The sequence below is a fragment of the Photinus pyralis genome, unplaced genomic scaffold, assembly GCF_008802855.1.
Source record: "Photinus pyralis isolate 1611_PpyrPB1 unplaced genomic scaffold, Ppyr1.3 Ppyr1.4_LG10, whole genome shotgun sequence".
Taxonomy (NCBI): domain Eukaryota; kingdom Metazoa; phylum Arthropoda; class Insecta; order Coleoptera; family Lampyridae; genus Photinus; species Photinus pyralis.
Window position 1 is genome coordinate 16,056,096 of NW_022170250.1, and position 246,711 is coordinate 16,302,806.

The 246,711-nt window shown below is 35.9% G+C and overlaps 5 protein-coding genes across 6 annotated transcripts; 3 read left to right on the forward strand and 2 right to left on the reverse strand.

The window, feature by feature from the left end:
* The first annotated feature begins 21,944 nt into the window (after nt 1-21,944).
* On the forward strand, nt 21,945-36,616 carry LOC116160850. Its single transcript, XM_031473978.1, has 2 exons — nt 21,945-22,195; nt 36,124-36,616. Exons 1-2 carry the CDS (start codon nt 21,986-21,988, stop codon nt 36,385-36,387), a joined length of 474 nt encoding a protein of 157 aa, XP_031329838.1. The 5' UTR covers nt 21,945-21,985; the 3' UTR covers nt 36,388-36,616.
* An 8,492-nt stretch (nt 36,617-45,108) lies between these two features.
* Nucleotides 45,109-46,202, forward strand: LOC116162486 (protein takeout-like). Its single transcript, XM_031476111.1, has 6 exons — nt 45,109-45,269; nt 45,329-45,421; nt 45,471-45,606; nt 45,656-45,789; nt 45,839-45,988; nt 46,036-46,202. Exons 1-6 carry the CDS (start codon nt 45,134-45,136, stop codon nt 46,185-46,187), a joined length of 801 nt encoding a protein of 266 aa, XP_031331971.1. The 5' UTR covers nt 45,109-45,133; the 3' UTR covers nt 46,188-46,202.
* Nucleotides 46,203-49,766: 3,564 nt separating this feature from the next.
* LOC116162487 (protein takeout-like) lies at nt 49,767-50,892 on the forward strand. 2 transcript variants are annotated; one of them, XM_031476113.1, is made up of 6 exons: nt 49,767-49,873; nt 49,996-50,088; nt 50,130-50,250; nt 50,299-50,432; nt 50,478-50,610; nt 50,655-50,892. In XM_031476113.1, exons 1-6 carry the CDS (start codon nt 49,810-49,812, stop codon nt 50,680-50,682), a joined length of 573 nt encoding a protein of 190 aa, XP_031331973.1. In that variant the 5' UTR covers nt 49,767-49,809; the 3' UTR covers nt 50,683-50,892. The 2 variants fall into 2 exon arrangements, with proteins under 2 accessions (XP_031331973.1, XP_031331972.1); XM_031476112.1 differs by having other exon boundaries at nt 50,478-50,606.
* LOC116162485 (glutamate receptor ionotropic, kainate 2-like) lies at nt 50,823-59,715 on the reverse strand. The gene is made up of 11 exons (XM_031476110.1): nt 59,568-59,715; nt 53,147-53,838; nt 52,826-53,098; nt 52,548-52,775; nt 52,294-52,500; nt 52,158-52,242; nt 51,839-52,115; nt 51,592-51,790; nt 51,323-51,545; nt 51,162-51,277; nt 50,823-51,111 (listed from the first exon to the last, which is right to left on the reverse strand). The coding sequence occupies exons 1-11, from the start codon at nt 59,632-59,634 to the stop codon at nt 50,884-50,886; spliced, it is 2,595 nt and encodes an 864-aa protein (XP_031331970.1). The 5' UTR covers nt 59,635-59,715; the 3' UTR covers nt 50,823-50,883.
* Nucleotides 59,716-59,766: 51 nt separating this feature from the next.
* LOC116162394 (glutamate receptor ionotropic, kainate 2-like) lies at nt 59,767-225,119 on the reverse strand. Its single transcript, XM_031476010.1, has 15 exons — nt 225,092-225,119; nt 224,696-224,880; nt 199,182-199,339; nt 151,232-151,373; nt 116,310-116,471; nt 116,190-116,210; nt 115,123-115,275; nt 105,437-105,708; nt 104,777-104,858; nt 80,874-80,953; nt 75,210-75,408; nt 74,893-75,124; nt 74,720-74,835; nt 71,364-71,519; nt 59,767-60,453 (listed from the first exon to the last, which is right to left on the reverse strand). The coding sequence occupies exons 1-15, from the start codon at nt 225,117-225,119 to the stop codon at nt 60,268-60,270; spliced, it is 2,172 nt and encodes a 723-aa protein (XP_031331870.1). The 3' UTR covers nt 59,767-60,267.
* Nucleotides 225,120-246,711: the final 21,592 nt, after the last annotated feature.

Here is a 246,711-nt window from a genome sequence, read left to right on the forward strand (position 1 = left end):
TATGTTCTCCTGGTAGCCAAGGGCAATGTAGGGTCCGTTAACTTGGCCCCCCCACTGAGAGATTTCATAGTCGTATTATTTTGAAATGAATGCGCTCGTTGTGCGCTCATATGCGCCACCGATAATAACTCTTGCGCCATTATCATTTTTTAGAAATCCGAAAAAAACATTGGGGGGGGGGCAAGTGAACGTGGCCCCCCCCCGTACATATTTTGTCCCTTGTAACTAGGTCACCTCATACATTTGGTTATGCGCTCAATTGCGCCACTTGAATTAAAGCTAGCGCCATTACGGTTAAGCCGTGACAAATTTTCAAAAAGTGGGGGGCCAACTTAACGTTTTTAAAAGTTACTTTTTTTAACATCTTTTCATACGAAATTGTACTCTCAGGTATGCGCTGAAATGCGCCGTAAAAAGATATCTTTGCGCCAATATTGTTTTTTGGTTATCCTTAAATATATTTGGGGGGGGGGGGCAAGTGAACGGAATCCCTCATAACGCATTTTGCTACCGGTATTTGTGTCACTTGATACATCTGGTTATGAGCTCAATTGCGCCACTTGAATTAAAGCTAGCGCCATTACGGTTAAGCCATAAAAAAAAATTTAAAAAAGGGGGGGGCTAACTTAACGTTTTCAAAAGTTACGTTTTTTAACATGTTTTTTCTACTACATCGTACCTTTCATCATGCGCTAAAATGCGCCGTAAACAAAAATCTTGGCGCCATTATAGTGTTTCAGAAACACTATACAGGGTGTTTTTTGGGGAGCTTTAATTAAACGATTCTGAGAAAGTAAAATAGGTAGGTTTTTAAAAATGTGTATTTAGGAGTTACTCCGAAGGCCGAATCGATGTAAAATATTTTCAAAATGGACGCACTTCCGGAAATAACTTTTGAAAACGCTAAGTTAGACCCTCCACTTTTTAAAAATTTTTTATGGCTTAACCGTAATGGCGCTAGCTTTAATTCAAGTGGCGCAATTGAGCTCATAACCAGATGTATCAAGTGGCACAAATACCGGTAGCAAAATGCGTTATGGGGGATTCCGTTCACTTGCCCCCCCCCCCCAAATATATTTAAGGATAACCAAAAAACAATAATGGCGCAAAGATATCTTTTTACGGCGCATTTCAGCGCATACCTGAGAGTACAATTTCGTATGAAAAGATGTTAAAAAAAAGTAACTTTTAAAAACGTTAAGTTGGCCCCCCCACTTTTTGAAAATTTGTCACGGCTTAACCGTAATGGCGCTAGCTTTAATTCAAGTGGCGCAATTGAGCGCATAACCAAATGTATCAGGTGACCTAGTTACAAGGGACAAAATACGTACTGGGGGGGGGCTACGTTCACTTGGCCCCCCCAAATGTTTTTTCGGATTTCTAAAAAACGATAATGGCGCAAGAGTTATTATCGGTGGCGCATATGAGCGCATAACGAGCGCATTCATTTCAAAATAATACGACTATGAAATCTCTCAGTGGGGGGGCCAAGTTAACGGACCCGCGGCATTAAAAGGTTACATACTAAGTCGTCTTCTTTCACGTCGGCACCCGCTGTTTTCAACTGTCCTACCACTTCCTCGAAATCGGCTACAAATGTATGGAATGATTGTTTTTCTTGCCACTTCATTGCCAAAAGTTTTTTCTTTAAATATAACTGTCTGGGCAAACCCTTCTTCTCGTATTTTTCTTTTAATGTTTCCCACATCTTCTTTGCTGTTTCTTTCTCCCTTAAATGCTCTAACTGGTTATCGTGCACACACTTACTTCCCTTCTTCCATTTTTGAAGCGATATCGATGTTCTTATCGCAAACCAGATAAACCTTTTACAAGCCACTTACGCAATCTTTCCAGATGTCCTTAATCTTTACTTTTAAATTACACAATAAAACAAACAATTATCGAACAAATTGGAACATGTCAACAATTTAATTACGGGGTCTTGCAATGCATGAACAAAATTCTTCATAAAGGGGATGATAACATTTTCATCATTTAGTATATTTGGAAAATGTGGATCTTCGTAAAAGGAATCAATTACGTGTATCGTCTTTGTCTACACGTCTTGTGAAATAATAAAAATACTTTAAGCCTTAGTTTTGTTATGTTTATTTTATCTTCCGCGAAATAGTACTAATGTTATACAAAAAATAACGCTTAATGGTCGCTTTGTACGAGCATGTTTGCTATAAAGAAATTTAACTTTTAGGGTAAAAACTTATAGAAACGCTCGTTCGTTTATTCAGACCATTATTTCACCCTAAATCCTAACATACGGTGCATTTATTTTTAACTAGTAAGTTTCCTTTTGGTGCCAATTGCTTTGAGTTCTGACAGAGTACATCGCGAACGAAGAAAAATTTCTTTTTCTTGCATGTCTACGCCCACACATAATAATATATTCGCATCAGCTATTCATACAAATTCAGAGCTTTTTACAGTTCTCTGCGACTTTTTAGTTAAATTTTACCCGAAAACTTTATTTTTACGCATCCCAATCTATCCTAAAATTGAATTAGTGGGCTTAAAAAACGCAATTTAAAACGGAACTTGGCACAAAGGGCACACGTACCTAAACAACCTGACAGATTTCTCCTGAAAGCAATTTATCTTATGTAAAATCAATCGAATCTCACCAAATAGGCAATTATCTAACAAAAAGGTTTAGGGTTGGAATACTGGCAGTCAACTGTAAATGCCTTAGATTGATGTGTTTTAGAAAATAACAAAAGTCGTTTATTAAGAAACGGACAAATAAGGTAACGCCTAATGCATCTGGGACCTTATTTGCGCCTTTTGCATTGGCAAAGAAAATAAAATACTCAATCCTAATATATTTTATTTTATTACCTTCATTTTAATGTGGGCGAGTGGTAACTAATTAGCTACTCTTCCCACTCAAACCACTATACAATCACAAACAGCAATGCTTACCTGGGATTCGAACCCAGCATCCTTGTAGCCAAAGTTAGAACTATTAACGTTAACTCATCTGAGCTACGCAGGTCTGCTCCTTTCGTAAATTTTTCGGGCTTTGTTTGTACGTATTTCAATTATTTTCCGGTACCGCAGCCTTGACTTATTCCAAAAAAGTACTTACACAATAAATCGATCGACTTATTGGAATCAACGTTTCTGCATCCTGCCCAAAAGAGAGATCTAAGAAGAGCCAGTTTTATGTACTACCTACGTCTTGATTAAATGCGTCGCTTCTTTTTGCAATTGGTGTTTTGTGTGTTCGGTTTTTACTTGAATTTATAACCGAAAACCGTAAATAATCTAAGGTTTGTTGATCTTGTGTAATTTGTAATCGAACGCATTGCGGGGTTTGTTTATTCTGACGTTGTTGTAATCCAATTTTGTTTAAGTAGGATTTCTTGTGATCGAATCATGCATTTTGTTTATGTGTAATCATGCAAATCGTGTGTTTATTCGATCCCGTAACGACTCAGATAGATGTCTCATGCTTAATTATGATTAATTTTGTTGATCCGTGCCCAAAGTTCATTTCAAGTGTCTTCAAAATTTGGTAAATGATCTTTTTAGATGTTAAGGAATTTGATCGTGACCATTGTTTGCTCCAAAATCATATGCAATAACAACCAAATCCCAGTAATGTTAACCCAAAACATAATTCAATAAAGGCACTACTCAAATCCTAACAAGCTAATCTTTCAGTGGAACTTATGAATAAATAAAAAAGAAAGAATGTAGGTTAACCTCGGCCCCCGCTGGGCGCCAATTTATGTAACGTGAAGTTCGTATGGTGTATTATCTGATTAGTGTTGCTCGGCAAATAGATTTTTTTTTTATAAATTCGATTTTGCTAAAGTTTCGGTTAGATTATCTTCGTATTAACGGTTGCGACGGATTTCTACATTCCGTATAATTACCTGACATGTATACTGATGCCTTGCAGGTATTAAAGATAAGGATGTTTTCATTGAAAAATTCGTTTCGAATGCGATAGGTATTATTGAAAATACGAACCATTATTTACTTTTAAAGCAAAAACTTTGAAAAGTAAATGTTATTTTTGCTCGCTTCCATTTAGAAAAGAAAGGTATTCTCAGACGGACAAAGGGTCTGCTGTACTTTAAAGGAATAAAAATTGGTTTTTTATCAGTTTGCAGTTCAGAAGCCAAGCAAAAATGTAATTTACTATACAAAAAGGGCAGCTCAAATGTTGTACATTCGAGAGTTATTCACCCGCCCTGGGAATTGCAAGAAGGTATAAGCTTAAAATGTAGTAAGAACCTTTAGTATATCTAGGAAATTTCAAATCAAAATCGAATGGATTACATATTTGCGCTTTGTTGAAAGTCTACAAAGGATTAAAATCCACACTAGCTTTTAAAAACACGATAAATTCTCTGTTTGAGTATTTACACTGTTACACAGTTCAGTATTGAATGTTACTGTATGAAATGAATGCTTTATACCCCCCGTTCAATTTCATGGCCCCAATAAATATCACATGCTCATACGCTGCATATTAATTTCATAGATCAAAGATAAATTTAGTTTTGTTTTAGTACATAAATAAATATTGTTCTGCTCGCAATGATATACAGTGTGCCCCAAATCGGGTGGGATTGCATGGGTAACTTTGTTATTATTAAAGATAGAGAATTGGTTAAATGGGCAATGTTTTGCAGTTTTGGATGCTTATTTAAAATTTCCTTATGGAAATTCAAAATGTCGCATAGATTCGACGTAAATTCAAAAAAACTAAAATTGGGCATTTCCTTGAATGTCTTATATCATCGAAAGTATAAGAGATATAAAAAAAAGTTTTATATAAAAGTGACTGTCTTTGATACGCTTAACTTAGAATTGATGTCAAAAAAATTCAAGATGGCCACTTTTGAGGAACATTTACCAACTTCCTAAAGTTAAATGGGCGCCATATTGGATTTTTAGATTACTTGATAGATTTTTAAATTCTCTTTTCAACGAGCTATCATAGCATAAGATTGAAAATAAGGTACCAGTTATATTAACGGTTTTTGTATTTTAATCAAGTAGTCTGTGACCTCGTCTGTGACGAATAAAAAAAAACAAAACAAAATCTATTCGAGGCAACAAAACAATGAAAACAATTAAACCAGATGTTTAAAATACTGGCCATTATTAGTGAAGCACACTTCAAGACAGTTTAGTTTAGGCAACGTGTTGCCATTGAGGATTATTATTGTAGTGGTAGCTACTTCCACTTTACTTTTATTTTTTAATTAAGTACTTACTTTTATAATTTAATGTACTGTACATAATTCGTGAATTGGGACCTGAGCAGCCAGTTTGTTGGTAGGTAGCATAAACTAACCCTTCCTTCGAAACATACGTTGTCGAGAAAAATCCTTTAAGGAAGTTTATTGGAGAATTTGTAAATAATGGTGTGCAGTTAAAGATCCATCGAAGATTACCGGTCCAGTTACATGACTTCCCATTATGCCATAAAATACATGAATTAAAAAAATATATTACTTGATTTCGGCGTGAAACTACAACATGTAGGTTTTCCTGTGACGAGTAGTGTTCATAATGTCGATTTTAACACTTCGCAGTTAGAAAAATAAGATTCATCATTATACTCGAACTGGTAAAACTGTTAGTTTCGATATTCTTGCGGATAAACCACCTACAAAATGTGACCTGGGACAATGCATCAATGGTAATACATTGTGTAAAATAAAGCGAAGTGTCTTGAAATGTCTTTAACTGGATAATGGCATGACTTTTTTCGAGGGGATAGTTTGTAGTTATATCACCATTTGTAGGTATGTACGTAAGTATATGGATAATAAGTCAATAAGTGATGTTATAAAAATCAAATTTTTCTAGACCTAATGCTTATATAAAATTTTGGAGGGAGTTGTAATGCCCAAACCCTCCCTCTCATGAGTGCGTCCTTGATTTTTTTAAACATCTGATGTAATTATTTTCATTGTTTTGTTGCCTCGAATAGATTTTGTTTTGTTTTTTTTAATTCATCACAGCCTGGTATCTTATTTTCAATCTTATGTTATGATGGCTCGTTGAAAAGAGAATTAAAAAATCTATCAAGTAATCTAAAAATCCCATATGGCGCCTATTTAACTTTAGGAAGTTGGTAAATGTTCCTCAAAAGTAGCCATCTTGAATTTTTTTGACATCAATTCTAAATTAAACGTATCAAAGACAGTAACTTTTATATAAAACTTTTTTTTATCTCTTATACTTTCGATGATATAAGACATTCAAGGAAATGACCAATTTTAGTTTTTTTTTAAATTTACGTCGAACCTATGCGACATTTTGAATTTCCAAAAGGAAATTTTAAATAAGCATCTAAAACTGCAAAACATTGCACATTTAACCAATTCTCTATCCTTAATAATAACAAAGTTACCCATGCAATCCCACCCGATCTGGGACACACTGTATATACCGTAACTATTCATTATATTTTCTTCATACAACAGAAACTTAATAATTTCCAATAATTTAAACAATGCAGACAACATCCTTTATGTTAGTTCAATCGAGACTTACTTTTACTGGATTTAATATTGTTATGTATTAATCTTTGATCCGGACCGAATAAGAATAAAACTCAGATGGAATTTCAGTTTATTATCGTGATGCTTGTGATACAAGATGCTGTATAAGAATGCCGAATTTTCTAAGGACCTTTCGGTAACTTACAGAAGGTTTACCGCCCTTACGTAACTTGATACATTCTATTTAAAACATATGGTTTGCCGCCTCGTAACTCGATACATTGCGATGAACGGTCAGAAACCCATACTTCACAAATATCGTCTCCAACATCAACTCCCAATTAGAAAATATTGGATCTGCAAAATAAATACGTGTCTAAAACGATTGACTATTACAACTTTATTCAAAATCTAATTACTTCAACGATTTACCGGCATTGAAATTGCAATATACTCCAGGCTATATAATATTTTTTGACAAATAAAATTAACTCCCGATGAAAAACTGGGTTTTATGTACGTAAAGTGATTTGAAATCTGGAATGAATAATTAAAAAAGATGAAATCGAGGGTTGAAAATAGTAATTGTGACAAAAGTGTTTTAGGCGAAAATGTTTGAAGTAAAGGTTGTAGAGAATAAAAAATTACAAAAGTCCTCGTATGTGCATCGATGAGACTTCAGCGCATTTTTGGCGTGACGGATCAGTATTGCATTAGCAATCAGTATTTTATCAGAAAATTTTAATTATAAAATAAGGTTTATGCAAACATATATTTCTTTATTAATTTTCACGAACTCTAATAATAATTGGACGATGGTATGAACAGTACGACTCGTAAACCGAACAATCAACAGTGTAGTTGACCATTTTGCCAAAAACTCCGTCAATTATTGTTCCGCCATTCGTTGTCACTGTTCGGGGAGAGATGATCACTATATTGAATTTCTCTTGAAGAAATTTCTCTACCCGATTTCCGACAGTTAATGGGAAATTAAAGTCTCCCATAATCAAGACGTCTTCAGTTGCCTCAATGAAATCCCCGATATCCGATAACGCTGCAATCAACAAGTTGTTGCCTTTACTAGGAGCATCAGTGGTTCAAATTTCAAAGAAATATCTCCATAAATAAGAAAGTCAGTCACTGCGCATGCCTACATATAATTTTTACTATTTGCGAAATGTTTGCCTTTACTAGAAGCATCTGTGGTTCCAATTTCAAAGAAATATCTCCATAAATAGGAAAGTTGGCATTGCGCAGGGACTGCGCATGCGCACACATAATTTTTAGTATGTGCGCAATGTTTGCCTTTACTAGAAGCATGTGTGGTTAAAATTTCAAAGAAAAATCTCAGTAAATAGGAAAGTTCGCATTGCGCAGTCACTGCGCATGTCTACATAATTTTTACTATGTGTGAAATGTTTGCCTTTACTAGAAGCATCTGTGGTTAAAATTTCAAAGAAATATCTCCATAAATAAGAAAGTTGACATTGCGCAGTCACTGCGCATGCCTACACATAATTTTTACTATTTGCGAAATGTTTGCCTTTACTAGAAGCATCTGTGGTTCCAATTTCAAAGAAATATCTCCATAAATAGCAAAGTTGGCATTGCGCAGGGACTGCGCATGCGCACACATAATTTTTAGTATGTGCGCAATGTTTGCCCTTACTAGAAGCATGTGTGGTTAAAATTCAAAGAAAAATCTCAGTAAATAGGAAAGTTCGCATTGCGCAGTCACTGCGCATGTCTACATAATTTTTACTATGTGTGAAATGTTTGCCTTTACTAGAAGCATCTGTGGTTAAAATTTCAAAGAAATATCTCCATAAATAAGAAAGTTGGCAATGCGCAGTCTGCGCAAAATAGAGAGTGCAATAAAACTGTCTGAAATGGGCAAATATAGACCATAGCAGCTATCAATTAGCGAAAACCCGAAGTCTCTAGGTGTCCCAGGGGCCGAGATCTCGATGGAACGGACGGACGGACGGGCGGACGGACAGACGGAAACACGAGCACATAAGCGTTACCTCAACTTCGTTGTGTTACGCTAAAAACCGCTCAGACCTGGATACGATATTTTTAACCAAAATTATACCACAAACTGTAAAACTCATCACCGTGTTATGATTTTGATTAGTTTTCACCTTGAAGTAGTTATCCTAGATAAGTCATATTAGTGACCGTAGTTAGGCAATGCCAAAAGTATATTTTATAAAAAAGCCATTCCTCTACGTCAATCGGATCGGCTTAAAATCGATATACGCACGGGCAAGTTTTCAAGCGGCGTTAGTTATTTCGCAAATTCTAATTAAACGCAACCACTACGGGCTTAATGAATGTCCATTGCGCCAATAACTCGACAAGACGGAGATAATGCAAAAAACCGGACCTCTCTACGATGTCTAGATCAAAAGTTTTTCAATCCGCCCAGCCAGCCAGCCAGCCAGCCGGACAAAGTGAAATGATAAGCTCCTTTTTGTTACCAAAAATGCGCTAAAAAATAACAACTTGCGTATCTACACTTTTTTCTTATAACCTCAAATATTCCGAGAAAAATTGGAAAAAACTGTTTATTATTCAGTTCTTTTAATTAACGCTTGTGCTTGTTTACGAAAAACAGGTAATTGTTGGGGCTAAGGCCAATGGGTTTGAACCTTGGTTTGAACGTATAAGCGTATCGGGACATCGACCCCCGAAACCCATCTCTAGGCGTCGTTAATTTCCAAGTACCTGACCTGCAAGGTTCCGGTGATATTCCAAAGCAATATGGTGCAGACTTTTATCTTTATTTCTTGCATCTTGTGCGAATTATCCGTGGACTAAACAAAATCGCGCATAGTTTCGTACGTAATAATGAACGCTTTATAATAATATCTATGCTATAACTATAATAATACAGGGCGTCCATTTGAAAACGAAACAGAGCCTATTTTGGGGACCTCAAAACATTTACGAACAAATCCTCGGACCCCTCAATTTTTATTTAAGGGGGAACTATTTTTTTGCTAGTTTCGCCTCCCTCAGGGCAAAGCCATAGCGGGGGTGACAAGCGCCCCCAACATTTTAAATCGATTGGGGGTTCGAGTGATACCTTGTTTTGAAGGTATTTTTATGTAAATTGTAACCCTTCAGTTTTAAATCAATTTTATTTTAGGTGCTTTAAGCTAAAATCAATCATGTAATCAAGTAAATGTTGGTCTTCGACTTCCATACAATAATACCGGTTTTGTTCGAACCTTTCCCGTTCATTTTGAAAAACTTCTGGGGAAATTTGACGTCATTCATCAATTATTCTTTGTCTGGCTGACTACCATAAATTGTAGTTTTTAAATGGCCGCATAAAAAAAATCTAACGAGGAGGCCATTCTATAGCTCCTCTACTTCCAATCCATTGTCCTGGAAACGTTTGGTCCAAATACTGACGAACCCTTGGAGCATAGTAGGGTGGCGCACCATCTTGCTGAAATACTAGACGATTTTCCAAGTACTCGTTATTTTCTACTATCTCCACTAATGCTGGATGAATTGTATTTTTTATTAACTCCAGGTACCTAAATCTCTCCTGTAAAATTGCCAGGTAAAAACAAGGGGCCTACGATATGGTTACCAAAAATGCCAGCCCAAACATTCAATTTTTCGGGAGGTTCTCAAAAAACTCTTTCAGCAATAAACCACCAACACTGTTCAATGTACCCATTTTGCAACTAAATAACTTTAAAGCGCTAGTTGTCACTTACTTACTATGATCTGACAACAGTAATTGACAATCTCTATTAAACTTCAAAATGCTGCTATAGTAACGCTCTCAACAATAACCAAGATTTCCGTTGCAGAATTGAAATAGGTACCTACGAGTATTAAAAAGAAAAAAATCAACAAATACGGTTCAGAATGTAAGAGAACAACATTTTTTGTATTTATTGTTGTATTTATTTTTGTTATTTATCTAATTTATTTACAAGCATTTTTTTTCATAAGAAGATGTTGACACGTTTTTGTAACTTTTATTAACCCCTGTATCGAATAAACAAAGCGATTTAAAACTTAAGGGTTATAATTCACATACAAATATCTTCAAAATATGGTATCACTCGACCCCCCATTCGATTTAAAATTCTGGGGGCGCTTGTCACCCCCGCTAGGGCTTTGCCCGCGAGAGGGCGAAAGTACAAAAAAAATGGTCCCCTCTTGAATAAAAAATTGACGGGTCCGAGTATTTTTTCGTATATATTTTGAGGTCCCCAAAATAGGCTCTGTTTCGTTTTCAAATAGCCAAATAATTACTTATATAAAATAAATCTGCATCAACCGAGAATCGAACCAGGGCCTTCCGCGTGGGAGACATTGTTTTACTATAATAAATTTAATTATCTGGCCAGCAGGTGTATTATTTCCTTTAGCTAGGAATTAGGTTTTTGGTCTTTCTAGAGGATTGTAATTTATTAATTTTTAATTATTAATGAGATTATCAGTTAAGAAAAAATCAATTGAATTCTGTTCTATTCTTAACCCCTTTTATCTGAGCTATCCTGTGAAGTGATAGTATGGAGGATAAATCCAACGTACTGAAAAGGAAGAGAGAAAAAGATGAAGCGTACATCAAGAAGAATTTTATACTTCAAACTACACCACCAAGCGAGGACAAACGACAAACTGCGACTTCGCACGAGCAGAGATTTGGCCTTGTTCTCCCATGCGTAGTCGCTAAATTGGAGATTGCACCAATGCATTGACCACATCTCTGCAGGATGATGAATATATGAAGAATTGCAAAATTGTAACAAAATTCCTTATTTTAGCCGCTTCCAAATTTGCCATATTTACTATACGTGTAGTATTTAGGTATTCATTATCAATTTATACTCCAAAAACAATCGGAAACCAATATTAAAAATTCAGAGAGTTTATTCGAACGTTTTTTAATTATTTATTGTATTTTCCGTTGAAAAATTGCTACAGTTTCGAAGATACATAACCAGTGTCGTTCTGAACATTTGTAGACTACAACCACCAAAATCGGTGCCATAGATGGCGCGCAATAATGATTTTAGTGTTTTCGCGTCACTTAGGCATTTTCTACCGCTGCTGTACCGACTGAAGTAAGGGGTGGAAGTGAGGGGAACTTTCAGAAAATACTTACCTTATCGTATGCTAACAATTCATCAAATAAAAAATAATAATTTCCTTTGCGCGTTCGCGTATTCTTGAAGTCGCACTATTTACTTTAGCTGCCGAAAAAAAGGGAACAAAAGACCGTTTCTTAAAAATTCCTCCGTGTCTTTTAGCCACAATTCATTCGATATACAATGATACAATAACAAAAACATTTCTCGCATGGTGAATTTTGCTCTGCGCGGATAATAAATGAGCGATTTTGTAGGGCATACTCCTATGCTTTATTCTACCTTATCTCACATTACAATTACTTATATTAGTGATGTGAAATTACACTTTTTTTAATGTGCGCAATATATTACGTGCAAAATTACTAATTGTTTATGTTTTTATGGTATTTTATGTAATTTATGTAACATTTTTTTTTAAAATCGTAATTTAACAGTAAAATTACCAGAAATTTTAGTTTTTTACGTAATTTACAAACACTTTCTGTAATTTACCAGTAGGTACTTTATGTTTTTTTTTTAATATTCTATATACCTTATTTGGATTTTTTGGGTGTTTGAAAATAAAATCACTTGTTAAATTAAATATTTTGATGTATTAAATAAAATAAACAAGAAGTAGGTATTTCGCTATCACGCGTATATTTATATTTCTTATTTTAGACATTTTAGTATTAGTTTGATTCAGTAGGCTAAGTCGCTCTTTAACCGTGAGGGTAGTAATAGTGATCACTTTAACCGCTAGGATAGATAAAGTGAAACAGATGACTGTGATCTGTTATTCTTATTTCAAATGTCACGCTGAGCACGATATAAAATGACGTTCATAACTAAGCTCGATATTTTTGACGTCTACATTAAATTCAGAATTGTCAGAAGCTTTACAATGATTTATATGGCTTCTGATAAAAACTTTTTGTATTATACACGACAATAAATGGATATTGATCATCTCATGAAAGCTATTTCTCTCAATGGTTCAAATATCCCTTTATCGACTTCTATAATAAATAACTATTATTTAACTCAATGAACATTTTTGCTGTTTTGTAGTATCAAAATGTATCAAATAGGCATTACATTACAGTCGACTCGTGTGAGCCAGTTGAGTTGAAGCTTGACTGCGGTCTCTGGTTCAAATACGGGTTTGGGCATGGATATTTGTAAATGTATAGTGGGTTGGGTTGGTAGAGAAAACTTGGCTCAAATCCCGTCCACCCAAATATAAAGAGAAAAAAAAAATGTATGTAAATTTTCAAAAATTAGGTACGGTTTTTGTTAATAAAAAACGTAACTTACGTAAATTTCATAAAACAAATAAATTACATAAAAAACCGACCTCTTACAGTATGGTATACTATAATAAGTTACGCGTAATGTAACAGTTTTTTGTGTACCTAACTTACAATCGTTATTTTACAATCCACATCACTACAATTACTTATTTTGTAGTCATAGTCTTGCGACATGGAGGACGTCGGAAAACTTGGAAGTTTCAGCCGAATGCATGGCTACTAAATAGAACCAAACGTATAACAGCAGGTTTCATTTTGTTATTAGTTTTGCAATGGTGTTGTCGGCTTTCATAAGGATCTTCAACTAATGTGGATGCCTGGTTTTATTTCATCACACTTGACCGTCCTACTTGCGTTTTGGTCATTTATAGATTAACTAAGACATATAGCCCATAAGTTTAACGTATACCAGCATCCATTCATATAAACTCTAATATTTGCAAAGTCTTTCGAACGAAATATATTTACCCGATACGCCATAATAATGAATTGTGTTCACTCCCATTTCCATTATTAGATTTAATGTGGACAGTACATTGTGGAAGTGCCTATTCGTGTATAATAAATTCGTCTATTGGATCCCGTAACACGTTTCCCGTTCGGATTTAGAGGTATCGATGGGGATCGGCAATATGTTTAATGTACTAAAATACATCTGTTAAAAATTTCGCAGTACGCCAAATATTCATAAACTTTCTGTCACGTTGTAAATTGCGCAGAACAGGGTTAATTTCCGCTTTCACGATGTAATTTTTTATCATTTCCTAAATGCACCCAGGTAGGTCTTAGAGACGCTTATGTACCTAACCATAATCACCTTATGGTTTACACAGTAAATTCAGACTGGAGATGTTTACTTATTGATTATCTTCAATCCATGGAAGGAAACCCTTCTCGAGTTGCCTTAAAACGTAGAAGAAAAATATTCCATTTGGAAATTAAATTATATAACTGTTTAAACTATTTCACACTGTATAAACGCATTGAAAATAATCCAATATTCTGGAGAAAATTGCATTTTCATTCGCCCTCCGGGTTTCGATCCGCGCGGAAAGCGCGAGTCGTGGACAAGAAGTACCTAACAAAAAGTGAATTTATGTACCTTTTTCTGATTTATTGGAAGAAAGTTTTTCTAATGTTACTGACATCGATCACATTTATCTTTCACCTTTCAATTCTTATTTTAGGCTTCGTAAGAAAGGAAACAAATTACGCCACATTAGATTACACTTCACCAGCAAATTATAAGCATTCATACAAGGAGCTCTACAAATATGATGTTCACTTTCGCTTATATTTTTCAAGCTCTAAATTCATCAGGGTTGTGATGGCGTCGCGTCGTTAGATCGCTGAGTGGCTTCCGGGCCTGCAGCGGAAGTTCGATTATTACCGGATTTATTTTCAGTTCAACGACGTCTTAGATTTTGTAGTGCGTCTAAAATATGTCATTTAATACCCGTTATTGATATCAATCGATAATATTTTCGAGAGTACAGTTTCGGCAGTAGTTTGTTTCCCTATGCGTCATTTCTCTGGTTTGAGTGCTAAGACAAACGATCAAGAGGCGCAAGTAATGGTAGGGTGGGTTGGTTGCAAACTATCGACGTGTAAGATAAGGGATTGCATATAATCCCCTATGCACTGTGACCTCAATACAACTGCATTTGATCAGAATATAGATATGAATTAGCTTCCGTGCAAAATACACATACCTACATTGAGCCACAATTTAATATCTTCATCAATGCGTACCAGTTAGAGAGGTCCCACAAGCCAGCAGGGCCATTTTAGAAAAATGAAGGACGAAATTCATCAGAATTATAGGCTGATTATAGGCCCTTTTTGGACACTTGAACAAATTTTCAGGCGGCATTCTTTCAAGAAAAAAACTATGGCTCTGCTGACTAAAGACGAAGCTAGCTGACCACTTGTCAGATTTGCTTCGAAGGCGAAAAATTCAGATCACAATATTATAGGCTATTTATAGGCTTTTTTTAGACACCACAACAAATTTTCAGGCGGCATCCTTTAAACAAAAAAACTATGATTTTGCTGGCTAAAGAAGAAGCTAGCTGATCACATGTGCGATACGTTATGCGCATGCCCAAAATGTTTGCCTTGTAATTAATATCGATCCATTAACAGTGACTGTACTTTCTATGGTTACAATATTATTGCCACAACTGTTTGTGACTTGATCACCTTGGATTCCAAGTTAATTTCCGCCAACCCGATTTATTTGGTTAAAATATGGCGGATATCCCACCTACCAATAAAAAAACAACACCAAAGTATGACCAAACTGCCTCTATACAGTAGGTATACAGTCACTGTAGATCCATTATAAGTCACTAAATATAGAAAGTACCGCAATCCATTGGGCCCGTCTGTTAGAGAGAGAACGCATGTTTTTTTGCCCAAAAATTGCGGACGTTACCAGATTCTAGTAACTTTAATGTTAGGGATTGTTCCACCTGTTTGGAGACATCTGTCAAGTAAGTATTTGAAATTTGAATTCTCTTTTACTAATAAATCAAATATATAGCAAGTTGTTGTGTTTCAGGTATTAAAAAAAAGTAATGTTAAAAGTGTCTTAGTTGTCTATGCATCTTCTCTTATAGGAGAAGAAAAGTTGAAACGATATTCCTGAATTGGAAAGAAGTACAAAAAAAAATTAAAATTATTCGTCTCATTATATTATTAACGAACCTCGAGATCGTTTATAATTTTGTATTGCTGCCTGTCTGTGCGTCTGTCTGTCCGTCTGTCTGTCAGTGTGTAGAAATGACCGATCGCTTTAAAAATCGATATACACATGTTCTTCAGGATATAACAAAGTTCGCAATTGTTTTTCAGCTACGTAGACCAACGGGCCAAAAAGTTACAGACCAAAAACGGCGCAAACCTCCAAAAAGGGTTTCTAACTCTTGTTACAAAGAACATATGAATGTCCGGTTTTCTGTGTTAGTAAATATTCCTTAAACTTCAGGCAAATATGCAGATGCAAACAAATACTGCGCATGCGCATAACAGATTTTGTATTTGCGCAATCCTAATTTTTTATTTGTTAATATATTTAAATGAAATTCTGTATCTAGGCACCTCGAATAAAAGTGAAACTAATGCCAAATCAAAAAAATTGTTTTGCGCATGCGCAGTCGGTTTTCTTCTATTTGTTAAGGTATTTAAATGAAATGTTGTATTCAGGCACCTCAAATAAAAGTAAAACTAATTCCATTTCAAAAAATTTGTGTTACAAGCTATGCTGATCAGGTGGGACAGAATCAACCCCTTAGGGTGTATTGTAAAAATGATGTATGTGTGAAGATCTCGAGGATCGTTTGGTATTCAGTTGTATCGGATTTTTGAAATATAAGTTAGAGTTTAAATAAATATATTAATTGGGCGAAAGCCCGTTGAGAGCCCAGAACAAGAGAGGGACAATAAATAGGGAATAAATAAATAATTTTTATTTATCCACTACATCTCCGAGAGGGGCAAAATCAAACTGATCTGGATGATAGTTTTTTTTGTTTAAAGGATGCCGCCTGAAAATTTGTTGTAGTGTCTAAAAAAAGCCTATAAATAGCTATAATTTTGTGATCTGAATTTTTCGTGTTCGAAGCAAATCGCAAATGTGGTCAGAGCTTCTTCTTTAGCCAAAAATCATAGTTTCCGCCTGAAAATTTGTTGTAGTGTCTAAAAAAAGCCTATAAATTATAGTCTATAATCTTGTGATCTGAATTTTTCGCCTTCGAAGCAAGTCTCACAAGTGGTCAGCTAGCTTCGTCTTTAGCCAGCAGAGCCATAGTTTTTTTCTTTAAAGAATGCCGCCTGAAAATTTGTTAAAGTGTCCAAAAAGGGCCTATAATTCTGATACATTTCGTCCTTCATTTTTCTAAAATGGCTCTGCTGGCTTGTGGGACTTCAGTTAGAGTGGTGTATCATTCCCTGCGAGGACTGCATAATTGAACGCCGGCCAATTTTACAAATTTCTAAAATATGAAGTTTAGGTACAACATTTTTGCATGAATTTCACCACAAACAGCACATATTCCGGCATTTATACAATCTTTCTGGTTTGGACTACGACGTGAAATAAGGGTAGATACACAACAATCTTATTAAGAAATACTAGGCTATACCGGGTGATCGAAAAATAGTGCGGACAATTTGAATTTTCCGTAAAACTAAACATTTATAACGTTGGTAACATACCAAATGTCATTTATGTAAAAGCAGTGGTGGATGAATTTAATCACTAATGCATAAATAAACTACCTTCTAAACATGTTTGTCAATTCCTTAAGTAAAAAATATTAAAAGCTTAAAGCGCCCAATTTAAACTGTCTGCAGTTCTTTTTGATCACCCGATATAACTGAAATTAACTTTATTAAATTAAAATTTAAAATATAATGCCGTGCGATGTTTTTACAGTGACAACACGGACCACTCAATCCGTACCTGGTTGCACCTCAATTATCCGCCCTAGAGACCAAAACATGGAGTCCTTTGTTCGTCTTTAATTAGAACAAGTGCATTCTCTCCCATATTATTGGTTCTATTGTACCATTTGCTTCACCCATGCGAAGTTGGCCCCGCCCAAATGAAATAATTTGACAAAAATGTGTTGACAGTTAGTGCTACGTTAGTGCTATTTACTGCTCGAAGCTTATCGTTAGTGCTGCTATATAATATGAGAAAAATTAAAAAACCGGGACAGGGCCAACTTCACACATCGAAATAACGAACGCACACGGCGTTAGTACTATGTTAGCGCCATTAAATGCCAGAGATTTTTAATTAGATGAAACTACAATGTGATTGTTAGTGCTGTTTGTGCTCAAAAATTGCGATTCCAGCATTTCATTTTTCCAAGAAAAACGAAAAAAACTAAATATTGTGTGAACCCATGACTCGTTTTTAAAAAAAACAATGCGATCGTTAGTGCTACGTTATTGCTCTTTTGTGCTGCTCCAATATTGCGAGTCTAACGTTTTACCTTTCCAAGAAAAACGAAAAGAACTAAAATATTGTGTGAAGTTGGCCCCGCTCATGTCGTAATCTTCAGCTCTGATACAGACGTTTTCATCCTGGGAATTTATTTCTGGAATAAGTTTTCACGCCTTGGTTGTCTTGGTATATGGTTTCACGGTTCTTATAAGAAGAACTATTTGGATGCCATTTGGCCGCTGAACCCCTTGGCGAAAATCTTTGTCGAATTTTACCGGTATTACATTCTATAAGTGGTTGCGATCGAGGAGTAGATTGGGTGGAAAAAAGTATGTATAAGCGCTACATCGTTGGATTTCTTATACAGGGTGTTTTTTTTTAAGATGGGCCATACGACAATGTAAAGGCGTTGAGTTATCTAAAATGGGCCATAGGAAAATTTACATTGCGCCAATTGTTCTCGAATCTTGGCTTTGCGCTTAGTTATTTCACTGACAGATCTCAATCTGATCCTTCAAACTGCATCAACGAAGCAGCAACATGTATTCCGCCGCTCGAAAAGGTGTTCATGTAGTACAATTTGTACTGTTTGGTTGCCGGTGGAAAACGACAAGAGAGAGAGAGAGAGTTAGTTATATGCAATCTATAATAGCGATCGTAAAGTCCTAGTTTACTTTTGCAAGTTAAATAATTTTCTCTTGGATACGTACCTTTGCATCTTATTTTTTCACTAAATAATTTTCTTATTATTTTTATTAATAATTTCATTTGCCAACTTTTATTTATTTTTAATTATTTAAAAAAAAACAAAATTGTCACTAATATAATCATCAAAATAGATATACCGGGTGGTGCACGGTAATTTATTTTTAAATGTACAGGTATACCAAAAGCTTAATAAAACATGTCAAAACAGTTTTTTATGCACCGTTTAATTCTGAACAACTTTAAACTCTACAATTTTTTCTGTAAAATGTACAGGAGGGCAGGATATTGCATAAAACTAATTTCCCATGCTAAATCCCTATGTTCCTACTTGCCGTGCGCCACCCGGTATAACATGCGCTCAATCGACTTACGCGGTGCGGGTGGAGGGGGTATAAAACAAAATTGAACCAATAAGGCTTCCGGCCAGATCCGAATTATTAATCTGTAGATTAATAATGAATTTGAGTCAATTGGCACAATGCGGCCCTCGGATTTTGCATACTCAAGTATGGCTTTTTAGAGCATTTTCCAACGAAGTAGGGTGCGCTATACAAGACACAGTTGAATGGTTTTGAGTACAACGTTTCGTTTCAGAGAAATCATCATCAACTTTTTTTATATGTATATCACGTAAAAAGTACATACTATATAGAGTAGGATTTTTTTATTACGAATACAACAAAAAACAAGAGTAGGAATCTGGTGGTTTCAGCAAGATAAGTGCATCCGCACCTGGATCCGCACACAATGGTCTATTTTTCGCGATAAGTATTCGCACACCAATAGGATATTGTGCGCGGGTGCACCATCTTGTTGACACACACAACACACAACAATGTATTGTCCTAAGCACTCATGATGATGACACAAAAAGAAAACGCTGCTAATATAATCGCGTGGTAAGAAAACGCGCTACGTTCTGCACTTCGCAAGGTGGTGTGGAAACGAGTACCTACACTTTGAATTTACAAGATTATTATACCTCTCCAAGAAACGTTCAAAAAAGAAGAGAATAAACATTAGGGGAAAGTTCATATCTCCGCCGCTGTAACTCGGAACATATTAGTACAAAAAAGTGTATGACAAAAAATTTGAGGAATTGCCTTCATTTTATTTGAAACTCTTTTTTGTAAGACCAACCGCTGATCAACCGCTGTTATTATGTTATTTTGAAAAAAAAAACGATTTTTAGTACCTTTCATTCGACATCTTAAAAAATTACTACTAAACCACCTTTTGTAGGGAAAAAATCTTTTGTGACTAGTTAATATTGTAACGTGTTTTATAATTTCGGGTTCGATTTATATCAATATTTATTAAACAAAACTAAAACACTATAAAATCCGTACAATTTATATCGATTATTTATATCACTCACACTTCGCAATTTATATTTCCGCGCTCGATGTTTACGTACTCGTTCGGTAGTAGACTGCCGCGATGTTCGGTCCGCAACCATTTATACACGCAAGCAATGTAAGTCCAGTACATTCTCGAATGTTCCTACTATCGCGCGCGTAGAAAATTCCAGAGCGCCAAAGGCGACGTCATATCTGGAGCAATTCCGTTACAATATTACAAAACTATACAGGCTGATTCAAATTCGAGGGCCACCATGGGGATCTCGGGAACTGTAAGAGATAGGTAGGTAGTTTAAATTTGGCAAAGTTGCGTATTTTGATGCTAACCAAAATGCAATTTTGCAAAATCGTTTTTATGTTTTACTGAAGATATTTAAAAAGATATTTCGAAATAGTTTTTTCGATATGCATTGTATTTTATACCTATATTGGGTTTCTAGTGAAATTAAATATTACTGTCTAAATATGCCTATAACGCCAAATCTGCACTAGCTTGCAAACTGTAATTTATACCTTCAATTAAACAATAAAACTTTTGGTGTCCCATTTTTAGCGCATTTCCACAAAAATAAAAAAAAAATGCGCTATTGTGGCCACTTTGTCCGTCCGTCCGTCCGTCCGTCCGTCCGTCCGTCCGCTAACTTTGCGACGCTACTAGTTTTTTATCTTAAGAGCTATTGTTCTACTTTTTTCGCTATTTGGTTCGTTATGGTGTCGAGTCTTGTACCAAGGAAGGAATTTTTTCTGTACCGCTTACAAAAAAGTTATTGTAAAAAAAACAAAAAACCGTTTTTTACATGTTCCATAATTTTACACTTTTGCCGTTTATTAACGATCCTAGAGATCGTTTATAATTTTGCATTGCTATCTGTCGCCTGCCGGTTGGTCTCTCCGTCTGTTCCTTTGTCTGTCTGTCCATCTATCTGTCCGTGTGAACGATAACTTTGTTTAGAAATGTTCGATCGCTTTTACATCTCCGTTAGTTATGAACTGAATTGCATGAAATTCAATATGGGCATAGATTTAGCCATATAATACGCAATGCCAAAAGTTGGATCGAATCGATTCAAAATTCACAGTGCCCTTTTCGCATCTCGACCATTTATAAACCGAATTGCAAACTTTTTTACTTATAAAAGTATTTGAATGAAATTTGATACATAGGCACTTGGAATAAAGGAAAATCAAACGCCAATTTCAAAATTTGGTTTTGCGCATGCGCAGTGCCAACTTTTTTATTTATGGAAGAATTTAAACGAAATTTGATACATAAGCACTTGAATAAAGGAAAATCAAACGCCAATTTCAAAATTTGGTTTTGCGCATGCGCAGTGCCAACTTTTTTATTTATGGAAGAATTTAAACGAAATTTATCCATAGGCACTTGGGATAAAGGAAAATCAAACGCCAATTTCAAAATTTGGTTTTGCGCATGCGCAGTGCCAACTTTTTTATTTATGGAAGAATTTAAATGAAATGTGATCATAGGCACTTGGAATAAAGGAAAATCTAGCGCCAGTTTCAAAATTTTATTTTGCGCATGCGCCGTGCCAACTTTTTTTATCTATGGAACTATTTAAGTGAAATTTGATACTTAGGCGCTTGGAACAAAGGAAAATCTTAGTTTATTAGTTAGTTATAGTAAATTAGTTTTAAAATTTAGGTTTGCGCATGCGCAGTTCCAACTTTCTTATTTAGAAAAGCATTGAAATGAAATTCTTCTCATAAACTGAAATTGAAGCAGCACGTCAACAATGGATTGCCCATGTGCAACGCTATCTTTCATATTTGTGGCCGGATTTTTACGATTTTAACAGAAGTTGCATCTTACAAATGGGAAATGAATGCAAGTGGAAATCCGCTTTATGTAAATCGTTTACGATTACTTTTTAACTTGTTTAAATTTACTATCCAGAAAAATAACTAACCAGACACACATCGTTCAAAGTTATTTAGACTTAATTTTTATTCTGTTGTTTTAAATGTCTCTAACTAGATTATTCTTTAATTACAGCTCATTACTCAAGAGAGACGTTTGAGTACAAGCGCTTCAAGAACAATGGCTGCAATGTCTTTGGGGTTTATAGTACTGGTAACACCATGGACAATACAAGAAGTCGTAGTCGCATGTACAGGCACGAGGGCTCCACCAGGGTTGGACTTTTTAGTGACATGGCTGGCATTAAGTAATAGCTTTTGGAATCCTTTCCTGTACTGGTTGCTCAATAATCAATTTAGAAGAATAAGTAGGGAAATTATATTTAATAAGGTAAGCAATGTAAACTATTTACATCATTTTAGATCTCCGCCATCTATTAAATCTGATTTTCGTTTTCTATGCCGACTATGTTCCCGAGTTTTACTCAGATATTCCTCTCCAATGCTTTTTCCCACAAATTTACCGGAATTGACTGACAGCTAAACCTAAAAGGACTTTTGGTACATTTATAAAATGTTCCACCTATAGACGCGCTTATAAAATAAAGTGCTAGTGCTGTATTGACGCATTTTCAATAGTCACGTGTGTTTAATAATAATATTAATACGTTATATTAACTTCATTGCTTTCATTTGCGGAATTGTATATGTCCAAAGCAATCAAGTACCAGCACAATTCGGCACCATAACTCAGCTTTACGATTTCCAGGATTGCAATAAGCACCACTTAAATAACAATTGCAACTTGCTTCAATAGAACATAAAATATTTTTATGGTGGAATGGCTCCCCTAAGTGTTTTCTTTATCAAGATTAATGTAGTAGTAAACAATTCGCATTAAAAAATACTTTCATTAATGGCGTTATACGTCTGAAAGTCCTTGATAAACGCTTTATATTTTTTTGTGGGAACGAACGCAGCGGTTATGGTCTCGTTTCTAGGGATTTTGGTACAAATGGCGTTTCTCCGTCTTTACGAAGTGATCATATATTATCCAACATGTTATAATTGTGCACATTAGCTTCTGAAAGATATCAGTTAGTAAGTAATCACTTACGTTGTTGCCACACGTTATGGATGAGGCAATAAATCTTATTGGAAAGATAAATACACCAATAAAGGCTATACATATATAAATGTAGGTAATGTGAATACTTCAAAATTATATTACCAATTATTTTCTGTTAATATCAGTTATTAGACTGCCATAATTTTTCTAAACTTTACATTGGCATTACTGTCATCTAGTTTATTTAGGTAGGTCAGATTTAGGATTTTTCTTTTTCAGGAAAACGAAGTACTTAAGTACTTAAAAGGTCTCTTCATTATGCAATTAGGGAAGATTTAGTATTGCAGATAGGTTTCTAATTACTTACCTTGGGTAAGCGATGAAATGCTTCTAAATCTGTCAATTTTGAGCGAAAATGTATTGGCTTTTTAGGAGAATTTTTCTTAGCTGAAATAAAAAGGTCTGATGATGAATCAGTATTATCGATTACCTATAGGAACAGAAAAATAAATTATTTGAAAACTCATTTTTATCTACATATATCCCCTGTAGAAGTTCCAATCACTTTTTGCGAGTGCCTTCCTCCAACACTTCGTTATGCATATATTTGCACTGAAAGTGTTGACATCACCAGTACATGAATCTCGCCCAGAAGTTCCGCTTACCCTTTACGAGTACTCTCTTCCGACTCCTCCCTTTCGAGATATTCGTTTTGACATTTCGTTCTTTAGAGCACCATAAGGGATAAAACCCTCCCCAACCTTCCAAAGCTGGCGTTATCAAGGCTAATTATGATTGGCGCTTTGTAAAAAAAAAACCGGAAGGAGATTTATTTTATTATTATGGAGGTGGTGTTTTGTTAAATACGGTAAGTTATATAGACTGCTGCTAGCTGTTTCGTGACGGTTGAAAAATGTACGTTTCTTTGTATGTTTATCACCAAGATTCTAAAGAAAATTTAAATTCAAAGCTGTCAGCGTTTGCGTGTGGAGTTAAGCAGTAAGCTCTATTCAGACGACCAGATTATTAAAAGAGAGAAAAACTGTAAGTAATTTTAAGTTCTCAGTTAGGCAAGTAACCAAATGCATTAGAACAGGACGAAATCATAAAAAGAAGCCCAGGACATGATTTAAAAACTTGCAAAAATTCTTAAGGCAATGTCACTTAAGGAAATAACAGCAATCTACAATGCCACCTTAAGATTAGGATACTTTCTGCTGCAATGGAATCTGGAAGAAATCCTTATTCCAAAACCTGGTAAAGCCTTAAGATGTATCATACCGGTCCATAAGCTTACTATCCGTTATACTAAACTACTTATTCATAAAATAAAACCTTAAAGACTTTAAGGAAACCATTGAACCATAGAACAAGTATTAATCAAGCCCTTGAAAAAAGGAATTCTGCCCAGCAGTATTTCTAGATATATCTCCAAGCATTTGATAAGGTATGGCATCTAGGTCTACTGTACAAATTAACAAAAGCTTTTCCCCATAATCTTTCCTTATCTTGAAATTTTACCTTGAATATTGTTGATTTCTTGTAAAATCCAAGAATGAACACAAATACCTTTACAAAATCAGTTCTGATAGTCCCGCAAGGCAGTATTCGTTGACCGCTGTTATATCTCACCTCGGGTGATTTGCCAACAATCCACGGCATGCTAGCAGCAACTTTTGCTAATGATACTGCCATCTTAGCTTGCCACCACAATCCAAACATTTCTTCTCAAACTAGGAATGCACTTAGACCGACGTCTCACATGAAAAGTACACATCTTCACAAAAAGATAGCAATTCGTTCTTCAACTCAAAAAATCTATTGGTTGACTGACAGGCATTCAAAACTAACTCCAGAGGTTGACACTTAGAAATCTCCCACATGTTTTCTGTTATTAAGTAAACCATTGGCTCCTTGTAATGGAATTGTTAGTGGGATATCAAAGATATCAGATTTTCTTGGTAGAACACCTGATTGCGTTGTAATAAACAACAAGCTTTTTAAGCTTCTTTTTCTTTCAGGAATTCTGTTTAGTGTCTTTTTCGTGTGGTTCGAAATAAATTTTTGTCTTTGTCAATCAATTAATTGTGGGCTTATTCGAACCCATTGTGCGAACCAGATAGAGTTTTTGTCAGATTTACCTTCTCGTATCCAAGATTAACTTACAGGTGTTGATAAAAATAATTGTAATAAATTCTTTGGAATTTTCGGAAGTTGATCGAGGTCACCGAGTTTTCTAAAACTGTAAGTCAATATTGGGATTTTGGAAGTGTAAAAAGGAGAGATTATAAAATGCTAAATTTCAATTTTGATCTGTTTTGGGCTAGCTGGACGATGGTTTTGTGGGTGGTGTAGTTGACCACATACCATTGCGCACAGCATTATTTATTTGTAGCCTAACGTGGGGCCACACAAATATACATACACTTTTAAGCCTCCACCCGAATCCGAACAAGGCACAAAGTGGCGTAGCGTTTAAATTTTACAAAAGAAATATTTCTCATCCCAATCTATGCAGAATTAACCAGTCACGTTTCCTTGCAAACATAGTTATATTCGTCCTAATGGTACCTATAGTCAAACTGCCTTCATCTCTATAATATCTCTATACTTTCTGGCTTTAAAAAAGAGTAGCAAATATAATCAAATGAACTCTTTAAAAGGAAACGTTTCGCGGAAAACGTTAAATGCCATCGTTAATTAAATACCTCCTCGCGGTAATAGTTGATTTAATCCCCTTAATTTAAGTGCCCGCCTCAGTAGGACCGAATTGATTTACATAAATTTCTCGTCGCAGTTTATGTTTTAAAAGCATTCTTTTTAGCATCACCATTAACTCCATTAGGTACCTTTGTTGGTCCAGCTATTCCATAATTAAAATTTAATTGTGTCACATCCGAATTTTAATAGTGCGTGCGGCGAATGATTTTTTCACCTACACGTCTGATGAAAATCCATGGTGGAGAATACAAATTTGCATATGAAACGAAAAAGATAATTACAAGTGAATTTAAATGAAAAGAGGCCCCGGCGCAATTTGTTAAAATTCATGAACGAAAATATAAATTATTGTCGGCGTTTATACATGGTTCATTTAACCTGGTTTTCTCGTTTAATTTACAATTGGGGTGCATTTTTAGTCTGGGAACCATTTTTATAGAAAGCTGGTAACGGTACACAGTAATATGTTATCGATTCTGCAATTTCAGCATTTTGACGACAATTCTTTGTGTTACACAATGATAAAACATTTGCTGTACCATTCCACTCTGACACGTCAGGTTTGTCGCCATGAATGTCAAAGAGTAATGGAATTTCAACCATTCGGACGTGCGCAAGTTTTGCCTGCTGAAATGATTGGGACCAGTGTAATAATTACTAACTTTGTTCCGAATAAACAAAGCTAAAATTGTGAAAAGAAGATCAATACCCGACAACGCTCTTTTTGTAAGGTGGAAGTAAAGCTGTCAGCGAAATGAATTGCAGTTGTTCTTCTGATCATTGTGAGACGAAGTACTTCCAATTTTTCACTGAAGGGTTCATTTGTTAATTGTGGGATGTTATTTAAACCCCATAGTAATAACAATCAAAAACCTTGTCATTGGCAAGAGGACCATTTTCTACAATAAAGCGAAACGTTCTGTTATTTACGTGATTTCGGATAAAATTGTACATGTGTGTGGAAAGTATTTTTCTTATGTTTTCACACACTTTCTCGAAAAGTTAACACTTGCTGGAACATCTATGACTCACCTAAATTTGAAGTGAAGTTGTACCTAATATAAAGGGATAAGTGAACTTTCTGAGTATAAACTCGAAGGGCAACTGCTTAACTCTCTTTATTAATGCAAGTACCTAATACCCAACCAAAATAACTCCTTAGTAAAACGAAATTCGGATCAGCGGAAAACAGATTATCTAAAACAAAATGACTTGATTTGGAGTCGACTTTTGAGACAACTCATTTGTGTAGTTTATCCTGTAGGTCTGATGGAGGGATATCGAACTGTCAAAGTATTCAAAACAATTCCACTCATAGAAATGTAACTCGGCTCGTTTATAATATACGGAGATTAAGACAAAATTGTTATATAATGTCGACACTCTGCCGCAGTAAAGTTTGGAGCTAGGTTCGCAAAACGGAAGTAGTTTGTTTGACATTGTGTGATGTGTTGGCTGTGATTATTAATTAACTTGTAGCATTTTTAAATATTTCGTTTTAGAATTTAATAAAGGACCTCATTATATTTATTTTCGTAAACGCTGCGTCGAAACCTATCTAGGCCAAGGCATCCATTTTTTCGTTAAATAATGAGGGTTTTAGACGGCGCGCGTTTAACTGCATAAATTATAAGCGATCTCGCAAGGACCACACCGGGTGGAAAAATAAATCAAGTTAATTAGTTTAATCTGTTGCTTTCAAATCCATCGACTTAATTATTTTTACAGCTTTATCACAGTAATAAAAATGAAAGTTGAGAACATTCAAACGAAAATGTTTCTTTTTTTGGTGGGGTAAAGTAGAATCTACACTTTTTATTAGAGGTCAAAGTAAGTATTACTATTGGCAACGTCAACAAAATTTTATTATTAGTTACTTAAATTTACTGATGTTTTAGGAAAAAGTTGATTATTATCTATAGTTGCATTTATTAAATTAGTATTTTCAAATTGTCACGTGATACATGAAATACTGCAGATACGGCCAATACAAACACCGCAATTGTAGTTTATGGTGGGAAATATTTTGTGATATACATTAAGTAGGTACATAAAACAAAGTAACACATTATTATAAAGGTGGTTCTTGTTTTTTCCACACGAAACCACGCATTCAATGATTAGATAAAGATCACAAATATCCATCAGAATGTGGCAGAATTAGAATGCACCAGATTTGGTCTGCAAGAAATAAACGGCAAATCTTAGTTCTAGAAAGACGATATTTAATTAAAAAAAAATATAAGTTGTGCAGGATTGCGCGATTCCTCTCAAGGTTGGTTTCGTAACAACAAAATGATTCCTTTACCATAGATAAAAATCTCTCTATTAGCCCAATCCAGTAGACCTAAAAAGGTCGACCTAGGGCATTAATTGACGTAGTAGCATTGTATATGTATATCCAATGGTAGTAGCCATTGAAGGTGTTTTTGTCACAACTTCTGGCAATAAGTATGATTTGCGAAGATGAAAACGTGTACTGCAATTAAAGGGATCGATCATCCCTTCACTGAAGCAAAAAATTTGTTATTAAATGAACCTACATTTTTAACGAGAATTTAAAGTCACCTCCGGCTAGCCCTTAACGTGAGTATTTTTACTGTGATTAGAAATTTCTCCTTCTCTAATTTTGCTGAAAATTGATTTCAAGCTTTGGTTTTTGAAAATTTCTTGCATAATTAAACACAAAGCGAGCTTAAGTTCAGACATAGGTATTGATGAAAAATCAAATAGTGAAAGACTTCCAATTTACATTTTTCTTTACAGATTTTCGCTATGAATTCTTGTGACCAAGATTCTCTGAAGTAACTTGAACTTAATAATCATACACGGCACAATTTTCTGTACACCGTTCCTAATATAAAAAATAATAATAATAATAATAATAATATAATAAGCCATTTATTTGTACATAAAAAACAACAAAATATTTTTCGCTTTAAACTTAAAAATTATTACACTACAAATAAATAAAATCTACGGAGTTTGATTCACACAAACATGGGTACATTGGACATTAAAAGGAAAAAGAGAAAAAAAAGAGAAAAAAAACATATCAACACTGAATTCATACCTGCAGCAGATATCTAAGTTTAAAAACTTGTTAATATCTTTTGTCAGGTGCAAAGTGAATAACTTGATAATAGAATTTATATCCACCTTTTTTTAAATGTAAAAAACAGTTAATACCCATGGAAGCAACTGTATCATGTCCGTAAATGTTATCTGACAACTAATTATAATTTTAATGAATCTGTATTAATACCCACGTCTTCCTTGTCCATTTAAATAGGACGGTGATTTGAGTAAAAAAGCTTAGGACGTTACAAAACAATGATAAATCCGTTCATATTCGAATATAATTAAATTACCACAATGTGTACTTATTTTTTTTATATCCCTGGAAAAACTCTGAATGGGTATCGTTGGCATTTATCGTTAATACGGAATCGCACTGTACATTTTCTTATATTGCTTCTTGCGCTAGAAGTCGTATACAACAAATTTTCTTATACAGTTTCTTGCGTGGACGATTGTATTCCGCATGACACCATACGTGTTCTTGTGTTAGAAATCGCTTAAAATCTGCTTTATGATTGGTTTAAACTTTATGATTGCAACTCTACTAGATTGACAGCATAGTAAGTGGAAAACTTCTAGCGTCAAATTTACGCGCAACCGATAATTTGTGTTGAATATTGGACGATTTTACTACTAACAGTCGCTGCTATTGTCTTATGGTAGGTTACAGTACTGCATTTTACGATGCAAACAAGTAGGTACAGTATAATGGTTGTCGAAAAATATTGCACTAATTTTGTTTTTATTATAGAATGTTAATCGCGACTAACATTCTATAATAAAAACAAAATTAGTGCAATATTTTTCGACAACCATTAGACCAAACACTAATTCAATATGGAGCCATTCATCAACAATAGGTACAGTATAATTATTAAACGCAGTACTGATATACTCAAATGGCAGCCAAATTGTGAAATACAGTATGTATGCAAATTTATGCTGCGACGTATAAGTATGAAAAAAAAATGGAATCGAAAAGCCGACAAAAATAAGCGGTTTTTTTTAATAAACAAAAAATTTTCGTCTGGCAGTCCCAAAAGTTTGCCCTGCCCCTAAGTGCCACATTCCTGTTCCCTGGTTAGAGTACAATCAGTTGTAATAGTTATTTCAGTAATTTTGTTTTATTGACTTTTCCAAATAACCCGTAACTACGGGTATGCAATGCATAAGAGAAATTGAACTTCTTTGGTTTTTTTAAATTAAAATGTTAAATGTCTCAGTAAACTCACCCAAATTACCACGTTTTGAATAATTTATTATTAATGAAATAAAAATCAAATGTTGCAACAATTCCAATTTACAATAACCTTTACCATTTTTTTGGATGCCAGAATATCCCAATGGATTCAGTTTTTCCCACATCCTTCTTGCAACTAATCTGTAGTTACTATTGAATCTAATAACCAAATATGACAAATTTGCATACAGGATGTTCCTAAATACAAATGTAAATACGGAATGGGTTTATTTTATTTTATTACTGTAAGGTAATATAGCCATATGCCCGCGACCGCTTCATTACCGGTCTACAGGGTGTTATAGTTCTACGGTCCACTTTACAATTTATACCTTTAATTTATAAACATATAAAGATACAATTTCAAATGCGAACTGTCAAAACTAATAAATACAAGCGATTGTCGAAATAAAGTCACGTCCTACTGCCCCATTTTAGAAATTATACTTTCATTTAGCTAACCATGGAAAATTGATTTTTATATATTTTTTCTCGATCACGGTCACAGATACGAAAAAATTACAACAGACAAAAAAGTTTCCAAACAAACTAGAAAATATAATTCTTGTTTCACAATTTACCAGTGGGACACCGAAAGAAGGTTCAGAGGTAGAAAATAGAACATGACCCCTGGATCAACCCCCTCCGTAGGTATATACATCATATTTAAGAACACCTTGTGCACAAAGTTTATCTAAAATTGCAACGGATTCACTAAGGGCCGATTCTACGTATACCGAGAATTTATTTATTTATTTATTTATTTATTTATTTAACCAGAAACCATACAGAATAAAAATTCCAATTACATGGCACTGGGGCTCTGAACAAATATTTAGGACTTAAGATCTAATTTTATTTATTATTGAATTTAGAGGATCGTGAAAAAAGTCGATAGAATTAACTGAGGACAACTTATTTAAAGTGATCAAGATCTTAATAAGTGGGGAAGTTGTGTTGTTAACTGCAAAAATAGTATTATTTTGCCTTAGCTTAACAAATGGTACCTTAAGCTTAATTTCTTGAAGTAATTCGGAAGAGTATAAAATTGTGTAAAATTTTGAAGACAAAAATTGTGGAGGCAATGTACCGTCGGGTTTCTAACCTCGTTATATCTAAGCCGAAAGTACTATTTAAGTAATTAAGCTGGGTACCGTAAGAGATCAAATGTGGATAATTTTGGGTTGACCTAAAAAACATTACTCGGATGAACTTTTTCTGCACTTTTTCGATCATGTCTGAGTATTTGAGAGTTTGAGGAGACCAGATACATGCAGCATACTCAAGCTTGGATCTAATAAACGCATTATATAAGGTTAGCATTGTCTGTATATTCGTGAAATTGAGTGTATTTCTGATAACGAAACCAAGAAGTTTGTAACACTCATTTGTTAGGTATTCAATGTGTAAGTTGAAGTTAAGGTTGGTATTGAAAAACACGCCCAGGTCCTTAACGGAGGTGACTCTTAGTAAGACCTTTCCATTCATCTTATAGTCAAAAAGTAAGGGATTTTTCGATCTAGTAAAAGTAAGGACTTTACACTTATTGATATTTAGTTTTAGTTTATTTTTGATACACCACTTAATTACTGAGTTAATGTCCTCTTGAATATTTAAACAGTCACTTGGGGATTGGACTTTATTAAAAAGTTTTAGGTCGTCCGCAAATAGTAGTGCTTTCGAGTTTTTTATCACTCGCGGTAAATCATTTATGTATAAGAGAAACAGAAAAGGACCAAGAAGTGTTCCCTGGGGAACGCCTGATGAGGGATAAAATTCGGCTGAATTCACACCATTGAATTTCACTCTTGTTTTACGGAGAGATAAATATGATTTCAAGAATTTGACGGTCGGATTACTTACGCAATTTAAAACAAGTTTGCCCATAGCCGACCTCGGTTTCAATTTTTTAATTGCTTCCAGTATCTCGGATTCATGTAACTGATTCAAGTGCAATTTGGATAGCACCAGGTCCGATTCCACGTCATCTTCCGGGTCATCGTTCCTCTCCATAGTGTAGACTGACTCGAAGAAGGATGCAAAGGCGTCCGCAATGCTTCTGGCGTCCGTTAACGAGGTGTCTTTGTACTCAAAAACTCCAGGTAGTTGACTAATCTTCCTCAACGACTTGATGTAGCTCCAGAATTTATTGGAATTCTTCCGCAGATCCATTTCAATTTGATTAATGTACCTCTTATGAGCAATGTGGATCATTCTTTTGAGTTCTTTTCTGGCTTCAATGAAGTCTTCCGATTGGCCCTGTAACCGAAACTTATTTTTCTGTTTGATTTTCTTAATAATGTCTATATTAAACCAGCTAGGATACTTATTGGCACTCCTAATTGTAACTTTGGGGACACATTCATCGAAAATGTTCATTACCGTTTGATTAAAGCTAGTTACTGCATCATCTACCGATTTGAAATTCTTCAGGATAAGAGACTCCTTCCAATTAATATCGCGAAAAAGGACGTACATTTTAAGAAAATCTGCTTTTTTGAAATTGAAGTTGGTTAATTTAGTAATTCGCTTAGCTGGTCTATGGACTTTGTAGACTATTTCTAGTGCAGGATGAAGTGGATTAATTTTATCCAGTGAGTCGACAGCAGATTTAATTTCCGCGTTTAAGTTAGTTAAAATTAGGTCAAGGGTTCTATTATTGCAGTTTTTAAGTTTAACCGTATTAATGAGTTTTAAGTTGTACATCGAAGCTATATTTTTAATTACTTTGCATTTAGCACTCGCGTTTTCGAAATTATACGTGGCGTCAACAATTTGTGGTAGGTTAAAATCGCCTGCTATTAACACTTCCGATGAATGCAACATGTTTTCAATTGTTTCTAAACTTTTGGTAAAACTCACGTACTTATCAATACCAGATTTCGGTTGAAAGTAGACAACACCAATAATGTATGAAGTATTATTAATTTTAAGTTTGACCCATATTTCATTTAGATCACTTTGAAATTCCAATTTTTCAGCATTCAAATCGGTCTTGACTGCGATTAAAACTCCGCCTCCCATGGTGCACTTCATTTCTTCGTAATTACGGTCATTGCGAAAGACCGCATATTGATTGTTTAAATACTCAGCGTCATGAAAATTTTCCGTTAACCAGGTCTCAGTCAGTAGAATAATGTCGTAATTTGTAATTGCCAATTTATTTTTGAAAGATTGCGCTTTCGTTCGCATTCCACTTACGTTCTGATAATAGATTGAGAGCGTTGATCCGTACCTATTTCCTTGCTTGATTAGTGTTGGGGATGGCCTAAAAAATCAATTCTGCTTCTTTCTTGATCGAGTCGTTTTTTGTAGACTGGGCAATCAACACTCCAGGCCGGGTGCTGTACATCCAGTTTCATTTTTAGTTTCTCAACGGCGTTGGCACAGTTACTGCATTTGATTTCCGCGTCCGAAGCTTTACAGCTCGCTAGGTCATGGGCTCCCGCACATTTGGGGCAGGTAGTAGTTTTGCTACAGTCAGTTGCCTTATGTCCGAACCCATTGCATTTGTAGCATCTTCTAGTTGTCACAGCATCATAAATTCTGCAACGGTCCCATCCTATGTTAAGCTTTTGTTCACTTAGAATTTTCCGGTAACTATTACCGTCAACCTCAGCGTAAGCCAAATACCTGTTAGGATTTCTTTTATCTTCCGTTATGTGTACGACGTTTATGTACGCGGCTTCGTCGAGGAATTGATTCTGCGCGAGAATCATTTCCTTCATTTGGGTACTCCCGATCTTGTCATTGAGGCCTACGATTTTAATCTTCGGCATCTTCTGTTTTGGTAAGGAAAGAATGTAGTCGGATCCCAGTTTCGTTTCGGCTTCCTCCTTAAGTTTGGCTGCAGCTTCTTTATTTTTACATTCAACAACAATGGTTCCTCTACGTAGAGTTTTCATTCCGGTAACTTCTCGGGTAATTGGATCCGATATTTTCTTTGAGGGTGGTGAAGGTTTGCTTGGAGGGTTGGTTCGCGTCCTTGGGCTTAACAATGATAACTGGGTCATAGGTTTTCTGTTTCAACTTGTCCGCATAAGTAAGCTTCACTTCAGATTGAGTTTGGAGAACTTGCGCTAGATCCTTGCTGATGCTGACATTTTGGGTATTTACCTGGTCTAAAGTATCCTTTAATAGCTTCTCGTGGTTCATCAGTTTCTCGTGCTGACTTTCCATAACTCTATCCCAGTTCATCGTCACTTTGTTGATGTTAGTCAAGATATTCCTGAGGCTGTGTGATTCGTGGATAGCGCAGGGGTCACAGAACCAATTAAAGTTCTTTTTTGAGTTAATAAATTTAACTTCATCGTCACTGACTTTAACGCACTTCGTGTGAAAGTAAGTTTGGCACCAACTAGCACAAAGAATAACTTTATCTGTACGATTAAGATCCACCCGACAAACACCACAGATAGCAGTTGGCATTGCGGCGGCAAGTAAGGGTGGTACTCACCCTCACGATTTGGTTTATGTTAACAAATTAGTTCTATTCTTAATTGACACTTATAATCGCGATCGATCACTCGTTACGACGGCGCGCACTCGAATTATACCTATGATAAACTTCGACGGTTGCGTTGGTGACCATTGCACCAACCAATGGTATACTTGTTGCTATGGCAGTTATTCCAAGAATATCTTATTCTGCGTAAATGTGTAATTGTAGAACCTGCCCTAAATCGGAGGTTTAATTTTGAACGAACTAAAACTTTCCAGACAAAACTCAAATCGTTTTAAAAAAATCCAAATTTTTTGGGTTTATATGGTAAAAATAGAATTTTCAAATCCAAAGTTTCCTAACTAACTTTTATGCACCAGTCAAGTTTAGAATTACAATAATCTTTTCTCTAAGATTCAAAGATTACAGAATTGTGTTAGATTAGATACAACGCTGCTTCAGTGACAATGAATTAGGAAAGAAAAGTGGAGCCTCACCGACGGTAACACAGCACCTGTTTGAATTTTTAAATGATGCGAAATTTCTCGGAACGTCATTTCTGGTGTATCCTTGTATTTTAAAAGTTACGAACAAACCGCCATTTTGTTAATACAACTGTTTGGGGTTAACGAGTAGAAGAAAACTTCACTACGTAAGAATGCGTACTTCTCTTCAGGTTCTCGGCATTGAACATTTACACAGCAGTTTTAACAATTTTGTTCATTGTAACAACAAAATACATTAGCGCGCCTACTGAAATTGTCATAAGGCAGTTTTGTCATCTCCCTACGTAAACTATTCTTACGCTACGTTATCTCTGTTCATTGCGTCCTTCTAATTTTCGTGATAATCCGTATTTTGGGTGCGTTAGAATTGCTTTTTTTTTATTTTTTAGCAATAACTACTGAACTCGTGTTGTAATATTTTACGTTCCAAACACAAATACTGGACCCGATGGTTGTCAAAAAAACGAATAGGGTTAAAATGTTATTAAAAAACAATGCTCAATAGAAATTAAACGATTAAAAATACGCACCACAGTTGCACCGCAGTTATCAAATCGATTCTTTGAATTTCCACCAAGAATATCACTTATTTGGACAAAAAAGGGCAATTAATTGTTCAGTTATGCGTGTCTAGAAAGATCATTTCCGACAACTTACAGGAGTTCCTCACTAAAAGGTTGAAGGAACCTCGAGTTTTTTTATAAAACGCTCCTCAAGCTCTAGAGTATTTATGCTAATTGGGAAAAATTAAGTTAAAAGATAATCTAACTTTCTGCATAAATCGCGGTAAAAATTTAATTAAAATTGTGTTGACAAAAGTGCAGGGTGGGTGGAGGACAGTTATACGTGTTGGGGATAGTACGTGTACACTGTAGAGAACGTTAGTCACTTCTTCAAATAAGGACCGGTGTGTACTTACACTCATTTTGCACTGTTTTCTACACGAACATGAAGCAGATATCTACATGAATTAAGATTTGCATTTTGAGCCTCTAAAATTTAAAAATACATCAACGGCTTGCTTAAGGGGGTCGTATTTCCAACGAAATGTCTATATTCATCGTTTAATTAACGTTGTCTGCTCGCTTACCTATTTGTTAGCATATCGGTATCTGTTGCGGAATACTAAAACTCACTCTATTATGAAATGCAGTAATTACTTAACGTAGTAAAACGAGACCTCGTTCCCTAGTCTTTAGGCAATTAAAAAAATGCACGCAGAATTCTAATGTAGGTACTAATTTGTATGTGTCTGTTTCAGATGTGTTGTCGGAAACCCAACAAAAAAATTCAACAATTTCACCACCAGCAGCACCTCCAAAGGTGCTGTAATACAACAGTGACGCATACACCAGGCTGTGACTTCGAGGGAATCTCCGAGAAGCATTGGGGCGAAATACTAGAACGAACTTTGTCCTCAACGTCTTTACACGCCCTTCAAAGGGCGTATTCGCAACCGCGTATGGACAGATGTAACGGTCTACAAGAAATGAAAATGTTCGATACGTCCGTACCAGATTTATGAAAAAAGGATAAGACCACGCAGACGTTCGACACCAAATCCGATTATCGAGAAACGTCGTTGTCGAAATGATTCTGTTTGGTCTTATCAATGTTTATGAAAAAGATTTATGTGTAATATCGCGAGTGATAAATGTAGTTAATAACCGGAAATAATGAATTGCGTTCGTGTGACTATTCAATAAACTTTACATAATACGTAAACGTTCGAATATTTTGAAATTGTGATTATTGTATAAAATACGATTGTTAGTTATTTTACTTGTTCCTGTTTATAAAGTAATTTTTCTGTATAAAGAACTTACAATTTTGCATAGTTGTTATTCATTAATTTATTTAATAATTGAACTTCAACAATCAGCCCTTATGGGGTTGAGTTCCAGCAATGTTTGAACAGATGAACCTAATCTTGCAACCCCTCTTCTCCCCGCTATATTGCTTCCTCACCAGTCACCTGTACACTTCTATTACAGGATCGTCTGTTCGTTTGTCAAATTGAATTTGCGAGGATCCCAGGGCTCTTTTGCGGAAACTCTTTTAGGGAGAAAGTTTTCAGGTCTTGGTACAAAGGATTAAAATTCTGATGCTCCCTTTGGTACCAATTTTCAGTATACTTCGTCTTGTGGTTACTGCCCCTAGACTAATGTCACGTGGTTGGAAATGTTTCCCGTTGGTTTTTTATCGTTCCCCATACTGATATGACGGACTATCCTCTCATGGGTTTTCACTCATGAAAATAGACGACATGGCCAGGAATACATCAAGCATACCCCCACTTTTGAATCTAAATGGTAGTACCTCCTCTGCGCGTTTGGAAAACCACACTTTTAAAGCGAAACAAGTAGGCTCAATAGGTATTTACATGTTACCCGCCATCCTTCGTTTTTGTGTGGTTAACTATACATACGCCTTATTATGAAGCGTATTTTTTTAGATGATATGCAGAAACATTCTAAAAGCGTAGGCGCTGGAGTCGCAACCCTTTTCCAGATTCTTTAGAGTTATTTGAAAGGTTGTCAAAGAAAATAGATCGACGAATAGAGAAAGAGCCGGCTCGTCTTTTTCGCTGCATGGAGCACGTGAAAGATTGACGCCTTGTCTTCTTCCTGGCCCGTCTGCTGTTATTGTGGAAGTAGAAGATACACACGAACTGTTCATCGGGAAAAGTAATATTTGCACATGTCTACTGTAAGTTGGATTGCGTTTTTCTCTATACAGGGTGTAGTACCTAAGATCCCTCGGATCATAATTCCTTTACCATAAAAAATATCGAAAAAACTCTAAAAACCTATAAAATCATATCACTAGATTTAAAAGCAACTTCGCTTTAGCCATATCAAAAAATAGAGTACATGATACCTCATATTTGAAAATGGGTGTAGGATTCTACAACGCTTTCCCAGAACACATAAAATCAATTTCGATATATAAACATTTCAAAAAATAAGTTTCTCATTTCTTTTTTAAATGGCTTTGTATCCACTGGGTGCGTTTTTTTATCAATGTTACATGTTATGTACTAACTGTTTTATCAGTGTTTTTGTTTTACAATTTTATTACTTGTTAACTCTTTTACATATTTTTAACTTTTATTCGATATCTCTATTTTAATCTATCTTTATATATATGTATATTATATATTTATATATATATATACATCCAAATTATTGTAATTCCTGTATATTTTACGCCAAATGGCACAAAGAAATAAATCAAATCAATCAAAGTCCTAGAGCAAAATTGTACATGTTATACCTCTAACTTTAACGATTTCGCTGTTATAATCTTTTTTCGTCAAAATTTGAGTTTTTCAAAAATTTTTTGAGAGAAACTAAATGGCGCAGGGAGCTAAGTTTTGGACTGAAAGACGTCTTCCACAGTCACGCAGTTTTTGTTAGGTACTTTATAAAAAAAATTAAACTCTTCTTGATCGCAAAAAGCGAAATAAATTCTTCTACGAAAACTAACTCGGTACTAACGTAGCAAAGAGATTAATTAAATTTGCCGCACTTTGGCCCTAAACTTGCCGTAAAGCCGATTTTAAAAACTTCAACGAAACGTAGTACGGCGTAAACTCTGGCTAAAAAGCGACGCTTTCTTTCTTCACGTCCTATTTAAGGCGAAAACCCTTTTTGCGAGAATCAAAATTATAACAACCAATCATACACAGTTGACAACAAAAGCTATCCCCTCAACGTATACGTTAATAGACCAAAAAATAGAGGTTGAATAATTTTTATAAATCAATTTGTTATGAGACATTAAGAGACTTAAGAGACATTAAGAGACTTAAATTCTAGGAAAAAATAAAATTTCATCTCTCTTAACTACACAGAAAAGGCGGCAAATCACATCCACCTGTCAATTAAATTTACAATTGATAACAGAAAAGGCCAAACAAAATTCCCAGAAATGTTTACGTTAAATAAAATAAAAATGTAAACAAAAACAACCTTGACCGCTGTCTCGTATGACACAAATAATCCCCATGCCGTTACAAAGACCAACGACAAAATTTAATTACAAAAGTTTATTACACAACAAGGAGACCGCCCTTATCCATCTTAATTAGGATGTCCGAAAGTTTCATTCTGCCAGACGAAATAAACACAGAAACATTAAGGGCCTAAATGCCAAAATGCCACTTAAAAATGTCAAAAATGCAAAATTCGTCGTTTTTCGTTGTTTTTATTCTTTCTGGCCTGTTGTCGGCGTCCAATATTTATTTCTATGGTAAAGTTAACATTTAAGTTTGGGGACCTCCCGCAGCTCCATATGCCTGGGGCCTAAATACCAATATGGCGCCTGGAAAGTCAAAAAACAGTAAAGAAGTTGTTCTTTTTCCTCATTTTTGCTACACTGGTCACTCATTTCTCATTTCGGTGGCCCAGAGCAATAATATGCGAATTGCGACCAACCATTCGGATTTTACACGCCTGAAGGGCTTAAATGCGGACCTGGAGACCCGTCTCATATAAACGTTAACTATGGAACCAAGAGACAGAAGTTGGTTTGGTGGCGTAATTTTAGGGCATTGGTTAACTAAAAATATATGAAAACATGCTTCCCAAGTTTTCTTTGGTTTTTTTTATCAAAACGTAACTCTTGGTAGTTGAAATTGTTCAGAATATTGAACACTAATATTATGCAAAATCCTTATGGAAATGATTCTGCGTTTGAAGCTTATCAGCCGCCATACTTCCTTTTTTCGCAGCTTGTTCACGTTGTACTGAAGCTAAGAAGACAAGAAGTTACTTGAAATCTGTAACAACTAACAAGTGATACAAATGGCATTAACGCCCAGCAAGAGAGATGCAGTTGCCATGGTCCGGAAGCGTTTTCCTTCCTTTAACTGTGCTGTTTGAAGGAAACGATGCTTTGACACAGATTGAGGACGTGGCCCAAGGAAAGCGTGAAATTGCTACTTCTTTTTAGTCCGTTATTTGGAACACCGCCTCTGAAGGTTCACGGCGCCTTCCTTCTGTAACGAAGTGTGGATGGCGTATCCTGGATAATACAATGAAGCCAATTTTGATGCCACTTGAATCCATTCCTCGTGCGTGCGTCCTCTTCATGTCTTGTGGCTGCAAAACAAGACTCTGCAAGTGTCGGGCGGACACTTGACGAAGATGGAGAATCCATTCCATGCACTCAGAGCTGCGGTTGTAGGGGAAAATGCTAAAACAATGGCAGCGAAAGTAACTTTATTTTACCTGACTTTGAAAGTGATAGGGAAAAATCACAGTGTTTTAAAAAGTTTAACTGTAACGTTCTCATTCGTTAAATATTTGATAGTTTGGATACTAATATTTTACATAATATTAGTGTTCAATATTCTAAACAGTTTCAACTGCCAAGAGTTTTAATTAAAAAATCAAAGAAAACTTAGGACGCATGTTTTCATATAAAGAAATAAGAAAATTTTTAAACTAAATACAATAGTCCGGATTGGTAGTCGCAATTCGCATATTATTGCTCCGGGCCACCGAAATAGGGAATGGGCCAACTCCAATTGCAGCTAGATACAGCAATCTCTGGCTTTGGTTTTGTTATCTCTAATTTAAGGAAGGAAGGAAGTGGAGAACAGAGATCGTACGTTGAACGATGTAAGTCATTTTGCGTCCTTCCCACGTATGAACTTTGGTCACTCCTTTGCTCTTTGCTTGTTGTGCCATGTCTATCCAAAATATTTTTTATCTCCTCATTCTAGACCTTTGTCGAGATCTCTCCGGATGTTCTTTCGCTTCACTGACATCTCCTCCTTCATCTTATTCAAATCTTCTTCTTATCTGCTGATTTTCTATTTTTTGAACAATTGCACCCACTCCCAATTCCATTATTACGATGTCACTGCGTACTCTGTTCTTGCGGGTTGCTCCTTTTACGCTTCATTTACGTAGCTTGCTCTTCGGTACTGTATTCAATTTCCAGGTCTCGCTCTTGAACAAGAATTTGCTTGTATATATATATAGGTATATTGTTCTGTAGGCTGTATACTGCCTTATGCCTTTAATTTCCCTGCTGTACAGGAAGTTTCGATACAACTTCGGTATTTTTAAATATAAGGCTGTTCAGTTTTTGTTATAGTTCGGCATTTTAAAAGACATCTTTGTACGCGATTTGCACTCACTGAGCACAACACAGGATTAAATAAACACTGCTAAAGAGCTTCTCTAATACTCTTCTCCGATATGTTGAGTTGTAGAGTTGCCATTGAAAGCGATCAGTCCAATTTCACTTTACCTCGACGATCACAAAGAAGCAGAGCATAGGTTTATTTTATTTCTCAGATTTCACGCTGGTAGGGCGATGAAACTAAATTCAAATCGTGGCGAAACATATTATTAAATGATACTATCATGCCACTAAAAGAAATAAGGCGTTAAATAGGGGTATACTAGGAGAAAAATTCAATTAACGGTGTCACTTGAAAGACAACCATCCCTCGTAATTCAGTTTGAAAATGTAATTTAAAACCCGCTTGTCAACCACAAAAATTTGGTGTAAAATTCGAAAAGTCTCATTTGCGAAATTCCTTATAAGTATCTCGGAATTTTCATCTCCGAGAAGCATTGGCTAACATAAAAAAGTACAGTTAAACAGGTAGGTCACTCTCATTAAATCTTACCCCAGGACACATCATTTTTCCTTTTCCTTTTGTTTTAAAGTTTGGATTATAATTTGTTGCATAACATAATAAATACTTTCACATACTGTAGCCAAGCACGTAAAATATTTATTGGTAATCAAAATTTGGAGAAGTTTCCAGGCAAGCCTATAATTCCCCTGGGGATCGTAGGAACCGGTCCTTACAGTCAGTAATATTTTATTTGTTAGTCACCTGCTAATAAATGTGATATTAAACATAACTTAGTTCTGAAAGTAACACAGACGGATTAATATCAAAGTTCTATTGTAAAAGCTTCAAGCATAGCTGCGTGTTTGTCGCAAAAAAAACTCGAAATATTAAATGACAATGTAAATTTTTCAGGTGTATTGCGACAATTCTTCGATTATTTTAGTAAATTGTATAGTCTGGTAGCACCGCTAATTCTATAATATTATCCACTTCAACCTCAACATTCCTCTCTTTTTGGATTAGCACTCCCAAGTGTTTAGGTATATAATATACATTTACTTGCTCATATCTTGTTGGTCCAGTTCTATTATATATTTGTAATTCTCTCAGGAAAGAAGTAGATATTACATTGTCCTCCTCTTCTCTAGTAGGCAGAATAGTGAGATAGAGGGTTTCTGACGGTCCCTCTCTATCAGACCACAGACAATTCTGCTATAGTATAAAAGTTGGGAAATGAACTGAACATTGAAAAGCAACACCGCAGGATTCTGCAGGGTGGTGATGAATCAAGTTGATCTAGAACGACTTGCACACTGTTTACTGATGCTCTTCTTTGAGGAGAGCTATCCGCTGAATCGGATTAAAACAAATAGAAGCACTCCCTGGTCGAATAACGAGCTATCAGAAAAGCCACCAGAAGAGTTTTAAAAAAAAACCAAGTGCACTGGGTGCTGTGGTGAATATAGAACATCCCTCACTGAGTATAGTGAGGAAGTCAACAAATTCGTGAAGACTATCAATATTCCCTCTCAAAATCACTTTGGAAGCAGGATCGCCTAAACATTATCCTGCTTGTGCTGCTATGTGTCCAGGTCATCTTGCTTCAAATTTTAGGTCAGCAGCACCATCCCCTCGGGAGATATGAATTTTTGAAATTTTGTTGCTAACTTCCCTCTCAGCAACAATTTGGAAGCAGGATCTCCCAAACATTTTTGGCCTAAATTTATTTATTGCTTTATGCTGTATCTTTCATTGCAAAGACGGGTATTATGCCCACCGGTGCCTGAGGATCCACAAAGCTTGTATTCTAATTTCATTTTTAGTTTGTATTTTTATTTATGTTTTTGGTGTGGCTTGTCCATGCCGCACGCCCAACGTAAGCTTTGTCGAAGCTCGGTGGCTGTTTCACTGGAAGATCCGCTTCCCTTGGCTAGCCGTGGCCAATTCCGTTTTCCTTCTAGGTGTTCACGGCAATCTAAATAATTATACCCTCAAACGAAACATGTTAAATTCGATTATGCTTTTGCTTTACAAGACGTACGAAAATGTATTCGTAACAAATTCTAGGGAGGGAAAGCAATACGAACGTTCCTTAATAATAATTACTTACTTTGGTATTTCACAATTACGTTATTTTGATCTTACTGAACAGAAGGAAAGTTCGGCTTATAAGAAAAGCAGGCAATCACATCTGGCAGTGAGTACCGCAAAGTCTATCTCGAGGCAGATTTCAAATTCAAAAACGTTAATTAATTACTTGTTTGTGTTTAATTACGAAATTAATTCTCAAATACCCATGAAGTATATACAGCTGCACGCTTCCTTTAAAGTGCAGTAATCACTGTCGTTTACATTATCGATTATCCCTCTCTACCAACGTTAATTAAATTGTATCAAACCCTTTGAACGAGTATTTATCTTACATGCAAACTACCCGCATCACTCTCTACAATTATTCCACTTAATTATAGTACCCAATTCAATAAACAATTCTAAACTGAATCACACTCGACTAATTTTATTCTTAGCACTGGTTTCTCGGCTAAACGTAATTCGGGGATGCCTGAAAAATAAAAACAGTAGCTTCGAACATTGTTTAATTCGGCGGAAAGTGATAACATCAGAGTTTTTTGTAGGGCACTGAAAAGAAATTTCTGTTCAAAAAAGTTCATCCTTTTTATTGGTTTGCATTGTCTTGTAGTCATTCTATTACAAATTTCTTTGCGAACAAGCTTGTTTCACTTTACCGCTTTTAACTACATTAAAATTAACACGAATTCCTCTAAGAAATAAATAAGTTAATAATTCTATAAAGCGCTTTGAAATCTCAAACAGAGGGGGTTTAGTTATCTAATGTGTGCGATAAATGATTTTTGGAATTGAAATTCATATGTAATCGTAAATTCATAGATGTAATACGTTACCGTAGGAGTAGTAAAGTTAACTGCGTAATGATTGCATTATGAAATGCAGGAATTTAGTATCAGATCCAGATTCAAAGCGATTAATATTCATATCTCCACCACAAAGGATGTAATCTGATGAAAAAGAACACTTGGAGGCTGCAAATAAGATCACAGCCAATTATATGTTCCTACTCACCACCACCTTGCCAATTATCAACAGTTGTACTAGTATGGTAGATATATACAGTGCTATTCACTTAGAAGTAGACATAGGGATTTCCTATGATTACTTTTAAAGGACAAAAATCCTTTTGAAAGATGCCAAATTTTATGCAACCGAAATAACATGCGCACGCATTTTGCATTATCAATCTAGATTTTAATAAAAACGACCGTAAATAGTATGCTTGTAGTTTCTGATGAAGAGATATTATCTATATTCGGCCGCTATTTCCCTTAAGTTTCTCATGGGATTCTCTTCCACAAAAATTAAAACGTCCAGTTTCATATCCTCCGTTAAAATCTCACACAAAGGAAATACTTGCGAGAACTGGTAGACATTTTTGGGTAGGTATTTGAGGCACGCTGAAAACTTGCCTAATGCTTCCCCAATAAGTTTTAGTGTTTTGATTCACAAATCAATGACGCAGGGCCACAGACTCCTGATTTCAAGCGTACATTATTTTTTTCCAACTTTGAAGGCACCTGGCAAAGTGTTAGCCTGCATTTCTGTGTTTGGGTATTAATGGAGAAGTGCGTTGGACAAGTTTTCAGCGTGTCTCAAGTACCTACCCCAAAATATCTACCAGCTCTCCTACTAAAATTAAAAATACGGTAGCCAAAGCAATTACATTCAAATTAATTAATGTGACAGAAAATTAGGCATCCCTCAGAACAGGTTTTGTCATTTAAAGGTACACACTGGAAATCCCTATGTCTACTTCTAAATGAATATCGCTGTATACTTGATGTAAAGTATGACTTGCCTAAAGATCTAAATATGACAAAAAAATATTGTACTATGATGATGGCCGAGAAACATGAGCAAAAGCTATCAAAAATTTTAGTATTGCTGGAAAGTAAAAGAAAGAATTTCTTCATAAAATCGATACAATCAAGGACTTTTTTAATTTTCCGAAACGGAGTAACTTCACACGATTAACTAGTAATCAATACTTCAACCGAGGATGAAATGAGTATAAAAATGTTATTAGGTACACAAAATAACTAATTTACTTACTTTTTAAAGATGTTGATAAGGCTGTATGAATGCCTATAAAAGTGAAATTCGAATTGACAAATTCAGTTGTTTGCCCGCTTCCTTAGGTACTCACAAAATGGTAAAAGTGGTGTGTGTCTTGCTAGTAGTAGTGGTCGGTCATCTACAGGCGGCCAAACTACGTAAGTTATATTATTACCAGGTTGTAATATGATTTTCAGTTATTTATCTTCACATTTAGCGAAATTCATCGTTCCATGTAGCAAATCAGATCCAAATCTTAACGAGTGTGCGAAGCAGCATGGTCAAGACGCAATACCATCCATACTAGAAGGTACCGATAATTTGTTTTCTAAACTTGACGTTGTCATGCTAAATTACAGGGAACGCAAAGTTCAAAGTGCCCAATTTGGTACCTTTACATATACCGCAAGTGGATTTCTCCACGGGTGATTTACATGTGGAACTCACCAATGTAACAATACATGGCTTGGAAAGGACGAAAATTGAAGAAGTTCAGTGAGTACCTCGCGAAAATCTGGTTTCCTTACCTAACGGACTTTTCCAGCATCGACCTAGAGAACCAGCACTTTGGACTGACAGTGTCGATTGACGTGGTGTCACTGATTGCCGACTACAATATTTCAGGAAGTATACTCACAATTCCTCTATCTGGCGAAGGAAAGGCCAACGTCACGCTTGGTTTGTATCACAGTATACACAAATAGCGCGAATTGAATTTCATTTTTAGTTGGAGGCGAGTATAAGTATCACTTCAATTATACCCTAAAAGAGAAAAAGAAAGGGCAGTATATCGAAGTTCAAGATGATGAGTTCACTTTCAATACCAAAAATGCATATTTCCAATTGGATAATCTTCTTGGAGAGGAGAGTGAAATAGGTATGTACTTACCCAGAGATGAATGCCTCAGACACTGTCTGTTACAGGTAAACATATAAATAAAATTATAAATGACGATTGGGAAAGTGTTCAAGCCGAAGTTGGGCCTGTGCTAAAACAAACCGTAAGCACTCTAATTAAATCGATTGTTACTGGCTTCACCAACAAGGTTCCATTCCGTTATTTCTTCCTTCCTTAAACTAAAAAATTCACCAAGATATAATTATGCTATTATTGTATAATGATGTTAATAAACATTCAAAACTTTTGGAGAAAATGATTTCGGAAATGACTGACCCCACCACCTGTGGTAAGGTATACCATGTTTTAGTATGGAAAATTCAATACTTTTACTATTTCTAATTCTGCTATACTAATACCATCACGAGTACACGATGGATTTTCAAAATTTTAATTATTATTGAGTCCTAGAATTTCGGGTTAACTAATGTGAGGGAAGTCAGGAAGTATACTAGTAAAGTTCAGATGCAGCTTTCAGAGCTGTAGAATCGCAACCTAGAAGTTATGCATATAGCGCATTGTATAGTCAACGGAGTGGAAAAACAAAATAAGATGCTGCTGAGCTCACATTCTCTTCTTCGACTGGAAAATATACTATTGTTTTAGATTCTGACGTCGATTTTCTAGTTGCTTGACTACATTTTCAATTCAAAGGGCTGTAATTTTTGATCTAGTAGCCCAATCTTGGAACTGTTTGAAATTATGGATTCTACAGGCCACATTCTATAAGAAAATTTTTTCCGGGTCGATCTGAGACAATTTTTTTTTCGGGGCTCAAAAAAAGGCAGTGTATAACCTTCCTTTTTTACCAAAAATGACTACACCAAAATTTCTCGGGAAAACACTTTTTCTTATTAATTTTGGTGCGTAGAATCCAAAACAATTCTTACTTTTTCGATTAGACTTCTCAATCAAAAGTTATGGACTAGAGACCAATTTCGAAAGAAAATTCAAAGGGTTGTAACTTTTGAACTAGTAGCCCAATCTTGGAACTGTTTGAAATTATGGATTCTACAGGCCACATTCTATAAGAAAATTTTTTTCCGGGTCGATCTAAGACAATTTTTTCTTCGGGCCTCAAAAAAAGGCAGTGTATAACCTTCCATGTTTACCAAAAATCGACTACACAAAAATTTCTCGAAAACACTTTTTCTTATTAATTTTGTGCGTAGAATCCAAAACAATTCGTACTTTTTCGATTAGACTTCTCAATCAAAAGTTATGGACCAGAAACCAATTTCGAAAGAAAATTCAAAGGGCTGTAACTTTTGATCTAATAGCCCAATCTTGAAACTGTTTGAAATTATGGATTCTAGAGGCCACATTCTATAAGAAATTTTTTTTCCGGCTTGATCTGAAACAATTTTTTTTTCGGGCCTCAAAAGAAGGCAGTACTTTCAAGTTATTCAAATATTTGAGAACAATTTAGAAATGTTTAGGGAAAATTTCCATTGACACAAAATCAAATATAAAAATCCGATACAACTGAATACCGAACGATCCTGGAGTGAAACTTTTTGACTCGATAGTCTACGTAACTTAAAAACAATAGGGATCTTTCTTATATCCTTAATACCTTTGAAAGTATTTTAATACTTTTGACTATTCGAATACATTCTAAAGTATTTGAATACTTATTTTTTAAAGTATTTGAATACTTTTCAATGTATCTGTATCTAGTATTCGCTTGTTCTGGACGTAAAAGTATTTAGTATTCAAATACCTTTGATTTGTGTAAAGTATTTACTATTTAGTATTCAAATACTATTTGAAAGTATTCTGCCCAGTTCTGCGCATAATTTATAGTAAAGTGGATCCTCTAAATTTCGACACCCTGTAAATTTTCTACTTGATCGGGTCCAACCTTTGAAATACAAAAAGGATTCAACTTCACCTATCATTGAAAATGCAATCGAAAACACCAATTGCAATCTTCAGCTCGGTTATTATGGGCTATTTGTCTTTGAATTGTCACCCAGTCAGTTACTGTCGTTGCCGCGACGCCTGCCAGTAATTTTCCAGGAGGCTTTGTTTTGAGTACCTATACTTCCTTCGGTACGGAACCTGTTTGGCTCCCTAAGCATTTGGTCAAGGGGTTCGCTTGGGTGTCAACATCTAAGGTCAGGGGCCCTTCTTTCCTATTCATTGTGTTCCAGCCCTCCTAGTACATTTATATTGCGTCGTAGCTTCTTGATGATCTGTTTTATTTCCCTTTCGTACTGTTTATGAACTGTATGTCCAGTTTGTAGTACCATATTAATTGTTTTAATTGGTAGCTATCCATCTTATAACGACTCAAAACGGGGTGAAATTGACTAAGTGGATTTATAAAGACACTAAACCTTCCCCATACTTCTTTTAATTGTTTCAGGTTTTAGATTCAAGGCATTAGGTGACAGCGACTATAGTTTCGACCCGAAGGTCATTATCAAGCTTAAGTTTAAAGGAACATATAAAAGTGGTTGAAAATTACATATTAAAATGGTACATTTGGTTATCAATATGGGGAAAAAATTACTAATTAGAACATGGAAACAATTACAATATTAACAATTTAAAGACTTTTTGTCCTCACATATTATAAACAATTGTTTAAATTAAAATTAAAGGAGACGAGATGGACGCAACCATCTTGATAACTTGAATAACTGAGTTAGCACATTTCACTTTGCTTGTCAAGATGGCTGCGTCCATCTCGTCTCCTTTAATTTTAATTTAAACAATTGTTTATAATATGTGAGGACAAAAAGTCTTTAAATTGTTAATATTGTAATTGTTTCCATGTTCTAATTAGTAATTTTTTCCCCATATTGATAACCAAATGTACCATTTTAACATGTAATTTTCAACCACTTTTATATGTTCCTTTAAACTTAAGCTTGATAATGACCTTCGGGTCGAAACTATAGTCGCTGTCACCTAATGCCTTGAATCTAAAACCTGAAACAATTAAAAGAAGTATGGGGAAGGTTTAGTGTCTTTATAAATCCACTTAGTTAATTGTTTTAGTCAGTTCAAAGGCGGTCTTTGGGATTTTTTCATTATGCAAACTATATGTAGTAATCCGAGCCCCTTCTCCCTTCATCTGCACCTACCGAATCACGCCTCTTAGTCTCTCAATCTCAATTCGCTTCGTAGTAAAAAGAGCGGCCTTATGGAAACATAGTATGTAGTCTGGGGTCTTTCAGGGCAGAGTACAGTTTGTAATTTTTGGTACCAAAAGTGTTTGGGTCCTATAAGAATGCTGACTAGCTAACCGACGTTACAAGACGGATTCAGTTTGGATTCAACGACCCAAAAAATCTTAAAATAAGTCCATGGTACCGAAGCCATCTCGAAAAAACGCTTAGTGCCACCAGCTTCCGGACTATAATGGCGGCAGGTATCCCAGAAATCGAGGCAATAAGACTGGAAGCTATGTAGAAAGAAGAAATGCAAATGAAAGCACTATTAAAGTAAGGGGACTGAAGATTATCATGAAGAAGGAGATTGATGAAGTCAGCGATGAACTGAGAATGAAAAATTATTAAAATTTACTGAATTGAAAATCTTTTCGTGTATCTAAATTCCTTCGTGTACCATGTTTAAGCCTAAGTCCGTGTTTAAATGTTCAGAAACTACCCTCTGTAACATTATTGATACGCCAAGAAACGGATCTGTAAAAAAATGCATTTGCAGTCCTAAATTGACTACGTCAGTGCTTGATAAGACTGTACAAGGTTGTTCCAATACTTATAAAAGAGAGATGTAAATTCTATCGTTCAATTATTTCCGTAATTTATCGGAAACAAATTTACAGAATGTGGAGTGCCGTCTGCCTTCTGATCGTCCTAGCCATCGGTTACCGACAAACAGCTACATTACGTAAGTTCTCATTGTCACGTTGGATAGCAACTGGATTTCAGGCGTGACTATCTTAAGCATGAGATTTTATTACGGCTAGAAGTCTTAAAACACCGTTTATTATTAATTAATCTTATGTTTAGCTAAATGCATGGTACCCTGCAGCAGAAGGGACCCCAATCTAAATGAATGCGCACGAAAGCATGGCCAAGAAGCAATTCCATTTGTACTCAAAGGTAAAATGAATGCAGCTTCACGTTTTCATGGGAAATTTTAGGAAACCCAGGGTTGACACCTTTACATCTTCAGGAAATAAAATATTCCGATGACACGTTATTTATACAACTTCGTAATATCGTGGCATTTGGTTTGGAGAACGTTCAAATTAAGGAAATGAAGTAAGCACGTCTCAAAAATATAATGATCCCACCTGAGAGGTTTTTCAGCTTAAATTTAACAAAGCAACATATTTTAATAGCATTATTCATTATGAAAGTCACCCTTATTGCGGATTACAGTCTTTTAGGGCATTTAGAGATGGTTCCCGTTCGGGGTAGTGGAGGAACTAACATCACGTTTGGTTTGTACCATAGTGCTCAAATGGGTCTACTTTAATTCTTTTTAGTTGGAGGCGAATACACACTTGAGTTTGATTACAAACTAACAAATAGAGCAGGCGAGAACTACATGGAAATTATAAACGACAGGTACAATTTCAAAACGAAAAAAGCATTTTTCCGATTTGACAAAAGAAGTATGTGGTATACCAAAAATGAAATGTTTCACACAATGATTGTTGTAGCCAAAAAGGTAAATCAGATTTTGAATGAAAACTGGATAAAATTCGCAAGTGACGTTGGTCCCGTGTTGTCGAGGACAATAGGAAGCGTAGCGAGATCTGTTTTTTGTACGGCAGCAAACCGGGTTCCTTACCGAAATTTCTTTCTTCCTTAATCTAAAAAGACGTAACAACTTTTTCTACATTTAATGAAATTAAGATTGTATAATGATGGCAATAAGTATTCAAAGCTTCAAAATTCTGCAACGGGCTTCCTCATTCTCCTAAACTGAAAAAAGAACTTCAGCTCGTCCATCATCTTGCTTTTAAAGGACACATTGGATAATTTCGTCTTTTTAAAAGTATGGACACTTAGCTCAATGAATGTACAGACGATACCTAGAAATGTGCCAACTCCAAGTACAAAAAACACTCCCCCTAAATTTTTCAAATCTAGAGGAGTTGCAACCGGTTGCCTTTTCTAGAATGTGTATCCTGTTAACAAATTATTCTGAATCCTGTAATACAAACCTCGCATCTTCCCCCTCCCCGCTTTTCTTTCCACCATTTCGTTTTTAACTGAGCCAGTTTTCCAGATTCTTGCAGCTCTAGGATTGCCGTGCTTAGTAGATGTCTATATTCCGAATCTGTGGCAGAAATTCGATTCTGTGATAATTTTACGTGCATCTTACCTTTTTTCATTGCGATACCGTAACCCTTTTCGTCCAGTGCACCACCCACTTGTGTTAAATTACAATGTCTTTCAATGGAATATTCGATACTGGTCGACTCCATGAAAAATGCGTAATTTTCTAATTCTGCTTTGCTAACACCATCTTCGTTGTTTGCCATCATGTCTTCAGGGTGCTGGTTCATGTATTTTTGTATTTGTGGGTAGACTGAATAGTTTGAGTCCTAGAATTACAATTTAAACGACACACACAAAAAGTGCGGGGGGTACTTTGAAAAAGTTTCTTGTGGCGCCAATGGCTTTTGCTCCATATTTTATCCCTTTTTGTGCAACTAACTCTTCGACGTTTTCAAATGGCGTAACTAGCTCCTCTACTGTTAAAAACGCTGCTAGATTGGCCGTGTACGAGGATACCATTATCAGAATGAAGAAGTACCAAACCCCTGATGCCATCCGCGTAGAAATTGCTCTAATGCAAAACTAAGTGCGTTCGGTAAGTTACAACCGCTTTACTCACAAAGGGGCTAGCTCTGTGCCCTGCTGCATAAGACTTCCAACGGTGTACCACAAAGAGTTACGAAAGCTGAACTGATTAATGAGGAAACTAGGCTCCTCGACGCAAGGGTATGGGTTAGTCCATTCACTTGGACACAACCTTCCCATAATAAAGAAACTTATGGAAACGAGTAAATAGGACGCGGCCATTAAAACCCAAACTTCACCCGAAAATGGATATGCAAAAGTGAACAGACTAGGGGGTGCAGGTTCTGGTTTTCTGTACAGTATACTTATTCCTAAAAATCAGGCTTGATATGCAGCAGCATTTCATATCTTACCTAAACTCATAAATGGCATGGTAAAGTCTACTGCGCTTTCTCGCTCAGATGTTATTGTTAAATCTGTGATAGCGAAATCGGCCCTCTATAAAACTACTGTTAGCAGACCATAATAGTGTAAACGAAAGCTACCCACGCCGGCTCTTAGTTCTCCAAGCATTCCATTCCAAGTCTTAGTACGCGCGTTGAAGGTTCCATACTGGCCGTCCTCCTGTAGTAAGATCTCATACTTGAATTCCAGCTTTTTAGACAGTTCGTGGATTACGTCAATCCCGAAACCTTCATAACGGTCATTTCCAGTGAGGGTAGCGCTAACATTTTTAAGCATTCCGTAGGGTTCAGTCTAGAAATTGGCAATGCTGAACAAATTCGCAGCAGAAGTGTACTTACCAAGGTTGTTAGTACCGTAAATCTTTTATTTTTCATGGGGTTACCATCTGTAAAACCGTAGATTTCCTTTCGAGGTGTTTGGGTGGAGTCAATTCCAAGCACTGAATTCCAAGCTCCAATTTTAATTAACCCCCCTGGCGTTAGCTCGATTACGTCTAAAGTAAAATCTTTTCTTACACCAGTTTCGATGTCAAACTTTATATTTCCTGTTAAACCTGCGAGTGTTTTCTACAAAGGCGATCGTTAAGGTGCGATGCATCAGTAAACTGCGGTATTACAGCTTTCATGAAATTAATTACACTCGATCCCTTCCTCCAACTGTCGCTTGAATTACAAAACACTGGAGCGGCATCGAACCCAGTCAGGTGTAACTCTATTAACGTCTCATGCAATAGATATACCGCGTCTAATATCAAAGCAGTTTCGGTTTGGAGCTTCCATGCCGCTAAATGATTAAACGCCTCGGCCTTCAAACCACTATCCAATCTCAACTGCTGTAACCTACGTGAAAATTCAATCACTTTGGTGTCCTCTGGGTTAATGAGTCGAATCTGCAAGCAGAACATTAATGCATGTACGGGGTTGTTGCACTTACCTACGCCTGTTACGGTTACTCCACCGTACTGATATGGGTTTAAGTCAATTGTTGACATATCCAAGTTAAGAATGAAGAAGTAATACTCGTCAGTCATAATTCCAACTTGTTGTGCCTGCTGTAAAACATCTCCCAAAGCGCTCATGGAGCAATCAACCACGTAATGCTTATCTCCAGACTTTTTCAGTTCAACGAACAGTTTTCGGTGGTCACCACTTGAATGTAATTGTCGCAAGGTAATGGTATACTGACTGCTGTCGTATATTTCTAATAAGCTCCTAATTTTCGGAAGACTGTCGTTATTCTCATAAATAACAGTAAAACTGCCCCAATTCCAAGCTTTAATCAGTTCGACAAAGCTCCTGCTTAATTCCGCTGGATCTGGATGTAAATTGATGGAAGCGTCATTTTTGCTCTGGTTAAGATCCCAGTGGACTTGAATTAAGGGGATGTCTTTGACATCACATAGGGATTTAACATACGGTGATAAGAAAGGTGACGTGGGACCAATGACGCCCACCAGACCTTCTTCGAGCATAGAGCAGAACGTGTGAGATGCAGATAATGTGTTAAAGTGCTGCACGTATCCCCAAAGAGAATGCAATTTACTTCCACTGTCACTGCTTTCGTTTATTATTTCAGCCGCAAGTTGAAAGGCTAACCTGGCATTCTCGTTGACTTCTTCAAAGAGACCACCTAAAATGATATTATTTGTACATAGTTATGGACAGCGTGAAATGAAAGCATTTATGGCACTTAAGGCCGGATATTTGCACCATCTCCTGCCCGAAGATCAATAGACAGAAACGAAAAAGGTGCAGGTCGTTTGTTTCTAATGGCTAAGTAGTAAGTCAATGCTAATTTAATGTTGCACCAAATAAACTGCTTTATAATTCATGATTCTTCAATGGATTGCATTTCTTTTTATCAAGAATGCTAGTTAGTGGGATGGCTACCTGGATTTTCATCTAAATTTACACACCAACGACGTTAGCAGTGGCACAGTTTAAACATGTCTTTTCTTCATTTACACTGCACACCTTTGCTTAAAGCTACAGACAGTAAATTTAGGATAATAGATAAGTAGCTAGTGAAAGGTTTCAGAAAGTAACGTTGCCCCCATTTAGCCTACGCTACACATCTCTCACCGCTACGGAGATTTATTTATTGATACAATTCTTATGTGGGTCTCGTATTGCCAACAGTTTTCTGATATTCATTTTTTTTATTATTAAAATTGGGATATTATGCTCGTTGACCCTTCCTCTTAGAGTTTCTACGTAGCGGCATATTGATTTGCCCCTGGACCCCCCTTAGAGGGAGAGGGGGGTTGGTTACACAAATGTTGATTTCTAATAACTGTACCATTTTTTTCAACTCTACCACAGAATAAGTAATGTTACTTATTCAATGACTCTACTAAGCTCCATGGATATGAAAACCCGTTTAAAATATTTCCGTTTTACCAAAAGGTAAGTCTATGTGAGTAGGGGTTGTCTACGCACATTTAGGCGCCAACAAGCCGATTTCTATATTTGCTTGATTTTTTCAATATTTACACAAAATCACCCTGAAACCTTCATTTTCATTCCTACTTTCTGTCAGAAAATTTAAGTTTCCATGACAGAGGCAGAGCAGACTACGTTTCCCGCCGCTTGTCACTTTAGTGGCCGCACCTGTCACTTTACCGGCCGCGCCGCCACTTTACCGGCCGCATTTGTGACATTTCCAAATGTCTATAATGATTCCTGTCATCACTGACAGATTGACATTAATACGTTTTCGGGTAAAATTTAATACAAAACTCGTCAGTAAAATGACATACCTGACTCGGAAAATAAACTACTCGGCCCCAAAGGGGCCTCACAGTTCAATATTTCCTCGACAGTAATGTATCATTTTCCTGACTTTTATGTAAATAACTATTAAAGCACAGGAGTTTCAAAGGCCTAATTTCGCCCGCATTTGAGTGTTCATAACGAAGATATAATAAAATATATGGCATAATAAAAACGTTATAAAAGTTTTAAGTCGTTTACAAGAATATAATGTAAAAGTATATGAAAAAGTGCCATCTTTAAAAAGCAAGTGGATTTTTTAAGTCATATAGTACAGGAAGTGAAGGTTTTTCCATAGCAATTTTTTCAAAATGCATCGATTAACATGAAATTTTGACAGTAGGTAGGGAATAGCCTAACGATCAAAATCTATATCATGCCAAAGGGCGCTTTTACCCTGGCGGTGGTTGCCCCATCTCGGGGGTGGCATTTTTTAACGCATTTTTGCTAATTTATTTGCAAAAGGATAGCTTTCAATCTCACTTTGGCTGGCTGGATAGCAGTAAATGCGGGCCCGTAGAAGAACGCTTGTAAAAAGACAAGGAGTGTACATGTACCTATCGGGGCGGTGTAATTAACAACTTTAGGGACGAGGCTACAAGATGTGGGGTCGGCGACATCTGGGCGCCATCCCCGAGCGTGTTATACTAACCTGGAGATTTTTCAGTTTTCTCCTATCTTCTTCTACAGTTTTGGGCCGATTGTTTTAAAATTGGTGTCGTCGGAAAGATCGTTGGGAATTTTGTTTTTTTTTCCTAGAGGCGAAATGAACCACCTTTTGCATGGCGCGCTTCAAGAGGTAGTCGACTTTTGGCGCCCAAAAGTTTCTTGGAGCTCAAATCGCGGTCACTCTTTCTCGTGTCGCCAATAAAAGCTCGAGCTATTATAAGAAGTACCCAAAGACTGAGTACTATTTTGTGCCTGGTTTTTAGCGAAATCCGCCGAAACGCACCAAAATTAATAAGAAAAAGTGTGTTCCCGAGAAATTTTGGTGTAGTCGATTTTTGGCAAAAAAGGAAGGTTATACACTGCATTTTTTTGAGGCCCGAAAAAAAAATTGTCTCAGATCGACCCCGAAAAAAAATTTTCTTATAGAATGAGGCCTGTAGAATGCATAATTTCAAACAGTTCCAAGATTGGGCTACTAATTCAAAAGTTACAGCCCTTTGAATTTTCTTTCGAAATTGGTTTCTAGTCTATAACTTTTGATTGAGAAGTCTAATCGAAAAAGTACGAATTGTTTTGGATTGGATTCTACGCACCAAAATTAATAAGAAAAAGTGTTTTCCCGAGAAATTTTGGTGTAGTCGATTTTTGGTAAAAATGGAAGGTTATACATTGCCTTTTTTTGAGCCCGAAACAAAAATTGTCTCAGATCGACCCGGAAAAAAAAATTTCTTATAGAATGTGGCCTGTAGAATCCATAATTTCAAACAGTTCCAAGATTGGGCTACTAGTTCAAAAGTACAGCCCTTTGAATTTTCTTTCGAAATTGGTTTCTAGTCTATAACTTTTGATTGAGAAGTCTGATCGAAAAAGTACGAATTGTTTTGGATTCTACGCACCAAAATTAATAAGAAAAAGTGTTTTCCCGAGAAATTTTGGTGTAGTCGATTTTTGATAAAAAAGGAAGGTTATACACTGCCTTTTTTTGAGGCCCGAAAAAAAATTGTGTCAGATCGACCCGGACAAAAAATTTTCTTATAGAATGTGGCCTGTAGAATCCATAATTTCAATCAGTTCCAAGATTGGGCTACTAGTTCAAAAGTTACAGCCCTTTGAATTTTCTTTCGAAATTGGTTTCTAGTCTATAACTTTTGATTGAGAAGTCTGATCGAAAAAGTACGAATTGTTTTGGATTCTACGCACCAAAATTAATAAGAAAAAGTGTTTTCCCGAGAAATTTTGGTGTAGTCGATTTTTGGTAAAAGAGGAAGGTTAAGTATAAATACTATGCGAAGTATTCGAATACTTCTCAAAGTATTCAAATACCTTGCGAAGTATTCGAATACTAAATATTTTGAAAGTATTTGAGTTAGAAATACAAATACTGCTTCCATAAAAGTATTTAATTACAAAGTATTTGAATACTTTAAACGATTTGAATACTAAAAAGTATTTACAAAATCGAATACTGCCCAGCTCTGATTATGTGGCTAGTGGAATTTCAAGAATAATTCTCCAAGTATTTAATATTTAAATACTTTTGATTTTTGGAAGGTATTTAGCATTTAAATACTTAAATACTTCGAGAAAGTATTTTCTCCAGGGAGTTGGAATTTCACTTAATTATGTAACGGTTCCAATGTTTCTAAACCTGATATTTTCTTGGAGCGAGCTGACCAGAGAGTATTTCGGCGGGGGCGAGTTCTATAAGTGTGCATACTCTGAGGGCAAATAATCTGACTGAGGTATTTTCGTGGGAGAATCCCCCGAAGAACAATCTGCCTTCAGCGAATTTCCAGGGTGAATTTTTGCGGGACGAATATTTCGGGGGCGGATTTTTAGGGGCGAACACTACGACGGCGAATTTTACATGAGAAACTTGTCAGGGACGAATTTTCCAAAACTGAATTTTCAAGGGAGAATTTACCACGGCGAATCTTCGCACACGAGATTGATGGTACCTATACTCTAAGTACGATAAGTGTAAAATAAATTTCAAGGCGATTACCTACTATTCACAAAAGAAAGAGTAACTGATATCGAGTCCTGTATTAGTCAGGCGAATACTGCCCAGCTCTGCGTAGATCCGTACTTTTTTCAGCAGTTAAATTAGCGCAAGCAACCCCCTAATTACCACCCTAATTAAGATTAGTCCTTCCCCTTTTCCAGTTTTCTCCAGCTACGTATTATTAATATATTCTAGAAGTGTGACCAGTTTAGAAGACTTAATTTTGAAATAATTGAAGCTAAACGTCAAAAACCAATTTCTGCAATTTTTGGACAAACGTCCTTCTCTTCAAAATAACTACAAAGCAATTGGAGATACGTAAAAAATGCTACAGCATCCAATTATAGCATTTTTAAATCCTGTCCGGGAATTTCCTGTACGACAGAAATTAAGTAAGATATCAACGTTTGAAGCGTACGCACACTACCTTGCTTTAGCTCTTTAAACTCACCCCATTTTTAAACTAAAATGTTTTAAAGGGATTTAATGTAAATAGTCTTGTATCTCTTACAAAAACCTAAAAAATGGTTTCTTTAATATACTTTCTATCATAAAAAATAATGGAGTTATGATTCAAAAACTAATCAGAATTCTTTTCGAAAGAACTCTCAAAGCACAAATCGGAGCATGATGATCTACATAACCGGTATATACTTCGTATACTACACAAAAGTTACGTACACACTTACATCCATTCCATACACCTATACACTATGCAACAGGACGACCCAAAAAGAATATAACCACTTTGAAAACCTAAATTTTAACCATGAGTAATAAAATGAGTATTAAAGTGAGTTTTTTCCACTAGAAAATAGGTTGGCAGGTGTTCACTACCACGATAATGGTTGAAATATTCGGAAATAATGTTTCAAAGCCAAATAAAGAGCGCTCATCAGCATAATATAGATTTTGAATTGAAGGGTAAGTTGGACTTAATCCCAAATTTTCATGCCAATCGATGCATTTTGGAAAAATTGCCAGGTTTCATACAATTTTAGGTTTTGTTTCCTGGACTAATAATACATCCTTACCTGATAAAATACAATGCATAAAGAACTGTCCATGTGTACCTCAAAATGTTAGACAACTTAAGGCATACAAAGGTATATTTAGGTCTGCTCAATTGTTATGACAAATTTTGCCGTATGTTGTCCACAAAATGTTTATACGATTTATGTAAAAAAGATCGAGCGAGCTTTGAAGAGATGCCAATTTCAAAGGCTCTATGGCAGGTGATCTTCGGTGATTCCTGTGCTGATAGACATAACAAAATTAGTATGGGATTGAAACCACTCAATAATCTTCTGGTCTGCAAAGTCGAAACCACTGGGCGTAGAAAGCTGAAATTTGGCATGTAGGTTCCTTGGGGATTGTGTAAGGGAGCACGAAATTCCTACGGGAACGGGAAAAACGGAAATTTATTTGAAGGTGTTAAGGTATACTCCGAAAGCTAGGTTAGTCAGATTGTGCAACAAATGAAGGTCTTAAGGTCTTAGAACCTGTTGTAGGATTAAAATCCAAATCGAATTTAAACACACCTCTCTGCCACTTTACGAACAAAATGCAAAAAGAACAATAATTTTTCATTACTAGGGATATTTTTGTTATCTTTCAATTAAATTACGCTGAAATTACTCTGTGTATACATAAATGTTGCATAGTTACTTCGCATTTTTCTGTGATTGAGGAAATAACAATAATAAAACGTGTTTAACTTTCATTGAAATAGTTCCAAAAAGTTAAGAGAAAATTCAAGTAAAATAAATCGCGGTCTAGCAATCCACGACTCTTGGTGCATTTTCAATGTCAAGGTTGGTAATAAATGAAAACACAACTATACTAGGCAAGAATGTTAGTTCGTATAGCGTTTCGGTCTTACTGTACATTTATGTAGTATAATTTACACATACCAATCTTTAATTCTTGGCCAAAACACAACACAAACGCACAATTAAGAACAAAAACTAACGCCACCATGTCAGAAATAAACAGACGCGGCAATCTTAAATTAGTGAATGAAAACTTGGCAGCACACAAGCTGTTATTTTAAGTACAATACAACCCTCCCACTCGAATACTATGACTATAATTAGCTATTGACGCCGAAAATGAAAACGAAACGTATTTATTTTATTTTTATGCACAAATAGAAAGTGTTATGATTAATCTTACAAAGGTCTCATAGCACACAAACATTCTATAATGAAGTATTTACAAAATGTAGTGGATATGTATAAACCAAACACATCCATACGCTGCCTCGAAGTGTGGATGAGCTTGATTTGGACTTAGCAATTGGACGACATACAGCTTAGTTTGTGTTTATGGAAATTAGTCGTACTGACTGTTCTTAAATATAATCTATAACCAACATTTATATAGTGAACAACAGAAAACACTCCTCCATTTTTCTTGAACACAAAAATCGTAAAAATCCTAAATTATTAACACTGTTAACTATATTTATATGTACAAGTTTAGATTATGTACAAAATGTATATTATCAGCCTTAAACTATAAAATATTTTAACAATGAGGAAAACATGTAGGTACCTATCTGCGTAAAAGATTTTTTAGACAAAATTTGAATTAATTAACTTCCCAATAAATTTAACTAAGTGGTTCCTTATCTATAACAAAACCATAGGCAGGATAAGAGCCAAGTTGCGGCAAGCGGTTTTCCTCAAATCCCGTATTGGTACCGCTTGATTTAGTCTTGATACGGAGAGGTTTAGATGAACCGTGGCATCGTAGTGCGAAACGTAATTCGGATGCCATTTCAGCACATAACGAACTCTAAAACACAATACTCATTACTAAAAGGTACTCGGTTTTGTTTCTGTGTGCATAATCAGAAATAAATGTTACGTGTTCTCATTCCCCAAATCAACTATTTAGGGGCAGATCTATTGGGAGGTAGGTATTGAGCCGTCCGTCCAATTTGTGCCTTTATAAACACATATTTTTTAATACTAGCTGTATCGGCTCCATTATCATTCCGGTAACGCTCCTATCCCCAATCGGCAATCGGCTTATCATAGGAGTTCAATTACTTTAGATTACGTAGACGCTTTTATACGTATGATCATTTGGTTGAATTGGCAATCCTCCCCTGAAAGTTAACTGTGACAAAGTAATTGCGATTAAATTTACCAAGAATGGGAGCAGTTTTGCCATTCTCTTTGTTTAATATCTTTCACTATAGAATTATTAATCAATGTGAGCCGTTACAGTTCAAATGACAGAGCCTCTTATTTTGTTACGGACACATTCAGTGCAATAAATCGAATTTTACGATACTAATAAAATTGCAAATGAACCATCTACGTGTTCAAATTCGATTTTCCAATTAATGTGTCGCGTTCGTTTTGACCCAGTCTTATATCTGACAATACTTTTTATTGTAGGAGCGTCACGTTTCATGTGTAATTTGGGATGAAAACTAAATTCACTTTATCCATTTTTCAACTTGTTATACGCCAGTGGAATCGGTAAATTCTTGTTTACTTGAAGGGTTTCTTACGCTAGATTTCTAACAGATATGAATCCTTACTGTGTCATTTCATTTTCATTTCAGTTTTGCGATCACGACACCAAAATTTTACATACTCAGAAGTAATCCCCTCAGTAATGATTGCAACTAAAACGAAAACTCTATACTACCAAACAGAGAATTAAACTCTCTTTTAAACCAGTACCATATTACACATTTCTAATTTAACGTTTTTGATGTGGTACTTGTACCTAATTCAAAGGGGGTTTTCTGTATACATATAAAAAGCATTGTATATGAAACTCACATAAATGCTAATCAGCGTTGGATTAGGAGAGGGGGGGAGGGGGGGCTATAATGGTTATACCCTCGAAGCCTTTTCAATGTCATTGCCTACTTCTCGTTATATATTTTCATTAATTTTTAGTGTGCTCCATGAATATTCATTGTATGGGTTGTCAGGGTGACGCTTAATTAACTAAAAAGATCGTTTTTACTATTTCCGAGACATTTTGAATCTACCACTGAGTATACATTGAACAGGTTAAGGGCCCAGAGCCGCAAGAGTAGCAAGAAGAAGGAAAACTTGAAAAATATACAGGGTGACAATTTGAAAACTTACCACCCCCCATATCTTAGTAAATAAACGAGATATTTAAAAAAATCAAAATCCGTTTCGGTAATTTGGAGGGGGAATCACAATGACATAGTTGGCGACGCACCCCCTCCAACCCCCTGCGCCCCAGCCACCCCAACTTTTAAATCTTAAATAGTGACCCCCCATGTGTGATACGTCGTTGGAAAGCTCTGAAAAAATGCTTTCCAACCATACCAAATAGCATTACATTTAGGTTAGTAATTATCGTGCAAATCAAAAAATAAACTAATATGATACATTTGAAATCTGTCGTATTTAAAACGCAACCGGCGAACATAGACGAACTAAGACAGAGAATAATTCAAGAATGTCGAAATATTGCAAAACCAACATTTGAAAAGGTTCGACAAGAGTTTGAGAATAGATTATAACTGGCGATCAAAAATGAGTTGCTGTCAAGTCGGCTTTGGAAGTTCAAGTTAAATACGATTTTCCATGTTTATTTTTTGATTTGCACGATAATTACTAACCTAAATGTAATGCTATTTGGTATGGTTGGAAAGCATTTTTTCAGAGCTTTCCAACGACGTATCACACATGGGGGGTCACTATTTAAGATTTAAAAGTTGGGGTGGCTGGGGCGCAGGGGGTTGGAGGGGGTGCGTCGCCAACTATGTCATTGTGATTCCCCCTCCGAATTACCGAAACGGATTTTGATTTTTTTAAATATCTCGTTTATTTACTAAGATATGAGGGGTGGTAAGTTTTCAAATTGTCACCCTGTATAATCTGTTGTACATTTTTGAACTATTTATGTGATTGTGACTCCCCTTCCGAATTAACGAAACGGTTTTTGATTTTTTTAAATATCTCGTTTATTTTTCAAATTGCCACCCTGTATAATCAATAACTATTATTCAATCATACGATATCTTACATCGTTGAAAATTGAATAAAAACTTTTTTAAACATATAAAGATCCACATGACTGCCATATACGCATATAACAAAGTTCTCCTACAGAAGTGGGAAATTTACGTATTAAACTCTTTCATAGCTCTGATAATTTCTCTGGAAGCACTGGAACTGTGGCTGTTGAGGACGCGTAAGGAAAGTTTAAGGAGTTTCTCTAGTCAAATCCGAGATCGTAAACCTTCACTTGTAATTAGTATAAATGGGGTCGTATTTGTATTTTATTGTTCAGTTGTTTGCTGATGATGACAGTCTTGCTGTCGAAATGCGTTTGAGGTTTTAATATTATATTATTGTGGTTTATTGGTGTCTTACTTTTGCAAAATAAAAGCGCATCTTTATTTCTCAATTAAATGCTGATTAGGTGTAAAAAAACATAATAAAATCAGAAACTTTATATATCTACTACAAGCTTCTGCAAAAACCTTCACTGGGCACTTCCAGTCTTGCAGACTGGTTCTCCACGTCCTCTCTAATTTTGTTTATTGTAGAAGATTTGTAAGAATCTTATAATTTATGTAAAAAATCTACGGAAATTGTCAGTCATTATTAATTATTAGACGATAATAAGTATTCAGGAATGCTTGAACCAAAGGAATTTTCAATGGCATGCAATTAACCCAAGGCATTAAAATATAAGTTAAGTAAAAAGCTCATAATATCCCTGTCAGGTTGTGTTTATATAAGGATCTTTTAGCCTTCACTAACGCTTTATTACGTCGCTGTTTCTTGTCAAATAATCGGGGAGGTTTTTAGTAATTATGTTACAGCAATTACGTGAGCGGCTACAGAAGTCGCATTAAAATTCATATCGGGTCGTGAAAAAATCGTTTGCGTATAATTTGAATGCCTGATGCTGAACTTTGAAGTACGAAATATTCTATTGGATTTTTCACTTCTTTTCATACAAGAGATTCCGTTAATTTTAATTTATTCGAGTACGTGATAAAAATTGTCTCTGGCACACTTTTTTTGAATAAGATCTGCCCCTTTACGTATTTGAATTCTAACGCAAATAAGTTTCAAAGCAAAAACTACAATAAAAATAGTACCTAAATAATAAACCGATAACATATCACTCCGCCTTGTGGATTACTATCGGCGCAATTCCATTGATTTTTCAGAGGATACTTTTGAAATTGAGTCGGCAGTGTCAAGTCTTCTAATCTTCTCACTACTTACCTCCTAGTTATCCAAAATAACATGAGAGCAAAACAGTAATAAAATATACATAAATAGTCATCCGGTACAATAACATACCTACTTATAAAAGCTTTACACTAACCTACAATGTACACCTCCTTTCAATTAGGTTTCGTTAGTTCAATCGTTGTGTAATTTGACATATACATAAAGTAAGCGAAATCAATACCTATCGTTCATTATATCGTAATTTGCTGTTTGCTTGCCGATAATAAGTGGTGGAAAAAGAAAATTTGTCGGTCCACTAACTTTCACATTGGAATTATATCGCCTTTCACAGTAATTTGCCTTTGTTGAATGCCTTGAATATAATTAATATTTCAGATTACAATACATAGAGTCCCATTGAAGTGTTAATTGGGGTGGTCTGAAACTCATGTGGGTTGGATACTTGAAGGGAAAGTTCCTGAACAAGAAACGCGTAGCAATGGTATGACGGTGAGTTCCCTATTTACAAATCCATCATAACGGAGTTGTGGCAGCTCGATGTAAGTATAAGGTATCGAAGATCCCTTTAACCGTAGGTCAAAAGATGAACTTTTATTAGCATTAAAACAATGGTTGGTTCAAACATTAGTGGTTAATACAGATAACAGAAACGAAGTTCAACTACCCTTGTTAGAAAGACACCCTTCATTACCTACAAATTATTAAATTGCTAAGAAAAGGCTCAAAACGACGATACAAAAATTGGAAAAGTAGAATTTAAAAGCCAAGTATGATTAGGTATTCAAGGAGTGAGAATCATGAAAATTTCAAAAATTGAACAGTGTTCGAACAAAGTACATTTTTTACCCGCATCGACCCGTGATAAAGGAAAGTTCGACAACTGCCATTAAACCAGTTTTGAACGCATACTGCAGGGGGAAGGACCAACCTTCATTGAAAATGTGTTTAGAGAAGGGTTGGAATTCAGCTCTCCGACAACTCTATTACCAAGCAAGATTTCGTGGGATGTAGATGAGACAGCAGAAAAGTTTAGAAGTTGAGAACACGATTTGGCAAATCTTTTGAGAATTGAGATTCCCCGTTATGCCATGCTTGGAGGATCACATTCAAAGGAAATAACCTTATCGGCCCGTGTGGCACAGTTCAGTTGAAGCTGGACTGCGGAGCTAAGGGTCCCTGGTTCGAATCCGGATTTGGGCATGGATATTATTGTAAATGTATAGTGGGTTGGGTTGGTACAGCAATCTTGGTTGGCCCACTTAAAAATACAGGCAAAATAAATGTTTAAAAAATAAAAATATTTACTGATGCTTCTAAAGATGCCAATGCTGCAGTTGTGTTTTGCCGTATAGCACAAGGAAATGAGGTATATGTTCATTCGCTGGCAGATAAAATTAGGGTGGCACGTATCGGAAGAAAGAAAGTATCAATTCGCCTAGAATTGCTGATTGCCACTATTGGAGAGAGAATCTACACACAAGTAGTAAAAAACTTAAGTCACAAACATGAATGCTTTTTTGGAGTGATTTTTCCACTGTAATATTTTGGATATAGCGAAATGAGGAGTGGGGGACCTTTGTGCTTAACCGAGTAACTGAGATTCGTAAGTTAACTCAAACTTATCGGTGGAAACACAGACCTACCAGGCGATGTCCACCAAGGGCTACCGAATGCAATACTGGGATCCCGAAGGCCGAAATACCTGGATCCCGCAGCATTTTTGCGGGATTAGTCCCGCACATTAATGGAGCCGGATCCCGCTGGATTTGCGGGATTGAGGAATTTGAGGAAACGCATAACGGAGAAGTAATTTTTTAAATAATTGTAACTTTTTTCGTTAAAAATGTACTATGATTTATGAGGCACTTTAGAAGTTCACCTTTTTGTGCTTTACAGGTGATTTTTTTGAGTTCTAAGTCAGGCTGGCCGCTGAAGGTACCAACTTTTTTGTTCAATATTGTGATAATTAGCGATTTATTTTGATACAGACCGCCAATCTATTTAAAGTTTTGCGGGATCCCGCAAATACCGGGATCCCGCGGGATTAAGATCCAACAATCCTGCAAATACCGGGATTGAGATTTTGCTGCGGGATTGCATTCCCTAAGTCCAAGGCAGCTATTGGGGTCGAGATAGTGAGAGGAGCCCAGCTGGTCATACAACGATGAGAAAAACTGGTCTGTAAACAATAATATAGTCCAATCAAAGGGGAGCTAAAATTGGGTGTACCTTGTATTAAATCGGCGAGTTTTGATATTTGGTATGTTAGTTCAGTCCCGACCAAGATATTAAGTTTACTACATCGTACTATCCTGGGAAACGTCGCCGTTTTAATAAAATGGCGGCAAAAATCTGTTCTTGTGACTTCTTTTTGGTAGAGGACTAAATTGTCAACAAGTTTTTCTGAAATATTTCTCCATTAAACAAATTATTTCTGAGCTATATGATATCAAAGTGGGCCACAGGGTGGGCCATATTTCTTGAAATCGCAAAAACGCGCCCTTTTCAGAGGAAATTTCATTTATTATTTACGAATCTAGTAGTAATCAATTATGCTCATTTCCACGGCCTCGAAAAAGGGATAAAGCAAGACACTTACCCTCTCCCCTTACTGCGCCCTGAAAAATGGTGACATGTGTATAACTATGACGTAACAATGTCATTCTCACGTTATGATTCAATTAATATTAAAACTATTGTTTTTAAACTCGTTCCCGGCGATTTGGTGCTGCCTATTAGCACAGATCTACACATACACAGATTGCTAACCTTATGCATTTTTTGGGAAACAAATTTAGGTATACTTAAAAGCGCCCTCTATTGCGGAGCAGTATAAACATGTATCGTTTAAAACTGTAATATGACGCTTATGGATTTATGCGTTAGATGTCGCTGAAACAAAATTAAAGCGCTAAAGTTTGCACAATTCGAATTCCTTAATATTCGTATTATTACAGTGGTATGATATGATAGGAGGTACGTTGAGCCATAATTGTTTAATTTAACACTGGAGCTACTCATTCGTCGTAAGGAAGTTATTAAAAGCGGGTCCCTGTGGTCACAGATACACACGAACATAGGGCAGGTTCTTAAAGAATCGTGAAGGTTTTTTGAAGTTGGCGGACACTATTTGCGGCTTGAAAGGTCTTGACAGATTGCTAACCGCAAAGGCATACTTACAAACTAAGTATATCTCTGCCATCATTAACGTTACACTCTTTACCACGCCGATAAGATATAAGATAGGGAGGTTATTTTCGAAAAGTTGATAGTTTTCGAGTTGTAAGCACAAAACTGCTAAAAAAATATCTTATTCAACTTTTTTTGTATTTTTTTCAATGTTGCGTCATGAAATTTTGTTAGCAAACCTCAGATTCGGATTCAGCACCCCAAAAAACATATAGAATCAAAGAAATCAAAAGTACCCCACAACTTTCCTGGTAAAAATACAATTAAACTGGATTATATGCACACTTTACCGCTTTAAATTTTTTGCAGCGACATCTAATGCGTAAATCCATAAGCGTCATATTACAGTTTTAAACGGTACATGATTATACTGCTCCGCAATGGAGGGCGATTTTAAGTATACCTAAATTTGTTTCCCAAAAAATGCATAAGGTTAGCAATCTGTGTATGTGTAGATCTGTGCTATTAGTCAATGGAGTGTATCTATTTTTTTCCCGTTCCCGTGTAATTTCGAGAAGTGCTTTTGGAGAGTACACCTTGACGCTTTCCAAGAGGCATACGTTCTACGTAAATGTCAGGTTCCTATCTTGCGCAGTTTCGACTGTAAAACGTATAATCCCGTTTTTCCCCGTTCCCGTTGGAATTTCTGAAAGTATTTTATTAAATGGGAAATCTTCGCGGGCATATGTCCAACAATTCCTCAAAGATTCATTTTAATCGGATGAACGGTTAAGAAATGCATAAGAGACATACAGACAGACAAACATTCATTTTTATTTATACATATAGACTTCAAACTTTATAGAAACAGCAGGTCTCGAGGGTCTGTGTGACATCCTACATCAACGATCATCATTAGTTTGGCGAAATGTAGAAATGCTAAATAATAAATGAAATTTAAAAAAAAATCTGCATCGCCCTGGAATTGATTCCGAGCCGCCATTTCTTCAAATCATATTCTAATGACATATTTGGCAAGGTGTCAAGGTGAGACGGACTATGGATAATTTATAACTTTGATATAATATAGCTCAGAAACCATTGGAAACCATGGAAAAATCTTTCATCCACAACTTGTAGAGAATTTAATCCTCTACAATTTGTGTAGTAGGTTTTTTTTTGATAAAGCAACCGAAAAGGAGATAATGGCCCGTATGAATAAAAGGAAGCATATGCTTACACTTGCAAAATGCAAAGTAAATACACGGAAGTGCCCCTTCATACTGGTCTGTTGCTCAGCAGCGCTGCTAAGTTACCCGGTGTGAAGGAGCACTTCCGAGTATTTACTTTGAATTTTGCAAGTATAAGCATTTGCTTCCTTTTATTCATACGGGCCATTGCCAAAAAACTGATTTTCATCGCCGTTTCCCAGGACAGTACGATGTCGCGAACTTGATATGATGTTCTGGACGTAAAACTGAACTCCCCGATTTAAAGCAAGGTAAAACTCCCCTTTGCCTGGACTAATACGAGTTTTGAAGTAGATGAAGATAGCTAAAGAGAAAAAAAAGAAAGCAGTTTCATCACTGATGAATGTCCGGAATGAAAAATGGTGGCATGGTTTTTGAGTTATGTCCACACTCCACAACCTGAGACGTACAGATAGCAGAAGAACAGAACTGAATGTACAGGAGTTGACGGATGCAGAAACGTTTGTTATAAAAGAAGTACAAACAGAAGAATTTTTGAGTCTGGAAGACAACAAGATACACAGAGATACAGAGGTTTAAATAGAAAAGACACTAACGATTTTCGTTGGCTTGTAGTTTTACCGACCAAAAACCACACAGTTTGCAATTGAATCATGAACACACATCGAAGAAATTGTCATATTGGAGTCCAGAGTTTAGAAGGATCTATAGAAGATTATATGCGAAACACTTTATTGTGGAATCAATCCCGGTTACCAGTGGATAGAGTTAATGTACGGATTTTGAGAATATTGGATTTTTTCGGGCTTATGTTTTTGAAGGACGGTAAAAGAGCATGGTGTTGTCGTTTTACCTGTGCCGAGTGATAACTTATAACTGACTATATCATTATCTACTCTTAATTTTTTACAAGTGCTATACGACTAGCTACGTAGATTCATTGCTCGATGGCCATGGCGTAGACCAAAAATGCTATATAGTGATAACGACAGGCCCGTATCCAGGAAATTCATTCGAGAGGGGCTGGATTTCCAATTGATCACATATTTACATTTGTAAACGATGTTTACTAAGCCACATTTATAAACCTACAGCTATCACTCATACTGCAAACCGTCTTGACGAGGCGCGGAGGATGCCTTCAGTAAAATTTTTAACTGAAGCCCTCTGGCTACGTGCCTGGATAACGGGACAAATTTTCGTGGTTTGGACAATGTTTTTGCAACTCTATGCATTATCCCATATTGGATCTTGGCGGGGAGGATTTTTTGAGAGCTAATCGGGATAATTAAACGTCTGTTAAGAACAATTTTGAATAAAGCTTTAGACTATGAAGAACTTTTGACTCTTTTGTGCGACTATGAGGCAGTGGTGAATAATAGACATTTGACTTACGTCTCGAATGATCCAAATGATCCTGGACTTTTGTCACCCGCAATGTTCTTACGTGAACAGGTTAATAATAGTGTGGCTGATTGTGACCTAATTGAAAAGACTTGTTTATCGCGAAGCTTCCGGAGCAAGCAAAAAATTCGTGAATATTTGAGAAACAGATTTAGGTCCGAGTATTTAGGGCAGGTTAAGCCTCTTAGTGAACGGAAGCTTACGCCTACTATTACGTTGGGTGAGATAGAGTGTTTATAGGGAATAACGTTTCTAAACGTGTGGAATGGCCGGACATTTTACTGAGAAAAGCCAGTAAAATTCGACTAGTTGGAGTACGTACTCGAATGGATAGTGATTACGTCTGGTGCAACGTTTATATCCTTTGGAATGTAGTTTGAGAAAAGTTGTTGTTTATGAGAGAAAAAAAAAAGGAGAAGGTAGAGAAAGAAAGAAAGGGAGAAAGAAAGAAAGGAAGCGAGAGAGAGACTCGAAAATAAAGTCAGTTCTATTCTATTCGATTATTATTTAGATTTTCCCTGTAAAAGGGGGTCTATAAAGGTTTTTTTTGCGTTTTTCTTTTTAGTACACGAGTAGTAACAAATATCTTGTCATGATAAACCGGTTTCTAAAAGAAACCAACATCGCCAGTTAAGAATACGGTTAACATACTCGGTTTTCATCCTTGGATGGTCCTGGATTTACTAACACCATTATTCCTTGAAGGATGCTCTCTTTTCTGACTATTTGAAAGTGGAGAAAGCGTCGGTTTTATAAATTTTATAAATTTTATTTTATAAATATAATATAAATAACGAGAGCTATTTTTGAAAATTTTCCGAAATTGTTTAAAAGAGAAGTACAGAACTGGTGCTATATTAATCAGTGCGATTGTACTTGGAGAATTTTGTAATGATAATTTGTCTCTTGGAGAACTTTTGGGAAAGTGAAGCTCGCAAGTTACTGTTATTACATTGTGGAAGAATTCGTTCAAATTTCCGAGCCGAGTTCCCAACAAAATAGGGAAATGAAAATTTTCTTTTTTGCAACTAATTATCGGCAACAAACACAGCATATAATGAGCTATACCTACATTTTTGAAGCGCTATTGCTAGCTTTATATACTTATAATAGTTATAGGTAGTGTATTACAAATGAATTTAGAAAAATTTAAAACTACTTTATAATCTGCTGAATTGTCATTTGCGCAGTATACCCTGTAAAATAAACTTGAGCAGAATCTGCCAATCTTCCGTTTGCATTGGAAAATATGCACTTCATTTTTGTGCCAATTACGTGCATGTTTACCCCTCACTTTAAATTTCAAACTAAAGCTTCTCGAACCTTTGCAAACGTAACTAGACGGGTAAATAAGAACGATTTTTACAAATTCACATTTGTTGCTCATCTGCAGTTAGCAATGAATTGGATTAAATTCTAAATATGCCCATTGCAAATCGCGACTGGCATTTCAAAGCAAATTGCCAGATTTATACTTAACTCCTTAATCCCTTTGTACATAATTCTGTTTGAAAACGCTACTTTAGAGTGCCATAACTATCTCCAATTCATTTAACGCGCAGGTACTGTGTAATTTTCGAGATAATCCACACTTTGTGGATTTAATTGCATTAAAATTAAAAATATATTATTTTACGCAACAAATGAGCGTTTTTCGATTCTTTTATTGCAATACATACTAAAACCGAAAAACTCGACTAGCTACGAATGTAACTTATAGCTACGTGTCGTGTAGAAAGCTGCTCACCCGCTCTTCCACGGCAACTTTTCGGGATTTCCACACAAATTCGCAAACGGCAATGACGCATGCGATTCCCATACCTCCCATGAGAACGACAAAGACGCCGCCAATGTTTGCTAGTCCCAAAGCGTTCGCTGTGCTGCTGGTTTTTGTTGTTTCATCCTGAAATTCAATTAAACGTGATGTTTATGCATGTCTTTTTGTTGATTATTAATATAAGTTTATAATTAAATGCCACTGACAATATTCGAAAATCCAATTATTTATCGGCAGAAATATATTTCCCCATAGGTTGTATCTGAGTCTCCAAGTTTAAATTACATTCGATTTTAAAATTGACGTACTTCTAGAAAAAGTATCTCAAGGGGTAGTACTTAAATAATCTTCAAAAATTCGATCGTCACGATGTATTTATTACATGTACTTTATATTAAAAAAAACTAATCCACTGTACTTGCACGAGAAATATCACGGAAAACACAAAATGCCTGTAGATAATAACTTTAGATATTTTGGTGCCCAAAAATTTGTGTTTCACTGGTTACTTTGTATTTGTTGGTGTTGGCAGACATCGCGACTATATACCGCAATCAAATAGCAGTAAAAATAAAAAAAGGAAATAAGTAAAGTAACCCATACAGTACCGAATATCAATAGGATATACGCTTTATGTCAGCATCACATCCTAATATCTATGGACTTAAACAGGATGTTTTATGGATTGGATATCCATTTGTGAATATCCTTCAGAAAAGATATCCGATGGATGTCCAAAACAAGTTCATCATTTGTATGTGTGGTGGTACTGCAGGCGGCGGCGCCCTTAAAAACTAAAAATCTTTTAGAAATACCATATACATAAGTATACGTGTTTAACACGAATAAGGGTCTCTTTTAAAAAACGCAATACTCCGGGACTTGCGTCATGACCATTGGTTCCAAATTGATTGATTTTATTTTTCTTAGGTTGTCGAAGTTTCTAAAATTTATTGTTGGGAAACCTCCATATGAACATGTCAGAAGAACATCGTGTCAATTTTTAGCTGATCTCTCGCAGAATAGCTAAGCATTTAAAGCTTGCCGATATTATTATAGGTACCTATGTAATTTATTACTACAGCTAACGTAAAAATTTATTTTAATTAGAATCTGCCTTACAAAATAAAATCGCAAATACAAAAAGGAGGTGGAAGAAGCAATTAAAAATTGGCTGAGAAGGGCGAAGTGAGAGCAGAAAGTAAAGTGAAAAATAAAAAGTCTACAATAGTTTGTAGTATGTTTTAAATGTTTTGTTATTGTAATTTAGAGAAGTGTTCATACATTATATTCTTTTGTCATGAAGCTAGCTTATTTTTTTTATTTGAATTGCATAACAGCCTTGAATTATTCTTCATTAAGGCCCGGTTGTATAATGTCAGTTTAAACTTCAGTTTACAGTTGAGTTGTGGGTTAAAGGATTTGATTGGCTAATATTTCACAAGTTGGTCAATCATATTTCTTAAATCTGTCGGATAAACCAAACTGAAGTATAACCTGACATTGTACAACCGGGCCTTAACGTTCAAAAGTATTATATACGGATATTCATAAGATATTCGCTTTTGGACATACTTTGGAAGTCCAAAGTTGTGCCAAATGGACATCCACAGAAGATCTTATGAATATCCGCCGGACTTAAAATGGATGTCCTATGGATTTTCGTATATCCATAGTGGGAAGTGCAATGGATATCTTATGGATATACGTGTGCTGTATGGGAAATAGTGACCAAAAATGAAATGTAATTTCTCCTTTGCTCAAGTATTCACAGCCAAATTGACATTTCCAATAAATTATCCTTTCATTGCAGAGTTATTTACTGTCATAATTTCAAAATAGGAAATTCTAACATGTGCTTGCCGTCAATTTGTCTTGTGGAGCATCTTCTTAAGACAATTTGACTTGAGATGTCCGAATTCGTGACAGCTATAACACTTCACAGTTTTCTTGAAGTCACCAAACCTTGGTTTCCTCCAGATCCACTTGCTGTTCTACAATGGTCCCGCAAAAAGCCCCCGAACTATGTGAAAATATTGGATTTGGGATAAGTGTACAATGCTGTTGGATACCGGTGCAACGAACGCCATCGTAAGACCTGTCCTAGTTCCGGAGAAAAAACTGCAATCATCAAAAGTGAGGTTGAAGACGGCAACTGGTGATCAAGCGCATGTGCTGGTAGAGCTGACGGTCGATATTGGTATTGGATTCAAGACGCATCAAGTGTTGGTAGCAGAGAAAGTCGATGAGGTGATTTAGGGAATAGACTTTATGAGAAAAGTTGAGTTTAGGACAGACCTAAAGAATAGAGTTGTGAGAGTAGACCATGAAGAAACTCCTATTCACAGAGAAGGCTTCTACGTGTTACGCTTGTGGATGATGTCACTCATTAGTGTTGCGAGAAAGCAAAGGGCACGCTTTGGCTCACTGCGTAGTCAAGGACGTCAAGATTTCCACGGGTATTTCCATAGAATTCAAGTGCCGGTTTGGGCGGTTAATAGCAAACAACCTGCAACGTTCCCAGGTGGGTAAAGTGTGTTCCCTACAGGAGCAGGGGCGATTTCTTTGCTATCTGGTAACAAAACGCCGGTCTTGTGACAAACCTGTTTGGGAAGATTTTTAGAATGCGCTGCAGCACATTTTGATGACCACTCATGGCGTTACCCAGTTGGCAGTTCCAAAGATTGTATGTAGTTCGCGCCATAGAGAGAGCAGTGAACTGAATCACAGCTACGAGACGCAACAGTTTTAAGAGGGGGACAAGGTAACGAGTATCCCAGACAGTGGGACGCTATCGAAGGTTAGTCATCGGCGCGACTATCAAAAATGACGAGGCGGCGAATTCCTTCCTTGGAACGATCTAGGTCTTTCCAGAGCGATTTCGAAAACTTTCTCTATTTTTCTAGAAGCGTCCAGTTGAATATATAAGAAAATTGAAGCGCGTGTGAGTGCAGTTCCTACATAGATGCGTTTTTGTCATGTCATCAATTGTGAGTGATAAATTGTAATTACGGTTATAAATTAATCCATTTCAAGATTTATAGACCTAGGTATATAGTTAATTATATCTTAGAACCGGAAGTGAAACATAGTTACTAGAATGAATGTACTTACTTGTGGAGCTCGATTGTAATTGTGAATTCCGCTTCAAAAGTATACTCCACTAAAAATTTTGACACTATGGCTCTCCCCGTTATAACACGTTAAAACAGAAAGTGTATTGATTTTTTATAAAGCACGATTATCTTTGCATTAACTCAACTTTTAGGAGAGAGAAGTGAAATTAATCCCGTATTATATAAAGACATTGAAGTGCAGATACTCACATTGCAAGCACCCCCGCCTCTTTTCTCCTTCCACCATCTGGTTTTAAGCATAAGTAGTGTGCCTTCCTCTTGCAATTTTAAAATTGCCCCACTTATGGCTGTTCGAAAAGGCGAATCTGAAAATTAAAGTTTTTATTTTCTTTCTTAACTTTGAATGGAAACTTGTTACTTACTAGGTGGCATAGCAATTCCGTAACCTTTCGAGTCGAGAAGGCCGCCGATACGTGTTAGTTCACACTTTCTTTCTATTACGTATTCTATTGTAGTCGACTCCATGAGGTATGCGTAATTGCCTTTTCCTTTAAGGACACGTTCGACACCTTCGTTATTCGTAGATGTAAACACAGAGGGTCTCGTAGTCTCCATAAAAGACCACATTCGTTCGTACGTAGTAAAATTGGATTCCTTTGGGAAACAAGAGAAAACTTTTTAGAAAGCTCGACAAATTGAAAACGTTTTAATTAATCCGCCGCTGTACTGTACAACTTACTCTAAAAAATGAGGCCGTTGAACCGCCCTTTAAAGCGCCATATTTAATTTTAGTTTGTTTCGCTAAGTCTTCTGCACTCTCGATTGGAGAATCCATACGTTCAACAGTAAGAAAGGCTGCCAAATTTGCCGTGTACGACGATATCATTATAAGCGTGAAAAACCACCACATTCCCGCAACCATTCTCGTCGAAACGGCTCTAAAATTGATTTTTTATGTAAATAGATTATAAACGAACTATAACAAAAAATTTCAAGTTGTTATTAAATTATTCCAAGCAATAAAATGTTCTAAACTTAAAGCAAAGTTTGTATCTTTAAAGTTTAACTAGAACATTCGGGTGCATGTAACTTTTCAGTATTCCAGATATAAAGAAAGAGTTCACTGAACTATTAAATTCGTTGAAATGATTACCAGTGGATTTTATTAAATATTTCCTATTTATGAAAAGCAGAGGCCGAAGACATGCAACCCATTTACAGAAAAGTCGGCGATCAATAGCACAGTTACTCTTTCATGCGTTTCTATACAGAATGAAAAAAAAGGTGTAGTGAAAATTTTTATGACTTCTCTACAAAAGAATATTTTACGACGGAAAGATATTTTTGTTAGGAACGGCAATAATTCTAAGCTTTTATATAACTGTATAAGCCAGGTCTTTCCCAATCGAATACGTATATCCTGCTACCTAGTGGCATTATGTCATTTTAATTGAAGAGATTATTACCTTTTGGGCGAAAATTACAAACTTTCTTTTATATATGAATTGTATTATGAAGTTAACTTCGTTTTAAAAGAATTAAAACTTCTTGCGTATATTAAGGAAGCAACTTGCTTTATAAAGGAAGCCAATGGGGGTGATAGTTGTAACGTATACAATAGCACAAAACTCTGTTGTTTCAACTGATGGTAGTGCATTTTTTCTGTTTCATTTTAATGTCGCCTACTTAATTTCAGTAATACTAAACGGTACATTTTCAACCCTCATAGATTTACACTGGTGGTAAAGAGTTTTTCAACAGGGACTTTGCTTTTTGGTAGGGTCGAATTTGGTAAAAACACATGTGTTTTTAAAATTTCTCCAGTAGAACTTCCAAATTTACGATAACGAACGCAACTTCAATCGAAAATCGTGTTAAAATTATTTTAAATATATGGGATAAGCAATAATGACAATCAATATTGTGCTCGATCCTTATTGGATTGTGCAAAATAGTTTAATGATGATTGAATGTGTGCCATAATGATCTAGTGGCAAGGATACTCGGTTTGCAATCGGGTAGCTCGGGTTCGATTCTTTGCATGAAAGGTTTTTTTTACAGGTTATTTGTGGATTTAAGACTGTCATCTCATCTCAATTTTTTTTTAAATGCAAAGTTAAACAAAAATACTATGGAGTTTGCCGAAAGGATAACGCGTCAGCTATTTACGAATACCTACCCCTCCTGCACTCCAATGTCGGTGGCCTGCATTTTAACTCTCAGCCTCCATGTTTTTTTTAACACTTTTCTATGGTTACTTTCTTACTGTGCGCGCGTAAACCAATGCCAAACGAGCCGAATTGTGATCGAAACAATCAGCAATTAACAATCAACAATCAATAATAAACATCAGATCAATGTATTAGTATTATTCCCGACTCTAGTCTATATCCCTAAAAATCAACAGAACACAAAATCTGAACTAAAAAGTCAAAAATATAATTTCAGTTGGAAAAGTAGAAATATAATGAGAAATTATTATAAATATTAAAGATTAATGATCTTAACCCTTTTTCAACAAAATTTTATTTTTTACTTTTTACTGTTTTACACATTTGAGTGCCGGAGATATGGGGTACCGTAAGACAATTTTCAAAATTTGTACTTAAAAATACAATAAACATCGGACAAACGTTGCTGCTCTTATATCTGTAAAGAAACGCATTACACACAATTCGATGCCATTATTACTTATTTAAATAAATAAACAAATTTCATATTTACAAAAAAATGTTGGGGGTGATTTTTAGTGCAGGAGCTACTGAGTACCGTAAAGGCGTTTTCTAAAATTTGAACATCATAATCCAATATGAATCGAGCACAACTCCTTAAAGTAGTAGCTTAATTTGTACCTTTAAAAAACCGGGGGGGATGAGAGTCAAATATTGGCTCAAGCGTTTCAATTCAAGAACAACTGAAAATGGGATCACCCCAATTTACCACAACACTAACACTATTTAAAAATTTCGGGAGCTGTCAGCTGAACCTGATGGCGCTACGATCGTCGGCTCTCTGGTAAAACCACGTTTGGTTAACCTGTGGATATTATAGGTCGTTAACTATCCATCAGAGTTTAAAATTACAACTTATGAAGAAGAATTTAAGCCCACTAGTTCAGTGCAAAAAGTAATTTTTTGGAACTTATATTCTGGTAAGCACAGTACATATACCGCTTTATAGCGGGCAGAAACAAAAATATCTCTGAAATTAAAAGCGATAATAATGCGTGTATTTTCAATAAATGGCGTCTGGGTTTTATCTTTCGAGATAAGCGGACGTCGCTGCTATTTATTTTTATCCATTGCGTATTTATGAACGGGCCGCTAAGAAACTCTTTGTGGATAAATTGGTGACAATGTGATAGTTACCTACAGGTTCAATTTTCCATTAAAATTTGGAAGCTAGCTTTAATTTGTATCAAAGCCATTGGTTTGCGAGTGACATTTTCGAATTGGTGACACGTGATGTTCAGTAGAGGCTGAATTAAATGTACTGAATAAAAAAATCGTGGTGCAAAATAGAGATTTTCTCTTCGTTCACATCGCTAATGGCCGCGGCCAGTTAAAAACTGCTTTTCAAGGTCGGATTCAATTCCCGGGTAACAGCTTGGTGTTTTTCATCCTCGTGGTCGACTCAACCTCGTTAAAAATAAGTACCCGGGGTAACCATAGGCCGATTTGGAGCATAGTGCTTGCCATACTACTTCCCTGGAATTCGTTCTGGTTAGGGCAGGGCTAAATTAAGTGATCCTTATCCATTTATCCCGTAGAACGTCGTCAGATGTTCTAACGTGGGGCTATTATTATTAATTGGCATAAATTGGCATAAAGCTTAATTAACTGGGCAAAATTTTAATATCAACACAGCAGACATTGGCGTTTTGTTCCAGTGCATAATAACAATATCCAGTACTCATTTTGCGAATTTGGAGCTGGTTTGTTGGAGTTTACAAGACATACGGACATTTCTGCTTGGCATTCACCACGAAATTATGAGAGAGAAAGGAATCTCATGTTACTGAAAGTTGTATTCGTCGTATAAATTAGTGTTGTCGGTTTTTGTTAGAAATTTTTATATTGATTTTGTTGAACGACTTTGCTATTCCTGATGCAGTCGACCTATGAGGGCCATTTGTATAAAACGATGCTATATTGTATTTCATTCATTTAGTAAGAATCCGATCCAAGCAAGGGATTTTTGGTTATTTTGTTTAGGAATTGTATTTAATTTCGGTATTATCGTTCTTTTGGCTGGATTGAGATTTTGTTTAGCACTAAGGAGTTGCATATTTCCACAGAAGAATATACCAGTAATTCATCATGTGGTAAAATCTATAAATATTTAAAATTTAGCAGGGACAAGTAATCATGAAATTTGAATTACATTTTTTTTTATGAATCAAACCAATATTTTGTATAAAGAAACGTGTAAAAAAATGGAACCATTGCTTTTGTCTTTATTAGTATATTCAAACAACTAAATTCATATGCGTATTTACTAAAGTTCCATAGAATGAGAACATTAGATTTCAGTTTTTAGAGGGAAATAAGAGGTCAACGTCCGCAAGTTAACAGAATAAAAAGCATCTTTATTACTGAGCTATCCGTGGGTAAATTCAAAATTTATTGTCATATTGGGATTTCTGCCAGTGCCGTAGAGATTTAATTTTATTTTATATGTAAGTGGGGCCTCCCATTCTGCCAAATGTAAGCCCGTTATAATTAATAATAGACAAAATGTTTGCATCTGTGTTTCTGAAAATCCAAGAGAGGTTCTTTAAACAATCTTCATACCAGATAGTAACACTCCTCGGCCACCGGCTGTAGACAATTTTTGCAGGAATATACGACTGACCTCAAATTTTAACAATTTGAATTTCTGGGTTAACCAAATACTAAATCCAAAGCTATGGGACAGACCTTTCCCTTATCCTTTTTCCTTCTTCCCTGCCGCATCATTTTCCTTTCCTTTCTATTCGATTTTCCCCTCCTTTTCGGCCGTCGTCCTACAGCTATCACGCTGCCTTCTTGTCGTGCTTTCAACGTCATCTCGTTCACATTTTTCTTCTATTCTCCTTTACCTTTCTTCTCCCTCCACCTATCCTCTGTTCTCTGCCGCCCCTCTTCCTCATTCTTGCTTCTCCGCTCTTCCTCTAGCACTCTCTTATATATGGAAAACCTCACTTTTGAGTTTGAAGTTCTCGTATGATCCAAATTTACAAAATGTAAATTTTCATTTGAGTAAAAATAAAAACACAGGGCGGTTAATTCTCAAGTTTTGAGTTCCATTTCTGAAATTTATTATTAATTAAAATAAGCTCACAAGTCTGTTACCAGTTCTGCAAAAATTGCGAATTTTTAAAAATTAAGATGTCCTCAGAACGTACATAAGGCGGGAAATATAAATATGAATCATTTTCTAGATTCCTTCCGTTTATCGGACTCTTTAAAATGTGTCATTTCCTCGTAGTGTTTACTTCCATGAGAACCTTCAGGTCCTTACACGATCGAAACGTATCTTCTTTCTGCCTTTACATTCCTCAAAGTCTTGAGAAACATAAATCACTTCAGGTTGTTCTATGTATATGGTTCTTTTGTTGTGTTTCGTTGAGTTCTTCTACCAGCTTTAGTGAACACTCGGTACATGGAGGAACTCAAACGAGCGCTGCTTTCCGAGAAATTGTAACTTCCGGATGTATTTATTTCCTTTCTAGGAGTTGGAAATAGGAGATAAAAGAAATTGCATTGATTTGTAGCATCGTTTTAGCCACCGATAAGGAAACCGAGATGCCGTGTCTAGCTATTCGGTTTTCTAATTGTTAGCGTCCAGTAATTTTAATTATTCTTGCAGCCCCCATGATATGATTTCTGTTCCCTTCATTAGTTATTAACGGATTTCCCAATGTTAAGCGCGAACAAGCATTAAAACTACAAGGCAGAGCAGTTTTGTTAGTTATCACAGACCTTCTGCGGTTGGCCCGATATTCCAGGTAACAAGGGGTATGAATTTTATAATCTTAACCCGGCAATGCAAGTAAGCATAATTAGATGTATTGCAGCAAACCTCATCTGATTAGGTTGTGTTTGGTGTCAAGTGAAACACGCTTAATTAGCATCAATTTTAAGACTAGTCCCAGATTTTTATTATGACCGGAAGTCGATAAATTAATTAAAGAAATTTTAATTTTTGAATGTTATCACTCGAGTACGCCGACCGGCTGGAACTTCCGATGTTATTTTGGACCATTATTTATTGCACCCATGCACTTTAATTGAAATATGCTTGGAAATCGTCAACCTGGTACTCATTTTGTAACAAAAAACCAAAGACAAAAGCTTAACACTGGATCCATGCCTTTGTGTAACCCATTCAAGAGGTTTAATTGCGTTGTACTTGAACTTACCTTCTCATTGAATGAGAAACACCAAAATGTTCCACTTTCAGTAAAACTTTCATACTGCAAGTATAATTAAGAACAGTTGCCTATTTATTGAATCCGATGGGCATATGCCCGTCGATACCGCTTTCCATATTTCCAGTAAGTACCTTTGGTCTGCACTAAGATCAGATGGAATATCAGATGGTATATCAACTGAGATTGCTTCAAACCGAACGACACCTTTTTGTTCACAATTACTGAGAGCCTTCCCAATTGGCCCAGAAAATGCACTAGGTCCACTTGTAACGCCATCTAAACGCTGCAGTAAATGTCGTAATGGTAATTCATTAATATGCAAAAGGCACACAAGCCACTGAAGTGATCTACCACAGTGCATTTCTAACAAATGCATAATTCCTCCCTTTCTTCCTGTATTTACAACAGTTCCATCGCATCCTATTACAGAAAGATGCTCTGTGGAAATGTTTTTATTTCTAAGGAAATCTACGATACTTCTGTGGATACTTTGAGATGAACCGCTTGTAGGAGTACAGTGTCCAATAAAAGTAGAATCAGGCTCACTTACTAGAGATATATGTTCTTCCACGATAGTTCTTTTATAGTACTTGTTCCCTTTCTTTTCATTGACAATGGTCCTATCTTTTCGTCCGTCAAAAAATAACCCAATTAGTCCCTTCTCACGGTCTCGTAAAGCAAACTGCCTTTGTTGTACTCTTTCCCTTCGAAGTTTGCTCCTATCGATAACACTATGTGAATCTCTTTTTGATATGAGGCCAGCATCATGAAGCACAGCCGTTGCTACAGCGGCAGCTGCTCTGTCAGATAAACCATACCGATCAGAAACTTTTGCCAAGTTCGGAAGGCGAAGACGCATTTGTTTTGGAGCGACACGATCTTGAGACAGTTTAGCTTTAGAAGTTGAAGCTGAAACTTTATCGGGAGTCCCACAGTATTCATCTTCACTGGATGTATTTTCCACTGTAATGGATCCTACAGGATCTTCTAGTAACTTTGATGTGCTAGCAATGGCGGATGAGGAGGAACCAGCGCGAACTATCCTATTCTCTTCCAGTACGTTTCTTTCGCATCGTTTCTGTAGTTTTGCAGTTTCTCGTTGATCCACGTTTCCTATGCACATTTTCCGGTGGCAACGTTGATCGTCGAGGAACTCGCGTTCTTTAGCAGGAATTTTTTTAGATTTCACACACATACAGTTGTCACTAGCGCACTTGCAGGATGCTATATCAAACAGTTTTTTTCTACATTCTATCAGAAAATTCGATAATTTCTCCTGATAATTTTTCTCGTTTTGACGTCCCTTAAATGGTTTCAAAAGTTTAAGATATTTGTCATTGTGTGCTCGTATCAGCTGTAAAACTCGCGTATGAGACACTGTTGGAATTGATGCCTTTTTCCATATTTCTTCCAGCTTTGCTGCAACTGATTCACTTATCTCAGATACAGTCGGATCTTTAGATCCTTTAGAAGGCTTTAAAACTGATCTTGTAAACAAATAAAATTTTGCTACATCTTCGTAAGTCGGTAAAACAAGTTCGTTTAAAGTTTGTGGTGCTCCGAATATAGGACACTTCACCTGTTGTCTCGTTTTAGGTGGATTATTTGGCAACATTTTTAATATCTCTACACAAAAAAAACAGTCACAAGCAACAAGCACGTTTCACGAAATTATTCAAAATGCAACAACATTACACGACGTCTTGTATTGAACTACACTAATACATCGGATTTGTGGGCAGTTCCGTGATTGTCACATGGTTGTCACGTGATTGCTGCCTGAAAGAGAACTATTGTAGACTATTTATAACCACATACAATAAGAAAATGAAGATTAGGATGGAAAACGTTAAAATAGAAGCACTCATTAGTCATTATCCCTCGACTCAATATTACGAAACATTTATGGGCACCGGGGACCCTCTTGACATTGTCGAAAATACAATTTCTTTTTTTTTAATTACAAAGCATACAAGTACGCAAGTTTCTGCCGCTATTAGAATGTAATCATAAAAAACTCATTTTTTCACTCCACCCTACGTGAGTGAGTGACACCTAGCATACATAATAGTGTGGCATTTCGAGAACGTCCACTTTACATACTTTACGCAATTAATTTACATCTATAAAAGTAGGTATATGATATCAGCGATAAACATGTGCGTCCAGAACGCAAGGATTGTAACCAAGGTAGCAGTGACCTCTCCTGCTTCAGTGGTTCCGTCTTGGTCGACACAAAAATACAGTGTAAACAAAAGATGCTAGTCTACTATTGGCTAAAAGGTGACGATGGTCACAGAAATGTCGTTGGTTCCGTTTTCGCCTTTATATAAATAGCGAAACAAAAAGAAAAAGACGGATAGCGCCGTTGGTGAAATCGTAAAGATAGTCCACGCGATTTTAATGCCTGCAAAAGACGAATTAGTTTACAAAGTAAATTATAAGCGATCGACTAGATGTAAAATTCGAGGAAGCAATCGCTTAATCGCGGCGATAGACAGATGTCTTTTTGAGGGGGACACGGAAAAAGACTGGTATTTGCAAATTGCATTTATGAAGGTGCTAAATATTTCGGAGTGCGTCTATTTCGTATTTAAAATGATCTATGTATACCGAGTTCCCATGAAAAAAAACATGGTTACCATAACAACGATATAATAAACGAAACTTGAAGTGTGTTTTACCCCGACGTAAAGCGCGTAATTTAAGCATAAAGATAACAGTAAGTATAAATAAAACTCGTATAGACATCGCAGATACGAAACATAGATGTTTGATCTGGCAAATGTTGTGTTCGTTACTTCAATGAAAGGGGGCCTATTTAATTTTGATGAGTTGCATTTTTTGCATTTTTAACTCTGAAGTTTGCCCATGTCTCATAAAGGAGCTGCAATTACAAAGAACGCTGACTTTGCCCTAGGGTAATGTATTTATCGCCCAAGAATCTAAGGATATCTACGACGTTTTCCAATAATACGGACTAACTAGAGGTAATGTAAATTTATTGTTTGTAATTCGTAGCAATAAAAAACCCTAAACCATTACGAGTGGTCGAATCTTCTTCGAGAACAAAAAATTCCCTACCCCTTCACGAATTGTTTTTCAAAAAACAAAAAGATTCTCCCACTCAAAGTCAGGTCATTGAACAGCTACAAATTTGAAGACCACTTTTGAGTTCATTTAGCAGAATAGCAGGCTTTTAATTAGAGCACAAAAACTAGCTAGCAGCGATTGTGGTGCAAACAGAAATTTTTCTCCAACCTTAGACAACCATGTTGTAACTCACGACTTTATGACACCCCCCCCCTCATCATATTAGCGATCAAAAATGCTTATTTCGATTTGAAAATACTTATTTTGAATACAGGTGCTGTGAATTAAATTAAATTAAATTAAATTAATGCGGTATTTACTGCCTGCAACATTCTAGTTGAAAACATCAGCTATAGGCACGTCGGTTTTCCAACACAATTGCGTTTCCGTTATAATTATTGCTCCTCTACTGGAAGTGACCACTGTAATTCATTGTTGCACCATTATAATACAGAACTGTGAAATTCACTATTTATTATTATATCCTCACCAAAAGTATATTCTGTTACAGAAAACCGGATGTAAACTGAATGACTAATGATCAGTCTCCATATTTTTTCTCAAACACACAAGAATCCTCTTAGGGGGTTGTATCAATTAAGGTTTGTATGCGATGTGGATTCGGTGATGCATTACTAGTATACAAATGGGTTAAATTAAAGAAGGCACCTTTAATTAATAGTCAGTCATTATAGGGAATTCAAACCGCAACGCGCTGCTGTGAGAGGAGTAAGCTAATATTAATGAAAAGCACGCCAACCAAGCACGAATAAGGGAAAATCAAACATACCATTTGTCAACACGACCAAACAACTGCAGCGCTTTGAGAGATACCTGGGTGGAAATTTTGTTATTGAACTATGAGTAATTTCAAATTAATGATCAATGGGACATTAATTTTGCTCTCCAGGAGAGAATGCCGGTAATTGAGGTCCCACAAGCCAGCAGAGCCATTTTCGAAAAATGAAGGACGAAATACATCAGAATTATAGGCTGATTATAGGCCCTTTTTGGACACTTGAACAAATTTTCAGGCGGCATCCTTTAAAGAAAAAAACTATGGCTCTGCTGGCTAAAGACGAAGCTAGCTGACCACTTGTGAGATTTGCTTGGAAGGCGAAAAATTCAGATCACAAAATTATAGGCTATTTATAGGCTTTTTTTAGACATTACAACAAATTTTCAGGCGGCATCCTTTAAACAAAAAAACTATGATTTTGCTGGCTAAAGAAGAAGCTAGCTGACCAGATGTGCGATACATTATGCGCATGGCCAAAATTTTTGCCTTGTAATTAATATCGATCCATTAACAGTGACTGTATAAAGACAGTGTGGTCATATATGCTCTATATCCGCCATGTTTTTTCATATTCTTCATTGAGCTGATCGGTTTAATTGAATTGGTAGATTTTGGCATTTTTCTATGGTTACAATATTATTGCCACAACTGTTTGTGACTTGATCACCTTGGATTCCAAGTTAATTTCCGCCAACCCGATTTATTTGGTTAAAATATGGCGGATATCCTACCTACCAATAAAAAAACAACACCAAAGTATGACCAAACTGCCTCTATACAGTAGGTATACAGTCACTGTAGATCCATTATATTATTATATTATATTATATTATTATAGAAAGTACCGCAATCCATTGGGCCCGTGTGTTAGAGAGAGAACGCATGTTTTTTGCCCAAAAATTGCGGAAGTTACCAGATTCTAGTAACTTTAATGTTAGGGATTGTTCCATCTGTTTGGAGACATGTCAAGGAGGTATTTGAAATTTGAATTTTCTTTTACTAATAAATCAAATATATAGCAAGTTGTTGTGTTTCAGGTTTTAAAAAAAGTAATGTTAAAAGTGTCTTAGTTGTCTATGCATCTTCTCTTATATTATAGGAGAAGAAAAGTTGAAACGATATTCCTGAATTGGAAAGAAATACAAAACAAAATTAAAATTATTCGTCTCATTATGCTATTAACGAACCTGGAGATCGTTTATAATTTTGTATTGCTGCCTGTCTGTGAGTCTGTCTGCCCGTCTGTCTGTCAGTGTGTAGAAATGTCCGATCGCTTTAAAAATTGATATACACATGTTCTTCAGGATATAACAAAGTTCACAATTGTTTTTCGGCTACGTAGACCAACGGGCCAAATAGTTACAGACCAAAAACTGCGCAAACCTCCAAAAAGGGTTTCTAACTCTTGTTACAAAGAACATATGAATGTCCGGTTTGTTAGTAAATATTCCTTAAACTTCAGGCAACTATGCAGATGCAAACAAATGCTGCGCATGCGCATAACAACTTTTGTATTTGCGCAATCCTAATTTTTTATTTGTTAATATATTTAAATGAAATTCTGTATCTAGGCACCTCGAATAAAAGTGAAACTAATGCCAAATCAAAAAAAATTGTTTTGCGCATGCGCAGTCGGTTTTCTTCTATTTGTTAAGGTATTTAAATGAAATGTTGTATTCAGGCACCTCAAATAAAAGTAAAACTAATTCCATTTCAAAAAATTTGTGTTACAAGCTATGCTGATCAGGTGGGACAGAATCAACCCCTTAGGGTGTATTGTAAAAATGATGTATGTGTGAAGATCTCGAGGATCGTTTGGTATTCAGTTGTATCGGATTTTTGAAATATAAGTTAGAGTTTAAATAAATATATTAATTGGGCGAAAGCCCGTTGAGAGCCCAGAACAAGAGAGGGACAATAAATAGGGAATAAATAAATAATTTTTATTTATCCACTACATCTCCGAGAGGGGCAAAATCAAACTGATCTGGATGATAGTTTTTTTTGTTTAAAGGATGCCGCATGAAAATTTGTTGTAGTGTCTAAAAAAAGCCTATAAATAGCCTATGATATTGTGATCTGAATTTTTCGCCTTCGAAGCAAATCTCACAAGTGGTCAGCTAGCTTCGTCTTTAGCCAGCAGAGCCATAGTTTTTTTCTTTAAAGAATGCCGCCTGAAAATTTGTTCAAGTGTCCAAAAAGGGCCTATAATTAGCCTATAATTCTGATGTATTTCGTCCTTCATTTTTCTAAAATGGCTCTGCTGGCTTGTGGGACCTTCGTCACAGAACACCTGACGCCGTATGTTTTTCATAATATTAAACCACACGAGTGTACACCGGCATCGGGTGTTCTGTGGACTGTGACCGGCATTCTTTCCTGGAGAGCATACTAATTATACATTGCTGTGGAAACTGCAGGTGGATCTCGAGTCTCTAGGTTGAAATAATGCCGAAGATGAAAGCGAGCCGTCTGTAGTAAAATAATGTATGTGCTGCCAACGTAATTTCCGGTTTACACATTAGAAATAGCAGTCGCGACATGCTCTATGTAAAATGTTTCAATTTATTTCATAGGACCTGGGGAAATTTCGTTCAAAAATATACAGAATTGGAAAATTTCTTAAACTGTCACTTTTAGTTTTTTTATTGTAAATTTAGAAATTGTTTCAGCCAAATAATTGTATATCTTGTACGCAGGAAGTACCATTACTCATAGAACGCATAAATATTTAATAGTAATTTCGACGTAAGGTAAAAGTTTTATCTGGCCATACGATTTTGTAAAGACGTTATCGGACAAACTGCCTTTATTTAATAACAACGCCACGTGAAAGATAACGAAGGCAGGTGTTTTATCAACCAAGCGGTGTTTTGAGAATTGCCGGGGAACAGCGATAGGGAATGGAGGTGACTTGACCTTTAAATGCGAAGAATGGGGGATAATCGGTACTGTTAAGGCCAAGCTTGAATGCGATTCTCTTAATCCGACTGTTAATTTCAATTCAAAATTTGAGTAGTAATTTAATTTGCAAACAAAAACAAAAGTTTTAAGTTCAATGTTTAAATTTTTGTTTGTCAGAGACCAGTCATGGCCTGAGAGGAAATGTTAAAAAGAGAGAAGAAAGTAATGGTAATTTGAGCTAGCTAAGTAGGGGTTCGATAGGTCGCATTTTGACCGCGTACCATTCCGCCCAACAATATATCTATTGATCCTAGCAAACTAAAGTACTCCTTTGAAATTATAGCTTTCAATAGTAGATCGCAAATCCCACGTATCGAGTATTATTCAGGCATTCAGAGTATCGATAGCGTTCCGAATTATTGTTTAATGACATTCATTATCTGGCCCCATTCTCTAACCTGTCCGGCGCCGTTTCGGCCATTTCGATCGCTCCTAATTATTTAAATTCCGCTTTTCGTGTATGACTGACTTGTAATTGTCCAATGTAGCAGCTTTTCGTGAATATTTCAACGACCACTTTTACCACGTTCTGTGTAATTGTCTAACAAAATAACTTCCATGGAGAAAATTGTTACAATGGTTTCCAGAGAAATTAACTATCTATTAGAGTAGTATGAAAATTTCTCGGGAAATCCGCAAATACATACAGACTGCGGATAAGAACTAAGTGTACCTAAGTTAAATAGGCACAAAGTAGTCCCTTTTTCTGACTAAAAATGCATTTGAATTTTTGAAAAATCTTTGAAAATAACCGAGATATCACCGAAATACTGAAAACGTCAAATGCCATTTTCATTTTCCTTGGCTTAAACTGGCGGAAATGGACGTTTCCAGTTAGCACCTCCTACGGGCACTTTTTCTCGGAGAATCTGAATCTATTATTAGAATTTCCATAACAGGCTAGATGCGGAAGCTACATACACGCCAGATGGATTTTTACGGAACGAGATACAGAACAAAATAATAAAATCATTTGAATGTTTCGCCATCATAGTCATTGACTTAGCAAGATCTAGTTACCCGTGGATGTTTTGTCATTGTCTTTTGTTATTGTCTCGTCACATCCACCTTCGCTCCTTATTGCCGATGGCTAATCTTTCAGAGCGCCTCGTTGTCCACCGGTATTTCTGGAATATTCGCCACAACAGTTTCTTTCTCAATCCCGTTTAGGGTTACTTTATTTATTTACTTTTATTTTATTTCGAAAGAAAAATAAGTATTTTGGTTCTTTCTGCCAATAAGATTTTACGTATTTATGTATGACTGTCAAAGGAACATTGTGCCCCTTGTTGAGAACAAATTGCGCCAACTTAGTAGATAATTTTTCCTGTACAGTTGTTTAAGTTATTAAGGGACATCCGTTATTTCACAAGTTTGTATTACGCAGCAATTACGCACAAATTAAATAAAATTTCCGACGTAATAGGAAATACCGTATTACAAAAATCACCGGAATAAAATTTTTACCATAATAGAAATGAAATTTGTTTTTTGATTAAAACAGATCTCGCTAATCAAACTATGAGGTTTACAAAAAAAACTCATAAATTGTAATCACTGTAGACTGTTTTAATATAGTCGGAAAAGGGACGCACAGAGGGTTTTGTCACAGTTGAAGATCTTTGCCTTCAAGTACGAAATTAGAAGGAAATGGTAAATGTTAGAAAACAGGAAACAAAAAAGACAACATGAAGGAATACGAAGAGGTTTAGGTAGAAACAATTGCAGACAAATGCAGAGCAACTGGCGTAACACTCCGACTAAATTTATTGAATTAAATTTGTGTAATTAAAGTACAAACTTTCTACATTTAAATACATACGGAGTAATGATGTAACAGGCTACGTTTTTGCAATTTAATATAATTGCTTTTATTCCTAGATTAGATGAAGACTTGTGTATAACGTAAAAAAATTATATTGCATTTTTAACGTTCTAATTTATCATGCAATTTTGAATTTTGCAAAATGAAATTTTTCTTAAACTACTTTAGAAACAACTATTTTCGTCTCTAAAAAGGACGAAGAAAATGTGATTTTCCTCTCTAGTGAGGAAAGTAAAAAACAATTGCTACGCTAATCTTAATAATGACATTTTAAATTGAACCATACTCGTATCTAGATTGCTATGTGTCAAACTTCATTATTGCACACGAAAAATTTTTTTTACAGAGGTGATTTAGACTAAGTCGCGTAAAACTTTTTTGTGCGTAGAAACGCCTTACTTAACAATTTAGCATTGCTCATTTAGAATTACTCGTTACATTGTTTATAAAGATACATTTCATTATCTGGCCGGCAGGGATATTTTTGGGCGTAGTTAGGATGAGGTTCTTTTGTTCTTGTTGGAGGAGTGTAAGAATCTGTATTTAATGATTGTTTAATCATAATAAATGTGTTTCAAAATTTATTTCAAAGACACGCCAATATAGAAGTGGACTGATTCCTCCAAACATACTCGAGTAAATAAATTTATGAATATTCTGATAATAAGTGTGCATGAGCATTTCTCCATATTTTGTTTACAAAGTTTTGTTTATTGCCCTATTTTTGGGCAGAACCATAGATAATAGAGACAGACAAACGCTAGTGGACCATAAATGTCCATCTAACGTACCAAACATTAAAACATTTCAATTATTGGAATTATAGCGTGCATGGTAACACTAAATCAATATTAAGTGATTAAAGCTTATTGATTACAACTGGCAAACAAATTGTTTTTCCAGCGTATAAGGGATGTAATGAAGAAGGGGAATTTAATCAATCACTCCCTGTCACGTCTATTTCCTATTACGAAAATAAAAGATTAGCTAACGGGAGACTAACCACAATAATCTTGCGAAAATTAATTGATAGCGAAAGACGCAATGTAAAGTACCGACCCTCTATTATTCAGGTACCAGTTTTCATGAAAGAATGACAACGTACACTAAACTACAAAGTTTCCTCGCGTTTCATAAAGCGACAATAGACAGATTAACAATGTGACAAGGAGATCACTCCACCAGCATACAATCACCATATTTGTATACATAAATCAACAATACTTGTGGGTGACAGCTCACCTTCTTATTTTTCCTTTCCGCTTCCGCATCAATTAACTATGTGATTTTATCTTAGACAAATCGCTTTCTGTAGGTCTGTCGCTATTGTAGTTCGGAAGCAAAGCACACATCTCCGCTTTGTCAAGATCCACTTTCATTCAAATTTACACATAATACGCATTAGAAAGAGGAAACGCAATAAACATATTTTACTCTTGGCAATAACCTTAATATGTAGATGTCTAAAAACAGAATCTATTTTATAATACTGTTCGACTGTCATGTGATAAATGAGTTGAAGGAAAATGTACGAACAAATCTCTAAATGAACGGAAAGTTAAATAAACTACAAAGGTGCACTCACTAATTAAATTAATTTTGATTAGACATCAAAGGAATATTCTTGTCATAAGCAAATAATATGGGAAATGAGAAAATGTACACGTTTTCTTTGACAAAATAATTGGCTGGTGTTCGGGAGAACGGGGATAAGTCGAAAATGTCATATTCGACAAAAACGGGTTTAAAGTTTCGTAAGAGTAATAATTATGTTTTGTTGTTTTAAATAAGTTTGAGTTCTAATTTTTTTTATTAAACGCTTTTATTGACACTCTAGTTTACATAAAACATAAATTTACATTTATAAAATGATTGCATAATAAAAAAAATCAAATTATTCCCTTTTTCTCAAAAAAAATTTTTTTTTAACTCAACCCTTTTACACAAATATTAGCATTAATTTTCGCCATCGTAATTCTTGTTTTCTCAATCGGAATCAGCAATTGGGTTAGTTTTTCTTAAAAACATACATCGAAATGGTTCCTCCTTATCTAATATTGTCTTGTCTACCAAACCAGGATTCCTAGAATATTTGAGCCATTTTATGTTCCTCCATACATCCAAAGGACATAAAAATGGTTTTATTATTTAAGTGCGATAGTGGGAAAAATAGGTACATACATGTCTACATATCACCTTTTTCACAAAACAACATTATAGCGTATATGGTAATAAGTCGTCTTATACCACTTTTCACAAACATTGTGGGCTCAATGTATAGACATAAGTGCACTTGCATCACTTTACACACAAGAATCCTTTGCAAATCGACTTATACCCCTCAACACTATATAAATTCCTTGGATAGGATTAAGCTAGACTTATACCCGTTTTCTCATGCAAAGAACTCTACATTTTGAAGTATATGACACACTTATCTCATTTTACCCAAAATTGGACTTATACCCCTTTTCCCGAACACCAGCCAATTGTACTCCCTGCGCCTATTCACGCACAATTCCTTAATCAAAATTTATAATATAAGAATGCGCACAGGTACTCCACGTTGCGATTGTTTGCAAAATGAATTCCGGAAATAAATTCTCGCTTAATATTTTACAAAAATTCGAAGGAATTGTCCCTTTATCCACTTTATCTCACTCAATTATACCTTTTTTTTTAAGAATCATGCCAAGAAGAATGTCTTCTCAATAGTTCTTTATTATTCTCTCACCCTACTTACCAGGAAATTGGTGGATAACATTTTTATAAGTTCATTGAATAATGCCGTGATATTTTTCCGAGTGTTTTTGGCGGGGAGGGGATTCATTTACTCCAGGATGTGATGTGGAGTTTTTACTTAATTTTTTTATATTTTTTGTTTGTTTTGATATTGTGATACTTTTCTTTTCATTATTGTTTGTATTTATTTTTCTTAAAGTGTGTGTGTGTTAAAATGTGCGCACATCTGGTCATTCGCGATAAGAAGTTTTGTCAGGCGAGATTTTATGCAAGTGTCTCGAGGAATTTTGCGTTATTTTCGGCGTAAGGGGGACACGCGACGCGTTGTGGCGAATCTGGCGTTATCACCTCTCATTATCATTTCTCTAATTAGAATTACCATTATGCGGGTCAGTCTGCAATTGGGCGCACGCCTGTTGAGGGCCCAGACCAATAGAGGTACAATAAATAAATAAATTAATAAATTGGTGGTGTTGAAAGATCTTAAAGAAAGAAATTATTATATTGTGGAAGTGGTGTTTCGTTAAATACAGAAATCAACGTAAAATCTAGACCTGTTGGCTCGCGACGGTAGGAAAACATATGTTTCTTTACGCTATTTATTTTATGCAAGCTGTCCTCCTCATTTGATTAGTTGAAGACGAGTTTGTTATTTTAGGGCTAGGATTTTGATGATTTTGTATATTTTTGTGAAAGACATTGCTCTGTTATATATAAACGTGTTTCAAGATAAATTGAATCAAATGACAGCAACTTGTTGGTGAATTTTTTGCATTTTTTACCATTTTTGAGCAATGGGTCATTTTTGCTAATTTTTACGGTATTTTTAGCATTTTTTGGAGTTTTTGTGTGTTTTACTTTGAATTTTTTGTATTTTCCAGGAATAGCGCTAATTTTTTTGATATTTTACGGTATTTCTCTTGGCGAACTTATAAACCTTTGTTAAAGTTTTATTTTTCATGCAGTCTTAGATTTCTAAAACACAATGCAATATTTGTATTTTCTCGGTAGTTCCGGGTATCTTTACCTGTTTAGAAAAAAACCCTAAAACCTTCATTATAAGCTAAATGCGTAGTTAACGTTTTCGTGGAACGTGCTTAAGTCATTCACAAATGAATGCCCATTGCCCACTAAGGGATTAAATTCCTTTGGGATGCGGTAAGTGAGTCAGTACCTTACATACTTTGTTTCTACGACTGGCCTGCAGAGGATGGAAGTGAACCACCAATGAAATTCCTGTCTTATCTTACCTAATTGCTTCTTAACATAATTTTTCGGTCTTATTCAGTTTCATTAATAAATTTATTTGTTATTTAAAATATCATCTTTTTAAATTTTTATGTCATTTTTGCGAGATTTTTAAGTCATGATTGCATTTTTTATTTTGCAGTTTCACTGACTTTTAACATCATTAAAATCCTAGCCCTAGCCTCATTATTATAATAATTTTGTTAGGAAGAAAGGTAACTAAAGCAGTTGTCCGTTTTATGGAAAACGTTTGTATAGTCCAAGAAGCAAGCAGTTGTTGTCTTGTTATTAAAAATTAAAAGTTTGTACCGTCTGCATAGTCAATTTATTAAACGTACGCCTATATTATTAGGATTATTAAAAGAGAAAAAAAAACGTAAGTAGATTTTCTTATTTTATTCTTCGAACGACTGCTTGCGGGGTATTATGTCTAAAAAAGATTTGTAAGTTTTCTTTATTTCAAGAATGTTGTTTTAATTTATCATTTCATATGTTTCGGATTAAATTTTTATCATTGTCAATTAATTAATTGTGTGTTTATTAGAATCCTTTTTGCTACCCGGAGAGAGTTCTCATGTCACATTTTTTCTATTCATGTCCAAGAATTGTGTCAGGTGTTAATGAAACCTGTGTAGATAATCCTTTGATCGAGGCAGTAGCTCACTAAGGTTTCCCAAATCATTAACATGTCAATATTAGGATTTTTCTTGTGGCAGATTCCGCAAATGTGGAATATTCTTCCAAAAATGGACTGATCATCATACATATATTACTGTTTAGAGAGCAGTATTATTTATCTGCATTTATTTTTTAAGTGGTGCCAATGGACAATAGTACAATATTGGGTTATCGATTGATTCGACTCTTAACTTTCGTCTCTCAACGAGAATTATATTAGGTACGCTTTGTAAAGCCTTGTTTCTCTATTGATCGCACGTAGAAATTATTGCAAATACTTGCTACAAAATGGAGATGAAAAGTAGCACCAAAATACAAGTTTGTCTACTATCATAATATCCCGCTCGAAATTTATTTCTATAACGATTCTAGAAGCTCTTCTTTCATTATTTTATTATCTGGTAACCAACGTTAAAAGGTACCTACTGTCACACTTTGTCCCCGATGTGATGTGAAATTAAAACATAAAACGTGCATAAAGAAAAGCAAGGCTTTTTTCTCTTTGAACAAAACAATTTTGTTTTGTTTATTTAGTTATATAACAAAGAATAATAAACCTAAGTCCTGACAAATGTTTACAAGGTAAATTTAAAACGAATAGCTATTACAGCGTACCAGTAGCAAAAATGTTCATTACTGAAAGCTTAAAATTTCACTTTAGCTGAAAGGATGTACCATATTTTATTGAGGTTTTCAAGAGGCAAAATTTGGAATGATTCGAAAGCACGTACGCCTACGTTAGATTTTGATAATTAAACAGAAAAAACTGTAAGCAACCATGTCTGATTATAACAAAATTACTAACTATCCTCCAGAACAAGAACTTTTATACAAATACAAATATCCAGCAAAGATAGGGCCGCATTAAGATAATAATGAACTTCTTACATTTTTGTACGCCCTTCTTGTTTCAAATTACTTCCTTAAGCTCTCTTTAATTAGAAAACGCCGCATACTCTGTTAGCATTTTGCCAAATTTTCCATTTCGTAAATTTACATCCCTCTGCGATTACATGCGCTGAACACTCTAAAAAGGTTTTGGTTTAGATTACGCTTCCGAGGATTTAACGTAATGCTCATTAAGGTAGATCGTGACATCGTACTAATTACTTAAAACTATCTGCGAATACGGGCAACAATCATCGGTTTTCAGGTACCTACACATTTTCAATACGATTCAGTAATAAGTCCTTGATACGAAGGACTCCAAGGGATAAATTGTAGCAGACAGGGAGATAAACATGGAATTAGGTATGGCTTTAGAAACTTTTCTGAAAATAAAAAAGGCAAAGGCTGAAATGGTGATTATAAACTGATGATGGTTGGTAAGCACATCAATCATACTTGTTTTTCACTTTGTCTCGCTTTGTTAGTTAATGGAATTTGTTTAGTTTCGGTAAACTACTCGTCCAATAATACCTATAAGCTTACACAGATAAAGCTAGCAATTTTTCTTTCTAATGTCCCTCTTAATTCACATTAACGACACAAACCAGTTAAAATTCCCCATATCGTTGAATTTAGGAGACAAGGAAACACTACCAAGATTGTATCAAATGCCATCTTATATTAAAAGATACCAAGTAAGTTGAGAGATTTATTTATTCAACGAAACGGCGCATCAATTTGAATTCCGGGAAGGTGGGTTACGAGGCGTAGCGGTTACAATTTCTTTTAAGATAGTAAGCTCTGGGTCTTTAGCAGTCTTCCAGTAACAAGCGAGAAATTTATGCGAAAAGTTCAATTCCACCTAATACATGCGAATCCTGTAGATTAAAATAACAGTAAATTGCATTGTAATAACCACTTAATCCTCCCACTAGAAGTTGAGCAATGGCGGAAAATTTTAGTGCAACTCACGTGAATGTCATTTTTCATCAGCAAATGAAAGTTTCATAAAGATAGTGCGCTTTAGTAATGGTGCACGCGTCGTAAGGGATTTAAAATGATAAAACATGAATTTCTTATGTCTTGAAGTAGTGAATTATTATTCAAATTTGGAATATAAACGATTACCCACGCAAGAAGCAATTTAAATAATTTCCGTTTTGAATATCATTGTGATTTTCTCAGATTTCGGAATGAACATTTCAATTCAGGTAGAGGCCATATAGCCTGGAATTTCTTTATCTTAAAGATATAGTTCCATCATTTTTATACTATCTTTAAAGCAAAAATATTACTCAGGGTGTCCAACAACAAAGACGGATCAATTGTTGTCTGGGAAACTTATGGAAACGTTTTTTTTAAATCCAAAACATAAGACTATAAATCAAACGATTTTCAATGAATTGTTCGTCTTTATCAATTCTTTATTTACGCCATTTGTCACAATAAAGCCACTACATTTCCATCATACGTTATGTGTATATCCTTTCCTCCATTTTTCCCTTTTCCCTCTTCTTCCAATATTTCACTCATGGTCTTCCATGTTCTTTCTGTATCGTTGCCCAGCAGTATCCATTTCTTTCATAATTTTTTTTTCTTTGTTCCCACCAATTTTCTTTTGTGTTCATCCTTTTTGGCAAACATTCTTTGACTATTTAATTTTCTCTTTCTCTCTCCTCGAATCTTACCCCTTTGCGTCCCGACGCTATATCCTATTATCTTCTCCATTTTTGTTTCTTCCTCTACTATGTGATTTGTTGTCCTTTTGCTTAGTCCCAGTACCCATTTGTAATACCTTTTTGTATTCCGTCGTATTCCTTCTAACCTCCGTTCCTTACATCAACACCCTTCTCACTATTTGCATCAAATCTGAACTCGTTTTTGAATTTCTGCTCTTATATTCCTCGCACCCGTCTCATCGCCACTTCGCCCTTTTTTCCCCCTTATTTGTGCACAGAGCTGGGTACTACTCGCGAGAGTTTTGCTCGAAAAAGCACTCCAAGCGGAAAAAACGTTTGCGAACGATCGCTCGCGAGCACTTTTCGGAGCAGCCGCTTGGTGCTCGAAACTCGAGCGTTTATTTAAAGTGCTCGGCGCTCGAACATTTTTTTCTTCCCACGAGATGAGCGTTTTTTCCACTCGCAAGCTCTATTTTCGCTCGCGAGCTTTTTTCCGCTCCCGAACGCTTTTTCCTCCCCTGAGCGTATTTTTTTCACTCGTGAGCGCTGTTAACCACCCTCAAATAATGAGATTAAGGCTGGGATTGCCTGAGAAGAGAAGTACCCATAGTAAAGGACAAAGTTTTTTTCGTTAGATTGTGCTGGTACCTAATAATGAGTAGCGTAACTACAGCAGTTTTCTATACAAATATTTAAAAAAATGCAATTTGATTTGCATAACCACACGAGAAGAAGATACAAAACACAAACGCAAGGTCGTTCACGGCTCCTTACAGACTGCTAGGTTAACAAAATTATAATTAGCTCTCTACAGCACATAACTTGAGGAGAATAATGAACCGCTTGTAACGTAACGTATGAAGTAAAAATCGCGTAATTATTGGCATGGGGGACTTTTAAAATTAAGGTCGTAAAATTGGTTCACAAGTGGCGACAGGGGCTTTTTGTTTGGAAGGGCCCCCAGTAAAACTCTCGATTCCTTCACTTAACGGTAAAATTCCGACATTTCTAAGAAAACACCTTTGGAAATTCAATTGTTTTTCATTGTTACCATTGAATAAAGAGGTTTTTATTCAATGTCATTACGAAGTGTGTTTGTTATATACTTATAACGATCCTAGTGCCTATTCAAATAATAGGTAACGAAGACTTTGTAACTAACGAAATGTTTTTTTTTTTTGGGTTGGATCCATCGTTCCTCGAAATGGGGGTTGAAATATATTGTGTGATCAAAACTCTCTAAACCTTCCCCATATAGTTTTTATTCGTTGAAGTTTTTTTAAAAATAAAAGCGACTATAGTTTCGGCGTACTGCCATCATCAGGCGATGTAAAATTTAACAGGAAAACGGTAAGGTACAAACGTTGAAGACGGATAAGACGAACATGTTGTTTTTGAATTATTAACTGGCCGAAGCCAAATGAAACAACCTGAAGGGTGGTTAAACCGGAAAGGTTGTCCTAAGTTCCAAAACGAATTATTATCAAGCCTTGTTAAGACAACAAACCGGAGGGTTTTACATTAAAAGTTGAAAGTTGAATTTAACACATTTCAAAAGAACCGGGGGGAAAAAATAAACTTATAAAAGTTTTGAAACTATTGAGATGACTACATATTTAAATTATTTAAGTTAAGTTTAAATTCGAGATCATGCAGACGGCATGTCTAGAAATGATGAAATGATGATGGCAGTACGCCGAAATTATAGTCGCTTTTATTTTTAAAAAACTTCAACGAATAAAAACTATATGGGGAAGGTATAGAGAGTTTTGATCACACAATATAACGAAATGTTATTATTATTATAGTTATTATTACAGTAGAGACGCGTTTTGACTTTTAGGACTTGGAAAAAGTTCAACCATATTTTCGTTTTTTTTTGTATTTTTCTCTGAAACGGTAGGGAAATTTCGAATTAGAACAAGCAAAAGCTTTTATGGAGAATGCATTTTTGTCAAAAAGTATAGTAAAAGTTTTTCTTCTTGTAAAGTCAATCCGGGGACATACGGTATACCGATTTTTTTTTAATTTTTTAGCCGTTTATACCTAAATATACATTTGTATCTCTCTTCCCCATGTCTTAAATTCGAGGGATGGTCTTTTGTAAATTAGTAATATACAGGCTGATTCAAATTCGAGGCCACCATGGGTATCTCGGGAACTGTAAGAGATAGGATAGGTAGGTAGTTTAAATTCGGCAAAGTTGTGTATTTTGATGCTTAACAAAATGCAGTTTTGAAACTGAAAATTCTCGCTACTTTCGGAGATATCCGGAAAAAACGAAATTTTGAAAATCGTTTTTGTTTTTACTGAAGTTATTTACAAAGATATTTAATAATAAAAGACACATTATTATGACCACTTTTTTCCCTCTACAAGATGCTAGTTTAAAATTTTAAATCCGACATTTCCTCTCCGGTTAACTATCATCAACTTTGTTTTTTCTTATGGAAGTAATTTTTACTTTTTGTGTCATTTGATAGAGATTTTTTCTGATTTCAAAAATGTACACATCAATTTTTTTAGTGTTTGTAAAATATCTTTTTTTGCCTAGAAAACTTTGTCTTAAGTAACGTAAGTAAGTAGTTTCTTGCGTTTTTACGAATTAATAGCGTTATTTCTTATTAAAAATAGATGATGTTTTATATTTTTGAAATCAGAAAAAAAATTTTTATCAAATGAAACAAAAATTCATAATTGCTTCCATAAGAAAAAACAAAGATGGTTGACTGGAGACGAAACGTCAAACTTAAAATTTAAAAGTAACATCTTGTAGAGGGAAAAAAGTGGTCATAATAATGTGTCATTTATTTTGAAATATCTTTTTTAATAGCTTCAGTAAAAAATAAAAACGATTTTGCAAAATTTCGATTTTCTCCGAAAGTAGTCGGAATTTTTTCAGTTTCAAAACGGCATTTTGTTAAGCATGAAAAATACGCAACTTATCTCTTACAGTTCCCGAGATCCCCATTCTGGCCCTCGAATTTGAATCACCCTGTATAGGTCAATTATTACAAATTACACTAATACTATATAATATAATAGGTACTATCATTGAATAAAGAGCTTTATTCAATGATACTATTGAAGTTCAAAAAATTTAATTTGCAACAAGGTATGGATTATAAATTTACGTTATTTTAATCTGCAATAGGCAAAGACAAAGAATAAGGAAGACGGTCAATCAAATCGTATTACAAATAAACACCCACACAAGGTCGCTGCTTGCAAGACATCAACAGCAACAGCAATATACAACAACCCGTTGTTCTAAAAATAACGTAAAATTTTGATATTTGTTGTAAAGGGATGTTACCGAAGCAAGGAGTTGACAAAATAAAAATATACCAGTGAATGATTTTTTTGCTGTCAGCAAATTCTAGTGTTACACGCTCTGTTCAACCTTGAAAGAGACTCGCTAAATGATTTAACATAGGCAACTTACATAGCCTGCTAGTTTTTTTTGCTCGTAAATTTTTGTCTTTTATTATCCCCATTACACAGTACTAGCCTAGTTAACAAGTTAAAAAGTAATCGTAAACGATTTACATAAAGCGCATTTCCACTTGCATTCATTTCCCATTTGTAAGATGCAACTTCTGTTAAAATCGTAGAAATCCGGCCACAAATATGAAAGATAGCATTGCACATGGGCAATCCATTGTTGACGTGCTACTTCAATTTCAGTTTATGAGAAGAATTTCATTTCAATGCTTTTCTAAATAAGAAAGTTGGAACTGCGCATGCGCAAACCTAAATTTTAAAACTAATGTTAGATTTTCCTTTGTTCCAAGCGCCTAAGTATCAAATTTCACTTAAATAGTTCCATAGATAAAAAAGTTGGCACGGCGCATGCGCAAAATAAAATTTTGAAACTGGCGCTAGATTTTCCTTTATTCCAAGTGCCTATGTATCAAATTTCGTTTAAATTCTTCCATAAATAAAAAAGTTGGCACTGCGCATGCGCAAAACCAAATTTTGAAATTGGCGTTTGATTTTCCTTTATCCCAAGTGCCTATGTATCAAATTTCGTTTAAATTCTTCCATAAATAAAAAAGTTGGCACTGCGCATGCGCAAAACCAAATTTTGAAATTGGCGTTTGATTTTCCTTTATCCCAAGTGCCTATGTATCAAATTTCGTTTAAATTCTTCCATAAATAAAAAAGTTGGCACTGCGCATGCGCAAAACCAAATTTTGAAATTGGCGTTTGATTTTCCTTTATCCCAAGTGCCTATGTATCAAATTTCGTTTAAATTCTTCCATAAATAAAAAAGTTGGCACTGCGCATGCGCAAAACCAAATTTTGAAATTGGCGTTTGATTTTCCTTTATTCGAAGTGCTTCTGTATCAAATTTCGTTTAAATTCTTCCATAAATAAAAAAGTTGGCACAGCGCATGCGCAAAACCAAATTTTGAAACTGGCGTTTGATTTTCCTTTATCCCAAGTGCCTATGTATCAAATTTCGTTTAAATTCTTCCATAAATAAAACAGTTGGCACTGCGCATGCGCAAAACCAAATTTTGAAATTGGCGTTTGATTTTCCTTTATTCCAAGTGCCTATGTATCAAATTTCATTCAAATACTTTTATAAGTAAAAAGTTTGCAATTCGGTTTATAAATGGTCGAGATGCGAAAAAGGCACTGTGAATTTTGAATCGATTCGATTCAACTTTTGGCATTGCGTATTATATGGCTAAATCTATGCCCATATTGAATTTCATGCAATTCAGTTCATAACTAACGGAGATGTAAAGGCGATCGAACATTTCTAAACAAAGTTATCGTTCACACGGACAGATAGATGGACAGACAGACAAAGGAACAGACGGAGAGACCAACCGGGAGGCGACAGATAGCAATGCAAAATTATAAACGATCTCTAGGATCGTTAATAAACGGCAAAAGTGTAAAATTATGGAACATGTAAAAAACGGTTTTTTGTTTTTTTTACAATAACTTTTTTTTTAAGCGGTACAGAAAAAATTCCTTCCTTGGTACAAGACTCGACACCATAACGAACCAAATAGCGAAAAAAGTAGAACAATAGCTCTTAGATAAAAAACTAGTAGCGTCGCAAAGTTAGCGGACGGACGGACGGACGGACCGACAAAGTGGCCACAATAGCGCATTTTTTTTTTTTTTTTGGNGTTGGCACTGCGCATGAGCAAAATAAAATTTTGAAACTGGCGCTAGATTTTCCTTTATTCCAAGTGCCTATGTATCAAATTTCATTTAAATTCTTCCATAAATAAAAAAGTTTGGCACTGCGCATGCGCAAAACCAAATTTTGAAATTGGCGTTTGATTTTCCTTTATCCCAAGTGCCTATGTATCAAATTTCGTTTAAATTCTTCCATAAATAAAAGTTGGCACTGCGCATGCGCAAAACCAAATTTTGAAATTGGCGTTTGATTTTCCTTTATTCGAAGTGCTTCTGTATCAAATTTCGTTTAAATTCTTCCATAAATAAAAAAGTTGGCACTGCGCATGCGCAAAACCAAATTTTGAAATTGGCGTTTGATTTTCTTTTATCCCAAGTGCCTATGTATCAAATTTCGTTTAAATTCTTCCATAAATAAAAACGTTGGCACTGCGCATGCGCAAAACCAAATTTTGAAATTGGCGTTTGATTTTCCTTTATTCCAAGTGCCTATGTATCAAATTTCATTCAAATTCTTTTATAAGTAAAAAAGTTTGCAATTCGGTTTATAAATGGTCGAGATGCGAAAAGGGCACTGTGAATTTTGAATCGATTCGATTCAACTTTTGGCATTGCGTATTATATGGTTAAAGCTATGCCCATATTGAATTTCATGCAATTTAGTTCATAACTAACGGAGATGTAAAAGCGATCGAACATTTCTAAACAAAGTTATCGTTCACACGGACAGATAGATGGACAGACAGACAAAGGAACAGACGGAGAGACCAACCGGCAGGGGACAGATAGCAATGCAAAATTATAAACGATCTCTAGGATCGTTAATAAACGGCAAAAGTGTAAAATTATGGAACATGTAAAAAACGGTTTTTTGTTTTTTTTACAATAACTTTTTTTGTAAACGGTACAGAAAAAATTCCTTCCTTGGTACAAGACTCGACACCATAACGAACCAAATAGCGAAAAAAGTAGAACAATAGTTCTTAAGATAAAAAACTAGTAGCGTCGCAAAGTTAGCGGACGGACGGACGGACGGACGGACAAAGTGGCCACAATAGCGCATTTTATTTTTATTTTTGTGGAAATGCGCTAAAAAGTAAGAACGAGTCCATCGCAAGATAAAAGCGCATATTTCTAATGTCTTTATCGTATTTTTTACTGACTTCATAAAACTCTTGGTGGCACCCTCTGTGAGAAAGAAGCTACACTGTTGACCGCGATATTAGTCACAGCTGCGTAGTTTATTTCCATTTCGCCAGTTTACATGCCCATTTTTCAGAACTTCATTCACCACTTTTATTATGAAAATTTTTGAGCTTCACATGAATTGCCAAAATATAGATGAGTATTCAGGCTACCGATCCCATACACTCGTATTGCTTAAAATGCTCCCTAATTTTTGCAATTAATTCCTAAAGTATGAACTCCTTTGACGCATGTTTTCTAGATTTTATAAACATATATTAATGGACAAAATATCAGTTTATATTGTATGGAAACTATGCTCTGTACATCTATCTACCTAATACATATTTTTCCGATCATATACACCCCTTGCTTATGAAATGGTGAATGAAGTTCAGAGGCAATGTACGCCCCATTGAATTACATGTGCATCACCAGTTGCCTATATTCTCTAAATCCAAACCGTAAGCGCCGCTCGCGAACGTTTTTTCCGCTCCCGAGCGGTTTTTTCCGCTCTCGAGCGCTTTTCCCGAGCGCTCGCGATATACCGCTCGAGCACTTTTAGGAGTGCTCGGAACTCGCAAGCGGTTTCGCTTTGAAAAACAACTCCATGCTCGCGAGCATTCTTGAGAAAATTGTAGCGCTCGTCGCTCGAGCGGTTTTTTTAGAACGCTCGACCCAGCTCTGTTTGTGCAGTACCTAATTATTTAAATTCTATTTCCTTTACCCTTTCCTCACTCTATTTCCATTCTATTTCCTTTTTTTCCTTAATTAAGTCTCCTTAATTAATGTTTATCCTGTTTTGACATCAGGATTTGTTTTACCACGTGTTAGAGGAAGGTTGAAGATTAGTACAGGGTCTTAATGCAATTTAGGGCATATCATAGGTTTTGATACGTAGGTAGTTTAAAGTGGAATTCTCCGTAGGTGTGGGTGGCTTTCATTTGAGATTAATATACAGGATATTTATTCAATTTAGGGTATCTTGGAAATTTTGTGTACGTAGTAAGAGTGCTATGTACCTTAAACACATGTATTTTATATTTTAAAACCATTCACAGTAAGTAATATATTTGTTGAATTTTTTTGTAGTAGTCTTTTTCCACAATCACATTGTGCACAAAATTAATGTCGAATGCGATCCATCGAGATCCAGTCCATAACAGTTTTCATATAACAAAAATATTCAGGAGTCATAAAGAAGTCTCGACTCTTGAATATTTGAATTTTTATGTTATATGAAAACTGTTATGGAATGGATCTCGAAACTCCTAGCTCTTTATATGAGACAGGTTATGAGTTTCAGTTTAAACCACGAACACAAACCTTGAACGCACCCTTATGTTGTTGTTGTGGCGAGACAGGCAATGTCCTGGGTCTAAACCATAAATAAAAATGATATTTTATGTGTATTCTTTCTACCATGAGCCCTTGGCGTGAATGTTGAACGCCATTACATAACAGTCTTGGTATATAATTTCATGGCCGGGCACGATACTTTATCGGTGTCAAGTCACGATTTTGAGGGAGATAAAATTCCCCATTGTTATAATAGTAGAAAACTGTTATAATGTAAAATTGTTAAATGCAAATTTGGAAAAGAAGTGTGTATGTGTATTCTTCGTACCATGAGGCCTTGGCGTGAATGTTGAACTCCATTACATAACAGTCTTGCCTCTTGGTATATAATTTCATGTCCGGGCACGGTACTTTAAATATCGGTATAAAGTCACGATTTTGAGAAAGATAAAATTCCCCAATGTTATAAGAGCAGAAAACTGTTATAATGTAAAATGGTTAAATGCAAATTTGGAAAAGAAGTGGGAAAGTAAATGAGTGCATAGCCTGGGAGGTTTTCAATAGCTCTCTCTTTCCTTCCTTGTAATTAATGAAGTCCTTAGGCAATCGAGATTTGAATTCAGATTTCATTGCTTTTGTTGACACAAATCCAGGTTTGCAACTAAATTCCGCTACCCACTTTCGTAGGGTGGACTCGTGCGGAAGAGCGATTTTTTTTTTTCGGACGTATGTATACACTTTAGGTGTGTAAAAATAAACTCCTTCATCTTGTCCGAATAACGTCAGTTTTTCCCAGGCGATATCAGGAGAAAGGATTGAAAATCACCCGGGGCCAGGAAAGTTAATAAAAATACGAATAAATTTATAAATGACGTTTTAAAGTCGTAGACACAAACACAAACAGCATAAGTAAACGTAAATTAAATAATAAAGCAAATTGCCTTAAGGGGTAGTAATTGTTCCCAAAGGAACGCAAAGAGAGGATGACTAATCGGTTCGGGTTTCAATAAATGTTTTCCGCCGTTTTCTATAATTACTTACCAAAATTGTCGTCACCACAAAAGTCTTATTTTGTAAGATTTCCACTATCTGCGTATATGCCTCTCCATAAGTCCTGGTAAAATTAACGCCGGCACTTGCGTTCCATGTGCCAATTTTTTTCAATCCTTCCCGGCTCAACTCAACTATGTCCAATGTGAAATCGCTTCTGAAGCCTTGATGATCGAACTTGATGACGCCAGTTAAACCCCGCATTTCTACCTGAAAAGAGTTACGCATAAGTTAGTAAAATGGTGCGCTCTCGCAAATTAGTCTTTGGAAACCGCACGTTTTAAGGTTAAAGAAGCATAAAATCTAAAAGAAGGGAAAATACGATGACGCTATCAAACATAAAAATTGGAGTTTTTTTAGCGTAACGATTTTTCTAAAGAATACAATTTCCTTTGTGCCGTATCCTCTCTGTTTCTGCGTTTACCAGATGCTTCGTACACCTGGGTGCCTACAGTTAGATAGAAACTTGTAAAGGTTCTCTAAAGAAAACAATCGAACTTAGTTGGATTTTCAGTTCTCATTTAATTTAATTACTTAAAAATTCTGTCTAGCAGTGGTTTTAATATTCACTTTCGTGTTATTCTGATACAAACTTCAATGTCTAACAGCTAAATGAACTGAAGTGACTAAACTGTGACTTTGATCGATCGCGATATTCCATTATGAATTTTGACTATAATAGAGTCATGTAACTACTGAATTCAATCTAACTTATTTTATTGTAAAATTGACCTTTTGGGCAAGTGTAATTTGTTTGTTATGTTCTAAATTTACTAACAAGCAAACATGTTTCCAAGTCCGGTCGTTCCCACTACGTACAAAAATTATACATTTTTCTGTGGGAGCATTTATAAAACCGTTTCTTTCGAAACACCGTCAACTAATTTACGTACGGTCATTAAAAACTTGCCTAACGGGCACCACCCCTAAATTAGCACCCCAATTTGTTACTTCGGCAAAATATTGTGTTGATTTTCTGCTAATCTCCAAATTTTCCGTTGGTAGTTGCAACGAGAGGGTTATGTTCACCGTACATTTTTTTGCGTTATACTTAATGAAAATATGCGGAAGAATAACTGCTTCAGGTTTAATGCAGTCAAGGTTTCATTCATATTCAAGAGTAAACAAATATTTGTAAAGTCATGTTCAATGTTTTATTTTGTCGATTGGAGTTTAGCGAGCTCTCTCACAACCAGCGCCCCATTGCCGGGGAATGGTATCGTGTTACGTGTTAAAAAGAGGTACTATAAGGTTTCATAGCTAACGCTGCGAGGTGGAATTGTCTGCGAAGAAGAGAAGTACAATTTCTGTTATGTCGGCATTTTTTTAGACCTATGCAAATTAACGAAATATCTCCGCCATTGGTGTCCATTATGAAATAGGCGTTTTAAGTTGAGCCCTGGCGGTTGAGGGTCCCGTTTGGTGAGTCAAAAAGAGAGATTCGCGTCTTCTCCGTCAAGGGGTAAAGATTAGAGGTTTGGTCAGTACCGCGTTTCCAAAAGCGGCGTTTAGAGCCTCAATAATTAAACCTAGCGTTCGAAATATCCGAGCTTCAAAGCGAATGAAAATCGTCAGTTCCAAGCGATAGTTGTGTCCATACTCCCAGTAACTAATAGCACAGATTTAAATATACTAATCTGTGCAAATAGTTTCTTGGGAAGTTAGCATTTAACTCAAGTGGAAAAATGTATGAGATCATTTTTTGGACGAAGAATTTGCATCAAAGGAAAATCCCAATACTGACCTATATTAATGATTTAGGGTACTCGGTAGCCTCGGTCAACTTCCGGAAATTCCAAAGGATTAACTGCACAAATTTTCATTAACACCTGCGACAATTCTTGGATGCGAGAACAGAAATTTGACTCTGCCCGGGTCGCACAAAGGATTCGAAGAAACCACCCAAATAATTGATTGACACTAACAAAAATTTATTCCGAAACACATGAAAAGAGAAATTAAAACAAGATTTCTGAAAAAAAGAAATGCTTACAAAGCTTGTTTGGAAAAAATTCCCCGCACGCAGACGTTCAACAAACAAAATAAGAAAAAGTTACACTATTTACACTTTTTTTCTGTTTTAATCATTCTAATAATCTCACTATTCAGACGGTACAAAATTTTAACTATAATAACAAGAGAATTGCACTTCCTTCTGTACAAAATTACCCGAAAATAGCCGAACAGCGTAAAGAAACGGACACGCTTTCCAACCGTCGCAAAACAGTCTGCTAGCAGCAGCCGCGTTTCTACTGATTCCTGAATTTAACGAAACACGTTCGGCAATTAAATAATCTCCTTTCTTAAAGTCTTTCAACAAACCGCCATGGATAATTAGACTTCGTACCAGCTTCGAAAGAACGCGTCGCGCATCCCCGCTTACGCGGAATTTAATGGTCAGATTTCGTTGCGGGGTCCAGCATTCGCGACCAGCCGTCACGTCTAGCAACGACAGCCAGCCGTTGCAGTCACTTGTTTTGCTTAAAACAATTGGCGTCTACGTGTTGGTGGTCGTTTCAGGAGCACTAGCAGCATTTATTTTAATAGACGATGAAAAAGATGCAAAGTGTACAAATCTAGGAGCCAAGAAGGTTATAATCGAGTACTTATCGCAATGTCGATGATGTTCAGAGGTTTTTTTAGACTCAATATTTTGTTCTGTCTCCCTTTAACGTAATGACGTAGTCCACAAAATAGAGAACATAATGTAGATTTAGAACGTTTTTGCAAATTTTCTTCAGTTTTTTAATTTCCAAACAAGCCTTACTTAAAAAAACAGCGTAATATCAATGATTCTCCGCTTGAGCTTATTCAAAGTGTTGTTGACGTTCGCATCCCGACATGTTTTTCAAAGTGGAAACGTGGCCGTTGACGACTGCCCGCTGCGTCTTCCAGACAAGCCACATCATTTTCACTAGCACAGTATTGTACAAGTGTCTCACGACTGGACGGGTCGAGAACGCTGGACGCCGCAAAAAAATTACTTCTATAAGCGATAAGAACACGTGTGTTAATTAAATTTCGTCCGATAACAAACCTCTTATCAGAAACGAACAGATATGCCTACGTTAAAGCATTATAACCAAATTGAATGAATTACAATAGCGATACAAACAATTCTAAAAGGAAAAGCAACACTGAGATAACAAAACATTTTTAGTCGGTACGGATAAAAAACTAAAACTTTTACTTCAAACTTCCCAAAATTAATGAAAATAGGTGGAGGTTAAAATATACTCAGAAACCCTAAATAAAACAATGCGAACATTACAAGAGGATTAACGTTCATTAATATTTATTCTCAAACAAGCAATAGTATCATGTTAGATTTGATACTAAGAAGATCACTATTTAATATTAACATAGTGTAATATTGACTATTGTATTAAATTCACTGCCTACCTTACTTGTTGACAGTTGACAGTTCAAAGGGGAGTTCTGAAATTTTGTGTAAATTACATTAACTAAGGAGCTTTACATTTATCGAGAAGTAAACACGCCCTACAATTTATTTCTCTCTGAAAAGGAAAAAAAATAGCCTGGCTTTGTTTGCAAATTTCATTCATTTTGGCTACATTGTTAGGTTAGAGATTGATGAATTACAATATAATTAGCATTTTGTTAGTGACCCGCCCACAATTCTTAGAGCTTCAATGGGTGCCTACGTCACCTTGCGTAATGCGTATATTAATTAATCGCTTTATCGTCTCACTTCGTCAATAAACACGTTACTTTTTCACGTCCGCCCACGCAGCTAGGGTATATTTCACAGTTCGCTATGTCCAAAATATTTGTTTGTCGCCAGTAATATCGTGTTATCTCTTTTGTTCGATAAAATTACTATCAAATCCTTGGGATCTTTGTTTACAGCGAATGAGAGTATCATATTCCGTGCCATCTCTGTGTGAAGATCAATGTAAATAACCCACCCTTAACGCAGCTCGTATATGTAAGCTTCTTAGATAATGATTTCATGCCCTTACATTCGTTTGCGCTCTTAACGATTTGACTAAAGCAAAACTGCTTACATCGTAGTTCAAAGCATGAATCATAGCACAAAGTTTAAATCGAATTAGCAACCCAGCAAACCAGGGATAATTCGACTGTTACCACTCCGACCTCATGATCCGAACAGTCTTTTGCGCCACCTAACTAAATCGCTATAGAAAGGAAGTATGAACATAATAATGCGGAGCCATAAGCTATTAATCTCGACATTTTTACAAAATTACGCACTTAAAATGCCACACGCCTCTCAGTTTCCAGAATAAAAAATACGCCTAAATTTTCCGGCCATAATTGTAAATTTAATATTAAACAGGAAACCGCCGTTCCGACCCAACTTGGTTATTCGCGTTCACGTTTCGTGTAGCAGATACAATCTGGAAAACGAGAGATACAATAATTGCCTGCTTCCACGACGAAATTCCTATTAAGAAAGTTGAATTGTAAGTTCACCTATTTTGATGTATCAAATCTAACCACGTCTCATTATAAATAAGTGCAGGAAATTTGTTTTAATTAATTTTAAACGATTCCATTAATTTTTTCGTAATTTGTGGACGAAAGATAGGGATTGTGGCAGGAGACTGTTATAAAGTTGGCAACGAGTTTGGCAACTCTTTTCTAGTTCCCTCAATTAGTAGGAAATCGCAAAAGTTTTTCGCTTCGACTAAATACCGACGCGAATGCAATTACTTAAGAGTTGTACTTTGAAATAGGGTTAATTTATAAGTAAAGGAACATCGTCCTTTAGACGTAGGGATTTTCATTTGAGGTAGTTAATTGAAAGAAGCTGCCCTAAAGGGAAGCTTTTATATCTATGGTGTCTCACCTTCTTTTCCGTTTTTTATGCAGCAAGACACAATTACGCATTCAGTATACCATTAGCGTACAAATTTAGTGTATTATAAAAGTCGCCATTACTTCCGTCCAATATGAGCCAATTTAATAATTACTACAAGCTTTATGATCCAATAATTTCAACATTTGTTACAAGAACGCGCCTGCCTACGGTATTTTCTTTGCTATTCACAATCGAGTGGCAATATGTCCGTTTCCAAACTTCTGAAAGCTTCAGTGAGATGAAAGGCACACTATTCGTTGTGCCCCAAGGATACTATATAATATAAATAGTATCCTTGGTTGTGCCCAATTTCGAAATCACATGGCCAACGTTAAAAAAAGAAAAGTCTTCCTGTTCGGCAAGGAATATTAGCTCTAGTTGGGCGATTAAAACCGACAGCCACAATTATGCGATATTGCAGAACATAATTTTGACAAGGGAGAAATACCACGAAATAAAGTAAATAACTGTTGCACCTAATTGCAACCAGGGAGGTTAGTTAAATAATTATTCTCTCACATTTGTAAGTGGAATGTAATTGTTATGTACTTTTACTTGACTTAATAACCCAATTTACATTTAAAAGCTTGTTAATTGCTAAGGTTAAGTGGTACAGGTGGAATTAATTGCTGTAGATGAAACTAGGGACATGATTACATACGTTGTTTAAGTAAAGGTAGTATTTATCCCTTTCATGGCATTACTTCCAAACCGTTTATCAACCTTGCTAGTAAATAGTCGCAGTTGTAACTTGGACGAATTTACAACTCTATAGTATATTGAATCACGTCGCATCACCGCATCCGCAATTTTATTGTTGATTTTAATATTTAAATGCAAAAACGAAGCTACATCAGTTATAAATTATTGTATACTCTGAAATTTAATAAATGAAAAAAAAACCCACTAGAATGGAGGTACCTTACACCCTTTATATGAACACATCGCGTGTCCGCATGAAATTATTACTGGCTTCCCTTCATTGCAAGTCCAGAAGCTTTTTGCGAACGTAGTCAGGTCGCCCGAAGCAGGAAAAATAACTTACTAATGCCTCATTAACGAAATGTTTATCCTACTTCAAGAAAACAACGTTCGTACCTGAAATGTGAATACATACCAACAAGCATGGGAAGCACTTTGAATACGTGGCAGTTTCAAGGGGCGGTCTGGGGAACCGAACGCGAAATTTTTCAATTTTCTTTGAACTAAATAAAGTTTTCCGTGTTACCAATGCTATGTGGCAATAAAGCTCTTTTATATAACCTTTTCGAAATAGTCTTTCACCTTTCACAATTAAACGGTTCGATTCGAATGAAAACTCTTCATACACACTCGGTTCGATTTCACCACCGAATCTAATTCATCAAATTTTACTCGCCTAGATGTCGTCTAGTATAAAAACAGTCACGTCAATCATCGCAATACTGGTCACCTGTGAGGTGTACACAAATTATGCTATTATATTTTCATCTCTATCGAGCCCATGCGAAGAAAAAGACATACGTTTTGCAGTGGGTGTTTTTTATACTAGTACGCGTGCGCACAACTGCGATTCTGCAAAAAAACGAATGTTTTGTCACAAAAAACGCTCTGGCCTTAGTCTTTCCCGCCCACGCTCCCCCCCCTCCAGGTACGCGTCCACCACCCGACCTGCCCCAGGGTTTTTGCGGCATTGGGTAAGATATCCAATCTGCGCTCGTATGAATCACAATACTGCTGCCACTGAACCGCATTCGGTATTTTGCCATGTGACCGAATGTGATTGCAGTATTAAAATCCCGGCCCGAATGCACGTGTATTGCTATATACAATGGCACAAAACCAATCAAGCAGGTTTATTTGACATAAAACATCCAGGCTGCAAGAAAAAGAGGCACTCAGGGGCAAAATAATACATACCACGCAAACAAGTGATCGACAGACAATTAATTTTAATAACAAAATGAAGGTATTAATAAAATTTGCTTTAATTAGCAAATCTTATAATAGGTCCTAAATATCCGCTGGTAACTATGATTTTCAAACAAACGGGCGCACACAGCAGGGTCAAACTGATGATAATTCGGAACTTCACTTCGATTTACTGACTTAAGCACGTAGGCTTAAAGTTGGTATGGGAGGGTTCGCGTTAAACGACCCCCCCCCCGCCCTTTCCCGCTATTGTCAATTTTAAAGGTCCCTGATCAAAGTTTAACCTGTGAGTCTCTAGTGTCCGGTTCGGTTCCTCAGGTAGGTTTTGATAATGGAATATTTGTTCAGGCATTACAGTTGTGAGTGGAGTATGTAATCGCAAAAATTCCTAGCAATGGAATGATATTGGCGAAGAACATGTTGTTGCATTTGTCGTAAGCCTAAAAATACTCGGAGCATCTTCATTTTTTGTCTATTTTTTTCCACAAGTCATTCTCTGCTTTTAAGGTTTTAGAACGTTCGACCTCTATTCGAAAAAATAAACGGCATTAGAGAATATTGCAGTTTCCGAGCTAAAACGCCATGCCATGGCAGACCTCTTGGCGAGAAGCGTGTGTCCCTGTTTAATCCTTGTTTATTTATGTAATGATGTCTTTTCGTATACAGAGTGGCCCAACGAGAAGTATACAGAGGGCTTTTAGGGTATTAAATTTAGAAATTTCGAAAAATCCTCGAACACGTCAATTTTGTATTCGAGGGGGGCAACTTTTGGAATACAAATCACGAACCCAAGTCTTCACCCCTCTACGTAGGGAGCTTAACCCCTAAAATTTTAAATGGAATCCTATGGCAAATGGAAAATTATTTGAAAGCCAATTTAATCGTGATTACTAATCTGCTTTGCTTTTTAAATTCTATTGATTCGTTTCGGAGATATTCGCATTTGAAATGGTTTTTTTTTCCCTGATTTAAGTCCTTTAGATTACTTCTTGTGGGGATATTTAAAGAATAAAGTTTATGCTACTCCGCCCGGAACATTACAAGGGTTGCGAGCACGTATAACCATAGTGTAAGAATAGAATACACTATGGTATAACTCAACAATTTCGAGCGATTACCCCTGAAATCTTGCAACATGTACGGCAGCGTTTTGAAGCAAATCTTTATTATTGCATGGAAGCAGGCGGAAGGCAATTCGAGCATTTATTGAAATAAATGTTGTCTGTTTAAAGTTATTTGTTATTTTTTGCACAATTTAAACCTTTTTTAATACAAGGTGACTTAGATCGCATTTGTTTTGGTTTTTTTTAGAAAAAACCATTTCAAATGCAAATATCTCCGAAACGAATCAATAGAATTTAAAAAGCAAAGCAGATTAGTAATCACGATTAAATTGGCTTTCAAATAATGTGCCATAGGATTCATTTAAAATTTTAGGGGTTAAGCTCCCTACGTAGAGGGGTGAAGACTTGGGTTCGTGATTTGTATTCCAAAAGTTGTCCCCCTCGAATACAAAATTGACGTGTTCCAGGATTTTTCGAAATTTCTAAATTTAATACCCTAAAAGCCCTCTGTATACTTCTCGTTGGGCCACTTTGTATAGAAGTTTAAAGTAACGTGGCTAAATGCGCTGTGATCCCAATAGAAGCCTACAAAAAAAAATATGCTGCGTTTTAACGTAAAAAAGCTCGATTCGCGTTTCCACCAAAAAGACTTCTTATCCACGACCAGAAAACCACATGAGACAAACTTCTAGGCAAATAATTTCCAAATGTTTAAATCTGGGGTTTTACCAACCCGTTCACACGGAGACAATATAACTTATATGTATGAGTTTACACGTGAAAGTACCTTAGAATTGGGAATTGCCACAATATACAGGGTTTGTCATTTAAAAAATCAATGCCTCCTACTGTATAATATAAAAAGAACGCATAAGTGAAATTCTACTCAAAGTGTGCTGGGATTTTTCCACACTGTAAATGGAAGCAGGAAAAAAAGAAAACAGCCTATAAGAATTTGAAGAAAGTACCTTTAATATTACATTCATTAGGATAAATGCAATGTTAATACCACTCCATCTTGTAGTGTCTCCGATCAAAGAACTGTAATTTTATCGATAAAATTTAACAAGTCGGGTATGTATTCTTTGTATTCACATTTCAAATATATATCTACGCATCGTTAATTACACCTGTAAAACAATGAAATTCTTTTACAAGAGGGAATTTTCCAGCTGCTACGAAATTAATATTAACGTGGATTCAATTAAGTTTGGCGTTCATGTAAGCAGATGAATGGTTTCTCACACTTTAATAATTACGGATAAAAATTCGAGATATATATAAATATCGACGCTCGTCACAAATGCGCAAAACGCTTACACCTCACATCATTTCGTCAGAAACTAAAGCTACAAGGGGAAATCCTGCAAACGTCATTTGAAACAGTCTCTCTGTTCGTCCCTCCGATCGTTTATGTGTACCTATTTATTTGCATTCGTGGATCATGGAAGTATGCAAGCAGAACCTGGTAGTACACGGCAGTACACACTGCGGGACCGGTTAGTACATCGCAGTACACATCGGCAGGACTTAGTAGTACCTAGTAGTATCCGGCAGTACACAGAATTAATGCTCTATATAATTTTTGTAATGTGGTGGAAATGTGGTGCGTTTCACGGTGTTTAGAGTGCTTTTCATGCAAAAAAAAATTGGAAATCACTAAATGCACATTTCTGCGTGGAGGCTCCTAACTAACAAGAGTAATCTCTTAGAAATAAGCAGCTATTACGACACTTTCTTATTTCTTTGGATGTGAAACTACACTGAACAAAAATTCACAGTATAAAAGAGATAAATACTCACGATTTTCATATAATTAATAAGACTGTATCCGTGGGGCCAGGTATCAACGGCATCGCAGCTCAGTGGTTTTATGTCTATTTGTTGGCTGGTGTCCAAGTCGTGCAAAGCTTTCGCAAATAAATGAACGGCGTCGTACATTAGCGCGGTCTCTGCCTGTAAAAGACATTTATGTATTTTGTATTCAAACTCAAATGCATAAGAAAGTGACAAAATAACAGCCATTTACGAATCGAGAAGTACTTTCGCATGTATAGTTATCGATTAAGATCAAAATCGTGGCAACAGTTCCAATCTCAAGAAACGTATACCGTATAGGTATAAAGTAGGTACACTCGAGAGAGCGGCAGAGAATAAAAATTGAAAATGTAATTTAAAGCTTCTTTAAACAAATATTAAATCAGTTTCTAAAATAGGAATTTCTTTTGAAAGACATTGTATAATGAAGAAGTATAAAAAACTAGAAATTAATTTAAAGTAAAATGAATGTGTAATGAGCAGCTTTCAAAACAGAATGACGTTATGGAACGTCTTACTATTCCCGGTTTACAAAATACTAAACAATTATATTTACAACAGATCTGACACTGCTTACATTTTATAGAACCCTTTTCTTTATGTTTATCTTTTAAAATTAGTCGAACCTTTGTGCGCATTTCGTAACTGGTTACGTAAATTTAAAGCAATTTTACTGATTTTTAAATAGGGTTCAAATATATATGAGGATCACGATAGAATTTACAATATTTAACCTCTTATCCAACTTGAGCAGTTAATGAAATCCCCAAGCAACATCGATACAGCCTTATACACTGATATATAGAGTAAATGTGAGACTTTGTCGTTTCGTTTTTCACATGACATCAAGTAAAGAATTAAGAGAAACTTTTCCTTGAAAACAAAATATATTCACAAATTGGTTGTTTGTCACACAAACACATCAATCTCCTCAAAGAATGAGTGATTTCCTTTTTCAGAAGTTTCTAGAACTCAAGGTTTTCAATTCCAACTTTAGAAAAAGTGACATAAATTAATAATGTTCAAAATAATTAAACTTAAGAATGAATTACCTTGACAAATGTGTTATTGTCCTGTAGTGTTCCAGAGCAGCGTACGGAAAAGAAACGGTTATTAATCTTTTGTTCATAAACGAGCAATGGAAGCTGTTCATAGTAATGTACATTATTTACCAAAATTGTGTGATCCCCCTTTTTACTCCGCATATCTCCGGCACTGAAAGTCCAGTCACGTACAATTTTTCGAACTTGAGGACCCTCAGGGTCGACCAACCGAAACGCTGTGATGTTGGTTCCACCGTATTTAAACTCTTCCAAGTCAACTCCGTGTAAATCCTGCAAAAAAGTTTTAATATGAAATTTCTGCAGGAAGTATGGAAGACGTGATGGCGCATACTTTTAAAGTTTGCCGATTGTTATGCAGAATTCACAGTACAACAGGATGAATCCGCAACGGTTGTGCTCATGAAACGAGAACATCTCCGATGTGAATTTTTAAGGAAAAACTAAACCGTTTAAATCGCATAAATAACAATTCAATTAGAATTCTAATTGGGGAAAATATCAGTATTAGTTAGACAAACTACCAAAACGCCTCTTGTACAATGTATAAATAACCAAACCCTAAAATAATTATTAAAGTTATAAATGCAAATGAAATTAAATACAAACCGTAATAATACTAGATTTGAAACTCAACAACCAAACAATTTGAATGTCTGCTTAATGTTTAAAGTTTTGTGGTAGCTTCCCGATTAAAACTTCAAAGTTATCTGGCAAGCCCGGGTACTAATTTATATTAAAACTTTTAGAGTATTTCATTAAATGCATTTATTTTCCCATGGGGTGCAAAAATTATTCTTCGTAAACCATTGTTTAAATAATACAATATTCTGTTTGCTGTTTACCCTGCTGGAAAGAAAAATGTATTTGTTTTTGTATGAAATATGAAAGCGGTGTTTTGAATTACGGAATATCTTTATGAAGCTTTACAAATTTCAGATAAATCAGATCCTTTTTGGGGAACATAAAGAGCTCTAATACGCCACGTCGCTAAACGACAACAAATAGAGAAATGGAAACCCAAAACGTTTTAGAAAGAAGTACTTTATAGATATTCTTCAAATGTATCTATAAACGTTAATCCCTTCTACGTTTTAAATACACAAAAAGGGTTGTGAAGGAATAAACTTGATCAATATTTCGCTTTATTACAAAAATCGTTAAGAAAAATTGGTTGGAAATTAATAGTTGTAAATTGGCGAAGGATCCATTTACATAAGAAGCTTCAGTAATTGGTTGATTGCTTTAACTCGCTATCGATTAACAACTGAACTTAAAAGATTGGTAAATAAGACTTTCTCTAAATAAATTGAGAGTTCAAAATATCTCGAAAATTCCAAAAGTTCAAAAATCTATATAATTATACATGCTTTCCAATTGTTTAGATACGCTAAGGCTAAGGCGGAAATGGGATGCTCACAGGTAAAGCTGTTAGAGACATTAAATACCAGCTTCCTCGTCCGGCTGTCGTGTCTTGGCCAAGGACTTTGCACGAGACAGAATGGCGCCGTCCTGATACTTATCTACTTCATCAAATCAGCCATGACAGACAACCATGCATGTGTAGTCTGTGGTCATGTCTCACGGACCCTCAATTGGAGGGGGGGGGGTCTTGGCCAAGGAGTCGGCCTCATTACGCCGACGGGCTGGAAGATCGATGTGTAAACCGGTATCTAGTAAGCGAAGGAGGAACTCCAACACCCTTCCTGCTGTATGGAGCTCGTGGGAGTCGCATGGAAGAACCTGATAACATAACAGAGGGTGGTACCCATCTAAGCCCACCAACCAAGGGACCTGTGGGTCCCTGGGGTTCAGAGGCAGTAGTTGCCTCAACCACTGCGGAGTCATTAAGTCCAGATAAGGCTGCAAGTATACCGGGTGGGACTAAAATCTAGTTGAAAGTCAATAGGCTCCCCAAGATGAGCGGTGCTGCAAGGAAACGGTATCGTCGACTGAAGCAAGACAGTGCAGAACTGGCTCAATCAGCCGAGCAAATGGTCCGGCAGCATGTATCTATCCCCGAGAGAAGAAGGTAACTTAGAGAAAGGGAAGAAAATATCCCGGTCTGCCGATATCACACTCGCCCAGATAAAGAAGCAGCGACGCAGGAAGACAAAGGTCCAAGTGGGAGTATGGTTCCACAGGACCCGGTCAATCCCTCTTATAACCTATAAAGAAGCTATACAGGGTAGAAAGGTGGGGATATTGCATGGTAGGTACCTGGGGTGAACCTCATCACAGAAGGAGGGAATTATTGAAACTATCAGAAACCCGGAAGTAGGAACGGTGTGTTCTCAATTCCTAGGTTCTAAGTTCAAACCGAGCTGGTTGCTGGCCAACTGTGAGTTGGTGAGACCACCGCAGAGTGACTCAAAGGAGTGGTGTCAAGCATCAAGTCACGGTAAGGTACGATACTAAGAGCTGTCGATGAGAAAAAACTATTGTGAACGCCTACTTTCCGGACAGCACCAATAAGAGCACGGAGCGTATCCTTGATTTGTTGCAGAAGCAGAACGCCGGTTTAAACATTAAGGAATGGCGAGTGCTGAAGAGACAGCAAGAGAGTGCCCTTGTTTATGTAACGATGACAGTGCACCAACCCTGGCTAACGCGCTTGCAGCAGAAAAGCCTTAGCGCCAGTTTCAAATTTGGACAAGTGGCAATGAAGCCTAAAGGATCTAACAAGCCTAAATCTTCCAAGTGTTAAGCGTCAAAATACGCAACTTTGCCAAATTTGAAATGCCTGCCTCTTACAGTTTCCCAGGTCCCCATGCTCGCCCTCGAATTTAAATTACCCTGTATATAGGTATCTGATTTAGGTAATATAGCGCCAATACGTTTCAAACAAAACAATTTTGAACACCTCGTAGGTACCTACATGTTTCACATTTTTGATAAATTTGTGTTTCCACATTTAAATTATAGAAAGTTTTGAAAATATGAGGAACCAATTTGACGCAGTTCACATTTCCTTGGAGTTCTAGGAAAATCATTCAAAATTCTCCACCAAATTAATCTTAGTGTCATCCTATAATGAATAGTTGAATAACTTATGTAGAACGCTCCGGAACTCGAAACCGAAACTTCCAAGCACGTAGTGCCCTAAGCCAGCATCAATGGCCAAACAAAGAATGGAAACAAAAGGCCAAGCGGACCCCTATCTATACATCCAAATTACCATAATTCCTGTATATTTTACGCCAAATGGTACAAAGAAATAAATCAACCAACCAACTAAAAACGAAGCCACAAAAATCTTCATACGGGAGAGGGTATAAGGGGTCCTAATGGCCTTAAAACTTTTTAAGGTGCCTGGCGGAGACGGTATCTCTCCAGTACTCTTCCAAAAGGTTGTTGGACATATACTGCAAACTATAATAAGAAAGTTACCCATTTAATCCCATCGAAATTGGACCACACTGTACATACCATAAAAGTAACAAAACTACACGGCATGAGTTTTGAACTACAAGGTGTATAGTATACAGGGTGACAATTTGAAAACTTACCACCCCCCATATCTTAGTAAATAAACAAGATATTAAAAAAAATGAAAATCCGTTTCGGTAATTCGGAGGGGGAATCACAATTACATAGTTGGCGACGCACCCCCTCACACACCCTGCGCCTCAGCCACCCCAACTTTTAAATCTTAAATAGTGACCCCCCATGTGTGATACGTCGTTGGAAAGCTCTGAAAAAATGCTTTCCAACCATACCCAATAGCATTACATTTAGGTTAGTAATTATCGTGCAAATCAAAAAATAGACTAATATGATACGTTTTCTAAAGTGGTTATTTCAATAAATGTTCAAAATGGTTTCCGTTCTTGGTAAGACCGAGGGTAAGACAGTATTACTATGCGATCAAAAATGAGTTGCTGTCGAGTCGCCCTTTGAAATTTTTGTTTACATGGAAAATCGTATTTAACTTGAACTTTCAAAGCCGACTCGACAGCAACTCATTTTTGATCGCCAGTTATAATCTATTCTCAAACTCTTGTCGAACCTTTTCAAATGTTCGTTTTGCAATATTTCGACATTCTTGAATTATTCTCTGTCTTAGTTCGTCTATGTTCGCCGATTGCGTTTTAAATACGACAGATTTCAAATGTATCATATTAGTTTATTTTTTGATTTGCACGATAATTACTAACCTAAATGTAATGCTATTTGGTATGGTTGGAAAGCATTTTTTCAGAGCTTTCCAACAACGTATCACACATGGGGGGTCACTATTTAAGATTTAAAAGTTGGGGTGGCTGGGGCGCAGGGGGTTGGAGGGGGTGCGTCGCCAACTATGTCATTGTGCTTCCCCCTCCGAATTACCGAAACGGATTTTGATTTTTTTTAATATCTCGTTTATTTACTAAGATATGGGGGTGGTAAGTTTTCAAATTGTCACCCTGTATAAGCGTCTAAAAAGATGGTAGAAGAGTAAGAAAAATCATCATCAGATTATTTCAATATTTAGTTAAGTAAACTGGGAGGAGGGGGGGAGGGGGAGAATTACGAATAAGCACTGAATTGGTTTATTCCATTTGTTTGTATGTCTGTAGTGTTATTTTTTCATTTTAGAATTGTTTGTAATTGTGTGTGTGTGTGTTTGTTTAATTTTATCGCTTGTGTAAATTGTTTATTTGGATTAGTGTATTTGATTGTAAAAGTAAAATTGAATGTTAAAATGTGGGAACATCAGGGCAACTTTTACCTATTTTTTTATTTGAAATGCACGTCAAATTCACGACCGGATTATTAGGCTTCTTAAAACGAAAAAACTAAGTAATTTAAGGTTTTTTTGTTTTTTAATTGTCTGTAAGCTTCTCCAGGAATATTATTTTAATTTTCAATTAATGTGTAAGTAATTGGTTTTGCGTATCCAACATTTATTTCAGGTATTGATCAAAATTTGCTAGTAAATCTTTTGGAATGTTCGTTGATCGATTCCCGTTAATTATTAATTTAGGACATTTAGGTCAATATTAGCACTTTTCTTTGTAGCAGATGCCGGAAATGTACGAGGAAAAATTATAAAATTGTGTTTTCTTTTGCGTATTTATGGGGTGCAAAAAATATCCTACTATTAGGTATTGAGAACGAAAGTTAGATTGCACAGACGTTTTATGGAACTTATCAAGGGTTTGTCCTTAAGAAACGTTGCTACGCCAACATATAAGAAACTTGAATGTAAGTGCATTCTGGAGAATGTTAGAATTGAAATATTTGGCACAATTTCAACCAAAACAAGAGAAATCACGTTTCTACCATATCCGGTCGCATTTTTGTCCATTCCATTGTGTTCATTGACCCCAAAAACCAATGTCCGCATATCAGAATCTTAACATTGAGCATTCTGGACAAAGGTGCAAAAAGGAATTTTTAGCACCATTTTGACCCAAACATTAGAAATCGCGAATTTTCATTTATGACCTTATTTCTGATCCTCCATCGTCGTCCTTGGCCCCAAAAACTTGGGTCCAGACCCTTGAACAGTACAAATTGGTCATTTTAGACGGATAATACGCCAGGGTGCCCCATATTGGACGACATCTTGGACATCTCCTTTCCGGTCCATTTTCAAACTTTGCAGAATCGGACTTAGCGGGGTTGAAATAGAGGGAAAGGACGTTTTGCATGAGCACTAGTAAGTGGCCCTGATTATTAGCAACTGCTGATCGGCTTCCAAACAAAACAACTAATGCTGCATTTTCCAAAGAAAACAGTACCTAATTGTTACTTTTTTTAAATTATTGCTTTGATTATGACCAATCAAAGAAGAGAGTGCGTGTTTATTGCTTTTGCAGTCATGATTATTTATCAGGATTGATTGTTCACCATGAAAATTCCTGTAAGACAAGCTCTGCATAAAATCTATCGAAGCAAATGGATTAGAAGGAGAAGTTATAATTTTCCACACTTATTTATAAATAAGCGATGTGCGGTTCTAAACTGCAATAACTCATTTTTTTAGAAGACTTTCAGTATAAATTGGGGTCGCCCGATTGTACAAACATTCCTGCGATTGCAAAACCCAGAATTACACTTTCCAATTCAAGCACGTTATAATTTGGAAGTGTTAAATCGGGAACAGAAACAGGACGTGTTATAAACGAATACAATTATTACGGTGCCATCTTGATTTGAGCACCTCAGAACTCAGGCAGACTTAACAGTAACATGAAAACCCTAAGACTTTCAGAAGAAAAAGTAACACTTAAAAGACATTTGTTATTGAAAACATCAAAAAATAAATAAGTAAATAAATAAATAAATAAATAAATAAATAAATAAATAAATAAGTAAATAAATAAATAAGTAAATAAATAAATAAATAAATAAATAAACAAGTCCTCGTATGTCGGTTCACGTAGAGAGTAATATCCTACCACTTCACCTTAAAAGGGCACAACTAGTAATAAACTATCGGTGTAAAATTTTATCTCTGAGACGACACCTAAATTATAATCTTTTTGAAAATTCGAATAACGAATTTTATTCGCGGCCTACAATACCGCGTCCGGTGAAGGTTAGGTTTCTGGAATTCGTAGCTAGAAATAATATTACTTTAAACGATGCCTGTGAAATTATGCCTACAGAGTACGTTCCATGGTGCATATGCGTGCCAACAATAAACATTAACATTTCGAAGTTCAGAAAAAGCGAAACAAACCCGACAATTTTTCGTAACATTTCTAAAAATGAAATCGAATGTTTTAAAGACCATCTAGTAATTTTCACAGATGGATCAAAAAACAATATTGGTACTGGAGCTGCGATAACTGTAGACACTATAAGTCATTCATGGACTCTACCACGATGCTGTTCCATTTTCACAGCAGAACTATTTGCCATTTGGCAGGCATTACTTCTATTCTCTTTTTCAAACAAAATCAAATGCGTCGTCTGTACAGATTCCTTAAGTGCCATAACTGCTATTGAAGATATATTCTCTATAAATGAATATGTTAAGCGTATCCTATGTCTCAATACGTACTTACAAACTTTAAATAAAAGTGCCGTATTACTATGGACTCCTGCACATGTTGACATTTTGGGTAATGAACGAGCAGATGCCGCTGCTAATGCTGCAGCAAACATGGTAAATGCGACAGATACTGGCATCCCAACAACTATAGATGACCAGATAAAAGAAATTCATAAAATCATCGTAAATCTATGGCAGAAGGAATGGGACAGGGAGGAATCAAATTTAAAAATTGTTAAACCAAATATTGGAGTTTCTGCGCTAAAATGTAAACAGAAGAGGCGAGATCAAGTGGTGCTTACGAGATTACGAATTGGTCACACTAAATTGACCCATCAATATCTGCTTACGGGACAAAATCGGCCGATTTGCGATACCTGTAATGTCCGATTGACTGTAAAGCATGTTTTGCTAGAATGCAGAAAATTTAGTGCAGCAAGAACTAACATTACAATACCAATAAGTATACAAGATGCCTTGCACACGAAGTATTTTAAAAAAACGCTCATGTACTTAAAAAATATTGATCTATATAAAGAAATTTGAAGATGTATATACTTACCGGCGTGATATTATTTTCATGATATAACAGTACTGTGAAATATAGAAGTCCGTGTAAACAGGCAAATGGCCTTAGCAGTCGACGCCTGTATAAATAAATAAATAAAAAAAAAAAATAAATAAATAAATAAATAAATATAATATGTGAATAGCTTTTGGTGGTCGTAGCGCTTTCTCTTCCGTTTTTGTTCTGCTAACGTTTGATTTTCTAAACTGATAGGCGTTTTTGTTGCTGAGCTACAGCGCACGATGATCTTATGATAGTTACAAAAAGATGAACATTCAATCTTTCAACTTTCAACCCCCCTGTTCTACATTTTTCCCCAAAACATATACCTACTGCTCTTACAACGTCGCCATAATGTTTGGCAAACTTTAGCAGGAGCCTGTGAGGTATAGAGCACTAACTTCGCAGAGAAACAATATTAGATGGTCCTTTATAAGAGAATGTCACAAACATCCTGACGATTGACGGTTTCGATTTTAAAGACTGATTTGTTCACTTGGAATAAAATCTGAATGAAAGTAAAGCTTTAGTGAAAGCTTTCACGTGTCTGTACGTATGTATGAGTACTTTTTGTATATACGAGTAATAAGGTATCGTGTACCTTTTTTCAGTCTTAGAACATTTAAGGTTTTTAATTTGAGTTTAATTTCAAATCATATTCTTACGTCGGTGAAAGTATTGCGTATAAGAAACGCTCTTTGATTTCCAGAAAATTATTCGTCTACTATATAATAGTACATTATATATCAAGGTAGAGAAGTCCACTATTATTAATAATAGACTTCTCTACCGTGGTATATATACTATTTTTTTCACTACTAGCACTTGAAATCCTCTAAATTAACATATTATATTGATAAGAGAGTTAACGGTTGGACAGAATTGTTTGTTTCTTAATTTAACATGTCAATCAAGTACGTGGAAGTACAAGTCAAACAGGCCGTATTTTGTTCTGTCATTGAGATTTTTCAAAGAGTAATTTCGTTCGAATTTTTTCAAAATGTGATAATTTTAGGTATGTAATTTCTCTGGAAATTGCGAATGGTGGCAATTATTCGTTTTAGAGAACTTGTCTGAACGTTCATTGAGCGAAATTTCGGGTTGTGTTTTCTAAAAGTGATAGCGTGACAGTTCTCATTATTGACTACTAGTTAATAATAAAAAATTATTAACCACTTTGAACAAATGCCGAGAAAGCCTACTTTACAAGTGGAAAAAAGGTTAATAATCATGTCATCAGACGCTAGTAGTGAAAAAACAAAAATTCAGTACGGTTAAAGAGCACGAGGCAATTTCGCACATTTGCCTGATGGAAGTAACTACTTTTCTCAGTGAGAAATTAACTTCGTGCCTGTTATATAAAGCATCTATTATACCATATACTATGAGTCTTCGTCTGGATCTAATTATTCTAATTAATGTTATTATGTCTGCTAAAATATCCATAAGTCTAGGCGCTCAATCAATTACTTTAAGTTGAAATGTACGTGTTTACTCGTATCCCTTTTTCTCTAAAGAAGGCCAGCAAATGGAATTATACCGTTCAAGCTGCCACATGATTACAGAAACTTTCAATTTGACGCTCGCCGAGAAAGGTTATTGCTAGCTGTCAAGCGTAAACTAAATTTTCCTGGTAGGATAAAAATGGGATGCCAAAGCTAACTGGACTGTAAAATCGGTTAGAACAATAGGAGAAATTCGCGTAATAGACGATAAGATGATTGAAAATGTGCGAATGTGTGAAAATGAGATAAAATATTTTTTTATTATTCGCAAACCTATCAAAGGGAATGTTTAAACTTTTTCCACATTATGCTCTAATACCGCAAGAAAGTCTAACAGGAGACATGACTTTCAAAATGTTCTCCATATTCGATACGCTGTAATACGCATTGACATACACAGGGTGTCCAACCACGAGCTGAGTCAATTGCGATAATATTTCTGAAATTTTGTACATGTTCAATAACATACTATTCCAAAAATTCATACAGCATACTTAGGAATTAGTGTCAAAGGTGTCAATTTTGAATACGCGAAAACTTAATTGGGTTTAATAGGAAACCTTCTTCTCTTTTCAATACCGGAGTCTACACTTCTAATTATACATATTTACATTTACAATTGCACATTACAATTTACAATATTTACATTGCAATTAAGTACATTTAGAAATAAAGTCTGTTTAGGTTTTTTTGTAGAAAAAAAAATACTACTCTTTCCTATTTTATAAATTCAGAAAAAGTAAAAATTTAAAAATTAAAAACTGTCGAGTTTATAAAATCGGTAATGCCATGGAATTATAAAATCAAACAAAAGCGCCTGAATTTGCCATTAGATTTGATCCCAACTGCCACGGCACCACTGATTTTCCGAATTTCTTGGTTTCAAAGTTCAAAAAAATAAAAGCTATAGTACCTATATGGATATTGAAAAGCTTCTCCACAGGTATGCCAAATGTCTCAATCTTTCTGGCGATTATGATGAGAAGTAAAAAATAAGTGTACTTACACTTTGGTAACAAAATTGTTTTTTTTTGTATTCACTTGTCTTTTATTTATGACCCAACGAAGGTTGCAAAACAAACGGCCCTCGTATATTTCAACTAGCATTCTAGTGTGTTGCATTAATTAAAAACTATTGAGGATTTTATGCTAAAACGTCATTTAATTTAATTTAACCACCAATTTTATATGAAGTTGGTGTTAATTTCAATTTTCAATTGATTCAAAACTTTACAGAAGCCCAATAACAATTCTGCATACAAATCTACAGTTAACAGAAAAACTTAGAATAAGATTCACCTACGATAACTTACTGAATTATAATTGTGTTGACAATTTCTAAATAGTATTTAACTGTTGTTTAAATTGTGATAAGGATACACCAAATAATCCTAGCGCAGGAGTTGTATAATCTCATCATGCGATTAACAGGAGAGTTACCGAAAGTATTAGTTGTGCATATGGGAACTTTAAATAGAATCGATTTTGGCCTGGTTCTATGATCTGAAGTATAAAATTAATTAATGACAACAAATATGGTGTCTATTTGTCCATTAACTAATTTATAAAGAAATATTAATGACGAAGTTCGTCGACGAACTTTTAAGTCACAATAGTTGTATGAACTTAAAAGATAAAAAATTAGGTGTAAAACTTGAGAAGAAAGTTTTTTTCAACTCTCGATTAAATGACACACTCGCTACTCTCATGTGTCAAACTTTGAACTCGAGTTGAAAAACTCCACTTTCTTTTCTAGTTCTACAAATAACTATTTTCTACTCTCTCTAAGATGTCACATTTTGCACTGACATAATTATATAGTGCGCGAAGCGTCATTTTAAATACGACTACTCATTAGATACAGATTGGTGCCCGTTCGAGTATTTTCGGCCATTATAACACGCCCGAAGTTTCATTAAACACGGCTTGAATTTTGTTGACTAAATCCATGTGGTAGTTTGACGTTTGTCATTTTGACATTCGTCGTAAGGCGAATTCCGGTTTTTCAAAAATAGACACAGAGAATGCTAATGGAGAGCAAAATGTGATTGCTGCTCCTTCAGAAATAACGCAGCGGTATAAACTTCTATAATATACTGCTAAAATATCTAAATACCTACTCGGGAACTTTCCCATTTCCGTCGTAAAATCGACCGTTTGGTGACTTAATTTTTGAATACATAGTTTAAAAAGACGGGCGGGCCTGTTCTCAAACTACTTGCCACCATAACATATAGAAAAATTTTAAAAATCCTGCACAGTTCATTTATGAGCGTTTCCAGAACAATTCCCCAAACTTTAACTTCAACATTGACTAATATTAGTCAATGGTTTCAATTACTTAGTGGTATATGATACATCGATCTCTTCGTAAGGAAATTTGCGATGTTTCTATAGTAACAAATTTTTCAATTTATTACAATATCAAATGTAATATCGCATTAAATATAGCCAAAAATTGTCACTTTTTATACGTATAATTTTGCATTATGAAAATAAATATTCGAGAAGCTGTTACTATAGAAACATAAAATTACCCTTCATCTTTCCAAAAAAAAAAATAGAAAAGACGTGTCCAGAAATTCTGTAGTGACAATCTTTCCACGAAACGTCTACCGTATACGGTTTGTATGAATTTTACCGTGGTGTGGTGCCGCGCAACCCTAGTTCGTATAACACTAAACTAGGACGTACCTATTCATTCATAAGAATTAAAAACAAATTAATTAGCAGTTACTTTAGCTTACCTACCCACAAGTGATTGCCTAAGCACTAATACTAGGTTATTTTAGTAAAGTCTCGTGCCCGTCAAACGAAGCGTAATTAGTGGATGTTCCTGTTACATACGGTAGAAAGAAAAAAACTAAAATGGGCTACCCCCAATTGAAAGGAACTAGAAACATGTGTCATTTAGAACGAAAATTGTTGAAGTAAACGTACTTACAATACTGTATAGAAAACTTAATGAGAATTGTCGAGGTCGTTTCTTATTTTCGATGGCATTTAAAATTCTGTCGGGATCTCTTATTGGCATATTCCTTGTTTTCCTGGGATCGACAAGCTCAGATTAGAGGCAATCCAAATAAAAAGACACCAGCTTGGATTCCATGTTGGATTTCCAGAAGTTATCATTTTTTAAAATGGTTTCCGTTTTTATACCCTTTGGAGTCCAAGCAGCAAATAAGCAATAATCTCGTACGATAATGTAAAGCTGACCTTGAATTTGGTAATACCATTTTGTGATTGATATTCACATCGTTGTTGACCCAAAACGTAGTTTTCTTACTTTGAATGGCTTCATCGGGGGTTAAGTCCGTTGCTGACCACGGACATTTAATTTCCGGCAAGCCTCTTTCCCCAATTGGACCATCAGGAGATGCAACCAAAAATGGTCAATAAACAATCCGCATGGTTTAATGCTTGCCCTAATCATTTTCTCTATGGCCTCCTTAGCGGTGGCTTCGTTAACTTTACCATACTCACACGCCTGGCTAAAGAACTGTTTTGGGTATATCATACGCTCTACCAGAACCTTGCAGCTAATAGAATTCCTCCTTTTGTAAACATCGCCAAACCTAATGCTGTAAGTCTCTTTCGGAGTTCTATATACCACAAACTGCAATCCTGTGATTTAGTAGCACTTTGTAGTTCGTAAATCTCGCTAGTAGTTTTTTTAAGTTCTGTTACTGTTACTGTTTTCTTTAGAGGACTCAAAATCTTCTTGACTCATGTTCGGTTTTTCACAAAATTCCCCATAAGCCTGATTGCTTTGATTATTTCCTTTAAAACGGTATTTTAACTGCTTCGAATTTCGATCTCATATTTGTGGACATTTTTTTTATATTTCTAAGTTCAATCCGAGGTTCAATCGTTACCGAAAACTTTCCGGGTTTGGTTCCTCTCGATAATTGTTTTTGATCGTATATCCAGGCCGATGGGTATTGTACGAAACGACAGTGGCAGCGCATCGACTTTGGTAGCAATTTTTCTTACACTTACCTCTATCTTTTTCCGTAAAACTAAAGGGCCGGCCGAAGTATCTTTAATTAATTCCTGAATTTTTTTGGAATAGTAGTCTCATATAAGATGATTTTTACACTCTATTTTTTTTAACTACAACGCTTTCATACGGATGCCTGTCTAAAAATCGTTTATAACAGTTGCTGTCACTATCAGCAATTAATTTTTCGTAAATTATGCCGTACATTTCCTTTTGAAAATCCCTCGGCAATTATTTCAGTCTTCATACTAGCTGAAAAGCCACTCCAGTTTTTATAACACTTATGTGATTTGGCAAATATCTTATTTTTTTCGGTGACTGCAGATTGAACAAAATTTATTTCGCACACCCAAAAAAAGTACCTTTTTGGTTCTATAGCCAATTTTACTTCGACCTCCAGTCCTCGATATCAGAATTATTACGTCCCTGGACTACTGCGTGACGAGTACATGTTTAAAGAAAAGAGAACAATATTCTCAAACCGGCGCTGTAGGCACGGCGCACTCGTCACCGCGTGCAAGCTCCATTACCGTTTCTGTGCTACGCGCTGCATGTGCTTGCTTTTTGCATTTCAGCTTTTTTCTATTATTAGTGAATTGCTTTTTAGATACTTATACGTACAGTAAGTAGGTTTATAACCTTATACTTTTAGCTCATTAACAGACTCTCGGAAACTTTGTACCTTTCGGGGTGGTTTCCTTTTTTAGGGTTTTAATCTGGTTTCCCCCTTAGTTAGCGAAAGCTAAAGCATTCGAAACGTTCTCGAAGCAGGGGCAGGGGCGACAAGCGTCGTTCTAAACGACCTCGCTCAAGAAGCCAAGAAAAGCGCTTCGTCAGCGTCACGTCGGACGATATTCTACGCTGCCGGTTAAAATTATTGGAAGAAAGAATCCATTCACGGCACAGTAGTTCCGTTTCTCGAGTTTCGGTTTTACCAGGGGGAAGTGGTGAACGCCTTTCTCCCGGACCTTCATCGGCCCATTGTTCGCGCTCTACTCACCAGGATCTAGTCGTCGGTGACCGATCCCCAAGCTGTCAAGCGGCTTCGGAGGCTGAGGCACCGTCGTCATGTCCGGATTTAGAGTTTTCGCCAGAAGCCAAGGTAGAGTGCACGCCTAGCGCGGTACCTTCCTGGGCGGCATCTCTTTCGGATGATGCACACGATGTACTCATCCTAGAGGAAGACTACAACTTTAATGAAATTTTAGGAAAAGAGCCGAACGATGAAATAAATTTGTATACTTTACATAAGGCTTTAGCCAATAGGTGGAACGTAAGTTTACGTAAAGGAATTCCTCCTAAAGACAAAGACACCTTAAAGGATGTTAAGTTCCTACCTTTCTACCAAACTTGTCGCCACCGACGTTAAACCCGGAATTGTTAGTTCCCTTGTCGACGCTACACAAAAAAGAGACGAGAGCTATTTGAATTTACAGAATTCTATAGAACGCGCTCTTATTCTTAATGGTGAAGGGAAAATCACCTTTACCTAAAATTAAAAGACGCTCTCTTGAGTAAGTTTTGGCAGGCGGGCCCAGCAAATGTGGATTTATTCACCAGGTTACTAAAACTCATAGAGGTTTATTGGTACCAGCACATGCTAGGGGCCCAGTAGTTAAAGATATCGCCGAATCCTCTTCGGCGGACGACATGCTGATGTTTGGTATATGGGAGAGGGACCAGGGGGATCCAAGGTACCTTCTGGATATGCAAAAAATTTGCGCCGCCCAGTACGTTCGATGGGGAAGGGAAATGTACAAAGAGGGCGCCCCCCCCCCCCCCCCATCAAACTACGAGACGTTACGGAAACTCTACGAGAAACAGGAAGTAGAGATAGGTAATTTTATAGCGAGCAGATTGTCGTTCTTTTCTTCGGTGTGGAGAAAGTTTACTTCAAATGCCACGGTACTGGATTATATTTCAGGGTATAAAATACCTTTTTTGTCACTACCGAAACCGAGACCGAAACAAAGTTTCCTCCGAAGGACTCTTGTTTCCTCCGGATCAACTTACGTTAGTAAGGAATACTATCACGGATCTACTTTCTACGGGAGCTATACAAGTATACAATTATGCGAACCCGAGTTAGGAGAGTTATTTTCCCGGATTTTCTTAGCAGATAAACCTAATGGAAAGAAAAGGTTTATTCTGAATCTAAAACAAATTATTTTGTAGAGGCACCTCCTTTTAAAATGGAGGATATTCGTACGGCCTCTCGCTTAGTTAAAAAAGGTAGTTTTTTAACCACAATCGAATTAAAGGGTGCTATACTATTCCATACCAGTGGACCCTAACTTTACCATTTTTTGAGATTTAGTTTTGAGGTGTCTTTATATGCATTTAGATGTATCCCCGGCTTTGGGTTGGCATCTGCACCTTACACTTATACTAAATTATTGAAACCGGTGGTTCAACTTTTTAGACAAAGGGGTGTGTATTGCGTTACCTGGATGATTTTCTTATTATTCGAGATACCGATCCGGAATGTCAAAAGCACACAATATGTATGGAAAGTTTTGAAATCTCTAGGATTTATTATAAATCTAGAGAAAAGTAACCTAGAGCCAAAAACAAGTCAAACATTTTTAGGTTTTACTCTGGATTGGCTTTCGATAGAAAAGGAATTAAAAATTATTAGTTTGATTTCTCACTTCTTACGAGTAAAACGCTGCAAGATAAGAGATTTTGCGAAGTTAATAGGATTTTTAGTATCGACTTGTCCAACAATACAATACGGCTGGCTTTATACTCGTATCGTATTAGTGGCACTCCCTAGGTACAGACCTTTTTAGGTCACATCAACAGCTGTCTGTGTCACTTAGCGACAGTCGTGGTATGACTGCCGGGACCGCCACCTTTACATACCCTCCGAAGCATGATAGTCAGGAGATGTTCTATACCACTAAAAACTGAGAAGTTGAGGGAATAATTACAACTCTGACATGATTTGTTCAATAAGGTAGTATTAGATCTACATTGGTGGATTCAAAATATACCAAATTGCTCTAAAAATGTTCGGTGTTTTTCGTTTGATCTGGGATTTTTTCCACCTACGCATTGTTAAGAGGATGGGGGGACATGAGCTGGTAGAAGCGCGCTCACGGTTGGTGGAGTGAAGCTGAAAAGAATTTACATATAAATGCTTTGGAATTAAAAGCGATTTATAACAGTCTACGTACTACGTAGTATCGCGATTGATATGAAATCTTGCAATATTTTAGTGAGAACGGATAATACCACAGCCCTGTCCCATGTTAACAGAATGATAGGTATACATTTTTGAGAATTTAAATTTTTTGGCTACAAGCTTTTGGCCGTTTTGCGAGAAGCGTATCATTGTTCTGGTACCAGCTTACATTAGCTGTAAAAGTAACGCTTTGGCAGACAAGGAGTCTATTGCTACCTACAGAAACTGAAGGGTCTCGGGCTCCTTCGGCTTTCAGCAGAATCGTTGCGTTTGTTGGTATTCCAGAAATCGACCTTTTTGCATCTTGTAATAATCATAAATACAAAAAATATATATCTCGTGGTTACCGGACCCACACTCGGTGGCCATAGATGCCTTTACGGTTAATTGGAGAGATCTGGAATTTTTAGGCCTTTCCACCTTTTCTTTGATTTTGCGAACAATTCAAAATATAGTCCAGGATAAAGCAGAGGGTATTATTTTGGTGCTCTTTAGGCCCTCGCAAGCTTAGTACCCACTGTTTTCAAAATTAAAAGAAAAGGAAATGTATTTAGAAAAGGCATCTAATTTACTGTCTTCTCCTTTCAGAGAGGAACGCCCATTAAATCTTACCCTGGTTGTGGCAAGATTATCCGAGAGGCGTTCGAACTAAAAGGCTTTCTAGGTAGCTGCATTCATACGGCGGTTCTTTCCTTAAGTAAAGTCGACTTTTCATTCTCCCGAACAGGGAGCAGTGGCTGAACCCAGATCGTCCGTTCCTCAAACCTGAGGGGCTCGTGTGGTTTACCGATGGGTCCCTAACGGAAAAGGGAACGGGCATGGGTATACACGGTGACCGGCCGAGAGTAGGCATCAGCCTCTCCCTTGGCCAGCACAGTACTGTGTTTCAGGCAGAGGTGCTAGCCATCACGACCTGTGCGCAAGAAAACCTCCGTAGAGGTTATCGTAACCAGCATATATACATATGTAGTGATAGTCAGGCGGCGTTAAAGGCTCTGTCAGCTGACAGGGTCCGCTCGAATACGATGCTTGACTGTAGGCGAACCCTAGATAGATTAGGTGAGTCTAATAGGTAAGCTTGATATGGGTGCCGGGGCACTCTGGAATAGGGGGCAACGAAAGGGCGGACGAGTTGGCTCGCGAAGGCAGTAGTGGGGTCCTTGTCGGGCCTGAGCCCACCCTTGGAATTGCTCCCTCAGTTGTCAGGGTCAGGATTAAGAACTGGGCGACCAGTCAATTCCAGGCTCAATGGCAACAGGCAGCTGGACTCAGACAGTCCAAGACCTTTTTAACAGGGCCTCTTGGCAAATCTGAGTCTTCTAAGCTTCTAAACCTAAACAGAAGTCAGATTAGGAAGATCGTCGGTGTCTTCACGGGACACTGGATGGTCAACTATCACCTGCACAATATTGGGCTTGTGGAAGACCCTGCGTGCAGGTTTTGTGGTGAGGTAGAGGAAACTACCGAGCATGTAGTCTGTTACTGTGACGCTCTGATCAGGGACAGACATAAACTCCTCGGTGACAGTTACTTGGAACCGAGGGAGGTGAGGAAACTAAGGCTAAACAGGGTCTTATCCTTCATTGAAGGGAACGGGCTCTAAGCTTTGGTTGTTTAGAGAGGGGGTTAGCACAATGGGCCTTTGATGAGCCTAAGTGCTGCCTGTAAAGGCTCCCCTGATAGAATAGAAAGTCGACTTTGTCTCAATATAATAGCACATATAACCCCTGGGGGAAATTCTGCATTGAGAAGAATATTCCCATCTTTCAAGCTGGTCCAGAGGAGGTATTATTGTTTTTGAAATAACACCCCTACAAATATGGCACTTTTAACGGCCATAGATCTGCATTATCTTTAATTTGACCAAATTCGGTAGGGGAGGACTTTAGAGTCAGGCGATTTAGGCGAGGAATTTCCAACTTGAGCCCAGCCTTACCAAAATACAACATCACTTGGGATACCCTCTATAGGGCTATTTGAAAGGATTATTTCCGACGGAATCATTATCTCCCTAATCTCAAACTAGCAACTTTGTTAACTTTAATCACGGATCATAGCCTGCAGACCAATTTCCTTGATTAGACCATCAAATATTAGAGTATCATCCGCAGAGACTATTAAGTTTTAAGCACCGATAAATTAAAAACTTCTTTGTCGTCAAGTACTCGACCAAGCTTCCATATACCTTTACTTTCAGAGGAACCAGCTTTATGTGTTGCTAGTTTGTTAAAAAGATATTTGGAATTAACCAGTTCTTTTCGGTCACAGCAGACTGGTTTTTTATTCCTGACCCATCAAAGTCTGGTTAAAGTAGCCACTAAACAAACAATTACCCGGTGGGTGAAATTAACATTGGAGCTAGCAGGTCTCGACACATCCAAATTTAAGCCTTAATCCACACGCCTTTGGCAACAATCCTAAAAACCACTGGTTGGTCAAGAGATTCGAATACTTTTAGAAATTTCTATAAGTTCCCGTCACAGATGACATGGATTTTGACATTACATTCAGATAAGTAAGATAATCCTGACACTGTCTACTAGATTTAGGAAGTTACAATTTGATTGGTTTTTGTTCGAGAAGTTCGTTTATTATACTTTATGAAAGAAATCATTTTACTCTTTTGAGCTACAGAGGCTCAGACTGCTTTGCACTTGGTCTTCAAAAATCTACGTTGTAATAATTCTGATATCGAGGACTGGAGGTCGAAGTAAAATTATCAAATCAAACGAACTTACCTGAAGTGAAGTTCGATTTTAATTTTATGAGACCTCCAGTCCGAAGATATCAGAACCCACCCTTCCCTTCCCGGTTTGCAAAGCAGTTCTTTAAACTTAATGAAGCTTGCACGCGGTGAGGAGTGCGCCGTGCCTACAGCGCCGGTTTGAGAATATTGTTCTCTTTTCTTTAAACATGTGCTCGTCACGCAGTAGTCCAGGGACGTACTACGTTGTAATAATTCTGATATCGAGGACTGGAGGTCGAAGTAAAATTAAAATCGAACTTCACTTCAGGTAAGTTCGTTTGATTTGATAATTATAGCGGCAGCACCAGATAAGGAATTATAATTATTGTGGTATGAGTTATTAGTGGAGTTCCATTTGTATCCATGCCCCCTTTTTTTATGACTAGTCTTTTCTCTTTATCAGCAGCATTACTCATCGCTTCCAGGCTTGTCGTTATCCACGCATCGCACACCTCCTGGCGAAGGGTATCACACATTCGAGAAGACATGCATGGTATTTCCAAAGAAGCTGCAATATGTTCAACATGAGCAAATCTCGATCCAAAAGTCTCCCTCACGGTTAATTTCATTTTCCTCCGAAGTAGACAGTTTGAATACTGCGTTGCACATGGTGCACTTCAAATGAGAGGTAGATTCTAAGCCGTGTACTTCTTTTGTAAACATCAAATTTTCTAAAGTGCAACCGAATTTAAACACCGTGCGCCGATATAGTGATTATGGACTGGATAAAATGATGTATATTCACAACACGACGCCCCTCCAATGATTGGAGATTACCATGTAAAAGTGAATTAGCAGTCTTATTAGTATAATTTATAAAATTTCTATACTCCTTTAATTTTATAGTAAAGCATAACGGCTTAGAGTAACCATCGGTAAGAATACGTACATTTAGCACGCGTATAAGTACTGGGAAAGGTCAAGAATTCCGAATTCCGACAAGTTTCTCCGCAAGCATAAAAAAGACTAAATCGATTATATAATCAGAAAGGACCGACCAAAATAGCGGCAACGTCACGCGGGTAACGACGGAGGCGCCTCTTATTGCGGTATATTTAAATAAGGGTTAATAATCAAGGAATTAATTTAAATTGTCGCAACAGAAACGTTTATATCTGCCTGCAGCATTTATTCCTGTAACGTAAAGGTAGTCTTCCCTTTTAGTAACAAGTGCTCTTAAATGTCACGCTAACTAAAAGCATACCGTAAGCGAACTGTAAAAGCTGAAATCCCTTGTTCAACGAAGACATTACACTAGAGAATAATGGGAATTGTAATCGTCCTCTGGTGTCACTAATGAAACAGAATTTCGACAAAACCTTAAATTACTGCAACGAAAATATTACATTTTTAGTTAATCGTGCGACTTAATTAAAGCCGCCCGAATTTCTACTGTGTTTAGTAGAGTGGCAACTTTAGAAGTACGTAAAGTACTTAAAATCCCTAGTGTAACGCCACTCATTGAAAATTACAATTAGTAACAATGCGAAATGCTTTAATATTGCAATCAAAATGCGTGCAGTTAATTTGGGTTGAATTTCGTAATGGTATCCTCTTCCTTTTATATCACAAATTGCTCATTTTGTTAAAATTAATAATAATTTAATTTAAGCTCCCAAATAATGAAAGGCCCTCTCTTACCATTAATGAAACGTAATTAACCTTTCGGGTTGTTCGACTCTTTCTTATCTATCGTACGCTTGCCTGCATATTATGTACTAGCACGTTGTTTTTCCATGTTCGCGTATTTTCTATGCAGAGAAAAATCGTTAAATTCAACCTTCCACAATCTCGTTAGCTTGAGTTTTGTTAGAATTAGTAGGTAAGGTATGCCCTTTGCTTTTAAATTGACATTTGCGAAGGACTCGGATTTAATTAAAATACGCATGAAAGACTGGGAATAAAGTAGGGTGCGATTATAAAAGATTGCTTCAATTTTGGAAAGCCAGAAAAGAAATTACAATCTCTGTGGAGAAACCACTTTACAAACGGCATTGTATTAGCTAAAAGTACCAAATTGACTGATCTTTGTAATTAGAGATTTATTTTGCTCTGCAGTATTTATTATTATTGTAACGGAATAACAATTTTGCAAATGCTACCATTCTACTAACTCTTTAGCTTTACTAATATTATAGCATTTCATTATTTGATTTCAGAGGTTCCCCTCTGTAAAAATATGGCTATAACATTTAGTGTTGCAAAGTTACATTTAAAAAACCACCTTTACCTAATTACTTATTTATGTATCAAATACCTAATTGGTGCAAATTGATGCTCGATAATCGTTTGCGGGATAATCCATAAATGTATTAGTTTTGGTTTTCTCCTTCAATAGATTCGTGTTAGGAAATTGAACCGAAGTTATATACTGTCCAGGAAAACACACAAAAGTTATTAAAATTTACATTCCACACGTAGTGGGACGTGACCTTAATATCTAAAAACCTTTACGCCGCGGTTATAATTTATTACTGATGTAGAAAATAACGTGGACCCTTTCTGGCATCGGTAATGCGCTATATAAAATATAAGTAATCCCATACAGATAAATTAGAAATAAGATTTTGTGAAATATGGCTCTTTGTGTTCAACCTTCATCGACATTTCGTTTAGAAAATTGTAGTTGAAAATTACTTTCACCCTAATCTCCAATGTTCTTCAACATCTGTGAATTCTTTTACACTTGTTTGTTGTTATGACAATAGGATTTATGTTGAATTACTAAGCACTCGGAAATTTTCTTTTTGCAATTGAAAAGTGAATAAATAGATAGAATTTTCAAAGCCATGTATAAGATTAACTGTTGAAAGCGTTTTTACTTTTTATTACGAAAGTTTACAATTTAGCATTATAAACCACACTTAATTTTATTTCTCCATTTATTATGTTGGTTGTTTTTATGTGAGACATTAAATATGTTCACTTAATTAAAATGATGCGTGCATTATATTGCTATACGTATAACGAAAGTTTAACAATACAAATCAACAAATGAATACATTAACAAACAATAAATATTGCTGCGACCCTAACATTTGGGGATGCAAAAAAATAAATGCAATGCACCACGTTGGGCGAGCAAATAAAAATGCTGTCTGCAATGGCCCGGCTAAAATGAACCATACACAAAGCATCTTAAATCTTATTAAAATTCTCCCAAGACACATCCGAATCCCGGACCAATGAAAAATTATGGCCGTGATCAAGTTTCCAAAAAGATTATTAACAGAAATGAATTATTAACTGATCAACAAAATTAATCATAATTACGCATGAGACATTTATCTGTATCGTTAATGGGTTCGAATAAACACACGATTTAGATGATTTCACACAAACAAAATTTGTTTTAAACACACAAATTAATTTAATCATAAAACTTATGATACAATTAAGCAAGAATCTTCGAAAGATCTAGAAATTCAAAAAATCATTCTAAAGTTAGAGATGAACCTTACACTTTAGAAAATGGCATTCTTTTTTATCAAGATAATACTAATTCTCAGCACAATCAGACTACAGATTTTAAAGAAATTCATTCAACCCATATTGGAAAAGTTAAAATGAAACACCTTGCCAGGATTGGCCAAAAATTGACTCAGAAATTGAAAAATTAGTGAAGTCGTGTGAATAATGTGCTAAAACTCGGCACAATCCGCCAAAAACCCATGGGAAGAACCAGAAGAAAACTGGGAACGCATTCATATTGACCTGCATAGGTCAAGTAGATGGATGTCATGGGTATACAGCCTCATCCTTCGGAAGTACCCTCCAATTTTAAGAAGGGAAAGGAGTGCACACACGTGTCCATGATGTAAATAATAAAGATGTATAGAAATTTGGAACCGTAGAGAGGAATCTGGGAAAACGATCAAATTCGGTCAATACTAGTCCCGAAGACGGTTACTTTTGCTCCGATTTTAAACAGTTATTTTCCAGCTAAGCCAAACAGGATTCATAATCGGGGTTCCAAAAGAACAGCTATCTGAGAAACGACAAGATGAACAAATGCAGCCTGTGCCAGTTGATGAGATACTAAATCGACCACTTCCTGAATCACACCACCAATATTTCAGGCAGACCAATCCGGGCCAAACGCCAGCCAGCATATCTTCAGGATTATACCCGTTATATTGATTCTAAATTAAGTGGAGGAGAGTATTTAGAGAATATTTCAAATCTTCCACTATCCAAAGTTGGCAAACCGGGATCTGCTGCTTAGTTACTTGTTTATAGAAAATAGTTATTTATGGTATAAGTGTGTTATATTACAAATAAGTCACGCGAGAAAAAATAAGCCCACGAGGCCGTCAGGCCGAGTGGGGTTATTTTCTCAAGTGACTTATTTGTAATTAACACACGTGCACCATACAAACACCTCCTCAAGCTGGTTTAAAACGTGGAAATCTTAAAAACTGCGTGTTCCGCGAAAAGCTAGAGTGCATGGAATACAAAAGCAATAATTCGTTGCTATGGGGAATAATAAACAACAAAAAATTTAGTCAGAAAATTTTCTGAATAATGGCAGATTTGCAAGAACCCCTTTTTGTTCCTGAAGAAGTAATGAAACAGGCTGAGGCAGCATGTCTTAGTTTGCTGCCAAGAAAATCTAAAGACAATTACGACAAAGAGTTCCACCAGTTTGAAGAATGGAGGGAACAGCAAGGTCTGAATGGAGTCAACGAAGAGGTCATGCTGGCTTATTTCCACAATTACAGAAGAAAATTGGCACCTTCTTCGATGTGGACGAAATATTCCATGGTAAAAAGTACTTTGAAGGTATATAAGAATGTCGACATATCAAAATATGGAAAACTGATCAGCTATCTGAAGAATGAAGCAAGGACTCACAAACCTAAAAAGGCGAAGACTTTGGAAAGAGAACATGTAGAGAAGTTTTTGACACAGGCACCTGATAGTAAATACTTGATGATAAAGGTACCGATTCATAATTTCTTTATATATTAGCTTTATGTTCATGTGTTTTGTATTTTTCTAGGTTGCATTGGTAATGGGGATATCAGGTGCATCAGGTGCCTGTCGTTGTGATGAAATCACCAAACTGACAGTTGATGATATTGAAGATAAGGGAGGATACTTATATGTCTCCATACCCGACTCGAAGACAAATGTGTCACGAAGTTTTACTATCATGACAGAAGGATTCTCTATAAACATTCTGGAGCTGTACAGGAAATATGTTTCTTTGAGACCCAAGAACGTTCCACACCGCAGATTTTTCGTGAATTACCAGAAAGAGAAATGCACTATCCAGGCAGTTGGTATAAATACCATATCTAAGGTACCCCAGGCAGTTGCTTCCTTCTTGAACCTACCCGAAGCCCACTCATATACTGGACACAGCATGAGACGTGCGTCTGCAACTCTTCTGGCAAACGCAGGAGCCGATATAACAACACTTAAACGCCACGGTGGATGGAAATCGTCCACGGTGGCCGAAGGCTATATCCAAGATTCAGTCAACAACAAAATCGATATAGCCAAAAGGATTCAAGGAGGCGCCAAAAAAAAAAGTCGTTGATATTCCGTTAGCCTCGACTTCCTTCTCGAATGAAATGGATTGTGTTTCTGTTGAAAATTCTTCCGACATACTTCATGATTCCAAGCGCAACATCGAAGAAGAAAACGATTTCCTTTAATTTCAATATCAATGTGAATTTAAATTAGATTTTTGTGTTGATTTTGTCAGAATAATTAATAAAAGAATGTTCCTGTACTTTATCTTGCTAGTGAGTTATTTTACGTCCATAACTCATTAGTGGGTTATACAGGGTGACAATTTGAAAACTTACCACCCCTCATATCTTAGTAAATAAACGAGATATTTAAAAAAATCAAAATCCGTTTCGGTAATTCGGAGGGGGAATCACAATGACATAGTTGGCGACGCACCCCCTCCAACCCCCTGCGCCCCAGCCACCCCAACTTTTAAATCTTAAATAGTGACCCCCCATGTGTGATACGTCGTTGGAAAGCTCTGAAAAAATGCTTTCCAACCATACCAAATAGCATTACATTTAGGTTAGTAATTATCGTGCAAATCAAAAAATAAACATGGAAAATCGTATTTAACTTGAACTTTCAAAGCCGACTTGACAGCAACTCATTTTTGATCGCCAGTTATAATCTATTCTCAAACTCTTGTCGAACCTTTTCAAATGTTGGTTTTGCAATATTTCGACATTCTTGAATTATTCTCTGCCTTAGTTCGTCTATGTTCGCCGGTTGCGTTTTAAATACGACAGATTTCAAATGTATCATATTAGTTTATTTTTTGATTTGCACGATAATTACTAACCTAAATGTAATGCTATTTGGTATGGTTGGAAAGCATTTTTTCAGAGCTTTCCAAGACGTATCACACATGGGGGGTCACTATTTAAGATTTAAAAGTTGGGGTGGCTGGGGCGCAGGGGGTTGGAGGGGGTGCGTCGCCAACTATGTCATTGTGATTCCCCCTCCGAATTAGCGAAACGGATTTTGATTTTTTTAAATATCTCGTTTATTTACTAAGATATGGGGGGTGGTAAGTTTTCAAATTGTCACCCTGTATTATACCTTACTCGTTTAATTTCGTCATGATAATGACTGGATAACATAGAGGTGTTGGATAAAAATTAAAATTGTCACGTTATATATTAAAAAGTTCACATGTAGAATTAGTTCACATATACTTTTTAAAGGCACTTGGAATCGCTTATTTAATACACAATGTATGTACCTATGTGTAGATAAGTTCATCAACTACACGACTGCATTATACACATAACTTTCTGACATTTTCATACGATAAGTAGAGGTTCAAAAATATCCGGCACAGAAAAACTGCATTTTCCCTGAAGTTTTTAATGGAATGTAATCCATTCGTCCATTCGAAGGTTTTATTTCTCAGCAATTAAAGCCAAAAGAAAAATTTCATGAGAATTACGAAGTAAATACACCGTGTAATCATAGCAGCGCAGAATTTATACAACCCTTCTGATGTGAAACGTCGTTCCACGAGGTTTCAGAACACCGTTTCTCACGAAATATTAACTTAAGTGAAGATTAATTAGGGGTTCATACTCTATAACGCTTTCACTTCCAGTTGCGTGCAAATTCCAGATTGCTACGACATTGAGGTATACCTATATTATATAGTGTTGGATAACTACTTATTCTTTCCCAAATCCCAACCGAACATATTAATTCAATTACCTTTGGTAACTACATTTACTTTGGGCGTTAGACTCTCGAACAAACGGTAGGTATTATTAATTTATTGGATTCAAGCATTACAACGACACATCAATGTCAAGCAGGTGCATTGAATGCAGTTAAAATAGGATCTCTATTTCGTACTCACTACACAAAGAAAATTAATTATACGAAACGAGTTGCTCGCCAATCTGATTATTCTGAATTAAATTAATTTTATTACAGGTGATCATTAACAACTAACAACTCTCTAAGAATGGCCGGCATAGAGTATCCAGATTTCTCCTTTATCGGAAATAGTTTTTCAGATAACCTATCCAACTGTGAATGTTTGACATTTTGATAATTAATTTCTTTTTAATTACTGGGGTTTATGCAATATAGAAATTCATGGAAATTCAAAGAAAATTTCGCAGTGAATCCCTTTATTCATTGTAGTCACTCGAGGGAATGAGAATACAGTTGTTACTTTATCGATAAAATATATAGAAGCAAAGTATTGAAGAGATCGGAATGGTGTTATACATAATTAGGGAAGATGACGTATTATTTTCCTACTACCCCGTGGCACTTAGACATGTTTTTAGTGAATCTATTACCATACTCTAATGAGTCTCGATCCGGAAAAGCAGTGCAAACAACACAAAAAGTGGTTTCCGCTTTCAGAACGTCCTGTAGTCCGCAGCGATCACGATAATTTGCGTTTTTTGACTGCCCATTGACAACAAACAATTCCAACACTGATACTGTAATGAATATATTGCAACCATAGCTTCAGCTATTATAAATGTTTACATGTAGCTGCAACACTCTTTGGCAATTCAGACAGAACGAAACTATTATGGAAATTTACTACTCTCTACCTTTTAACTTCAATATGGCGGGTTACAATTCTGTATCAAACATTTGTATAATGTAGATCTCTCCTCTAATGAGCTTTAAAACAAACTAACAAGCCCAAATAATATGCAGGAGACAGGTTCCATACACAAAATTACAAAAGCTACTATGCACGCCGACACTCAAATAATTATACGGTCCGCATAATACTATTTTGTATGACGAGGAAAATGTTTTCAATTAGCATAGCAGTTCAGTCATAAGTGAGATAGTATAGGGCATGAGAGAACGGTTATTGCATTAATTACATAGTGTATTACAATAATGAGCACCGTTCATATATTAATTAATATTTAACGTAAATTGGTTGCGAAATCATTTAATTAAATGTCTGTTTTGTTATCCGAGTAGCAACAATGCTGCAGTAGTTTACCTGTAATCCACTTAACTATCATTTCATAAACAATTAATTTACTGGCAGACTTCACTTTCGAATTTGATGTTAATAATGAACTTAAAAAAGCCTTTGGACGTTTTTCTACCGAAACTGAAGAATTTTTGTATATCAGAATGTAAATGTCTTGAGGGGCCTGTATAGCCCAGTCAATTTAGACCAAAAATGGGCAATCAGAGGAACTAAAAATACTAGTTCCAATTTTTTCAGAAATGTGTAGAGAGAGGTTCCCTGAACAAGAAAAAATAAAGTCCCTCCATATTCCGGTGCCGCTGGGGGAAGGGGAAGGCCTTAAACGACTCATTTTTCAGTTTTTTTCACTCAAAAATGGTGCGTTACAGTGAAATAGTTCTTCAGTACAAAATGAAAGCTTATTAAATTTGCTACAAGTTTGGTTATATACATTTACCTGAAACCGTCAAGAAAATCTAAATTTCAGGGCTATTTTGATATTAGAAAGTTGATCTTTACCTGACTAGTACTGTAATATTTTTACCTGACGCCCATTACAGTCCTAGTACATGCAAAATAACAATTAGATCATTCATTGAATGAGTTATTCAATCAACGATTGGATAATTATAATGCAGACTATGTGGATATTTTTAAATATTAATATACCTACACAAAGGATAATGGTTTTTTATTACTAGCAATTAATGGAATATGTGTGGAAGTAATTATTCCTTTAGTTTTGCGCCAGTCCTTAAAAGGTTTGTACGCCTTTTCGTACCTTTTTTTTGACTTTGTGGGGAGCGAATATTGCACTACGGCGCGGCGGCCGCAGCTTCGGCTACATTATAACAACGTCTTGCATAGGTACTCTTCTTCACTGATACCTGCTTTTGTACCTAGTTATAAAGACTGTATAGTTGAAAAGTACAAAGCATAAACTGCAAACTGCATTAAAAATGACACTGACCGTTTTAATTATTTTGAAATCTCTATGGAAACAATTAAATGAAGTGATTTTAGCATGCGTGATTAGGTATCAAAATTTCACACATGAATAATTTAATTTGGAAAAGTTTTCTACATGTTGCGGGTTCAGGTAAAATTTTATACATAATACGTCACTAAAGTGAGTCCACCTGACTTGGAGGCATTAAAGAGATACTCGGACGCTGCGCGTCCTCGTACTTTTCAATAAACCTCCGCGTCATGTAAACGACCACTTTCATGACTTATTATGTAAATAACTATTTTTCGAAAAGTGAACCGTTTTATGGTATTAAGGTCCTCGTACCCATCGAATACAACTGCACAATTGGAAGAATAGTGATTTATTATATATGAAGCATACTGCTCACTGATGAAAGAGAAAGTGGTCCCAACATTCCACTTGACTCTGTGAAGGAGAAAGCCACCGTCCACTACAGTGTAAATCGTTGTGAGGTGCACTGCATCCATGCACACAGGGAAAGCCTCATAGAGAGCAGATTTCTTCGTTTTCCTGAAGCATCCTTCGTGGAATAGAGTCATGGGTTATGGAGATAACTCGTACTTCAACAGGTTCGGACTATAGGGATGTTAATGCTGTACAGGTTTTATTGTGACGATTTCCCCTAAAATGACAGGGGGAGGATTTAGAAGCCAAAAATATACGAAAAACGGGAGTGAAAAACAATTTTGTTTAGAAATTACCACCTTTCCGGAGCCGGTAGCACGAAAACGGTTCAGTTTTTGGTAAAGATGCATATAACCAAACTTGTACCAATTTTAATAAGCTTTCATTTTGTACTGAAGAACTTTTTCACTGTAACGCACCATTTTCGAGTTAAAAGCGAAAAACTGAAAAATGGGTCGTTTAAAGCCCCCTCCTGCCCCTAGCGGCACCGGAATTTGGAGGGACTTTATTTTTTCTTGTTCAGGGAACCTCTCCCTACACATTTCTGAAAAAATTGGAACTAGTATTTTTAGTTCCTCTGATTTTGCTATTTTGACTGGACTATGGAAGAACTTGAAAGAGATTTCGAGTAGGTATACCCTTACAGAGTTCAAGAGCTATTAAATGTACTTAGGAGACACTAGGAAGTGTAACGAAGCACCTTCCTTACTAGAAACTTGTGGACCTAATATTTATCTTCCAAGAGGCGACATTTGTTGCATCGTATGTAAACGACTGATAGTAAATACAAGACACCGTATATAATACCAATTTTGTAGCCGTTCTCGTTGTGAGGCTATTTAAATTTATTTTTGCAGCATCCAAATGTCAAGGCATCTTTCTAGAGGCATACGAGTTCATTCGCCTGTAAGAATTTTAAATCTTTTCTCGAGCCTTGGCATTAAGTAAAATTCAACAGATACACTGGTTCAGAAGGTGCCAGAACGACATCTAACTGCGGGGTCAGGGGCAGTGCGGGGTATGCCGGAAACCTGGTTAAAGACAATGCTGACCTCAGCAGAAATAGAAATGAGGAGCAAATATGCCGTTTGATACTTGTTGAACATCCTTACAGAAAGTTAAAGACGCCTTCAAAAAATTTTACGGGCATTTGAGAACCTTTAAATGGCTTTTATAATCTTCGGGTTCTTAAGACACTTGTCTTGAAGAGCCTTTTGGAGTGTTTCGAGATTGTCTATAAAAATTGAAATGCGTCTTAAAGGTTATTTAAGAGCCTTTAATGGTAACAAACTCTCCCCAATAGTTCCAAAAGCTCTTTCTTCTCCTCAACACCTGGGCTTTTAAGAGGTCCAAAGAGTCTTAAAGAATCTCGAAAACTATTTAATAACACTTAAAAGCCTTTAAAGGTGTTTTGAGTGTTTAGGAATATCCGAATCTTCTCAAGAATAGAACCATTTTAGTCTTCAAGAACGTTTGATACAATCGAAGAGTCCTTGTGCGTCTCTAAGAGCTTTTAGCAGTCTTAATGAAAATCCTTTAAAAAAAGGCTCTTATAAGTCGCCTACAGTTTCAAAAGCATCCACAACATTCCTTAGAATCTTGTCGCAGTGTTGAAGAACCATTAATAGTTTTCAATAGGGTTTAAGAGGTTTTAAGATCTTTTGAGGGCCTTATAGGGTGTTTTAGAATTTAAAAATCTTCAGAAGTGCCCTCATCTAATGATTCTAATGATCCCCACAGCCTGTTAGAGCCCTTGTAGACTAACGTGTGCCATTAAGATATGAATTAACTCTGAACAACCTTTAAAACCTATTACGCGCATTAAAACCCACTCTTTTCCAAGTTTTTTAGAACATTTAGGGGCCTCTAGCAGTTTCTAGGGGCTGTAAAAGGATTCAAAAATCTTGTAAAGGTTTTAGAGCTTTTAAAAACCTTTAACACCTCTTAGGAACCATTATTGTTGTGTAAACTAAGCCATGCGGAGATTTTACTTTACTTCAGCACCAGTAATAACGATGGGACACCCTGTATGTGAATTTCATTTATTGTTAACGTTAAATTTGGTTGTTTGTTGGAGAAAAAACTCAATGTCGATCATATTATTTGATTTCGAAGTCAATGTTTTGTATCAGAATTAATGATGTTTGATTTTGTTTAAATAATTGTGTTGTTTATTTTGTTTCGGTGATTGCGAATTTGAATTGCGTGTTGTATGATTAAGTTTATTCATCTCTAATTATTTGCGTTGTATTTGTAAAAGTTTATCTCATGTTTTTCTCCGGTCATTTGCGCGCTGAAAATTTAATTAATCTCAAGAGAAGGATGTGTTATTTATTTTTTTATTTATTTTATTTATTGTGTTACGGTAGGACGAACGGAAGTGAGGGGAGGGAAAAGGTTTTAAATAAACGAATCGGATGTTAAACGACACCTTTTGTTGGTCAAGCTTTTGTTTGGTTAATTGCAGGCCTTTTCGATCGATTTTTTTGGACGTTGAAACGTTGCCGTATTTTGCAAGACAGTTTACCTTGCCATAGAAGAAAGTTAACGTCTAAAAGTGCACGTTAAGTCGAGGAAAGGAAAGCGTATTATTAGGAAGGAGATTTCCAGTACCCGATACATGGAGTTTTGTCAACCATTAAAGGTCCAAAACTATAATAATTGTAATTACAAATTTAAGTTTATAAATAGCTTTCTTTAGTTTTCTTTGTAGTTCCTATTATTTTCTGCTATTGTAAATTGTAGATGCCTTGTGTGGGCTTGACCCGTTGGCAGCTCAAATTATTTAATTAAAAAATAAACAAAGAAGTCAGTGTCGTCTAAATCAAGGTTGAAGTTAAAGTGAGGTTCCGAGGCATCATTCGACTTGGTGTTTATTTTATGTGTTAGTGCGTTTGTTTGTTGAAAACCGGAGATTTTGGATTATTGACACTTTAGGGCAATTAAAATTTCTTTAATTCATTGTTCTATCAATCGCTTGTTGCGTGTTGTATTTTATCTGGCCCTGAGTGCCACTCTTTATTTCAGCCTGATTGTTTTATGTCAAATGCACTTGTAAATGATAGATTTTGTGATTAATAGTGCCAAAAATTACGACCTAACGTTTCATGTTTAATTTTTTTTTATTTCGCTTCCAGAATTACATCAGATGTTGATTAAAAAAGTTTTAACTAATTCTTTGGAATGTTGGAGTCGGTTGAGACTGCTAAACCAATAATATTTACATCAATATCAAGATTTTCGTCGTGGTGGAGGCTGCATGTGTCTTACAAACACTATACTTATTTATTTTAAAGGCTTTATTAGTACCTGAGTGTAATTATTGAGCTAGGTGGGTATATGTCTTTCGGGTGGTTTAATGACCCTTTGCCAATTCACATAGCAATATGAGTTTTCAAATGTTTTCAACATATCCCAGGGGATTCCTAAGGAAGAACCTTTAATTGATTTTTATAGCTTTTGAGTAGAAAATGGTCTCTAAAAGCTTTCTATAAAAAAAAAGGTTCAATTTTATTGGATAATATTTTGATGATAAATACCCAGAAATCCATGGAAACCTGGTCATAAGCGCCTTCGATATGTTTCATGTAGGTAATGAACTTACAATTGCCACATTAGCAATCACGACTCATTTCAGAAAACATATCAGGTGTTAATACCAATAACTTGCTCATTAGCGATGTTAGACAACGTCTTGTATTTGAGTCGTCTGTCATTAGGTCTTTATCCACCTGAGACATCAATTTCCTCGACCAAAGACCTCGGAAATTAAACTTCTCGCGTGGATAAAGAACCTGATGACACTCATAATTAAATAGCTATCATTTAAAGGTAATTGAGTCTTTAGGAATATCCGAAATTTCAATCTCGTTTTCAATGCTAGAGCTTATAGAACAGGCCTTCAAAAGTCTACAGACCATTCTAAGCCGTTGGAATTACGGATTTTTGAGCGTCGTGTGAACTCGTTGCGCGTGCTTTAAAGACTTGATTATACACTTGTCTCTTAACATACTATTACGTTTACCTAACGTTGCTGGCGCCAAATAAAAACGCTGTGGGCACTGTGCAATGGTATGCGATCAGTTACACCACCCACAAAACACCTGTCCAGCTAGCTCAAACAAAATAAAATTGAAATTGTTTCTATGATCAAACTTCCGTAACCTGCCACAAAGAAAAATCCCAATATTGACTTAAATTACTCATTTGGGAGACTCAGTAGACTCGATCAACTTCTGACTATTCCGAAGACTACACAACTTTTCATTAACACCTGACACAATTCTTGGACACGAGACGAAAAATCTGACATGAAAACTCTATCGGGGTCGCACAATGGGTTTGAATAAACACATAATTAACTGATTAACAATGACAAACATTTATTCCGAAAGAGGTCCCGGTGGCTTGAAATGCATTGGCATACTCCCAGACTGAGTGCATGAAATTGTTTATAAATTACGAAATTATCGATATAATAGAATAATCGCCAGACAAGGCGAGAAATTACGTCGTCATTTGCGTTTCATATAAAATGTACACATACACAATACACATGTTACCCTAAAAAAAAACAAAGATGTGCTCTATAGCTATTTGTGTATTAAGAGCGCAAAATGATATATTGTCGATTGAAAGAGACAGTTGCCGCGCGACGAAGGACCGCGGCAATCTCTTGAAATCGACAATCAATTTGCGCTCGAATTACACACAGAATTTTTTCTACAATAGGACTGTTCACATTTCCAAAAATTTACATCTTTCACTCAAATTAAAGATGTGACCTTAGATAATCTTAGATGTCATTTACTCGTTGTCATTGGACACTCTGAGCAATGCATATTTGATTTATAGTTAAAAATTAAGGAACACTCAGAAACTGAAATTGAAATTTTACCGAAATTTGATCAATTTGAAATATTGGGTCACCCATGCGCTTTTTATGTTCGTAATTTCCACGCGCTTACTCCAGGGCCAGCCTTCTTTGTACCTTTCGTAATAACTGAGATGCCAATGGAGGGTTCTAATAATATGTACACCTTATAGCGTTGAGAACACGTTATGGTTTCCAAGACGCCTTGTGGAGGCTTTTTCGCTCAATATGCGTATTCGTTATTTGAGCTTAGCATGTGTACAGGGTTCTACTATTACCCCTATCCAGTTTTTCTGAGATGCATATTTAGTATAAACTAATGAACGCAATTCGAAGTCTATGCTGCGTTATCATTCTCGCAGATACATTATGCTTCAACCAAACAATAATCTTATTAGTTACTCCGATTTAACGTTAAACAAATTAAACATAAAGCACAAATCCGGATTTGATTAACTGTCACGTTTGGCATTAAGTAGAAATAAAATGATTGAAACAAAAGACATAAGAGATTTTGGCGTATTTTGGGGTTGCGGATCTATAAGAACTGTTCATGTATAAAGTTCTTCTGTCATTTTTATTGTTTACCATAAAAAGTTTGGGAATACTAAATGAAGCGCGAGGAACAATTGTCTGTCGTTTCTAATTCAGAATGGAATATTCCAAATTTCGCCAATGTCTGCGAAAAAAATTTGTGCGTGCTTTATTTAAACCTAAATTTATTATGTACTTACTTAAATTAGCCCACTTTGTTAAAAACAGAGGAAAAATGTAATGTAACTTATAAAAGTTTGCGTAAACTTATATCAACTGCTGAAATGAAGATAAACTGTACAACTCGGGAAGCGAAAGCTTCGCCTGCCAAACTTTTTTCTTGCTTTTCTATTTCATAATTGTTCTAAACTACTTACACGTGGGACAGTTGATGCTAATACGCGGAAATTCGGGAGATTGAAGGAAAAGTCTGGCAAATCGATCTGTGTTTAGTATCGTAAACACTTCTGCGTTCGTTACCCCCACCGACCGCCTAATAGGGCATTATTTAGGACGGATAACACTCTGCAGTCCAGTGAAAGATTTTTATTTCCGTTGCCAAATCGCCCTTCCAGAAGTTCAATAAGACGCAGCTGCACGTACTTGAAGGTATAAACTCCGAAGAATGTTTTGCGACCGTCCTAAATCGCTTATTCTTATGCGCCCTACGAATTTCATATATTCTAATTCACTCTATTGCACCGCGTGGAAAAGTAAATACGTATTGCTAACCGCTATAGAGCGTAAATGTTTATTTGATAAAATAACTTACCAAAGAGGTTATTAGGTAGCTGTGGTAATCACTCATCATTCCAATTTGCTGGGCCTGCTTCAAAACATCGTAAATTTTCTCGGTTGAGCAGTCTAAGACGATGTGAGACTCGGCCGAGTTCTTGATTTGTTTCAGAAGGGGCCTGGAAAACAAATTAGACATTATTAATATCTACGAGTAAAATCCTTTTATCAAATTTGTTTTAATCAACTTTTGGCTACAACAAACTGAATTCGGTGGATAGCTTTATCAGTTTGGTGTTCAAATATTAACTTATATTATTAGCTGTAATATGCCGCCAAATGTTTTTGGTCCTATATACGAAAGAAGAGCGGTAGCACTCGCGTCCCTGGAACACTGAACTATAAAAATCAAACTATCGATAGCCCACAATCAATTGTGGACACTTTCGCCGAATACTTCAAAAGCGTTTATAAACAACCTTCTTCAACAAGCGATACGGTGCCTCCTAGTATATTTAGTGAGCTGATTAATATCAAAGCTAATGTCAGTGAGGAAGACGTTATCGCTGCCATAAAAAAACTAAAAAATAAACCCACTGCAGGAACTGACCAAATTCCAGCGTACCTAATTAAAGACTGTGCCCGCATATTTTCGATACCACTGTCAATGTTATTTAATTTATCACTTAAAAACTGCGTTTTTCCATCAGTATGGAAAACTGCAAGGAGCTCTCCCGTACTAAAATCTGGATCTCAATCGGATGTGGAAAACTACAGACCCATATCTATACTCTGCAATTTTTCCAAAGTATATGAGATAATGCTTCATGAAAAGCTGGCTTTTCAATTTAAAGCACATTTGTCGGAGCATCAACATGGATTTCCATCGAAGCGATCGACTATAACAAATCTGGCCTGCTTTACGGAGTACTGTCTGGAAACTTTAGACGAACAAGGCCAAATTGACACTATATACACTGATTTTCGTAAAGCCTTCGATCAAATTGACCATAACATTATACTTGGCAAGCTAGAGAGCTATGGTTTTAGCAATTCGCTACTTAAGTTGCTGAGGTCTTACCTGTTACACAGGAGACAAATTGTATCATATGGCGGGTATAATTCAAAATCGTTTACCCCAACATCCGGAGTGCCCCAAGGATCTAACCTGGGTCCATTTATATTTTTAGTATTCATTAACGACTTACCAAATTTCATTTCTGCTAGAAAATTGATTTACGCCGATGACATGAAAATATTTAAAAAGATAAATAATATACATGACTGTCAGATTCTCCAGAACGATTTAAATGTTATATATGATTGGTGTGAAAATAACAAACTACACCTAAACATTACTAAATGTAAAGTGGTGTCATACTCACGAAAAATCAACCTCTTCGTTATACATATACAATAGCCAACGAAACGTTAAATAGAGTCACCATGGTCAAAGATTTAGGCGTCACTTTTGATAATATGTTAACGTTTGCGTTTCATATTAATGACATGGTAAATAAAGCAATGAAAGTAGCGGGGGATGTTATACGCGTCAGCGCGGAATTTTCCAGCATCGCAACAATTAAATCTCTCTACACAACATTGGTTCGACCTAAACTGGAATACGGAGCAATCATATGGAGTCCACTGTACAAAAAGTACGAAAATGACATCGAACATGTGCAGAGGAGAATTATTAAATATATGTGTTTCCGCAAGGATGGTCACTACCCGGAAAGAGGCTACCCCCAGGCAATTATGCTAGAAAACTTTGATCTTGTCCCGCTAGTAGTTAGGAGAAGGCGAATGGCTGTTACTTATCTATATAAGCTTGTGCACAACCTAACTGACTGCAATTTGCTACATAACTCGATAAAATTTTATATACCACGTCCCTCATCTAGGAATAAAATCACATTTCAATTGCCAAGATGTAGAACCAATATCAGACAAAGCTCACCGATTTATACAATGTGTTATCACTATAATGATATTTCAAGTCATGTAGATATTTTTCACACTCCATTACCTATCATCATTGAATTTATAACTATCAGAAGCGCAGGTTAAATGGCAGGATATGTGACTGTTTTCAATAGTTTAAATTACAAGACGTAGATGTCTCTACCATCGAGAAAGATGAATAATAATGTCAGTTTTTTACCTTTGTTAATTATTATACAGGAATCTGTAATGAACCCACTATCTCGATTTGTAATTGTTGTATACAGAATTCTAGATACCCAAGAAACGTACTTATAAGGCATTTATGTGGCACACAGGATGTTGAATGACGTAAGATAAACATTCTTCCTTTCATGAATCGTGACCTTACTTAACATTCCTTAAGGAAGATTGAATTACATTTGAGCAGGAAAGCAAAAAATACGCAGGCATCCTTGATCACTGTAACAGAAATTAAATGTACCTACCTATCTATTCTTAATTTTTGTGTGTGTCGGTTAAACCGTTGCCACCGGTTAAACTACCTAGGACAGGGGTCGGCAACCTATTGAAACGGAAGAGCTAAAAATTACAATTTACAAAATTTCCCAATTCTTAAAGAGCCACAAATAATTTTTGATTCAATATTATAGTTTTTGGCTATATACAGGGTCCTGCAACAGTCCGTCGGTTTTTCCTACATAGCTGATAGATACCTGGTAAAAATATTGGTGGTTGCGGATCTACAGAAATTATTTTTGAATGTACAGGGTGTTCCATTTTTACGATGTCAATTAATAACTGATCTTTTTAAATAGAACATCCTGAATATTTGGTTGTTTCAATGCCGTTTGTTCAAAGTGCTATAACTATTCTTTTTCAAATGGAACTACCACTATTTTATTTCGCTATTCGCTTTTGTCTTCTCTTAAATGTTTATAAGGGGTGCCCTGTGCTTAAACTCCGCAGTGTTTAGGTTATTCAATATTTTTCACAAAAGTACCTACTCATTAATTAATTACGTGTTTATACATCGGAGTAGGCTGGCTATAATAAAAAAAACAAAAGAATACCAGAAAGTAAACAAGTGTCAAAAATTAGATAATTATTTGCTGCAAGTATACTTTTGATACAAAATAAGATTAATTAAAAAGGCGAATTTCGAACAAATGAACTAATTTCTTTAGATAAATACGGAGAGCCGCAACTTTATAGGTATCAAAAGAGCCGCAGGTTGCCGACCCCTGATCTAGGATCACACGTCACACCTGGCAATTTTGATACAAAATAAAAAGGTCGTTAACCTCTTTTCTTTTAAATTCTGACGTTTGAAATTTGTTCTCAATGGTTAATCGATAACTTATCGATAATTATCGATTAATAGATAGTCAATCGATAAATTTAAAAAAAATGGTCGACCGGTCAACAAAAAAAGAATTTTTTGCGCATGGGATTTACACAATATATATTCTGACTATAATAAGCAAAAATAAATAAAAAGTGCGATTAAGACATCGAAAATATTTGCTTTTACAAAAGTTACAGCGATTTGATTGAAAGCTTTCAGGGGCGAAAATTAAAGCTGGAATCTTTGTTTTCCCTAAAAAAAAAAGAAAAATGGAGGGTGATATTTTTCCGCGGTTACTTAGCAAAGAGGAAAAAAAATCCTGGAACAGTTTTAAGGCAATAGTCCATGGTTTCCCGTTCAGTGTTTCCTGGGAAACCATAGAGCTGAAAATTATGACGAGCTGACAGGATTTGGTTTTGTATCATGGGGTATAGAATGTCTCTAAAGAATAAAGATGCACAGGTTACATTCTCATTTAGATCAATTTAAGGATAATATGGGAGCTTATTCGGAATAAGGACAACACTTTCTCGAGACAATGGAACTTAGGCACCTTCCCAAGGCCAGGAAGTTGGAAGCATGATGGAAGATCAGATTCAGTTGAACATGACAAAAACAGCAAAACTGTTCCATTTTTAAACATTTAGACTCTAAGATAAACAAATTATAAATGTAGAAACGTTACCATTTAATAAATCATGCCTATGTAAGTAGGATTCTATAGGTATTTTTATTTTTTGGTTTTTTGCATTTTTTTCACACAAAAACAAATACATAACCATTTTTTGTTCTAATTCTTATTTGTGGCTATAGAAGCAATAAAAATAAGGTATATATGTCCCATGCGCAAAAATGCTGTAGACCGGTGTAATTTATCGAAAATGTTAAAGGATTGGTCGATAAACCTATAATTTCCGATAATCTATCGATTAATCTCACAACTAAACTATTAAGATAGATAATTATCGAGAGAATTTTTAACGACATAAACTTTTCAATGTTTAGGTATACCAGTTTACTTCCAACAAAAGCGATGTAAAAGCATTGTTGAGTTGCCATATGATCACAATTCACAACCTACTGCTGTACTCATTTTTGAGGATTATCGTCCACTTGATCACCTTTGATTTCAGACAACTTGAGCATCAAAAGATCCTGTTTTATTTAAATTATCTCTCGCAATATCAATACCAAAAAAACAAAAATGTTAGCGAGTGTACGCATGGATGATGTAATATATCGATTGAGAATATATATCGATGAGATTTATGAAAAAGTATCGATAGTTTTCTCTTGATAATTTCCGCTACTTATTTATTAATCGATAAATATCAGAGATAGACAATTTTCGTGGCAATAATAATCGATTATTATCAGCAGCTAACAATCATTATTAATTATTTTCAAAAGTTATCGATAATTATCAAACGTTATCTTTCATTATCGAAAATTAGCCTTACGATTTATCGATAATTGTCGATTATTATCGAAAGTTAACGATAAGTGATCAAAGTTATCGATAATTATCGATAGTTATCAATTAATGATTAATCGATAATTATCAGACTGAACAGACTTATCGATAAATCGATAACAATTTCATTTATCGCTCAGCTCTAGTAGGTATACGAATTCACGTAAACTGGGACCGATTTATTTGTGCACAATGCTGCATGGTTATAAAAAAAGCTGATTCGCGAAATTTAGTTATCAAATGTGAATGTGGAAATGATGTAGCTGCCTGCTTGCAACGGACAATATTTTGCCTTAAAATTTTTTTTGATCGTTTTTTAATAACAAAATCTCCCGCTTTCAGTAAAAATGTGGAACCTGCCTATTTTACTGCCTGTGAATAGAATGTATGAAATTGCATTCCTTCAAGGACAAGGACTGCAAGCTTCGTTCGTCTAAATGTATTATTATTTACATTACAAATTTACGCAATGCTTCTTAAGGGATCTATTTTTAGAACATTCCAATCCTATTTATAAAACCATTCCAATGATAACACAAAAAACATCCGGAGTTCCTGACATCTGACGATTAAAAAGGAAAATATTCGAATGGTCAAAATAAATGGTTTGTAATGCTGCCATCTAATGTCAATGTAACGCTCCACTTTCGATCGCCCACGGACTTTCAAACGATCGAACTGCTCCTAGCGGCGGCCAGTTGGCACATGGTCACAAACTGTTATATGGGATCCGCGCTTCTGATAGTTATAAATTCAATGCTATCATTCTTAATTATATTACTTAGTTATTATTTTTTTTTACGAGTTAGTTACTTCATTAATTTTTACTCTCTCACTTATAATTTTGTCCTATTCTAGGGTGTTGTATTACACCTGTTTGGACAATAAAGATTATTATTAAATGTAAAAGATCGTAACACGAATATTTGCCGAGATATTCGCTTCGCTTGATAAGCGCAAATACTGTACTCTGCCTATACTTCGAGCACGTAAACATAGAGAAGCTTTGTTTATGCGTAGATATTCATCTCTGACTAGACTTCGACCTATTCCTGAAATCCCCACCCCCATAGCATTTGATGTCCAATTTTCAAAATTGGATTCTACAGGCCAAAGTTCTTGCCCGGACGATTTCGGCCACTATTTCTACCACATTTACAGGTAAGCGTACAGCTGTTTTCCCAAAAATCGGTGCATTTTAAATCGATCGAAAAAGGACTCTTTTATACCGTGTGTCCCAGGGAGAACGCACCATAGGGAAACAGCAGGCCTTTGAAGTTAGCGTTAAACGTGCTTTATTGCGCTTGCCTGATGCTAGAAAGAAATACGTTGCCGTTTCCCTATGGTGCGTTGTACCTGAGACACACTGTATATTTTGGCCTGTGAAATCCACAAAAACGACAAAAATTTTCAAACTTGACCCGCTATGTCAAAAGTTTCTACTCCTGTTCATTTTTCTCTGGAGTACGGTTTCTTGTCCATAACTTTTGATGTAGTATACCTGTAGATAGTCTAGCTATTTTACCAAAAATCAATAAATTTTTGATCACCATAAAAACAGTTTTTCTTATAAATTATACGGCCTCCAAAATTCAAAACTTTTGGTTCCATCCCGTTTTCGTTTTTTTATGGAAATTGTTTTTTTGTTTTCATTTTGCATTTTGATCTAAGCGTCCAATCGTCAAAATTCACGGTCGTTTGAGGACAAGCCATTTTTTCTGTCTTTCTATTTTGCTCGAGGATCTACAGGAAAAGGGGTTCATGGATCTTAGACCAGAAGATATACAAAAGACCCTAGGCGTACAATGGGTGCCAATCCAAGATGTTTTTCGGTTCAAAGTAGATCTACCCCGGAGAACACACCTACCAAACCAAGGGCCCTATCTCAGATCGCAAGATAATATGTGCCACTAGGCTGGCTAGCCCCAAAGGTAATACAGTCTAAACTGTTCATGGAGGAGCTTCCGACAGAAGCCATTGAGTGGGACGAGAAACTATGGACTGGGTTAATGGATAATTCTAAGAAAATCTCATGCAAGTAGGGCAGATCGAAATCCCAAGTTTGATCCGCTACGACGGGAAAGTAACCATCGAGCTCGAGCCTTCTGTGGCGCCTCAGAAAGCGAAAACATCGATGGTAACAGCCAATCTAAGGTGGCCCCGATCAAATTGAAGAAGATCCTACCGCGGTTGGAGCTCTGTGGAGCAGCGCTGACTGCCAAAATGTTAACGGGCACCAAAAAAAGACTCAACCTGAAAATTATTCAGTCATTCGCATGATGAGACTTCATGATTGCATTAGCATGGATCAAAAGTAGCCCCGAAAAATACAAACAGAATTAGCGAAATTGACTCCGTAACCGGCAAAACCATCTGGAACCGTGTTAAGTCAGGGGATAATCTAGCCGACCTGATTTCTCAGCTCCGGACAAGTGAGTTGTGATGGCATGGATCACGATGGCCCCAAGAAACACCAAGTGCGAGGGACACCCCACCAATCCCAGCGACACAGGAAAAAGCAAGAAGAAAGGTAACTACAGTCAACATACATAATCAGGAGTCGATAATGAGCAGGTTTTCCTTCCTGGACCAGATCATAAAAGTCATAGCATATTGCCTACGATTTGTCTGCTGAAATGAAGTGCTTGGAACACAAGAATTACGTACAGTTCACACAGCTATCATAGGGAGCGTTCAGCGACAACATTACCCAATGGCCTTGCAAAAGTAAACTCAAGACACTCAGTCTCTTTCTGGATGCAATGGGGCTATTACGAGCAGGGGACAGGTTAATTAATGCCGCCTGCATGTCGACACCAGAAAAACACCCCCTAATAAAATCTCCAAGAAGTCACTTGGCCACACTAATTGTAAAGAATGCAAATGCCAGAACCCTTCATTGATTATACGTTATTTTCCATTCTAATATTTTTAATCAGTGTTTAACCTTAATCATCATTTGTGAAACCGGGCAGTAGTCCACAAAATAAATAAGCGGCTGTTACAGAAAATCAATGCAATACCAGCGATTTTAATTCTCCAGCGATTGGTATTTTTAAGAACATTAGGTTTCAAATTTTACTTGAAATATTTTTCACTTCACCCAAATGATTGACGTTTTTGTCTTAATCCCTTATTTTGTATAAATTAAATATATACCTCATTATAAAAAATGTCCTTCTGTAGATGACAATGTTAACATAAAACAAGTTACGCGTTGTTATTCCTGACTGACACAATGCTTCGTGAAATGAGTGTGAATAGTGTTACGGACTGTAAAATGAATCCGTCGGATACATTTTCTTCTACGAATTTCTTAGGGAGTCGTTATTCCTTTGTATGAAGGCTTTGCTTGCAATTGTTTTCACTCTGATTTTTATGTATGATTTTCCAAAATACCCGCGAGAAATTAACGTTCAAATCAATGCCCGGAAAAAATAGGCCGCGTCGCTCTAATAAATTCGGAAAAAAAATTTTGCGGCAACAGAACGGTGTTCCCTTTTGGTAATGCACTCCAAAAATACCTCCTTTCTACTTTTTTATTACTTAATTGACGCCCTTTTCCATATGGCTTCTAATAATTAAGTGAACCGTTTTCTTTAAAATCCAATCAGGATCACTGTACTCCCACAGTGAAAGAAAAACTAGGCTGTCCTTAAAGAAGATATCTCCGACTCACTGGAGACTTCCAGAAACCACTATGAGAATAACACTCTATAGAATTTTAAAACGCAGGAAAAGGACGATCGCTAATTCCGCCAATTACTTTCGGACTTTAACAATTCGAACAGTCGTATTTTTTCGGAAATTTAACCTTTAAATTTTTACACTGTAGACTCTCTACCTATACGGTACGGTATATTATAATGCTTAAACTGTTCGAACCTTAAAAAAATACCAACTTTACCTATCTCCGTATAATATAACTTCTGGGTGATACTTACAAGTTTATTTTACTGAGTTTTTATTAACCTTACTAGGGTTTTCATCCCTTACCGCCATAACCGCGACCCCAATGGAGTCAAAGGTTTCCTCAATTTTAGAGTATCATTTTTGTTTTTGGATTTAATAACAAGCAGTGCGTCCGTATTACCTTTCCAGTACTGTCTTATTTGCTTCCCTGTGGAATTAAATCCCGACGTTGCTTCGAACCAATATCTTATGGGTTGTGTCAGTAGATATGAAATTTTGACGTAATTGAACTTTATAAGTTAATCCAAACGTCAACACAATCTTTAATTTGAAAAAACAATGCCACAGAAATGTAAACTAAATTTTATTGTAAAACACGTAAGCAATAAATAACACCAAATTACTCTTGCGTTGCCGAAAGCCTGTAAATTTATCGCTTTTGCACTGAAAATGCGTTAGGGGTAAGCAAATAGAAAGATACACAACCATCAGGTGGTTCTGTTAAATTTACGCAATAGTAATACATATTGAGCAAGTTATGTAAATAAAAAAAGCGATTATTAATCCCTTCAGAGTGCGATGCTAATATTATTAATAATTTACGTATTTTCATGAATGAATTCGATTTTGAAATTTATGTCTCAAGTGGAGAAAAAATCTTGGCATAAGGAAATCCGAAAACTAAATTAACTTTTTGAAGTTTTAGTAAGATTTAAACTTTTTTAATAAAAATAGATTATTTGTGTAGGGAAATGTCGAAGGGGTTTAAACTTTTCCATGCGATTCTCACAGGTATCATTAGGTACTGTATGATGGAAAAACTTGCCCTCAGGAAAAATTTACTACTGCGTATCGTATTTATTGATCTTAACAAATGCCTTAATTTTTACTTTTGTTCATTGTAATACTCCTGCTTTCCGTTTCTATTTTGTATACATTAGCTGGTTAATACGAGTCTGTACCAAATAAATTGAAATATTCAAAGCTTTACCCCATATTTATCCTAAGCTGCTTTTTTAATTTGACTTTTCATAAGAATCAATCTCGTCCGATCAAAGCCAGCTTTACACGTCTATCAATTTTGATCGTATGCATATTTTATAATATACTCGTAGGGTTTTTACCTCAAGTGAAAATTGCTAAATCATAAGCAATCAATCTTTGGCGTAGTAGAAACGTAGTTACCACAAACATTACGCGTAATTCACCACATTTACGTCATTAAATTAACAGGCTCACGTGTATATGAGATGTGTGGTAGGTACGTGTGAGATACGGTACGTTTCTCCTTTTGGGTTGACATATACGAGAAATGCGTTGCTTCAGTCTTTCCTTAAAGATTTAGTTTACGCCAATGCGAACTTAAGAGTTACTTCAACATATGCAACAGCGGAACTTATAAATTGGATGGAAATTCCATCAATAAGTGTAACACAGGCATATAGAATTTAAAATACACGACGTGCTTACCAATACCTTCCATTTTCACGTATTACGGAGTTAGATTATTCCACGCCCTTAATTAAACGATGTTGCAGGTCAATTGTTTTCTTTTTCCTACAAGTAAATCGAGACGGTTGTCTATAGGTTACTTCATGTTATGACAATCCCCATTGGATGCGCGACCATTTTCCCTGTGACATGATGATAGAAGATACAAATCTGCGTGTGGTGAGTTCTAACAATTCAATAAATACATGACACAGTCAACCATAATTATGAAATGGTTAGACAAAGGATGAGGAGTAGTACCCATAATAGCCCAGTCAATAAAACTTTTTTCTCCAACCACCTGAATAAGACGGTATTTTGTGACAGTGTTCGGTACGTAAAATTGGCGTTTTCCGGTAAAATCGCTATCACCATGGCAACTGTACAAAAAGTTGATACTTTTGGTCCTAGTACCAAAAAGAAATTGAGCTTGAAAGTTGGCCAATTAAAAAATTACAATCACGGAGATATGTCACATTGACATCGTTTTACATTGCAGGTTGTAAGATATTTCTACACATACAAATCAAATATTTTTGCATATTCAATGCAAATAATGCTGTTACCTATACGTATGTACATGTATTGAAAATGATTTACGCTCGCTATTTTTATTTAAACCATGTGTAACGTAATTTACATATTCGATGAACGTAATTTTAATACGTAAACCTCTCGCCAGGAAAGATTGCCGGTCACAGAACACTTGATCCCGGTCTACAATCTATGTTTTTCTACAGATGTGAGCGCCTTCCGGGATAGTATTGTGTCAATGTTGAACAATAAGTCTTTTCGTTCAACATTGGCACGATCCTATTCCGGAAGTTGCCCGCATCTTAAGAAAAATATACATCGTAGATCGACACAAGGTGTGCTGTGACCGGCAATCTTTCCTGGCGAGAGTTATATACAACCCGCCGTCGCGCGTAACGCCATCTACTTCAGACCCATTGCACTATTATCTGTCATTTTGAATTCAAAAATTTGAACAAGTAAATTGCAATTAATTTTAACAAAAAAACTGTATGTGAACGTTTTTTATTTCAATACAAAATACAACAATATTAATTTTGTATACAATACAAATGACTGAAACTGATAGCGACATGGATTGCACTCCGCCAGAGATTATAGAAACGGCAGAACATGCTACCTTAGATTTGCTCCCTACAAAGTCGCGAGAGGTGACAAGTATAAAAAGTAAGAACGAATAGGTTATAAGTTAACCTAAAAACTAGAGTAGCATGACACGTGAGGACAAGAAAGCAGAAGTTCTCAAAACTAGTAGTGAAACTGTGAACTGAATCTAAATTCGAATATAATTTAAAGTAAAAGGGGTTGGAGAAAAAATTTTATGTTTTATTCGTACAAAAAATGCGTTTTCGGGACTCGGAAGGTTGCTGGACGACGCGTCCTCGTCCCGAAAACTGACATTTTTTGTACTAATGAAACAAATAACTATTTTGTCGCAACTAATTAGTGGAAAGCTGGATTTTTTATATGTGATACAACCTTATGAGACATGTATTTCCCCAAAAGTCCCCGCCTTTCCCCTTTGAGCTTTCCCCCACAGCCCCCCTCAAAGGTAGAAAAAACAGAGTTTTCATAAATTGATTGTAGAATGCTTATTATTAGAATGATAATTTTTTTTAAATTGTTCCTAAATAGATGCTCTACAGTATTTGTTTTAAAAACATTTTTATTCAACCTTTGGTTTTTCAGATATACCAGTAAAAACTGAAAAAAAATTAAATTTTTAGTAAAACACTTTTGTTTTTGCTCTGCAACTTTGTAATTGTAAGATTAAGTAAAAATGTAAGATAAACACATGTAGCACACCTTTTAAGCTTTAAAAATATATAGTACATCAGTCTTATGACTGTACTGGCGTACAACAGAGCACCGCTCAAGAGAGCGCGTCCGTGCCGCTCGAACACTCCCGCCGCACGTTATTATTTCAAAAATCCACTTCAGCTCCTACATTACATTACATCTTAAAGCCACCATATCACATTTCAATTGTTTTTTTTTATTTATTTGTGATTGGCATCTCGGACCACCCACCCACCACACTCAAATGAACATTTGTACGGTTTTATTTACAGAGAGATTATAGTTACATATTCTTCTATTTACAATATTTACAAATATTTGATTGCTCACGAAGGACACCTTTACCTTTTACAAGATAGCTAAGTCGTCTGTATCTTCATCGAGGTTTGGAGAGCTAAGACACGACAGTCCATTGCAATCCTAGCACATTGCAGAACAGTTAACTCCAGATTTTCTGCATTTGCAATAATCTCTGCATGGTTTTTTTGCAAGAGCATGAGATTAGATACAGTAAGTCATTAGGGGCAAATGGCACTGTGTTAGGAACAGGCCTTAAGCCTTTTTTGTCATTCCATTTTCTCTCACAGTAGCGTACTTCAAACCTCATTCCGTTGGATTAAGTTTATTTCCTATCCAAAATTGAATTTGAAGATAAACTCTCAACAAATGTTGATGAGCTGCACTCGAGGTTTTAGGCAGTTTTACGAACTGACTGAGCTGACAAAACGAAGAGGTTATCAGTCTGTTATAAATACTAAGCATTCTACACTCTACAGTCAATATATGAAAACTCTGTTTTTTCTACTTTTGAGGGGGCTGGGTGGGAAAGCTCAAAGGGGAGAGGCGGGGACTTTTGGGAAAATACTTGCCTCTTAAGGTAGTATCACATATAAAAAATCCAGCTTTCCACTAATTAGTTGCGACAAATGGTAATTTTAGGCCTTTATTTACTGGGCTATAAATCATCTAGAATCTTACGCCAGACAAAAATAAATCAAGGGTGAATAATCAGTAAATTCAGTAGTCATTTTGTACTATTTTAAGTTGCTGTGTTATACACATTTTGTGCTCTTATACCTTCTGAATCATTTGTATACGAACGTATGGGTTCCATCTGACTTTTGTAGGTACGTAGTATTCGCTCGAGCTATAATATAAAGATATATCGTGGAATGGTATAGTGGAAAACTTTTTACCTCGGCGATTGCTTTGCTTCAACGTATCGTCGTATACTACCTGATTATCCCACCCGAAACCGGTAATTGTCCCGACTAATTGAACCACCATAATAACATTAGCTAATCCCAAAACTACCACTAATCCCATGTGAACATTATTCTAATAATTAGTAGATCAAATCTCCCTGTGGCCTTTCTTTAGATAACCATTAAGCATAAGGAAGCACAAGGGATGTATAACCTACATTTTCAGTGTAGGTAATTTCTTCGTACATGATTTGATCAGAACTAATGAACACTCGGTACATGGATGAATTCAACCGGGCCCTTCTTTAAAGAAACTGTAGCTTTCGGACCTATTAATCTTTGCTAGGAGTTGGACATGGAAGGTAGAGTAACTGGTTTTACTTTATAGCGTCGAATTTCAGCCGCTGATAAGGAAATCAGGTTTATGTAACTAATTTTCAGTTGTTAGCGGTTTCCGTAGAAATATTTAAAGTATCATTGCAGCAAACCCTCTTCCATTGAAAGAGGAGGGAAAATCAATATTTTATGATTTCAGCTTAGTTAATTATGAGCGGATTTTAGTTTCTCAATGTTAATTGATAATGCAAGGCCGTGCAGTTGGCGTAGATAACGCGGACCTTTGCGATTGACCCAAAGTAAAAGGAGTATAATTGGACTTATGAATCTAGAAGTTAAAAACCCGGCCAATTAAGCGAGTATAATCTACGGTGCTTAATTAATGATGTTGCAGCGAACGATATTAAAATGAGTCGTGATTAGTATTGTTGGAAGTGCGCTTAAAAACCTGACGTTTAAGACTTGTTTCAGATTTGTATCATAACACTGGGACTAAGTAATTAGTTAAAGAAATTTTTTTAAGGAAGTTACTGTTAAAGATGCTTCTCCGTTACCATTCATAAATGGGATTCTTGAGCGCCTTTGTCAGGCCCGCTACATTTTCAACATTGATTTGAATCAAGGTTATTGGCAGTTATCGCTGACCAAAGCTACGCAACTTGTCATCGCTTTTACCATCGGTAGATGACTCACCTAGCAAATTGGTGGGGAAGACTAAGTGATTGCTTATGTCAGTAAACCTTAGTATATCCGGACAAGAATTGTGTTTGGCTATCGTTTGAGGAAATGAGAAGATGCGACCGTATTTAGAAGACCGTACTATCAGATCATCAGTGGCAGCGTTGGTTGTATTTAATCAACAGTCCGACCGGAAATGTAGCAAGATGGACTATCTTCCTGCAGCAGAATATCTTCGAGATCAAATACCGAAGGGATGTGCTTATAATAACCTTGTTGCCGACTCCCTTTCCGGTGATCTTTTCCCTATGAACGTAACCGACACTACCAAAATCCAAATTTATACCGCTGAATTACCCGAATCCTCTTGGCACCGTAATAAATGTAATGCCGTATTCCACCGACCGGACTTCGTACCGGACTAATGTATTGGTAATAAGAATGTATACCTTCAATTATTCCAATCAGTTAAAAGACTGTATACTTCATGAAAATCATGAGTTACCGACCCCAAAAACAGTTAACCGAATCTAATATTCGACCCTTACTATTGGCCAGGAATGTTCCAGTATGCAAGTCGCTGTGATTCTTGCCAGCGTTATAAAGTGTCGCAAGTGTCAAAAGTAATAACAAATGCGAACACTCAAATTTCTTTCATTTAATCTCCCATAGGAATATAGGACGGAAAATGTAATAATTGACATAACCGGCAAACCGTTAACAAAGAAAAGCGTAGTGAGATTGGAGGGTCAACTTTAACTCGATTTTTGGTCAGATTCAGCACCCCAAAAAAGATCAAAAAGCAGATGAAAATATTCGAAAAACGATCAAATTTTGAGAGAAAAAAAGACGAAAGTTAAGGGTATAATACGTTACATAAAAAAATAAGTATTAATTAATTTAAAAAAACGTAAGTTTGATACGACACTGTAACACTGTGGCTGCAGGCCACTAGTGCCCCAAATATTTTTGCAACTTGGCGACGGTAATTGCGCACAACCGAAAAAATGTTCAATTTCGTTTTCATTTTCCTTGGCTTAAACGGTCGGAAATGGACGGTTCTATTGGCACTTTTTTAGAGAATCTGATTCTGTCATCAGAATTTCCATAACACGCTAGATGTAGAAGCTACAGGTTTATTTCTTATCGACGCCATATTGGATTTTTACGTAGTAGGATATAGAGGACAAAAATAATAATTGGTTTGAATGCACCGCCATCATACCCATGTTGATCCAGCAAGATCTAGTTATCCGTGGAAATTTTGTTGAGAAATAGATGATAGTTCTGAAATTTATTTAAAACTATAGTATTACACGTCATTATTTTTCTTTTTTTATCCTCCTAATTCCGTATAAATCCAATATGGTGCTCATAGGAAAAAAAGTAGTAATCTGTAGCTTCTACATCAAGCGTGCTATGGAAATGCTGATATATAATATAATGATAAATCTTTCTTGAATTTATATGTGCTTTAAGCGGTAATATTTTTGCATTTTTAAGAAGCGAAGCTTCTACACAACTTTATAGCAAAAAAATGAAAGCAATTTTTACATATATAAAGGTAATTTCGTACAGAAGATGGTATTATAATTGTTATCCGACAAAGAAATGCGAATGAGAGGATTATTTCTGAAAATGCTTTTTTTTTTAAAAAAAGTTAGCTCTTGTTTTTCCATCAATTTATCTTTTGGGCGTTAAAGTTGTCCAACTCTAATCTGGGGATTGTAAATCAGTAAGTAACTCAATAGACTAACGAACAAAAAAATTAATCAGTTTAGTCGTTTTTTCTGACGATAAATTACTACCTCTTAGACTTCCTGTTTAGCATATATTTTAATCTCCAATGATGGAGTAAGATTTTACCGCACAATTTGCTGGAATAAGTGGTTGAAAGGACTATCGTGTCTTGTAAGGAGAGATGACCTCGTCGTTTTCGCTTCGTCGCTGACACCCTTCATAACTTTTGATTTATGACGACAGCATGCTGCGTTACGCCGCTTTGGTTCTAATGCGTTTGAAATTGTGCGTATTTCTTTTGACTACACGTCAAGTCCAGCAATATTGACAGTTTCAGGGAATAAAAGTTTGACGAGGTCCGCGTAAAAAAGTTATCCAGGGTATGAAAAATGGAGTTTCTCCTAAGGCATCTTCGATTGCATCGTAAGCATTGTACTTTACATGCATCAACTGCAAGTTTTTTCCTCATTTTGTGTAGGTCAATAAATTGGCGTAACGCGTCTTAAAACATTCTGATCTTTTATTCATTGCCGATAAAAAATTGCGAATCGAAAAATGTCTAATTAGAGTTGCACACGGAATGCGAAATTAACTGTTCATCTAACTTTTATCTCAATTCGTTTAAAATCCTTTCCATTCATTAATTTTTCGTTTTTTGCTTAGTTTTTTTCCTTCCGACTTGGCGATTAAAACATTCTGATTTTGTAATTTTATCACGCTTTTCAGTCTTCATTAAAAATGAGTGAAATGTAAACTTCGCTTAAATTTCAAATATTCTACAAATCAAATCTTGAATCTCCAAGATGTATTAGGTATTATTTCAAAATGTAAATTGAGGCTAATTTTTGGCGAATTGGTTGTATGTGCGCCTTTCTCATACATACTACCATAGAGTAAGTTGTTTGCTCTATGATACTACCAAGTAAGTGTAAAATTCTTACACTAGACTTGAAAGGTAAACAAACACGTAGGGCGATCCGGTCGTTACTGTTGTAGCTTTTCCACGCGCTCCTCTACAACCTGCTACCCCTCCTCTTGCTTGCCACACCGCAACCACGTCACCATATTGCCAACAGTAAGAAAAACTTGAAGGGTATTAACAGGGTGCTCGATTTCCGTGTCTCAGTATGGACAGTAGGTAAAGTAAAATATAAGAAATTTCATGAATAGCCATTTATGTGTAGGGATATCGGGTGAATAATCCACAACCGAACATAGGGAATTAACATGGTAAAAGGGTTTTTTGACAGGTGGATGTGATTTATCGCCTTTTCTGTGTAAAGAGAGATGAAATTTTTTATTTTCCCAAGAATTTAAATCTCTTAATGTCTGATAACAAATTGATTTATAAAAATTATTGGACCACTATTTTTTGGTCTATTAACGTACGTTGAGGGGATAGTCTTTGTTGTCAACTGTGTATTATTGGTTGTTGTAATTTTGATCTTCAGAAGAAGGGTTTTCGCTTTAAATAGGACGTTAAAAGGAAAAGCGTCGCTTTTAGCCAGAGTTTATGCCGTACTACGTTTCGTTGATGTTTAAAAATGCGCTTTTAGCCACGTTTAGCGCGGAACTACGTTCCATTGAAATTTAAAATGGGGTTTTTCGTTGAGAGCTGAACTACGTTTCGTTGAAGTTTTTATCATCGGCTTTACGGCAAGTTTAGGGCCAAAGTGCGGCCAATAGAATTCAGCCCTTTGCTACGTCAGCATCGAGTTACGTTTCACAGAAAAATTTATTTCGTTTTTTGCGAGTTCTATCGTGGATTATTTGTCTTAAAGCGATAGCCAGCATTGAAAGTTTCGCCTAATGAAGATTGAAAAAGTATTGTTTGTGAAGCCAGAAGCTGAATTCGCAGCTAGTTTTAGTTCTACGTTTTAAAGTTTTGACCATCACTGGTTTTGCAAGGAGAGTTTGTATAAGTGTGTTGCCAAAGTGAGTCAGTTTGAATTCCCGGACAAGTAATGTAAGTAGAAAAGTCTTAATTTTAGTCTTCTTGTAATAATTATTTGTGTGTTTCTACCATTTTCCTTTTGTGTGTTACGATTAAATCGCACTTTTGTAATTGTCACATTAATTTTTCGTGTATTTCATTCAAACGACTCCATTTCTAATTTACCTGTTTTGTATTGGATGCTTGCCCAAGGTCGATTTTAATTATTCAAAAGTTTGAAGTTCCATTTGGAGTTGTGCGGGGGAGAAGATTTGTGCCGTGTTAATACCTAAGGAAAGGTAAAGCTAGTTAGGTTTTTGTTTTGGTGTTTTGTGTACGGTCTTTTCTGGGCTACGGATCAATGCACACAGCAATATATACATTATTACTACGTAAGACTAATTAATGACTTAATTCCTCATTTGAGCTGTTATCTTCCCCTAAATTTATTATAATTTTTATGTACCTAGTGCGCCACTGGAATTTCCGAATCACCATGCTTAAAATATTTGAAAACGGACTTTCAAACCTTGTTTCTCCGGGACAGCTGTACTTGTTTGGTTAATTCCCGCCCTACGAATCGAATAAGAGAATCATACACCACGTATTTTCCAAAATATGCAAAAAACTTTATTTCTGCTACGGTTTGAAGTTCCACTAGTTAAATAATCTATTGGAAAATCGGCATTGTATAATTTTTCTATAGATAAATTCTTTTCAAGTCTCGTCAAGTTTTCCCGAAATGAATTGCTCCTCTCGAGTTCCACCTTAAATTTTCCTGGAGTTCGCGTCCGTCTGTATTCTTTAATCTTCCAGTTTCTCACACCATGTTCTCATCAAGCCCCTTTATTAGTTTCCTTATAAGCTGCTCTCTAGGTACTCAATACACACTCACCTTCCATTACACTCTTCGCAGTTTCCTCTCAAGTTCAGCTCAAAAAATTTAATATGCATTCCACTTTTGTACAAGTACTGGTCTATATTTTTGTCTAATTAAAAAATTCATATTTGGAGATATAGGTTATTAGATTCTCCGCACCCAACGCAAATCCATGTGAGACTTCAAATTACTTACTGTCACTATTGCAATAAAGTAAGTGGATTCATATAAATAGTAAATACCACCAAAGTACACATTGCCAGGTTGCGTACAGCATTTTCCGTTATGTTAGACGGCCATTTTTTCTTATAACATAAGAAATATAAATTTTTGTAGAAATAATTTACGGTATGAGGGCTTTTTGTACGATATATTTATAAATAGCGGAACCAATGAAAATGAAGTTCTTATAATGTGTCACTGCGCAGTACGTAATCACTCATAAATAACATTTTCCTGCTAACCTACAATTGTGCAGTGTTTATGTTGGCGGTAGTTCTTTTCTTTTTTGGACATTTTAACACAATGTAAAATAAAAGTGAGGTTAAGACTCCTTCAAACTTATAAGCAAAATTGAACACGCCCAGCACACACCGCAACTTAACTTTGCTATAAAAATGTTTTATACTTATAAACTTATATTATAAGGAAAAATGGCCGTCTAACATAACGGAAAATGCTGTCCGCAACATTGTAGGATAGTAAAAATGATAAATTTACATTCAATGTATTGCAAAATGTATGAATATAACTTAGGAATTTAATGCTCGCTCTGTATCATCTTATAGCCATATATGAACGGCATAAAATGTCATATGAGCACTTCGTTTTTTTAAGAGTTGTGATAAAAAGTAATCTTTGATTAAATCTTCATCTGCAACGAACACTGCTAAGCTAATGGGTAATATGACGTACTAGTCAGTAGTAAACGCCGATCTTAAATGAAACAATGCATTAAAAATATTATGAGGTCCTTATCTTCCCCGAACACATATACGCTTTTACTCTAAAGCTTTAAATGCCTTTGCCAGGATTTTGTGTTCTTTGCTCCAGAGCTTTGTCGTTTTCTATTTGAAAATACCAATATTGGTTGAAAGAAAGTTTAGTAGGTACATATTTAAAGTAGAAGGTTAGTCATATATGTATTAATGGGACACGGTATAAGATTATTAACAGTAAAACTACGACATTACGAGAAGCGAATGGAACATAGAGTGTAGAAAACTCAGAAATGTATGGGACGCCCATTTACTTTTTATTACGAAAGTTTACAATGTAACATTATAAACAAGATTCAATTGCATATCCCCAGTTACTTTTTTTTTTTTTTTTTTTTTTTGGTAGGTGGGGAAATGCTCCTTATGCACACTCCAGGTTGAAAGGTCTGGAGTAGTGTGGGGCTCTCCCTTACTCGGGTATACCCACTAAAACCCCACCTAAGGCTTCGGCTTCTATGGCCATTTGCCTATTTTCTCAAAATATCACAGACTTCGTTCTAATAGAATATTACATACAGGTAGGTCGACTCACATACAATACAATATTTTCCATATGACAAAGTTGGTAACTGACAGACAACAATAAATAACAATTAAATAGACAGCCATTATATCACAGTTTGTGCAACATTTCCACACTTTGGAAAAATCCTATCACCCTTCGACACCGTTCATCGCTGTTAAAGTTACCTTCCCATATCGGGCATATCCCGAAGTTGTCCCGTATATCTTTGTATCGTGGACAGTTACAAAGTATGTGCTCTAGTGTTAAATTAACCTCACAATTCGCACATAGGGGTCTTGTTTTTATGTGAGACATTAAATGTGTTTGTTTGAAAAATTTCACTTAATTACAATTATGTATTAATTATATTGGCATATGTAAAACGAAATGTAGAATTACAATTTTTAATTAAACAATGAATTCTTGCTGTTAAAATCAGAAAGACCTATTTAAAGTGATTGTTTAATTAAAAAGTTTGTTGATAATTTTAATTCTACATTTCGTTTTACATATGCCAATATAAATAATACATAATTGTAATTAAGTGAAATTTTTTAAACAAACACATATAATGTCTCACATAAAAAAACAATCACTTTAAATAGGTCTTTCTGATTTTAACAGCAAGAATTCATTGTTGAATTAAACAGTTTGTTTATAATATAGCGACATCCCTTTCGAGAAATGTAAAAAGTTACTGCGTACTGCGTTAATTTGTGTGTCCATCCCCCTGCTGATCAGTTTCTAATAAATGGAGTTCGTACACAATTTTTCAAGCAGTGATGATACTCGGTAAGGTTATTCCCATATTCTTACAGATATTGCAGTACGATTGAAGAAGATATGAATTTAAATACTATAGTTAAGTAAGTATATTAAGAGTTAAATTTAAATAAAGTGATTGCACCTACCGTACCAACCCAACAACAAACGAACGTTTAGCAGATAACCATATTTTATATTTCAGGTAACAAAATTATCCCGAATCCGCTTTATTTACTAAAACATATAATAACAGCGCGCTCGGCGAGCTTCTTTGTTTCGCAGCATAACTTTTAATCAGTGTTATTACATTATATTGTAAGCCCTTCTGGAGACGGGTTATACCTTGAGATTGGGCACACGAAAAATAATTACTTGCACGGTAAAACGCGAGGACTTGGAAGTACGATAATATAAAATTAGGTAGGTAGTTTTTCTCCAATAGCAACAATTTTCACGGATAGGAATGTGAAATAAGGTCGGGTAACAATTTTATGATCGTTGTAAAACTACGGACGTTTTGAATTTCTTTTATGTAACTTTATTCGTCGTTATGCTATTCGTAATATTCAGATTCCATGCGAAGAATTCTTTTATGTCTGTGTTTGCAAGTTGGAAATTTTCTAGGAAATTGTACTCGGCGTGCAAGTAAGGTAGGTTTTCTTGTCGATTTCGGTGTCTAGTTACATACCCCGTTCAATATCACCCTATTACGTTCGAGCATTTTGAGGTGGCGGATTGGTAGTCATAGGACCCAGAGAAGTAAATACTGTCATGCTTTATAATATCTTATGGGGGTTTAAAAACAAAGTGGATAAGATAAGTTGCCCGCATGATGTCAAATAACAGATCATTCTAAAGGAAGAACGACTTATTTATGGAAAAAAATTACCGCAGTAGTCCTGTCAATGGAGACTGCATATGTAATATGCGAGGCTTTATTAGGTACAGTTAGTGAAACTAAAATAGTAAAAGTCCCCGCCCTTGGGAGGTGAGCTAAAGATGGGAGGGGGTCATAGGTGTCATTTGATATTCAATTATTATGTTTAGTTCCTTTTTTTGTACTGCAGTTATTTTATGTTCATGCTAATAAAAACATTATTTTTTTTACAGCTCTGAGCTGCAAGAAATGTCAACTGCTAAGGTCATTGAACGTTTTTGGGGTTGAGCAGTCATACTTATATCTCTTTCAGAATATCTATAGCTTCCAGGTATTTTTCAAGATTTTTAAAGTTTTCCCTTTATATCCCCTGCATTTTTTAAAAATATTTTGCTCAATTAGGAAATCTATGTTACGCTGAAGGGCTTACATCATTGGTAATGTCAATGGTAGTAAGAATCAAAAAAGTGTGGTTTTTTCAGGAGTTATATTCTATTTTTCTACCCCTGAACTTTTTTTAGGTGCGCCACTGGTAGATTATAGCTAACAAAACTGAACTCATCTATAAGAAATACCCATGTTTAAAATAATAAAACCATTCAAAAGAAAATTAAAAATTCCTTTTAAATCAGTTAAAATGTAATCATTTTTTATAGAATACAATTCGGCTCCATTCAGTGAATTTATAAAAAAAAAATCAAATCCTTTAAGAATTTTTTCCATAGCTGCTAATAAAATTTAAATCTATTCTTTAAAAGGAACCCATACTTATTTGAATACAAATCAAAATTACGTTACCTTAATTAAAGTGTTGTCTAGAATCGATGGTTTACCTATGGTATAATCTTCTGGAAAGAATGGCGCCGTAAGAGCTGGACAATATACAATAGATCTCCAGAAGGAATGCTGTTGAAGGTTTCTTAATAATTTTTACGCATGCGCATGATCAGGGAAATCAATATTTTATTTATATTCTGTTATCAAACACCTCCGCGTTTTCGCAATAAAAGTTATGATTAGCGCACTAAGAGGCCAAACGAGTTCAATGTAACACGCCAAAATTGGGTGTTAACTTCCGCTTTTGAATTTTTTACTACTAACAAAGCTTTTGTCACTGAGTAAATATGCCTCTCGTAATGTTTATTTTACAATGCGTAACACATACGCGTTCATGATTTTCGCGGTTTTTCGAATTAGCTTAACTGCAATCCTTCGAATTTTGTGGAATTATTTGAAAAACCAAGCAGGCTTAAACGCGGATTGTCTGGACTTGAGCTCTATGACGGTCCAAAACGAATGGGCTAACTCGATCTACCGCCGTACAAAACTAATTTATTTTTTGTTACCCGAAATGAACTCTCATCGACACGACATACAAGCATAACCAATGTCTGATTAGGAAAGGTACAGGCGCAAAAATTATCAATATATCAATATAAAGCCCATAAGTGCGGTTAGAAAGTGAAATTAGTCGTTGGCTCAATTCTATAATAAAAATTCAGAGCAAACCGAGTATTGAGAAATAAATAGTCCTTCAATATTCCGAACATTCATTGTGGTAAATGATTTGCGAATGTACCGTCTGTTATATCGAAATCCACAACGGTTACATCTCCTGTAATAAATAATTGACTGGCAAAAGATGTTATCAAACAAAATTAGAATAAGAAGTTCGATTCATTGAAGAGCCACGCAATTGCTCATTAGGAAATATAAGTAGCTGCTCTTCCTCTTTGAGGGGAAAAAAACTGTGCGATTTGTATGTAAATGAGCGCCAGTATACGTATTCTACGAACATCAAACGCTTATTGCCCTCAGTCATCACTTACAGAAAAGTCTCTTTGTCGTGTTCATCACCCTCCGTCGTTACTCATTTCTTTTAAAATAATTTCTAAGTATTTTATTTTTGAAAGACGTACATAAATTAAATTTTAACATTTTATTCGTGCCACATCCACAATTAAACAAACTTCGCGTCCAAGAAGAAGTTTTTTGTCGTTAGATTTACGCTCGAGTTATGCTAATTTTGTATAACGCATACAACAAGATTTTCATCAACAAAGGCTTCTGTATTTCTTAGCCTCCGTAAGAAAATAATGGCATATTCCTTAAACTACAGTAGAAGTGTGGCTCAAGATCAAAATCTGTCAAGACCTCGACCTTCACAGCAAATGGCCCTATTCACCACGACATTCAAATAAAGCAGCTATTTCCTAGTTTAAACACCTACATGCAAATCGATTATTTACACAGCTGTGTGTAAAGCTTCCTGTACCTAGGAAAAGTGTATACAGGAGTGTATATAACCGTGCTGCAGGAATCAAAAAACCTTAGCGCGTGTCGGTGCAGTGTAATCAAGCAAAAGAGAGGTGGACTTATCTCGTGTGCAACCCGAAATTGCAACAAGAAAAACTGTTAGTAAAACCAAATAATATCCAAGTTCATATTCGTGCCGCCAAGAGAAAAGGCCTAAATATCAATAAAGTTTGTTTAAAGTTGAAACGAAACCTTCCTCATGACACTTTATTCTCAAAATGGGAAGGGGTGAATAAAGTTTGTTTAAAGTTGACAGGAAACCTTCCCTATGACGCTTTACATAAAGTGTCAACTTTAAAAAAACTTGATTCATTCCACCCCATTTTGAAAAGAATATTACACCGATGGATATTCTAGAAGACCTAATTATCAGACTAAGTTTTAATAATCCAATTAATTTGAGTGTAAGTACTTCTGTAAATTATTATCGTTTCAATTTCAAACTATTTAACTATTTAGAGCTATACTTTGACCTTCAGTGTGATTGATTAAAACACGAGTCAGTATTACGCTGAAACATAAAACGAGTGGCGAATTTTGCAAGATGTTAGTTTTTATTGTCAACTAAACTCTTGAAGTGTCATTAGCTGTTAATGTCAATTTCTACTTTACAATAATTTGGTGCCGTTTTATATTTTTCCTGTGTGTGCTTGTCTTCAAGCGCAACGCTACTACCTTCTTATAATGAATGCAGTATAAGAAAAGAGATGGCCACCTTGAAGTAAATTTTAACTATTCTAGAATTGTAACAGGGAATTTTAGTAAATAGAAAATTTAATGTAACATAAGGAGATGCACCCTTAAAACCACAATTAATATTTTTATTATTTTTAATTAATACAACAGTTTGTCATTTCGATATTATCTTTTTTACAATTTTTTATGACTGCCTGCAATTTCCCATTTAATAAAAAAAAAGTAAATTGCCAATCACTTATTTGAAACGGACGAACCGAAACGAAGTGGCACCGTAGTTCACAAAAGTCCAGATTTAGTAAACAGTTCCTTAAGTAAAAACGTAATTTCTGAAGCTACCAAACCTTCTTTCAAAAAAATGTGCATCCTGAATTTAACTTACAGCGAATCCATTACAAACTCGTTATTGCAAGTGAACTTCCCAGAACTGGATGTTTACATATAATTTCATGGGAAATTGCTTTATTATATTCACCCTAAAGATCTAATTTACTACCGCTTCATTTTTCGCACAAGGGAAAATAAAAATGCGAATTCGGCAATTACAGTGAAACATGATAACGAAATAGACCTCTCAGTGCTTTTTGTTGTAGAGAAGATAAAAGGTTATTTCCTTTTAAGAGTGTTTATATTAAATAATACGTATATTATTTCAGAACAAACTTTTTATTAAAAGTAAGTAGGTACAGCTGTCAATCCCATTTGTAAAATGGTTGACGAAGTAATTATAGTATGTGTTTTTGCAGTCCCGCTGAGATTGAGGTAATTTCAACGAGAACGAAAAAATGACTCTCCTTGTGATGAAAATAAAATTGGCGTGTTCTTTCATGTATCAAATAGATGTGCTGTAAAGTTCCTTTTTAGGCTATCATCACAAAAACTTTGATTTTATGGTCGCTTTTGCGGCCATAAAGTTTCACTTTATTGTACGCTTCTGTCAAACTTTACTTTATTGTACACATCTGTCAAACTGTACTTATTTGAAACTGATGTTTGAGAAACAGTAATCTGGTTGATACAAAGCGTCTATCTGGTCTCGCCTCGCCCCATCAAGGATTTGGCCATCCAAGTGCGTTTTTTTCATTTTCGGACTTGTAGGAATGTTTCACACCATTTTGCATAATCACAATGTTCACATTTAAAATTATAGTTTGACGTTCCAATCTTTGCTGCTTGCAGACCTTTTTGAAGTGTAGAAGTGTAGAACCAAAACATGAGGAAGATGTTATTGCTTACATTATTATACGANCACAATTAATATTTTTATTATTTTTAATTAATACAACAGTTTGTCATTTCGATATTATCTTTTTTACAATTTTTTATGACTGCCTGCAATTTCCCATTTAATAAAAAAAAAGTAAATTGCCAATCACTTATTTGAAACGGACGAACCGAAACGAAGTGGCACCGTAGTTCACAAAAGTCCAGATTTAGTAAACAGTTCCTTAAGTAAAAACGTAATTTCTGAAGCTACCAAACCTTCTTTCAAAAAAATGTTGTGCATCCTGAATTTAACTTACAGCGAATCCATTTTCAAACTCGTTATTGCAAGTGAACTTCCCAGAACTGGATGTTTACATATAATTTCATGGGGAATTGCTTTATTATATTCACCCTAAAGATCTAATTTACTAACGCTTCATTTTTCGCACAAGGGAAAATGAAAATGCGAATTCGGCAATTACAGTGAAACATGATAACGAAATAGACCTCTCAGTGCTTTTTGTTGTAGAGAAGATAAAAGGTTATTTCCTTTTAAGAGTGTTTATATTAAATAATACGTATATTATTTCAGAACAAACTTTTTATTAAAAGTAAGTAGGTACAGCTGTCAATCCCATTTGTAAAATGGTTGACGAAGTAATTATAGTATGTGTTTTTGCAGTCCCGCTGAGATTGAGGTAATTTCAACGAGAACGAAAAAATGACTCTCCTTGTGATGAAAATAAAATTGGCGTGTTCTTTCATGTATCAAATAGATGTGCTGTAAAGTTCCTTTAAACGTTCAATAAGGCACAAACACTTCACATTTTACCAGCCATGGCTATATGATCAAACAATAAATTAATATTCCTCAGTCAATATCATTATTATGGGATACAAAAAACCATGTGCAAATAAGTGGTTGATCATCACTTTCGGGAGTTAAATAAGCTAACGTAGGTCTGGTTAAATTGAATTTTTTACCTTATGAAGAAAAATAATACGGCCCACAGAGCTATATAATAAATTTTATAAGTAAATTGGAATTTTTCAACTGTAACAGATGTCGGGGCTCGGTAGTCTCTTATTTGGTCGTGATAATGTAAAGAACCTGGCTCTTATTCTTGAGTTCATAGTAATAGAATTATTGAGAGAAAGGAGTGGGCAGTTCTCTACCTATTCTTGATTGGTTTTACGAGAGAACTCCGCCCTCTCTCTCTCACTAATTCTATTCCTTGAACTCAAGAATAAGGATGCTGGTCGGCCATAGTATGATGAACTAAATTGTGCGTAATTTGTCAATGTTTCTTTGTCGTCTTAATTCCTTCTAATCGTCAGTCGCGCTTCGAAGTCAGTTTTTTGGTTCAAATTACATCCGTTTTAAGGGAGAGATAGTATTAGTCTTAGCTCATCATGAGGTAAATCTATCATGGAAAATGTCGATCGCCTTGTTTTAGAGATAATTAACAGCCGTGCCAGATGGGTAGCGAAAAAGCCACTAACCAATAAAAAATTCAGACAGTGCCATTTTTAGCAATAATATCCGATTCAATTAACCTCTGGGAATCCCAGTTACCAGAAGCAAGCTGAATTTTTTGGGGTTGATTTTTATTGCGTTCAGGTTATTACCTCGGTTATTACCGACAAGCGAAGCGAAACTGATTAACTTTGCCGTAGTCAACAACTGACTTGGTTATTACCACATTTTAAAAATGTGGTGAATGGGAAAACTCTACCCCGTTACAAGGGTGAATACATTTGCTTGTTAACAAAACTAACCCCGAAACCAGAGTTAACTGCCATAGGAAAAAGAGGTTCCTTTTCAATTTCACGATCGCCGTTCTTGATTCCAATTGTTTATTTGCGAAATATTATATAAACAATTAATCGATTATTTTGAAGCTAACAACATACTGTATAAACACCAATATGGTTTCCGTAAACGTAAATCGACATCTGATGCCATAACCTCCTTTGTTATAAAAGCCATTAGCTGCTTTGAAAATAAAGAACATACGGTTGCTGCCTTTGTCGACCTCTCAAAAGCATTCGACTGCATGTCTCATGAAATCTTAGCACAAAAGCTACATCGGGTTTATAATTTTAGTCACGGTAGCCTGTCCTTGGTTGCCTCATTTCTAAAAAATAGACGTCAAAGTGTTATTTTTAATAGCATAACCTCTAATACTTTGCCTATTAAGCATGGCGTACCACAAGGTTCAGTTCTTGGTCCCTTACTTTTTTTGGTTTACATTAATGACCTACCAGCATCTCTACCAACACATGTGCGTTGCATATTGTACGCAGACGATGCTACCTTAATTGCTAAACATGCTGACTCCAATACAGCCTATTCATTCATACACGAAGGTATTAGTTCTATATCCGATTGGTGCACCGACAACACCCTCAAGCTTAACCAAACGAAAACATGCATTATGCCATTCTCTTTGAAAATGAATGTTGGTATACCTGTTAAGCAAATTGCATTTTTAGGCACTGTAATTGACAGTAAACTTGATTTTAAATATCAGTGCATTACCATGACAAAAAAACTAAACCGATTTATATTCCTACTCACCCGCTTAAGAGATAATACATCTAGGAACATTCTTAGAACCGCATATTTTGCCTATATTCATAGCACTATATCTTATGCCATTCTGGCGTGGGGCCATAGCTCACATTGGCGATGTATCTTCAAATTACAGCGTAGAGCGGTGCGGGTTATATCTTCTTTGGGGTATAGAGATGATTGTCGTTCAACTTTTACCAAATTAAGCATTTTAACACTCCCTAACATCTATATACTTGAAGCTGTGTCTTTTGCAAAAAAAAATGAGGGTAGTAATACATACCAATCCGACTTACATGACTATAATACACGCTCCAAGAACAATATACGCACCGAGTTATGTAGACTGTCCAAATCTCAACATGGAGCCTTATATCAGTCTCAATTTTTATTTAATTGCCTTCCCACGAAATTTAAAAATTTAGATTTTTCAACTTTTAAGACCAATGTAAAAAACTTTCTTCTAGTCAATCCTTTCTATTCCCATCAAGAATTCGTGAACAGTTGTAAATCTGTGAATTAGGTATTGACATTGTTCGTAATTTGGTTTAGTTTAGTGTAATGCTCATGTTTGTACTTTTAATAACCATATTTTTGTTTTATCTGTTTACATGTAATTTTGACGAGTGTAAGTGTAACCACGCAGAAACACAAATATATATTATTATTATTATTATTATTATTCAGCAGACGATCCAATTTTGAAAGGTTAATTTTTTTGTTAATCAATAGGGTGAATTGGTTAAATCTCTTTAAAACAATATCGCCATCATTAATAACTTACTGTTTTCAATGCCTGAAGAAGTTATTGGAGTAAAACTTAATTAATACTGTTTTAAAGAGTTTATATTAAATGTAACATGTGTTGGCAGCGTGAGAAGTGGTGGATGATTAAGTAAAAAAATGTCCCTCCCTCGCACCAACCCCCCTCTACATACGAAACGAAGGTGAATCTTAAAGACGAAACCCGAGTGAGTTCCTTGCCTACTTTTGTTCGTCCCTGTATCAAGTGCTAGATCTAGTGCTAGTTTCTTCATGGTGCCCTCTACTGGTTAAGGTCAGAATCGTTTTTGCGCCCTTAGTTAGTACGTGTTCGATGTTATGTGGGTGGTTGTTGTGTAGGCGTGATAGGGTGCGTTGCACCCTACAGGTGTTCTATATTCTTAAGAATATACAAATTTTTCACATTCATCGTATCCTGCTTACTGTTGAGTGTTGAGGTTCTTCAGCTTCGATTGCTCCGAATTTTTCAGATTGGCGTTTCTCTGATTATTTAAGCTTTTCCTATTCCTTAAATTCTTCCCGGTTTTTCTATTTTCAAATTCCTTCTGTTATTAAGATCCTTGAATTCGAATGCCTTTGACTTCGTAGATTATAATTCCTCGTATTTTTCAGATTCTTTCTTTATACGGTTCAGATTCCTTTAACTGTTTTCCTATTTTTCAGTTTTGCCGATGTTTTGGTTCCATTCCTGGTTCCATTATAATCTTCTCCTAAAATTTTACAGATTTTTAAAATTTCTTTAGATTCTTCAGACATACATGTCTGTTCAGATTCACGTTTCTTCAAGTTCTTTCAATTCCTGAGGTGCTTTAAATTCTTCAGATGTTTCGTTTTTTTCAAATGCATGTGCTTCTGATGATTCTATAGGTGCTTCCGTTTCTTTGAATTTATCCGATTCATCAGATCCTTCAGGTACCTATACAAAATTATTCGGAATCTTCAGATTTTCCATATCATTAAAATTTTTCAGATCCTTATAATTCATCGTGTCCTCCCATTTCATCGTAAAAAGTGAAAGCTGTAAGGTCAAAGTGGAAACAACGAACCGTAAAGTTCATACAGCGTATCATATCGACTATCTGCTCTATTCTGAACAAGTTCGTGTTAATGAACGGAATTTATCGACGTAAACAAAACTGGCACCTTCTACGAAGGTATTAAACTAAGCATGAAACGACGCACAAGCAGGGAGGCTCAATTTTAAAATATTCATAACTCGGGGTACCGTACATGAAATGTTCCTTTGATGTCACAACGTTCCTGTGAAGCTTATTTACAGGAAAAGCTGCGACTCCACTGTCAAATCTAAATTTACTCTGCTTGCGCAAGTTTTATCCATTCGAAGGACTTCTCACGTCATGGTTAATAAATTGGATGCGAGCAAGTTATCCTGTGTAACGCAACTTTACGCATTACGGCAATCAGGTAGATTCACAACAGGACACCTATCCCTTGTCATATTTCTAGTCAATCGCGTGATTTTACGGGAAAGGTAAAAAATGTAGCAAGATAAGTAATGCCAATATAATCGTTATAAATGCGCGAGCTAAAAGTTTCTGACATATTTTAACCCCTTTTTTACCATCAATCATTTAGAATAGGCCCGCAATTTTCTAACTCGAGCTTTTTAATGCCTTTACACTACATTTGACATATAAAGATATGAAAAATTCTATTAGTCACACATAATTGATTTCATTGGAAATATTGGAACCTTTCAATGATGGAAAATTTAATAGCGGTTTTGCTTTGTAAATAAATGTACTGACCGTAACAATTCGAATACACCGCCCCGATACGATTTTATGGTGGTGAGATCAGTGCGGTTCAGATCGCAAATGAAATTGTGTTTGGTAGGAACTAATTACTTTAATCACACGAGCAAAGTTGATTATAGTTAACACATTGAACTATTGCGGGTAGTCACTACTATTTTTTTCGAAACTATTTTAGCCTCAAGGGAAAAGAATTGCGCGTTAGTGATTAGGGCATCGCGCTGACGAAATATCTTTTCCAAGATGTTTCTAAGAAAACGCCCCCACGTTCTAAATTTGCAAAATTAATGAGAAGCTGTAAAGAAAGACATTTTTTCATAAGTTATTTGCGTTTTTATGCCATTAAAATATGCGGAAAAAATAAATTTTAAATGTTAATAATGATTCAGTCATATTTCACCAAACAAATATTCATTAGGTGACGTTCAAGTTTATATTTTGTCGATTGGAATCGGTCTAGTCTACGAGAACCGTTTTTGTTATAAATTTCCAGCAAATGGTATCGTCTTACGATATAAAAAGAGGTAATATAAGGTTTCATATCTGACTCTGCGGGTTCCTCTGAAAAGGAGATCAGTAAATTTCTGCTGCATCGGCACTTTTGTAGACCACCTTTGAAAAACCAATGCAAATTAACGAAGTATTTCTGCCATTGGTATTCCGCCACGAAATATCCTAGGTAAAATAGTATATTATATAAAAAGGGACTAAAGTGTGTGTTTTAATCCCGAGGGTGCAGATTGTTGCCCGAAACGTAGTAGAGCACCACGATTTATTGTGACAACTTAAAACAAGACTCGAATTATTGAACCACCTACACAGGAAAAGTAGAGGAGCGAACCGATTGAGCTAGTTGCCGGAGTAATTAGTCTCACTGTTATGTTTTTACGTGAAAGTTTTTCCGAAAAGTTTTTTCAAGAGACTTCTTACATGATTTTTATGGAAATCCTGACAATATTTCCCTTTTTAGAAGATTTGGAAGGCGATTTTGAAGCAGGATTCTAAGAAGGTTCTTGTCTAAGACTAGATTTCTAAGTATGCCTCCAATATATTCTTTCTAAGGAAGCTCCAAAGATTTCCAAAGAAACCTCTCCAGTAGGGTTCCCACAAAAATTTGAAGTACCGACTCATAAAAAGGCGTATAAGAAGGTAAAAAGGTCCATATAAATGAATTTTTAAAAGAACCATGACTGTTTTGAAAATGATATTAAGATTTCTAGAAATATCTGTTGCTTTAACACCTTGTAAGAAATTCTTCAAGATTCCTTTAAAGTTCTGGTAAAGAGATTTCTAAGAACCTTGTATTCCAAGAATTTAGGAAAGCAGCAGTAAGAATTTTTCGGACGATTTCAAAGAAAAAGGTTGTCGAAAACATTTTCCCAAGTAGATTTTCAAACTATTCTCAAATGCGATTTTGAATGAGGTCTCTAAAAAATATTCTTAAGATTACTATCACAATTTAAGATATCGCTATGTAAATGTTAATATGTTTGGTCCAGACGCTTGAATTAATTATGGGTCGTCTTTCTTAGTCAAATTTTCTTCTCAAATTATTTAATTATTCTGGTGGGTTTTTACCTACGTTTAAACACAAAATGATTATTGCGTTTCGGGTTATATTCAAGGGGTTTGTTTTCCTTTTAAACGATCGATTCCTAGAATTGTTAAGTGTAGGGCAATTTATAGTTTATTTTATAGCAGATGCTAGATTGACATTTTAATAGGTTTGAATGAGTAGGCTAAACCGCTCTTTAACCGTGAGGAAGATATCAATTTAACTGCAAGGGTAGCATATGAAGCAGATTCGCAGATACGCATTCTAATGACATCTGTCATGCCCATTTCAAATAGGATGCGGAGCACGATATAAAATGACGTTCAGAACATATTAAATTCTGTTTCTATGGAAACGACTGCGACGGCAGAACCTAAGCTTGCTATTTTTGACGTCTGAATTAAATTCAGAATTGTCAGAATGATTTATATGTTTTGGTAAGGAATTTACCGTAAACATTTCGATAAGTGACGCTAAGGAAAGACAAGAAACGGGTGCGTAATTAGCTGCTGTCTTGCTAAGTGTTCGGTAATTGGCAATTTTCAAATTTTGGAAAGTAGGAAAGTGGCTCTAAATCCTGAAGTTAATAATAATGAATTTGGACACACTATGACAAATATATAAATAATACCAATATTATACATATAACTTGGCGTCCAAAAGGCGAAGTTCACTAAGAGGCATACAGCCCTTTGTGCTCTTCCGCTTAACCCGTTGGTGTTAGAAGAGAGCCTTTTTGCCTATTTTGAAACCGGAGTGCGTTGTGCGCTAAATGTTGTGGCAACGTTGCCATTTGAGCGTACACCAAGTTGTTCTTCGTAATTTTGATAAAGTCACTTGTTCGTCAGGTAAAGTTTATAATATTTCCCAAGAACCCGAGTTTAGAGTGAAACTTTGAGAAGAAGTGGAAGAAGTTTCATTGAAGTTTTTGTGTATTGTTCGAGCAGCCATCGTTTCAACATTCGTGTTTTGGTTAGCCAGTCTAATTCAATGCAGTAAAATTACGTTCCTTGTGTGCTGAAAGCGAGAAATTAAAGAAAAAAGTGTATTGTGCTAAGATTATAAGTGCGTCTTTTGTAAATCGTGTGTTTATAAGTTTATTGAAACCCTTTAACTATCCAGATAGATGTCTCATGCTTAATTATGATTAATTTTGTTGATACGTACCCAAAGTTTGTTTCAGGTGTTCTTAAAATTTGTTTAAGTAGTTCTTTTTGGAAATTAAATAATTTGATCGTGGCTGTTACCATAAAATTTGTAATTTGAAATCGGGATAGGAATTTTCATTGTGCCAGGATTCAGATCGGCCCTGGGAAAATTTTCATGTTTAATTGTGTATGGTTCATTGTGACCGGGCCATTGCACACAACATATACTCTTATATTCTTCTTCGGCAAAAGGATAATTGATTTGTTATCAATAATTGTCACCGCTTAGTCGAAGTTTAAGTATTGCAATTCAAATTCATAAAAAAACGAAAATAAAATCAACTAGAAACCACAATAAAATCAAATTGCATGCTGATGGCCTAATGGGCCTCCTTTGTCATTGTTCATTAAAATTTATATTCAAATAACGTGTATACCATGTTCATGATAAATTTCGATAAACAATACACCGGTCAGATTGCCATACTTACAAAGTGCGCATTGGGGTTTCTATTATCGGTAAAGCCTCAACACGAAAAAAGCGTATTATAAACTGTTCTTCTTTCGATTTTACATTATTACATACTGTCTTTAAAAAATTTAAATGCTACTACTATTAATATTATAATATTATTATAAGAACGTCGTGCTGTCACTTTTCCAGGGTTATATTCCTTTGATTCGCACTAAATCATCTCAAAGAGATATAAAATATTTAAAACATTATTTATTAACCCAAAGCACAACAAAGCGACACTAAGTAACAGATTAAATAAATGAAAATCATACATATTGTACTACAGGGAATATAAAGTGTAATGGAATAAAAACATTAATAATTCTTTTTATGGCAGAACATATCAGGAGGGTTCAGATAAAACGTCTGTAACTTAAATGTAAGCATTAATATACATCGATGATTTTGATGTAATTTTAAGTAAAATTGTCAAAATAACAAAAATTATTAAACAAATTCCCATATTCGCTGATTGTGCCCCAGATGTGAGTCACATTGAACAACCTTCATTAACAATAAGGTTACCGCTTTCAATTCAAAATAAATATGAAATTGAAGAAAACTATTTATGGTCTTAAGGGGCGGCATCTCGGAAACTGCATCATATTCAGAAAATATACCGCACGGTCCTGATTTTTTTAAATCCATCCTTTCTGACGGATCCGTTACTCGTTACCCGTTATGTCTCCTACTGGGGCATTTTTGAATAAAAAGCCATCTACACAAAAAGGTGAAGTAACCTCTCTGTAGGGCGTGCAGAGGGGAAGAAGAAGCGCTTTTGCATATATTGTGGGATTGTAAAGCGTATAATACACCGGTTCCTTGGGGTTGGGAGAAATAAGATGTAACGGGATTTAGCAATCTTAAGTAATAATCGCGGTTAGAAATGCAATTTCATTTCACATGTAGATAAATAGGATCATAAAATCTGCTTTACGTATGTATTATGTGATTAAATGAGTCACTATAATGAAATAACCGAAAGGATTTAAAGGCGTCTATTCAATCCGAAGTCGAATGGACAAAATCTTACACTTTTCGTCGTGGTAGAATAGCCGGAACTTAATTACACTTTAGATACTAAGAGACAAGGTTTAAATGTAAGTGCTTTTACGCTCGAAAGTTAAGTGATTCCACGGGCGATATAGAAGAACGAAAATTATACAGAGAACCAAGTACCATCTCCGTAGAGCCGTAGCAGTGTCCGAGAGTTCCCGCAGCATTTTAAGAACGAAGTATTCGAGAAAATCCACAACAGATGAGATCATTTCGTGACCGGTCCGTGCAAAGTCCAGCTGGAGCCAACTTCATTCCTATAACGAATCAACTATAAACCACGCCTACAGATTGTCGTCTACATCCAAACTCTGGGGGCGGATCCAGAAAACTTTACATCGAAGCATCCAACAAAAGCACATCGAGAACTCCTAGTGCATGAACAATCAAGGCATTTATGTGTGTCATAATCGGCCTGTTGTGGAATCACTTCGGATCGTAGCTCGCCCCAGTAGATAGAAGGCTACACCCAAAGTAATAGAATAACCTCTACCCTTTAATTAGAGAAGTTATATTGCCTATTAGTTCGTGGAATCAGCCAGCCAGCCATTCGCATTGGCCAGTAAAATGTGATGTCGAGGTCATTTTAATTTTTTCTTCTGAACAAATTGTGTTATGAGTGCACTTGAATATGCGATACTTAGTTTTAGTGACTTTCTCATATACCATTAAGATAAAGTATTGGCCATTCGACGAATTTTTTATCATACAGTATGGGAATATAAACTCGTAAGTCTTGGAATAAGGTTGGTTTATGATTTATTGTATAAGCCTATTGAACCTCAATCTCAACTTTTTATTTATGACATAAAGATATTGTTATTGACGAAATAGCTCATCGAACGTTGACCGGTGTTCAATAATTTATTGTCGGGAATGCAATTTAACTTATTCAGATCCAGACAAGTTCGACAACTACTAAAGTGGCGATACAATACGTACTCATTGTCTTTTAAATGTAAAATATACCGAAATGTATTTATCTATTGAACATTGATTTTGGATAGCAACTAATTCAAGGAGAATGTGTTTTACAAATAACCGATAACCGAAACCAACCAAAACAAGCCCCAAACAACTTGACAATGAATCTCTTCAAAGCATTAACGATTGGGTAACGCCGATCTGAAGCATCTCCAAGTTACCGTATTTCATTAGCGAAAGAAAATTTCGTTTCATACAACATGTCAATATCCTTTTCGGTTGAACAACCTTATGCTGTACGGAATGAAGCTAATTGTACTCAAATAGTTCACTCTCAGTCTCAGGTTATATTAGCCTCAAATATTTAACTAAAACCGCATTTGAATCTTCTATGTACCCAATTAACCACCTCAAAGGGTAAACGGTTCCATTTTATTGTATGCTCAGTTTTACATCATTATATCAATTTAATTGCTTTCAATGCTTCTTTGTTGGGGAAGAAGAAAACCTCATGTAACAGTAGTGAATCTTTTAGTAAGTATGTTTCTGTATATCAACCTCTCGGTAGCTGTTTAATTTGAGGAGTAGGCAAATAGAAGTATTTCATTAATGTAGTTACTGCTGTGTGTACATATATTACCTGATGTTTGAGATTGAGTAAAGTTAATTAACATCTTTGATTAGACAAATAATTACAATTGCTTTGGCACTAGACGCTTTTGATTATAAAGTGTAGTTGTGGGTATTGTCAATGAAAACCAATGAAAAAATTCGCTTAGTAGAAAGCATTTTGCATCCGAATCAGGCGTACCAAAGCAGATTGAGATTGTGCCTTTCCGCAAGCACTAAATCTTAATAAATTGTGATGGTAAGATGCAGGGCAATTGGAAAGTAACAATGAAGTCGATAACTTTGACATCATATTTCAGGTCTACCAATCTAAATTAATTACACTTATCAGAAAAAGCGTGAAAATAACTAATTAGTTACCTATGCGTTCCATCAATAAGTGATTTGGATCAGGAACGGAAATTCCAACCACCCTATAAAACAACAGCAATATACGGATACCTACTGGCAAAGTGGTGCTTAACAACCAGAGCGTAAAACAAAGTGATAGGGATAGACCGCAATTACTCATGAGTAACGGGTGCCACATCAATTAATGAACGAGAAACAAAACCGATATTTGTGTAATTCTGTATTTAAAATGTAAATCGTTTTTTTTATGCATATACATATAAAATTCCGAGTTAAAATCGGCAAGTTACATTGAGCTTAATGGTTTTTATCTTTCTGCATTTACGGACCTGGATAAATGTTTTAGTTTGATATTATTTGGGAATATTTTCAAAGGATACTTCAAAGGAAAATTCATATGGAGGCATTTATCATTCCGCCAAAATAATATTTTTTAGTGAAACTTTTATAGATTTTAGACAAAAAAAGCTTCCCTTCGGGAACCGATAACTCCAGACATATAAAATGAGTGTAATAAATCTTTTAATCAGAAATACGTAAAAATCGCAATAAAGTAAGTGGAGCAGAATTACATGTTCTTTTATTGCTGTCACATTTTCAATCCAGATTTTTGCTCTTCTAAGTAAACTTATTACGAAATTCCAAGTATTTTAAATGCCAGACGCAAATTAACTGTTTTATTGAGAAGGTATTTTTAATACTACGACTACGACAAATTAGAATTTTATAAAAGCGGCACAATGGGCACTGAACTGTGATTAATTACAAATTTTATACTAATAATTACCAGTGATTGTTTTGTAAGAGCATTTGAAAAATCGGGTTCAATAAAGCATATGTCACCATTGAAAATACGAAGCACTTGAAAAGGAAATCAATTCCAAAATACAGAGTGCTTCTGTGTCGCGTGACGTAAAAATTCAATATTGCGTCTATTTAAATAAATAAAGAAGTTTTCTATACCCATTGAATTTATCCCATCGAATCTTTTATTTGAAACTTTTTTCGGTAGCTCCCTTTGTTACTAAAATATTTTGTGCTTGGAAATTTTCACTTTCTTCCAATTAACTACGAAACGATTTATTTTTATCAAAATATCACATCGGAATATCCATTAGCATCAAAAACCACACAACTTTGCAAATTTAACCGAATCTGCAAGTATAATAGTAACAAAGATAGCCAAGTTATCCTACTCAATTCAAGACACCCTGTATACAGTCAGTAAAGAACATATATACAGAATAAAATATACACAGGATCAGATAGCGCGTATTAAACTACTAAGGAGTACCAGTACGGAAAGTGGCCAGTTGTTCTAGGCCTCTATCTGCCTGCTCATAGGGTTCATCCGAAGAGGCTCGCTCGTTGGGTTTTCGTGGACGATTATATAATTCAACCGCCGCTAATCTCTAATGTAGAGGTAACAAACCCGCGGATTCTGTTTCCGGTCCGTGCAGGCTGTAGCCCAAATGAGAAACTAACGTTAAGTGGACAGAGATTACTGACTTATTAAAGAGTTCCTAGCGAGTTCATAATTTTCCGATGACTGTACGCCTGTATATCTCGAAAATGAATAATTACGATAAAATTGTACAGGTGGATTCTTTATCAAATATGTAGATCGGAGTTCGTGAATTGGCAATGTAGGCAAAAAATAAGGAAGGTCCTTTTGACATCTCCGTTAGTGAACCGAATTGCATGAAATTAAAACTGGGCATAGCTTTAGTTATATAATATGCAATGTCATGCTATAGCAATACCCAGGAGCTCGTTTGCTATATTTGTTTAATTTATTCGATTTATTATTTATCCCTTTACCTTTTCCTTAAGAAGACAGAAGCGGATTTTTAGTCGATGAGCAGCCGAAGCATGTAGTATAATACATAACAAGAACCACCCCCAACTTAATTAAGATATAGGAACGTTAATCATAGACGGAAAGAAGGAGAAATAAATTTGTAACATCAGTTGCGCCATCAATCATGAAAAGCGGTTTTGCTGTTCTTTAGAAAAGATATGTAGTGTTTGTGAAAAAGGATCACCCCTAAAGCTCACAAGTGGGGTGGTTTTTCGGCCGGTAGAGTGGCAGAAGGGTGTTTCAGAAGAAATGTACGGCATAATTTATAACAGGCTAAAAAGCCCAATAAAATTAGACGAATCGAAGGAAAAAAATTCCGGAGTTTTGGAAATTAGTACATTTGTTACTTGGTATCTAAGTTTCAAGAAAATAGAAGGTCCTTATGTGTGGGGGGTGAGCTCGCTTTCTTATTTTTTCGAAAACTGGAAGACCATTGGTACAGGCTCCCTCGCGGTTTTCACACACTATTGTGCACTGGATTTCTGTCTTGCTCTGAAAGTATTGGTCTTATGTAAAAAAATAACATCGAACCATTTTTGTAGTAAATTTTGAGCTTTAAGTTTTATCTCAAGAACTTTTCGCTATTAGTGGCAGTTACTGAGATACAAGCGAAAACCAAAAAAATGGCCCTATAACCCCCCCTCGAGCTCACCCCCAACCATAATGACTATTATTTTCTTGATACTTAGACACTAAGGAACAACTGTATCAATTTTATTAGATTACGAATACAATTCTGCAAAAAGCATCATTCTTCAGTTGTGTTGAATTAGTCAAGTTAATTCAACTCCAACACTCGATGACTTTTACCCATTTTTACTCACACGATAAATTGACGTTTCAAAACGATGCCCAAAAAAATATGACCTACCGCCATGGTAAAATCGTAACGAAATGCGGACGTGGGTTCCCCTTGGGACTTTTAGACCCAATTCCCTCAGAAACTCCCTTCTTGTTCTTACTACCCACAAAATGGCGAATTGTTAGAGCAGACCGACATATTTGATCGTTAATTCGTTGCTTAAATCCCGCCCTACGATACAGTTCTACCTGTATTAACATCTGTGACACTAAATTGATTTGATCGCAAGCAAAAACGAACGATACCTCCTTGAATATACTGAAAGGTTGCCTTCTGGAAAGTATTCCCCTCGGTATGCTCCAATGATTATTTTACACTGACGTCTCTACCTTCCACTTTACGCTATCTACAGTATTTTGTGCTGCTCTTGGACTGCCTAAACTAGTCATCTAGACCCTAATTTCGTTTGGTAATGATTAGATGCAGTGCATTTGTCACTTTGGAGTAATACTCATTTTTTTTTGGATGTACAGTTCTATTTCTTATGATGAATGATGAATCGACTCGTCCTGTTTGTAATTTACAACCCGCATCTATCTTATTTTTTCAGATATTGAAAAAAACTTTCATTCGCCTTTTATATATTTTCCGCAAAATGGAGGTCTATTTCGAACAAATAAAGGAAAGATTTTCTAAAACAACATTCCTTCAGTGCAAACTGCAAGCGAGAACATTTACTTTTCCCTTCGAGTGAAGCTATATAACATAATATTATAGCGTTATGGCAAACTCTCTTAAAAATTTTAGCACTTCCATAACATCGTTTAATGTCATTTTATATTACGCATGAAGAAGCCTGTAATCTTTTCTACGAGTATAATAAGATATAATAAGCACAGTTCGTTGAATTTACGTTTTATTAAAGCAAACTTTCTGTACAAACCATAGTTCTTGGTTCTTGCTTTATTAAGGAAAACTGCAATTAAAACTTTTAAAATCTCGTCGGATTCCTCTTGATAGAGAATAGAATTTGTACATCGGAGAATCAACTAAATTCACTTTTTATATAATTAATTTTGCGAGTTAAATAGAAAAATGTGTATAATTAACGTTAAACACCTAATTGCAGACGCTCTAGAAATCGGCAAGCTCGTACCTTTAATGAGAATTAAAGGTTTTCGGCTTTCTTTTTTAACGGAATCTTTAAAAGCGAACGTGGAGAGAAGCTAACGTCATAAAACTAAATTGCATTCTTTGTTCTGGACATTGCATAAACTTTTTTCTCTAAAACTCGATATAAAGCGTCTAGTTCGCTTTTGAAAGACTGCGAAATCTAAAAGCATTTGTTTTTACTCGCTTCCAATAAATTCCAGAAAAGTAAGTTTTTGTTGTTAGTTTTTTTATTTGTAAACCGGTTTGCTTCAAAGCGTTAATTATGTTATCTTTCTTTAAAGAAAACAGTATCTACCGCCGGTTCTTCCGAACAGAGCTATCGACCTGTTTGAAAAATTATATGCTTATCCCCGGCTTTATCAGATCGTCATGTCATGTCTATCCGTCTATCGGCAAGTTTGTCCGTTCGAATAAGTATAGGTATTTCCTCAAGTTAGCAGTAACAACGGCATATGGGAGAAAAAAATTAAAAGTTTTAAAATTGTGGGTAGGCACTCCTAACAGACAAGTAAGTATATATCAAAAGAGTTCCCACCTTTCAGAGAAGTGCTTCACCCCCTTGCGCTTCAAAAACCATCCCCTAATGCGACATCGCACTGTTGTTTTCAATTTTCTTGGAAAATAAATGATTCCCTATATAATTCTATAGCATTTTATCCGATACGTTGTTTTTCCGATAACGTATGTACCCCCCTTAGCTCACAAATAACGTTCAGGTGACGCAAGTTTTTCTTTTATTGCAAACCGGTTATCTGCCTATCTATAACTTTTGACGTACTGATCCGGTCTTCACCTATATTGGCGATTTCTTTAGAATTTGGCCTGTAGAATCAAAATCGGACGAGTATATCAAAAGTTGTAGCCCTCCCACGCTAGCTCCCACGGTAGTTGTGATCTTATTAACGTAACTGATTTTTCTACTCTTGATAAGATATCCGATTTTTAAGAGATGTTCACGGATGCATCAAGGAAAGGACATATAGTTCTCATGATTTACAGCATTCGATAACCAAGTTGCTCATTAATGCAAATGTGACAGTTTTGAGTTGATTTATTAAGTTTTTCTTTTATTTTTGAGAGATAATAGTTATTTATATAACAAGAGCGCGAAGTTCAATTTCGCGCATTGGGACTGAAGGTATTTTGACGAGGCGAAGCCGAGTTAAAATATCAGTCAAATGCGCGAAATAACTTCGCGCTAGCGTTATATACAATATTTTTTCTACAACTGAACCGATTGTTAATTAAATTGCTGTTTAAGTTCAACTTTGTCCCGTGCGCGAAAAACTTTTTTTCACTGTTGACGATTTCGCGCACGTTGTCAAGAGCAACCTTGCTTATTAATTAACCGATTAAAAATCTAGTACTTCGCGTTTTGAAATCCGTCAGAAAATGACAGGTTTTTTTGACAGTTGTAGAAAAAGGTAATTGTTTGGAGCTACTTTAATCATTAAAAACTTGTATTATTAGGTAGAAATTGTTCGAATTTGATTCAAAAAATTTGTAGAAGTAAGGTGTACTCCGCGTATCGAGGAGTTGTCTATTGACTATTATCGTTTCTAGGCAGTGCTTATTAGTTGATAATTATTTAATTAGGATTCTCGTTTAAGTACGAAAGACGCGAAAAGATGTTGAAGTTCGAGGCCGAACCGCTGGCCGTGTGTGGCAGTATTTTTCGTCTTATAAAGTTTTCGGACCCAAGTTTTCGGTTCGATTATTAGAAGTCTGTTTGCCACCTTCCAATGCCGCTCGTTAGAAGAGAATAAGGAGTTTAATTTAGCCCAGTTTCGTGGCCGACTACGTTTTGAGTTGGAAGAAAAACAGTAATCAAGTTGGAGTTTTGTTTTTCAGTTAGAGGTCGGTCTGGATTTCGTTTGTGCTGTTTTCGAAAGCGGTTTTTTTTGTGTATGCATAGTCATTTTGTTGAAGCGTTGGGACGGCTGATTCAAGTTTGATGGCTATTACGTTAAAGTAAAATAAGGATCAACTTTACTACGATTACGTCGGAGAAGAAGAGCTGAAGGACCACGTTAGTCCTTGCCACGGTCACGGTTCATCAGGTGTCTGGGGTCTGTAGTCTCAATTAGTTTAATTAGAGATTAGTGTGATGTACGAACCTCATTTGAATATTTTGTCTTGAAGAAGAAACTTGTAGGTAATTTTAAGTTTTAGTTGGTAGTTTCTTGTAATATTGTTCTGAACACTATCCATTTTAACAGGACTGTAATGGTTGTTTTTCTGTTGTTTATCTTGTGTGTAAAATAAAAGTTATCTGTGTAATTTCTCGAAAGTTGTGTGTTAATTCGGACCCTTCATTAACGACGAACAGAGAAGTTTCATGTTGAAATTACGATTAATTTTAGTAGCTTTTCGCCTAAAGTTCGTTTTGCGAGTTAGTCAAAATTGAGTTACATACTCTTTGCCCACTGTCTGCCGGAAATAAGAAAAATAATTGAGCTCAGAGTTAAATTATTTTTTGAATTGGGGTGAGGATCTGTACCGGGAAAAATTATAATCCTTGAGCTAGCTAGGTTTGAAGCGTTTTGAGTATGGTCCTTTTTATCCTGGGATCAGCACACAGCAACCTTTACTTATCTGTAAAGAGCCCGTACTGAAATTGTTAACACTGTATAATTTTTTTCAATCGAAGAACCTCATTTACGTCGACTCTACGCCCTATCTCAAAACGGTGGGGTCAAATTAGGACCCTAGACTGCGAAGATTTCTTAATAATCTCTGTATATAAGTATAAAGGCTATTTTTTGAAATGGGAAAAGTACAGATGTGTACAGATTGGGACATTGATGTTTGAAACAAGGCATTTAAAATGAATTTTGGCGTTCTAAGTTAAATGTTTCATTAAAATTCTTGCCAATCAATTTCATTGGGATGATTTCCGAATTAACACAAGGCAGTTTTGCTATTCGAGCCAGTAGTCAAGGTAAGATTTGTTTACTTTCATTGTAAAAGCTAGAATATTTCTTAGAATTGACTAGGATTAACAACATTTTTTCTTAAATTTTGTTGCGTTTGTGACACCTTGGATCTGATTTATTGAGCTTCTCACTTATTTTAGAAAAGATAAAGGTAATTTTTTGCACTTTTATAATAATAATTGTAGGGATCTGAAACATAGATTTAACTTTGTGGCTACCACGGAATCAGAAGTTCTTAATTGTTTATATAAATTAAAATCGAAATCTGTGGGGGAAGATCTGATTAGTCTCAACATGCTACATTTGTGCCTTCCATATCTATCTGACGTAATAACGCATATTATTAATCGATGTATTAGTACTTGTACTTGCCAAAATCATACCTCTACCAAAAATTAAACACCCGAAAGAATATTCTGATCTGCGACCCATAAGTATATTGCCCTGTTTGTCGAAGGTTCTGGAAAGGATCATGGCTGGGCAAATAAAAATTATTTGAATAGCGAAAGCATTTTACCATCTTTACAGTCGGGATTTAGGGCAAATCATAGTTGCACGACAGCTCTTTTACAAGTTACAGATTCAATTTTTTCCGCTATTGATAGTAAAAATATCTTAGTTCTCGTTTTGTTGGATTACTCCAGAGCCTTTGACAGAATTAATCACGATATACTTTTCGCAATTCTAAATTATAGTGGTTTTGGTAGTTCAGCAGCTAAATTTATCTCAAGTTACATTAGCAATAGATCTCAACGTGTAGTTTTTAATAAATGTGTGTCCAAATCTATAGCAGTACGTACAGGTGTCCCTCAAGGATCAGTGTTAGGACCCCTATTATATATTTTATACACTTCAAATTTTCATAAATGTCTAAAGCACTGTACATATCACATGTATGCTGATGATACGCAACTCTTATATAAAACATCTGATGCATGCCTAGATATGGACACCGTGAATATGCATCTCAGCGTTGATTTATCTAACATTCTGCAAACCTCTGAAAAGCATGGACTACAGCTCAATTGTAGAAAATCAGCTGTTATGTTATTCGGTAGATCGTTAATTGTTGACAAGTACAAGCATGCATTAATGGTTAGGTTAAAAGATACGGTATTACCAATCGTTGATAAGTATAAAAACCTTGGTTTAATGTTAGACTCTAAGCTACGCTTCAAAAGACACATTGATCTAGTTGTAAACAGAGCTTTTATTAATCTTAAGATTATATTTAATAGTAGGTTCATTATCAATCGTAACATTAAGATAATGTTATGTGAAGCATTGGTACTGTCGCAATTTAACTACTGTAACTGTGTGTATGGTCCATGTATTGACCAAAGAGATTCCTTGAGAATTCAAAAGATGCAGAACTCTTGCCTTCGCCTAATATTTGGAATACGTAAATACGACCGAGTGACACATAAGCTAACGAACTTGAATTGGCTAAACATGAGTAATAGGAGATTGTTGCATTCCGCTTGTTTGTTCCATACCATACTGCAAACCAGAACACCTACATATTTATTTGAAAAAGTAATCTTTAGGAGCTCCGTTCACGATTTAAATATTAGAGATAAGCTTTCAATAACGATACCCCACCATAAAACGACACTTTTTAAACGTTCCTTCAGTTATAATATAGCCAACCTCTACAATGAATTGCCAACTGATTTAAAACAATTATCTTCTTATGCATTCAAAAAGAAATTGTACCTCATACTCCTTGAAAGACAGAAACATGCTTAGCAACACCATTCTTTCTTTACTTTTTTATAAATTTTTGTACTTTAGCTATAGATAGCAGTCTGCGCTTTTGCTTTTCACTCTTAGTTATAGTTATCTCTTTCTCTCTCTCCTTACCGGGTCTTTAATAACAGCTGTTCTTGTCACTGTAATTAATACATATTGTTGAAGGGTTGAGTGGTAGAGCAGACGGGGTTATCTTGGTAGCTCCAGTCTGAACTCCGCCCTATTGAGTTATTCTTTTTTTTTATAAATGGGTAAAATATTGTCTTACTTAATTAAAACTCAATAAATGTGAAAAAAAAAAAAAAAAAAAAAATTGTTGAAAGATAAGGTGGCGTTTTAATCAATAAACAAATCTTGGTTTAGATAAGGTAATTCTAGGAAATATTGTACACGTGCCAATTTGCGTGTCGGCAATAAGGCCGTCTATTTGGTTTCGAAATTGGTTTGTTTGGATACTATGGATATGTAATTGGCTAATGATTCGGCGGACAAATTAAGTAGGGAAAATCGTTTAAATACCTGAGGACGCGTAAAGAAGAATCCTCTTGTCAATTGTGAGACCGGGGTGCAGTCCGTCTAGGGACGCCTTTTGATAGTTTCGCAGTCGAGTTTATCTTCAGTTCGGGGCGAGTTTGTTTTTGATTTGTGTATTTTGAAGAAGGCGAAGAAGGAGATATAGTAAACAACGTCACTACAACCGTTTCGAGGAGAAACCACGTTCTTTGTGTCAAGTGTTATGAAGTGCATTTGTTTCCAATAATGTAATTAGTACTTGGTGTTAATCGGATATTTTGACTCAAAAACTGTAATTAATTTTAAGTTTTTCCTGGTTGCTGGTATAAATTTTGTAGTTGAACAACATTTCAAGAGGAGTATGTTGGTTGGTTTTATGTGTAACTGTAAAATAAATCCTATTTGTGTAAAATCTCGCAAGTTAGTGCATTCATTCGGACCCTTTAACGACAAAGAGAGAAGTCTTATCACAACTGATTTTATTGATTCCCGCCCAAAGTTCATTTTTAGTGTTTGTCATAATTTGATAATGGACCGTTTGGAAATTGAGAATTTTGATCTTGGCCACTGCTGCCTGGAATCAGGAATTTAAGGTCAGAATTAAATCATACCACTGTGTCGGGGTGCGGATCTGTACCAAGAAAAATTTGCATTAAAGAGCTAGGCTAGGATTGAAATATTATTTTATTTTATTTAGCCTGAAGTTCAAGGGTCACAGCAGTATGAATCAAAACAGGCCAATCAAATTAAGCAATTAGCTTTTAATATCTTGCCATGAACATTTACTACACATTGAAAGAAAATTATACAATGCACATAAACCTAGGTGAGACGTTACTTAATGGTGAGAAAGTTCCAATCACCTTCAATTTTTTCGAAATCTCCACCTTATGCTATTTACTGTTTTTTATAAACTGATTTGCATTTGCTGTTTTCCTCCCAATTGCCCCATAAAAGCGTGCATTAGCATGAAATGGCGATTAAAAAAATATTCGACTCGAGTACAAATTTATAGGCAAGGGTAGAACATAAAATATTTATTGCTTACCCTAAAATTATAAGCAGAGCAAAACAACTGTAATAAATCTCAACTTCCATTGGATACAAATGTTAAATCTGTAAATCAGTTGAAAATCTGGAAACTACGTCCTTAGCAACTCCAACAGCTTTGAGCGCATCTAACGTTCAAAAGAACTCCCTAAATCATCGTTGGCCTCGTTATCGTCTTCTGTTTGAAACATTCCTCTCTATACCATAAATAGTCGAAGCGAAGCTGTATAATGTTTTTAGATTTACTTGAGGATACATTCATCAATCAAATATATCCCAAAAATGTTTATAAAAGGACTAATTGCTCCGCGTATTTATACTTCATCCCCTTTCTCACACATGCGACGCATAGTCTGGTAATTTGCTGCCAACGAACGCAGCTCACTCATATTAATTTACTACCAAGACGCAGTCGTCTTCTATAGCGTATAATTTCAAAAATGACTTACCGATAATCCGGGCCCTCTCCCAATTGCCGCACTGTAATCGGAAACTCGTAAGGTCCGTGAGCCTTTAATAACTCCTGGAGTCGTACCAAACCCTCGTTACTTTCATAAATGATCGTAAAAGATTTCCAACCCCAAGCTCTCACCAAATCAACGTAAGCCTGCAATGTAACATCAAAATTAAAATCAATAATTGAGCGCCTTCGTGAAAGAAAGACGAGCATTTTAATTACTCTTTTTGAATTGATCACGGAAATTAGACAAGATTATATCGGCGCCGAGCAAAAGATGTTTCAATCACATTAAGCAAACACTCTTCGGCGTTTATTTAAAATTTAAGAGCCGTAATTACTTTAGCATAATCAATAAAAGTAAGAGTTTAATCGTACTATCTTGTATAAATCGACTACTGAACTTGTAACGCTATCATTTACATTTTTGTGAAGTGAATAGCTTGACACATTTACGTACACCACTTCACTTAATTAGGTGGATTAAGTATAACGGGAATTGTTGTTTTAATTATACTTGCAAACGAATATGTGCTCAACAATTCTCATTTTCCAACCACGATTTCTACTTCCGAATGCACGTAAGCCTAACATTTCCACAGTACGTTTTGGGTTCTCCTGCGGATCTAAATCATTAAGGTTTTCGTTTCAATTTTATGGGAAGGAACTTTTGAATATAAAAATGTATTTACGTAACCAAGAAGAGTGGAAGGTGTCAAAAAATTGTTGAATAACCCCAAGTCGAAAGAATATTATTAGGTCCACTTACCACGTCGTATTCAAATGGTAACTACAAGATATGTGCTGCGGAGATGTTAAGAATACATTACAAAATACATGACAGGACAGGGCGAATAAAAAAAATTAAATACGAAATTAATTGATGCTCCAATGTGTATAACAAATCCTAATTTTTGTATATTGTTGTTATTCAGACGTTACTTTGACCATAGCACCAGAAACCATAATAATGAACCACCTTGAATGTGGTATAATTTCAACTTGGTGGTGATTAGACACAAAGTTGGTTTATTTTACTTGAATTTGTATCTGTGCTTGTTTTTTCCTTTTAGAAATCTTTCTAAATGTGTAATTCTTGTTTAAATTTTATCGCTTTGTAGTTGTTCAACTTCGATAAGGTGTTAAAAACCTGTACGTTTTATAAAAGGTTTTCCTTTGGTAATTGCGATAAGAAGTTTTTTGTTAGGCAAAATTATTAACGCACGTGTACTTTCGCTGATAAGAGAATGCCGGTATAATGAACGCGTTTCATGTTGAGAAGTAGAGATGTTCCGTCGTTGATGGCGTTTATCTATTCTAGTTTTTTTTTTTTTTTAAATTCATGAAGAGAGTCTGTTTTATGGTGGAAGTGGTGTTTCCTTAAATACTGGAGATAACGAGAAAACGGGACTTTTTTGCCGCGGTTTGAAAGCGTGTACAATTTTTTACGCTAAATTTTTAGGGAAGTCGCCCTGTGCATGTAAAAACGCACATCGTCAGTGTTGTAATAAAGTGTGTAGAAGAAATTAAGCATCCTTAGTAAAAGATTTAAGATATTAAATCGTCAAGTGAAGTAGTAAAAGTTCGTACGAAGTTTTTTAAGAATTGTTGTCCGTCACCTGAAAAAGTTTATACATTTCCAATTCTTTCTCCCTGGCTGACTCAGTAGCCTAAAAGAAGAAAAAACGAGATACTGTGTATCAATATTCCTACATGTAAGCCAGGCTTTTGACAGAGTGTGTGGCATCCAGGATTACTGTTTAAAATTAAACAACACATACCTACCAAAGTTTTACAGTCTATTAAAAACATATTAAATGATAGATAATTCAGAACAATAGTAAGACAGGAAAAGATTTTATTATTTTAATTGGTCCATTTGGGTCCAAATAACATGGATTTGAAGAGTGCACGCCAATTTTTTCCCGGCACAACTTTTGGCAGCCAAAGATCCTCAAAATGTTTGGACTTTTTTCAGTTTTTCGCCTAAAACTCAAAAACGGTCCATATTTTATGAATAACGCTTCTTTAGTAAAAAAAGAAAACAAAACTCCGCGTCGATCAAAGGATGAACAAACAAAATCGGTCCAATAGAAAAATTGTTAAAAGCGATCAATAAACACCCATGTTTTCCAACTTTTCTAAAAAACTGAGTTACACGCAGGTATGAAAGATGTTATGCTTATAATAGTGCCAAAGTATACAACGACCTCTCAAATGAACTTAAAAAAAATATGAATAGCGCTACATTTAAAAACCATTTTCAAGGTATTTTGTTACTTAGGCAGTATAATCAGCAGTAATATCATTGTCTTTCTTTCGTCCATTTTTTTTCTCAATTTCCTTCCTTTTCCTTGTATTTTAGTTTTCTTCTTATCGTCATCAATAGCTTCTGCCTTTGTTAATTTAATTTTTCATTCCACCTCCATGTAATGTATTATTACTAAGATATTAAGGGTTAAGTGGTAGAGCAGATGTACCTATCACATGTTCATGCTGAACACTGAAAACGCGTGATTTCGTTTCACGATATCTGAATTCTGAGCGAAGATGAAGAAGGGGTCGAATATTCCTGGGAAAGGTGAATGCTTTAGCTAGACAATAACGCCGGGGTTTACTAATATGTGTTAAAATAATCTTTTTTTTAAGGGTAACGTTGAGGGCTGTTAGGGTGCCATATTTTGGAAAAGAAAAAAGGAAATACATTTTCCTGGCGTTATTGCCTAGATATTAAGTTTACGAACTTATCTCAATTTTGGAAATTGTTCCAACTTCATTTATAGATAAGTTATCTTGGAAAAACAACTTAAAAGTTTTCCTCAAAATCGCGAAAAGATAGGTTCCGCCGCGTCGCTTGGTTTATACAGATAAAAAATGTGCATTATAATTGGTCTAAGTTTATGTTTGTGCCATCGATTACAAATTAATATTATAAATAACCAAATTTGGGGATTGACAATAGGCTTACATACTCCGTCCTGTCCAGCCTTAAGCCATAAAAAGGTCAGTCCGTCTTACCCCTTATCTAACTGATGGCAAGCGAAGTGTAGGTATTTCATTTTCATATAAATTGTAAGGTGCTGCGTCATAAAAACAGCAACCCCAAACTTGTACAGTGCCTAAGAACATTGTTTTGGGTGTAATGCTTGCCAAAACCACGTTTTTTGTTCAAGTTACTAATGATTTTAGACATTTTCGACCTTCTACATTATTTCAAGTTATTTATAAATTGTAAGGTACCTACTTTGTCGTTAAAAAATACACCAAAACTTCTATTCCCAAAAACATCGTTTGTGGTTGCGTTACCACCGTTTGATAAATAGCCCCCAAAATTTAAAACATCTCTAAAACCGTCGTTTTAGATGTTACACTTACCCAAACCAGGTCTTTATGCAATGGGTAAACGAATTTGAATTTTGTACAGCATTTCTAATGTGCTTTACAACATCCCTAGGGGCGTCGTTTGTGGATCAAAAAAGCACCTCCTTGGGTAGGAATTTGATAGGTCAGAAAGGCATGCCCGAAACCTGGGTGTAGCCGCAAGTTCAATCGTTCCATTTGTCATGGTCGCTGACAAAATTATCTGGTCTAAAAATGCGAAAAATGGATCTCCACTTTTCGATTCTTCAACTCTAAAGAAGTTTGTGAATACATTGATATATTGAATGAATTTTTGGACCAATCAAATGCCTCTAATAAGGACCCGGATTTAACATGAATACAGAGAGGAAGAATGAAATTGCTAGTCACCCTTTTCGTACAGTATTTAGGCATGAGGTGACACAATAATCTTCAATTGAATGTTTCGATTTCAAGACATTTCATTTTGCGAAGGTATTTGGTTCACTGGTATCAAATTAATTCAAAATTAGTAAACTCTGCGACAATTATTATTAAAATTAATAAAAAGTCAAGTGCGGTTTTTGTTAAGAATGAAATTATCAACAGCCTTCTAAACACCTACGCCGCCGACGGAATGGATTACACATGTTTCCAATTTTAAATTTGGATAGAAGATGATTGTACTTAATTGTCATGTATAAATTTTTGATTTGGTAAATGATTGATTTAAACTAACGGCAGTTACATGTGTAGAGGTAAGTTTCCATACACCCTTCACCCATTGTCCAACTCCAAAATCATTTTGCATTGTATGCCCAATGTTTAAATGTAAAAATCCAAATTACTTACTGCATTTTATGCGGTACCTAATCTGTGCTTGTCAAAATTCACCCTTAGCTTTCTTGCTTTCGGTACTAGGCACTCTCCTTCGAACCATTTGAAAATTTTGGAAACCATTCCGCACAATATGCACTGCACTTCACGTTAACACGATCGAATGATGTGGTCATAAGTTGTATTTTTGATATGGAGGGGCGGTAACGTAAGTAGGTAGAGATTAATCACCTGATGCGCTTATCTGCACGTGCGGTCACTTTTACCTTTCAATAATAATCGCATTTTGTCATTGAAATAGCTTTCTTGGGCTCGTTCAAAAATAAACTTTAGCTTCTAATTGTTTTACTCTTTTACTCGATATTGCCACGCAGTATTTGAAATATTTATAACAATTGCAAATATTGTTATTAATTTATAATACCTGTGAGAAGGTGCGTGACGAAGCGTAGGTTTTTCTATATGAAAGCCGCGGTAGTAAAGTATATTGGAATGGAGTGTCAAAAGCAAGTATGAGGAAGAATTTAAGAAGATTTCGGAAGGATTTATGAGGATTTATAGGGAATTTATCCGATTTCAAGGATTTCCGTGAATGTCCAGGAATTGACGGGGAGCTTAAGGGATTTCTTTGATCGCTTGTAAGAAATATTCTATTGGGGTGATTTTGTTTGTTCATCTTTTGATCGACGCAGGATTGTGTTTTCTTTAATTTACTAAAGAAGTGTTATTCATAAAATATGGACCGTTTTCGAGTTTTAAGCGAAAAACAAAAAAAGTTGAGGTTTTTTGGCTGCCAAAAGTTGTGCCGCGAAAAAATTGGTGTGCACTTTTTAATCAGATCTGGGAACTTTAGGCCCTATGTAATGTTTAGAGACAATGGGATCTTAGAAATTTGGCAGATCCAAATAGCTTAGCAAGTGTAGACTTTTTAGAAACGTTTACTATAGTGTAATTTATGTTACGGTTAGCTAGTAGTTTTAAAAGGGTGATGATTTATCCCTAAGCGTTCTATCATTTAGTGATGTGATTCAAATGCACTCCAAACACCCCATTTTTTAACCCGAATGAATTGATGAATCCTCTGTATCAAAATTTTGAAAAAGATCATACTCGATAATTTTAAACTGGAATCCAACACACTTTTGACGTCAATATCATGCAAGTCCTGATAACATACGCTATAGTCGGGGGCACATTTTAAAAAAAGGTATTCAAGAAGCAAATCGGGTAACAATTGAGCAAACGGCTGATATCCCCTATTTAGACCCCGCTGAATCCGAATCTGCCGTTTTCAAAACCAGATTTTGCACCGGAAGATGGCCTCTGAAAGCAGATGCGCCTCTGTGGACCAATTAACGCATTTTAAACGGCGGGGTGAGGGTTTTCGATGGTGAGGAGCTCGACCAAACACTTAAAATAATAATACAACATTTTAATGGAGAAAAAATTTTGAAAATCCTTCATAATTTTTAGTGGTGAAAATTATGAAAATTTTGAAGAAGAAATGACATAGCGTATTGAACTACTTCTCAAGTCACACTACCACGACAATTCATAAAATAGACTGTCACCCTCCCCTTGAATACACGACTTCCGGTGCAAAATACGGTTTGGCAAACGGAAGATTTGGATTCAGCGGGGTCGAAATAGGGGATATCAGTCGTTTGCTCAATTGTTACCCGATTTGCTTCTTGAATTCCGATTTTTTTAAATGTGTCCTCGCCTATTAGGGTTGATTTTCATCTTACCGTTAAACGTATCTGCCGTGAATTGCCGTGGAAACATGGAGGTTACCTATCAGACAAGTTTAACTGAAACATGAAAAACTGATCATAGTACTACAGTGCCACGTTACGAAATTATTCTTGTCTAACCTTTTGCAATTCATATGGCTTAACTTTACCGCCATACAGTTCTCCATCGCTTGCCTTCTTTAGGCAATAAACATACCATAACCTGATCCTTTGAATTTTCAAATGCCATTGAAGTACAGAGAAATTGTTGAAGGATTTACGGAAAGGTTTCACTACAATTTGACACTGATTTTTTAGCGCATTTCCAAAATAAAAAAAAATGCGCTATTGTGGCCACTTTGTCCGTCCGTCCGTCCGCTCGTTTTGAGACGCTACTAGTTCTTTATCTTAAGAGCTATTGTTCTACTTTTTTCGCTATTTGGTTCGTTATGATGTCGAGGCTTGCACCAAGGAAGGAATTTAATAATAACTTTGTTTAGAAATGTCCGATCGCTTTTACATCTCCGTTAGTTATGAACTGAATTGCATGAAATTCAATATGGGCATAGCTTTAGCCATATAATACGCAAAGCCAAAAGTTGAGTCGAATCGATTCAAAGTTCACAGTGCCCTTTTCACATCTCGACCATTTATAAACCGAATTGCAAACTTTTTTAATTATAAAAGTATTTAAATGAAATTTGATACATAGCCACTTGGAATAAAAGCAAATTTAACGCCAATTTCAAAATTTGGTTTTGCGCATGCGCAGTGCCAACTTTCTTATTTATGGAGGGATTTAAATGAAATTTGATACATAGGCGCTTGGAATAAAGGAAAATCTAGCACCAGTTTCAAAATTTAGGTTTGCGCATGCGCAGTTCCAACTTTCTTATTTAGAAAAGCATTGAAATGAAATTCTTCTTATAAACTGAAATTGAAGTAGCACGTCAAAAATGGATTGCCCATGTGCAACGCTATCTTTCATATTTGTGACCGGATTTTTACGATTTCAACAGAAGTTGCATCTTACAAATGGGAAATGAATGCAAGTGGAAATGCGCTTTATGTAAATCGTTTACGATTACTTTTTAACTTGTTGTTTATTTGTACCAAAACCTATTTGCTCAGAATAAAATATTAATTCAGGTAAAATGTATAATACATTGCCATATCATTATCATTAACTATAGTTTCATATTGTGAGTATATTATTTTATTAGCATTTTGCGGAAAAGCTCTCTGCAAAACCAAGTACAATATTAAATGATAACAAATGAGAACGAGATTCATCAGTGGACAAAGGACAATGGGCAGGTATAATTTATATCCAATAGAATTAATCCCCTATTCTGGGTAAACTAATGTTATTCGTTTTTAGTAAGCTGCGATAAGAGCTTGGTTAAAGGATAAGTTCTTTTAGTTTAGATTTAGTATGACGTCACTTTATTCACTTCATTTGATACCGATATTACAAGGGTTGCTATGGAAGTGATAGCCGCCATGTTGTAACGTCTGCCGTATTGGATTTAAAATGGCGACGTTTAGTTGATCGCGGGGCATTGTCACGGGAACTAAACATTTCAGAGTAATCGGTCGATGCTAGATGCTTCAAAATTAAGAATTGTCCCACACTACCTGGTAAAATGCCCTTCTTTTGTTAAGGCAGTAACACTTTTCTAAGCGAAGACGGAGTGGTTAGTGCGCAGTTAAAATTATACTAAAACTTACATAATTCGTTAAACCATTATTGTAACGCCATAACTCAGGAGAAAATGCATTAGGATGAGTAAGTTAGGTAAGTGTGCTTGTTGGGATTACCCTAAAAATACACTTACAAGGAAAGCTACTTAGACACGAAAATAAAATTTTAAGATTCGCATTAAGGAAAATTCTAGCCTAAGGGATTACAATACAAGTTTAAGCTTCAATGGCCTGGTTACATGTTATTTTATAAAAGATTTATAGAAGAATAAAAGGAAATGATTGACATAAACACTATGCTAATACAGAACGTCAAAAGCTCACCGATTTGAAGCCTTTCATGTTTTCCAACGTAAAGGAGTGTAAATCTGTAATATGGCACAGACCGTTGACCAAAAAAAAGTGTCTATTACCCATAACTTATTTTCGAGTAAGGATGACACTTTTCCGCACAGCAAAAATGAATCAAACGAAATAAAAATGACACATTTAGTAACTAAATTCATCACGCTGCCCTTTCATCAGACTTTTGTTCGATTTCGCTGCTTCGTAATTGAAGCATTGATGAAGTTATAACGATCTAATTTCTACATCGTGTGATGTACGATGACAAGATGATTTACGACAATTTTCTAGGCGAGCGTGTGTAGTAAACCGAGAAATGTTAACCCCGCAAATTTATTAAAGGACATGTTTCCTTTTCGTGCTGCATCTTAACCATTTATCCATGCAACAATGGCATTATGGTGGCAATACTGGAAAACAAAGGTAAGTTTAACGAGGGCGCGATAAAGTTGCTATGTTTAATGGATACTATTCTCCCAACCACTGAATTATTATTCGCATTCACTTGTCTGTGAAACTTACTGGCAGAGCAAAGGATTATTAATAACAATTAGATACGTTTGACCCAATTGTAATAACCAACTTGTTCTGTTGCTTGCAGTTCACTACATTGAATGCACGATTCCAAAGTCGGTTCTTTTTCCTTTTTTTAGGATAAGGCATTATCCTAAAATGAGAATAATGAAACGTTAAATCCGGAAAAGTGTTTGAATCCTTATTTATGCTTTCTATTTATGGAAAATTATAACGAAAGAAATTTGTACAGATCGATCAAGAGTTCGTTTACAGATTACAGGATAAAAAACACTGAGAACTGGTACAGAGACAGAGTAGTGAAAGCACCAGCAGATACCTATAATTTTGGAAAATATTCGATCTCAGGTGTACAATATCACTGAATACCCGCCCATTGAGAAATTTTTGAATGATGTTGAAACAGTAATAGGTATCGTCGGTTTCCAAGGAAAAAGGGCTATAATTTTATGAATTTTCTAATACAGTCTCCAGACTGCGGTAGATTATGAAGTCTGATTGAGTGCTCATTAGTTATTACATACATTGTTTTTAGATGCAATAAGATACAGATTTCCGGATACAACAAATTTGGAAATCTGGAAACTGTTGAGCAATATGTTTGCAACTGGCGACTGAGAGGGTGGAAGAAGTCCAGAAAAACTGTCTCCTTTTTATTTATAGTTATTTACATAAAAGTCCGGAAAATGATACGTTACTGGCGAGGAAACATTGAAGTGCGAGGCCCCTTTGGGGCCGAGTATTTTAATTTCCGAATCAGGTAATGTCATTTTACTGATGAGATTTGTATAAAATTTTACCCGAAATCGTATTTTAATATAAAATTTCAATTTTTATATAGAACTTTTGATTAATGTCAATATGACAGGAGTCATTATAGACATTTGGAAATGTCACAAATGATGCCGGTAAAGTGATTTGTGAAGTGAAGATATTTCATTGTGTTTCAAGTGCACAATGGGAAAGCACAAATAGAGAATCGAGTTCGTAATTTATTTAGGACGATATTAAACCGCCACCGTAATTCGAATTATCTCTAAAAGGAGGACGACACTACATGCCATGGAACGATTTGAAGAAAATTTCACTGTCCGTAATCCAGTGTTCCGTAACGCACATGAAACCAATTTTTTTTGCCTGTGAAAATAGCTTCAAACCCTGCTTCAAACGTACAAATTTTTCAAACACTGAATATTAATACGAAAAATTGATAATTTTGTTGCTCTAATAGTACATATAAAAACAGTCACATCAATCATCACAGGTAGCCGCTTCCTGCAAAACTGGTCGCATGTGAGGGGTACACAAATTATGATATTACGTTTTCATCCCTATCTAGCCCATACGAAGAAAAAGCATGAGTTCTGCAGTGAGGGGCTGTTCTTGTACTAAACAACGTATAGCGTTCGTATCGCTCACTTTATGGAATACCCTGTTGACACTGTTTGGGATGCAGAGTAAGTTAGTTCCAGTCGCCTGAATGCTAAAACCAAGACTGATAATTTTATGGTGAAGAGACCTTAAAAGGCGTTCTATGGTCTTCGGAAACACTCGGCCTCTATCGATTTACGAGTCGGGGCCAGACGGAGCAAGTGGGGAAAGCATGAACCCACTCGCTATTTACAGCGCCACGTACGCCTTGTCGGCGAACTTTGCTACAAATCTCCCCCTTTGAACCAGCTGTCGTCCCGAGTTCCCGGCACACACTTCAATGTAAGTGACATCTTGCCTTGCTCCGCTTCTTTTACGAGTGGGAGTGCCTTGATCCTTAGGAGTTTTGTGGAGTAGGAATGGCGCATCGGTCCTCGTGGTTGGCCGTTTGCGGGGGCGTCCACGCCGGCGAATCTGGGATATGGGTCCTGAGTTCCCTTTCCGTGGTCCATAGGGCCGCAGGGCTGTGATATGGTATATTCCTAAGGTGACGTCTGGGTCTTGGACACTTGTTACTTCTTAGGTGACCTGTTCTTTCTTTCTAATAATAAAATAAGAGCCGTCGCGTTGATGCTTTGGAATCTTTAATAGTTTAATATCATTAATATCTTCAATATCTTCAATATCTTCAATATCTTCAATATCTTCAATATCTTCAATATCTTCAATATCTTCAATATCTTCAATATCTTCAATATCTTCCATATCTTCAATATCTTCAATATCTTCAATATCTTCAATATCTTCAATATCTTCAATATCTTCAATATCTTCAATATCTTTAATATCTTTATAATAATGGTGATGGTGTTCGTGCATCTCTCGCACATGCCTCAAAGAATCGCTGAATATCAAAAGCCAAGGGATGATTTCCACCATAAAGTTCTGACACCGGTACTTTGGCACAGCGCACTATTCATAGCGAATCGGATGACCGGAAGCTGATGTGCGACCGTCCATCGATACCCTTCATCTGTCTCTGGTAGATGTCCATAAAGATCCATATGGCGATGACTTCAAACCGTTGTTGCATCACCGGAATTAGTGTACCGGTACAGACATCCATCTGATACTGATATATTCGCTAGGGGTTCACCGGACGCCCTCCACGTCGCCACTTGGTGACGAGAAACATGCAATTTGTTTTTAACTCTGGATCTTGTAGCTGTTCTCTGCGAATATGATCAGCTCTCTTTCGTGATAGGTCGATTACATCGATCGTGAAAGCGTCTCCCTCCTTGCCAGACGTCCTGTGGGCGTCTTGATGAAAATCAACCACTGAAGGGACTGGTGAGCTGTGATTACGGTTACCGGCTCTCTTTCAATATAGCCTTGGAACTTCTGGATGCCCCAAACAACTTCCTCGGCTTCTCGCTCCGTGGTAGCGGATTTCCTTCCTGCCGACATGAGCAATCGACTGGGGATTTGGGCGACGTGTTCCTGGCCACTCTCCTCCTGGACCTGACCTCCCCTATAGCTTAGGCGCTAGCGTCGGTTTTTATTGTGAAGTGTTTCGACACAAAATCGGAGCGGTTGTGAGCAATTTTTTAAAGTCTTGATGGCCTGCTATTGTTCGGATGTCCACTCCCCGACAGAGTATTTTCTTACAGCTTGCTGAAAGGCCTAGCTACAGAAGTCTTTTATGAACCTCCGCTATACGCTCCGCGAGTTACCGGTTTGACAAAAAATGGGGACTTATTTGATCTTTTTCGGTTCCGGCATATTTTGTATGACGGCTACATTTTCTGTGTTCGGGCGTATTTCTTTCTCTGAGATAACATGTGCTTGACTTCCTTGCATCACACGTGACATTTGGTTTGATTGGCACGAAGTCCGAATTCTTGGAGAGCCTTGAGGACGAACTCTGATCCCTGTTGTGTTCTTCAGGCGTTGGCGACAGCAGGATTAGATCGTCAAAATAAGCGAGTAAGTGAATATTGTGCGAAACCAGGTGTCCAGGTGCAGGCGCGTTCCGTAACCCGGTGGTAATGCTAAAGGTGCGATGTCCACGAGAAAAACCTCCAAAACTATTATTGGTTGATGGTCAAAGTCCATATTTACTTAGAGGCGGTGGAACTCGATTGGTTGGTATCGCTTAGATACTCGGGTGGGGGTCTATGTCTGGGCACTAGCCTGTTTGTATCAACATCGTTATCTACAGGATGCCATTTCTTATACGAGGGGTTAACTTATGTAAAATAAACACTTGCGTATCTTTAACAAAAAATTCCCATAAGTTATATTTTGATTGACATTAAAAAATTATCTAGGAAAATTTGGTTTTGAACGACCGTAAGGACAGCATTTTTTGCCAATTTGTATTGCAGGTCATTGACTTCGGAATAAAGAAACTAGTTTTACATTTAAAGTTGACTTCAATAAAGAAAATTTCCAAGTGAAGTAGTTCAATATGTGTTTTTATATTTATATATTTTTCCGTCTATTTTTATTATATTTAATATTAAACCAAGGTTAATTCACAGAGATCGTGGCCACGAATTTGATCAAATTAATTTGAAATTCATAATGGAAATTACAAGTAAAAAAAAGTGTAAATTGGAATTACCACATTATTTAAATTTGTCATTAATATATATTCGAATATTTATGGTCCCTTGGTGTTTAATTTTGCAAATGTTCCAGGAAAATTCAATAGGAGGAGTTTTCAGTAAGTAAGTTTACGTAAAATTTAGGAGCTAGCCGTTGGTCAAATAATTATTTACCGATTTTGAATTTCGATTAACACCGAATACCGCTGTGGACATTTATGTTTTTGCCGACTTGTACATGAAGATCACAAAGCCTAATCTAAAGGCAGGTTATCCATACGAACGAATATTGTAACGGCGAATGTTGTGTTTCCGCCGCGATAATTTTTGTGAAGGAATTTTGCAAAACATTCCGCTAGCTTGGTATATACATTTTTTTGTGTTTTCATAATTTAAATTCTCCCCTAGTGTAACCTAAAAAAGCATTTTCAAAGAAATAGTACTAATAAAAAATTATGAAGATGAGATGCAACTAGTGACATTTTTTCGCATAAAAGTCAATGTGGACATCCTCAAGGAGTTTTAATAAGGTACCGGACGTATTTTGCCATGTTAGATCAAATTAAATCCTCAGGCAGTCCTTAGGCCCAGACGGAGGTTTTATGCTCCCTAGGAAGTAGGTGCAAATGGATTTTCAATCTGAAAACACAATGAAAACCAAAGATATTTGCCCTTTAATTTACTACACAATGTTGATCTACAGAATCCCCACATAAATACTATCCACCAATCCAACGGTCTCTACCGACAAAGTGTAATTAGTACGATCTTTGGTGAAGATTTACAAATTTATTATCCCTCTCCATATAGCCAGCGAAGTTACTAAACTTCCATTACATTCAGCTTCAGAGATGACAAATTATAGCTCATAAAGTGTATTGCCCAATCATTAAGAACGTGACATGTGACATTAAAAGGATTTCCTAAAAACACGCCTTTGTGTTGCATGTTCGCTTTACAAACAATATTGATACTTACCCGAAAAGTTATTTGTAGTCAAAATTTATGGGAGTTAAAAACAACAAACGCCGACTGTCTAACTCAATATTTCAACTAAATTATTTAAAAGCTCGTGAGTGCAATTAGCCAAAATTTGTTAATTGAGTTCTACAAAATTCGACAAATTATGTGTGTATGTGTTGAATATGTGGCCATAAATACATACTTCTCCCTAAAGCTTGAGCAGATTTAATTTTGAAGTTGGCATAAATTTAAATGATACCGTGTTAACACAAATGAATGTCGCCACGCTTATTCGAAATGTTTACTGGCTTCTGTCTAACTTCAGTACATGTCAACTCAACCCACCACACGTGTGCTTACAAAATTAAATTTATCCCTCAGTAAAATTGCCCCGTATCATATTTTACTCTTGCCTTATAAATTCCCTGAAATTGACAACGAAAAAAACGTCCTTTTAGTATAAAATGTATTCTCGAATTTTCCGAATATAATGCCAAATTGGGTAGGTAAAATGTAACGACCCTTACTTTACTAATTCCATTATGTGCCTATTATTTTCTTCTTTCCTCTTATCATAGTGAATGTAAGTGAAAAGTAGTGCAGCCCATTGAATATTAACTTATAACATAATCGCACGCAGGAAGTAAAATGCTCAGGAGAATTTTTTGGGTTAATATTATGTCCCTGTTGAATAAAGAGTTAATAATTGGTCAACTAATTAACGATCCTCGAGATCAGTACAGCTCCAACACCCGATGAAGAAAAGCCTCATGGACCACAAATCATAATATTTGCGTTAAACCAACATAAATAACCACTAGAGAAAAGCTCCGAAGGGAAAATAATTTAGAACGCTTCTTCATTAAAATATAAACAGATCTGTAAATAACAATTACTTTACGTTTGTTTGGGCTCTTATACGTCTAGAGTAATTTGTTCATTTTAAACATTAAATTACAAAGTAATTAGACTTTATAGCAAGTAAATGGGGAAAATGTGCAAGCTAAACAACAATCAACCATTAAGCATTGTTTCAACCACTGAGAAAATTTGTAAGTTGAACTTTTCAACACCACTTGCCAGATGCCTTTAGTAGAGTGGACGCTTGACTACGAGCAAGAGGGTTTCACAAGTGCGAAAGCACTAAAGCGTTCGCGTAGGCAGCCGTGCTTTATTTATTCCAACAGAGGTTACAGTCAAGATGACGTTGAGAAAAGGTACAAGTAGAGTACCTATGTAACGGGTAGTTCAAAAATAGATTTATTTCATAGAGGGAGGTAAAGTGACAATTGTTTAGGTTAGAACCTTTGTTAGAAGAATTTAGGTATTACACATAATAGAAAGGCTGATGTAAGGGATGAAAATTAGAGGGTCGAATTTTCTAATACATTGAATGGTTGGTGGAATTGTAAAACAACCGTGTATCAAGCAAGGCATATTAATTAATCGCGCCAGAATATTACCTTCCCGTTACAAACAACCTACAGCCCTTTGAATTTTTTTTCGAAATTGGTTTCTAATCTATAACTTTTGATTGAGAAGTCTGATCGAAAAAGTACGAATTGTTTTGGATTCTACGCACCCAAATTAATAAGAAAAAGTGTTTTCCCGAGAAATTTTGGTGTAGTCGATTTTTGGTAAAAAAGGAAGGTTATACACTGCCTTTTTTTGAGGCCCGAAAAAAAAATTGTCTCAGATCGACCCGGAAAAAAAATTTTCTTATAGAATGTGGCCTGTAGAATCCATAATTTCAAACAGTTCCAAGATTGGGCTACTAGTTCAAAAGTTACAGCCCTTTGAATTTTCTTTCGAAATTGGTTTCTAGTCTATAACTTTTGATTGAGAAGTCTAATCGAAAAAGTACGAATTGTTTTGGATTCTACGCACCAAAATTAATTAGAAAAAGTGTTTTCCCGAGAAATTTTGGTGTAGTCGATTTTTGGTAAAAAAGGAAGGTTATACACTGCCTTTTTTTGAGCCCCGAAAAAAAAATTGTCTCAGATCGACCCGGAAAAAAAATTTTCTTATAGAATGTGGCCTGTAGAATCCATAATTTCAAACAGTTCCAAGATTGGGCTACTAGTTCAAAAGTTACAGCCCTTTGAATTTTCTTTCGAAATTGGTTTCTAGTCTATAACTTTTGATTGAGAAGTCTGATCGAAAAAGTACGAATTGTTTTGGATTCTACGCACCAAAATTAATAAGAAAAAGTGTTTTCCCGAGAAATTTTGGTGTAGTCGATTTTTGGTAAAAAAGGAAGGTTATACACTGCCTTTTTTTGAGCCCCGAAAAAAAATTGTCTCAGATCGACCCGGAAAAAAATTTTCTTATAGAATGTGGCCTGTAGAATCCATAATTTCAAACAGTTCCAAGATTGGGCTACTAGTTCAAAAGTTACAGCCTTTGAATTTTTTTCGAAATTGGTTTCTAGTCTATAACTTTTGATTGAGAAGTCTGATCGAAAAAGTACGAATTGTTTTGGATTCTACGCACCAAAATTAATAAGAAAAAGTGTTTTCCCGAGAAATTTTGGTGTAGTCGATTTTTGGTAAAAAAGGAAGGTTTATACACTGCCTTTTTTTGAGGCCCGAAAAAAAAATTGTCTCAGATCGACCCAAAAAAAAAAATTTCTTATAGAATGGGGCCTGTAGAATTCCATAATTTCAAACAGTTCCCAAAGATTGGGCCACTAGATCAAAAGTACAGCCCTTTGAATTTTTCTTTGCGAAATTGGTTCTTATAACTTTTGAATGAGAAGTCTAATCGAAAAAGTACGAATTGCTTTGGATTCTACTCCCCAAAATTAATAAGAGAAAGTGTTTTCCCGAGAAATTTTGGTGTCGTCCATTTTTGGTAAAAAAGGAAGGTATTACACTGCCATTTTTTGAGGCTCGAAGAGAAAATTGTCTCAGATCGACCCAAAAAAAAAATTTTTCTTATAGAATGGGGCCTGTAGAATCCATAAGTTCTAACAGTTCCAAGATTGGGCCACTAGATCAAAAGTTACAGCCCTTTGAATTTTCTTTCGAAATTGGTCTATAACTTTTGAATGAGAAGTCTAATCGAAAAAGTACGAATTGCTTTGGATTCTACGCCCCAAAATTAATAAGAGAAAGGGTTTTCCCGAGAAATTTTGGTGTCGTCCATTTTTGGTAAAAAAGGAAGGTATTACACTGCCATTTTTTGAGGCTCGAAGAGAAAATTGTCTCAGATCGACCCAAAAAAAAATTTTCTTATAGAATGGGGCCTGTAGAATCCATAAGTTCTAACAGTTCCAAGATTGGGCCACTAGATCAAAAGTTACAGCCCTTTGAATTTTCCTTCGAAATTGGTCTATAACTTTTGAATGAGAAGTCTAATCGAAAAAGTACGAATTGCTTTGGATTCTACGCCCCAAAATTAATAAGAGAAAGTGTTTTCTCGAGAAATTTTGGTGTAGTCGATTTTTGGTAAAAAAGGAATCCCGCGGGACCCCCAAAATTTTAAATAAATTGGCAAATAAGCAATTTTGTGCTGTTAACTTCTGTATTAAAATAAATCGCTAATGATAGCAATCCTGATAACAATATTCAACAAAAAGTACCTTCAGTCTAACTTAGAACTGAAAAAAATCACCTGTAAAGCACAAAAAGGTGAACTTATAAAGTGCCTCAAAAATCATAGTACATTTTTAACGAAAAAAGTATTTCGGGATCCCGCGATCCCGGTATTGCATTCCCTACGAACAAACAACTAGTAGAAAAAAATTTCGCATTAAGTNATTAGGCCGGGCCGGATGTCCACTGAATCGGGGCGACGAAGATCGGTCCAACTGTAGTCGTATCCAGATTGATCGGGCCGACTAAAATTGGCAATTCATGTCCACAGGTCGATCGCCTTTCGAACGATTTTTATCGGGTTGACAGTTGACATATAAATGTCAAGTGAAGACGAAGCAGTTGTCATGCTTTTGCACCACAGGAGAAAAAATTCGCCGCCACAGTTATTCGGTACTTCCGTACATAACTAATAATAGAAAAAGAGGTGCTTTCGCATTTGTGCCCGTGAACTTGCGAATCATGAACACAAATTTAAATCTATGTATCGTATGTCCAAGAGTAGTTTTTTCCTTTTGGCTGATATTGCTCGACCATGAATTGCCAAAAGGGACACCAATTACAGAAGATGAGTGACGGTAGAAGAAAGATTATCAGCACTTTTGATTATTATGACACATGACTGCCGACAAATGATCGTGCAAGAGCGTCGCGTCGGGAGAAAATAGTCGGTTGCGATTTCGATCGGTCCCGACTAAAATCGAGCCTGTGGACAGGCTTCAATAGAAGCGCACGCGCGCGATCTTTGTCGGATGATTCAAATCGAACCGATCCTGGTCGTTCCGATGCGGTGGACATCCGGCCTTAAGTTACTTAAACGTCGTTAGTAAACAAAAGGCGATTGAATTTTATTATTATACTTTTGGATATAATTGAATCCAATTGCGACACAGTAGACTATAGTCTAGGAGCCCGAAAGGTGGGTTAGATTGAAATACTTTATTAAAGGATAATTGGTGAGACAATGAAATCGTAAGAAAATTACATCTTTAAAACTAAACAAAAAACACATTGTAACCTTTTTATTTTTTTGCTTTGATTCATAGGAAGCAACCCCAATAGTTAATACAAAAAAATAAACCCAGGGTGATGGATAGGAAGGGATACACACATATTATTGTAGTCTAGAGAGCAAAGATTGTTGGCTTATTAATATGTACGGAAAGTAAACTTACATTTAATTTTAATTTTTTATATGGTTCTTATTAATGAGACTCAGCATCTTTGAATCAAACCCGAACCCCTCGAACTTCCCTTTAAAGTTTCATACATTTCTCTCCAAGGTTCTCTTGAGTTCCTTCAATATTCATTTCAAGTCAAGCTTGCCAAAAGTTCCCATCAAATTCTATTCAGTCTAATTACGCTAACATCCGTGACCCATTGACCAATTTTGACTCACACTTCAGGGGTTTATACTGCAGGTTATCTCAGCGGACCTTGCAATCGTCCACGACAGAAATGACTCTTATTAGGTCTTTCCGGTGTCTTGATAAGTAACGGTGTAATATCGCGTATTCGATGTGATTGCTGATTTGCGGAATGTGAAGAATTAAAGGTAAAATTAAGGCTGCATGCCGTAATTAGGCGTTTTCAACAAAAAAAAATTGGGGAAGAAGCCCCAAATTTTCCACAATCTTAAGATCAGTTAATTTCATAGAAATATGAGACCTACTTCATATCATGATTATTTTTATATTGGTAAGAGTGCGCGTATAGTGCTTTACTTTAATTTCTTAATAGGTTATGCTAACATTTTTCGACGATGCTTTCTCGTTTAATTGACTCAAGAAAACGAGAGATCGGTGCGAATCGCCCCCCCCCCCTTCGGATGTGCAAGTCGGTCGAGGCTAATAGGACTTCTTCTGCAAATTTTTTTAGTCGAGAATGCTTAATTAACCTCTAACCATTTTGATTAATTTCATGACAGTAGCTCGGGGTCCGTATAATGCTATACACCCCGTTACTTCATGAAATTCCTTTATAGGCAGTGATTAGCGTTTATTACGCTTTATGAAAATTCCCTATTAGCACACTAACACGACGTTGTGTAAATGTGAGCAAACTTGTCATCAACAAATTTCCGCGTGCCCTACTCTCATTCGGCGCATATTTACTTTATTATCAAGCGTAGTGCGTTTTGTGTGAAGTAGTTTGCGAAACTTCTCGCTATTTTGGTTGAGTGAAATTTGACCACAGGCTGTGGTTGCTACTTCAGAGAGGACAAAAACGGAAAACGTTTGTTGACAGAGGATGGTCAAAGCACAAAGTCATTATTTACTAAGCTCGGCATTATTTCATGTAGTATTCCTTTTTCATAAAGAAAAGCTGGTACCCGGATATTTTGCGGACCTAATTGAATACGTTGAAAAATGGGTTAGGTGTTGCTTTTTTCTAAAAGTGACGAATGCTGACAACTGAAATAATCTGCGTTTCAATTTAGTGATCATTTAATGTAACTGCGGTCTTATTCTTTTTATAAGAAAGATAAAAACATTTAGGTTTTAAGTACGATATTGCTGATTATTAACGAGCTCCTAGCGAGTTTATAATTTTGCTGTGTCTGTTCGTCTGCCTGTCCGTCCGTCCGTTAGCACGATATCTCGTAAACGAATGGACCAATTACGATAAAATTTGGCAGGTGGATTCTTTATCAAATTTGTAGATCGGAGTTCGTGAATTGGAAATATAGACCAAAACATAAAGAAGGCCCTTTTGACATCTCCGCTAGTTATGAACAGACTTGCATGAAATTCAATATGCGCATAGCTTTAGTCATATCAAACGCAATTCCAAAAGTAGAGCCTAATCGATCAGCATTCACAGTGCCTTCTTCGCATCTCGACCATTTATAAACCGAATTGCAAACTTTCTTATTTATGAAGGTATATATTTAAATGAAATTTGATACATAGCAACTTGGAATAAAAGCAAATTTAACGCCAGTTTCAAAATTTGGTTTTGCGCATGATGTGCAGTGCCAACTTTCTTATTTATCGAAGCAACTAAATGATATTTCATACATACACTTTAAATAAAAGCAAAACTACCACCAGGTTCAAAATTTGGTTTTGCACATGCTATAGCCATACCCAGGAACTCGTTTTATATATTTATTTACACTTTTAAATTTTGGAATGAAGGAAGTTCATTATGTGAAATGAACAGAAAGAATACGATCTCTTTCAGTCAAAACGAATGGTGAGTCCCAAGAATTTTGCAGGCATATCCGAATTTTCAATGGTAGCGGTCCGCGATAATAGTTATTTACCTAAGTTCGGTAAGTTAATTTTCCCGTATGAGCACACTCTGCGGTCCTGCTTAATTCATTTAGGGTGAATGCGGGAAAATTCTGTCCGAAAGCGTTAGGTACAATATTTTTTGCAACGAATTACGTAGAAAAGGTCTAAATTAATAAAATATTGTAAATTAGTTTTTTTTCTAATCATGAGTTGGTAATACGATAGTATGTTTGGTTGGTAACATAATTTTATAACTACCCACTACTTCATAATCGCACTGGTCACATTTAAATCTTGGGTCCTTGAAAGACTTGCGAGTTAACAAATGCGCTTTGAAAAGAGTGCTTTCATTGGTCGCGTAATTGTGCTGATCGTAATTTGATTTATCTGTGTGTTAACATTCTTGCTTTCTTAAACTGAATATGCGATTCGTTGCGTAATACCACTGGTTACATCTTAAGACTTTTTAACAATAAATTTTACTTTTTCTTGAGTTCCACTTCTGAAAAATAATTTCATTACGTTATAAGTTCTTGTTTATATTGCTGTGTTTATTTCGTCTGGCAGGATGAAATTTTCGGACATCTTAATAAAGATGGACAAGGGCGGTCTCCTTCTTGTGTAATTAACATTTGTAATTAAATTTTAGTAATTTGTCATTGGTCTATGTAACAGCATAGAAATTATTGTCACACGAGAAAGCGGTCAAGGTTGTTTTTGTTTACATTTTTATTTTATTTAACGTAGAAATTTCTGGGAATTGTGTTTAGTCTTTATCTGTTATCAAATGTAAATGCTTAATGTAATTGACAGGTGGATGTGATTTATCGCTTTTTTTCTGTGTAGTTAAAACGGACGAATTTTTATTTTTCCTAGAATTTAAGGTAATTAATGTCTGATAAGAAATTGTTTAGTCGACCTCTATTTTTCTTGACCTATACGTTGAGGGGATAGTCTTTGTTGTCAAGGGTCAAGGTCAAGGGTGGATTGGTTGTTATAATTTTGATTTTCGGAAGAAGGGTTTTCGCTTTAAATAGAACGTTAAGAGGAAGAGCGTCGCTTTTTGCCACGTTGGGAGCGGAACTACGTTTCATTGAAATTTAAAATCGAGTCGAGGCAGTACCACGTTTCGTTAAAGTTTTAAATCAGCTTTTTGCTACGTTCAGCACCGAGTTACGCTTCGTAGAGGAACTTATTTCGCTTTTTGCGAGTTCCATTGTGGATTATTTGTGTTGAAGATACAGCCAGCATTGAAAGTTTCGCCTAGTGTGAGTTTGAAGTTCAAAGAAGTTCCGTTTGCCTAGCCGGAAGCCAAATATACGGCTAATTGTTGTTCGACGTTTTGAAGTTTTGGCCATCTAATAAGGAGCTTCAAGGAGAGGTTTTGTCGGTGCCCCCATAAGTGTGTTTTTCAACGTGACTCATTTTGAAGTTCAGTGAGGTGAAGTTGATGCGATTATCCGATATGTCGTTGGTATAAAGTGTAATTGTTTTTTGTGTACGGATACAATTCCCGGACATGTAATGTAATTAATTAAGTCTTAATTTTAGTCTTTTTGTTTGCGTGTTTGTACCATTTTCCTTGTCTGTGTTATGATTGAATCGCACTTTTGTAGTTCTCACATTAATTTTCCGTGTGTTTCATTCTAACGACTTCATTTCTAACTTACCTGCAGTTTTTATTGGATGCTTGCCCAAGGTCCATTTTAGTTATTCAAAAAGGTATTTGGTCCGATTCACTATATTTTAAAAGTTAACAGGTTAATTGAGAGCAGAGTCGAATCTCTCCTTTGTGCTGGGGAGAAGTTTTGTGCCGTGATAATAAATAAAAGGAAAAGAGCTAACTAGGTTTGTGTTTTGGTGTTTTGTGTACGGTCTTTCTGGCCTACGGATCAGTACACATAACAATATTTTACTTAAAACTTAGGTACGTCTCTTTGCGATTAATCTCATCATAATCAATCAGAAGTGCATTCTTATAATACGCGGTTAAAAGATAATCTTCGATTGTCGTTTTGTAGGTTAGCCAAATCACAGAATGGCATAACATTCCAGTCGCAGTCATTTTATAACCGGTTACCCGCAGATATAAAGCATTTACCGTTGAAGACCTTTAAATCTAAAGTAAAGCAAACTCTTTTACAGTATTCTTTTTACTCCTTTGAAGAATTTGAAGAGTTTCGTGATAATTGGGTGTAACTTTGTTGAAGTTTATGTTTGGTAGTTTCGTTTGTCTGACTGTTTTTTTTTTACGTGTTATATACATTTTTTTACCATGACCAAGTGTAAGTGTACCATCACAACAGCACAATAAATATTATTATTATTATTATTATCATTAAATACCCTCAACGGTTTAATTGGTTTTACAGCAAATGACACTTAACCATGACATGACGTTTGTATTAATCGGGCCTCAATCTCAATAAGTACTACCAACTGAAGAACGCACATAACCCCTTCTCTCCAGCGGAAACTAAAAAACACCGTAGTGCGGGAAAATCGTTTTTCCGTGCATCGAGGATACTTGGAAACTATCTTTCGATACAATCCTTACAAAAAATAGTTTTCAGAAAAGACCTAAACCTAAAAATACTGGTGCCTAGATTCCTTTGGAATTCATCGTAGAATACGTTTGACTGTTGTCGAGATTATATTGACACACGTGCATTCCCAAAAGAGATGTTATCCCGAAATGAATGTCTGTTTTAGTGCTTGTCGATATACCATTTTAAAGGTGTTTACATTTAGCAATTCGCGTGATACTATTTACCTTCTCGGATGTTTGATGTTTTCGTTCAATGGTTTTCCTCGCTTATAATGGACTTTTTGCTTGATTGTTGCTTCAAGCACTCGCGATTAAGGCCACATTTTAAAATTTACCTTTGATGTTCCATTATAAACAAAATATATAAAATATATACCTCCAAATTTAGGTAGTCAAAGTGCTAATTAAATTTTTTTTTATCACAATTGAAATAAACTGCTTCAGTCTTTGTAATAATTTTCAATAGGCTTGTTACATGTGCCATATGGTCCCCGACGAGAACTTATCCTGACCACCTGAGCGAGTGGTGTTCGTCTTTACGACTGTCTTCACGATAAGGATGTCCGCATTATTAGTCGGTTATTAAATCATTCAGTGCTATCATGCGTTTTTGTTTTATTTGAGAAATATGTTACAAATCAGAAGTGGGATCTATCGTTTAATGATCGAATCTAATCTATTGTGTGAACTAATAATAATTCACTGTGTTTGTGATGAAAAACAATATCGGCACCAAGTGGTAACGAGATCGTGAGTAAACATTTCTGACGTTATAGACGTTCCATATTGTTTTCTTTGCGTGACTGTTGCCGTAGAGCTATATGATTAGTGCTCAGCGTTGCAAAAGTTACTGCAATGGAAAAAATCTACACCACCTAGTATCAGAATCAGCTCCAGACGTGGGTGGGAAATGATTTAGTACCAACGGTTTGGGGTTGGTCAGTGAATAAGAATGGGATACTAAAAAATGACTAAGAAGACTAAGAAGATACCATTCTGCAGCTGCAGCAATCAGGGCTGATGTGCTTCACCCGTTGCAAATACGAAGAGTGTGCGTGTAACCAACGGTCCATCTAATTAACAAGACTAGGGACGGGGATACATGATGTGGGGTCGGCGACATCTGGGCGCCATCCCTGAGCGTGGGTCGACTCACGTATAGTGATTGGTCGATTGATCGTGGAGTGGTCGACTTCAGATGTCAAAAAGTCTCTTAAAGCTCGAATGGCGGTCTCTCTTTCTCGTGTCTCAACCTATGACATGTTCATCAAAAATTGAGTACTGTTTTCTACCAAAATGAGAATTGCGGGTGAACGGGACGTCGAAAGTGAGTACCAATAGAAGAAATGCAGTAGCCTCCGACAAGATCTATTACTAATGATGGAATTAAAAGCGATGAGAGCAACTGGGGCGTTGCAAGTCGGTGCCGATAAAGGGAATGTGGGAACCTTAGGGAACTTCCAGTGGAGTCAAACCTGGCTAATAGAATACTGATCTTTTCCTTTTGGTCTCCCGCTGATCTTCCATTTTTCTCTTTTAAAAATTTGACTTGTTCACATGGCCTGGAAAACTATGACCAGAGAACCGCCATAGCGACCATTGTAAGTAATTTTTTTATACAATGATTCAACTAAAGAAATGGTAGATTAAACGTATTTGTGCTGATTGCATTTTATACAGATAGTATACAGATTTCTTAAGATTCTGTACGGATTCTCTGACGATAGAAAGAGCTCACATTCCGAAGTCATTTCATGCGTACCTCTTTGAACCTTTTACAAACATTTGTTTCCAATATTTAAAATACAGTTCGGTTATGGGTTTAAAGTGATAAGTCACTTGAAACTGGCCACCCTTTGGTTCAGTAAATGAGTACTTAACGAGGGAAAAAGGGTGCATGAAGGTGGGGACACTTTATTGATGTTAGGACTCGAGGCAGGATTGAAAGTCCCCCGTCGTAGAAGGGCAGGGAGTCTGTCGGAAGGTCTTAAGGTCTTCCGATAAGGGGAGCAAATTATTCAGTTTTAAAGTTGACAAAACCATTAGCGGTTGGAGTGAATAGTAATAAATTGGCTTCAAAATGATATTATCAGGTGATATAGTGAGCCATGTGGCATAGGAACTACAATGCGAAATTCGTATTTTTCAAAATACTGCTTACCCGAGATTGAGGGAGTGCATATTTAGGTCTTGCGTATAGAAATGGATTCTGTCGGATCGACTCGTATTTGCATCAGTTCTGTACCATTAATGGCACTATTGATCTCAGAATTATACGCATCCGTCATCGTACATTATTTAATGGCAACTAACGTAAATTTACACAAACACTATAAATATACTAGCGTCAATACAAATTATACATCACACATTTAAATTCTGTTAGTAGTTTGTTTGGGCACTATTCGAAGCGAAAACAGTTTATTTGCAAAACCCGCCGTATTTTGTACCTTCAGATTAATTTCCTAGACCCGAATTTTCGTTGACTTGCGAGTAATGACGGTTATTAGCTTGGAAGGATCTCACTTACTCATCGTTAAAATTTATGATGTATTTTGGCCATTAAAACGGAAATATTGTATTTTTAAAAGAGAAAATTCGGTGTACGCAAATGAATAAGTAATTTATCAGTAGGTAATTATAGATGAACTAGGGAAAACTTGTTTTAACTATGCACATATATCAAACCTTTGATAGCGTTTTGGGATGCGGGTACAGGTTGACTAGACAACTTTCCCTGCGAAGCCTATAATCCCAACGCGTTTCTAGATGAGGGATTTCCATTGTGTCACATATTGACTGCACATGACTAGCAGTATGAGCAGATTGAGGACCAAATATGGCCGCTACTCCGCTTCTGAGGAGGTGGCACACTGTAACAAAGAATACAATTAATCCTATTTGTTAAACAAATTAGTAATTAAAAAAAACGTTGTCAGATAGATAGGTAACATGAAAGAGTAGGTAGGTAAAATGGCATTGGGAAAAGAAATAGGGTTTCCACTGCCAAAGATCCAGAATAAAACCGCTTGATGTAAAGGTTTCGATAAAATTCAAGCAAAATGAAATATTTAAAGAAATTACGATCGGCGATGGAGGCGGAGTACAACATTTTTATGACCTGCTGCCTGAATGTAGGGAACGTGAGAGAACTATGAAGCGGCTTCTTGTTGTTTCACTTACAATTGAGATACAACGTGCGTTTTATGAGACTTTCGACAAAAACTAAGGAAGCTTAATAAAAATTGCAAATCAAACTGTAGGGAAGCTTTTTGATGTATTGAATTCCAATAATGTGCACGTTCAGGCTCAGGTTGTAGAATATTCCGGAATGTCGGACGTAACAACGCATTTGAATGCATATAGGCAAAATTTAGTTGTTCCAGAGAACGCTTGAAAACATTACTGTTAGAATACTCAATAACGGCTATTAAATGGCCTGTTTGTTTTATGTTGCATTGTTTTGTTTAAATTAAAGAGAGTAATAGACTAGTTCGAAATCAGATTTAATATCTCTGAGTGAACTGTTCTTGACAACTCTACAATTGACAGCACCCTCAATAAAATTAATGTGTTTGTGTGCTTGCGCTCTGATTGTTTATAATTAGGATCATAATCCACAATTAAATAATTCACTAAGGCGTAAAGGGCACGTTTATCACGATATTGATTCACTAGTAGACGGAAAGCTGGCTACGGAAAAAAGTGACTTATCGCTACATGGCTGATTTTCAGCGCATTTTTGGCTACGGATTTTCTTCGGGAGTAAGACAGATAGTTTTCAATTATTTTGAGCGTATTATTTTGGGGAGGGTAGCATTCGAATTAATTGTTGTTGATTAATAATTATTCAAATGTTGCATGTAATAAATATTATTTATATTCATATTAATCATCAATTCAGTTCTTTGTTTTAAAAATTGCAAATGTATCTTGCTGGCTGTCATCCTTCCGCCGTAGAACTCTCTAGTTGATCCACAGGCCGCGGTTTCCAAGTATACTGAAGGCCGTCTCCCGTTACAAAATATCTGCATCACCTCAATAGCGCCAGAACACGTGCGTTGCTTAAATTTCGCCTGATAATAAAACTCCCTATCGCAATCGACCAGATGTGTCTTCCCCTTACCTAAATTGAATAAATTCCAAGAGCGATAAAAATAAAACTAATACAGTTCTAAGATGTACAAATCGAAACGAAACGAACTAACTTATGTACCTATTTCGTTAATGATCCCCCAGATTTACTTTAAAAATTGAAAGAACCCTCACATACAGGATATCCCGTCCTTATGTTTGGTGTATAGACCGAAATAACGTGTTGTTTACACAACAATCAGCCCTGTGATGTATCGGAAACGTAAAACTTAGCGTGCAGGTTATCTGCCAAAAATTTTGCGTTATTTAGAATAGGTGACGTTTTTGACAGATAACCTGCACGTTAAGTTTAACGTTAGTGGTAGGGATGAAGATCCCGGAATATACTTACCATTATAACGTTGTTGCAAAACACAAATAGAATGAGAAATTGAAAGTGAGTAATAACTTTTATTCTTTGACAATATGAAATAAATTGAATGTTCTGTGCGAAATGGGCTTCCTCAAAAAGTCCAATAGTCCTTAATTCGTCGGGCATTAATATTCTACATTTTAGTAAATTTTGCAGCTAGTGAAACACGTGCTCATTTTATATTGATCGCAATTTAATCCAGCATCATGTCATGTTCATTTAGCTCATGGAACGTAAATTTAGGGTCATTGTTTGGTGTATCGGAGATTTAATTCAAATTTAACCAAAGATGAATACTTACCAGCGATATATAAACCCGATAAAATACTCGTAATGAAAATTAATTTTGATGAATTCCATTATGCGTGACGTCCTTAGTTTCCACTTATATGATTAAGACGGAGAAAGCTTCAGATTTTGACGCTGATATCTAGGATTTATCTATCGAAGCGTGATACTTAGTCAACAAACCGTTTGTGACAGTTTCAGTTTCTCTGTCTTGTTTGCGATGTTTGTTTATGTTCTTCTTTTTATGTTGACGCGTTGATATATCCGGCTATCAAAAGTTACATTTACGATGGACTTTTTTATCTGTCTCTTTAATTTTTTTGCCATTCTTAGTACGGCCACTAGGGTGTTGGGTCATCTGTGGTGTAGTCGTAGAATCGATTTGAGGACACTTGTATTCTTATTGTATTAGAGATGAAGGCCGTTGGGTAATAATAATAATAATTTTATTTTTGTAAAATATATTACAACTATAGATTTGACGTATAAGAAACTAGGGCAGCTAGGTTTATCGAATATAAACCTAATTCTTTCTAATTAAGGCATTTCATCGAGTTAAAACATGGAACCGCACGATGAACTATTTCGCATAAAGTTTGTACACCTGAATAAGACCTATATGCAGGGTTTTTATTAAAAAACGAACCTCCGATTGTAATTTGGATTGTCTGTTGATAAATTAACTTAAAAAACCAAGAGAAATACGAACTAACTGATATTTCACGTATTGGTTGAATAAAATGTATGTTTCTAAAAGCTCAAAATGGTCTCAACTGGTCCACATTTGTGTTGAAGTTTTTAAGGGACATTAAAGTGTTATTTCCTTAGTTGTTATTTTCGTCGCTAGAGGTTGTGATCTTTTCATTTCTACCTGAGTATTCTTTCGGACTATGAAAATTTTGCCTTCATATTGGTAGCATCCAATTTATTTTTGAGGTACGCCGTTACTTGACTTAGTGTCTACCTGAATCTTTTTTGCGGATTTGCGCAATATTATTGTGCCGCGCTATTCACTATCCATCTTATTGGTTTGTTTAATTTCTTATCTGTGACAGGCAAGGGAGAATGCGCTCTTCTGAACTCACAAGGCCGTTGCTTCCTGAAGTTCAAAGGTAATTTTTTTAATTTTGCGCGGTTCCTCAACATAACGTTTGCTTACGTACTGGTTTTCGATACAATATTGTAATTACTACATTTTTTTTTATAGCCACTTAACAATTATAGTTCCGTTGTTTTTTGCGGAAGCTTGTTTCGATTTAAATAATTTCCTTGACTAAATGTCGATCCTTTCTTTTGTTCTTGCTAAAAACTTAATCTAAATTTAAATATTGACGTTTCGGATCTAGATTACAGTGTCCTATTTGTAATATTCTTGAGAGTATTTATTAAACTACCCTCGATTTTGACATAAATTCTTATTCATGTTCCTTCATCCCTGTCAATTATTTTATTTCTTTAACTTATCAAGACTACAAAGGATCTCTTAGTCTGCCTTTTTGTAAGTAAGTATATTCTCTTTTGAAATTTACTAAAGACTAAATCCTAACCTATCCGGTTTACTATTACTATATTCCCCTTTGCTTCGTTTTTGCTAGTGTACCAGGACCCCCCTACTCACCCCGACCCACCTCTACTTTGTCTGAACTTTTTACTTATTCATTTTATTATTTTATTATGGGCACAAGTTTTTTAAGCTTCCCGATTCAGGGTCAGACAACCTTAATTTAAAATTTTAATTTAACATCCCGAGATGGAATAGCACACCAAAGGGCTATTTCACTAGCTAGGTCATTGATTTTGGATTGCGTATTTTCATAAAATTAATTTTTACCTATTTAGTGAGTAAAAAAAGTTACATACTTGAAACTTCGGCCCGTTGTGCATGGGTGCACCGTCCTGTTGACACCAACAGGTTGTTTGTTTGTGTGCCGTACATAGTTGTGTTTGTAATAAAAAACTGTATGTACTTTTTTATGGGCCATTTAAAAGGAATAAAAAACCCTTAATTATAATTTAAAAATACCTCATTATTGTATTGAGCAGGGTGTAACTTTTGTAGTGACCCAAGTATATCTGTTTCTTGGTTGATTTTGTTTAAATAGTCTACAAACAACCCTCCAAGTGCACATACGAAAGTCACCCCTCCCTGTTTTCCAATTAAGACTTTTGTTTAGAAATTTGGTCTTACTGAATAACCCCGTTTGTATTGAGATGGGGGTAACTTTCGTAGTGCCCCAAATATATTCCATATCCAGGAGTTACTTAAAAAGGAAAAAATTCGGCATCTTTGAAAAACCCCTAATTATAAATAAATGTAAAATTTTATTTAAAAGGAGCGTTCATTATTATTGTATTGAGAAGGGTATAACTTTTGTAGTGGCCCAAATGTATCTGTTTTTTTTATTGATTTTGTTTAAATAGTTTACAGATAACCCTTCAAGTGCACATACAAAAGGCTCCCTTCGCTATTTTCAAATTAAGAATTTTTTTACCGGCAACAATTTCACGAAAGGGGAATGACCGTAAATTTTATGATTTCAAATTTCAATACTGAATCAAAAACAAATTATTATCGATGTAACTTGTGTAAAATAATACTGACTACTATTCAAAAAATATATAGAAATTCAGTGACATACATCACTAGAACGACAAAAAAGCGTTATTTTTTGCACCGTATTGGATCTGTTATGAACACAAAATCGAAAAAATCTGATATGACATTTCAAATGCAAATACAAATTCTTGAATTAGGCAACCCCCATTCCTTTATACGCTTTTCGATGAATAGCTCTGCGTAACATAATAAACCAAACGAGGTTGGGGAATGAATAGATATTATCTACTTATTTCGTAAGGGTTTAAAGATGTTTGATTGTTGAAGGGATTTTAGAAATGAATAAACAGCTATAATTTTATTTCAGCCGCACAGTTTTCACAGAATAATAAATAGCTGCACGTCTGCACGGAGCGAACATCTCATTAATTGCACTACAGTTGCATGCCTACAATTGATAACAGTCAACTTATAGCCACTATTACGCGAAACTGTAATGTGGTAAAATCCTGACGCCGATTCAGCTGAAAAATGAAAGGCGTCGAGCTTTATCCTTAAAAGTGGTATAAACGCGACAAAATAAATACGAGAGCGAGGGTTGATCCCATAACCTGCCCCCGCAGCCATTTGCATTACAGAAAACAGACGCTACTAGGCCTTAATGAGCTCACTAAATTGGTCGGGTGGTTCCATAGTGCATTAACCCCCAAATGAAAATCAACCCCTTACCCGGAAGACCAACCCGGAACTTTGTAAGACCTTCTACATGATGTATTACCAATGGTATTACGGAAAGCGGTCAAAGGGAAGTCGGATAAGTAAGATGCAAGCGCACGATATCTAATGTTTTGCTGCATTCTTTAAAATGCATTCTAGCAAATTGTCCACGATAACTCATTTTGTCTTTTAGATAAATTCATATGAATCTATTTCGGTTGTCATATTCTGCACTGTATCAAATTGAATAGGGTGACTTTCTCTAAAATTATTATCTTCATTTTACAAAGTGTTAAAGATAAAGAGCATCTGTGTAAAATTTGTTTGTTTTACTCTCCAAAAAGGGACAAGGGTATCTAAATACACATTTTGTACAAAAAAACGAAAGGTTGAATACGGAGCGATGTCCGCAAAAGTTAAAAAATGTGGGATTTCTTTTTTTTCGCAAACGAAATGGCTTTACTGTTAGTACATCACAGTGATGCTATGAAGTATACCTTGAGTGCATTAAAATCCAGCTTTCCATTGGACAGGAACAGTGTCAAAAGCGAGACTCTGTTTGTCTTTGTACGACAGCTTAATTCTTTAGAAGTTTGCTGTTTATTGTAGAAGTTCCAGTAGTTAATTTCTGATATACTTATTTAGATTTGTCTAATTTACAAGCATTGAAACAATTATTTATTGTAATTTCAATGTGCCTAATGTTATTCTACAAATTTTAATGTACCTCCCACATTAAAAATGGACGTTGATATATGAAGATGCGTCTAGTTCCATATATTGTCTTATAATGGAAGTTGCCTGTTCACTCTCTTCTATCACTCTTGGGCATGTGACTAATATAACTGGCTTTTAATGTTTCGCTTGAGTTTATATAGGTCAACCCCCACGTTCAGTATCAATCCCTTTTTCAATTAACAGCAATACAAAATCCAATCGACCAATGGACGTAATTCGTTTCAATTTACATTTTCATTATGTTTTCGTAAATATTTCACAATCTGAACGTTCGCTGATATTTTTTCAGTTGGTAGGTTTGAATTTACATATTATTGTCATGCACAAGGATTTTACAAGCCAATGTAAACATCAACACAAGACCGTATACTGCTTGGGTGTTAAATGGGAAAAATACGGTTTAAATTATACATATCCGCGTTATTTGTTTCTGCCAGCGCTTTGAAAAATTACACGCTGCAAGAGATGTTAGCGCTTTGTTCTACTGTGGAAAGTTGATCGACTTTTTTTTATGTGGAAATGTGAAACAAACGCAGAAATCCGGACTTCAGAAATAATGAAATAACACATAAGGCGGTAATAATGGCCAGGAACTATACTAAAAAAAAACTGTTTTGATTCAGGAATCCGTATTTAATCGGTGGTATTTTATTGGTCCAGTCAAACCAATTTTAAGTTTGTTAAATTTGCCACGGTCTCTTCTATAGACATTTTGTGATCCATTTACCTGGGGTAAAGTTATTCTAGTCACAGTTTATTTAATTTATAAAACCAGGTGCCAAATTCTTGACAGAACAGCTTCCTAGCTCAAATCAGATATCTAAAAAAACGTTTTTGACGGTTTTACATCCTTTATGCCTGATGTACACTACCAAAATTTGACCGAAATTAAAATAACTGTTTTGGCGAAAAAAATTTTTACTTTTTTAACTTTCATATTTTTCCCGTTTTTTTGTAAGAAAACCTAGCATAATTTTCAAAGGTTATACACAGAAAATAAAAGTCTTTCATATAATTTAACAAACATTTTTCGTTTCGGCCGTTACCTAATGTTTTAATCAAAAGTCCGACCCGTTATTTTTCGTGTTCGGATGCTTAATCACACAATCAAACATATTGCATAATTAAGTGCTAATTAAGTGCCCTATTCCCGAATTAAATGTTCCTTTTTTTTTAATTATTACATGTTCTGCCAGGTTCATATGAACTCAGAAGATCACTACCTTTAAAAACCAAGAAAATGAAAAGTGAACTAACTATAATTAGGTGCTAATTAAGTGCCCTATTCCCGAATGAAATGCTCCTTTTTTTTAATTATTACATGTTCTGCCAGGTGCATATGAACTCAGCAGAACACTACAAAAAAACCTCAAAAACACCAGTAAATGAAAAGTGAACTAAACTACAATTAGGTGTTAATTAGGTGCTAATTAAGTCCCCTATCCCCGAATTAAATGCTCCTTTTTTTTAAATTACTACATGTTCTGCCAGGTTCATAATTTAAAAAAAAGGAGCATTTAATTCGGGAATAGGACACTTCATTAGCACCAAATTAGCACCTATTATAGTTCACTTTTCATTTTCTTGGGTTTTTAAGGTAGTGCTTTGCTGAGTTCATATGAACCTGCCAGAACATCTAATAATTTAAAAAAAAAAGGAACATTTAGTTCAGGAAAAGTACACTTAATTAGCACCTAATGACAGTTAGTTCACTTTTCATTTTCTTGGGAGTAGTGCTCTGCTGAGTTCATATGACCCTGGCAGAACATGTAATCATTAAAAAAAAGGAGCATTTAATTCGGGGATAGGGAACTTAATTAGCGCCTAATTACAGTTAGTTCACTTTTCATTTTCTTGGTTTTTTGAGGTAGTGCTCTACCGAGTTCATATGAACCTGGCAGAACATGTAATAATTTAAAAAAAAATGGAGCATTTAATTCGAAAATAAGGCACATAATTAGCACCTAATTAGCACCTAATTATGCAATATGTTTGATTGTGTTCTGCTGACCTTAATCTACTAGGTTAATGGACATAAGATTTCCTTTGCAATTTTTGTAAAGGAACCATCAACCGTAATTTCCAGTGGAGGCAAGACCACGTTCTAGGTGGGGCTCAGCCCCCCCCTGGTCACCCCTTAGCTACGGGCCTGAGCACACCATACTCTCTCCGTTTATTGTAGAGTAAAACCCTACGTACATGATACGCATAAATGCCCGGCGGATCTTGCTGTATTCTTGTAGGAATATTATGCGTTTATTATTTCCCATTGATATACGATTTATATGCTTATATGCGTATATTAAAGTGGTGTTATATACGTTTATAAAACGAATGCTAAGAAACGGTTATTTATATACGTATTATCAACGTAGAAAGTAAACTTTATGGTTTATATATATATGAATAACAATCGTATTTTAAACGTAGGTATAAAATCGGTCTACACAAAAACGTATACCATACTACCAATACCATTAAGTTCTATTACTTTATACAACTAGTTGCGTTTCACTAGCGTTTGTACTCCAATTATCAACATTTATATTTTGACTAGCTATCAAAGTACCTACCTATATAGTTCAATTTCTAGAATTTCAAACTTTACCCATCATGGTAGTTTATTTATTTATTTTGAGTGGGCGGCGTGCAACGCGCGCAAAATTACCGATAGCGCGAATCTGCTGACTACAGGCTAGGTTCAATTATTATATACCAAGTTCGAGATATTTTGACCGTGGGTGTTCCGTGCCAAAAGCATGCCAACGTTTGGTACACTGTGGTTGCAAGAAAGAGTGCAAGTGCCGGAGAGCTGTAAATTCGAAAGGCAAACGCATGCTGTGCACCAGAAGTGCAATATATTAGCGTTTGCACCAACAACGAAAGAGAAGAAACTCAGCTTGTGCAATCTTCGGATTCAAGTAACGAATCCGAATAAAGCCTAATGTTTTTGCTCATTTCTATTTTTTTAAATTTTGTTTTCGATTATTTTTTATACAGAGTTTGTATACGGTAACAAATAATATGAAATTAAACGAAAAATAAAGATTTTAATACTACCTGTATATCGCATACTAAGAGTCAAACTAAGCGCCACCTTGTTCGCCATTTTTGAAAAAGTGTAAGTAAAGTTTTTGTATTTCTTTTTAGCGCATTTCCACAAAAATTAAAAAAAAAAATGCGCTATTGTGGCCACTTTGTCCGTCCGTCCGTCCATCCGTCCGTCCGTCCGTCCGCTCGTTTTGCGACGCTACTAGTTCTTTATCTTAAGAGCTATTGTTCTACTTTTTTCGCTATTTGGTTCGTTATGTTGTCGAGTCTTGTACCAAGGAAGGAATTTTTTCTGTGCCGCTTACAAAAAAAGTTATTGTAAAAAAAAACAAAAAAACCGTTTTTGACATGTTACATAATTTTACACTTTTGCCGTTTATTAACGATCCTAGAGATCGTTTATAATTTTGCATTGCTATCTGTCGTCTGCCTGTTGGTCTGTCCGTCTGTTCCTTTGTCTGTCTGTCCATCTATCTGTCCGTGTGAACGATAACTTTGTTTAGAAATGTTCGATCGCTTTTACATCTCCGTTAGTTATGAACTGAATTGCATGAAATTCCATATGGGCATAGCTTTAGCCATATAATACGCAATGCCAAAAGTTGAATCGAATCGATTCAAAATTCACAGTGCCCTTTCGCATCTCGACCATTTATAAACCGAATTGCAAACTTTTTTACTTATAAAAGTATTTGAATGAAAATTGATACCTAGGCACTTGGAATAAAGGAAAATAAAACGCCAATTTCAAAATTTGGTTTTGCGTATGCGCAGTGCCAACTTTTTTATTTATGGAAGAATTTAAATGAATTTGATACATAGGCACTTCGAATAAAGAAAAATCAAACGCCAATTTCAAAATTTGGTTTTGCGCATGCGCAGTGCCAACTTTTTTATTTATGGAAGAATTTAAAACGAAATTTGATACATAGGCACTTGGATAAAGGAAAATCAAACGCCAATTTCAAAATTTGGTTTTGCGCATGCGCAGTGCCAACTTTTTTATTTATGGAAGAATTTAAACGAAATTTGATACATAGGCACTTGGGATAAAGGAAAATCAAACGCCAGTTTCAAAATTTGGTTTTGCGCATGCGCAGTGCCAACTTTTTTATCTATGGAAGCATTTAAGTGAAATTTGATACTTAGGCGCTTGGAACAAAGGAAAATCTAACATTAGTTTTAAAATTTAGGTTTGCGCATGCGCAGTTCCAACTTTCTTATTTAAAAAAGCATTGAAATGAAATTCTTCTCATAAACTGAAATTGAAGTAGCACGTCAAAAATGGATTGCCCATGTGCAACGTTATATTTCATATTTGTGGCCAGATTTTTACGATTTTAACAGAAGTTGCATCTTACAAATGGGAAATGAATGCAAGTGGAAATGCGCTTTATGTAAATCGTTTACGATTACTTTTTAACTTGTTATGTATTACGAGAGAAAGGTTTTATACACAATCACTCGCCCATACAAATGCAAATGTTCCATATTGGCGTGTAAATAGAGTTGTGGATCTAAGGATTACGGAAAAAGGACAAATCGACAAACAAAGAAACTGATTGAAATTTGTTTATTAGGGTATCTTGTAGTACCGCAAGAGAGGTTGGTGACCTCTGAATACTTTTCCTCATTTTAACCCATGATGGCATCCAGGTGAAGGGCGTAGTTGTTGGAAATTCTGCCGTAGTTCCTGGTGAATTTCAAATTCATGGTGTTGTGGTTGAGTTCCGCTCAATAAAAAGACGTACATTTTGGCCGAGTACCATTTCAGTCTGAATATCGTCTCGCCAGGCCATTCAAATTCCAAGTAGTAGATACCCACGTGATGATTTTGGTCCACGTTTGTGTTTCGTGGCACTTTATGGCGGCTTTAAATTAACGATGTAGCCCCTCTGCCATGCCGTTGTATTGGGGATGATATCCTATTGTCCTGAACCTGTCAAACTGCAAATTTCTTTGAACACATTCGACTCAAATGGACGTCCTTGATCGGTGGTGATTCCGAATCTTGATATCCAGCCAGTATAGAAAACTTTGTTTGTCCATTGAGTGTGCTTCTGGCCAGCGAGTGAATCTATCAACGCACATTAGGCAATATGGGTACCCTTCAGAGATTGGCATAACGATGATACTAACGTGTACAAAGCGTCGTGACGAAGCATAAGCCGATAAAATCCAAGTAACGGAATTGTCTCGGGGTGCATTTGTCGAGCTTTTGGCAAAAAGGGAAGGTGGCCGATTTATGATCGTAAAACTCCTTACTTCCATCATATGTTTGTAAAGTTATTTTCTTACCGAGTGATATTTCTATTTGGATTCCATTTCGTCTCGTGATTTAAATTCTTACGCCATCTAGGTATTTCGTTTGTAATCCACTAGTTTAGAAGCAAGTAAATTTCTATCGTAGATTTCTCATTACGTAGTTTCTTTATTTTCGCTGTTATAGGTTGATTTTACCTAATTCTTTGTTTCACCGACGGAGGTCGTGCAGATGCTTTCGATAGTACTTTTAATTCTATCCGTTTTAAGTTTGGTATTTCTCGCCCAGTTGTATTTCTCTTCTCCTCAGTGTACTTTCTGCTTTCGCATTGCTTACATGCAAATCTTCTCTTGGTACGCAATTACTTACGGTAAAGGACAGCGACGTCGGAAGTATGGGTCAGAGGGGGGAGTCGCCCCCTCAGTTTTTACACAAGGGAGGCCGCGCCCCCTCCAATAATGAGTAGATAAATCACTCAAAAGCGACTAACACATCTTCTACTGCACGTGCATGCAGAAATTACAAGTGTAGAAGTAGAGGATATATTGAAAGAATTTGCCAGCAAAACTGCGGAAAGGGGCAACATTTTTGGATGTATTTAATTTTTTATACTTGCTTTTCTTTACAATGCTCAAGAGTGCAATAAATAGGAACAAAATTTTTGTAACTTTTGTATGTTTCTAATTCTTCATTATTTTTTAAATGAAATATTAATGATCAGGGCTATGGCCACTTAAAATACCCACTGCTTTGCATTAATAATTCGTACACAATTTTGCTTGGGAGGGACCTTTCAGACTCCATGGTCGCTGATTTTTGCCCCCCCCCCCCAACCATTATTCATTTCCGACTTCGCTGGTAAAGGATTAGTATTTTGGCTGTCACCGTTTATCTTTGGAGTGCTTTCTTGTTCTTTTGATTCTGTGGTTGTGGCTTCATTGAAACATTTGTACGGATTTGTATTTGCATATAAACAATACGAGGTATGTATCGTTATGACCCAGCATTTTTCCAGTTACGTATATTTTTTAGGGCTATAGGTAACCCTACCTGAACCTTTTCTCATAGATTTTTCTAAAGTTTCTCTTTTGGATTACCTTTTACGTTGTATCTACCTGGACATTACCTACTACCTACGCTCTAGGTGGATGAGATTGCATTTTTACCTGAAGCAGCCATCTTAACAAGAATGACATTGGCGCGTCATGCGATAGATGCAGTTTCTGCATTACCGGTTTGTGAATTTCTACCTACATTAACCATGTACTTCATTCTACCAACATTACTATCGACGCCAAGTTTGTACTTGGTGGTGTACCGATTTGAAGATTAACCCGTAACTGGTGATGTGGGGTTTGTCAAACCCCACTGAAACTTGGAATTATTGCGATCCCGTTTGTGGTGGGAAGAGATGGTTGGTAGCCCATATAGCTTTCAGTTAGTTCACCGTAGCCAGTTCAATCTATCACACACGTTAGTGCAGTGGCGCTAAACTTAAATATTTAAGCGTTTAATGAGCGTGGGGTATGCGAAACCCCAGGTCACCATTTACGTTACAGTTTATTTTTATATTTTATTATTATTATTATTATTATTAAAGTAATTAATTCTTTGTTTTTGGTAGATCAGACACTTATTTAAATATTTTTGAAGAATGCCTAAGTTTGGTTTGTCCCAATTACTTTTGACAGCTTTTTGAGTAGCATTTTTTGTTATAACGCAATATTATGGAGTACATTACTATATACATTAATATACTAATGCTAATTGTGTATTTTATACCAACATTGTTAGTTTTCATGTTTTGTAATAAATATACTTTCATACGAATCTATTCTGAATGGGTTGTCTCTTCAAATTTTGTACCAAAAGCAGCATTTGTTATGGGGTCTAGCAAACCCCACCTCACCAGATGAGTGACAAAAATATCACATCACCAGTTACGGGTTAACGATCTTCTAAATTGCTCCGATATATTTGATCTTACGCTACTTGTTTCGCTACGAAGAATATACCGAGATCCGATTTTGTGGACGCTCACAATTTTTAGTTACGTTATTCATTTTACTCCGAAGAATTGGCTCACATTATCTTGTTTATGTTTTAAATTGATTAGATCAATAGAAATTAACCTCACCTTCATGCTTTTGTATACAATGCGATCAAAAATGAGCTGCTGTCGAGTCACCTTTGGAATTTTTGTTTACATGGGAAATCGTACTTAACTTGAACTTCCAAAGGCGACTCGACAGCAACACATTTTTGATCGCCCGTTATATCGTTTTTACCGTTTGTACGAGAAATCCGTAGTCGAGTCAAAATTTTGCTTTTGCTAGTGTAGAGCCATTCGAATTATTAATTCAGATTGAGTATTAATTACGGTTTAATATCCAGTGCCTCAGTGTCAGACGTTAGAGTTGCTATTTCGCAATGTTTTGTGTCACTCTATTCACTGCCCCATTTGTTTGTTGTGTTGTTCTCTGAAAAGGCTAAACGCGCCCTTTTGAGCTCACAAGGTTGCGACCCGAAGTTCAAAGGTAATTTTGTCCGGTATCATGGGCGCGGTAATCACCACGGGGTCGCCATTCGTCATTTTGTTGGGTCACTAAGTGGAATAATGGTGACCATGCGCTAGACTCGTTCATCCCGTCTTCGACATGGTGTCGAATTCTTTCTTGGTCATTTTTAGCTTTTCTGGTTCGAGTCGACGTGGTTTACTGATGATGGATGGATCGGGAGTCCACCTGATTTGATGGTAGATTTTTTAGGGTTGCTAGGATCACTTGTATATTTCTGGACATACGGCTTACCCAAAGCGCCCTTAAAAGTTGGGCGTCCAAGTTACCGCAGTTGTCGAAGGAATTGTGACGGCGTGCGGTCCCCCAACTCTTCTCTCTTAAAATTATGTAAACATGGTTCACTCATATAAATCGCCCTTAACTATTGTACCAAATTTCATGAACTTTCAATGATTCATTTTTTCTCTGGAATTAAACAAAGAATCCATTATCTCACATAGACGGTTTAAACGTGTACAACAACTTTAAGATACGGCACCCGCCGCAGGCTAATCAGCGACAACTGAACCCAGCAGCCCTTCAATGGAACCCAAATCTAGTTCGCCGGTAGCGTGATGCGACGTGTTACCCACTACCTAGCAATAAAGCAAGCGCTAAACCCCGTATACCACCCACAAGTGTACCCGGTGGAGCGGAAATGGCAATACCTGTAAGGGAGAATAATTCTCAGTTGCCGATCAGATTCGCAATGTACACGGCCAAATGCGAATCCACAGGACACACTGCCGCCTACCTCACGTTCGGGCGAAAACTCCCAACAACTGACAACGTCACACGAGACCAAAGAAAAATAATTCTTCAAGAAAACTATCACGGAAGTTACGCCGCACCTCCTAAACCTAACCAACACAGTAAGGCAAACAAAACTACTCCAGGAGGAAGGCCAGGACCGCCAGAAAGATCACAAATTTGCACGCTCCTCTCACCGTCGCGAACTGACAACAACAGCCCCCTTTTTTCTTGTCTCGCGTATTTAAGGGAACACCACTTCCATCATAAAATAATAGATATCACCGGCTGCGAAAGAACGCGTCCCCGCTTACGCCGAAAATAATGCGCACATCGTTGATCACCTGCATTTTCTGTTACCAGCACAGGAACACGTGCGTTAATTAACTTACGTCCGATAGCAAAGCCTCTTATCGCAAAGAAACCAGATGTCCCTATACGCAATTTCACACTTCATAATTAAATACAACAAATCTAAATACACAATTTACGAACAAAACTGAAACAATCACTAATCAAAAGGAAAAATTGCATTAAGGCACCAGTTCAAGTAAAACAAACCAACCCTGTGTTTATTCGTGAATAACCCTCCCGATTTACTTTACTAAAATTGAAGTGTTTTTCCAATACAGGGTGTACCGTCAGTATTTTTGGTGTTTAAATCGAAATAACGTCTACAAGAATATAAATTTTGAGTTCTGATACAAATTTCGGATAGTCTTCCAAGATTTCTAAATGTTTTTAGATAGTTCTATTAAAGTTAAGCTATTCATTATAAGATTAGCAGAATCTTAGAGGAATTGAAATGTTTATTTAAGTCACCTACAATACAATCAATATGGAAGTTTGCATTTCAGACAATTTGGCGACTACTTTTGCACAGAGAACGTTTTTATGAAGCTATCCTTGATTTATGTAGTGTTTAATATTTAATGTTCGGAATAAAAGCAAACAATACATATATTATACTGATTCATGGCGGGTCGGTTTTTAGCCTACTTTATAAATAAGGGAGACCCCCACTTGAGACTGGTTTCTAATGATTATATATGGAGGGAATCATAAAAGTACTTTCGAACTCAAACCATTGTGTATATTCATAGATTAAGATTTAGAACAATTCTCTGTTTGTTACAAATGGTTCTAGTATACCATGTAAATTTAAACCAACAAAAATAGGTCGCGGGAGACGCCGGTCGAGAGTAAAATGAAACCCGAATCTACCGCCTTGATAGAAGCTGGTAACTGAACTTGAGTTAAGGATGCCCTTAATTACTAACAAATAAAGTTTCCAATTTGAACTTATTTACTTACCTACCCACGTATATAATAGAGAACTAATGGAAAAAATAAATAAGACAGTAAATATCGAAATGTTATGGGGCAAGCCTTAAGCGAAATTGCGAAACTTCTCTCGAAAGGAAAACGCGAGAGCAAATAACGAAGCATAACATTCGCAAAAAAACTGAAATAAGAACTGGAGAAATCAATGACACAATACACATTCAGGAGAAACAGAAATACAAGATTTTCATATTTTATACGGACGGAATACAATCTTCCGGAAACTCGATATTCAAGTGCTTTGAATTAATTAGTGTGATTTGTTTACGTTCCGTCTTTGTCGTGGAGGAAATGAAAACTTTGATTACTTCTGCTATACCTACCAGTTCTTTAATATTGCTACAATGAAAAATTTGTAATGATTAATATATGTATTTTAAAATCCACCGAAACGCGACCCTCTCGGGATTACTCCTTGCTCACAAATCATTATATTTGTAGAGGGATAAATGTCCAAAAATACTAACAATGGGATGGCTTCTTAAGAAGCTGTGCAATTATTGTAGTACGAATACGACCCAAGCCTTTAAAGTAGGTATTGCGATGCTAAGGTAATAAAATGATCAAATTGTAGTCATCACAAAAGGGGAAATAACGACATGCTTCTGGAAATTACACTCGTCGTGGTGAATTATGATTGGTGGGATCTTAAAGACGTTGGATTTCGCATGTTGCCTTTCCTTTCCGGACCATTCTCTTCTTGCCATGCTGATCTAATTGCAACATCTTTAAATATGATTTCGGTGCGATTCTCGAATTGGTTTTTAATCGAGACACACTTTTCTCTCATTTTTGGAGGCTATGAAATTGGATTTATTAACTCCATCACTGCCAGTCGAAAGTCAAAACATTTTCACTTTCAACCGTTGTCGTACTCCAAGTGTTTTAATTTTAATTGAAACCAGTTCTGGTTCTAGTGTAATTTTAAGTTCAACTTAACGTCCAGGATAATTACAGGTTCTATCAGCATCCGTTTCTTATCAAAATCACCTAATTTTCCTGACATTTTGAGTAGAATGCGTATGCGAATTCAAGGTCAACTTATAATCTCAGCTAACCTGTTACAACAGCTGCAATAAGAATGGGTCAATGGTTGATTTGGAATAACTTATTAATTTGGTAATTAAACAATTATTGGATAATTCCTCTTCAAGGGTTATATCAACGTCAATTGCCTTGGAAAGTTAAACGTCTCTTATTGTCGTCACCTATCCATACATGATCGATTTGATTTGAAATGCGTTACGATTTTGTTTAGTACACTGATCTCCTTAAGAGACCGCTGTTCTTCATTAGCGCAGTCGAATGTGAGCCTGATACAAGCCGTTTCAGGCGTTAATTATTTAATTATTGAGTCACGTAGCTCGTGTTGTGTTTTCGTTATGTTTTAGAGTAAATGGTTAAAGCGTTGGAATAGAGCTCTTTTTTTACGTCAACGTTTACACCAGTAGATACGGTTTTCAATAAAAGGTCACAGTCTTAAGTCTAATAGCAATTCGCGTCATAAAACGGTAGCACATCAATGGGACCATATGTTTGGTAGCTGTTAATTTTTTTGTCACTAGTTTCTGTCTTCAAATATTTTTTGCATCTGCAGCAATTTTTAAGAAAGAAAAGCGACACACTGCTATTAAGAGGAACCTGCGGCATAAAAATGTAGTAACATTCAAGTACAAGAATGTTTCATTATTTGTTGCTTATTTGGCTACACTTGATAGTAGTCTGCTTTGCTCCTTATATCCATGGAGTCTACCAGCTTTACAGAACACCCGGTATCTGGATGCGATTAAAGTTGGAAGAGCGTAGTTACGTAGAAAACGTGGTAGATCCGCCCGATTAGGAAAAGAGGAGGCTGTATTTAATTGTTTCGCTTGTACTATGCGATCAAAAAAAAAGTTGCTGTCGAGTCACCGTGAGAATTTTTGTATACATGAGACTCATATTTAACTTAAACTTCCAAAGGGAATAATCAAATTATCCTCGTAGCGTTTGAAAGCTTTTGTCATGTAGAAGACAAGGGCGAATATAAGATTTTAACTTCGTTAAGTCATTATAAGCAGATTTTAGTTTCCAATAAAAATGAGATTAAAACAACGAGGCCATGCATTCTTACGCCGGTATCAGTTTGATAAGAGACCTTTTGCCTGATCTGAGAAATTTCAAGAGACAATTGGCGAATTAGAAATATGATTTTGGAAATTTCATCTCGCCCATTTAGTTACCTATAATTAACCGTTGCTAATTACATGAGTTGCAGTAAACAGCATCCGATTAGGACATGAGTGATTGCAAAAGAATTTCTCTTTCTCATTTTGTTCACTAACGACGTTAAGTTACTTAATGCGGAATTTTTCTATACTCCTTCGTTTTAACGGAAAAGAAATTTTGGTGCGCTTAATCAATTTGTCCTTGCTTGAAACACGGTTGTTTTAATTTATGTTACTGAAACCTGGGTATAACGGTAGTCTTTATTTCGTCTGATTGCACAATAATTCTCTCTCGTAACAAATTCAATTATTTCGCGTTTTGGTATTCCACTATAAAGTTTGTGAGCTCACGAGGATAATTCCGTTTAAACAAAACCCTGAATAGCACCTATAGTTCTGCACCGAAATTTAGAATAATTAGTCGCGCCGTTAGCATTTACGATTTCTATTATTCGGTTTTATGTTGACCAGAAACGGTAACTTTCCGGTCTGGGTAACCTCGAAAACAATAAATATAGCGCTAGGAGTCACCGAATGGATTCCTAATCTTTCCGGGATGGCCCCCACTTCTCTTACTACGTTAATTAGAACCTTTTTCCAACATCTTTATTTAAGATTCAATTGAATGCGTCATTCTCGCCGAAATTCACTCTACTTAAGCGCATCCTTAAAAAAACTACGCCCTGAACTTTACCGAGTTACATTATGACAATGTAAGCGAATGGTCCTCTTGAAGGATCCGGGGTAGAAAGTGGCGACACTGAGGATTACATGCGGCAGATATACGTGTACCGCGGATCAGGCTCTCTCTCTCGCGGAGCGACCAAAAGGAGATGCCCGGGTCGGTGTAAGGCCGATCGACTGGATAGTAGTGTTTCAATTAATGAAGCTGCTGCAATACGGGGACCGCGGGATCCCGAAATACCGGGATCCCGCCGCCTTTTTGCGGAATTAATCCCGTACGTAAATGGAGCGGGATCCAGCGGGATTTGTGTGAGTGAGTGAGTGCGCAATAGGACTTATTTTGCTACTGTTTTAAAACGCAGGAACTGTAGGCAATATGTCGGACTCGTCGATTGTTTATAAAAGACTTTAGTAGTAAAGTGGCTGTATGGAAATATTGCAGCGAATATTCTAGAAATCCAAATAGACATGGAGAGGCCATAAAAGATTACCGGCGACAAGAAAGGACGGCAGATGTGCTGCATTCTTTCCGCCAAGTCAGCCTCGGGCACGCCAGAATCTAGGAGGAAACCCTCAGATCCGATTCCGCTCCTCGCAAGAAGGGATGTGATCCGAGCTGTCTTACTAAGACCGAAGAGTTATAAGATCACTCTGTCGGACAGGGAGAAGTGGCTGAACTCGGATGACTCGTGTGGTTTACAGACGGGCCCTTAATGGAAAGGGGAAAGGGCACTTATCTCATTTATCTCCGTCTGGAGCCTACAAATTCCGGAACCCATTATGAATAGAATACGCTATTGAATTTAAATACGCAGAATAAAAAATATGATTCATAACTTTAAAATAGAACTGAAACCTTATCCAAAAATCTAAATTTACTCGAATTTTAAAATTACCAAGCCCTGCTCACTACTAACAAACCTGAAACATTTCGCATCCTTAAATAATCTCCTAAGTTAATACTTTCTAAAAGATTCAAAACAAATAAATCCAAATTAAGAACTACCCAAAATGCAGAAATAATTAAAGAAATGGACAACAAATCACAGATGGCAGTAAGATCATGACAATGTTTCAACATTATACTGAGGAGCTGTTCAACAAGTTTTTATTTCAAACACCTTAACCTTGTTGTCACAATTTGCGCCACGAAATGTAGCGGGTGTGCGTCGAACGAGGGCACTCAATTAATTTGTAAACGCGGATATGCCCTAATGGGGTCATCCCGCCTTCATTTTTTATTTCTGATCCACAAAGTACATTAAAAATAAAAAGACCCGTGTGTCCTCAATTTTTATTTGCGAGTAAAATAAACCCAAAATAAATTATTGAAAAACTGTGTTTTTAGTCCGAATTTGAAACGCTTCAGACTAAATACGTCACAAACCTACAACCAATCACGTAGAAGTGAGCTGGCAACCTTACGCGAGGGTCTGACGTTTGTCACATTTGACGTTTTGAGGGGGAAGTTTAACTGCATCTAGCACGAAAGTGACAAGTGCCTGTGACAGATGACGCAAGTTATAAATGCCATTCTCCTGCAATATTGCCAAGTCGTTATGTCATCTGAATGGTTCTAGGAGCTGATTGGTCGGGCTTATTACGTCACAGAGCCCGCCGCAATCATATCGTTTTGAATAAACCTTTAAAACCGCACATGTTCATTATTTTTTTGCTAATCAGCCTCTATTTTTAAATAAACTTTTACTGTCCAAAAAAATGTTCTATGGTTTCAGGTACACGCTTATTAAATTAGAACTGCGGAATTCAACTATACTGTAAACCCCCATTCCTATATTTTATTGTTTTTCTAGTGACTACTTGTATCATGTTCCTTGACGAAACCTTTTGAACGTGAAAGAAAAACTTAGGTAGCTTTTGGTACTTACAGTAATAAATGCACGAAGACTAAGAGAGTCACTAACGACAAGATACCCGTTACGATCAAAGATCGTCAGTAGTTCAATCAATTATTATTTAATGTTATTTATTCAATACCAACAGTAACCCCGAGTAAACTGCCGAAATGGCATAGGCACAGCACGGGCACGGATATGAAAGCATGAATATGCAAAATATTACAATTAACTCCATTTTTCGACAAAACTATACTTCGTATGCCAATTTTAGTACGACCTTCATACTTGCGGTATCATTTCATTACTTTATATTTGGCTAATCCAATTATAACCAATATAAAAAGGAGCATTCGATTACAAAAGGGTTACTGCGTTACTAATCCCATTTATTAGGATAGTCGTATCATTACATTTGGTCACATTTGCATATTTAGTAGCTAATTCGATCAATACTGTCCACTTATCGGTTGTGTGGGATGAATTAAAGCTTGCCTGCTGCTGGTCGTAATTGTGTTTATTACGTTAGTGACTTGCATGCATGACCACACATCTATTCCGCCTTCACAAAGATTTCTGAAATGCATTTACCATTTAGTATTCAGGTTTTTGGGTCTGGTTGCGTACGGTCGCATTTTTTCAATTTGAGTGATTTGTTAATGGCAACGCTTTGGGGGTGGTGAGGTGCAGACTTCTGAATGTGATCGGTTTTAGATGCCCTTATACGCTCGAACTACGTATTTAATATATTATTCGGCGAAATGGTGCTGAATGCGATATTACCGTGGGAACATTCTTTAACAACCGAAACACGACATTAAACGCTTGTCACAGTGGCGCCAATGTCAATGACCTAAGTTAGAATACCGAAATACCAAAAAATTAAATTCTCACAAGTCACAGAACAAGACCACGAATGTTATAGGTATCTAGAATCGGTTAGGAAGGTGCGTGGTAGTAAGAAACCAATATTAAAATGATATGATTTAAAGAATTTGCGAAATAACTATAAGGGGTGGTAATAGAAATTCCCTCCAGACGAAATTTAAACATAGTGTAACAACAACACATCCTAAACCACATACTAGAAGTTTGTGCGCTAGTTCCTCATAAACAAATTGCCGAATGTAGTTAGAATGAAATTTTGAGTGTACAGAGCACGAGATTACGAGAACACATGAGGT

What these genes read in the sequence shown, in the direction of transcription:
- LOC116162486 (XM_031476111.1), top strand. Translation starts at nt 45,134, where the DNA reads ATGAATGCCTATAAAAGTGAAATTCGAATTGACAAATTCAGTTGTTTG. An exon ending in ACGAAAATTGAAGAAGTTCA is followed by an intron (nt 45,607 to 45,655) that starts GTGAGTACCTCG and finishes GGACTTTTCCAG; the next exon opens with CATCGACCTAGAGAACCAGC. An exon ending in TGGAGAGGAGAGTGAAATAG is followed by an intron (nt 45,989 to 46,035) that starts GTATGTACTTAC and finishes TGTCTGTTACAG; the next exon opens with GTAAACATATAAATAAAATT.
- LOC116162394 (XM_031476010.1), bottom strand. Translation starts at nt 225,119, where the DNA reads ATGTTGTACTCCGCCTCCATCGCCGATC. An exon ending in ACAATAACACATTTGTCAAG is followed by an intron (nt 115,276 to 116,189) that starts GTAATTCATTCT and finishes TGTCTTTTACAG; the next exon opens with GCAGAGACCGCGCTAATGTA. An exon ending in CAACGGCCTCATTTTTTAGA is followed by an intron (nt 75,125 to 75,209) that starts GTAAGTTGTACA and finishes TGTTTCCCAAAG; the next exon opens with GAATCCAATTTTACTACGTA.
- LOC116162487 (XM_031476112.1), top strand. Translation starts at nt 49,810, where the DNA reads ATGTGGAGTGCCGTCTGCCTTCTGATCGTCCTAGCCATCGGTTACCGA. An exon ending in CCGACAAACAGCTACATTAC is followed by an intron (nt 49,874 to 49,995) that starts GTAAGTTCTCAT and finishes TCTTATGTTTAG; the next exon opens with CTAAATGCATGGTACCCTGC. An exon ending in AATTCCATTTGTACTCAAAG is followed by an intron (nt 50,089 to 50,129) that starts GTAAAATGAATG and finishes GGGAAATTTTAG; the next exon opens with GAAACCCAGGGTTGACACCT.
- LOC116160850 (XM_031473978.1), top strand. Translation starts at nt 21,986, where the DNA reads ATGGCTGCAATGTCTTTGGGGTTTATAGTACTGGTAACACCATGGACA. An exon ending in GGGAAATTATATTTAATAAG is followed by an intron (nt 22,196 to 36,123) that starts GTAAGCAATGTA and finishes TGTCTGTTTCAG; the next exon opens with ATGTGTTGTCGGAAACCCAA.
- LOC116162485 (XM_031476110.1), bottom strand. Translation starts at nt 59,634, where the DNA reads ATGGTGGCGTTAGTTTTTGTTCTTAATTGTGCGTTTGTGTTGTGTTTT. An exon ending in TTGGAGAACTAAGAGCCGGC is followed by an intron (nt 52,243 to 52,293) that starts GTGGGTAGCTTT and finishes GTAGTTTTATAG; the next exon opens with AGGGCCGATTTCGCTATCAC. An exon ending in GGCACAGAGCTAGCCCCTTT is followed by an intron (nt 51,791 to 51,838) that starts GTGAGTAAAGCG and finishes GTTTTGCATTAG; the next exon opens with AGCAATTTCTACGCGGATGG.